Here is a 288,358-nt window from a genome sequence, read left to right on the forward strand (position 1 = left end):
GTATTCATTTTTAAGTAAAGTGCTGACCTCTAGTGGCTAAATTGAATCAATTCAATACCTGAATCTACTGAACAGTCTTCAGGACACACAGGTAGCAATAGACAAAATACAGTTCCACCTATGGAACATTTGTGCAAGAAAAGTCAATCCTGTATGTTATCTTGTCTCCAGATCTAACAAGCAAATAAAAAAGGTAGATAAGTGTGTTAGCACTAATCTAGAATGCGGGAAATTCTAGTGCACAAAAGATCCAATTGGTTTTGTTTCCTTTTTTAAAACAAAGGACATGAGAAAATGGTGGGAAAGAGGACTGTTACAGATTAAAAGTGTTATTGTTATAAATTAAAAGCGTCTTAAGACGTGTATAGATCAAAAGTGTCATATTAAGTTAATGCAACATGTGTACCTTGTTTGGATACTGACTTGAACAGACAAAAAAAATTTTAATTGTGAAAACTAAGGAAATGTAAACTGACTGGATATTATATAATCTTATGGAATTATAATTCATATTTAAGGCAGGATGTTGATAGGATTACTTTTTAAATATTATCTCTTAGAGATACATAGTGAAATATTTATAATCGAAATTTTTAAAATATTAGAGAAGACAATTACAAGTAGAGATACCTACAGATGCCAAGGCCCTGAGGCAGAAATATGTTTGGTATTTTCAGGAACAGGACAGAGGCAAGTGTGGAGTGAATAATTTCTACAGAGTAGAAATGAACTCAGAAGGGCAGTTGGGGTACGGGATAATTAGGAGTTTGTAGGACTTTTAATGAGATAAGACCACATTAGAGTATTCTGAGTAGAGGAATGATGTTTAAAAGGTCATTCCAGCTTCTCTATAGAAAACTGGCTGTAGACATACAACGCTGAAAACAGGACAACCAGTCAAAACCTATTACAGTAATCTAGGATAGAGAAGATGGTAGCTTGAACCAGCATGGTAAAAAGTGGTCAAATTCTGGTTGTATTTCAAAAGTAGAGCTGATAGGATTCTCAGACAGCTAAATGTGAGGTGTGAGAAAAAAAGAGTAGTCACAGTTGGCCACGGTTTTCTGCCCTGAGCTATTGGAAAGATGGAGTTGCCATTTGCTGAGACAGGAAAGCGGCAGGAGGTTTAATGGGAGTGCAATTTCTACCATGTTAAATCTGAAACGCTTATTAGATGTTCAAGAGATGTTGGATGAGTCTGGAATCTGGGGAAGTAGTCTAGGTGTTGTTAGGAGTTGTATAGTTGCTGTTAGACTCTGCCACTAACTTTTCTTTGTGTACCTTAACCTCTCAAATTTCCTCACATTCCAGGTTGGATTACATGTAATTGCCATTTTTGTAGGTCTAAAATGGTCAAATATCAGCAGCTCCATATGGTTCAACCGAATATAAAACTGGAACAATTCCTACCCCATTTCACAAGACAGTTGAAATGCTCACATGAGCGTGACATATGTGAGAATTTACATAGTAAATGTTTAAAGCACTGTTATAGAAGAGCTCATGTGGTGAGAGATTGGAAGAGGCATTTTTGTAACTCAGAATTCATTCTCATGCAAACGACATAACAGAAGATGATTTCAGGTTATCTATACAGAATCTGTCTTAGGGAGGTCCCATGACCAGGTACACTCATTCAGCAAATGTTTTGAGTGTTCACTATGTGCCAGCACAGAGCTCATCACGTTTGGGCAAACTGCCTTTAGACAATGCTGGGAAGATAAAGTCTTTTAAAACCTGCTTGTAAAAATAACCCAGACTAGACTACTCCAATCCTGGTTCACTACTGGGGCTGCTTTACCAAGTTAGAGCTTTATCCTCTATCTAGTCTGCCCTCTGTAGGTAAGATTTATTGACATACATAGTCAGAATTGTCCCTACTTCCCAACAAATTTCAATGCAGAGCAAAGCTCCACTTCATTAGACCGTCCCCAAAATTACCCAGCCAAAGCCAAAATCCTGCAACAGGTTCATTCTAACATCCTCTTACTGAGCTGTCCCTTGGGTCCCCATGGTGACAATTGTCCCTCACTGCAACAAGTAATAAACCCCATTTGTTCAAGTACAGATGTGTTCCTGGTGGTCTTTGCCTGAAGGACACAGACACATCTAATACACTACGTGTACTTGTTTATTTAGCTCTCCCACTAGGACGTATCTCTACAAGAGCATGAACGTTTACCTGTTTGGTACTAATGTTCCAGCAGTTAGAAGTGTACCTGGTATATTATAGGCTCTCAATAAATAGTTATTGAATAAATGAACTTTGAGCACCCAGATTGCAATAAGCATTAGAGATGTGTTAAAATAGCTAAATGGGTGGCCCTTAGTCTGAGGTGGCTCTAACACTCTGGGTTTCTATGTAAGCAAACTGAAACCTAATTCAAAATATAAAAGAAAATGAAAAACGCTCAGCCAATCACAGGTGGTCTTCAACTTCCCACTGGAATCGTCAAAACAAGGCAACTGCTCAAACTTTAACCAGTCAAGTGATTTCTTGACTCTGTTCCCACATTCACCCTATAAAAGTTTTCCCTTTAATCACGTCCAGGGAGCTTCTAACCATTTCTGGGTTGGAGGTACCAACCCAGAATCACTGTCTGCTCAAATAAAGTCTGAAATTTTAATATGCCAAAATTTATCTTTTAATAGATGCAAACATGAATCAGAGCAAGTCCTGGGGGTGCTAAGAGAGCAGTACCCCAGCTTTACCAATGATGGTTCAATACGTTTGCCTGAGACAAGGAATGAAGCGGCAAGGACTGAATCAAATTCTGCATCGGGGATCGATGTGTTACTCTGCATTCAGTGTCTGCTTCATCATTCTTTTCTTTTGCTTTTTTCTTTATCAGGGTCGTCCTTGGAAAAAGTCAAACATACTCTCCTGAAACCAGTGCTGGCTGAAAGAAACAGGGTTAGTCTGTGCCAAGCAGAACTGCACATGCTACGGAATTTCATGCCAAAGCTACCAAGCTTCCTTTTGACAGCCTCACTGAGACAATAATTCAAGAATTAGTTACTCCTTAATTGAAATTTAGACCCCTTTCTTATTAAAAAAAAAAAAGCTGAAACAATTATCATATATTACAGAACATTGGTTTTCAAACTCCAGGGTGCTTAAGACTTCCCTGAGGTGTTAGAAAAAGAGACTCTTTTTAATTGAAACAAAATTACTAAATTTATAATAAAATCAGTACATAGAGCTGAAAGGTTTAAGAGATCAAAATTTATAAATTCATAATCTTAATAAATTGAATAGTCACTAAAACGTTGGCAGTTCCAAATATTTTTTCAAGCCCCAAATTTTCCCTCATCAAAACAATTAGCAACGAAGTTGACATTTCTCAGGACTCTTTGCAAGTTCTCTTGTCTTTACAAAGGTTCTCTTGCCTTTACCATGAACCCAACTTCTCCTTTTCCTTGGGTTTAACTATTATCTTTCTGCCAATTATTAACAAATTAATAATTTTGGTTTAGGGAATTTCATTTAAGTTTGGTGAATTTCCAGACCTGATAGGGGCTGTGGTGATTCATTCACAAATTGACCCTGCTAGGCTGTACCCAAGTGGGCAAAAGCATCATTAAGCAATATTGTTCCAGTCATTACCCTCTGACTGCAACAATGCTTGTTTTAGGCTAATTTAAAGATGATATATAGGATCTGAATCTTTAAAAGAACATTACTTGTTGAAAGAAAATTCTTAATACAGTACTGACCATATTCTATTTCGTGCCACAAGATGTGACTTATATACAAGCAAATTCTCAATGTATAATAGAAAAAAATTTCATTTGTTTCAGCATTTTTTGAGCCCTTAATTTGTGAGGACACCTGGTTGTGCATTCTGGATGACAAAAATAAGAACACAACATGGTTCCTGATCTCAAAAGGCTTAAAATCTCACAGAGAAGCAGATGGGTGCACAAGTAGCTAAATACAATGCACAGCGCATTTGATGCAGTGCCAGAAATATACACTGTCAAAGCAAAAATTGCTCTGGACAAAGTTAAATATGCAAGAAAGATTTCATTTAAGGCTATTGCAACAGGTGAGAGAAACAAGAATATAGTGCAAACTCAACTCTACTGAAACAAATTGAGGGTGGAGTTGGGTTTCTTGAGGTTCTTTAATATTTTGTGATATTACAGTAAAATATACATAAAATAAAATTTACCATTATAACTTTTTTTTTTTTTGAGACAGCGTTTTGTTTGGTGGCCCTGGGTAGAGTGCAGTGGCAAAATTATAGCTCACTGAAACCTCAAACTCCTGGGCTCAAGTGATCCTCCTGCCTCAGCCTCCTGAGTAGCTGGTACTACAGATGTGTGCAATCATGCCCAGCTAATTTTTTTAATTTTGGAGAGAAATGGTCTTATTCTTGCTCAGGGTAGTCTTGAACTCCTGACCTCAAGCAATCCTCCCACCTCAGCCTCTCTACGTTGAACTTTCTGAAGAATCACCATATTGTTTTTCACAGCAGCTACACCCTTTTATATTCCCACTAGCAATGTACAAATACCTAGATTTCTCCACATCCTTGATTAACACTTGTTATTTTCTGTTCTTCTGACAATAGTCATCCCAATGAGTGTGAAGCAGTATTTCAGTGTAGCTTTAATTTGCACTTCCCTATTGATTAGTGATGTTGAACATATTTTCATATGTTTATTGGCCATTTGTACATCTTCTTTGGAGAAATGTTTATTCAAGCTCTTTGCCCATTTTTAAATTGGGTCGTTTGGATTTTTTATTGTTGAGTTGAATTTCTTTATACATCTTTATATACATATAGATCAGATATATGATTTGCAAACATTTTCTCCCATTACATTGGTTGCCTTCTCACTCTCCGGACATACAGCTAATAAGTAAGTCACCAGAACATAAAAGGAGTTACCGTGGAAGAAGACTCAGGTCTGGAAACAGATGGAATCAGACCCTGGAGGGCCTTAATGTTATGTTAGGGATGCAAACTTTATTTTGTGGACACTGGGGGCTCAAAAAAAAATTAACAGAGGGGATACAACTTGATGTGGGTACTGGAGTTGTGGAAAGCAGCCAGCAACGCGGGTGGTGTCAGACAGGAGAGAAGGCTTTGCCTTCCCATTGCCACTGTTGTGGCTGGCACACCTGGCAGAACAGCAGTCCGTAAACAGCAGGTAGGGGCTCCTCAAATACTGGTGCAACCACCCTCTCGGTGCACTCATGACTGCCTCATCTTGGGAGGAGCAGCTTGAGCCAGAAAAGAAGCTGTGACAGCAGTAGCTATGGCACCAAAGAGGCAAACATTAGGGAACATGGAGAAAGTGGCACTCACAAGAAAATAACTTTCACTCCGAGCAGAACTGGACAACCAAGCCTTCCTTAACCTCTAAAATCGAAGACACAATGATGTGGGAGGAGCCCAGGGCAACAAACCTGACAGCAACCACAGAACTACAGGAGTAAATTACATCACAAGTGCCCAACACAGTTAGACTTGGGTGTATCTCCAAACCACCACTGTTGGTCAAAAAGGATGTGAAAAGACGCTCAATATCACTAGCCATTAGGGAAGGTTAATCAAATCACAATGAAATCTCCCTTTATGCCCTTTGGGAGGGCTATGATCAAAAGAATAGAAAATAAGTGTTGGTGAGTATGTGGAGAAATTAGAATTACTCTACAATGCTGTTGGTATGTAAAATGGTTAAGCTGCTGTAGAAAACAGTTTATGGGTTCCTCAAATATTTAAATGTAGAATTACCATAAATTCCCAGAAATTCCACTCCTATGTATAAACCCAGAAGAATTGAAAACAGGGAGTCAAACAAATACTTGTACACAAATGTTTATAGGAGCACTATTCACAATAGCCTGAAGGTGAAAACAACACAAATGTCTAAAAATGGATGGATGCGTAAAATTGTGGCATCTATATACAGCGCAGTAATAGCCATAAACAGGAATGAAGAAGTACTGATACCTGTTACAAGGTATACAAGGTGAACCTGCAAAACATCATGCTAAGTGAAAGAAGACAGACAGAAAAGGTCATATATTCCATTTATATGAAATATCCAGAAGAAGTAAATCCATGGAGTCTGAAAGCTGATTGGTATTTGCCAAGGGATGAGAGAGGGAAGAATGGGAATAAATGCTTAATGGATTCAGGTTTATTTTGGGGTGATGAAAACTTCTTGTTTGGAACTAGCTGGAGGTGATGGTTGCTCAACGTTGTGAACTTATTAAATGCCATCGAATCGTACACTTTAAAACGGTTCATTTGATGTTCTGTGAATTTCACCTCAATTAAAAAAAATTATTCCTGAACAACCAAATTTGTTTGAAGGTGAAGAATTACAAACATACCTTATAAAGTGTGTTGGTAATGCAGTTTCTGAATTTTTAGAACCTTTCTCTGGGGTGATTTTAAAAAAACATTCAACTCGTTGGCACTTGATATTCGAAGAAGGTTGTACAGACTGGAACGGTAAATGCAGGTTTGGATGAAGCTGGGCATCATTTGGATGAGCTGGGCAAAAAGGAAAGTTAGTTCCAAGTTTCTTTCGCTCTAGAAATTCGACAGGGTCGTCTTCCCTGCAACTGACACCTACACCCACCTGCCCACTTTTCATATCCAGGCGCCAAGCCTCAGCATAAGCTCGCGGGACCCGCCTCGCGCCCGGACCTGAGTCTCCGCGGACCCCGCGAGAATCGCCCCGGGACGGTACCACCCCCAGCGCTCGAGCCTTCCGGCCGAGGCCCCGCCCTCCCAGCTCCACCCTTTCCGGCCCGCAGGCCCCGCCCCGCGACCCAGCCCTACTCGGAAGTGCGGCCGCCGGAACAGGCGGTTGGTTGGGCTGCGGCACCGAGCCGCCGAAGGGGCGGGTTGGCGTTGCGGCCGAGCCGGCGGTGCAGTCTTGAGGCCTAGCGTGGCGGCTGCCGGCACAGGTGGGCGGTGGCTGGTGGGTGGGACGAGCCTTCGGCGGGCAGGCGCACCGGTTAGGCGCGAGAGATCTGGCCGGGGTCAGAGGTGAGCGGACCGGTTTCCGAAGCCCGCAGGAGGAAAGATGTCCCCAGAGGCGTTGGGCCCGGGCCGGGATTGAGCCAGCCACCTTCCTGGCGGTTGCTTCCATTGCCTTTCGCGGTGGTGCTAAGCCGCGCTTTTAATTTTAGTTTGATTTTTGGGTTCCAGATACAGGTGTTCTCGGAAACTCGCAAGAATTTTGCGTAGCGCTTCTGCGGAGGCGGTTTTTCGGTGTCCATATTGAATAAAGGCTGGTCGCGCCACTGTGGAGTTGGCGGCGTTTTACAGGTAAAGCCTAAGTTGTTGCAAAAGCTCGTGTAGTTGAAGACTTAGATCGATCAGAGAAATCGATGGAGTTAATGGTGACATTTAGAATTGTATTAATTACTGATTCTCGCCGTGGTTCCCGGGCGTTCAGAAATGAGGTGGGAGAATCGCTGCCCCTGGAAGCCATCTCCCGTCACCGCCGCATAGTGGGGGGCTGCGTCTGCCGGAGTACAGCCCACCAGAATCCCACTAGGACTGGAAATGTGGAGTGATTAGCAAGGTTTCGGAGTTAGATTGAGTACAGTGTACTATATATAGTTAGATCAAAATTAAGGAAAATTTATATTAGTGTCTGAGCAGAATCAAGTACTTATTTTAAGTGTTTTTAAAAAACCTAAAACCGGGTTCTGGTTTGGTCTGAAGGTTATAATATTAGAACGTAAAATTAGATATTGAGGGAGTTCTCAGTTCAGGTGTAGGTCTGTGATCTTGGGAAAGTCACTCGTTCTGAGTGTCTTATTCTGTAAAATGGAATCGATCATAATGATTATAGTGATTTCCTCACAGGTTATAGTAAATTCTGTGTACAGAGTGTTTGTTTTGTAGGAGGTATACAAAGTTAAGTTTTTGTCTGCAGTACTTAAATAATTTAAAGTTAATAAACCCCCACCCCAATTTAGTGATAAGAAATCTAAAAATCATCACATTTTGTCTGTAAGTATGTAGTGGATCTTTAGATTCAGTGGTCAAATTTTTCATCTTAAATTCAACTTAAGCCTCCTATGAACTCTCCAGGGCAGGATTAATGTCTTATTCATTTTTTAAATGATTATAACTATTAATAGAACTTGTATGGTAGCTATGATGTATTAGGAGCTTAGCCCATTTGTTTTAGTTTTCTTTCTTTTTTTTTTTTTTTAACCTGAACTGGCAAAAACCTAAGCTTTGAGTTTCACTAAAAACAAAACAGTTTTACATGGAAAATCTTATTTTCTATCATCAGAAGTTATGCTTTAGCTCAGATGTATAGACACACGGCAGTGGTTACATGGAGTTAGGTAAAAGAAATAGATTAAAAATAAACTATTTACCATCACTCTCAGAGCAAATATTAATGTACCATCTCTGTGCTAGAGAGGATACAACAGTGGACTTCAACACTGGCAGTATACCTTTGACCCATCTGGGGAGCCCCCAAAATGCTGATAATCACTGTGCCCCGCTGCCTACTAGTTAATCAGAATCTCTGCGGGGTGGGCATGGGCATTCCACTAGTTAAAGTTTCTCAGATTACTCTGTCACACAGCCAGGATAAGAACTCCTGTGTTACTGGAGTGAGGGTCTTCGTAAGTATCTTGTTTGCTTGAGGAGGGAAGGGGCTGGAGGGATTGGAGCTGCATTTGGAAAATGTAGCCTGAGGAATTTGGGAGAATATCAGTAGAGGATTTTTTTTGTCAGCAGGAATGAATGAAATCTATGCGAAGTGAACTGTATAGTGATCAAGGCCAGTGGGCAGGCTAATTTGAATGATACAGAGGAAAACTAAAAACAGCAATAGTGGTGATAGAGAAGAGATTAAAAAGCATTTATTCTTTTTCTTCAGGGACATTAAATATTTTTGAAGAAAGTGAGTAATGATTTTAATTTGCAAATTGTATTTTGCCCCACCTAGTTACAACCTTTTTTCAGCAATGAGTGGACAGGTAGTGTTATGTGAATTTTATTGTTACACATTATTAAAAACTGTGTTAAAAATATATGTGCCTAAAGTAATTTCCTCATTAATTACTAAATGCATCATTTCATTTCTTTCTCTTAATGGCCTTATGTTAATACTGGGTTTTTGTTTTTGCCTTTACAGTATTATAAGATCGATACTAAGGACATGGTTTTCACCTCACTTCATCAGCACACATAATTTTTTTCTTCTTTTTGGACTCTCTGTTTTATGCCATAATGGTAAGCCACACTTCAGTAGTTCAAATTTGTGTTTTAGAATGTTCTCTTCCTTCATCATCATGAAAATATTTGTACTATATATACAGAAATTTTCTTGAAAGCTGTGCAAATTATACTAATGGGAAATTTACTTAGCAATCATGTATAAAATCTCCATAAAATATGTGACTCTTCTCTCAATTCAATCTTATAATTATTACATCCAAGTTACACAGATAATCCACGTGCTTATATTTATGAAGTATTAAAAATATTTGTCTACCACATTCCAAATCATTGGCAAAGAGCATGAGTATAAATACAAATAAGTTTTTTGAGGGGTGTAGTCATAGGTTTCTCATATTTTAAAGCTCCTCTTTATTTAGATTTTTTAAAAAATTTTTTTAAAATGTAACCTGCGTACTGTGTGTAACATGTTTTAAGCAGCATCAATGCTAGCCTTCTAATGATACATTTCCGTTCATTGATTTATGGTCACTAAACATACTTAGGAGTAAGCATTTGACTTTTGCAATTAAAAAATGAAAGCCAATGGTGAGGGTGCACAAACACTCAGATGTTTTAAAGAAAATGCATTTGACAGAGAATAAATGAACACTGACCACCATGTTATTCATTTATTCAGATAAACCCCAGTTCTGTGACACAAACTTCAGAAAACATTTAAATATCTTCCTTCTCCTCTTGGGATCTTGCCTATCTACCTGTGTTCTATTAGAGAAAAGTGGAACTGACACAGTGGGGTTCTGGCCTCACTTTATATTTTACATTTATATTACTTAATCATTTCCATCTTAAGTATTTGAAGGAGGCAGTGAATGAATGATGCTTGTGTTTATGTATGCAGGTATATCTCAGTAGACCTTTTAAAGTTTTGATTTCAGAAGAAGAAATTTACTTGGGATGACTATTTAAAATTGTGCAAGAGTATATATTTGATTGTGTTTATTATAATATTTTCATATAAACATACTTTAAAGTTTCATGTCCAAAATTTAAAAGAACCTTACATGTTTTTCAAAAGTGTATATCCAGAGTTATGTTTTCATGCTGAAAAGAGTTATATTCAGGAATCTTATCTTGTATTCTGGGAACCAGTTTCATTAGGAATCTGTTCCTTTAAGATTTTTTAATAAAGTAAACTGATAGAGATTTATTTTAACTGAACCTTTTGAAATAATGGCAAATTTCAGACTTCACTTCCATCAAACATTTAGATGTTTGATAAGGTGGGTTGCTTTTGATTGCGGTCTAACAAGGTCAGCTTTCCTTGAATGCAGGCAAAATGGAAGAAAATTAAATTAAAAAATAATAAAAAGACCAGTTATTTTGGTAATCATACAAATTTTTAATCCTTATAACTGGGGTGGCAGGATCACATAAAACTTCTCATGATTTACAAAAGGTGACAATATTTGTTCTTCCCCCTACCCTCCTGGGTTTTGGTGGGTACTAGGAGTATTTACCACATGCAACTTTGTAGGTTGAATTATTAGAATCTGGAAAATACAACAGAAGAATTTCGGTCCTTGTAAAAAAAATTAAATTTCTGTTCCCCTGAATGAAATTTTAAAATGACTATCATTGTGAATGAAAAATACTATAACTCTAGATGGCACACAAAACAAAAAACTAGAAAGAGAAATCACTTGAGGTGTATTTGTTTAGCTTTATTTAGAACCTAATACTTTTTATTCGTATGTGTCTTTAGAAAAGAAAGCTTTATAAATGAGAGAGACATAGTTTACCTTCTTCATATTTCTTCCTCTTGCCTTAAAATAAGGGTATCTAAGAAATAAATGAAGGATAGGGATCTACTAGTAGATCTCAAACCTTACATGTAGTAATATTATGTTTAAACAATTCTAAGATGCATTTTCTTTTAATTTAGTATTACCAAGTTGGTGATGAGTCTATAATCAATATCTTACAATTATAATTGACATATTTTTTTCTTAAGGTTACCTAAAATAATGATGCATGCTTATAATTGATGGCATCTTAAATTCATTGAAACATGGTAATGATATAGCCATGGTTTATTGCACTCCTGCAGAGACTTTATATTAAAGTTCTTTGCATTCATGTATTATGAATTTCTGTGTTGATGTTAGAGACCATGACAACCACTCCCAATTTTCAGAGTTTCTAGCAGATTAGGAGAGTTTAGTCTTTGCTTCATTTTGATTGCATATTTGCGGCAGTATATTTTCTTAAATGGTGCTCTTAGAAGATTGAAGAAATTAAAGTTTATAAAGTGGTGATAGCTACCGTATCTAGCTCTCCCCTATATCATTCTCACAAGCACTGACCAGAGATACCATGTGAGCATTTCTTACCTAGTTTGTTATTCAGGTGCCCAAGACTGCAGTATTTTTTCTGTTACATATGTTGATCATATAATGGGGGTGGAGGAGAGAAAACAAAATACATTAGACCTGTTTTAGAAAATGAAACACATTTAAACACTTAATTACAAATGTTAAATGTATATTAAATTATTTTTATGAAAATAACTAATATTACCAAATACACTATTTACTTTTTACAGCAACAAGCTTTAGAACTAGCTTTGGATCGTGCAGAGGTGAGGCGTGACTAAGTTACATATTGAAATAGTATTGTCTTTAATTGGCAAAAACTCAGTTTTAAGAGATTTTTGTATGTGATTTTCAAAGGAGTATATTAATATTCTTTTAGGACAAGTATGTGAATAATTTTGCTGTAAATATGTAAAAGTACCAGGTGATATTTGGATCATCTGTTACTTGGAAGCCATGGATGATAATGCTACAGAATCAAAATTACTTGAACAAGGACATAGAATTTCTAAAATTATGTTTTCCTGTTTTGACAAATTTTCTAATTACTCAAAGGAGAAAATAGCTAAAAAAAAAAAAATTAGAGTCTTTGGAGTTAGATATACAATTTTTCATATGTTAAGCATATTCTGAACAATCATAAAGCATATTGAGAATATTTCTGACCTGTGAAATCACAGTTGTAAAACTTATGATTTTGCTTATAGCAGTGAAATACTGTGCTAAATTTTAGTGCAGTTTAAATTTCACTTGTTTGTAACATATACTTAGAAGTTGTTTTTCCTACAAGGTATAATTTCACATGAGTCAGAGACTTGAGTGAATAGCCTTTTTAGCCTTACATATGTTTTAGAGATACTCAATACAGTTGCTCATGCAGAAAAGCAGAAGGCAAGCTGTTTTCATAAACTTTTCTTTTTTAGTATGTCATTGAAAGTGCCCGACAGAGACCTCCTAAAAGGAAATACCTGTCAAGTGGAAGGTATGACTATTTAATTAATTGATGACATCTTAAATTCATTGACATATGATAATCACCATTTATTGCATTCCTACAAGGCACTGAGCTAGAAATGTTATAGGTTCTTTGCATATATCAGGAATTTCTAAGTTGCTGTTAGCTACCATATGCAATCCCACCCCAACTTTTGGGAAATTAGGGAAAATTTGTAAAAACGTAGGAAAAAACTAAAATAACATTTATGTCATATGATTACTATATTAACGTTATTTTGTATAATTGTTTTATTAAATTTTTTTTTTTTTTAGAAAGTCTGTATTTCAAAAACTTTATGACTTATATATTGAAGAATGTGAAAAAGAGCCTGAGGTTAAGGTAAATATAAATTTTTTATGGTATTGTGGCTTTTGAAATATAAAAGAGGGAAATTTGAGGAGTTATATATTAAGTATTTAATGATTTATGTTTTTGTGAGTCAGCTAACATTTTTTGTAACCAGACTCTAGTCAGTTCTGCAGCTAACCCAGAGCACTGGTTAAACTGGTGCCAAACAGATCATCTGCTGAGGTAGGAGTGAAGGAACAGTGTTTACTGAATGACAGAATATCTCACTGGGAAGTCATAAGCAAAGTCACAGATTTATCTTTTGCTTCTGCTTCCCCTTGAGAAGTGATTTGTAAACTTAAGATAGGAGAAAAGTAAGCTATTTGCTCATGGTGATTTGCACTGGAAAGTCAAAGCAATTATAGGACATGTAGGAAATTCAAGTGTGGTAATAAAAGGTGAATTTGGTCGTAAAATGAATTCATAGCTAGTTTAACTTAATTCATTTTTATTTAGTGTAAAGGTATGGGCAGTAGAAATGTAGTAGAAATTGATTTCTTAGTATCTTTTGAACCCTCATATTAGAAGGGCCTTAGAGGTCTTCATAAGCTTCTGTTGTCTGTCTGTAAGTTAGAAATGAGCACCATCTTAGCATTTAAGCAAAAAATAGTGGAATTCCAATAGTGTCTAACCTTTAAAATCTTTACACGAGGAAAAAAATAATTGTTATAAATATATCTTAAAATATGTTTCCCATAAATTTTATTGAAGTATACTTGACATACAAAAATTGCGCATTTAATATTTTTTTTTAAGTTTTGACATGAATTATAGTATACACCCTGTGAAACTGTCTCCACAATCAATATAATGTACATACCTATCACCTCAGAAACAGAATTAAGATAGGAGAGATACATGCGTACATAAAGATTCTCTATTGGCGTTGGTAAGCCACTGTCCAGCAGCCAAATCTAGCCCAGTGCATGTTTTTGTAAATGAATTTTTATTGGAATGCTTCACACATGTTGGTCTGTATATTATCTATGGCTGGTTGTGAAGTACAAAGGCAGAGTTGAATAGTCGCAGCACAGACTATATGGCCCATAAGCCTAAAATAATACTGCCTGGCCCTTTAAAAAAGACTCTTTTAGTCTCTCTTTACTATTTTTTTTTTTAATTTAACATCAATATGGTTAAGAGTTGTTTGCCCTTTTTTTTCATTCTCAAACTGCTTATTATAATTCTGTGGTGATGATAGATCAAGAATTTATAATTCCCCTGCACGTATGGCTGTATGTATGATATATGTTTAATATATATTAATGTGTATTTATAAGTATTCAAAACAGATTTTTTTTGAGATCCTGCAAAAATAGATACTCTGTTGACTCAGATATCTTTCCTAAATCAGATGTGATGAAAGAATTTGTTATATTTATAAGTGGATTTTATTTTAAATCAGGCATTTTTAAAATCATGGATTTTGATGTATGTCCGTTTGCTGATTGATTTTTTTAAACAAAGTGGTTTCTAATGAGCTGTTGAATTGAATTTGCAGAAAATTGTCTTAATTCCTTACTTCCTCCTACCAATTAGATATTTCAAGTTCAACATTTCAGCTTAGAGCTATTGAACTTATTTATGTCTTATTTATGCTATAAAATATTTAAGAAATAAATGTGTAATTGTTACCATACAACCAAAGGATGCTCTAAATTTTTCATTTATATTAGGCTTATACTTAATAGAAATTAGTTATGTACATCTATGTTTTATATATTTACATTAAGTGGTTTTATATTTTGCTTGTTTAAATATTTTAATTTTTTATGTATTCAAAAGTACATACTTTAAGTATTTTTTATTTTATAAATCACCAATTTTTTTGCATGAATTAATTTGCATAAAATATGGTAGATTAAAATTAATTTCATATAGCTGTCTCATACATAGTGGCTATAGTTTTGTGAATGTTCCCATATATTCAGGAATATAATGTAGAAGGAGCACCAAAACATTAATTCAGTTCTGATTTTATTAAATCATAACATTATTTGTTAAGATTATACTGGATTATTTTCATGAGCTCTGACTCTTTTTAAAGCAGAAATTAAGAAGAAATGTGAACTTGTTAGAGAAGCTTGTTATGCAAGAGAATTTGTCATGTTTAGTGGTCAATCTATACCCAGGAAATGAGGGATATTCTCTGATGCTCAGGGGGAAAAATGGATCAGGTAAGACCCTCCAAAGTACAGCCGTCCGTCACAGAATACCTCTGCCAGGCAGGATGTTCTGTTTTTTAAAAGTAGTTTTTTAACTTGTTAAACTGTTTGTCCTTTGGATCAAAGATGACTTGGCAGTAAAAGCAGATTTTGATCCCAAATTTTCCTCTTTATGGTATATTTTGTTAGAATATTAGAAATTATGTCTAATATAGTTACCCTTCCTGAACATGCATTTGAAAAGTATTCTAACTGATATGTCTTTGAAGTTAAATTATGAAAGGTATAACTTTTAAATGATTGTCAAAATTTCCTTTCATTCTATTGCTGTTTATATTTTAAGATAATATAAAGTGTTTTAAGATATGTTTTTCTTTCTGTATTTTAAATATACTGAGTCTGAAATCTTCAAAATTAAGCACACTCACTGCCTTTTGAGTAACTTTTGTATATTAAAAGTATTTCTATTAATGTGAATATGAAAATAGAGTCTTAAAATATGCTCAGATTTCACTAAAGAGGCAGCTAAAAATTTGATATAATATGAATTCTATAAGGAACTTACCTAGTTAAGAACTTTTTCCTGTGTTGATAATTAATTGTAAAGTGTTAACACCAAGAGAATTTTGTTCTAAAAGTGACCATTTTTCAGATTAGATACTAAATTATCACTTTGATTTCCAGATTAGATTAATCAGTCTTCAACAAACTTTCAGTTACTTTGATACTGGAATTTTATTATATCATATTCTGATTATTTTGCTTCTCGGTGTGACTTGGATTGTGATGTTATGCCACGTTTTTCTATAATATGTTAGGCTTTTTTTCACTCTCTTATTTACAATTTTATACATTTAAGTCATTCAGCAATATATAATGTGATTCATTTGTAAGACTTAGATAAAGAACATTAGGAGAGCCTTTTGGTTCTAATGTATTTTTTATGAAGAGTCATATAAATTATACAACTAAGCTTTTGAGTTAATATTATCTTTTTTTAAACTTTATGTTTTAAAATTAAGATTCTGAGACCATTCGACTGCCTTATGAAGAAGGGGAATTGCTTGAATACTTGGATGCAGAAGAATTACCTCCTATTTTGGTTGATCTCCTAGAAAAATCTCAGGTACAAAATTTTTCTCTTTAAAATGTCCTTATAGTTGTTATGTGTATATGATATATATACATATATGTCATGTTTATATGTGTTTACATATTTATCTTTTATAAATGGCTATATGGTATTTTGTGCTAGATGATATTTAGTCTTTATCAGTGTTTCCAACAGTGTTTCAAATCATGAAATGTGACATTATACATAGCTTTATGGAAATTGGTTTATTGTGGTATATTTAACCTTTAGGCTATAGTGAGACGTCTAGACTTAGTTCTTCTAAAATTGCTGTAGCAAGTAGCTCAATTGGAAATCTCCCTGTAGTTACAATCAAGAAATTATGAAAAAAACTACTTTGAATATTTGTGAAGTTTTTCACCTGGGGACCAGAAACTGAAGAGATCTGCACATCTCTTCATCGCTAGCCTAGGTAATCACTCTCTTTCCCTGGTCTTTTTCCTTCCTACTGCCTTGGCTTAACCCCAGTCTTACTGTATACTTCACTGAGGAAAAAGAAGTAATCAAATGAGAACTCCTGTTTCTTCCTAACACCAGTCAGCTATTACCCCTGCATCTTTCCACACTTTCTGCCTGTCTTCCTGTTAAAATGGATGAAGTATGGTGTTCCAGAAGTATCTATCCCCTCCATTTGTTTTCTGGATCTTCCCCTTCCTTTTCAAGGACTTGAAACTATAACTTCCCTCTCTTTTATTTTTTCTTCGTTAGTAGGTACATAATGCAAGAATACTGTACTATATGTTGAGCATCCCAAATCTGAAAATTCTAAACCCACATGCTCTAAAATCAAAACTTTTTGAGTAGCCACGTGACACATAAATGCTTATGGGAACATTTTGGATTTTGGGTATTGGATTTTTGGATTAGGGATGCTTAACCCAAGTAATATAATGCAAATATTCCAAAATACGAAACACTTTTGGTTCCAAGCATTTCAGATAAGAGATACTCAAGCTGTATCTCCCAACTTTTTAAAAACATCCTCCCTTGACCCCATATCCTTCTCCAGCTACTGCTGTATAATTCTGCTCCTCTTGACAGCAGAGCTACTCAGAGTTGTCTATAATTATCATCTCCTTTTTTTTCATGTCCCATTCTTTCCTCTACCCACCTCATTTGGCATTATGACATCATTTTACAGAGACTGCTTTTGTCAAAGTTACCAGTGATCTCCATGGCACTAAATCCATTGGTCGCTTTTCTGTTCTCATCCTAATTTGTCTCTTAGCAAAGTTCAATGCAAATAACTACGCCCTTGAAATGCCCTTTTTTTGGCTTCTAAGACATCACATTCCAGGTTTTCTTCTTCCTTCTCTAATCCTTCAGTTTTCTTTGCTATCATTTCTGTTCCATTCATAAATATGTATGAGTTTCAGGACTCAATCTTAGGTTCTGTCTTCATCTTTGGTAATACTCTCTTCCTGAATGATCTCAACCCGTTTCATGAGTTTTTAAAATATTACTTAATCCCTTACTTACATGTCTCCCCATCACCATTCTACCTAGCTTACTTACTTACGATATAACAAATTTATATGATAAAAACAACTTTTTTTTTTTACCTCCAAACGAGTTCCATCACCAGTCTCTTCAGTCTAACAGATGACCCTACTTTCATCTTCCACATTCAGTCCGCCTGCAAATTGCAAATGTCAGCTCTGTGGTCATGACCTGCCATAGTTACCTTGCTGAACTCCCTGCTTTTATTCCAGAACGCCGGAAGTCAGTTCTCCACAGACAGCCAGATTAAGTTTACAAGACAAAAAAGCAAATATCCCTGCTTAAAGTTCTCCAGTGCTCTCTTCCTGGACAAAACCCCTGCTTTCCTATTTGTCTTTATCTCCTAATTCTCATCCTCAATTACTACACTCCAGCCACCCCTGCCTTCTTTCCATACTAAAGCACTCCAAGCTTATTCCTACAGTAAGGCCTTTTCATCTGCTCTTCCTTCTATCTGGAACAATCTGTCCCAGATGTCTGGCCTTTTCTTGTGATTCATATCTCAGCTGAAACATCATTCCCTCAAAAAGGTTTTTATCTGAGCATACACTCTAAATTAGCCCCTCCCTATTTATTTCCTATGTGGCATTCATCACTATCTAAAATTATCTTGTTTCGTTTACATGTCTGTTGCCTGTCTTCCTACCCTGAGTGTTATCTCACCGCTGCATCTGTGCAGCTCCTTGGATAGTGACTAACACATAGCATGCATTGTAGTTGCTTGGAAAATATGTATTTAAAAGAATGAGGCTAAGAATGACTGGTAACATGGAGGTCACAGTACCCACTGAAAGGTCTGAACAAGTAAAAAACGTGATACTATGAGTGACCATATGGCAATAATTAGCAAAACCTCAGTGATAAGGGGTCTCACATTTGAGTGTAGAAAAGACTAGAAAACAGTATTTTTCATTTGAATTTTATAGTTAGTTTTCCTCTTATTAAAATAGGCTAGGATTTTATTTCTGGAAATTTAGCAGAGCAAATATAGAAGTTATATCTAGAAGCTGAAACTCTGGCAGGGTCGATTGGCAGTTTATAACAACAAAAACTTTATAATAATGACGAAGTTAGCAAAGTATAACAGTGAGCCAGTGAGCTTCAGAAGAACAGCAGTTCCAAGGATCTGTAGCATTAATAGTATGTAAATGCCAAATGTCAATCTGTTAACTTTGTAGATGCCAAAGCCAATCTATAATTAGAAACTGTTTTAACAGTTTTAAACTGCTTCTTGAGTCATAGTGATGAACATGAGATAGTTCCTCTTAAAAAGTTTATATAGTGTTAAATCCGCTGTATAAAGGGAAATCTGTTAAAGAGTATATGAGTAGCCAGAAATAGTACATGAGTGTAAAGAATGTGAAAAATTTCATATAAGCCCACTTATTTGGGCTTTTGAAAAAATAAGTTACATAAATATTTTTACCCAAAACAGGTGAATATTTTTCATTGTGGATGTGTCATAGCAGAAATACGTGATTACAGGCAGTCCAGTAATATGAAATCTCCTGGTTACCAAAGCAGGCACATTCTCTTACGTCCAACAATGCAGGTAAGGAGTGTTGGGTATTATTTTAGATTTTAGGTGAAGTTTTATTTGTTAAATGTCTTTATATGTTTTTGTATTTAGATTAATGGGTTTTTAAATTTTTATTTCTTCTAGACTTTAATCTGTGATGTACATTCAATAACAAGTGATAACCATAAATGGACCCAGGTTAGTTGTTTTTTTTTTTTTTTGATACCAAACAGGCAAAATATAGGACGAAAAAAAACTTATTAAGTTAAGCAAAAGCTGTTTTCTGCTTATCTTTTTATTCATGAATAAAATTTGACATCTTTTGTAAAAAACTGGAATTCCTTTATGACTTTTAGAAGTTAAGCGTCTGTTTTTACATTCAGTAATCCCTCAAGTTGCTGAGGACCATGTCAGGGTCAGGCTGACTTAGTGTGTTCAGTGTGCAATTTAGTTCTTTATCCCTGCAACAGAAGAAAAATATTTTGCTTTTAACATGGCCACAGATAGATACTGATTTTCTATCATCTAACAATTCTAAAGCAGGCCTAGCATGTCTATCTTTGCCATTTATACTGATTGCCTGAGAACTAGGGGAACTCTTTTACCCCTGAGAATAGCTGGTTGACCCTCTAGTTCTTGCTCAACAGTAAATGAGGGAAATTCAAAAAGTTCATGGAAAAATAGAATTAAAATATAAAGATAAAAAATATAAACTTTATTTCTCAACATAAGCTACATCCAGTTCAAGACACTTTTGTAAGCAATGATGCTAGCCATTTAGTACATCCCTAAAGAACTGAGGGTCCTGGGAATTTAACCGTATCGATGCAATCTCTTTTACATTATAAACTAAAGAAAAATGGGTGCCCTTTACAGATATTTTTAAGAAACAGAAATCAGAAGGAACAAAATCAGGATTGTAAGGTGGATACCCAATTTCCCATTGAAACTCACAAAATTGCCCTTGTTAGATGAGAAGAATGAGCTGAAGCATTGACATGGTGGAGAAGGACTCTCTGGTAAAGGTTTCCCAGGAGTTTTTCTGCTAAAGCTTTGGCTAACTTTCTAAAACACTCTCATAATAAACAGATGTTATCATTCTTTGGCCCTCCAAAATGTCAGCAAGAAAAATGCCTTGAGAATCCCCTAAAATTGTTGCCGTGGCCTTTACTCTTGACCAGTCTGCTTTGCTTTGACTGGACCACTTCCACCTTTTGATAGTCATTGCCTTGATGTGCTCTATCTTTAGGATCATACTAGTAAAGCTGTTTCATACCTGTTACAGTTCTTCAAAGAAATGCTTCAGTAATTTCGTCTCAACTTGTTTAAAATTGCTCTGCTCTTGTCAGCAGCTGATCTGGACACAATGGCTTTGACACTCATTGAGCAGAAAGTTTACTCAACTTGAATTTTTGAGTCAGAATTGTGTAAGCTGAACCGGTTGAGGTGTCTGTGATGTTAGCTGTTGTTTCTGCTGTTAATCATAAGTCCTGCAGTGACTTACTCCACTAAAGTCTTAAACCCCTCAAAGTTATCTATGAGGGTTGGAATAAGCTTCTTCCAAACTCCTGTTAATATTGATATTTTGACCTCCTCCCATGGATCACAAATGTTCTTAATGGCATCTAGAGTGGTAAATCCTTTCCAGAAGGTGTTTAGTTTACTTTGCCCAGATCCATCAGAAGAACCACTATCTATAGCAGCTATATAAAATGTATTTTTTAAATAATAAGACTTGAGAGTCAAAATTACTCTTTGATCCATGAGCTGCAGAATAGATGTTGTGTTAGCAGGCATGAAAACAACATTAATCTTTGTACATTTCCATCAGATCTCTTGGGCGACCAGGTCATTGTTAATGAGCAGTAATATTTTGAAAGGAATCTTTTTATGAGCTGTAGTTCTCAACAATGGGCCTAAAATATTCCGTAAACTATGCTGTAACCAGATGTGCTATAATCCAGGCTTTGTTCCATTTCTAGAGTAGATTTAGCATAATTCTTAAGGGCCCTAGGATTTTTGGAATGGTCGATGAGCATTGGCTTCGACTTAAAGTCACCAGCTGCGTTAGCCCCTAACAAGAGTCAGCTTTCCTTTGAAGCTTTTAAACCAGACATTGACTGGCTCTGAAGGTCCTAGATGGCATATTCTTCCAATACAAGGCTATTTTATCTACATTGAAAATCTGTTCTTTAATGTAGCCATCTTCATCAATTATGTTAGCTAAATCTTCCATATAACTTGTTGCAATTTCTACATCAGTACTTGCTGCTTCACCTTGCACTTTTATGTTATAGAGGCAGCTTCTCTTCTTAAACCTCATGAACTAATCTCTGCTAGCTTCCAGTTTTTCTTCTGCAGCTTTCTTATTTCTCTCAGCCTTCATAGAATTGAAGAGAGCTGGGGTTTTGCTCTGGATTAGGCTTTGGCTTAAAGGAGTATTGTGGCTAGTTTGATCTTTTATCCAGATCACTAAAACTTTCTCTATCAGCAGTGAGGCTGTTTCGCATTCTTATCATCCTTTTTTTTTTAATTTCCTTCAAGAATTTTTCCTTTGCATTTACAACTTGTCTGGCTATTTGGCCTAAGATTCCTAACTTTTGGCCTGTCTTGGCTTTTGACATGCCTTCCTCGCTTAGATTAAACATTTTAAAGTGAGAGACCTGTAACTTTTTCACTATAACACTGAAAGGCCATCGTAGGGTTTTTAATTGGCCTATTTTCAATATTGTTGTGTCTCAGAGAATAGGGAGGCCCAAGGAGAGAGAGAGAGAGACAAAGGAATGGCCAGTCAGTGGAGCTATCAGAACACACACATTTGCTGATTAAGTTCACCTCCTTTATATGGGTATAGTTCATGGTGCTCCAAAATAATTACAATAGCAACATCAAAGATCACTGATCACCGTAACAGATAAAATAATAATGAAAATGTTTACAATATTGCAAGAATTACCAAAATGTGACATGGTGACATGAAGTGAGCACGTGCTGTTTGAAAAATGGCTCCAGTAGTCTTTGGTCAACACAGGGTTGCCACAAACCTTCAATTTGTAAAAAAGCGAAATATTTGCGAAGTGCAATAAAACGAGGTATGCCTGTATTGAATTTCCATTAGAAGTTTCTTTATGCTGTCAAGTTTCTGAAATTTATGTGCTAACATTGGAACTTGAAATATTATATTTTACTGTAGCCCTTAGCAGAATTCCAGAGAATATTTCTAGATTAAATGATATGTATGATTACATATTTGAAAATCTTAAATCTTGTATTGACATATGCTCTTACACATTTCAGGAAGACAAACTTTTGCTTGAGAGCCAGCTGATCCTAGCTACAGCTGAACCACTGTGTCTTGATCCTTCTATAGCAGTAACTTGCACTGCAAACAGACTACTCTATAACAAGCAAAAGATGAACACTCGTCCAATGAAACGGTAATTGCCTTTGTGGAAGGGTTAACCAAAAGACATTCCTGTGACAAGTAGTTCTAAATTTTGCTGTTTATAATATCTTTTTTCCTCCAGAGTTTAAGTGCTCTGATTGTTTTTTAATTTGAAAATAGGATTTTTAATGGCCCTGTATATTTTTTATATATTACGATTTTTTAATGTTCTCTGCTTTGTACTGAAGTGATGCATTTTCTGCAATCTTTTAGAGAACTGACTTCCTCTAAGTTTTATAGTCTGTTTACCAAAAAAGTAGAGAAGCTGAGAAGAGATCAAATATAAACAGAGAGAATAATTTATTTAATACTTTCAGTAATGTTTAATTTTTTTAATTTTTAATTTTAGTAGTGAGTGTTAACTTCTAAGGAAACAATTTGTATTAATAATTTAATTTTGGGATTTGGGAAAATATCACAGTTTTAGAAGTCAGTTTATAACTAAATGTCTCTTATAACGTGGTAATTTGTCTTTAAATGTTTAGCTATCTCTTCTCTAATAAAATAAAAGAATACTTATTAGTTTGGACTGCAGTTATAGTTGGCTCATCATTAAGTATTCTTTAAATAATTATTTGAGTTGCCCACTTTGAACTTCTTCAAATTTCAAGAGACTTGAAAAACTTACCCCTTTTCTAAATTTCATAATGTGCTATATAAATAGTATATTCAGAGGAAAAGATATACCTTTGGAAATAATGAAAGAGTCTATCTAGGATCCATCACAGTTGTGTAATGCCGTCTTTTATCTCTGTCCACATTCCTCTCTTCTTGTTATCAATACCTTATACCAAGCCACTATCATCTTCATCTTAACTTCTGTAATAAACTCATAACTGGTCTTCCTGCTTCCACCTTTGCTCCTATCTATTCACTAGATGAGTAATCTTTTAAAAACTTCAAATCACTTCCTGCCACCCCTTGTTTAAATTCCTCTAAAAGCATAGTGTTTTTCATTCAATCTAAACACATTAAAAGTTGTTCCTGCCTCAGCACCTTTTGAAAATCTCTCTGCTTCAAATACTCATTCCCTGATCTTGCAATATGGTTCCTTTCCACACACACACACACACACCCACCCCTGCCTCCCATGGGGATTTTTCTCCAGTGTCCATTGTGAGAACCTCTTCAAGCTCCTGGGGGTAAAACTCACAAAAATGTGTGGGCTCCCAATGTCTGGGTCTCCTTGGAGTTTTTAATCTCTCAGACTTGTCGATGCTGAGCCTTTAGCAATTCATGTTATACCTAAGGTTCCCCTACTTGGCACTTGTTCCTGAGGACATTTGTACTTACAAGTTTCTGCTCCAGCAAGCCACAATGCTCTACATTCACCTGGTGGTCTCTCCAGATCTAGGCAGTGGTTTGCTCTATGACTCCATACCTTTGATGGATCTAAGAATTGTTAATTTTTCAGTTTATTCAGCATTTTATTTCTTAAAATGGAATGGCAATTTCAGACTCTTACATGCCTATATTGGATGGATACCAGAAGTTGTCTCCCCTAACCCCCACCCCAGTCTTTCCATAGCTAGTTTCTTCTTAGCATTCCTGTTTGGGCTCACGTGTGATTTCATCAGAGTTCTTTCCTTCCCTCCCTTCTCTTCCCTAATGTTGCCCTCCCTATGCCTTACTGACATGCTGTGTTCTCTTACCACTTATTGCTCTCTGAAATCTTAAATTATCATATCTGTTTGCTTCTGAATGTTTCTTCCGCCTCTGGACTGTCAGCTCCATGGTGGTGGGAATTTTGTTTCACTTGTTCATTTTTATTTCACCAGTATGTTTAGGACATTGCTTGGCATGTGGTGTTCTATAAACATTTGTGATTTAATTACATATTCAGTGTGTACTAATTTAAATCCACATATACGAGTGTCTTTAATTCACTTTGTTTGGTTCAAATTTCTTAATATTTCAGGTGTTTTAAGAGATATTCCAGGTCCTCTCTGAATCGGCAGCAGGATCTGTCTCATTGTCCACCTCCTCCTCAGCTGAGATTACTTGATTTCTTACAAAAAAGGAAGGAAAGAAAAGCAGGTCAGCATTATGACCTCAAAATTTCTAAAGCAGGAAATGTAAGTATATATTTTTTAAATAAAGCTTATTATTACACCAAAAAGCTTGCCTTATTTTGAATTTTTGGTGTATTTATACTGTTTTTAATTTTTCAGTGTGTAGATATGTGGAAACGGAGTCCCTGTAATTTGGCCATACCTTCCGAAGTGGATGTGAGTCAGTTCATGAAATTTTCAGATAAGGTTCCTAAGTTTTACTATTAGGTAGTTCATACCTTGAGAAATCAAAGAAACTTAAGTCTTTTAAAAACAAAATGACTTTTTTCAAAAAGTCAATTTGTCATTTTTGGAAGCCATATATTCTTCTTTCACATTAAGTTATGCAAGAACATAGCCCTTTAATATCTTACTGTGTTTAGAGCAGGAATAGTAAAAAAAAATAATATGGTATATATTACATAATATGCATGAAATGCCCCTTTTTTCTTTGTGTAATATTTCCTCATAATTTCCTAATAATGCTTCTTTCCTCAAACTGGTTAATTTCAAAGATTAATAATATTGGAGAAGTGACCAAGATTAGGAACCTTGGTGGTATTCTTTACTGATCCATAGTATGCATGAACTATAAATGTTTGAAGACAGGAGAGGGATATTCTGATGAGAGGTTGTATAATTTATTTTCCTGTTTCTTTATCCTATGTTCTTATTTATTATTCATGCAAGTCTTTAAAATTGTTTAGTTATTTTCATAGATTTGTTGTTTCTTGTACCTTTTCCAGGCTAGCACATGCACTATTCTTACTAGCTATAACTTAAAAAAAAAATTACACAGAGCACAAAGCCACAAACATCAGGATTAGACTGTATATACCACTCAAGGTCTTTTGATAGCTTATGTGCTGCTTCTCAAGGAGTACAGCCTGAGAATAGAAGTTTAGTATAAATACTGAAAGATAGAATTTAGCTTTGGAAGGCAGGCTGGATTTCTAAAAGAGTACTTCCCAAACTTCAACATGTGTACAAATCACCTGGAGAGCTTGTGAAATTGTAGATTCCCAATCTGCAAGTCTGGTCTGAGGCCTGAGATGCTACATTTCTCACATCTCCCAGGTTACATGGTGCTGGAGTCCACAGACCACACTTTGAGTGGCAAGGCCCTAATACAAATTTCTCAGTCTACCTTAGTAAGAAGAACCACATAGCATATCAGTTAAACAGATTTCAAGCCTCACTTAAGACCTGTTTACTTAGTCATGGTATGCAGTGGGTGGGACATTAAAATCTGTATTTTTTACAGGTGCCCAGATGAGTCTAAAATACTCTTTAAGATCATGGTTACCAATAAAGATGAGAACATTTGATTCATATAGGTGCTTAGGACATATGGAATATATTACTGACATCTGACTAGAAAGTGGAAAACATCCAAAAAATCTTATCAATTTTAACATTATATTTTTCCTAATTTCCTTTAGTTTTCTCCCCACTGTTACATGACACTTCCTGTTCCATTAAAAACTTTGCCAAAAGGAAAGATCTTGATTCTTATATCTCTGACATTCTAATTTTCCTAACAGAAGAGCTCTGGAGGACAAATGTAATAATGTCAGCTTATGGGGGAAAAAAAGGAGTGGGGGAGGCTTCAGAAAAGCCAGCTGTGTTTATTACATTTATTTATTTAATTTAAAGTTGTTTTAACTGAACATGTCAGGAGAGTTTTAAACTTAAGCATAAGTGGTTGGCAATATTAGTAAGGCAAGAATTCTTGTGCTAATAAGTATATTGTATTGTTGAGTTACTTATGTTGTTCTCTTTGGTTAGAATACTGATGCCATTTTATCTGGTGTTTCTTTATTTGATTGTTTAGGTGGAAAAATATGCTAAAGTAGAAAAGTCTATCAAATCGGATGACTCACAACCAACAGTCTGGCCAGCCCATGTAAGATCATTGCCTGTATTTCTAATGATGCTGTTTCTAATCTGGGATTTGAATTCATTGTTAAACAGAAAGTGCAATTGCCATAGATTGGGACCTTTATTAAAAAGGATTTTCTGAGGATTCAGTGAATTACAAGAAGGAACAACTTTTTTTTTCTTAATAAAAGTATGGTTTCTGTTTTAAAGAGCGATTTTAATGCAGAACAGCATTTCCTTTTGTTTGCATATTGGTAGTTCTGATTTGTTTTCTGTTTCAAATTAGTAAATTCTTCTAAGGATGTCTCTTAACAGAGATGTTCTGGTTAAGTTTCCCTAATTATAATAGTAACTTCTTAAAGGGAGAAATAGTCATAATATGTTAAATTAGGTGAACCCCAAGAGTGGAATGATGAGAGAGGTTTTTTATGTATGGTAGCAAAAGCAGACAAATAGAACAGATCTGCTTTTGAAAATTTTATCCTCAATATTATTTAATATTTGCAGTTCATATTTCCCTGCTGAGCATGAAGGAGTAGGGTAGCATGAGGGTCAGGGGCACCAGCTGGGGTATGGACTGCTGGCTCCTTATGTGACCCCTAGTGAAGTCACTTAACCTCTCTGCTCAGTTCTCTCACCTCTAATATGGAAATAATAACAGTATAGAGCATCATGATGTGGTGAAGATTATGAGGCAGTACTTGTAGAGTGCCGAGAACAATTTTCAATAAATGTTTACTGGTAGGATTTCCAACACATATATTAATATGTATAAGGTATTTAATGAGATACTAATATTGTTACATATGTTTATACTTGATGGTATATGTTAATGCTTTATTAGATTATGTTTAGTGTGTATACATTTAAAAAAACTATTCTTCCGTCCTTTATTCTTTCAGGCAGTTGTAAACATCTTTGTAGCCCAAGGGCCGTGTCTTTGTACTGGCAGATATAAGTTTGTCATTTATTCCCAATTTTTACTGATGCTGATTGCTTGCTTACTTGAGAAGGTATTTATTTGGGATGCTCTGTCTTTTTCAGGATGTAAAAGATGATTATGTGTTTGAATGTGAAGCTGGCAGTCAATATCAGAAAACAAAGCTGACCATCCTGCAGTCACTTGGTGATCCACTTTACTATGGTAAAATACAGCCATGTAAAGCAGATGAAGAAAGTGACAGCCAGATGTCTCCATCACAGTGAGTTCTGTTAAGTACTTCTAACTGACAAAATCAGACAGCCAGAATTTATCTAGCAATTACTGATGAACCATTAATGAATAAAAATTTCCCTTTGGGAATTCATTTGTTAGTTAAATGTACCAATTAGATTTGGCAGGGTACCTATGTAAGCTTAAATCATATACCATGTTGTCTAAGAGTTATTTAAAATATTTCTTTTTTAAAAAAAACCATATAGTAGAATTTTATTCTTGCTTTGAAGGATAGTCCTGTGATATCCTTGTTGGTATATTTATGGCACTTACGACTTAACCTTTCTGTAAGCGTGAAGTATTCGGGCAATTATGTTTAAATGGGAAGCAAGTTTGGTGTAAATGTTAAGAGATTGTTGGTATTTCACCATTGTGTGTCAGGAGACAGACTGAGTGGGTAATATCGTTGTTGTCCCTAGAAATATATATAGTTGATCTTCCAAAAATATGAATTATATGTAATTAGTACACGATATCAGTATTTTGTTTTTATTATTAGCTTTATTATTAGTTTTGTTTTCTAATCAACTTTATGTTGTTTTGAAAAGAAGGGGGAAAAAAGGAACTCAGCAGAAAAGGGCAGGAATCCAGTTTACATTAAATTGTTTGTAAAGTCTTTACTTACACAAAATACTAATTGAAACTATAGGAGAAACTCAAATTTAAAGAGTAACCTCACCCATCCCTAGGTAAAAGTCAGTGAGAGGAACTAGTAGCAGTCAGGGAATCTTTAGATAATTTTTGCACATTACCAGTTTTTATTTTTGTATACAAAGATCAGGTATTTTGATTACTCATATTTTAAAAAAATCTTTCACTTAAAGACATACATTGGTCATTTTAAATTTATTAACTTTTCTAGAATGCAAGGATAATATAGGTTCTCTCATGAAAAAAAAAAAATCAGTCCAAAAAGCAAACTGATTAACTTGCTTGACAGGAAGCAAATTGAAATGTTTGCCTTTATATCAGAGTCACTGCAAAAATGCTACATTTATTATCTTCCAGTCATTCTTCCCTATTTATAAAATACTTTATTTAAAAACTCTGAAGTTAAAGTTTGAGCTGCATTAACCAAGTTTTTTTTTTTACATTTTATATTTCAGCTCCTCCACAGATGATCATTCAAATTGGTAATTAAAAAACAAACAAACTCACTATTCTAATCTGTTAGGAAATCATATAAATGTCAAACTCTTTAAAAAGACTTGGTAGAGATATTTTATTTGAATTGGTGATAAATTATCTTCCTTGTCTAAAATATATTCTAAGGTCCTGTTATATGGACATATATAATAACTTCTAAAATCAAAGGTTAAAGTGAGAGGAAGGCCAAGGCCTTGTACATGGTAGTTCAGTGATTTTGCTGTAGGGTGAACACTTGTAAGGGTATATAGCAGTTTGTAACTTTCAGCCCAGATTTATATTGTATTATAAATAAATTTTGGTCAAAATAAATCTCCCTTAAGTTAAATCTGCTAAATTATTCACATGCTTATTTCATAATGCATGCAAAACTTGGTCATTGCTTCATAAGTTTAAATGTATTTTTAAATTTTTTTACATAATATCTTGGTAGATTTAATATCAATTTATCAAATTACCGTGACTAAAATATGGAGGACTTCAAAAGTGATTCCAGGGCTTCTTAAGACAACTGTTACCTAATATTTCTCTCCTTTTTTTTTTTTTTTTTAACATTTTAGGTTTATTATTGGATCAAAGACTGATGCTGAGAGGTAAAAATATTTGCATCTTTATTTTTGGTCATAAAGGATATGAAAAACTTTTCACCCTTATAAGATAGAGAGTACTCCATTAGGAGTCAAAAACTTTGATTTTAGTTTTGCCATTAACTGGTCAAATATACAACATTTAATGTTTATGGGCCTCAGCTGAAAAATTGGAATCTTTAGGGTTCTTTCCAACTTTAAAAACCTATTGATTCTGGGGAAATGTTTGAAAGGGTATGATAACCAAACTATTAAGAATGGTTGTTTTCATAGAATGAGATTTGGGTGACTAACGCATTTTTCCTATGTTCTTAATAACTTAGGATATTTTTTCATAGAATCAAGAAAACAAAATAAGAATACTTAAAATACACTTTTATTTTAAATATAAAAACTTAGACATATCTACTATAGCTAAGGAAGATGATTTCTAGGTAATACATTACTCAGAATCTAAGAGAAAGGCAATATTTTTTTTGGCTGCGTATTGGTTAAATAATCCCTGAAATTTCTGTATTAGAAATAAGATATTGAAAGTATATCTTTAGGCTGTTATCTAGTAAAATGTTTTAAACATTAGCTTGTCATTGAAAAAGTTAGAAAAATGTGTGTTAAACATAAATTGCCTAATTTAAATCTTTGTGTCAATTTTGATGGAACATTTTTTTCTCATTAAGTCATTATTTCCTATATAATAAATTTATGTTTAAAACAGGGGTTAGCTAATCTTTACCTGTTTTCCCTTACTATTTCAGGGTAGTTAATCAGTACCAGGAGTTGGTCCAGAATGAAGCCAAATGTCCAGTCAAGATGTCACATAGCTCCAGTGGCTCAGCCAGTCTGAGTCAACTTTCTCCAGGGAAAGAAACAGAAGTGTGTTTATTATTGTTACTTTTTTGTGTCTAATTGTTTCTCAAGAAATCTGAGAAATGTTAAGGATCATTTTTTGAGAGGTGGGGGTATTGTTTATTTTTAACTTCTTTTTATTATTTAAGTTTTTGTAATAGAAATTTTGTAATGTCCACTAAGGTAGAGAGAAGAGTATCATGAACACCCATGTTCTAGTCATCTGGTTTCAATAGTTGTTATTTTCCTGGAAAAGATAGGCATAGAAGGATGGGAACTTTGCATCCATCTTACTCTGCCCTTCTCTCTCAAATTCTTTCTCCCTGCCCTATTACTCAGAAATCTTCTCATTGCTTGTATTTACTGTAATATATTTCGTGGGTCTCATGTGAAAGTATGTTCCTCTGTAATAATATTCAATCTATAGCCACTAAGAGTATTTTGCAGTTATAAATTGTGTATTTTCATCGGGGAATTATAGTGGTATTTAATAAGTATACTTAATGTCACTGTCTTTTAGCAGCCTGAGAACGTGTCAGTTCAGTCTTCAGTGTTGGGGAAAGGAGTAAAACATCGACCCCCACCCATCAAACTTCCCTCAAGCTCAGGAAGTAGTTCCTCAGGTATACATTTCTTAGTTTTTTACAGTCTGGAGTAAGATATTATTATACAATAGTAATCTCTTTCTAAAACTTTGCCCCTATTTTCATTTCTTCAGTTTATAGACTTTTGAATAATAACCTAGAAAATAACTTACGTTCTTCTTCTAGGTAACTATTTTACACCACAACAGGCAAGCAGCTTTCTTAAATCTCCGACTCCTCCTCCTTCTTCCAAGCCACCAAGTCTTTCTCGGAAGTCATCTGTGGATCTCAATCAAGTTAGCATGCTTTCTCCAGCTGCCCTGTCACCTGCCAGCTCATCACAAAGTGAGTCATAACTTAAATTCTTCATTAAGTCTTCATAAGCTTTTGCATTAGTGTTTCTTAAGACAGCTTTTTTCGACCTGTGAATTAGTGAAATCTGAATGTACTGTGTACCCAAAATGTGTAAGTTGCGAGAAGCTTCAGGCAGAGCTCTGTTGATTGTATGTATTATGTCTTTATTGTAATTGTACTTGTTTTTCTGTTATCTATGTATGCACTCTGTGTATACCTTTCTTATAGACTTGCAACCTACACATCTCCTTAAAACAATACTCTGGTAGTTACATGTGGCAGTAAGATTTCAAAATATTTTTTTATCCCAGTGTACCCTAGGATCATTTTACATTTTATGTAAACTATGTGGCTGATATGAAAAAAATGTCATAAGAGTTGTTGCTGCAGGTCCTATCTTTGTATATGTAAGAAGCCAACTAGTTCCAAGGTGGTGATACAATAAACTGAAAACCAGTATTTCAAAAACACTCCTACACTCTTGTATAAATTGTCAGTTACTAAATGTGAATGATGATCATAAAGCATTATTCTGAAGATATTAAAATGTAATTTTTACTACTGATTACTTTTTTTAAAAAAAACATCAAGAAGAGTTATACAAGAATGCTAGCATTAGTTGGGGAGAATTTCTTCAAATTAGTAAATATCTGAATATTTTAGGTATCGAGGTGGGGGAAAAAAGCATTCCAGTTTTTTAGATTTTTTGTAGATAACTAATGTGTGCTGAAAGTTTTAGTACACTGCACAGTGATAGGGTGGTCTTCGCATTAGATATAAACATCTTCATCTTGATAGCTCAAAAGGTGTAATTTTTCTGCCTTCTTGTTTTGCACAAAGAAAAATATATAAATTTTCTGAAAGTCTTATTCACACTTCTTATGTTGTGGGTATGGATTATGGTAATCTACTGCACACAGTTGTTACTTTAAGTAAGGGTTGAGTGACAGCTTCTGGACATTCACATTTCTTTCCTTTCTTTCTGCAGGACATGAAAGCTAAAAAAGAAAACACCTCAAGAGCTTTTGGTTTTACTTTTTTGGTTTTTGTTTTTTTGTTTTTGTTTTTTTTTAAAAATTGATAAACTGTGCATACTTCATTCACAACAGATTTTCTATACATTCTACATTTAAACAGAAGTACACAGTTACTGTTAAAGATGCAGTATTATCTATCAAATATTTGCTTTATTACTGTTTTTTGTAAATTGTTTGTCAGGATAAACTGTGTTAGGAATTAAACATGTATATTTAGGTGCCAAATAAGATTGTTAACCACATGTAATTTATTAAATATGTTCATAGTTTATCTCAGACTGTTACACTAAATAAGCAATACTTTTAAATGAAGTCTTGAATTAGTAAAATCGTAAATAACAAATTACTTTGAATTACTTTTGAACTTTTTAGGCTAAAGGCAGCATGTAGGAAACCAACTTTTAAATGGGTATTGTGGTAGAATACAAATGTATAATTTTACTGTTACGGTAATAGCATCTCTAATGGGATTTTTCGGTGATATACTGCATCCTTAATTGTAATTGAGTGTAGCAACACTCATGTATCATGTGTAGAAATTAACACTTGCAGTTAACTGCTTATAAAAAAAAACTGGAACAAATTGTCAGTGCTAAGTAAGATTCCATTAACCTTATTTTAAAAAGGACTGGCCATTTATAACAAACTAGCAATTTTTATTTTTCTCAATGAGCAGGATCTGGAACTCCTAAGCCATCTACTCCTACACCAACCCCTTCATCGATCCCACACCCTCCTGATGCTCAGAGCTCAACTCCTAGTACCCCTTCAGCCACCCCTACTCCCCAAGATTCAGGCTTCACCCCTCAGCCCACTTTGTTAACTCAGTTTGCTCAGCAGCAAAGGTCTCTGAGCCAGGCAATGCCTGTAACGACCATTCCTCTTTCCACCATGGTAACATCTATAACTACAGGAACTACGGCCACCCAGGTCATGGCAAACTCTGCTGGACTTAACTTCATCAATGTAGTGGGCTCTGTTTGGTAAGTTTGCATTAATGTCCTGTTTTTTTGTTTTTTTTTTTTAAAGATAGTCTCACCAGTCTAAATAAATTCTTATTTAAAATTAAGAACAAATTGCATATTATACAAACTGAAAGAGAATAGGTTAGATGTGGACAGAAGCTTCCTGACATGTATGTTTTAATTTTATATAACACATCTATTAAGTGCACTGAGATGATACTTCATATTGACGGCAGCTTGGATTTTTCTTTTTACCCTCTGTGTTACCATCTTTTAGTTCTTTGGTTAACACTTTACTTTCCCAAATTACATTTTAAACATTTAAACATTTTAAACCTTAATAAATACTCAGTACTTCATTTTAGCCAACCTTGCTGTCACTTTTTGTCATTAAAATGAAACTGAGCCTAGAAATTGATATTTAAGGCAGAAATAACTGTGTTTGTTCAGTAGTTTGTTTTTAATCCAAGGAATTGTGTTACTGATTTTTCCTTTTATGGTGGAAGTTTAATGCTTTGTTTTATTCTCTTGCAGTGGGGCCCAGGCTCTGATGAGTGGTTCAAACCCCATGCTGGGCTGTAACACTGGTGCCATAACTCCTGCAGGAATAAACCTGAGTGGACTTCTGCCCTCAGGAGGTCTGCTACCAAATGCATTGCCCAGTGCAATGCAGGCAGCTTCTCAAGCAGGTCAGAATGTTGGAAATAATAACCTCTAAAAAATTAAAGTACATGCTAAAGTAAAAATGTTATTTTAAGGGTCTTACTAAAGGCATTTAATGTCATTATTTTATGACATTATATCCCAGGTATTTAATTTCAAAGGCCTTTCAAATTCTAGTATTTGAATCCAAAACCATCAATCTAGCCGTCAGCTTCTATGAAGAAACTTGGTAAGCCTGTGAGTCTGTGCAAATTATCTTTTGCTTTCCAAATATTGTAGTAAAATTAATTTTGGTAGCCTTATTATTGCCAGTATAGTCATGTTCCAGGGAAAATGTATTTTTAAAATGTACATCATGCAGGAGAGGCAACACAGCATGGCAGTTAAAAGCCTAGATTCTAGACCCGGATTGAGTAAGCTTGAATCCCAGTTGGGCAACTCACTATTTGTGTAATCTTGGGAAAGTTTCCTTTGTTCTTCATTTCCTCATAAATAAAATGGGGATAGCTATGATAACTCAGTTATGAGGATTAAATGAATAAATGCAGATGATGTGTTTACCGTGCTTGAGACATGATAAGCATTATTATTACAAAATAGTTATAACTTTTGCCATTTTTTTTATACTCTTTAAAAGAATACATTGTAATATCTTGGAACAATTTAATTTCTTACTGAGGAAAAATTTAACAGGAAAAACAACATAATAAGAAAAAATTATCAAAAACTTTCCATGGGCTGCAGGCAGTGGTTCATGCCTATAATCTCAGGACTTTGGGAGGCTGAAGTGGAAGAATCTCTAGAGGCCAGGAATTCGAGACCAGCCTAGGCAACATAGTGAGGCCCTTTCTCTACAAAATATGAAAACATAAAAATTAGCTGGGCATAGTGGTGTGCACTTGTAGTCCTGGCTACTCGGGAGGCTGAGGTAGAAGGATCACTTGAGCCCAGGAGTTCAGAGGCTGCAGTGAGCTGTGATCGCACCATTGCACTTCAGCCTAGGTGACAGAGTGAGGCCCTCCTTCAAACAAACAAAAACAAACAAAAAAAGTTTCTGTGAATTATAAGAAAGAGAACCCAAAGAATATTATAATGAAACATGTTAACCTGTTATGATTTCCTGCTTCTAGCTAATGTTCTTATTTTAACAAGCATAAATGTTAAATGTACTGTGTTGGCAAAAGCCCTGGAAATAGAATCAAATCTGGAATTTAGGGTATTTACATTTATATGTAACCCTACCACTTGCATCAGTTACACATGGCTTCAGTTGTAAACTGTGGGGCCTTAGAGAAATCACTTAATTTTTCTCCCTTAACTTCACTTTCATTTACTCTAAAATGGAAGTAGAAATATCTTCATTTGGCACTTCAGAGAAATAAATGAAGTATAAAAGTGCCTTTGTTAAGCTAGAAAGCATCATACAGATGTCATCTGTTAATACTTTAAAAGGGAGTTGAACCATTTTTTATAAGAATTTTTCCTAAGAGGAATATCAATTTCAATATGATATTTTTCAGTTTTTTAAACAAGGCTTCAGTAGTATCACATGTGAATTTCTTGTCTCACATCTTTTCTTTTAATAAAATTATCTGATAGAGAGAACTAGATACATATTTTGTTAATGAGCAAAATATACTTTAAGACCAGGGTCACCTAGCAGGGGTGGGAAACCTGCAGCCTCAAGGCCACATGTGACCCTCCAGATCCCTAAGTGTGGCCCCTCAACCAAATCCAAGTTTCACAGAACAAATCCCTTTATTAAAAGGATGTATTCTATACAATTTGGATTCAATCAAAAGGCTGCGCTCAAGGATCCACAAAGCCACATGTGGCCCAAAAAGCCTACATTCTGAGGCTTTACTGAAAAAGTTTTACGATATGCACTTTGTGTTACATCACAGATTTTTAAGAATAAGGTCAGAATCAACAGAGCACGCTGTTTCCTGACTTTGGGTTTTGATCCTTACACATAAAATTCAGTATTCTTTAGCATTCTGGATATTGGCATTTGCAGTTAAAAAAAAGGCATAGAACACACTCTTTCTTAGAGGTACTATAGTATACAATGTAGTACTGAGAAATGTAAATAGATGCTAGTACTTGAAATGTATTTGCACAACAGTGAGTTTTATCATATTCATGGTGTCCTAATAATTCTAGCTCACTCTTTGTTCAGCCAGCAGTCAGAATAGAGAAAAGAAGTCTCAGTTTCTGAGATATAGAATATAATGTGCATCTGGTGCTCCACCTCTTTGAGTAAAATCTCAGTATTGATAAATATTGAAGAAAATGGTCTATTGTTTTTAAGATATTTTAAAAGTATGGAAAATAAGCCTATCTATGCAGAGAGTACATAAAATGTACTTTAATGTACTAAGTATAAGTTATTTTCATGTGTAATGAAGTTTCAATTCTGTTATAACCATGAGTTTTATTTAACAGGTGTTCCATTTGGTTTAAAAAATACTTCAAGTCTCAGACCCTTAAATCTACTCCAGGTAAACCTGAAACACTGCTTTTGATACTTCGATTTTTTTTTCTAAAAAATGTCTATCTGTATATATCAGTATTTGAAATTTTGAGTTATGTTCAGAATCTTCTAAGGGGATGGTTACTCTTGCTACCTTTGTGTGGCCAGGTGGATATGGAGGAAAAATCAGCATTCTATATACCACACTTTCATTGGCTCTAGCAGCCCTGCCTAATCAACTACCTGTTGCATTGGGGAGAATTGACACCTTCCAAGAAGGATACTTGCCTACAATAGTAATAGTGGATATACCTATAAATTAATTGCTCTCCCAACAGATAATTTTATGTAAACACTATTACTTGCAGTCAATTTTGTGCTTGAATGGAGATTTTAAAAATAAGTATGTATTCTTTTCCTGAGGAGAGTATGATTTCTTAACATAGTGGCAGGCACCTAATTATCATTCAGTAAATGCTTGTTGATTTATAGTATGTATCTAACGATGAGGCTTTGCTTTTCTTGTATATGTTATCAGTGTCAGCATATTCATAGAGGTAGAAGATGGAGATTTTATAACACATACTTTTGCCATATTCTGGGTTATGTGCTAAGTCCTTTAATTTAAAGAAAGAATAAGGTATTAAGCTAGTTGTTTGGAAAATGGATGGAATTACATAGAGAACTTAAAGATAGACATGATGTAAAGATCTGAAGATATGACATGGTAGAACTATGGATTGTTGGGAACAAACAGATCAACCAGCCTGGTATTCAGGAATAACAATTGAGAAATTCATTAAAGCTAACACTTAAAACTTATTTCTTATATAAGATGCAAATAAGTGTCAGTATCCATAGACTGTAATTGCAGAACAGTATACTTGTAATATGGGCAAGACCACAGATCCCATTGGTTTATTTAGCCTATTTTCTTGCATATTACTGTTGGAATTTCTCTCAAGGATCAGTCTTAGCACTGATAATAAGGGATAAGGACAAGGCCACCTTATGGATTTATTATATTTTTCTACATTTACCATCCACTGATTGAAGAAGGCACAATTGATCTGTGCTGTGTCCAAATTTACCTAACAGTAAGCTGTGCAGAATGTAGATAATTTTGACCCAAAGATGCCTATACAGATCTAAGCTATATAGCTGGTATTTTCTTGGACATTCTCCCAAGAGCCTCAAAATACTTCTAACTTAAATCTCTATAAATTAAAATGAAAAAGCTATTAGTTTTCTGGTTCATTTGGAAAGCATTGTTTTAATTATTAACCTGAAGTTTCTGGATGCTTCTTAAACATATCTTTAATTTGTTTCAATTTAGATTCAGAATGACAGAACAGATTATGGTCTCCAAACTAAATATGACATCTAATGTTCCTTTTCAGCTTCAGAATTCCTCACTATGTTATATAGAAATTCATGCATTTCTTGAGTTTTAACAGAGTTAGAACAAAGTTTGGAGGGTAGGTTTTCTTTTTTTTTTCTTTTTTTTTTTTTGAGACAGAGTCTCGCTCTGTTGCCCGGGCTAGAGTGCCATGGCGTCAGCCTAGCTCACAGCAACCTCAAACTCCTGGGCTTGAGCAATCCTTCTGCCTCAGCCTCCCAAGTAGCTGGGAATACAGGCATGCGCTACTATATACCCGGCTAATTTTTTCTATATATTTTTAGTTGTCCAGCTAGTTTCTTTCTATTTTTAGTGGAGATGGGGTATCACTCTTGCTCAGGCTGGTCTCAAACTCCTGAGCTCAAAGGATCCGCCCACCTTGGCCTCCCAGAGTGTTAGAATTACAGACGTGAGCCACCGCGCCCAGCCTAGGTTTTCTTAATATACATTTCTGATTCCCAAGCTTGTTTTTACTTTCTAATGCATTTAGTGCTCTTTTGTAGTGATATATAAGAAGAGTGAAATAAAAAATAGTATGTAAATCTGGATAGCTATTCAACTATTGAAGCAGAAAGATTTGTTTGAGAGTATTAACATTTGGGAGCCCAAAGTAATAGCACTTAAAAATTGTTTCTAAATAGATTTTTTTTTAAGGGCAGGCAATATGTTTTGGGTTTTGTTTACCTATTTCCTCATTGACTAGAATAGTACTCGACACATAGTAAATGCTCCAAAACTTTTTGTGGAATAAAGAAATTTAAACATTTCATATAAAAATAATGTTGGTTAATTGGTTATAAAATTGGTTAATTCTTGTTGAAATTCTTAATAGCTTCCAGGTGGTTCACTCATTTTTAACACCCTGCAGCAGCAGCAACAACAGCTGTCTCAGTTCACACCACAACAACCTCAGCAGCCCTCAACTTCTAGTCCTCAACAGCCTGGGGAGCAGGTATGGGTTTTCTAGCCTTCCATATGCTTTTACCATACAATTTATAACATTTTTTGTATAACCCAAGCATATTTCAAGTGCTTTTATTTAATTTATTGGAACAAACATTTCCTATAATGTTTTTCTTTGTTAACAGTAGTAGCTCTCAGTTATTGGGTACCTATTTGTAATAAAACAGCCATAGTAACTAGAGGATGTCACCTGCATCTTGCATGGTAGGAATTGATTCAGATAAATTACTCTCGCTAATAGCCACATAGTGAAGAGCAGAGCCAGGGATTCAAACCCAGGTCTTTCTGCCCCTATGGCCCGTGTATTTTCTCCAGTCATCATCTTTCTGTTCATAGGATTTTGTTGCTATTGGAATAGAGATGTCCCTGTTATGACATCATAGGGCAGTGGGAACACAGACAAAAACAAATACTTGAACGCTGCCAAACAGAATGAAATTGAATAAGAGCTGCAGTAAATTAAAATAGAAGAAGGAACTACAAGTGTTTTTATCATTTTAACCATTTTTAAGCGTTCAGTTCAGTAGTGTTAAGTATATTCACATTGTTGTGCAACAGATTTCTAGAACTTCTTCATCTTGCAAAACTGACACTCTGTATCCAGTACATAACAATTTCCCATTTCCCCTTCTCACCTGCTGGCAACCACCATTCTACTTCATGTTTGTATGAGTTTGACTACTCAAGATACCTCATATAAGTGAAATCATATATTTTTTTATCCTTTCATGTTTGGCTTATTTGTCCTTTTCATTTCTTAGCATAAAGCTAAACAAGGTTCATCCATGTTGTAGCATGTGTCAGAATCTCCTTCCTTTTAATGCTGAATAATATTCATATATACCATACTTTGTTTATCCATTCATGCATTGATGGATACTTGGTTGGCTTCCATCTTTTGGCTATTATGAATAATGCTGCTGTGAGCATAGGTATACAGTTACCTCTTTCAAACCCTGTTTTCAATTCTTTTGGATATATACCCAGAAATTGGATTGCTGAGTCATGGGGTAATTCTAGTTTTAATTTTTTTAAGAAGCACCATACTGTTTTTGATAATGGCTATACCATTTTATATCATTCCTACCAATAGTGCACAAAGGTTCTCTCTTATTTGTCCATATCCTTGCCAGCATTTTATTTTCTGGTGGTGGTGGTGGTGGTTTGGGGCATTTTTTTTATAGCAGCCGTCCTAATGGGTGTAAGATAATAATATGCATTTCCTTAATGATTAGTGATGTGGAGCATCTTTTCATATGCTTCTTGGCCATTTGTATATCATCTTTAGAGAAAAGTCTATTCAGGTCCTTTGCCCGTTTTTATCAGGTTATTTTGTTGTCATTGTTGAATTATAGTTCTTCATATATTCTTTATATATATATCAGATATATGATTTGCATGTATTTTCTTTCATTCATGGGTTGCCTTTTCACTCTTTTGATTGTGTCCTTTGCACAAAAGTTTTTAATTTTGGTATAGTTCATTTTATCTGTTTTTACTTTTATTGCCTGTGCTTTTGGTATCATTGAAGATCATTGCCAAATCCAATGTCATGCAGCTCTTTCACTGTCTTCTTCTATAGTTTTTGGTCTCTTTAAATTTATTGAAAATGCTTCCTAGTATTGACTTGCTTTGTATGTTTTTGAGAAATCTGATGCCAGTCTAATTATCTTGCTCTTATAAGTTTATTTATTTAATCATTTTGCTTAGAGGCCCTGAAAGTTTATCTTTGAAGTCTAATATTTTCACTTAGATATGTGTCAGAATCAATCTTTCATGTCTTTCCAGTGAGTCCTTTTAATGTGTAGATTCAGGTCTAAAGTGGAAGATTAGATTATTGGGTTGAGGTTGTTTTTTCCTAAAATAAACATTTATTGTTACACATTTCCTTCTCAGTACTGCTTTGTTATATCAAGTTATTTAATGGTGGTGTTCAGGTCTTCTACATCCATACTGACTTTCTTTCTACATGTTCTTAAGTGTTGAAGTCTTTAACCAAAACTGGAAATTTCTGTCTGTCCTTTTGGTTCTATCAGTTTTGCTGAAGTGTTTTTTTTTTTTGTTTTTTTTGTTTTTTTTGAGGCTGTATTTTTAGGTGCACACACATTTAGGATTATCATGTCCTTTTTTAATTGACCCCTTATCATTAATAAATGACCTTTATTTCTAGTATTAGTAGTAGTTCTTGCTTTTTTTGATACTAGTATACCTTATTCCATCCTTTTGGTTTTAGTCTGAGTCTTTTTATTTCTTAGTGTTTACATTTCTTATTCAAGGTGTTTAGTCATTATTACAGCTTGTTTGTGACAATTTAATTCCATTGGTGGTGATGTCTTACAATCTTCTTTAGGTTTGTGGGGTGTTTTTAGGTAGGAAATTTGTATCAGCTGGGGTTTTTTGCATTTTAGGATTGTTTTCTGATAGCTGTGATGGAGGTGACGTGCTCTGCTGTTTTCTGTTGTTCATTTCATAAACTGGGTTTCAAGTTTAAGAGTGTCCCCTTACTGTCAGCTCTGTGCTGTTTGGTGCAATTTCTTTCTAAAAACTTTAGAAAGTTTTTAGAATAACTTTCTAAAAATAGTTATATATTTCTTCCCCTCAAGAAATATATAACTTTTGAAATGTTTGGCTTGCATTATATACTGAATTGTGATTTCAGACATTATTTTAGGTGGTATCAAAGAATGTCTTTTGCAGAGGAAAGTTTTTAATTTTGATAATGTCCAAGTTAATAGTTTCTTTCTATATGGAATGTGCTTTAAGTGTCATGTCCAGGAACTCTTTACCTAGCCCTAGGCCCCAAAGATTTTCTCCTGTGTTTTCTTCTAACAGTTATATAGTTTCCTATTTTAAATCTTGATCCACTGTCAGTTAATTTTTGTATGAGAGTTACAGGTCCAAGTTGTTTTGTTTTGTTTTGGGTTTTGCCTATAAATATCAAATTGCTCCAACACCAGTTGTTGAAAAAGTTATTCTTCCTCAATTGAATTACTTTTGCACCTTTCAAAAGTCAGTTGGCTGTATTTGTGTGGGGCTGTTTTTGAGTTCTCTGTTCTGTTCCATCGATGATCTATCTAACTGCCTTCCTCAGCCAGTACCACACTGTCGTGATCACTGTAGATTATGTAGTAAGTCTATGTCTTCTCCACCTCATTCTTTTTCAGATTTGTTGTAGCTAGTCTAGATCCTATACTTTTCCATATAAATTTTAGAATCAACTTGTCTGTATCTACAAAACACTTGCTAGAATTTTTAAAGGAGTTAAACTTATCGATCAGTTTGTGGGAGAATTGCCATCTTTATTACATGAGTCTTCCAATCCATGAAAACAATATGTCTCTATCTAAGCCAAAATCGATGTTTTACAGTTTTTGGCATATAAGTCCTGTATATGTTTTGTTACATTTATACCTGAGTTTTTGTTTTTTTTTGTTTTGTTTTTTTTTTTGAGCCCCTGTGAATAGTATTATTTTTAGTTTATTTCCACACATGTTCGTTACTAGTGTGTAGTATTGATTTTTGTGTGTTGATCCTGTATCCTGCAATCCTACAGAATTTACTAGTTCTAGGACCTTTTTTGTAGATTCCTCAGGATTTCCTACATAGACAGTTGTGCCATTTGCAAATTAAGGACAGTTTTCTTTTTTCTTTTACAATCTCTATGCCTTTTATTTCCTTTTCTTGACTTAACTCCACTGGCTAGAAGTTCCAGTACTATGTTTATGTTACAAAGGATGTTTTAAGCTTTACAAAGTTGTTTTAATATGGTTTTATAAAAGCTTTAGGAATTATTAATATAGCAAACAATAAGTACAGATTCAATTCTGAAAACTGAAGTTTTTTCAAAATACCATAAATTTATTATTGCTTATTTAAATACCTTTTAAGTTTTTCCCTTACATTATTCTTTTTATAAGACCTAGTCTAATATTGTTTTTTCTTATAGAGGAAAAAAAAATTCTAGTTCCTTTTCACCAACTCAAAATTGTTTTTCCTTTTTATATAAGTCATTGTTATTTTTTTATTCAGGGTTCTGAACAAGGTTCAACCAGTCAAGAACAGACCTTATCTGCTCAGCAAGCTGCTGTTATTAACCTTACTGGTGTAGGGAGTTTTATGCAGTCACAGGCAGCTGGTAGGTATTTTCATAACTTCATCTGCAGAATTTACTTGAAGTAGCTAGTGTATTTGGGGTCTCACCACTTAAAAGTTTTCTTTTCCTTCCCTTGCAAGCAGTAATCAGGAAAAAGTAAACTTGTATTTAATGTGTGAACTATTAAATCAACTGATGACTGTCTTGAGGTCTTTTTCACTGACAGTTGATTAATTAAAAGAGCTTTGAGTTACATATATTTATGGCAGTTGTTTTTTCCTCATGTTAAAGTTTACTGCCAAAACTTTACATAATTATCCAACTTCCTGGGAAGCTACCAAGGCTGTTTTCAGTATTTGCTAGTAGTGGTCTTAGTTATCTTAATAACTTTAAAGTTTTCCTGGGTTATTGAGACTACATTTTTCTCGATTGCATAATCTTTTGTCTCATTCTAGTAGCTTGTAGTTGTATAAATGACTTAAATCTTAATGGTCAGTAGTATAACTTCTGTAAGCCACTTTTGTCGTTTGAAAAAAATGAGATTAAACTAATTACTATTCACCACTTAGCAGATTTATGAGCCAGAGTTACCTTTAGTGATTATCCTGTTAATTGAAGACAATAATTCTAACTTCATATTTAATTAAAACCAGTAAGACGTGTATAAGACAGCTATGATGGAGTTTGAAGATTGAATGAGTGATTGTGTTCCAGTATTTTGACATTATCATCACTGTGGGCTTACTATAATGGCTTTAGAATTCCTATATAACTTCCAGTGTCTGAATTTAGGAGTCTTTTAGAATAGAATAATCAAAGTCTTTATTTTGGAAATACCTAATTCTTACAAAAAGTAATAATTCAGAGCTGTGAATTTCCAAATGTACTCTTATTTTACATTTAAAAGAAAGTCTTCTAAACAAAATAGCACCAGTATCAAATTTCACTGAACTGCAAGAGAAGAGAGGAAGGGATACAGTGCCTTGGCACACCTGCACTCCCTTCCCTTTCCTTGTCCAGAAAGTTCCATCAACTAACAGGAGACTATACTAAATTTATTCTGAAATGTCTATGATTTGATACTTAAGATTAATCATACTGCTAACTTTTCTATTATTTCATTTTCTGTGTTGTCCTTTTCTAACCCTGGTAGCCTTCAAACTTTTTGACTGGCCTGCTTTCCCCTTCTCCTCTCTGTAGTGTTGTCTCAGCTTGGCTCTGCCGAGAACAGACCTGAGCAAAGCCTTCCTCAGCAGAGATTCCAGCTCTCCTCTGCCTTTCAACAGCAGCAGCAACAGATACAAGTAATCCAGCAACTTCACTCTGATTACATTTTTAAAGATACTCTGCTCCAAAAGTACCTCAGAATACCTTGCTTTAGAATTATATTACTGTCTTTTAAGACTATACAGTAATTGGTAAATAATTTAGCAAATTTTATTTAAAAGTCTGACATTTTAGCCAGTCAACTTGGAGCACTGAATATATTTTGTACATTTAAGCCATACTCTTTTCCTAATTTTAAATCTTTAATGAAGTGCTGGTGGCACATTAATTAACATACTTTTCTAGCTTGCAGTATATTTTGAAATAGACAGTTGTAAGTGCCAATTGTTACCTTTCTAATATTGTACTGCAGAAAAGTATTCCTATTAGTAACTGTCATACTTGTTTATTTAGAAAAATGTTATAGTATTATTTTAGGAAGGAAAGTCAGCATAACATAGTTGACTATCTCGATATTTAGGGTGGTTTTATATTGCTATAAACTATCATCATACAACAAAATGGTAACTGAAGTTGCTGAGTTACTGCAATATAGACTGGCAGGGCAAAGTAACAGACATAATTTTGAAGTTTGCCAAGAATCATTTTTAAAGCCCTCAGCAGGCTTCTGTGCCACTGGTGCTGTTTGACTGTGCATTGTCTCCATGTGGTATAGTCCCTTTTTGTTATCTTGGTGCTTTCTCCCTTTCAGTTTTGTTGTTTTCGTCACTCTCAGGAAAAGCACCTTTCCACACCTACCTGCATTTAACATAACTTGGTATTTTTTTTCCTCCCTTTTGCAGCAGTTGCGATTCTTGCAGCATCAAATGGCTATGGCAGCAGCAGCAGCACAAACAGCTCAGCTACATCGTCATCGGCATACAGGCAGCCAGTCAAAAAGTAAAATGAAGAGAGGCACGCCAACCACTCCAAAATTCTGAGTCTTGCATTATTTTTTTTTAAACACAAGAGCATTGAATCAAAAGGATTGAGTTTCTACTTCATTTTTGTTTTTTAATGTGTCAGTATTTTACATTGCTAGATGTACAAACTTTATACAGAAGCACAACCCTATGATTTTTAAATAAAAACAGGGAAATGGTTTAACAAACTAGGGTTGATTTGCCTAAGTCATTGCTTTTTAAAAATGGTTTCACAGTACCTAAATATATATGGAAGTGACCTAAGAAATACTAGAAACATCCTTCAGAAGAATGTAGTTTGATATTTATTTAGTATAAAAGGTTTGTGCACAGTTCAACAAATACAATTTTTACAAATCTGTTTTGAAAACGTTGTGGCTATTTATTTGGGTTTCATACTCTTAATTACTTCATCCATCAGTTTTTTTACTTCTTTGTGTCTTGTAACTGCTCGACTCATACAGTCCTGAAGTTTAGCTCCCGTCAGTCCACTTCCACCTGAAAAATTGTGCCAGTACTTTAATCAGTTATCTTACTTTGTAAAACATCAACATCATGTCAAATTGTAAAACAAAAAAAATGGAAAATGTAAATCAGGGATATGGTCTCAAGAACTGCAAGTTAATGTCTTAACAAGACCTCCAGGTGATTCTGATGTATGCCTTTAGTTTAAGAGCCACTGATAAAACAACATAAAAATGTAAGGAATTTCAGGTGGCAAAGAAACTATAGTAAACTTACATTAGGTAAATAATAAAATATCCCACATTTCATTTGGCCCTCCATAATATAAAGCTCACACTGAATTTTCACCTATATATGTTTAGAACTGAAGTGGCAGGAACATACCTGGTTTGTGAAGACAACAGAGCTTGCCTTCCTCATCCATTACTATCGTTAAGGTTCCAGTTGCCAGATGTTCCTCCTCTCCAGTAGGGTCAACTATGAGCAAAGTGCTACAAGAAAAAGTATAAGTTATCAATCTGTGCAACAAATTTTACTTTAAAAGAATACTAAATATACTACCTGCATTTTAGCCTAGGTATTGATGTCAGATACAAGAGCTAGAATAGAACTGGTAGGAAAACAGAAAAGTTAATAGCAGCCTATAATCTAATACTTGTAAGAAATTTTGCTCTTCAATTTGTAAATATATTATAGTATCTTGCAAATTTTTTAGATAGATTCAGGTAAGTCTTTAGTAAAAGAATTGAAAATTAACATTACACAGGGATAACTGAAAGCAAGGAAAAGATAAAGTGAGCATAGAATTGATCATTCAAATCAGAATGTTTATGAAAGTGGACAGGTTGACCAGAAATAATTGTGCAGGGACATGTATAAATACAATGTCAGGGCAAACTCTAGGATATAGGATCACCTTAGGCATTTCCTGAAGAGTTAAAGGGCATTGTTTTTTACATTTGATTGACTTACTCATCAAACACAGCAAAGGAAGTTGCAACTGGATGAGTTCTAATATTCAAATAATTTTTCTTCTTTAAATTAACTTCTGCTAAGGCAGTTTCTTCATTTATAGTAACTTCAGGCAGCTGTACTAGGAAAAGGGCAAATATGTAAAGTCAGTCTCTACTATTAAACAGTTTCTATGCTTTGTTAACTCACTTTTCTCTCCTTTTTACTTGTCCAGAACATTCTTCTATAAAAAGTATCTTAGAACAACTAAGGTAAATATAGTGGGTATAAACACTGTTTTTCAGAACATATGCCATTCCTGCCTAGCACTTCATTTAAAAAAAAAAATTTTTTTTTTTTTTCTTTAATTTTTAGAGACAGGTGTCTTGCTATCTTGCCCAGGCTGGATTCAAACTCTTGGGCTCAAGCAAGCCTCCTGCCTCACCCTCCCTGTTTGGACTACAGGTGTGTGCCACCACACCTAGCTTAATCAAAATGATTAATAGGTAAAATGTCTCCCACTTTCTAAATGCCAGGTACTATTTTAAGCATTTTCACATTTTAATTGTATTTATTTAATCATCAACAGTCTTACTAAGTTAGTACTGTTTATCCTCATTTGTTACAGATAAAGTAACTAGCACAGAGTGATAGAGCCAGAATTCAAACTTCAGTCCCTGCTTTAACAACTATACTGTAATAATGCTATGCTTACTACTTTTTCTACCTCCAGTTAGTTGTATTATCAATTCTGCAAGGCAGTGATAGAGAATATGAACAAGTCACTAAAATCCATAACAAATCAATTTACCTAGACTTCTTACTGAGGGAATTTACTGTTACTATGGCCTTACGGTAAAAACAATACAATCCAATCTACTCCTTTTGGCAACATAACATAAAAACCTTAGAGAATACTTGCAGATCTTCACCAATCACCTAGCCTGTAGTTACAACTCTTATTACCCCATAATAATGCTATTTTGGGAAGGATTGCAGTCCTAACCCAAATATTAATAGATGGACACAGTCAAAGCAACACTCTAAAAGGCATTCAGTTAGCAAATATAAAGCTTCCAAGTATATTTGGAAAGCTAAGTCAGTGTTATGTTCATTAATTGACAAACACATGAATGATAGCTAAATCTTAAAAATCATTTTAAAAATTTATTGAGCAAATGTACATTAAAAGTTTCACTAAGAAGAACATTCTGACCCATTAGTAGAAACAGTGCCTTAAAGGTTGCTTACCATTTTTTAAGGCCGCTAGCAAAGCAAACGTGCAGGCATCCAAAATGTTTCCATCATAGTCAAGACAAATGAGATCACAGTATAGAACCCAAGCAAGCTAAAATAAGAGTACACACAACAGGAAATTAAAGCCTCCTAAAGGGTAGAACATACTATTTGCTTAGATTTAAGAACCACAGAACCCTCAAACAAGCAAGATAACCTTCAGGGCTCAAAAACTTTAAAAAATGCTTTGCCCTATGTAAAACAGAAAATCAAAAGAGAGTGGACAGGTTTTGTGAAAGCTGGTTTTTGACTATCAAGCTGATAAGTAAACATCTCCATTTACCTCAAAGGGAATTATAATAGATGTAGAAGAAATTTTCATTGTTGCTGGGTTAGCAGATGAGGGAAGTGTTTTTTGAAAGCTCTAGCTAAAACTCAAAATGAATTTTCCCACAGAAATGTTAATACATGAAGTGTTTAGGTTTTACAGTGCTAATAAATCAGTCTGTGATCTAATAGAAAAAGCTCTCTAGGTTCTAATCAACCTAGTTCTATGTTTTCAAACAAACTTTTGGAATCTCCTGTGTGGGTTCACCTTAAACACGTTAGCATGATCAGAAATTAATCTGCTATAAGGAATAAAAAATAACTGCATTTTTCTCTAATAAAAGTTAAGGGGGAAAAGTTACCCCAGCTTAAAAGGTAGCTCCCAAAGAGGCAGTAAGTCAGTCAAACTTGTTTGTTTTTTATAAACGACATAATTTAAAACTTATTTTACTGAATTCCATCTAAAATCTATACATCTACATTTAAGGCTACTGTGCTTTGTGTTGAGATTTCCCTGTTCCCTTCCCCACCCCCCAAAAACACTTCAGAATTAATAAAAGCTTGTAGCTTCTCTATTCCTCTTACCTTTCCTGGAGAAATGCATAAGTCCTCTTTCTGAATTATCTGTGAACTTGATTTAACGACAAAGAGCACAGTAAACGAAAGGTCAAAAACTATCTGAAAATGAATCATAGTAAAATTTTACCATGTGGTCTCACTTTTCAATGACGTCTGCAATGAACTGGCTAGCCACTTGCGCCTCTTCTCCAGGAGGTCCAGACCGAAATCTTGATGAACACAGGGGTGGTAGATCCACATTAGGAACTGAAAGAAACACTCTACAGCTGTGAACTAAACTTAACCCTCTGGTTTACTGAAATGTTAAAGGTATTAGCAATACACAGTAAAGGCAATTGTGGCCATGACTATAAGCTTTTCCAAGTAGAATGCATTGAAACATTATAATTATATTCTTTCTGGTCTCTGTAAGACTCCCAGGCTTAGATAAAGTGAAATTTATATTTTTCTGACTTTTTTTCCATGCAAATTTTTTTAAAATCTATAAATTAGGCCTCATTCCTCCTAAATCCTTCACGAAAGTTTTCCTTATTTCTTTCAAAACAGCTCAGTCTGTAACAGAAGATAGCCCCTCTGCTCACACCCCAACTTTTTTACATTTGAAAAATGTTGGTTCTTACCATAAAGAACAAATGGTCCAAAACAAGAAAAAAAAAAATCGCAGTGTTCAGAATCCCTATGGAAACAAAAGTTTGCAAGGACAGCCCTTTGCCTAAAAAAATTCTATTTTCTTGACATCTGATTGTATGAACAAAATTTGACCAAGTTTGATAAGGGTTAAATTTATGAAGTCCTATTATCTTCCTATTATGCTATCTTCTGCTAAAACATACAGAAAACTTTGGGGGATATGATACAATTCTACGTATTTCTGAATATTAGGAATAATTTTCTTTACCTTAAATACTAGGACTTAAAATAAAATTATTATTAAACATATTAAAGGATTCGTATTAGAATTACAAAATCATTTAACTTACCAACATATCCTTTATCAGGGGCATCTGTTGGTGGTGCTGCAAATTCCTACAGAAGTAAAAGAAAGGTTTCCTATTGAACAAAGCTACTAAAAAATTGTGAAGATAGTTAGCAATCAGTTATGCATGGCTCTACCAAAGACCATCTTAGCGAGTTAACTACCACATCATGAGTTATGTATGCTTGGGGAATCCTGTTAAGGGCTCTAAAGACATTAGCACTGAACCTCACAGTATCTCTGCAAGGTAAGAAGGCAGTATAGTATAGTGGACTACACTATGGTGCTGCTCATCAAGATTACCTGCGGATCTTTTATTTATTTATTTATTTTTGAAAGGGATAAGTAAAGAGGCTTTATTGGAGCGCCACGGGGTGAGGGTAACGAGTCCCAAGAGAGGGACCTGGGCCGAGATTTTCGGGTTGAGAGAGACCTGAAAAGTCGCCTGGGGATCTTTTAAAAAATACTAATTGGGTTTCTGCCCCACCCTCCCTTCTACTCATTCAGTAAACAAGAATCTGAATTTGATTCCAGATTGAGGAACTGGTGGTACAGTGGTCAAGAGCAAAAGCTATGCAATCATTACTACCCCAATTCAAATGTCACACACTTACTGGCTGAGAGTCTTTGGGCAAGTTACCTCTAACCTTTAACTTCCTCATCCTAAGGGTCAAATAAGATATGCCATTAAGTTCCTAGCATAAAACCTGGCAAGAAGTACTCATATCTTACTGTTAGATATCACCCCAACTTTATTGAGGAAGAATCTCAACTGAGGTTAAGCAACACAGGGTATAATGTAGTCAAAAAAGCAAAGGCTTTGGAGTCAGATTTATGTTGTAATTTCTACTTATGAGCCTTGTGTACATGGACAAGTTACTGAGCCTCGTCTATAAAACAGGAGACGGAGAGAAATAAATGATTGTTTTGAAGATTAAACTGGATAATTCTGTAAAGCACCTAGTAAGGTGCCTGGAACACAGTAGGTACTCAGTAGATGGTGGCTCCTATTCCTCAAACTTTTCTATGGAACAATCTCAATTTTCCACAGACACAGATTAAATGTTATCCCTGGCTTAAGAGATGTCACTAAAAATCTCAATTTCTGAAACGATACAACCGAATTCTTTAAAAATTAAAGGTGATAAAGATTTAAAAAGTTTCAGTACACTTGACAAATGTTCATAAATTATAATAAGTCAGTAGGTTGTATTATCTAATACTCATAGGTGAAAGCTCTTGGGAAACTAAAACACTAAAAAACTGATACCTGACTGCTTTATCGGTAGAATTATAGGGGTACCTTACAATCTAATAAATATATGAAGCTAATTTGGTAACTCAAATCTCAATAGAATATATGTTAAACATACCGCTTTAACTCCACAAATTACTGTAGTATTTCCCAGCTTCACTAAAGCAGAACCATCTGCAGTACTAATTGAACCTGAAAAGATATGTATTTAAGCAAAATGAAAAGTTCATAGAAGGAAAACAGCTACAGAATTATCTATATAAGTAAAATTAAATTTTAGCTTACTAAAGCATATGATTATCTTGCTACACATCTCAGTTGCTTATGAAAATTTATTCCATGTTCAGGTCATTTATTTTATAATTATTTACACCATTTAAAATTAATGTTTTAAGAATTATTCACTTGTCCTTGAATTTGACTTAATTATTTTTCATTCAGTCACAGAGCTGTTGTACAGAGAAAAATCTCTTGACACAAAAGCATCAAATCTCTTAGATACTTAGTGGAAAAGCTGTTTAAGTGGTACACCGACTAAGACTTGTAAATGTCATACAGTTGAAACTGGAAAATATATACTCACCTATGTTGACAGTTGTGGTCCTAAATTCACCAAGTTCCCTTCCATCAGGACGGCAGTTCTCTTTCTAAATAAATATTATGTTTATATGAATATAGATTACATATTTTACTCAGTGTCTCTTACATATTTTACAAAACACCAGGGGAAACACATTAAACCTCATTACTTAAAATGAATTAAATTACTTGAAATTTATCTTTAAAAGCAGCATATGATGTTATCAAAAGGTATAACGTGCACATAACCATCTTTACTCACCAGAAATCTCCTGTAATAGTCCAGAGGTTCCACGGTTCTGAAACACGTGTTAAAATATATCTGAGGTAAGTTAATGAATCTTAACATAAATCCAGAAACTGGGAAAGATCTTAAGTGTGGTGATGCAGCATAAATCTCCACAATTTGTAACTAAAAGTAATTACAGAAAGTAGAAATTCTTGTAGCAGCAATCACATTCACTGCTGTGACTTTAAATAATTAGATTGGAGTCCACAGCCTTTGGAAATCTTTAAAAGAGGATTAGTCCAGGTGTTAAAATAACCCTTTCATTCTTGCTATAAAGCAGGGATTCTGAGATTAGTGATCATGAAAGAGCTACACCTTACTAGGTAATTCAGGGAATGGGGAAAGAAAGTTACATATTTATTTTCACTGTAACTGAAATTTAGCATATCCTTCAATTATGAAGGCCCTCCCACCGTCTCCTGCTTCGGCGGAGAAAACAAAAGGAACCCTGGCGGCATCACCCTCCAGATGAGAAAATCTCAGTTTAGAGTTAAAGGAAACACCATCCGCCGGCCACCGACACTCACTTGAACCCAGCCGCCATCTTCCCGCCCGCGTGCCTGCGCCTGCGCCGCTCCGCCTCCGCGCGCCTGCGCCGTCCGTACGGCCCGAGCGCCGTCTCCGCCGCCGTACTTTCGCCACAGACGCCCGGGCCCTGCTCCCTCTGCAGGGGACGCCTAAGGCAGGGATGCAATGAGAGTGGTCCTGGGCCCGCCTTCGCATCGACCTTCCCTCGCCAGACGCCCCTCTAGGTTTCCTTGCCTTGGACGTATTTTGACGAATCTGCTCTTAGAGAAGTGACTAAGTGTCCCTCTTTGTAAAAAAGCTTGTTCTGTAGTTCAGGATAACTAACGCCAACAAGAGAAAACAGGATTTCGAGCGAAAAATCAAATATTGCATGTGGCATATTATTCCAATATTTCTGCGTCTTTTTCCCGCCTGTGTCTCAGGCTGGGCCCTGGGCTTGCCTCTTCCCAGGTAAAGGGCTCTCTGCTCCTGAACTTTGTGTGCGCTCATCGTCCCCACCAGGTTACGCTGCAGGTCCTGAGCTGGCTCCAGATCAGCTTGTGTTGTAGACCATGTCGTGGCTGGACGCTTCCATCTCGCTCCTAGGTAGAGCTGCCAGATAAAATACAGGACACCCAATTACACTTAAATGGAGATAAACAGTAATTTTTTTAGTATGGGTATGCCCCAAACAGTGCATGCTGTTAGTCGTTACCATAAGCTGGGGGGAGCGGAGAAAGTTTTCGAGCTAGATAGTGGTGATAGTTGCACAGCATCGTGAGTGTTCTTAATGTTGCTGACTGTATTCTACACTTAAAATGGTTAAAATGGCAAATTTTGGTTTAGTTTACCAGAATTTTTAAAAAGTCAATGTAACAGACCAAAAGCCTTTAAATGGATGAATTGTATGGTATGTGAATATCTCAGTAAGGCTGTTAAAAATTATTAGTTGCTTATCTGAAATTCAAATTAAAGGGACGTCTTGTTATTTTACTTGCTAAATGGGGTAACCCTACTAGGGAACCCAGTGCCCGCTTCTCCACGGACCGGGCGCTTAGCACACGAGACTGCGTGTTCTCCGCCTCGCCACGCGGGGGCAGTGTGGGCGGCGGGCGCCCGGCCGGCACCGCCTCTCTGGCGGCGGGGGGCGGGGCTGTAAGGGCGCGCTTCCGCGTGTGTGTAGGCCCGGGATAGGGCGGCGGGCGGTGGCGGCCTCGGCATGGAGGATGGCCCCGCTCCTGTTGCAGCTGGCACTGCTCGGCGTGGCGCTGGTGGCCGCAGCCCTCATACTGGTGAGGACAGGGGTTGGGGACCGGCGCGGGCCGGGGCTCGCCGCTGTCCTGGAGACTGCGCTCCCCAGGCGTCCCCGCCGCCGCGCTGCCCGCTCTTTGACATGTCCCTTTTCACCCACCGTCCCTCTAATGCTTGTCCCCAGAATTTCCTCTCCTGGAATTTTACCCCCCTTTTCTCCAGTTCTTTATTTTTCTCTTGGAACCTTATCTCCCTATGTGCTCAGAGCCTTGTGTGTTTTTTCACATCGGGACGCGCCCTCCCAGCCTTCCACCCCCGCTTCACTCGCCCTGGTCCCCGGATGCGCTGCCCACCTGCCCTGTCTGCCCTGACCTCGCCCATACTCTCCCCTGGGCCCGCATCCCGTGCAGTCTGGCGCCTCCCGCGGAGGACTTGAGCCCCCAGAAGGGGTGTGCTCTCTAGACTCTCCCTTTCCCTGGTGTGGTTGAGCAGATACCATAGGAAGTGGTGATGGAGCTTTGTCACCGATTGGGATAAATCAGCCGCAGGGGGAGCAAGAGAGATAGGCCACCTCAGGTTACCATATGTCTGGGGGTCGTTGTGTGCTACAATTAAACACCCGAAATAGACTGCCTCCAAACGAGGCAGGACCATAGGATGCAAACTGTTTTCTTTGCCATTACTCTGGAAACAGAAAAACATTAGTGAAGACTTGCCACTTGCTGATCCATAAGTGGTAGAAAATTTGCCAGGTGAACTCTCTGCAACATAATTTCGAATGATCCTGCCACCTCGTTAGTAAGTGGATGGGATTTCAGGTTCCTTGGCGTTCAGATTAGCTGCCGAAACAGCAGTACCAGGAAAGCCACTATGCCAGCGGTCCCGAACCTTTTTGGCACCAGGGACCAGTTTCATGGAAGACAGTTTTTCTATGGATTGGAGCGGGGGAGGAATGGGAAGGTTTTGGTATGATTCAAGTGCATTTCATTTATTGTGCCCTTTATTTCTATTATTATTACATTGTGATATATAATGAAATAATTATACAACTCACTATAATGCAGAATCTAATGCTGCCACTGATTTGACAGGAGGCAGAGCTCAGGCAGTGATGGGACTGATGGGGAACCGCTGTAAATACAGATGAAGCTTTGCTCAACTTGCCTGGGTTCACCCTCTGCTGTGCAGCCGGGTGCCTAACAGGCCCCGGGATCGATACTGGTCCACTGCCTGGGGGTTGGGGACTGCGGCACTATGCCATCTTCTCAGAGGGTATGTAAATTTACAGTTTAGGAGCAGTTTAGATAGAGAAAATGCAATGCATCCTGACTTCTTTGTTGATATGTGTCTGGATGAAGAAGGAGTCCTCTTTGTCCCTTCTATTAAGGGGGAGATTTCAGGTTTCTGAGCAAACCAGGTTTTCAGTGGGGCAGAGTTTGACACAATCCTAGATTGAAGCTGCTTTATGTTAAATTTGTTGCACAGATTTAAGTGTGTAATTCCACCAGCTTGAAGTAATAATAAGAGCAACCATTTATTTAGCACGGTACTTAACTATATGTTGGGTCTCGTACTCAGTTTAGTAGGGATTATCTCATTTGATCTTTAAACCAATATTGTGACACAAATATTAGCTTCATTTTACTGGTGAGGAAACAGGTTGAAGAAATGAGCTCATATGCTCAAATGTCACACAACTAGTGGAACTTAGGGGTACTGCCTCTATGTTCATACTACTCAGAAGCATATTTACTTTCTGTTTGTACCCAATAGAATATTATTAAATGTAAATAGTCATCAAAATATGTAGATTGTTTTGAAAGCAGAAAATGTACCAGCAGAAACAATGCTACAAAGAATGGTTATTTCCAAAGCTATCTTCCAAGTGCTTATGGAAGGTAGCCTACAAGTTTTGATACTTTACTGCAGAAAGTACTATTTTCTGAATTCATATTTGGGATAAGTATCAAAAACATTAAGCATTTACTGGTTTCTACTATGGGGGCCGGGGAATCTTCCCTTCGTATTCTGGGTCTGTCTGGTCCTGCATGGGAAGTCTGTCCTCACCCCATACCTTCCAACTACAATATGAACTTGTCCTCTGTCACATGTAGGCTCCAAGTAGGGGCGGCACCCCACTGTGTGTGTGCATGAGTGCATGTGTACTCGGCATCGGGGTTTTGGGACTGGACTTCATGTATAACTGTTCCCTGTTACATCTGGGATGAGGCCTGGGGAATGACAGACGGGAAGAAACTAATAGCCTGCTAAGGCATTAGCTCTTTACTAATGGAAAAAGGGAAATAATTAGGGGACTGACTATCTAATTTTGGAGTCACCTCCAGACCATTTTTAATGAATGAAAAACAGTATTCCATGAAAAAATAAAATCATGTAGATGATGTCTAACAAATATAAAAAAAAGTCAGCATAACATAATTTCTTTTTTTATGTCTGCCTGCTTTTAGATTTTCATTGTTGCATTTATAACTGCTACAAAAATGCCATCACTTTATCGACATGAAGAAGAGAAGTTCTTCTTAAATGCCAAAGGCCAGAAGGAAACTTTACCCAGCATATGGGACTCACCTACCAAACAACTTTCTATTGTCGTGCCTTCATACAATGAAGAAAAACGGTGTAAGCCCTATCTAATTTTTTTGGTAAGGGATAATTTGAGAAGAAAAAGAAATTTAAAGTATTTGACTTCACTATCTTTCCCAGAACAGTAATAGATGTGGGCTGTGGTGAGTGTATAGTTGGTAGTTGTCGTGGTTCAGAAGAGGGCACGTGATATTCTCTGCCATGAACAGGACAGCATCCTGAGGCCGTGGGCCCGAAGTGTTCCAGAGAAGCGATGAGCAAAATGTGAGCAGCAGACAGACATTCCAGATGGGAATGGTCATGGGAGAAAGTCCCAGAGGGGCTTATTAGAGTATTGGGACTTTTTCCACATTTAAAATGAGTATGCTGGGCTTGGAAAATAATTTTCAAAAGCGATTTTTAATGTATTTTTTTTCTTTAAGTGCCTGTGATGATGGATGAAGCTCTGGGCTATCTAGAGAAGAGACAGGTATCAAGTTTTTTCTTTTAAAATGATGCTCCAGTTAAAGCTAGATCAGGTCACCAGCTTGTGGACCCCAAGCTAGATGCACTGTGAGAGACAGTACTGGCACTGCCCCAGTGGCTGGGCTGCCCACTGCTCGGCTCGTTGCTATCGGGCAAGCCCAGCAATATAGCACACTACCGCTGGGGCAGGCGGGTGACCCCCGGACAAACCGGAAGGCTGAAATTTCTGTTTCTGTACCCTCCTACCTACTTTTTATCCTCTCTTTCCTGATGATATATTTAAAATTGAGTGACAGTGTATATCTGCAGACTTTCTATTAATATTAATGACACAATGCTGTTTTTACTTTTTGACTTTTAAGAAAGAGCTATATGTTTTAAAGACTTAAGTTGAAATTATTTTTTGTATTTCTTTATTATTCTCAAGATTCCCCCCTCATATATTCTCCTCTTCTTTTCCATATGTAAAGAGAAGAAAAGTAATATACAACCCTCTTTTATTACATCAGCTGCCTATTGGAATCTCCTTGGAGAGGTTAAAAATTAAGTGAGTTTTTATAGCTGGTTCTTTTTTAAAAAAAAAAATTCTTTGTGTTGATGTACTTTGCTTTTAAGTTTTTTATATAAAGAGAAGATGGAAGATTCACTGAAAGAGTAGAGGCCATATAACCTACTCCAAAAATTAAATTTAAAGAAAAGAGGAAGGGAATTAGCCTTTATTATGTGTGAGGCTGCTGCTTCAATTGCAAGTAGTCTTCCACCAGCCACGTGGACCAGGTTGTTCTGTTCTTTTTTTTTTTAAATAAGAAAACAGGCCAAAAAAGTTAAGGTGCCCAGGGTCATCAGGCTAAGAAGTGCTGCAGCCGAGTTGGAAGTCTCTCTGACTTCAAACCTCACGCGCTTTTTCCTCGTACACTTGTAGCCTCTCACAGATGTGCTGTGGCACCACAAGTACCCGGCTTCTTCCACCGACGTGGTACAGGGTGGATGGGGAAGAGCAGCAGAGATCTAGTCAGCATTCACCATTGCTCCCACTCAGTATCTTTCCTTTTCTTGTTCTTAGCCTTTTTAGTTTATGTGGTTTGTGCAGTAATATTTATATTCAAATTTATACACAGCAACACTAAATTGTTTTTTAAATAACATACGGTTTTATTAGAATTCTTGATGACGGTTATGCCAAATTGTGTTGTTATGTTATTTTGGCTTCTTGCAGAAACAAGATCCTACATTCACTTACGAGGTGATAGTAGTTGATGATGGCAGTAAAGACCAGACTTCAAAGGTAAATGCACTTGCTTTTAGACTTGCCAGTAGATAGAAAATAAAGAATAATTTAGCGCATGTGAAATCTCATCTCCATTCACCAGAGGACCCTAAAACTATGCCTGATATTCACCAATGTTATAGTGTGGGCAGTAGAAAAAACAGATTTCATTTATGGAAGGATGGAGAATATACCAGCTGTTCCTCTGCTCCATAAGACCAGGGAAGCTTTGAAGATCTCCGATAGAGAGGGAACATACCCAACAACATTTCTCCCTGGCCTCTAGGGAATCCTCTTTGCCTACCAGTTTATGCTTCCTTTTTCCTAAGCATAGTTCCTTTCCTTATGCACTACTTTGCATTACAATTTTTAAGGCAATCATACAAATAAGAGGCTGCCTTCGTATCTGCCACTGGGAATCAGGTGTGTCCTTTGACATACCCTGTCTAGGTTTACCCCGGGAGGTGCCAGTGTCTCAAGGCGTTATCCCTTTTTATTCCTACATTGCTAGAGCTGTATCTGCCTGGCACAGCTGCACTCATCTTTGTAGTAGTACATTTTTTTATTTAATCTCACCAGTGTCCCTTGTCAGTTACTCTCCAAACATCTAAATGTTTTTGTTAAGAATGCCTCACATTTTCTTTTTTGACATTTGGTGTTTCTATAATAAAAGATTCATTTATGATACTCTTAATAGTCTTGTTAAATAGCACCATAGTAGACCTTAAAGTAAATGTACAGAGAAATAATCCGTTCACTTGATTATTCATTAGTTAATGATTTTTGTTAAATACTAGCTGTGCATGAAGTGCCAGACACTGGATGGGCCGTACAAACACAGGAGCCCACCCCTTTGTGGAAGGACTCTCAGGGCAGGCGTGTGGCAAGCCCACGAATATTGTAATGCAGGTAAAAAGTGGGGCCAAAGGTAGAATGCTATAAAGAATTTGAGAGAGGGAAGTGGCCTTTGAACTAAACCTTCAAGGTTGGTTATAACTAGGAGCGTGGAGGATGGTATATTCAGATGGAAAACTTATGCAGACAGAGGCATAGAGGCCAGAAAGCATTGGTGGGATCTGGGTGAGGAAAAGTAAGTGCTGCACTTTGAATAGTGAGTGTGACATGAAAGTTAGGAACACAAACTGTCTCAGCAGTTTATTAATACATGAAGAAAATAACATCGAAAATAAAGACTAGGTGCTTGTAGCTGAGATACAGAAGCAGCCTCAGCCCAGCTGAGGAAAAAAGCAGCTTCTCCTGAGGAGCACTTTCGTGGCAGCCCTTGGCCCTGAGTGGCAGGCTGCTCCCCTGGAAAGATCGGAGATACCCTCTCCTCAGCGGGACGGGTGCGGAGGAGGTTAGCAGTTGGCCCCACTGCCCCCAAGGTTGGAAGAAACTGGAAGTTTGAAGTCATATTTAGTAGAAGTTTTTATTTTTTTAAAAAAAGAAACCAGTTTCCCCTAAGTTGAATATTTATTGATTGCCTGTTAAATGTCTCACAGTCGGAGTGGTATTAGGAAAATTTTAGATATAGTTCTTGTTCTTGAGGGAATTTCAGGCTAAGGAGTACAGTACAGGAGAATATTGTAGTTGTACAGTGACATTTATTACGTCCTTAAATAATATATCAGAAAGATGAACAAGCACTCGATATGAACTCAGTTCACAAATAGTGGGCAGGTGACAGCTGCTGGAGTGTTCCAGATGGCGTACTGTAAAGCTTCAGCATGCATCTATTCCAAACAGGTGTGGCTTCAACAAAGTTTGCTTTCTTCAAATCTAGATACCGTAATTTTCTTTTCTTTTCTTTTTTTTTTTTTTTGGAGACATGGTCTCACTCTATTGCCCAGGCTGGAGTGCAGTGGTGCGATTGTAGTTCATTGCAGTCTTGAACTAACTCCTGGGCTCAGGCGGTCCTCCTGCCTCTGCCTCCCAAGATACCACACGCTCTTTAGGGGGAGCCTTTCATCCTGACCTAGTAAAGTTCTTTTGGGTTCACTCAGCTTGCACAGTGACTTTGTCTTCCTGGTTTTGGAGTCTTGTGATGACTATCAAGCTTTGTGCCATTTCAGGGTAAACATCAATAGCACAAATAAATTGTTCTTTGGATAGACATTTCTTGAGCTGTTGAGCAGGAGTCAAGGGCTCTGACTGGTATTGAAATACAAAGATGCAAGACCACTCTTTGCCTTGAAGGAGTTTGCATCTCATAGCAGAGACATGATCCAAGTAATTAGAGCACAGTGTGTTTGGTATTTTTATCAGCTGGGACAGTAGCTTAAATAATAAAGGCATTTGACACATTGACTGCCACACTGGGGGAAAAAAAAATGTTTTCCTTGGGGCCATGATGTTTTATTACGAAAATACAATAAAAATTTCAAAAACAAAACAATCCTTTCTAATTAAATGAAAAATTTGTTATTGACTTCTATTCATTTAATTGACATTTTTATAATTGTCAACATTAACTGTAACAATAAGAACACCAACAAGTAAGATTTTCATGAACCAACTGTAGGGTTTTGTGCAGGCTTTGCTTCACAAGGCCATGAGCTCAAAACTAGCATGAGTTAAATACAACTCACATGGTAGTTAATGTGTTAATTATCTCATATGCCAGGCAGTCTGGACATATTAGATTCTAGTGTTGGCTCAGCATTTAAACTGTGAAGTTGCCGGGTCCATATCTTCTTGGTTTTCACGCACTCTCTCATCACAAAATAGCCACAGCTCTGAATATTATGTGTCCTGAAGCAGTAAGAGACAGCCAGGCCTTTAAGAATCTGTGTGCCTCTCTCCTTTTTAACTAGGAGTAAAAATCTTTTCCAGAAGTCTCTACTCCTTTCTCCCTCCCTCCAGTTGATGCTCACTACCATACCCAGAGTTCAGAGCCAGAACTTGGTGACGTGACTACCCAGGCATGCCAGGGAGGCTGCAGAAGTACTTGGCAAAGAGGACTTAGAACAATCCTGGTTCATCCCCTAGGGCTGCACAGTTGTCACTGTGCAGGGTCAGGTCCATAACAGCAAGGAAGAAAGGGCGTTGTTTGTTGGATAGGCAGCTGGCTAACGGCACCTGCCACAGTGCTATGGCGGGAGTGTGCAAAGGACCCTGGCTGCACTTGCTCATTCAGACTGATCAACTCCAGACTCTGTCAGGCACTAGAAATATTAATCTTTGCCGTTAAGTAGCTAACACCCTAGCTGGGAAAGTCTACAGTTGCATTCCGTAATGACTAAAGTAACAGTTGAATGAGAAAATGCCTTAGGAGTATATATTATTATTAGAGTTATACTTTCCTTTTTCCTGGGGGAAGGTGAGGATGGGCATGGAAGCTAGGAAAAAGAAATAGTGTTTCAGCTGAGTCTTAAGCTGGTCTGATAGGTGAAAAAGCTAGAAGGCAGTGTTCCAAGAAAAGGCATAGAAGTTTGAGAGCATAGTATGTTGTAGAAATCTCAAATACTGTTGATATGTAAGGTACTAATGGGGCAGCCTCAGAAACTGGCTAAAAAGGTTAGGTGAGGGCCACATCACAAAGGGTCTCCCATGCCATGATAAGGAACTCTTACTAAGCAAGAGGTCATCATTGAGGATGTTGGAACAGGGCAAACATGAACCAATTTCCATATTAGGTTATTCATAAACTTTGGGGAATGAATTGCGGAGTCAGGCTAGAGATGTGGAGACTTCAGGGGATAAGGCCCTGAATGGGGTCAGTAAGATGTGGGGATGGCGTGGAGCTGAGAGGCATTTTAGAAATCGATTTGATGAGTTACAGTAGCCAGGGAATTGTGACAGGTGATTGAAAGGGAAAGTGCTTCTCAGGCTTTTAGCTTGAGCAACTTGGGAGGTAGCAATGCCATTTGCTGCTGTGAGGAATATGGACTGAGCAGGAATAAGAGGAGGAGATGAATGAAATTCTGTGGTTTTTGTAGGTGGCACAGGAGAGAAGCCTGGACTATAGACAGACATGTGAGATTCATGATATAAGTGGTAATTAAACCTGTGCAGTGGCTCCCACTGAGCTTATGTATGGAGAAGAGAAGATGGCCCAGGGTTGCCCACACACTGTGTGGTTATAGAGGGTAGGGTTGGTCCATGTAGTGATTATCAGCATTTAAGGGGCAAGCTGAGCGAGAGGAGTTTGTGGTGAAAACTGAAGAGGAATAGTTGGAGGAGGGCAAACACCAAATAAAGATGACTTTACGGCTATATGGAAATGACAGTCAAAAGGGAGGGTGCCTTTGATGGAGTACAGTTAAATAGAAAGAGTGTGTGGGAAAAAAGCAAAGGGTGTGAGCCATGGTACAATGGATATATCCATGTAACAAAAATACCCTCTTAATATTTGGAAATTAAAGAGAAAAAGACCTAAAAAATTTTAAAAATTTAAATGTAAAAAAAAAGAATAAATGAGTGATGGAGAAATGTAGATGGCAAGTGTATATCACTGTTTCATGACTTTGATTATAAATCAGAGAGTGATGGCAGTTGCTTAAGATAATTGTGAAGTCAAAGGGAAGATTACAGGATTATTGTGGTTTTAGCAAGTCTGAGGCTGTGGACCCAGTGGAGAGAGGAAGAGACTGAAGATTCAGAAGAGGAAGAACAAGTCATAGTATAGATATCTGCTGAGAGATTGGGGCTTGAGTGAAAAAAAATTGAGGGGAAATGGTCCAGGATACAAACAACCTCTCTGGGGAATAATTGCTTACCGGAACAAGTAAACATGTCACTAACCAGTATTGAGGGCCCATCACAAGTTTGTACCAGTCAGTTAGCACACAACTTTTGTTTTTTCTAGCAGCTCAGTGGCTTAGGTAGAGGAATCAAGAGAAGAGAAGATCACTGCCTATTCTGGTGATTTCTTTGTAGGAAATTGAATTGTGACTTCAGCCTAGCAGGTCAGTGTCATATCCTGGCACCAGGAATTCTACAACTCTTCTGGGCCACCAAAATGTATAGTGGGCATAATTTTGTCACCAAAAGGGGTGAACTTCAGTAGCAGTGTCTGAGCCAAAATGAGAAACCCAATTTATATAACTCTCTTAGAGTCCAACTTAATCTTATTCTGACTTTTATATAATTTGACAGGTAGCTTTTAAATATTGCCAGAGATATGGAAGTGACAAAATACGAGTGATAACGCTGGTGAAGAATCGTGGGAAAGGCGGAGCTGTTAGGATGGTAATATGTATTTTCAACATCTTTTACCTAAAAGAGGTATTTTGAATAACCTCTTTTGCAGACCTATACATGTATGTTCTACAGCTGGCTGGCTGAATACCAGCAATTCAAATTAGTGACAATATGTTCTTAATAAATAACTTAATACATTTTCAATCAAATCTAAAAATACCATGTCATAACTATAAAATACTGGGTGATTAATAAAAATACATTTTATGTTAATCAAAGTTTAAAATGTTATATACCTCTGTGTATCTTTAATATAATTACCAGATAATAAGATTATGTGATTTGTATTATTTATTTAATTATTTTTTTAATTATTTTTGCAATTTACAAAATGCTTTTGTGTTTTACCGATATGAAGGCACTGTGTTATGCTTGATGTGTAAACTAAAATGAATCTGACTTGGTTCTACCATGATGAGATGTGTAGTCTAAGCATTTGCATAAGTGAAAAAGAAGATGATTGTACTTATGAGAGACATACAGATGGAGTGCTAAGAAAGAAGACATTTCTTTCAGCTGAGGTGTATCAGAAATCAAGATACACTGAAAGAAAGTTCAAAAATCAAGATATGTGAAAGACAACCCATATAACAGTTCCTTAAATTACTTAGAGGTTTATTTACTTATTTTTCCCCCATCGAAAGAAGTCTAGAGGTAGGCAGTCCAGGACTTGTTCAGCAATTCCACAGTGTCATCAGAAACCTGGGCTTCTACCTTTTCACTCCTTCTTCCTCATGTACACAGGGTGACTGCTGGAGCACTAGCTGTTGCATCCACATTCCAAACAGGAAGGAGAAGGACAGAATTTAAAAGATGCATGCCAGCTGGATTGACCCTTTTTAAAGGAGCTTTCCTAGAAGTCCACCTAATAACTTTCACTTACATCTTATAGGCCAGAATAGTGTCACAGGGCCACCCCTTCTTCCAAGGAAGGCTGAGAATTGTTTTCTTAACATTTTTTTCCCCAACCAAATCAGGAAGGAAGAAGGAAAGAGTAGGTCTTGGGTAGGTAACTAGTAGTCTCAGCCGTATGAGGGAAATAGCAGGTTTCACAAAAGAGATGTCATTGAAGCCAGGGTTCTAACGATGGTGAACGCCAGCTTCCATGTACCGATCGTTTATTTTGAACTGGAGAGTAAATTAACCACTTCACCATAATTATGGCATGTAATCCTCCTCACAGTGTCAAATGAGCTTGGTGCTGTTATTTTGATTATATGTATAGATGAGGACAGTGAGGCAAAGATAGGTAAAGTAAGTTATCCAAAGTCACATAGATGCTGAGGTATAGTCAAGATTTGTGTTAGGTTAATTTAACTCTGAAATCCATGCTCTTAACCCCTCTGATAACTATAAAGAAAGATTTGAGAAAAGGACATGCCATTCAGCAAAGCCAGAAAAAACAGAAGTAGGAACTCTTGGGATACGTACTAGAAACAGTGATTCACTCCAACTGGCTCACAGGATATGTGAAAGAGAGAGAAGGTAGAATTGATGCAATATCTTCAATTTAAATGGGCTTTAAATCTATCCATTTGTTTGTTTATTCAGCCAACATTGCACTTTATCAGAGATAACCAAGATGAAAGACACCTATTCTATCCTTGAGGATATCACAGCTTAGCAGGGAAACAGACCACTGCCATAGAGTGTTGGAAATGCTATTATACAATAGAAGTATATGCAAAATGTTGGCACCGCCCTCCATCTGGGAGAAGCAGAAAAGAATTCCCAGGGGAGGTAAATTCTGAATGGAGTCTTCAAGGAGGGTTAGGAGTTATTCACACAAAAAAAGTTGGCGGGGACAGGGAGCTTAGCAGAGGAGGAACATGACCAAAGGCGCAGAGGTGTGAAAGAACAAGCCACAGTAAAGGATCCACTGCTGCTTCATGTGGCTGGACTGGTAGCCATAAGGCTGGAGGAGTGGGTGAGTTCAGATCATGAACAGTAGACTAGGGGCTTTTAAACTTTTTACCATTGACCAAGTGACCCTTAAAAATTAATCAGCCAGCAGCGAGTGTGGCATTGTAGGGCAAGGTATAATGAATATTCATTGGGATTAAGATAATGACACGAGAAGAAAAGGTGGGGACAAACGTGGTTGCTATTAAAAAGAGGTAGAATTAGATCTGGCGATCAGGGAAAAGAACGAGTACCAGTAGCCTTGGGTAAGGGGAAGGATGATGATGATGCCATTAATAGAAAGAATGAAACACTGGAGGGGGAGCTGGTATGAGAGGCAATATGTGAGTTCGAGCCATATTACATTTGAGGTTACAAGTAGTGGTATCCAGAAGAGTGAGAGGATGTGAGTGAGCCATCCACGAATGTCAGGTGATAGTCGAAAGCCATTACCCTGGCAAGGAAGAAGTCATAGGGAAAAAGGAGAATCGGGAAGTTCCTTAAGGAGATGAGGCACATGAGAAATAGAGGGCGGAAAGGATGATTGAGGAAACGTGGATGGGAGCCAGCCGCTAGGGCCAACTACCTTTTCAAGGAGTCTGGCAGTGATGCGAAGGCCATGGATAGTAGAATGGGAGAGTAGGCTTAAGCATGTGTGAGGGCTCTAGGCGGTCTTCCATTAATGCTAAATAGTAACTTCCAGTTCACCCTTCCCATGTATCATTGAAATAATTAGTCACTTGTGTTTTTCTTTATTTCTGCTTTTTTTATACATATTCTAATGGACGTGATAAAAAGACATTACAGATACTATTTAGCAGGCTTATTTATACCATAGAATAAATGATCTCATTTCTGCCTATATTTGTACATATCTTGTCTATATTTTACTGTATCAAACCATAAATATAGTTGCACTTAAGAAATAAGAAATTCATTCAAACACACCATAGAAATTAAGAGTTGATGTGCAGTTTATTTCTGTGTGAAATATGCACTCATTATAGAGCCATAATTTGCACAAAGACCAATCAGTTAAAAATTAAGTGGCTTAATTTTGCTAAGTGTCAGATGCCTTAAATGACATGAAATAACATTTGGATATATCTATAATTTTTAAATTTTACTAACATTCTGTATTTCTTTATTCAAGTAATTTAATATGATTTAGATGCTATAATAAAGAATACTAAATGTCTATTTTATGATGTATATCACAGCAAGTCTATATGTTAGATTGTTCAACCTGTTCATAAACATGTTCTTTATATGTGGTTCCAAACAGCCCTGGATCCCTTTTAAGCATTATGACACATGTAAAATACATATATATTAAGTATTTTACTTTTTTATTCTTAGCAGTGTACAATATCTTTATTTTGTTCAAACCTATTTTAGTGTGTTGATGTTTTTCAAGGTATTAGTAGTATGACCTCACAAAGTTTTTAAAATAATAAAGATAGGCAATAAATAGATTTAGGGGGAATCTTACCTATTTACAGTAATTTATTTTCAGTGAACTTTGGCCTCATTCTGCCATCTCATACCTAATATTTCACTGTTAGGTGTTTTAAGTAAAACAGAACAAACTGCAGTGTCATTGAATTTAACCTTAATTTTAAGCAATTTTCCTTTACTTGAAATTTTTACAGGGTGTTTTCAGTTCTCGAGGAGAAAAGATCCTTATGGCAGATGCTGATGGAGCCACAAAGTTTCCAGATGTTGAGAAATTAGAAAAGGGACTAAATGATCTACAGCCTTGGCCTGTGAGTATAAGAATATAGATTAAATGACATCCAATCAAGAATACAGGGGGTCTAAAGTAAAAATTAAAAGGGAATTTACCTGTGAGTTTAAAAATTGGGGGTTTTAGTGTGAAATTCTTGTATAAATATTACAGTCCTAAAGAGCCAATCATTTTGTTACAAACATTGACTGATTTTATGAGATTGACTTGACAATTACTTATTTAATATTGTGGCCATTTTTCTGTCTTGATTTCTAATTGCTTCTACCAAAATTTTAATATTTATTGTGCATATTCACTTAAGGCTTTTATTTGAAAGCATAGCCCAGCTTTTATTTAAAAAGAGACTTCCAGGTAAAGATGTGAAATGAAACTGGATCACAGAATGCATTTTTTGATGAAACAACAACAAAAATCACAAACAGCAACCACTCAAAAGATTATGTAAAACTTCATGCTATAACTTCAAAAAGTAGAGGTCAAGGAAAGAAAGAAAATCCTAGTGTCATTCTTCGACCTTTCAAAAGCCATTTAGAGAAAGAAGGTAAATTTGCCAAATCCTGAGCTTTTTACCAAATACCTCCCAATCTGGAAAGAATCAAACAGAATGATATAGCACACTTGGACAACATCAAACAATACACCTGTCTACCATCACATTATATGTCAGGATTTCAGCAGAAGCAAGAAAACTTGTTAGGGCTTGCTACTTAGCAAAGCTAAGTTGGGGACACAGACCCATGTGGCTAAATTCATTACTCAGTGGAATGTGCCCTTGTATGGAGCACTTGACAAATATCACAAAAGCAAGGGGAACCCAAATAACCCACCAAAGCCACATGGAGCTCTACGGGAGGGTCCTTCCTCCTTTAACCCCCATGCCAGGTGTAATACTAAGGCCTTGAAATGCTAGTTTAGGGGGGAAAAGGTAGAAGTATGTCAAGGAAAATTCACCTGTTCTTTAGGCGAGCTGCCCATGTTAATCATGACAAAATGAAAAATAAATGGCAGCTACACCAACACATTTCTACAAGAAAAGAATTAAAGAAAGTTTCATACAAAAGAAAGATAAACCCACCTGAAAGACAATGTAATCCAAGGAAAAGGACAAAATTACATGTGAGCATTTTGGCTAAAGAAATAATACTTAATGAAAATGAGAATTCAACAACACAGGTGTTCAAAGGTGAGATGACAAGACTAGAATGATATTAAAAGAGAAATTATGTAACTAAGGAAACAGATTGAGAACCAAAGTAAGATCAATAAATAGAACTATCTATGAATAAAATAGACCTAGTTTAGAACTGAATGTTATTTATATGTTTATTAAAATAGTCTCCATTATAGCAAAAACTAAATAACAAAAAAGTAAACATATACACAAAACCCCCAAAATTTAATAATTTCACAAAAACTCAGTTATATCTTATTTCCTAGAAATATTTATTTATTTAATTTTACTGTTTGTGAAGTTTTGCATCTCCCCACACCATCACTCACCTCTACTCCCCTTTATTGCTAACAGATAACTATTTTTAAGATAGGAAGTGAATTAATATAATGCTTAAAAGAATTAGCTGTAAAAATATCCCCTACACCTGTGCTGTTCAAAACAGTGGCACTAGCCACATGTGACTACTTTAAATTAAATAAAAATTTAGTTCTTCAGGCTCATGGGCCACATTTCAGACACTTGTGGCTAGCAGGTACCTTATTGGATAGCATCCATCATCACAGAAAGTTCTCTTGGACAATTCTGCCTTATACCACATGATACTGATTTGTTATTTGATATGTTACAGTTCACTCTTATAAACAAGTATTTCTTTTCCCAACTTTTAGTAAATCATGATAGACTAAAAGGAAAATCCAGTTGGTTAAGTTTCTCAGTTTGATCTCCTGCTTCTCCCCAGAGCACCCACAGAGACTTGCTAAATGTTTCTCCTGCATTATTCTGCTGGCTTGGAGAGCCATGAGTGGGAGGGAGGGCAGAAGGTGTCAGATTTTTAGCGGTTAACTTTATGTCATTCTACAGTAGGGCAAAGAAAAATTAAATGATTTAGCTAAAGTTAAGGAATGAACCAAACAATAATAGGAAAAAAAAAAAAAAAACCCTGAACTTTCTTCTTGTGAATCCAGTTCTTGTATACTATTCCAAAAAGGAAAGTTCTGATGCTATCTTTTTTCCTTGTCATAATCCAGTTTACTGCATTGTTACTGTAAATATTAACAGTTTTAAAGAATTAAAGCATATGATTATGATTAAGCTCTTAATTCACAGCCTTGGTTTTACAGTATCTTAAAGTATACCTAATTATTTAAAAGAATATCACAACTCAATTGAATTAATTTGAATTCAATTTATTAAGTTTTATCAATATATATTACATATTTGGAGATGGTAGAAAGAAGACAGATAAATGATAGTAGTTGAAGTTCCAAAATCAATAGTTTTTGAATAAACCCAGTGAAAAAGGTTTTTGAGTTAGGATGATTCTGATTCTGATAAAGCTTATAAACTGTCAGTTTTCTAAGAGCAATCTCAGAAAACTTACATTCTGAAGCTAATATGCATAGAGAAACGAGAAGAAATCTTAATTATGTAGTTCAGATGCTGGCTAACTTTTTCTGTAAAGGGCCTTATAGTAAATATTTTCAGCTTTAAAGCCAGATCGTCTCTGTTGGCAGCTATTCAGCTCTTCATTTGTAGCACAAGTGTAGACATACAGTACATCCTTTATGTACACAAACAAGCAGCAGACCAGATAACTATTAATGCCAAGTGATCTTTCAACCTCTGCATGTATAGCTCTAGTGGTGCCCAAGCAGCTCATTCTGTCTCAACTCAGTTATAAAGTTCCTCTGTACATTAAATGCAAATCTATCTCCTTTTAATCATCCCCTTCAGTTGGTTCTATCTTTTATAGCTACACCAAACAGTCTACTCCACTTCTGTGTGACAGCCCTTCAGAGAGTCAAAGCTGTTTTCCAGATGTCTTCTCTATTTTAGGCTGTCAGTAGTTCTACCAGTGTAGAAACATAGTGTATTTCTGTTTTTTCTGTTTTCCACTGAAGATGCTTCAGTGTATGTGGATTTGGTTACCATATTACGTTGTTACTTCATATGGGTACTGCCTACTCTTTCTCATGTATGTTGCTTTTGAGCCTTGTTCCCCCATCCCTATACTGGTACTTTTTTTTTCCTGTGTTTTTTTGCCTTGTTTTATTCAGAAATGGAAGTGTGGCTGTTTATCTCTATTAAACTTCAACTTGTTAGATTTCAGTCTCTAAAGGTTGTTATTCTATCTTTAATGCAATAGCTGTTCCCTTCTCAATTTACTTAAGCCACAAATTTTATAAGTATGCCTTGCATATACTTCCCTAAGCCCTAATAAAAATAGTGAGTGGAGTAGTTCTGAAAATGATGAAACAGGAATATGGGTTTCAAAGTGGTGAAGTCCTGTAATTATAGGACTGACTCACTAGATGGCAGTAGTTAATTTAAATGCCTTTTACAATATTGTTTTGACCATTTAAGTAATTTATCTAGTAAATTTTTCAATGGTTTTTAATGTTTTCTTTCTTTTCAGCTGATTTTTTTTGTTTGTTTAATTACAACAAAAAGAAATTCACTATGATTTCATGCTTATATTTCCTCTTAGAGTAACCAGGTCACATGTTCTGGTTTGATGATTCTTACAAGGTCATTTTAGAAAAGTTGCCTACAGTTTCTTTTCTGGAAATAATTGTTGTTTTAAGGTTTTAAATTAAATGCACATAATTTAATTAGAGTTTTGTATGATACACATAAGTAGGGCGTTTATATTTTAGTTCTAAACATTTAATTTTTATTTTCTTTTCCCACATCTTTTTTTGTTTAATGTGCATAGCTTTCCTCCTAGATTTTCAATTTCCTAACCAGTGGTTATTCTACCTCTTTTAACAAAAATATACTTTACCTTTTCTAAATGGAATTGAAAATCCCTGAACAGGCAAAATATATGACAAAAAGTCTCTATTTCGTGATCATAGGGTAATTCCTCAAGCCATGACTTAAATTTTAAATTCTCATTTAGACATACTTCTAACAAGTTCAGTTTTTAGGTTTTTAAGCCCACAGATTTCTGGAGGTAATGGATATGACAGAGTTATGAGGTAAAATTACATTAAAATCTGTAGGAAGCAGGTATTAACCACACACACAACTCAGTCTGGAGTGATTGCTTACTAATGATCCTCAGTGTTCTTTGTCTTCAGTGTAATCCTTGGCCAGGCGTGGTTTTGGTATACCAATGTTTCACATGTGTCTGCATACTTTGGTTATTCCTTAAAAGAACATGATAATTAGTGCCTCCCCCTTTTTTTGTGGACCACGTGGGCAAGTCTAACAGGCTAATATATTTGTTTTCACCCTCTCAGTGCGTGGGTAGAAGACAGGCTTCCAAAGAGAACCCTTAACTTCCAAAATCATTTGTTTTAGACACCAGGCAATTCCACAAGCATTTTGCTGAGGTCTTTGTGAAATCAAACAAGGAATAATGCAAAATTAAAAGGGCAGTCTTGAAAATGTAAAAAGAGGTGGACTGTACAGAAAACTTTCAGGCGAGTCTGTCTCAGCAGATCTCAAACTGTGTTTCCCAAATCATTGGAGAAGGTGGCTCAGAACTAGAGCTGCCTATTAGAGCAGGGATTTAATGCCGACAAACCTAGTTCAGAAGTGAGTATCTCCTGGAATAGGGAATAGCAAACTTTTTCCATAAAGGGCCGGAGAATAAAATATTTTAGGCTTTGTGAATCACATACAGTCTTTAAAGCGGTATTCTCTTCTTTTTTTTAAATAACCTTTACAAATATAAAAATCTTTTCTTAGCTCAGAGACCATTCAAAAACAGGCTGAATTTGACCCTATAGGCCGTAGTTTACTGACCCCTGTTTTAGAAGATTAAAACTTTGATCTTAACAACCATAATTTGTGCTAACCACAGAAATTTTCAGAAATTTAATATCCCCATGATTGTCAAGAGAAAATGCTCTTTTAAAAGTCAGGAAAGTATATAAGATTTTAGAATGATTTATAGCTGAAAAGATTTAAAATTTTGGTTCTTAAAGAAATATGGGCCCATTGGATAGAAATTGATTTCATGTGGAAATGTGTATCCCTGTGATAAGATAGAATTTAGGTAAGTGTTATGTAAATTGGTCAGTGTTCTCTGTCCCATTGGAAGTTAAGCTTTGCTAGAAGAGGGGCCTTTTCACTGCATCTCTAGTGCCTAGAATAGTGCAAATAGTAAGTGCTATTTAATTTACCTTTTTATTTTAAAAAAGGTAAATTAAATCACATATGATCAAATGTTTGCCTTATTAAATTTGCAGATTTAAAATTAGAATAATTAGAACTGACAAGGATTTGATGAAATAATCAATATCACACCTAGTTAGTGAGAATGTAAAGAGCCTTTTTAAAGAATAGTTTGGCCCATATGCATTTAAAAAGAATCAGACTTTTAACTTAATATTCTATTTCTATGGCTGTCTCCAAAGAAAGAAATCCAAAATAAAGGTAGTTTTATATCCAAAAATGTTCTTTCAAGCACCTGTTTATAGTAACATGAAATTAGAAATGGTCAGTGAATAGGTAGATGGTCAAAGTTTGATAAATCTATACAGTGAAATGTTGTAATGCCCTTACGGTTGACATACAAAAAAGAAAAACTACCATGCAATACTACTAATGACTAGTTCTTGCAAAATAATCAAACCTGAATCTTAGCAAGCCTCTAAATCTAACTACCAGTTTACAGGGAGTACAGGGGACAGAAGAATATGCTGAATGTCACCATGGGGGTGCAGTCAACAAAATCCAAACCCTGGGAAGCTATAGGACAAATGAGTTTCCTCAAGAAATAAAATACAAGAAAATAATTTAAAAGAGGTAGGAAGAACCCCTGGATAGAAGAAATATAAGCCAATTTGTATGGGTTTTATTTGGTTCTTGATAAAACAAACTGAAAACTTTTATGAGATAATTTGGCAAATTTGAAAACTGTATATCTGATTCTATTCAGCAATTATTGTCAATGTTTTATTATAATTGTGATATTATGATTGACATATGTATCAGTTTGTAACATATGATGTCTAGCATTTGTTTCAAAATAATCCCAGGTTGGGTGGGATGCTCGTGAGGGACTTTACAAGATTTGGCCATGTGTTAATAATTAATGAAGCCAGGTGGTAGGTATATAGGGCTTCATTTTCCTATTCTCCCCACTTTTGTGTACATTTGAAAATACTCATAATAAAAAGTTCAAAAGCGATGAACATGGAAATTTTTAGGTGGAAAGGAGCGTAATATACATGAATAAATTTCAGCTATGTTTTTTTTGCAGAGGAAAAAAAAACACATGGAAATAAAACCTTACAACACAGTGGCTGCTTTTAGGTAGTGAGATAGTAACTTTTCTGTTTAAAGTGTATCAGATATGTAAATTTATATACTTGCCAGTTTCTTAGAATGAACACTTTATTTTTGTGAATAGTTCAAAATTCAAATGTTATATAAGAAGATAGTGTAAGTACCTCCAGTTACCCCAGATGTAATGTTATACATTTCTTTTATGGGGAAGCTGTGTACTGTGTATGTTTCTTTTTAAAATTGCACATTGTAGCACCATATGCTGTTCCCTTATTTCCACTTAACAACGTATCTTGGAGATTGAGCCATATTTATACATAAAAGTACTTCCTCATTCTTTCACACCTTCACAGTCAGTCCCTTTGGGTGGATATGCAGGTTTGCTGCTTCCAACAATATTGAAATGGTTAACTTACATGAAAGTCATTTTAAACATATGCAAATGTATTTTATAGGAAGAATTATTGGAATCCTGGGTCAAGTTATATGTATATTTTTAATTTTGATAACTGTTATCAAATTGCTGTGGATAGAGAGTGGCAGGCATGCTATCATAAAAACTGATAGGTTTTATTTGCATTGCTATGGGTATAAATGTGACTGATGACTGAGGATCTTTTCAGTTAAGAGCTATTTTCACTCGCTCTTTGTGGACTCTATTCGTGGCCTTTGCCTTTTATCTAATTGGATTGTTGGGTATTTTTCTTATTAATTCATAGAAGCACTTTATGCATTTTAGAAATTAACCTTTTGTCTGTAATATAAATTGCCAGTATTTTCTTCCAGTTTGTCTTTTAACTTTGAATATCGTTGGATTTTTGTTATTTTGTCACACAGTTTTTAAAATTTTTATTGTCAAATTGCTGTTATCATTTCTTCTGGATTTTGTGTGCTTGTGCCTTCTGCCTTCCTTGAGATCATTTACAAAATGATTTCTGATATTTTACACTTAAAACGGCTGTATGGGAACTATATCCTAGTATTCAGTTAAGAGGCTTAGGTCTAACTTAATTTTGTTTCCAAGTGGCTACCAAGATGTTCCACACCATTATCAGTTTATCTTTTTCCCACTGATTTAAAATATCACCTTTATCATATTCTAAGTACTCATATGGCTTTTTAATGTGTGTTTCTGGCCTTTCCATTCTCATCCATGGATTTGTCTGTTCACATTCTAGTACCTTAGTTTTAATTATTGTAGCTTTATAATCTATTTTTAAATTTTAGGGGACTAGTCCTTCCTTATCTTAGAATTTTCCTGATTCTTTTCTTTTTTTTTTTTTTTAATTTGTTTTTTTAATAGTAACTCTAAAATCAGCTTGTCTAGTTCAACAAAAAATCATTTTGCTATTTTTATTAGTATGACTTTAAATTCATAGATTACTTTAGGGAGCATTGACTTTTTAATGCTATTATCACATCCTGTCATCCATGATCTTGGTATGACCTTCTGTGTAGTAGATTCTTTTGTTTTCCTTGTTAGCATTTCATATTTTCTTTATTTAGATCTAGCCACCTTTCTTGTAAAGTTTATTTCTCAATTTTTATTTTTTATTGATCTTATAAATACTGTCTTTTCTTTTGTTATATCTTCTGATTATTTATACATATGAAGGCTAACATTTATATTACACATATATTCATTTTATGCCCACTAATCTTTTAAAATTCTTTATAGTAGTTTTTTAATTGCTGTTCTTGGATTTTCAAGGTATATAAATCATGCCATCTATAGATAACCCTTTTCTTTCTAATACTACTAATTTTTTCTCTCAAATAACATTGATATAGTATTTTTATTCAGAAAAACATCATTTAAAGATTTGAATTTTAAAGTAACACACGCCCTTTATATGTAGCTCTATTCAGGCAAAATTCAGCGTCCTCTACATAAGTATGATTAGGCTTCTCAAGCTGTACATATTCTGAACTCCTCAATAAACCTTTAAAAGATTTTTAGTGTTAAATTTTTTTAAAATAAATTTCTAAAAATGAGACATTCATATTGAAAATAAATATTTTTATTAATGATATTTAAGTATTAAAAAACTATTTCTTGCTTTTTTACTCAGGATCAAATGGCTATTGCGTGTGGATCCCGAGCTCATTTGGAAAAAGAATCAATTGCTCAGGTGAGACTTTGTTAACTGGCATAGGGCAGCAGCTTGTATTTCCTTTTTTATATATACATTTAGCGAGAAGTAGGCTTTTATATTTTATCTCTTAAAAATGAAGTTCCATCTAAAAGGAAAAAAAAATGACTTTTTTAATTTTGGAAAGTTTATAAAGCATTGGCACATTTCAGAATTGATTTTTTTTTTACAGAGTATATACAAGAAGGATGTGAACTTCTCTTTGCTTTAGGATGCAAGCAGTTCTTTTTAATATTTTTTTAGGACACAGAGTCCCATTCAGTTATAATATAAGGCAGACTTCTAAATGATGCATTTTTTAACCAGTCAATTTGCCTTTTTTTTTTCCATACTGGTAAATTTAAGTGCTGTATTTTGAGTTTTATTCAAAGTTTAAATTTGTTTTAACTTTATTTCTCTCAGAAAAGCACTATGCCTTAAAATCTGATAAGCTTGACCTGTCCTTTTAGGGTATTAAAAAAAAAATCACTGATGTTAAATTCTTCATTTTGTAGAATATGCTCGAGAAACTGGAGTTAATAACTTTTGGAGGAAAAAATATTAAGGAATTATTCTATGTAATTTATTTTTGTTTTAATCATTTTTTCACTCTAAAATGTAGGTATAGTATATCAAGTCCAGTAATCATCTATTATATTCTCAACAGCTCATCTACTAAAGTGGTCAGACAGAAGAATAAAGCAGTATTTTTCAATGGGTGGTCAAAATTATCTGGAGAGGGTTTTTTAAATTTTTTTTGGTTTTTGTTTTTATTTTTGAATGCATATTCCTAGACCAATTCCAGACACACTGAATCAAGACTCTAAAAGACTCTATGGGTAGGAACCCGAATCTACACTTCTAACAATTTCCCAGGTTACCCTTATGCACACCAGACTTTGAGAACCCATGTAATAAAAGGTTGATCCTTCACCCCAATGATTCTGAAATAAGATATGAAGAAATTCTAACTTTTTTTCAACATATACTGATGACAGAGTCACAAAACCTCTTAAAGATTCAGTTCAAGTATAGAAGCCTAGGTTATCCTTTTCATAGAAATAAATTATTTTAATATCCTGAGCATCTAGTCCAGTATTTTGTATACTCTATGGGCTCTCATTGGTGTTTGGAAAAGGTTAATCTATTAACCGTAGAGAATATCACATTCCTGGGGATTTAAAATGGGAAGAGAGCTTGGAGATTAGCTAGTCCAGTTTCATCAGTTTACTGATGCACAGAGGATAAGAAAAGGAAAAAATTATGTGTCCAAGATGTTTAGCACATTATTTATAATTATAAAATACTACAAACTCTAAAATAGTTTCCAACAATAGGAAACATAGCTATATCCCCTGGCTATATGCAGCCAGTAGAGCTGATGATAATGGAGACTATATAATAAGATGGACTAATATCTAAAATAGTAGATAGTATGGAAAAAACTGATATTGCAAGTATGGTATAATTATCTGTGTAGAAAACACAAATAAAAATTTGCTTTTGCAAACAAAAACAATTAATGAAAATAGAGCAATACTAATTTAATAGTTTTGTGAGTAAATTTTTTCCTTTTTAAAAAAATACATTGGAAAGAAAAAGGATAATCTACTTGGTGAAGGAAGAAAGACAGATTGGAGAAACAGGAAGCAAGAGACGAATTACAGAACTGTTGAAGTTATCTAGGCAGAGATAGTTGGCACCTGTATTTATTGTTGGTGGCAGGAGAAAGGAGCCATATGTTTTGTTTTTGTTTGTAGTGGTATAAATTCTTTTCACTTAGAACTTGCGTTGGTTGAAAACTCTCTAAATTTTTCCTAGAAATACAGTGGTACTTAAAATGAGACTGCTGTGGTCTAAATCTTCTTCTGCCTAATACTGCTCTTAGCCAGACATCAAGGGATCTATTCCAAAAACTGTGTATTTATATCTTGTCTTCATTCATCCATTCTTCCGTCTCTAAAACATAGTGTTTGATTTAGTGCCTTTGGTCCCCACAGAATCGGCCACCGTTCTATAGAAAGAAAGGATAACCTGATCCACTGACTAGAGATCAGCAGTTGTTCACTGCAGATGCTGTATATACTGTGGCTCTGTAGGCTTGTTGTACAAGTCTAGATTATTCTCATAGAACTATACCTGTCTCATAGAAGGTCATCTCCAAGAGACAAGACAAGTATCTGCCACAGGTCCAGGAAACTGCAGCATGGCCTTCCATTTCCCTTCATGTGCTGTAGATAATATAAGCCCCTTGCGTGGTGATCAGTCTGTGAGCAATGAGAAAATTATAAAAGAATTAATCAAGATAGCAAATGGCATCTTCAATAGCTTATTGCATAGTGTTCAGACATATCTTCCCTAAATATTTTTATACATTCTCAATTGATCCTACCGTCTGTTTTATTGCTCTCTTGGAAGATAAACATGATACAGCCCCAGTGGAGCCCTTTAGCATCCTTAAAGGTATTCATATTCCCATGTATTCTGTACAACAGTGATATATACTGTATAGGTATTCTTGAATTTATCATTTTTAAAAGATTCAAAAATAGAATCTATTAGTGGTTATTTAATGTCTTTAGTTTTTCTTTGATGAGTCTTTGCTTAAGTCTTGGGACTTCTTTGAACTTCTTATTTTAAGATAATGAAATTAGCAGTCAGCTTTAAATTTCACCTGAATTCCTCATTTACATTTCATAAACATTTTGGAGATATTGTTAATATTAAAACGATATCTTTTTTCTTCATGTTTTTAAATATCCATTTCAGAAGTTCACATAAGGCTACTCTAAGACTTGGTTAGATGTATTTAACTAAATACGTCTATCCTATAATATATTTTAGATGTTTCCTGAATTTTAAGATATTTTGCCAAGGTTAAAAAATTAAAACAAGATCGTCTTGTTTGTGGCTAACGTACCTCGTTATACTTTTAAATATGTTAGAAATCATATAAGTTAAGATCTTCATGTGAACTCCACATATTTATGCTTTTCCAAAAATAGCCATTATCCTAAAATAAAACATCTTCTATTAACATCCAAGCAAAAGCAGTTATAAATAAGTTTATGTGCTAACAAAATAAGGTCGCCAAAAGCACATTAAAAATCATTCACGGAGCTGGGAATGGTGGCTCACGCTTGTAATCCTAGCACTTTGGGAGGCCAAGATGGGAGGATTGCTTGAGGCCAGGAGTTCAAGACCAGCCTGTGCAACATAGCAAGGCCCTGTCTCTACAAAAAATTTAAAAATTTGCCAAGTGTGGTGACACACACCTGTAGTCCAAGCTACTCAGGAGGCTGAGGTGGGAGGTTCGCTTGGGCCCAGGAGTTGGAGGTTGCTGTGAGCTATGATGACACCACTGCACTCCAGCCTGGGCAACAGAGTGAAACCCTGTCTCAAAAAAAAAAAAAAAAAAAAAAAAAAGTTATTCAAGGAGAATAGTTTATAGGTATTGTTTCTCTACCTTTAATTTTTATTTTTCTATCTTTCAATTTCTATTTGTTCCTTTCCTAAGAATAAATGCTCTTTTGGAGGTTTAATCAGTCAACCAGTATTTATTGGAAATATTTTATATGGAAGGCACTGAGCAAGCTGTTGTGAGATTCCCAAAGTATTTTAAGATGAGGTTTCTGCCCTATCTACTTAGAGAGGTAAGACATATTTACATCAGAACATAACTGATGATTCTAGGTGATCAATGAGAAGTGCTAGATCATTTTTAAAAGTTTGTTTTACTTGCCTCGTAGATAAGTATTTTATACTTCCTTTTCTTCCTGCCCTATTTAATACACAAGTAAAATTGTGGTCAAGAGGTAAAGTAAGCTTTCAAGCTTTCTTCCTTTATAAAAAAAAGACATTATTGAGTTCCTGTTTCTGTGCCAAATACTTTGCTATAGGCTTTAATATAATCTCATTTAATCCTAACAATAACTTTGTGAGACAGGCATTAGATGAGGAAACTGGGATTTAGAGGGTTGCAGTGACGTGATCAAGGTCACCCTGCTGATCAGTAATGGAGCCAGGACTCAAGTTCAAGTCTGCTTTTTCTCCTGTGTCAAGTTATCACTCTGTTAAGTTGTGGTTCTGTTCGATGATGATAGAAAAAGCCATGTGAAGGAAGAATGATACTGATGATTATAATTTTAAAAAGCAAAAAGGAGGAAGAGACCTTTATTTTATAGTGTGAAACATTAAATGTTCTACATAGACTCTTAATCGATTGTATGTAAGGCACCATTCCATGGGTCTATTAACTTAACTTTAGAACATTTTAAGGGATCCTATCTTTTATTAAATCTTAAATATCAAAGTCTTGAATACAATGATAATTATCTTCTATTCTTATGTTTTAAAGTTTGCAATGTTTAATGAATAAGGGACTGTTATTTTCTGTTACTACTAATAATAAAATTAATCACTAAATAACAATAGTGAATCCTCAGATGGGATTAAAAAGTACTTAAGTTTAATATCCAAAGTATTAAAGAACTCAGTCTCTGAAATATATTTAATGAAATATCTGCTACACCTAATTAGAGAAACTGGGTTTTTGTTTCAGACTCTTTCTAGTCTGTAACCTTTATTATACTCTGCTGTGTGTCTTCTGTCAATATTCTCATTAGCTAGGTGTTGAACTGCAGGTTCAAATCTTAGTGTTTTATTTTGCTAATATGTTCTGGAAACGGCCGTTTTTTGAAACTGAAATATGTGGGGCAAAGAGGCATAAAATATGTAGGTAAATGAGATATCCTTGTTCATAGCAGCCCCAAACCTGTTTCTCCTGGTGGGCTGAAGCTCTGGCCTCCCTCACAGGTCCTGTGATTTTTCTTGTCTGACTCAGCCTCCAGGAAACCAGTAACTGCTTCTTCAATGCTTCTGCCCCGCTCTAAGCAGTAGGTATTCTCACTGTTTCTTTAATATACTTTGTTGGTGATGTTCTTAGAACAATGGTGTTCATATGTAAGATCTATGTAGTCAATTAAATATTAAAATGCAGTTATCTACAGCCAGGTGTTTTCAATGCGTTCTTTACAAATAAATGGAAAAGTCATTTATATTTTGTCTTTGTTTTCAGCGTTCTTACTTCCGTACTCTTCTCATGTATGGGTTCCACTTTCTGGTGTGGTTCCTTTGTGTCAAAGGAATCAGGGACACACAGTGTGGGTTCAAATTATTAACTCGAGAAGCAGCTTCACGGACATTTTCATCTCTGCACATTGAACGATGGTAGGTTTCTAACTGGAATGTATCTGGTCTATCTTATTACCCAGCAGTTATCCAGGTAATGAGAAGCAGCCTTGTATTCTCATAATGAACATGCAGATTTAAACAACGTTGACACCTACGTATATAAACTTAATCTGTGCCTTTATACTTTTCCCAGATTGAATCTTATTTTGAAAATAAACAAATCCAACATATGGTAAAAAGTCATGTATTCACCTTTATAGGCAGTATAAATTGAGAGGCCTGAAAACATTGTTTCCTTAGGCTTCTTTTTTCCTTTGAAGAAAAAAGAAAAAGCTCAGAAATACCAAAACAGAATAGGGTACCCATTTCTTTCCCTTCTTTTATGGGAGATAAAATCTTTTCTCCTAAGACCAATCTACCTACCACCTTCACAAAACCTAATCGTATTCACTTATTTTCTCTCTTGTGTATTCTCCAGTGATCCCCCCATACTCTTCCAGCTCTAGCCATGTCTCTCTCTTTTCACCAACCTTTTCTTGAAAGAGTAAGAGTAAGTTAAAGAACATCATTGGATTTTTTTTTTCTTTTTTAAATTTTATGTGCAGGACTTTTTAATTATTTGTTTTGGACTTGATTGACATAATATTGACCTAACTTAAAATTTTAAGCTCTTACATTTTTATTTAGGGTCCAGTTAGGTTTGCACCCCTGTTTTAGTAAAGCACATCTTCTATTAACGTCCTAAAAACATGAGAAAGAAACTTTTTGAGTCCTTACATGTGAAAAAAAAAATCTTTATTCTACCTTCACACTTGTTTTAATAGTTAGGTGGAGAAAGAATTATAAGTTGGAAACCATTTTTCCTCAGGATTCTGAAAACATTCCTCTGTTGTCTTTGGCACGCAGTGTTTCTGGGGAAGAGTCCAATTCTGTAGAGAATCTGGATCTTGATTCTTTGCATGTTGTTTCCACCCCCTTTGGAAGCTTTTTCTCCACAATGTTTTGAAAGATCATGATCCTAGGCCTTAATGTAGTTCTTTTTCATGCATTTTGTTGAGTACTTAGTAGGCCCTTAAATCTGAAAACTGATATTCTTCAATTTTTTTTACAAAATTCATCAATTCATTTAATAAACATTTGAGGTCTATGTAATACAACTTTTTGACATTTTTCTTGTAAATTGACAAATTGTAGCTGCATATATTTATGGAGTACAAAGTGATGTTATGATTTGTGAATACAATGTAGAATAATTAAATCAAGCCAATTAACATAACCATCACTTCAAATACTTATTTTTTGTGGTGAGAACATTTGAAATTTACTGTTAGCAATTTTGAAATGTAAAATGTACATTAACCATATTTACCATATTGTATACTAGATCTCAAAAAAAACAAAAAAAAACTTACTCCTCCTGTTTTACTGAAGTTTTGTACTCTTTTTACCATCATCTTCCCATCTCCCCCACTCCCTCTTACCAGCCTCTGGTAACCACCATTCTACTCTCTGCTTGTATGAGTTCAATCATTTCAGATTCCAGATAAAAGTGAGATTATGTGGTACTTGTCTTTCTGGGTCTGGCCTATTACACTTAGCATAATGTTCTCCAATTCCATATGTGTTGTTGTGCAAATGACAGATTTTTTGTTCTTTGTAAGGCTGAATGGTCTCTCTACCACATTTTCTTTATTCATCTTTTGAGGGACACTTAGGTTGATTCCATAACTTGGCTGTTGTGAATAATGCTGCAGTGAATATGGAAGTGTAGATACCTTTTCAACATACTGATTTCAAATCTTTTGAATAAATACCCAGAAGTGAGATTGCTGGATCATGGTAATTCTATTTTCAGTTTTTTGAGAACCATCCATATAGTTTTCCATAATAGCTATATTAATTACATTCCCACCAACAGTGTACAAGGGTTCCATTTGTTCCACATCCTTGCCAACACTTATCTTTTGTCTTTTTGATAGTTGCCATTCTGACAGGTGTGAGGTGGTATCTCATTGTAGTTTTAATTTGCATTTCCCTAATAATTAGTGGTGTTGAGCATTTTTTCATGTATCTATTGGCCATTTGTATGTCACCTTTTGAGAAATGTCTATTCGGGTCCTTTGCCCATTTTTTAATCGGATTATTTGTTTTCTTTCTGTAGAGTTGTTTGAGCTCCTTATATGTTTTGGATATTAGCCCCTTATCAGATGTATGGCTTGCAAATATTTTCTCCCAATCCACAGGTTGTCTCTTTACTCCATTAGTTGTTTCCTTTGTTGTGCAGAAGCTTTTTAGTTTGATTTAATCCCATTTGTCTGTTTTTGCTTTGTTTCCTGTGCTTTTGGGGCCCACTGGGGCCCAGACCAATGTCATATAGTTTTTCCCTGCTGTTTTCTTCTAGTAGCTATACAGTGTCAGGTCTTATGTTTAAGTCTTTAATTCATTTTGAGTTAGTTTTCATACATGGTGTGAGATAAGGGTACAGTTTCATTCTTCCATGTGTGGATATTCAGTTTTCCCAACACCATGTATTGAAGAGTCATGTCCTTTAGTTCTGAGAAATAGTCTTTAACCAATTATTTATTTATTTATTTTAATTGACAAATAATAATTTAACATATTTATGAGGTACATAGTGATGTTTCAATACATGAAATTATAGTGATCAGATCAGAGTAATTAGCATATCCATCATCTCAAACATTTATCATTTCTTTGTGTTGGGAATATTCAATATCCTCCCCCTAGCTATTTGAAACTATAATATATAATGCATTATTATTAACTATAGTCATCCTACAGTGGTATGGAACACCAGAACGGAGGGAGAATCTTATACAGATATTCAGTGAGTCCTGTTTACAGCCCCACCTGTGTCCCCACCTGTAAATAATAGCAAAAAACTTCCCAAGTCTTTAATCATTTCTTTGACAATCACCTCTCCCCATTTTCTCTGTTCTCTCCTACAAACAGATGTGGAACCTCCCTACTGGTCCTATAATTTTATCTTTTCTTTTCTGTATTTGTTCTTTTAAGATTTTCTCAATTTTATTTTTATCATCTAGCCTTCTTGAATTTTTATTTCTGCTATCAAGATTATAATTTCCTGGAACTCTTGTTTTTTAGTAATAATGTTTTAAAAATCTAGGGCCGGGTGCGGTGGCTCACAACTGTAATCCTAGCACTCTAGGAGGCCGAGGTGGGTAGATCGCTCGAGGTCAGGAGTTTGAGACCAGCCTGAGCAAGAGCGAGACCCCATCTCTACTAAAAAATAGAAAGAAATTATCTGGCCAACTAAAAATATAAATAGAAAAAATTAGCCGGGCATGGTGGTGCATGCCTGTAGTCCCAGCTACTCGGGAGGCTGAGGCAGTAGGATCGCTTAAGCCCCAGAGTTTGAGGTTGCTGTGAGCTAGGCTGACGCCACGGCACTCACTCTAGCCCAGGCAACAGAGCAAGACTCTGTCTCAAAAAAAAAAAAAAAAAAATCTAGTTTCCCTACTACAGTATCTTCCACTATCTCTAATGTCTCATTTAAAACTTTGTCATTTTCTTCATTCCCTACATTGATTCTCTTGCTTCCAATATTTTGCATGTTTTCTTTTATCACCAACTTCTTTCCTCAGATGTCTTTAGTATGGCACTAAAACACTCATCAGAAGCTGTGTGCCTGGGCAGAGCCTCTGATTGACTGGAAGATTTCATTACAGGTTAAACTAATGGAGCTGTGTGAGAAAAAGTCCTAACTACCACTTTCTTTTGGGCTGGTCGTTTTCACTGAAGTGGGATCATTCAATCTCCTGCCTAGGAGCCACGAGCCTGGCTGTCAGCATTCAGAGAACTGAAGGGGGAAGGCATGAGGGGAAGGAAAATCTGATACAGACACTCAGTGAGTCCTCCTGTTTGCAGCCTCACCTGTGTCCCCACCTGCAGACTCTGTTCGAGGCCTCTGATTTCTGAGCCGCTAGGGGGCTCTGTGGCACTCTTCTCCCACTGCTGTTGTCCACCTTCCCTACTTAGCATATATCCAGCTACTTTACAATGCCCAATTTTCTTTTTACTTCAACTCTTCTTCCCCTCTCTGTTCTTGTCTGTTTATTCCATCATTGTTGCTTTAATTTCAGTAGGATTTCAGGAGGGAACAGTGGGATCCATGTCTATCTGCTGTGTCTAATAGAGTTAGGAATACATCTGTTAGCAAGATAACACCTGTACCAGGAACTGAGTCAGAAAAGAAAACATGGTGGCTCTGCCCAGCCCACATTTGCAAAAACAAGTGAAGCCATCTTAGCTGGAAACTAGCTCTTATACTTTTTCCCTCTAATATCATAAGGCTCTGTCCAAAAGTACTAGGTTTTTTACTTAAAATGTTTGCTTGGGTAAACAGATTGGGCACTTACTTACAGTATGGTGATGTGAGCTGAAATTTTTTTTTTGTAATAAATATCTTCATGTCTTTTGAAATGTTTAAGAGGAGAAAGATGTAATTTAAAAGACCCTTTTGATCTAGAGGTTTTTTCCAAATATAAAGTGATTTCAGTTAATAAGTGCTTAATTAACCCACTCCTCTTCAGTCATTATTATTTTGGCTTTTTGTCTTTGATAAGTCACTAGCTATGTACTGATACCCTTAGAAAACTATTTAATAATCTTGTTCAGGTTATTGAGTATCATTAGAACTAACTCAGCCCACTAGCTAATATTTTGTTTTTGTGTTAAAGGAAAGTTAAGAGTTAAGCACCAGGCTTAATGTTGAAATTACCTCCTTATTTCCTGAGTATCACAAGTCTAGATAACAGAAGTTTTATGTAGTTCTTTTAAAAACACAAAGGACCCACTTTTGTAGATGTTTTTTATCATCTTAACTCTAAATATTTTATTAGGATAAGAAAAAGCATTGTTTTAAAAATAGTTTTCATATTGAATTATCCAAATACTTGAAATTTAAACTAGTTACATAATGGATGGTGATAGTATTTTGACAAAAAAAAAGCAAAGCACAACTCCCAAATTCAAGTTGTCTGAGATTAAACATAAGTGGGTTTTAGGCATTTTCTTGTCTGTGCTATTAGTAATTAATGTTTTACAACCAAGCTCTGGAAGTTTAAACTGTGCTTCATGCAGCCTAGAAAGTGGGGACTTCATGACTCAAGGACGAAAGCAAAACGGCACAGGATGTAAACAGTTAAAGGAGCATGAAGAAGGTTTAACAGGTAGTGATGCTTTTCTTCCTGAACCTAATGCCAGTGAAAGCAGCAACTGGTTCAGAGAAGTTTTGTAAGCAGAATCCTGAAAAACTTCTGAGTCAGGATTGGAAGCCTTCAGGGAAAGCAGGTTTCACCCAAACAAGGGGCTGACTGCAGAGGAGCTTTAGAAAAGACCCTTTCATGAGTAGAAGGAAGGAGGAACTGAGGATTTAAACCAGAAATGGTCTTAGCAGTGTGTGTTAGGACAAGTAACAAGCAATATACCTAATTCCTGTGTGTGTATTTGGTTATACCCAAAGAGCATTTCAGACTGGTCTAAAGTACCTTTTCACTTTCAATAGTTGCCAATACTGTATTTTCTGGGACAGCACATGGAAGGGAAAAGGGGAAGACAAGGCCCTAGGGACACTGTATTGGAAAGGAAACCTTGATCTTTGGGTGGTAGAAGAAAATAACTAAGGATATCTAAAGTGATTGAGAACCTTCTCTCCTAGAGCTTCCCAGAGTTTTGTTTTATCAGCTCTCACAATCAGCTGAAATGCCATCATTTCTATACCTTGAGCTAGTTAAGGCTGGGATGGAAAACATCAATCTTGAAAATTTCCAGGATTAAATTTTCTCTTGGAGCCCATGAAGCCATTTTTACCTCTGAGAGTTTCTGAGTTGTGATAGAGATATAGTATTTCTCATTTAAATGTTATACAGTGACATACTAAATTACCTTATTTGCCTTGGCGCTTCTGAACTACTGAGCTTTTAATTATTTGACCTCTGTGAATCTGATCTTCAGTTTTACAGTACAAACTTTACATCTGCTGTGTAAGCTTCTTTAAAACATGCCAAGGTAGAGATCTAATTATGCTCTATTTGTCTTTTTAAAAATAAGTATCAATGTGTTTTCTATTTCAGGGCATTTGATGTAGAACTGCTCTACATAGCACAGTTCTTGAAAATTCCAATAGCAGAAATTGCTGTCAACTGGACTGAAATTGAAGGTGCGTATTGTTTATTTTTTTGGCTGATCTTTAGTCAGACAGAGGTGGAGACATCAGACAATTCAGTTGTCCATGAAGGTCAGCTGGCTTTAATGCTCTTCCACTCCCTTCATCAAGGCCTTCTCCACTGTCCTGACTCAAAGAGTCCATTCCATGGAGAGTATTGCCTGCTAAGCCCCTCCATCGGCCTTGCTGCCTTCTGTATTGTTTCTGTCTTCTTGGGGCCTGCAGTAGGCCCCAAGGAACTTCAGTAAAACCTCCTACAATAGACAAGGTCATGGTGATCTGAGGTTAGAAGCAAGGTTGATAGTCTTTTGAGATAAACTTTATTGTTTGCATCACTCTCTCATTATACTTCTTGATCACTAGGTGGATACTGAGTACCTACAAACCACTATGCAAAGCTAAATAAGAAATAACAGTTGTTTTTCTTCCAAATGTCCACAGTCAATTCAGAGCCATTTTTTTTTAACTGTTACCTATATCTGTACATATAGCAAAAAAATGCAAAGATCTCTAAACTATAATAATTTGAAATCTATCATATAAACCTTAATAATTCCTGTTTGGAAAAGCTTGGGCAGCTCTGGTTGTATATATTCTAGTTTTAAAATATATTCTAGTTTGTTTACCTTACAGTGAACCTAAATTAATTCCTGGTGTAGGAGCAGTTAACATAACCCACTAGAGACTTTTTCGAAGTCCACCTCTCCCCAGGTGAGCCCAGCCCTCCCTTTGAGAGTCATTGTTGCAATAAGCCTTTATTACGCCATAACCTCAGATATTTAGAGACAGAGAAAGGTTAAGAACCAGTCTTGAGATTATACAAACTATATAATCTAGAATGAATTCAAACCTCTTGGTGTCTTGCTGAATCAAACTGAGTTTACAGAAACTTAACTGTTCTCCACAGTAGCAGCCTAGAATCAGAGAGGATCGGGAACCAGTTAAAAGGATTGCTCAGAGGTGTCATGATCACCTGTGTTGATCTGTCTGTTTTGACCTATGCCCAACATAGACTCTATGGGATGATGAAATGGGGAAAAGCAAAAATCAGTTTCATGTTTATGTCATAGTTTCATGTCTATGTCATTTGCTCATTGGTGTTAGAGACAGTTGTGTTATAATATGAATTGTGGGTATCTCAATTTCTTCATTTGTGGAATAAAGAAAATAAGGTCCCCTAAAAGAAAAAAAAAAAAAAGCATGTGCTTTATCAAATGTGGGTGGTCAAAAAAGTAATAAAAAAAAATACTGTCCGCTGATTAATTATACAGAATAAGGCTAATGTCTACAAAGTGCTTTGGTGGTAATATGTTTAGAAGAAAGCTGAAATTTATATAAATTTAGAGCAGTAGAAAATGTCTTCTTTGAGGATAAAGTATAATTAAAATGGCAATGAAATTTTTTTATTGATACATAATATTTTACGTATTTGTAGAGTACATGTGAGTATTTGTTACATGCATAGAAGGTATAATGATCAAGTTAGGGCATTTGGGGTATCCATCACCTTGAACACGTATCATTTCTGTGTTTGGAACATTTCAAGTCCTCTCCTAACTACTTTGAAATAGATAACACATTGTTGCTAACTGTAATCATGCTACTCTGCTACTGAACATTAGAACTTCTATCTAACTGTATGTACCTATTACCCAACCTCTCTTCATCTCCCCCGCTCTCCTGTCGCACACCTTTCCCGTCTCTGGCTTCTGGTATCCATCATTCCACTCTCTCCCTCTATGCAATCATCTTTTATTTTGTTAAATAATAAAATAATTATTTTTAAATCACAGGTTCTAAATTAGTTCCATTTTGGAGCTGGCTACAAATGGGCAAGGACCTACTTTTTATACGACTTCGATATTTGACTGGTGCCTGGAGGCTTGAGCAAACTCGGAAAATGAATTAGGTTGTTTGCAGTCTTTGATTGTATTCTTTATGCATCAGTGTCACATTAAATAAAGCTACAAGAAACCTACTGTCATTGACTACCTTTGGGTAATTATAAAGACTTAACTGCCGTAAGTAAAAATTTATATGCCTCTTTTGGACAAAATTGGGTTTTTTAAGGTATTTGTAACAAAAGTCAGATTTTCTTTTGCTTTTGTTTATTTAGCTTAATTATGATTCTGAGAAATACAACATTTAGACAGAAGACAGAGCAATTATTCTTACTCTAAAGTGCCTGCATAATTCTTGTTAACTTAAACATAAACCAAAATCACGTAACAGCTTCCAGAGATTTAAAAATAGAGTATATAAGTTTAAATATACACAAATTTATCCATGTCAAAGAAACCCATATTTCAACCTATGAAACTCTAGGAAGTTATATGTTAAAAGCAACTATAGGGTCAGCCACAAAGGTGTCCATTTTCTTACACAGTCTTATCTCTTGCCTAATCTTACTTATGTATACTGTACTTTTATGCCTTCTGACAACCCTTCCCTCTTGAGTTCATGTTATTTAGAAGTTCTTTATTAAAAAGAGAATTAAAGTGGCCAGGAGCAGTGGGTCACACCTGTAATCCTAGCACTCTGGGAGGCCAAGGTGGCAGGACTACCGGAGGCCCAGGAGTTTGACACCAGCCTGAGCAAGAGCAAGACCCTGTCTCTACTGAAAATAGAAAAAGTAGGCAGGCATGGTGGTTCCCACCAGTAGTCTCAGCTACTGGAGAAGCTGAGGCAGGAGGATTGCTCGAGCCCAGGAGTTTGACTTGCAGTGAGCTATGATGATGTCACTGCACTGTAACCCAGACAACAGAGTGAGACTCTGTCTCAAAAAAAACATTGAGGAGAAAGGATAATCGCCTGAACAAGTTTTTAATGCAAATGAAAGTGCCCTAATCTGGGGGGAAAAAATGCCACAAAGAAGATTTATTAGTAAGGAAGAGAAATGAGTACCAGGATTCAGAGCAGGAAGGGATAAGCTAACTACTGTTTTGTGCAAATTGCAGTCGGGTTTATAATCAGGACTGCCCTTATCTGTAAGACTGCTAAACTCTGAGCTTTGAAGGGAAAAGATAAACAGCAACTGCCAGTCTTTTGGTTATACAACAAGAAGGCCTGGACAATGAGAACGCTTTTTCTGGACTGGTTCCATGGATGCTTTGTCCCTGAAGTCAGGAAGTACCTTGCCAATAAGGGACTGCCTTTTGAAGTTTTTTTATACTGGACAATGCCCCTGGCCACTCAGAACTTCATGGGTTCAACACCAAAGGCATAAAAGCGGTCTGCCTGCCCTCAAACAAAACATCTCTAGATCAGTGGGTCTTAAGGACCCTTAAGGTTCATTACACAAGGTACTCTATGGAAAGGACTGTCAACACTATTGGAAGAGAACCCCGAAAGTCTGAAAGGATTACACCATTGAAGATGCCATCATTGTTATAGAAGAAGCTATGAAAGCCATCAAGCTGGAAACTAAATTCCTGCTGGAGAAAACTGTACAGATGTTGCACATGACTTTATAGGATTTACAACAGAGCCAATCAAGGAAATCATGAGATTGTGGATATGGCAAAAAAGGTGGCAGTTGAAGGTGGTTTCAAGATATGCACCTTGGAGAAATTCAACAGTTAATAGACACCACACCAGAGATTAACAGAAAATGACAGAGATGAGTGCTTCCAAACCAGTGCCAAGTAATAAGGAAGAAGACAGAAGAAGCAGTTCATAAAACAAATTGACATTAGACAGTCTGGCAAAATGTTCCAATCATTCAAGACTGCTTTTGATTTCTCTTACGACTTGGACCCTTCTACAATACAGGCACTGAAACTAAAGCAAATAGTGGAGGAAGGATTGGTACTGTATAGAAACATTTTACGAGAAAGGAAAAGACAAAAAAGGCAGAAATCTGTAAAGTTATACTTAATGTGCCTGCTTCTCCTTCCTCCCCTTCCACCTCCTCCACCTCTTCTGCCTCTGCCACCCCTGAGACAGCAAGACCAACCCCTCCTCTTCCTCCTCCTCCTCAGCCTTCTCAACTTGAAGACAAGGATGAAGACCTTTATGATGATGCACTTAATAGTAAATATATCTTCTCTCCCTTAAGATTTTTGTAATAGCATTTTCTTTTCTCAAGCTTACTTTATTTTAAGAATATAGTATATAATACATATAACATGCAAAAATATGCATTCATCAACAGTTTATGTTATCAGTAGGGCTTCCAGTCAACAGTAAGCTATTATTTGACTCTGTGTCAAATAAAATAAAATAAAATAAATTTTGGGAACAATTGTGGGAGGAAGAGGGTGATTTTGTCTCATCTTTTTTCCCCAAAGCAGTTTCCTGCCTCATAGTACCTATATCTTCCAAAGACAGCATGTTTCTCCCATCCATAATCCTTGATTGATCTAGTTTTTTTGCCAAGTTCTATTGATTTTCCCTTCAAAGTGTCCATAAATGCATGTCTTCCTCGCTTTTCTAGAATCCCACAGACACTCATCACCTCATACCTGGATGGTTGCAATGGCTTCCTAATTGGTCTCCTTTCCTCTTATCTCTGCAAACTTTTCTCCCTCACCCACTTCCACTTTATAGCCTGGGTATACTATACTTCCTAGAGTATCACTGCCCGTGTCAGATTCCGCTCAAATACTTTTCTTTTTTTTTTTTTTTTTGAGACAGAGTCTCACTTTGTTGCCCTGGCTAGAGTGAGTGCCGTGGCGTCAGCCTAGCTCACAGCAACCTCAAACTCCTGGGCTTAAGCGATCCTACTGCCTCAGCCTCCCGAGTAGCTGGGACTACAGGCATGCGCCACCATGCCCAGCTAATTTTTTCTATATATATTTTTAGTTGTCCAGATAATTTCTTTCTATTTTTAGTAGAGATGGGGTCTCGCTCTTGCTCAGGCTGGTCTCGAACTCCTGACCCGCCTCGGCCTCCCAGAGTGCTAGGATTACAGGCGTGAGCCACCGCGCCCAGCTTCAAATACTTTTCAACTGCACTTCGAGTTCCAGGAAAACAGTGAGGTGAGGTGTCTGGGCTTTGAAGTCAGGCAGACTTGAGTTGGAATTCTGAATCAACTACTTGGGGAATTTTGTTTGTGCCTCAGGTTTTTCAACTGTAAAATGGGGACAATAATTTTTATCCCATGAGATGTCATGAAGGAAGGACAAGAGGATATGTCTAGAGCTGTAGCGCAATTCCTGGGAAGGGAAATCTCACAATAGGAGATACCTTGTTGGTGCTTCACTGCTAAATCAAGATGACCTATTGCTCTCTTGTCTCAATCCTTGAGCATTTATTTGGTGATGAACCACCATGTAACATTATCTTTCTGATTTACCAAAACAGTTTGACAGTTCTCTTAGGAAAACTGAGGCTTTCCTACTCAAAACGTCAGGGAATTCTGCACATAGTAGACATTCTCTGGGCTGCCTTTATGATTGCACAAGTTGTGCCTGCACTGGAGTGCCTGGCCAAGGTGGCAAGAGGGGCTGAAATCTGGCCTGCACAGTGCCCAAGGCTAGCACCTGCAGAGTCGCATCCACTGAGGTGGGATGGAGACGGGGTGGCGGGCGGTGCAGGATGGTAGGCATTCATACTGTCTTCTCCAGGTATAGCTGACATTTCACCTCTGTGAAGACCTTCCTGACACCTCCCCTCCCCAACTCCCCTAAAGTGACATACAAAGTTGTGTGATAATTGTAGGTATGTATGTCTGTCTCCTAGTCAGACCAAGTTTACTAAGAGCCAGTGCTCTGTCTCCATATAGTTAGTCCAGGTACCTGGTGCTCAGAAAAGCATTTGATAATGGTTATGGAATGAATTATGACTTTCAAGGAAAGTTCTAGGGGGAGGCAGAAAAAGTGCAGCATTAGGACAGAGTTACACATAAAATGTAGGAAGGAGACTGGAAGTGTTGGAGGGAGGGGCATAGAGGCTACAATTCCTAGTTATAACTTTGAGTGGAGCCACTATAATGCTGGATCAAACGTAAGGTACAATGAATGTATAAAGCAGAATCTTTGCGTCTAGGGATGACTATTGACTTTGTAACATTCCAGTTTTATGCTGGACATGTAGCAAGTGCAAAGAACTGACCCTCCCTTGGGTAAGGAAGCTGCCCTTCCTACCACTGTTTTATGGGCTGAGGGAGCTCAAATTCAACCAAAACTTTTATAATCTTCAGAAAAGGGTGATCTTAGTTTTGCCATGGTTTGAGGTCCTGAGCCAAAATTTTACTGGAGGTTCCACCATATCATAATCCCTGAGTCACTCCTCTCATGTGATTCCAATAATATAACTTTTAGTGGAAGTTCTATTACGCAGTAAAACTGCAGCCAATCAAGAAATCACAGAGAAAGATAAAGCAGAGTCTAGATTTCCAATAACCAGGACAGTGGGCTTTTGTAAAATGGGAGTGTCACTCAGCCTTCTGCTGAGCATTTTCTCCTTGGAACCCACCAAATCTTACTTGAGTGTAATGGATTGACTTTCTATATTAGCTTTGAGGAATACACGATAGGAAGTATATCAGTGACAGACTAACCTTTAGGCAGGGAAAAGTCATCATAGTGCAAAATGTCCTGCTACATAGATGAGAATGTACAGAAAGAGCAGACTAGACACACTCAAGAAGTCTGTAAATCAAAGTCCTGCCAAGAGCAGAGAATTCTGCGAACTAAAAAAGACTCCATGCCAGAAGCATGAGCCAGCACTGCAGAGGTTACTTTCTCTGCATCGTGTCCTCAGCGTTGTGCTCATATAAGAGAAGGACACTGAGATAGTGATTGGGCCGTTTCTTAATATCTTTTTTTAAACCTGAGCCACAAAGTATCAATTCTTAAGACCTAATTAGTTTATTTGCAATAAAGTGCACATCAAGCATATCCTTAAAATACAATCTGTGGCCTTTAGCAGTCTCAGGGGTTCCTGATGTTTCTCACCCAGGGCAATCTCAAACCTAACACCTAGCCTGGAGCATAACTTTCCACTACAAGTGTTGTTTTAAAGAAGGTCATTGTTCAACTACAACAGTATGATAATGCAAGAACAGTGGGAGGAAAGTGCAGTGCTTTGAGAACTAGAAAAAGTAGTTATATTCAAGGCCTTGCGTTTACATTTCAGAGATATCTGAGCCTGCTCTGGTGTGTAGGACTGACTTTTCTACACACCAGAGCAAGTTGAATACTGCCCTGCTTGCCTTTATGGTATTTTCGCCCCTGCAGCAAATGCCGTTTCTCCGAGGAACTTCAGGCTGACGGGGAATCAAAGGCCATCAGCACACCGGTGGCCTTTCCTAAGTGGCACTTCTGAGTGGGTTCTTGGAGTCCACAGTGACTTCAAGAGGCAGGTTACCCAGGGGGCAGCCAGGCCGTGAGGCGAGAAGGTTGTAAATTAACATTGCTGTGTGCCCATAAGGCTGTAACTTTATTAGATTAGATAATATTATATATCGTATGCTAGGTTGTTAAGCAAATAAATACGCATAAGGAAATTACAATCCACATAATTATATGACTAGTTTTAACCGCCACTCGCCATCAGAGTGATTAGATTTTCTTCTGTCTATGTCCGTGCAAACCGGTTGCTACAGCACCGTGGATGGGCGTGAGGAGCCACTTTACTCTGAAAAGCAAGTCATTAGGAACAAACTAGTCAAGTGACAGTAACCATCAGGGCCCAGAAACGTCAGAAACAGCGGCTCAGGGAGGTTTCCAGGCTGATTTGATTTGTTGATGGTCCTGCATTCTTGTTCTGGTGACAACCCTCCTAAGCCCCAAGGCTCCAGGTAGAGGGGAGAAGTCTCAGGGGTGGCGGGGAAGAAAGAGAGATGCGAGGTGACCCACGGCGGCCGAGCCTCCCCACCGCGGCCCCACCAGGCGGCGCGATCGCGGGCGGGAGGACAGCCTGGGGTCGCGCAGCAGGACAGCGAGGGTAGCCCTGAGCTGGGGCGGGGGGCACAGCACGGCCGGCCGCCGCAACGCGCGTCCGCCACCCCCAGCCCGGCGCAGGTTTCCGCGCACGTGGCCATGGGGCCGGCCGCGCTCCAGCGCCTCGCCGGTGCCGCGCCGCCCCCTCCTTGCGGGCGCACCGAGCGGCCAGCGCGCGCGACTGCGGAGGGCGGGGGCGGGCCCGCGAGCAGGGCTCCCTGGCCGCTGTCCAGGTCGGCGCACTAATACGGGCGATGAGGCTTCGCGGCTCCAGTCTGACTGACGCCGGCTGGGGCCGCCGCCGCCGCCGCTGCAGCCGCTGTCTGGGTCCCCGCCGCCGCCGTCGCCGCCGCCGCCGGGCCCTGCAGCCGCTGGGCGCGCGCAGCCAGGCAGTGAGTGCGCGGCTCGGAGCGCCGGAGCGGGCGGCCTGGGGACCCGCTGCGGGGCGGGGGGGCTGCCGGACCTGGGGTGGGGGGGAGGGATGAGTGGCACCGTGGGGACAGGTAAGAGATGCCTTCCCCAGCCGCGCGCTGGGCGTGTGCGTGTGCGTGTTGTGTGTAGAGCTAAGTTTTGCTTCCACAAAGGACGTCTTTGAGGTTCTTTGGTGTGTGGCTTGGCTCTTTGTACTCTTCATCCCCGAATTTCTCGGTGGAGCCTGTGTGGCATGGCGGGGCGTGGGGCGGGCGACGGGCCGGAGGGGACCCGCTCCGGGGAGTTGGCCGCGCCGACCGTAGGCGCCGCGCACTTTCCTCGCGCCTGCAGTCCCCGGGGCCGCCGGCACCTGGGACCCGTCAGAGGATGCGTGTGCCGCGGCGGGGTGGCGGCCGGACCCGGGCTGTGGCCCAGGGCGTGGGGAGGGATGCGCGCTGGCCGCCAGTCCCCGGCCTGGGCACCGCGCGGGGGCCGAGCGCCCGGGACAGGCGCCGTGGAGACCCAGCCTCGGCGTTGGGTAAACGGGGACGGTAGACAAATCGGGCTGGGGTGGGTAGTAACTGCGACTCTGGGGGCGATTCTGAAAGTCTCCAGGGCAGGATGGCCTTGCTGGCCTTCCACTTCATAGGTTTTTACTTTGCTTACCTTTGAGGCACGCGAAGGGAAGAAACAAAGTTAGGAATGTCGTTCGAGTGTGTCCGCGCGAGCGTTTGGGCTGCGTTCGCAGCCGGGGTGTTTGTCTTCGCCTTCGCCTGCCATTCGGTGCCAGCTCCGCGGAGGGGAGGGGGGCGAGGTGGGGAACAGATGCAGGAGACTCACTGACGCCGGCTTTGTGATGGGAAGGAGGAGCGCGGGGGAAACATTTTTATGGATGGCTAATTGCTGACACGTCTTCCCGTTACCGTTCCTTCCCTCCCACCCTTGACCGTGGAAATTTGAAATGATAGTTTGGAAATACTCCGTTGACTTATTTCTGGGCTGGAGTTGGTACTCCTGAGAAATAACTTACAAATGATACAAATCTAGTTTGGGAATAAAATTGTGTGTAAATTCTTTACCCAGTAATTTACAGTCAGATAGATACACACCCCCAAGACACTGTGGATTGCTTTTGATGGACCCGAGTCACAAGTACCATTGCAGTGGCTTGTCAGATTTCTCCGATGATCTTTTGGAAATGTAGGTGAGCCAGAATAATGGAGGCTAGCTGTAAAGTCATAGTAATGCTTTCTCTTACTTAGTCGCTTAGTGCAGCGTTTGTAGCATTCATCTGGGCGAGTGAAATGTCAATACTACAGGCATCTCTCCTGCCTTAGGATTCCTGGCAGTGTGAGGGAATGCCATTGGATGTTTACATTTTAAAAATAGTGATCTATATTTAAGAAGGCAGTAACACTAAAACCCAAACATTCTCAACTCCAAATAGACAAGGATTCCAATAAATGAGTTTCCATATGCTTGTAGGAAACCACGAACACAATTTTGGACCATTTTCAAATTTGTGGTTATCCAAGAAGGACACTGCAGAGATGAAAATGATGTGACAGTTTATAAATAAGGAGCATTTTAAACATAAGATGACAAATGTCACATGATATATAAGAAAAATAACTTTTAGTTACTTTTAGTTCTATTAGTGGTAATGATCACCTTCATTGATGGCAAAACAACTGTCTTTACCAGACAGCCTTCAGCCTCTTAATGTATTCTGATACAGCCAACTCCCATTTTTATGCTTGACTGCCTGTCTTTGTCGGAGTTGTTTTATGCTTGAGCTCTGTGGTTTCAAGCTACGCTTAAGAGCATACCAACATATTCTTGATCTGAGCAAACTCTTTTCTATCAGTACAGTGTTTACAAAAAATCGAAGACATAAACAGATTTTAGCTTAAACCTCTCAGTACTTCACAATTACCATATCTTTGTCATCAGTATTTTAAAGTTAGATGAACTGTTTGACTTCTCTTCTTTAAAAATGTTGTTTTGACTTATATATCCCTAGTTAATGAGAAATCAGAAAATATTCACAGATGTCAACTTCTGCATCTCTGATTGCCCAAGACATGGGATGAGAAAGGAGAGTTTTGTTTTTTTAATGAAATGTTACTAAGGATATCTATAAGTAATAAACAACTCTTAAATTTGTTTATCTTTTCTAATCATGTGGTCAGTTGGAGGAGAAAAAAAATCTGTTAAGAAATTGTCTCACAAAGATGAAAATATTCAATTTTATTATTGCAAATAGTTTAATTCTGATTAATGAGAGTGCAATGTGCTTTGCCAAATTGAAGGGATGGATGGTGTTTAGTTAGTGGTTACTATAGCATTAAGGTAACTAGTTTATATCTGACATTTCCTCTGTAATAAATAAAACAGCAGTTGAAACTATTTTACCTTTATATGTTGGAAATAATACTTATCTATAGAATGTACTCTGATTTAATGGAAGGTAAAGGTTATGACAAATAAGTGAGTTTTTTAAAATTTGCAAAACATTGTACATTAAATTTTAAAGCTTTAACGAAGTTTAGTGCAGGCTTTTTGTTCATTGTTTTGAACATTTAGAGAGGGATTCAGAAATGGGGAAGTGTCCAGAATAAAACAGTAAATATAGCAGTACATCGAAAGCATGAGTCTCCTCAAATAGTTGTAATTCTAGGCTGTTGGATTTATATTTCCTTGGTTACTGTTGCTAGTTGAGTTGAAAAGTTATTCTAAAGCAAAAGAAAAAAAAAGGCAAACAGTAAATGTAAATTCATAGGTACTTACAATAGTATGAGCATTTTCATGATGTTTTTGTGTTATCCCGGTGAATGTCCATGTCATGAGTTAGGGACATAACAAAAAATAAACATCTCTTGGCAATAAACTAACCTTTTAAAATAAACACTCCTATAAATTATGTCTCTTAAGAAACTCATGACAACTAAAGTTGTTAAGATTTCGAGGTATCTGTTAGAAGTCATTAGAAATCCCTCTACTCATGGAAACTGGATGCTCCTCTTGCCTGGTGGTCTGTATCCTGACACTTCCCACCCCAAAGCCATGCTGAACACCACGGTCACGCTTGTTTGCCTCACACTCTGCTCTCCTTCAGTATCAGCCTCAGGCTGACCCCAAACCACTTCTCCAGGTTTATCTTCCCAATCTGTCCATATTTTATGCTGAAATTGAAATAGCTCATGATAGTTTCCACGCATACACTGGCTTTCCTCTCCTGTGCACTTTTTTAATCACGCTAAGGCCTAGAGTGCCTTCCCTGTGTCCCCAGCTGCCACCAGATCCTCACACTCATCAGCGACTTCCTCATCTGTATGCCCTGTTCAGGTGCTGCCTTCATGGAACTTTCTGTGAGGACCCTGGTCCCAGGTGTGCCCTCCTTTGAGCTCCTGTGGCTCTTTGCATTTTCCACTCTTGTCATGTCTTGTCTTGTGTTAAGTTACTCACACACTAATTTCTTTCTTTTCCTTACGATCCTTACAAGATCCGTGCAGGAAGGGACTGCGTGTCATCTCTCTTTTTCATTCCCTGAATGCTGACTACAGTCCCCTTCATGGTCCTCAGTCAATAAATATTACTTAAAAAACAAATCTTTTCAATGAACCCATGGTTTCTTCTGAAATAAGACCTATGAAAGCGTTTCACTCATAGAATAAGTCTTAAAGGCCCATCTTTCAAGAAGCCGGTGTTGAACTTGAGCTGAGGACTCGTTAAGAGGCCTGAAATCCCCTCAGCCCAGTGGAGCCTCCTCCTGAATGTCGTGGCTGAGCATTAAAGTCAGGAAAGCTTCTATGATACTATTATTGCATTAGCAATTTTCCATATCAGATTCACTAAATACACAATGGAAGCCATTTAGTAAAAAAACAGATTTTTAATGTGATATGGCTGCCACAATGAAACCCTAATGTGATTCCAGAGAAAATTGCTAATGCGATATGCTGGTTCCACCCCCTTACCAATAGCCACATAAAAATTGATACTGTTTTTAGTGTATATGTTTCAAACTATGCTCACAAAAGAAAAGCAGCCAGTTACTGAGATGAGCATCTGCTTTGTTCAGGTTGGATATATAAAGGGTCTTGTTATCAGCCTTGTCAGACAGCTGAACCTTCCTTCTATGCCATGCTGGTTATATTACCTAATAATACCAATACTAAGTCTCATCCTAAAGTGCATTATGTTCTGTTTAATGATGCAGTATTAATGGAGTTAATGATGTGAAAAATAGAATTTGTATGTAAATATCGTGCCTGCATAATATATTCAATCATGCACTTTTCATTGAGACACTCTAATCAACTCAAAACCGATTTTCCAACAATCAAAGAGACTTTGATATAAAATTTAAATTCCAAACTTGAATGCATAAATATTATGAGATTATAAATATGTGTGTGTGTACAGGGCTGTAGCACTTCAGAAGTCATAAGCACTGAAAAGATTATGGTTTCTCCTCATTCCCCAGACCATGTTTAATTAAAAAAAATTTAACCCATAAAATTAAAGGAGACCTACATAGTTCTGATTTTTTTGCTATAATGACAATTTCCATTTCCTTTTTTTAACATATAAAATATCAAAATTCTTTCTCTCTCTATTCTTATTAGCTGATGTCACTGGTGGGGATTATTTTTATATGGACCTCCCTTTGGGGAAATGTAATATTTAAGGCCTGATCACTTCCTTTTCTTCTTTTTCAAATTTAATTCTGAGGGACTATAAATAGGAAACACATATTGCTCAATCAGGAAGAAGGTTTAGTGCTACAGTAGTGAAAAGTAATCTTCAGTTTATAAACACGGAGAGTGCCAGGAATAACCATTCATTCCAGGACTCTGGTCCCCAGTTTTCTACCGTAGGACAAAGGAATCTGGACAGTACACATGTGATCTTGGGGCCACCCAGATGTATTGGTGACATTGGGGGATTCTAAGTTGAGGTGACAACTTAGAGTTTGAAAGTAGTGGAAGTGAACACTGTGAGGTAACAACAGCTTAATTTCACCAACCCAGGGAGCACATCCCTAGATAGAGTGGGCCATTTGCCTTAAAACCTTGCTTTAATTTATGGAATATCTCCTTCCACCCAGCCTAAAGTTTTTTACTTTCAATCTGTTAAACTGCTTGGTAGCCTATCAAGTACAGATTTACTTTGGTTAGTGTGTGTGTGTGTGTGTGTGTGTGTGTGTGTGTGTGTGTATTTTGATTTGTTTTTACAAAATGCAGTAATTGTGAAGTGGTTAATGTAGTCCTTGAAGGATTTTGTCCTGAGTACTTGGGGGCTATTGGAGGTTTTAAGCAGATTTGCAGATCTTTTTTAAGGAGAGTTGATGGATGGTGGCATTCAATTGAAGTGCCAGGAGTTGCTTTCTGAATTCTTGTATCTAAATTTAACCAACTGGGTAGTACCATGTTTCAGAAAATAATGATAACCCAGAAAAGGATTCAGAGATGCCATCAGTTTCCCTCCCGATGGTAGAATATTTGGCTTCTCCTACCCCTCACACGTCATTATAACCCATAAATTCTTCTTGCTCTTTTCTTGGCTGAGGATCACATATGAGGGAATTGGAGTTTGGCTGGGAGGAGGAGGGAAGAAAGAAGAGTAAGTCATTTTAAAGCTAGGGCATTTGTGCAGTTGTGAAGTTTCAAGACACCCAAGTGTGGGGCAGGGAAAGCAGATGGGCAGATGCCAAAGGAAGACATCACACATTTGGCCGAGTGTTAGCAGTGTGAAGGAACCTGCATTGTGAGTTAGGAGGGTCTCAGTGGCCTGGCCAGGGAAGCACATCAGCACTCATAACATTGTTTCTACGGGAAAATGAATTCCGGTTCCCAAATTACTACACAGGGTTGAGCACAACTTGTTCATAAAGTAGAACCACCAGTAATTAATGATATGAGGGATTGTTACTAACGATATGAATGGTTATTAGGAGCCAAGCATGATGGTAATGAATGTGGAGGATAAGAAAATGTGTTAAGACAAAAAGATTTTAGGTTTCATGAGTTTTTCTTTCTCTTGTTGGTACATTTATGTCATTCTTTGTTTTCTAGTGAAAATAGAATTTTAGTTTTAGGAAGAGGAATTCAGTCAGATGTTTGTCAAAGACAAAGCTTTGTGGACATAAATGCTTCCCTTACAGCTTATTGACTAATTATGTGTTGTTGACTAATTATGGGCAGTCATTAGGTGTTGCTGTATTTGCAAACTATGAAAGGTTGGTGCCTAGGTATTATTTCAAAGGAGTGGCACCTTCTTTGCTTTCTATTATCACTGTATCTAAATTTATTGCAAGATATTCTAAATATATATTTTCATTTTTTCAAAGTATCATGTCAATTATATTTTGGGATTTTAAAAGGTTGGGATTTGTGGATGTAGCAATCACTCTAGAAAGTGGGACTTGTTTATTTATGGGGTTTATATAGGTTATTCATTCAACCATTATTTACTCTGTGCTGCCTGTGAGGTCCCAAACCAGGCCCTGGAGACCACACAACAAAATAAAGTAACAAAACAAAAATAAAATCCTGGTCTCCAGGATTTTGTAGCCTAGTTAAAGAAAGTAAAAGAAGTCAGGAAAGCAAATATCAAAATGTTTCCCCAAAAGCAAAATTTCTTACCTCCCCAAACTATAACCTCTTGGGGTCTATTTCTCTATACAGCTGGCCTTCTGTGTCTCTGAGTTTTGCACTCACAAATTCAAATAACCACAAATCAAAAATATTTTAAAAATCCAATAAAAGTAATATAAATTAAAAACCAATACATATAACATAAGTTTATATAACATTGTATTAGATATAATAAGTAATATGGAGATGATTTAAAATAGAAGGAGGATATGGTGGGTTATATGCAAATGCACCATTTTATATAAGAGACTTGAACATCCGTGGGTATTTGTATCTTCAGGGGCCCTGGTCCCAATCCCCCACGGATACCGAGGGATGACTGTATTTTTGCTAATTAGGCTTCCATTTTGACTGTGTGTGAATTTTGAGTTAGTCTTGTCAAGGATAATGGGAATGATCCCATTTGGGGCTTGAGAGTACAAGTAGAGGTAAAAGGGAAGGCATAACAGGAATAGAAGAGATTCTTGCAGTAAGCCCTTGTGAGAACTTAAGGATGCTGAGGATGTTCCCTAGGCTGTGGAATTTACCATTTACTGCGTCTGTCAGGAGGAACAGCCAGCCTTTGTACAGGTCACTCCTGTTTTTCCCCGTTATCCTCTACTGGTTCGAGGATGAGTTTGCATGGCCTGTTCTACAGGAAACCTCCCCGAACCCTTTCACCTGGCTGCAGGGCTCCCAGACCACTTGGAGTAGACTCTTCCAGTAACAGGTATTATAGTGCACCTATCACCTGCCTGGTAATAATGTGTTTAGAGTTCTGTCTCCTCCTGTAGACCATAATATTGTAGCGCGAAGGGACCGTGTCTTGTCTTAAAATACTCATCGGCTAGGGTAGTGTCTGCTTTATTGTCGATGCTTGTTACATTTAGTTTCTTCCTTCAACCACCTCCCTTTCTCTTCCCCTTAAGTATGTTGGGGTTTTGGGGGGTTAAGGTGGAAGGAAGAATAAGGAATTGTATTTTAATCTGTAGGCAGAGGAGAACTATTCAGTTTTAACCTATTAAAAGTTTGGAACAGGAGAATCCTATAACCAGTGGGGTATTTGGAGGAGAGTGAACACAAATTGAAGTGGCATGCGTGCTTCCAAATGTCCAAATGGCCACATTAACTCCTAGCTAAGGAGGTGAGAAGGCAGTTGACACACCGTCTCCACTGATCATGGATGAGTTTGGCAATTAAAAATCTGAGCTTCCCCAAACAGCAATCCATAACACAGCTCGTGAGTCATCCTTCTCCATCAGTTTATGAACGCTGCGCCTCAGGCAGCCTTTGGCCGGGAAACTCAGCCTCCTCAGCACCCACATCTCTAAGATGTTTAAAATTGCCCACACACCATTTAAAAACAAAACAGAACACTTAGAATGTTATTTATAGCCATTTAACACTTTGCAGGTATTCACATACAGGTTGTGCTCTATATAACATCACCTTAAGTAGACAGACTATTAAATGCACAGGAAGTAGGGACTGCATTACTTTTATATAATTCTGCCTTTCAGAGGAATTTATTGTATCACATTGGAAAGCAGTGGGCTTTAGGTCAGAAGTTAGACTGAAAACATAGGGCTTAATAATACAGTAGTTAATGTTATCGATACAACTGGATTTTACCTTCATCCGTTCAGCATTTATGGATGCCTCCTGCGTGCTAGACCTGGCGCCAGGCGGTGCAGACCGTGATGTGGCCTGGCCTGGGGCCTTTAAAGAAGCTCAGCGTCCCTGGAGAAAACACATAACACACCTAAGGAGTCAAGTGTGATACGTGCTGTTGGGAAGGTGTGAGCCAGGTGCTCCGGAAGCCCAGAGGAGCAGAGGAGAGCGTGGGGGCCAGGAGGTGAGGGTTCCAGGAGGTTGGCTCCTGAAGGAGGAGCAGGACAGAGCCGCACAGAGGCCTCCCGGGCAGAGGGGGAGGCAGGATGGGCAAAGGCAGCAAGCAGCAGTGAGGCTGGGAGTGTACTTTGGGCAGGCCAGATTATGAAGAGCCTTGTTTGAAACTGATGTTACAACCATCAACGCACAACTCACCCTCCATGATATTTACTGGATTTTTTTTTTAAATGTAAAATATATCAGTACAAACTCACAGTAGAAATTTGGGGAAAACATTTTGAAGCAAAATGCACTACTTGTAATCTCAGCTCACAGAATTAATGACTGTCCCGTTTGGCTGCAGTGTCACAGCAAGGTGTCACACAGGAGTGTGATGGGATCAGCTCTTGAAATGATACCCCAGGGGGGCCCTCTTGGGAGGGGCTTTCTGGGGGGTGGGCTGGTGAGGGGCCCAGTGGGAGGCAGATGCCTGAGGCGGGGTGGACTCCCTGGGGATGTCTGGGTTGGGACCTACCCAAGGAATATGTGCGGGGCCCAGCACCAGGACTTGGTGACCTGCTGAATGTAGGGTTGAGGAACAGGAAGGAAGACAATCTCCGAGAGGTTGTTCTGGGGCAAGGGGGAGCTCTGTGGTTTGCAGCACGGGCAAGTGGTTAGAGAGCGGTGCTCTCAGCAAACAGATGCAGGGGGGAAATATGGTGTTTTAAGAAAGCTAGTAAGTTTCATTTTTAAAAAAATTATTAAATTGTTTTTTGAGGGCAGTTTTAGGCTCACAGCGAAATTGAGCACAAGATGCAGAGAGTTCCCATAAAACCCCTGCCCCACACTTGCACAGCCTTCCTCATCAACACCCCCGACCAGACTGGCACATGTGTTGTGATCGATGAACCCACACAGGCACATCGTCACCCACAGCCCTGAGTTTACGCTAGGGCTCACTGTCAGTGTTGTATAGCTAATGTATGGTGACACACTCACCGCTGTAGCATCACACAGAGCAGTTTCAGGGTCCTGCAAATCTCCTGGGCTCCGCCCTTGCATTCCTCCCTCTCTCAACCTTGGTGTATTTTCCATGTCTGTATTCGAACCCATTCCATTTGAGGATCCTGGAGCATGGAAGTCAATGGTGGTCAAATTTTAATTCAAAGAAAAAAATGGTTTTGTTAACCAGCATGGCCCTTTCATCAGAGAAGCCTCGTTAAGCAAAGCTGAATGGAGCATTGGCCGCTCTGGTCGAAGGAGGCGTCTGCAGAGGGGCAGTCTCTCAGCTTTGCCTTTCCTAGGGTCCAACCCCTGTGCACCACTCCTCTGTGGCTGTCTCGCAGGCTCTGGGCATCTCCAGAATTCTGAGGAACACAGTTAGAGAAATGCACGGTGCACAGTTTGCCCTGCAGGTCTGGAGCTCAGAGGAAGAGCTGTTAGTTCCCATATGCAGTCATCTTGGACTCTTGCACTTTTTGAGACCTGGTGTTTCCTTGATAATACGTGCTCTTTGGGGGTCCTTTTTTGGGGGGGACAATCACACTGTCAGCTTTGACTTCCCTTTGCTATCATCGCACCTGCCAGGAGCATCTCCTGGCCCCTCTCCCAGTCTGTGACTCTAAGATGCAGTTAGCTTGGAAATCATATAAACACGCTTGTTTAAACTGAGTCTGAAACAATTGCAGTAGATACGGGGTGATCTCCTCTGTGCAGACCTGGTAGCATCTGTTCTGGCAGGTAGAGCTCTTGTTTGGTTGTTGTTCATTCTCAGTTGTGTCTTGTGTGGGTGAAATTGCTGGAGAGCCACTGTACTCCAGTTCTGTCAGGGGCCATTTATCTTCTTGCCTTCTCCCTCTCTCCTGACCCTGGAACTATATAGAAAGCATATATCATGGGATTGGAAATTTCTCTCCACAGGCTCTACTGGGAAAATAGTAGCAGTTGATGCTGATTAGGTAGACAAAGATACCCTAATTTTAATTCCTCATGTGATGCTAATATTAATATGTTGAGATCATTGACATACTGATTTTTTTTTCTTCTTCTTCACCTCTGATCTGTTTCTGAGATTTAAAAAAAAAAATGGCACCATTTTACTCCTACAATGAGGCATACCGGAGGAATAAACAAAAGTATAATTCCTTGTTAATAAAAGATAACATTACCTAAGTCTACCATTTCCAAACTGCTTTTGCACACATCCTCTCCGTGCCTCTGTACAAAAGGTAGTGATTACCGTTTCCATTTTACAGAGGAGGAAGCAGCATCAAAGTGTTTAATTACTGGAAGATGACAGTTAGGACAGAGCTAGCATGCAGACTCAAGCCTTCTTCCGCCAAACCCTGTGTTTTACCCATTACATCATGTTGCCTCTTGCTCGTGGAAGCACTAGTTAAACTGTGAGCTGTTCCGAACTTGAATTGTAAACTACCACATTTGTATGCTGGTATACAGTGTCTCCAAGTATATGCTGACAAAAAACATATATATATATATATATATATATATATAAATTATACACAGTGTTTTATATATTTGCAAAGAATGTAGGTAGGAATGCTAGAAATTGTGCCATAATCTCCATAAGGTAGTGTTGGTGTTCTCTTATAATACTGTCATGAATTGATTACCATTGACATGTTTGATTATGATCTAAATATTCATAATACTACATGAAAAAATATATAGCATTCTAAATCTTCCTTAAAAGTGACCCAAGCTATAAGCCATGCCCTTTGGATTCCTTCTTTGCTGCTTTGATGCCTGTCCTACTTTCCTTTCACTACATATTGGCAGGAATAAAATAGCAAACAGGCGATGGAATAATAAATCTGTCTCCAAAAGGAGTGGTAATGAGCAACAATAAAAACTGTCCAGTCTCTTTAATTTTAAAAATAATTTTAAATTTCCATTGGAACTTAAGAAATGATGTCTAATCAATAGTAACATTCTAGCTGAAAAATCAAACTATGTAAGTGGCCGAGAAAACTGTATCTCAGGATGTAAGTGAACATAGATCAAGACTTCCAACAGGCACAGTGGCTCACACATGTGATCCCAGCACTTTGGGAGGCTGAGGTAGGAGGATTGCTTGAGGCCAGGAATTCGAGGACAGCCTGGGCAACACAGCAAGACCTCATTTCTGCAGAAAATTTAAAAATCAGCTGAGCATGGCGCCCCTATAGTCCCAGCTACTCAGGAGGCTGAGGTGAGAGGATCATTTGAGCCCAGGAGTTCAAGGTTGCAGTGAGCTATGATGACGCCACTGCACTCCATCCTGGGTGACAGAGAGAGACTCTAACTCAAAACAAAAGCAAAAACAAACAAATAAAGACTTCCCAAGTGGCTTATTAAGTATAAATTCTGATGACACCAGCTTACCTTAATATTTCATGTCTTGAGGACAAGGAATATATCACGTTTCATCGGGGCCTTTGGTTTTGTGTGAAATTCGGTAAAATCAAGGTATTGTTGAAGGGTTTCTGATTTTAAAGTGAGATTGTGTGTGTGCTTTCTTCTCCTCCCATGAAATAAATCAATGTATTTATTTATTTGTATTCACTTTTTTTTTCTTCTAATTTATTTTATGGGCTTTTATCAGGTGAAATGCAAATGATCATTATGACACTTTCTTCTGGGCCATGGTGTAACCCCAATCCAGGAGTGATGATAAAATGTATCTTTTTAAATGAACTTCAAATATTGTTGTACTTAGCTCTGTATTATAAGGTAAATTTGCCTAACCCAATCACATTTACATGTGGTAGATTCTATTATATTCCTATTACAGGAGGGATCATAAAGTCAATTTTATGAAAGAATGAGTTTCAAATTGTGTGGACTTTCCAGTTGATTTGAAGTCATCGAGATTCTGGGGCATTAATAAGTTTCAGCACAGCTTTAAATATCAGATATGTTAAGGCATGAAAAGAAATTTATATTTCTGCCGTCTTTCAGAATGCTTACAGTTGTTGAATCTAGGAATGTTTGTTGAATTTGTTTTGACTGAAGAAATTTTATAGTTTGCATTATAAGAATAATTGGTTCTAAGAAAATAAAGCTATTAATAGCATATCAAATTGCTGTTGGTTATGAGAGAGAAAATAGATCTCATTTTAAAAAATGATCTCTCTAGAGATTGTTCCACATTTTCCCCTATTTTTTAGTGTAGAAGCAAATGTTATTTTATAACAGTACTTCTCTCCTCCCTCCAAACCACCACCATCAGAGAAAATTGATATATTTGCATGAATCGGCATTAAATGGAAGAAAGCATCTGAAAGGCAGGCAGAATGCCAGGGGTCTCACAAAACTGTGGCCGTCATGCAGAGAGTGTGGGCTGTTGAAAGGAGATTAACCTGTGTACTTGGGCCTGGGAGAGGGTGAAGATTTCCCAGCATTTTACAGTATGAGGGATTCTGATTTCTTTCAAAGCTTCCATGTACAAGTGGCACATTATTTTCCATCTGAAAACGAGAGTTTATTAAAATACTTCTAATTCTGGCAGAAGGAGACTCCATTTATAAAATCCCTTGAGGGCAGGTAGGTAGGGATGAAACAAATTGTTATAATACTTGGAATGGAATTTTTTTCTTTATTGTGGTAAAATACACATAAAATTTACCATTTAAACATTTTTAAGCATACGGTTCAGTGGCATTAAGTAGATTCGTGTTGTTGTACAGCCACCACCACCATCCATTTCCAGAGCTTTTTCATGTTCCCAAACTGAAACTCTGTGCCCATCTGACATATTCCCCATTCCCCCTCCCTTCAGCTCCTGGTAACCTTCATTCTACTTTCTTGTCTCTATGAATTTCCCTATTCTAGATATTTCATATAAGTGGAATCATACATTATTTGCCCTTTTGTGACTGGCTTATTTCACTCAGCAGAACGTTTTCAAGGTTCACGCATGCTGTAGCATGTGTCAAAATTTCATCCCTTTTTATGGCTGCATAGTATTCCATTGTATGTGTATACCATACAACTTGTTCACCCATTCATTTGTTGATGGACAGTTAGATTGTTTCCACCTTTTGGCTGTTGTGAATCATGCTGCTGTGAACATTGTTTGAGCACCTGTTTTCAGTTGTTTCGGGTGTATACCTAGGAGTGCAGTTGCTGGGGCATATAAAAATTCTATGTTTAATTTTTTGAGGAGCTGCCAAACTGTTGTCCACAGTGCCTAAACCATTTTACATTCTTATCAACAGTGTACAAAGGTTCTAATTTTTCCACATTGTTGCCAACACTTTTTATTTTCAGTTTCGTTGATAATGGCCATCTTAATGGGTATTAAATGGTACCTCGAGGTTTTGATTTGCATTTTCCTAGTGGCTAATGATGTTGATTATCTTTTCATGTGCTTATTCGCCGTTTGCATATCTTCTTTGGAGAAATGTCTATTCAAGTGCTTTGCCCACTTTTGAATTGGGTTGTTTTGTGGGTTTTTTTGTTGTTGTTGAGTTGGAGGAGTTCTTTATATATTCTGGATATGAATTTGTTATCAGATATATGATTTGCACAGAATGTTGTTTTTAATGGGATGTTTCTGAAGAAACTTTTACATCTTTTCCCACCTATTTATATGTGTGTGTGTTTTTACATTTAAGAGAATTGATTCTGTGGAATTAGTAACTATGGTCATGTAAATAAAAAGAATCATTTATAAAATTTCCTATTTCTAATACCCACCAATCTTTGCTCACATAATTTTAAATAAATCATTGTTAGATTTAAAGCTAACAGCGTAAGAGATAACAGTTCAGTGTATGATATAACATTCAATGACACAGCATTTGTTCTTCAAATGCAATTTGAAAGGCCATTTGGCCTTTATAACTGTAGAAATTTGATCACTGAAGAAAAATTAGCTGCCATTCCCTAGTCTTTGTTTTTTCCCCTTGGTGTTCTTCTCATTTAAAACTTTCATTTGGTTAAAAGAGTTGTAAAGCAGGTATATTAGGAATAAGAATTTTAAAAACTTGATTCCAGTTCTGCTTTTGGCACATCGATATACTGATTGGTGTTACCAAATATTTGGCAGTAATTCTAACTAAAAAATGAAGATATTCAAAAGAAGTGTAAGACCTTTCATACCGGCTGAGGATGATAAAGATTTTCAGAAAGAATAGATTAGAACAGAGAAAGAATAGGAATAGAGTGGAACAAGCAGGAGTCGACTTCAAGGAATGAAAGTCTAGATTAGGGTTTCTCAGTCTCTACTCTGTTGGCATTTGGGGTCAGCTAATTCTCACTGAGTGGGGCTGTCCTGTGCCTTGTAGATGGTTCCTCCACCCACTAGATACCAGTGGCACCGCTCTTCCTCAGTGGTGACAACTGAAACTATCTCCAGACATTGCCAGGTGCCCCCTGGGGGGAAAATCAGCCCTTTCTTCCCTCTGTGGTCAAGTGTGTTAAGAGCTTGAGCTGAGTTCTCATGGAAGAATGGTGATGAAAGGATGAGAACAAGTTAAATCTTAAGTAAAGGAAAGGAGGGAAATTACCAGTAATTAATATTTATTAACCATCTCTTATATCTTGGGCACCACTAGGTGCCATAGTCATTTAACATACATGATTATAAGTATTTATTGAATGCCTATTTTATGTGAGGGGTGGGAGCCATAGAGATGGTTAAGACAGTCACTGTCCTTAAAGGCTTTGTTGCTCAATAGAGAGACAGATGGAAAAATACAGTCCAAAGTGAAAATAGAAATGTGTACAAGATACTGACTGAGAAAATAATTCCGTCTGAGGAGGTCACAGAGACCTGTGATATTTGAGCTGGGTTTGAAGGATGAGTAGCATTGTTCCCCCTTTGAGTAGGTTTTGCCGATGAGGCAATAAATTGCCCATGGTCTTGTCCCTAAATGGAAGGCCAAGCTCAAGGCAAAGCTCTCTCTAGGCTGTCACCTCTGTCCAGGGAATAAAAGGCCGGAACCATAATTAAGGCTGAGATGATTGCATAGAGCAATTATACATTTTCCCTGAGGCTTGAGTAGAGCTGATTAGCACCTGGCAAATCCCAGAGCTGTGCAATTTCAGTGACAGTTTATATACCTCACATATTGTTTTAAATCATTACCAGTGCAGAAGGATCACGAAAATGAATATTTAACTCCCACCATAAATCAGACTGCCTGCCAAATTATATGGACAACACTTTGTTGATTTTGAAAACATTAAACAAGTAGGAGGCACATTTGCATTGTCTGCTTAACAATTTCTTTATTAGCCAGCGGTAGGTGTACTGTAATGCTGCGGTCCCCAGGCCAGTGGCCTGTTAGGAACTGGGCAGCAGAGCTCCGCCTGCCCCCCCCACCTCCTGAACCCTGTGGAAAAATTGTCTTCCATGAAACTGGTCCCTGGTGCCAAAAAGGTTGGGGACCGCTGCTGTAATGGAACCTAGAAACAGATGAGACCATATGGCTTAATTTGTGGAGTGGCAATATATTCTTTAATCTCATAGCAGCAGTATTTGCTGTTCTGTAAAGGCAAATACAATTACTCAGTGGCAGTTTACATAATATATAATAACAGTAGTGGCGCTCTTCATGATTCCATAATTATTTATATTTTAAATATTTTACGTTGAAAAAGAAGGTAGTATGCATCAAAGAAAACTGCTGATGAATTTCATGAACTGAATCGTACGTGCCCTGTAGTTCTGCTTTTTCTGCCCTGGCTTCTGTCCCATTAGCAACAATAGTGTTCAGACTTGCTGATGTCACTCCCCAGTTATTTAATTTGACTAAAAGTGATAAATGTGTTTATTTAAGATTTTGTTCAGAATATTTTGAAAAGGTCAGTGTGGTACTTTTGCATTATTGAGTATGTTTTCTGATATGATTATGAAATTCTATTAACTTATCAAGAAGAATTATTTATGCACGCTAAAAGCTATGGGGAGTCCTGAGATAAGATGCAAAAGCTATTTTCTCTCTCAGTTCAGAGGAAACAATTCATTGCTATTCATTCTATTTCATCTTATCTGATGTTTTGGTTTTTAAAAAAATAAAATGTTTGGCTGGGTGTGGTGGCTCATGCGTGTAATCCTAGTACTCTTGGAGGCCAGGGGGGAGAATCACTTGAGGTCAGGAGTTTGAGACCAGCCTGAGCAAGAGCAAGACCTCATCTCTACAAAAAATAAAAAACTTAGCCAGGTGTGGTGGCACGTGCCTGTAGTCCCAGCTACTCAGGAGGCTGAGGAAAGAGGATCGCTTGAGCCCAGGAGTTTGAGGTTGCAGTGTGCTATGATGATGCCACTGCACTCTACCTGGGGTGACAGAGTAAGACTTTGCTTCAAAAATAAGTAAATAAATAAGTGTAAAATAAAATAAAATGTTTAATGTGACAGTCACTAAGTGATTTTTAGTTTTAGAACATCTGGAATACTACAGACTGAGTTGCACATGAGAACAGCTGCTACTGCTCACTTCTACTGGCAGCACAGGCTAGAAAGGGTCCCTTGGCACTAGAGCCCAAGAACTAGACCGCCCCCTTCCTGCCATGTGAACTCTTCTTAGACAGAAATTGTTCAACCCTATTATTCTCTTTCATGCCTTTTATGCTCTTACCCTCACCCTTATCTCAGCTGTGGATGATGTTATCTTCTCAGGAGCCCACTCATTCATTCAACAAATATTAAACACCAATATATGTGAGGCCCTATTGTGATGCTAGGGCACGGTGGTGGACAACATGGACAAGAATCCACATCCTAATTGAACCTAGGTTGTAGTAGGAAATGATGGGCAATATAAAAAGGTAAAATATTACACGGTCCTGAAAAAGAAGAACAAAGTTAGATGACTCATACTTCCTAATTTTAAAACTTACTATAAATATACAATAATCAAAATAGTGTGGTGCTGGAATATGGATAGACATAGAGATCAATGGAATAGAATTGAAAGTCCAGAAATAAATCCAAACATCTACGGCCAATTGATTTTTGACAAGGGTATCAAGAACATTCAATGGGGAGAGAATAGTCTCTTCAACAAATGGTATTGGGACAACTAGACAGCCACATGCAAAAGAATGAAATTGGATCACTACCTCACACCATATATAAAAATTAATGGAAAATAATCAATGACCTAAATATAAGAGCTAAAAGCATAAAACTTTTATAAGAAAATATAGGGATAAGTCTTCATGACCTTGGATTTGGCAATGAATCCTTAGATACGACATCAAAAGCATGAGTAACAAAAGAAGAAATAAATAGGACATCATCAAAATTTAAAACTTTTGTGCATCAAAGGACATTATTATGAAAGTAAAAAGACAATATACAGAAAGGGAGAAAATATTTACAAATCATTTATCTGATGACTTATACATCCATAATATTTAAGGAACTCTTTCTTACAATGCAGCAACTAAAATACAAACAACTCAATTTTAAAATGAGCAAAAGACTTGAATAAAAATTTCTCCAAAGAAAATATACAAATGGCCAAAGAACACATGGAAAGATGTTCAACATCATTAGTCATTAGGGAAATGCAAATCAAAACCACAATGAGATATCACTTACACCAACTAGGATGGCTATAATAATGATAATAATAGGCCCCCAAACAGTGGAAAATAACAAGTGTTAGTGAGTATTTGGAGAAGTTGGAACCCTCATACATTTTTGATGGGAATGTAAAATGGTCAGCTACTGTGAAAAATAGATTGGCAGTTTCTCAAAAAGTTAAACAGAATTACCATATGACCCAGCACCTAGGTATATGCCCCACAGAACTGAAACAGCTACTCAAACATAAACTTGTACACAAATGTTCATAGCAGCATTATTTACAATAGCCTGAAGGTGGAACCAATCCAAATGTCTATCAGTAGTTGAATGGATGAACAAATTTATATGTGTGTGTCTTTGCATGTGTGTATGTATATTAGCCATAAAAAGAAATGAAATGCTGATGCATGATACAATGTGTATGAAACTTGAAAACATTACGCTAAGTGAAAGAAGTCAGATGCAAAAGTCACATACTGTATGATTTCATTTATATGAAATATCTAGAATAGATACCTACTGAGATAGAATGCATATTCCTGGTTACCAGGAGTTGGTGGGAAGGGGAGAATCGGAAAAAAAACTGCTGAATGGGTGTGGTATTTTATTTTGGAGTTTTGGAAATGTTTTAGAACTAAATAAAGGTGGTTGTTGCACAACATTGTGAATGTACTAAATGCCACTGAATTGTTCACTTTAAAATGGGTGTTTTTATGTTATGTGAATTTCACTTTCATACATTTTTAAAAGTAAGTAAAATATATAGTATATTAGTGATAAGTCATCTGGGGAAAAACAAATCAGGAAAGTGATGGTAAAGTAGGGGTGATGGGGGTTTGCAATTTAAAATAAGATGGTTAGGGAAGGCTTCACTGAAATATTTGAGTAAAGTTCTGAAGGCGATGCGGGCAGAGGCCATGTGTACACCAACAGGAAGAGCACCGGGCAAACAGTAAACACTGTGAGGTAGTTGCATGCCAGGCGTGTTTGAGGGAAAGTAAGGAGGTATTTGTGATGGGAATAGAGAGAACAAGGGGTAGGGTAGAAGGAAAAGAAGTCAGGTGGAAGGCCAGGTGCAGTGGCTCACGCCTGTAATCCTAGCACTCTGGGAGGCCGAGGCGGGTGGATTGCTCAAGGTCAAGAGTTCGAGACCAGCTTGAGCAACAGCGAGACCCCATCTCTACTAAAAAAATAGAAAGAAATTATTTGGCCAACTAAAATATATATAGCAAAAATTAGCCGGGCATGGTGGTGTATGCCTGTAGTCCCAGCTGCTTGGGAGGCTGAGGCAGTAGGATCGCTTGAGCCCAGGAGTTTGAGGTTGCTGTGAGCTAGGCTGACGCCATGGCACTCCCTCTAGCCTGGGCAACAAAGTGAGACTCTGTCTCAAAAAAAAAAAAAAAAAAAAGAAGTCAGGTGGATAACAGGGGTGTATGCCCAAGTAGGATCATTCCAGTGTGCCACCAGGGTTGAGAAGTAGTGGTGTAAGACCTTGCAGGCTATTGACAGGATTCTGGCTTTTGCTTAGAGTGAATCGAACCACTGGAGGGTTTTGAGCAGAGAAGGATCATGACTTGACTTATGCTTTAATAGGGTAAACATGTCTGCCTATTCTTAAATAGGCAGAGAAGGGCAAATGTGAAACAGGTAAACCAGTTAGAAGGCCACTGTAATAGTATTAAAATATTAAATTGTTGAATGTGCTGCTTTCGTACATACTATACAATCTCATCTAAACTGTAGTTTCCTTTTCTCCTTACATGCTGATAATCTGGGACACCATCCTTCAGTTCAGTCCTGTTTTTTGAGCTCCAGATCTTGAACCCAACTACCTACTAAATTTCATTTTTGTATTGTACTTCTCCCAATCCTCTACCTACCTCACTACCTCAAACGCAGTAAATTCAAAAGAGACTTCATTGTAACTATGTCACTCCCAACTTCATTCATTTCCTCTTGGATTTGCCAATTTGGTGAATGATCTACCGTCACCCAGGTGCCCAAGAAATCTGGACTCTCTAGTCTCTTGATCCTTAGTCAAGATTTTGTGATATTCTAAATTCTTTTACTTTTTCCTTTGCTTTTTAATATAAATTTTAAAATCACTTTATCAATTTATGCAAAAAGTACTTCTAGGAATTTGGTCAAAATGGCATGGAATCTACAGATTGATTTGGGGAGAACTGAAATCCTAACAACATTGAGTCTATATATCCATGAACATGGTATATCTTTCCCTTTAATTTCTTTCTGCAGTGTTTTGCAGTTGTCATTGTTGAGTCCTTTCCCATTTTTTGTTAAATTTATTCCTGTTTTGTGGGTTTTGATGCTATTGTAAGTGTTTTCATTTATTTAATTTTCCACTTGTTTGCTGCTGGTAAATAAGAATTTAGTTGTTTTTGTATATTTACCTTGTATTTGGGCAACTTGCTAAATTCATTAATTAGTTTCAATAGGTTTTTTTGTAGATTCTTTAGAATTTCCTTCCTCTTTTCTTTTTTCTGTTACCTGTGACTACAGACAGTTTTACATTTTCATTTTTAATCTTTATGCCTCTTTCTTTTCTTGGTTTGTTGCACTGGCTAGGACATTCATCCAGTTGTGAATAGCAGTGGTGAGAGTGGATTTCCTTGCTTTGTTTCTAATCTTATAGGAAAGCATTCATCACTAATTATTCTATTAGCTAGGTTGTAGGTGCTCTGTACAGATTGTGGAAATTTTATTCCATTTCTAGTCTCCTGAGAGTTAATAATCTTTTAAAAGTCATGAGTAGGTGTTGAATTTTGTCAAATGTTTTTTCTGCATCAATTAAGGTGATAATATGGTATTTTTCCTTTATTCTATAAATATGGAAAAACATGCTAATTTATTTTCAAAGGTAATACCGGTTTTGCATTTCTGTCATAAACCTCACTTATGTGTTAACCTTTTTTATACTAGTAGGTGTCGTTTGCTAATATTTTGTTAAGGATATTTGCATCTGTGTTTCTGAATAATATTTGTCTGTGTTTTCTTTTTTATTATGATATCCTTATCAGATTTTTATGGCAGGATTATGCTGGCCTCATAAAATGAGCTGGGAACTGTTCCCTCCTTTATATTCTGAATAGTTTGTGTATTATTTTTTCTTTAAATGTTTGATAGAATTTGCCAGTGAAACTGTCTAGGCCTGGTGATTGCTTCCAGGGAAAGTTTTTAATTATGAATTCAGTTTCTTTAATATGTATAAGGCAGTTAAAATTTTCAACTTCTTTCTGTGTAGACCAAAACTCAACTTCTGTGTTGCATACCCCTAATAAGGGTAATCCATGCCCTTATTAAGACATAGGACATTTCCAACACCCTGGAATGTTCCCACTAACGAACTTTGGATAAATAACTCCTTGTAAGTCAGGAAGTGCATGAATTGAGCAATTATAACTGAAAAGGCAAATGTAATATACCTTTTTTACCCAATCATGTAACAGTTGTATTTCATTAGTGTTTTTCAAAAATAGTGTTTTTCCTTTGTTCTATTTTTACAAAAAGTGGGTTATCAAATTCTATATTAATCTTTTTTACTTAGGAAAATGTTTACTTTAGAATTTCCTGTCAAGATATCCCACATTCTTTCAGTTGATGCAGTTTTCAAACAGACAGACATGAATATATTTTAGGTTTTCTACACTGTGGCAGACTCCCTTGATTAGAAGGTTGGGCTTAAGTGGAAAGGGTTTTGTCACCGTATGGAATACTATGAAGCAGTTACGAGAAACAGAGTAGACTTATATAAAACCAACAAAAAATATCCTCAAGCAACTTGCAGAATGATTAAATATTTTTAAAAATTCAAATTAATACTATATTTTTTGTAAGTCCCTCTATATGTAAGGATATACTGAGTTAAATATCTAGAAGTAAGCCCAAACTAATAATACTCGTCACACGAGAGCGTGCACGAGGATTTGGGAATTGTGGTTGATGGTTAGATGAGATTTAGCCTGATCTATAATGCTTTAATTTTTGTAAGAAAAATAGCTTACCATAGAACTTACGGAATTAGAACTGTAAAGGGCTTTGACAGATTTATTGATGACTAGAGGGAAAATGCCTCTAGGTTTTGTTTTTGTTTTAGCAATTACTCTGAAATTGTTAAAAACCAACTTGTAAAATCTATACATAGAGTACTCTAAATCTGTTTTTTTTTTTCAAATTATGACCCAAGAAAGTATTGCAGATGAAGTTCAAATGCAACTTAGAATTAAAATTAAAAGTTGGGTGCTACTTTGGCTGCCACAAAACTTTTAAAACATAAAGTATTTAATAACATAAAAATGCTTGCAGTATGTCATTCACTGAAAAAGGCAGAATATGACATATCTATACATGAATTTTTATTTTAAAATATATATTTATTTAGGGAAAAAGATAAGAAAGAAAAACACAAAAATGTTAATAGTGATAATTTTCTCTGGGTAAATGAACAGTGGTTATTTGAGCCTTCTTTTTAGGAACTTTTTAATGTTTTTCTACTTTTTTTTTTTTTTTTTGTCTTTCATGAACACTAATTGCAGGGAAGGGAAGAGAAGAAAGGAAATTCTTAGCATTTACAAACATGGTACAGGGAGTTCCGGTACATGTTAAAATGAGAATGGTGGTAGGATCAGATATGTGTTTTAGAAGTTGAGCAATCTGTAGAAGAGATTTGGGAGGAGTCAGGGGAAGTCAAGGGGTGGAAAGGAAGAAGTGGTTTGGGAAGATGTTTAGAAAGTAGAAACTCAACAGAATTGGCAGCTGGGTGAGTAGAATGAGATAGTAAGGGGGAGAGGTTAATGTTTTCCCTTTTGTATTTGTCAATTTAAAACTAAGTCTTTTCAAATCTATTTTGTAACTGCACATTACTCTTTGATTTAGGTAACATAAATAGGAAAGGGCAATTCTTCTCTTTCTGTGACAATAACTCAAGTCTGAACCCTTTGGCCTTTGCTAAGGTGGTTCAAAATAACCCTAAATCACAATGTCTTAAGCTGCTCAGAAAAATTCTGTTTCTTTGAAGTGGATTAATATCCGAATATAAAAACCATGATCTATAATAGTATCTTTAGCCTAAATAACTGCACTGGGTACCAGTCCCTAGGCCAACTTAAAAAAAAAAACAAAACACTGAATTTACTGTGCCTGTGATTCACAACTTAATCCATGGTGTAGCCATTACTAGAGCAAGTTCTCTCTGAATATTTAAATCCCCAATGAACACATCTTTCCCTGGAATTCTACTTCATTTTTATTTAATAATTATGCACATCTAAAAGGTCTTGTGATTATCGAGCAGAATCATGATTTATGTTAAACCAGTGGTTCTCAACAGAGGGCGACGGGAGCCATTTGACAATATCTGGAGAGGTTTTTGGTTGTCACAATCTGGTGGAAGTGTGTGCTATGCATCTAGTGGATAGAGGCCGGGGAGGCTACTAAACATCCTGTAATTCACAGGACAGTCTGCTCACACAAGGATCTAGCTCCAGATGTCAGGAGTTGCTGAGGTTGAGAAATCTGTGTTGAACACTTTGATGGATACAGAGATGTGTAGGAACTCCTGTTTTAGAAAGGGTTTAGATCACAGTTTTGTTGATAGTGAGAGAATCATTGGTACATATGGATGTAGAAAGTTGGGACTCCTTAGGAAAGGGATACTCTGGGAACACTGAGGAAGATGTAGACTGGAGAATTTTGGGTTGATGGAATGGTGGAGGAATCTGGCTGGTTGATATGACCTAAAGTTGACAAGTGCTGGCTGGAGCTGACTGCAGGAGGTCAAGGTGAGTGGTAGGTAGGAGGCAGTTTGGAGCCCCCCACTACCAGGCCATTCAGGAAAACCAAGAGCCATCCTTGCCATGGAAGGAGAGAGAATGTGACATAAAATAATCTATCATAAATCACAGCCAAGTAGTGTTCTTGGGTTGGTAAGATGTATCAACAGGGGATTTGTTCACTGCTGTCTTCCTGATGGGTTGGCTCAGGATTCTCTGTGAGACTTCACTTGGGGGTTAAAGGGACCACAGCCTCAGGGGAGGTGGGTTCCCCACTGAGGCCCCAATCAGCACAAAGCCACATGGGCTAAGTGACATATGAGACATGCAAAGCTTCAGGCAGGGCCCAGAAGGACTCTGTGTAGGTGACTAGAGGTCAGGGAAGAGGCGAGATGCAGAGGTCAGGGAGCAGAGAGGCACGGATGAAAACATGGTGCCAGGAAAGGGATTACAGTCCACAGCAAATAACTTAACTCTGGGGCTGCTCACTAAGTGTTCCAGGTGTTAGTTTTGTGACTTTATAACTTGTGGATAGTGGATGCTCAGTTAATACCTGTTCTTAACCTTCTTATTCACTGTTGTAAAGCTGTTGTAATTTTAGATTAGGATTCTTATCTTTTCTTAATTTTTTTTTTTTTTTTTGAGACAGAGTCTCACTTTGTTGCCCGGGCTAGAGTGAGTGCCGTGGCATCAGCCTAGCTCACAGCAACCTCAGACTCCTGGGCTTAAGCGATCCTACTGCCTCAGCCTCCCGAGTAGCTGGGACTACAGGCATGAGCCACCATGCCCGGCTAATTTTTTTGTATATATATTTTTAGTTGGCCAGATAATTTCTTTCTATTTTTAGTAGAGACGGGGTCTCGCTCTTGCTCAGGCTGGTCTCGAACTCCTGACCTTGAGCAATCCACCCGCCTCGGCCTCCCAGAGCTAGGATTACAGGCGTGAGCCACCGCGCCCGGCCTCTTTTCTTAATTTTTCATTGGACTTTGGTTGTCAAACTTCTATCTGCTGACAAATATTGTTAATTACCCTGATCTGATCACTATACATTGGATATATTGAAACATCACTATGTACCCCATAAATAGGTACAATTATTATGTGTCAAATAAAAAACAATAGGGACCATGTTATACATGTCCTCTAAGAATTTGTTGTAAATTAATTGAAATATTTTATTATGTAATATTTAATGCATTCAAAAGACTATGTGGACCATTTCTAAAAGTTATGGTGGAACATTATATAATACCACATATAATATGATAATATAAAATGCAACATTACTAATGCCACATCTTCCTGTTGTGCTATCCTCTGCCTCCTGCCTGGAAGTATTAATACCTTGGATTTTGTGTTTTATTATCTTGATTTTTAAAATATAATTTAATCAACATCTCTTCCTCCATGCTGTGTAGTTTTTGTTTGTTTTTAAACTTTATTAAAATTATTTCATACTCTAGTCTTCTAGGCTCCATTGTTTTTCACTTAACATTATGTTTCTAAGATTAACCCTTGTTTGTAGATATAGTTAATATATTTTTATTACTATGCAATATTCCATTGTAAGATTATTTCATCATTTATTTATTCATCCTTTAGTGGATAGATGTTTGTGTTATTTCCAGATGCTTGCTATTTTGAGTAATGCTGCTATGAATGTTATAGTATGTGAAATAGTTTCTTTAGGGAAGTGCCTTTCAAAAAATTTCAAAACTGTAACCCAACAGGTCATATACACGAATGCCTCTATCTCTTAAAAGACTTTAAGAAATAATATTTTTCCCTACTATGAACAATGACTGATAAATTCCAATCTATTTTTTTAAAATGCAGGTTGAGACCCAATAAGTTGATTTCATTAACCAGTTCTACCTGAGGTTTGAAAACTAGTCTAGGTTATATACTAGGTTGTGGAATTGCTAATTCTCGTGTTATGCAAATTCAACTTTACACAATGATGACAAATCATTTCCAAAGCGTTCGATCGAACTATTCCTACAAATTCTTATTAATCACCTTCTTATCAATACTTGCCATTTCAGACAAAATTTAGGTTTTCAACAGTAAATCTATTAATTCAGTAAATCATATGATGACATATTAATGATTTCTAATTATGTTCTAATTTTACAACTAAAAATTTCTAGCCCTATAAAGTGCCAGCATTTCTCGATGACTGGAGAACACTGAGTTGTCCCATATTCTGTTTGAGATCTTATGTAGGAATGCCTTCACAGTTTCTTTGCTTGAAAGTACTTCTTGCTTATTACTCTCTTTGCTTTGCTGCTCAAGGGTACAACTATTCATCTGCCTCAGTTATGGCTTCGTGCTGGATTATTTTAAAGTTAAGCATCACTGAGAAATTATCAACTAAGTAAAACTTAAACCTACTAAGAAAACAGCTCTGTTGTTCCTGATGGAGTCTGACACATTGCATTCTCAAAAGACTGGAATTTTTATGGACAGTTGGTGATGTCGATTTTAAAGCTCAAAGGATTGGTTAAATTTATACAAGCAGGCCGTTTGATGGAAAGTTTTGGCTGATTGTGTCAAAATGTGGCCTTTTTAATCTAAGGCTTCATGGGAAGAACTTTGTTTGTGGACTTTCTCATCATTTTTAACGTTGAGAGTGTCTTTCGGATATTTTCTTGACACTGGCTAGGGTAGTATTCCTGTATGCTGGTGTATCCCGTCTTGGCTCTTGCTGTGTTTCATGACTCCTTAGCACATAGGAATCTACTTGTCCATCTAGACTCAGTGACTAAATCTGCATAGGAAGGATTTCTGCTCTGTACGATGATCGACTTCATTATTCATGGATATCCTCCTGGTTAATGGGTGATCAACCATGACTTTGTAAGGCACTTTCCTTACGACTGTCTGACTGTGTGGCTCCAGTTTAATCTCTTGAGTCAGTTGGTACATCAAGCCTGGTCACCCAGTCATGCCATTTTACGTATATTTCAACAACACCATCCTCATTCATTGTTGATAAAAATATTTCCAACGTGGTCTCACCCTTTGTCATTTTCTGTGTGTCTTTCTGGCTTGAGAAGGTACAGAGCTCATTACAGTGGATGAGCTCGATCTTACTCCAGTACAGATTCAGTTTTTTATTTTGTTTTGTTTTTAATTTCTGGAATTCTTTCCCAACAGTAAGAATCCAAACCTCGGGTCTAAAGAAGTGCTTGTTTGTGCGGTGGGAATGTAGCAATTAACAGATGCCAAATGGAAAGAGTAGATGAATGTGCAGGGCAGGAATACTAGGACTCTAATTGGTGTCATCCCTTCAGCCACACCTTACCTGCATTTTCAGAGAGTTCCACCTAGAGAAAACATAGCAAGTTGGAGCAGCTCAGCTTATGCCCTAGTCTATCCAGCTCTGTCCCAAGGAACCAGGGAAGCTGTCCTGCGAGTGCCAGTTACAGACCATGGTGCTCGCCGGGCCTGGCAAAATGAAGAAATTACATTGCTTCTGGGCTGGCCCAGAGGTTTAGACTCTCTACAACAAAATCATTCTGTTGCCACCTATGTTTAAAATAAAAATATATGATGTTAGAAGTGTCTGGGAAAAAATTAAAAAATAAATAAAAATAAAAACAAAATAAAACAAAGCAACATAGCACTGCCTCCCCCAGCAAACCATTTAGTAAGGCCAGAAATAACACCCCCACTAATATCTTTTATTACATTTTAAGACTCTAAATATTTGAAGGCGGTTAATGGCACTGTGTCCTGACGTAGAATTCTTTTTATTCCTTAAGTAATGATGAGTTCGAGTCTGGGAAACTATTGCTCGTGGCACAGAACCCAACACAGGGTAGAGCCTCAATAAATGCTTGCTGGCTGAATCACAGAATGAATGAGAGTGTTGAGAAGTACTTCAGGACGGCTTCCCAGAAGAGATTTTAAAGGGGGGTTCAGAAATAACTTCTATTCCTAAGCACAAGGAAAGATAGTAAAATGTTTTTGATAGTGCTGGGCAAAATGGCCATTCATTCTTCTCAAGGTTTGTGTATCTCAGAGGACCAAAGTAAGTGTGTGTGTGTGTGTGTGTGTGTGTGTGTGTGTGTGTTTTGAAGGGAAGCTCATTTCTCTTGTTCCTAAACACTCATCATGGTTAAAAATTGGCATCCAAGCTGTCCCAAGGTGGCTTTACAACAGTGAGAAGAAAGTTGAGTATGCCTAGTTACCTATAAAACCAATTTTAAACACCTGTTTGTTTGGGTTTTTTTTTATAAATACCCCTTTTCCAAATTTGAGCTAAGCTAGTCTACATGGATATCATCTGATATTGTAAATAATACAGCTTATCTGTTTTCTGAGAGACATGCTGGGAACACTTTTAAAAAGTGATTCGTTGACTACAGCAGTAAAATAATACTGTATTGTTTACAAAAAAGCTGGACCGGTTATAAAATTCTTAAAGTTTTGAGGATGTTTGGTGTTTTGATGGGCAAAGAGTTTATAAGATAAAGTGTCCCCAAAACTAATTTGATTTGTTCTGCAGTTTGCTAACAGTGGTATTCTTCCGCACCTAAAAAAACATTAAGATGATAAGATGGACACAATACATTTTTATAGTTAGAATTATATTTGGGAAGTAGATATGTAAATGAGATCTCTTAATTCTACTAAATGGTCTCGATTGTTTAAACCAAAGAATTATATATACCTTTAGAAGTAAAATTTGTAAAGTTTAGCAGTTAACTCAGAACTGCAGCACGGCATGAGCTTGGTAAATATTTATTGAGTGAAAAGATATTTATTCCTGAAAAAGCTGTATGTGAATCAGATTTTTGTAAATTGAATCATACTTTTACATGTATTATGACTCATTTTGTAAGAGAAATAATCTTTCCTACGTTTATATTTGTGGTAAACCCAGATTTTCATGGGTCAGAATTGCTGGAGTGGGGACACCTTTTGTTGCATAAGATCTAATTTATTCTTTTTGCAGTTGCTAAGGTACAAAAAGTTTGTTTTATTTTAAGGCCAACAGTTATTCACCAGTTTATAAACTCATCAGTAAAAATAGATATCTAAGGATCTTCAATTTGTAATTGATAAATCACTCACGCTGAAATAGTTGGCTTTGATTCTTATTCTCCTTGAGAATGTGGGATGTTTTATAAACACATTAAGAGTTACAAAAATATGAGGAAAGAAAGGAAGAATTGCATTGTCAGTAATGTGATGATGGAAATTTGTGTATACATGAAATTTCCATCAAAGCACAGTAATACAAATAAAACAGCATGTTAGGATGAGGTCTACATTAAGGATGTTCTCTAACACAGGGTACTCTATTGTAACCCTGTTTGGGTTAAAAGACAATTTTGATTCTGTTATCTTGTTTCTCTGCTGAGTTCTGGCTATTTACTTAAAGTTTTAGGACAAATAAGAGCTCCTGGTGAGTGGGTTGTCCCTGTTCATAAGATACCCACTGTCTACCTAGAAATGCAAGACTTATCTGTATGTGAAAGAAACATGGAGACACATTTTAGAGTAAACAGGACACTCCTTTCTGCATGGATACAGGAAATGTCGTCCTCCTGTAGTCTTAACTAGGGATGGACCAAGATATGTGGGCACCCCAGAGAGATAAATCATATGGACTGCTTAAAAATGTGTTGAGGAAGGGTGGGGGGGGAATCAATCTTTTGTTAATAAAAAGTTTATTCAAGAAGAAATTCAATTATGATTTTTCTTCTGAAGCAGAATCAATGCTTGGAGAAAACAGTGGGCAAATGATTTCCCACTTTTCTGCAGTCCTCTTCTCAGTTTTCTATTGCGATTTTTGTGTCTCTGGAAGCATTTTTCAGTTGATACAAGTTGCAAAGTGCAATGCGTTCCACCCTTCTCCTTCTAGGGCCATCATTCCCCTTTCCAAAGGCAACTAATGTGATCAATTTCATATGCATCCTTCCAAGGATGTAAAAGTGTTTATCTCCAGTCCCTTCCTCTAAGCTCAGGGGTCCCCAACCTTTTTGGCACCAGGGACCAGGTTCACGGAAGACAATTTTTCCACGAACCTGGGGGGAGGGGTGGGGGGCTGGTTTTAGGATAATTCAAGCGCATTACATTTATTGTTCAAATCTCTCTGCTAATGATAATCTGTATTTGCAGCCACTCTCCAGCGCTAGCATCACTGCCTCAGCTCCACCTCCGGTCGTCAGGCATTAGACTCTCATAAGAAGCCAGCAACCTAAGTCTCTCGCATGCAGTTTACAGCACGGTTCCCACTTCTATGAGAATCTAATGCTGCAGCTGATCTGACAAGAGGCAAAGCTTAGGCGGTGCCAGGGCTGTAAATACAGATGAAGCTTCGTTTGCTCACCAGCCGCTGCTCACCTCCTGCAGTGCAGCCCAGCTCCTAACAGCTCTAAGCTATGATATTGAAAGGGTTCAAAAGACAATCGAGTTAATCACTTCTTTCTGTAAAGGGCATGAATACACTGTGTTACCTTTTCAGAATTTCTTCTGGCTTCCTCACTTCTAAGTGCTGAGTGGTATGCTCGTCACAAAAAGTATTTAGGAGTGTTATTTTTTCCCCACTCAAGGGCACTGCCTGCTTTAGTAGGAATTTGACCAATTTATAATTTGAGAGTTGATTGCAGTGATATTTTTGCAACTCTTATAGGTAAGTGCCCAGGTACCTGCCCAGCCATTCTGCCTTTTTTTTTTTTTTTTGAGACAGAGTCTCACTGTGTTGCCCTGGGTGAAGTGCAGTGGCATCATCATAGCTCACTGCAACCTCAAACTCCTGGGCTCAATTGATCCTCCTCACTCAACCTTCCAAGTAGCTGGGACTACAGGTGCATGCCTCTATGCCCGGCTAATTTTTCTGTTTTTAGTAGAGATGGGGTCTCGCTCTTGCTCAGTCTGGTCTTGAACTCCTGAGCTCAAGCAATCCTCTTGCCTCAGCCACCCAGAGTGCTAATATCCCAGGCCCATTCTGCTTCTTTATCCAGCTCTGGTCACCTCCTATATCATAAAAGGGAAAAAGAGCCCAGCGGCACCAACTCTAGTTTCAGACTAAGCAACCTAAAATTGCAGTGCTCCTTGATTTCTGAGAGCAGAGCTACCTTTTCTGAAGCTCCTCAGAGTGGGGCCCTGACGCTGGCTTTGTTATCGGCCCTGCTGGCTGCCTGGCCCCTGTTGGAGTTTGCCTTTCGTCTTCTCCACACTCCTGCTTCCCCACGGTCCCCTACTTCCCAGCTTTTCCTTGATCCTCAAACCTCTCAGCCCTGCTCCTCCCAAACCCACTGACCTTAGTGCCACCTCAAAGGCTGCTCGGGAACATCCTTCCCTTCCTGTGACCAGAGGGACAGGCCTGCCCCTATCTGCTCCTTGCTGTCCCGTCCCATCCATTCTCCACGTAAGCAGCTAGTGTGATCATTTCAAAATATTAGTCAGATCATTTAACTATTTTTTACTTTTGAAGCCCATTCAAAGCCTTCCCTTGGCTCACCTCCAGCCACCCCCTCCCTTTTGCACTCTGCCTTGGCCGCAGGCTTTCCTTCAGGTACCCAGAGGCACCGGAGTCTCCCCGCCCCAGGGCCCCCTCTTGGCATTTTTGTCAGGGCTTCTTGGTCTCACGGTTCCCTCCTCAGTGAATGGGCACCAGTAGGTCCAGGCAGGTCCCTGCCCCTCTGTTACGCTACTTTCCTGCACAGTGTTTCATGGCTTGTTCGTGTTAACTCGTTTCATATCCAGACAAGTTTCTAAGCTCTGTAAGGGTGACTCCCACCCGGCAGGGCTGGCTCAGGGTGGGCATTCATAGTGGGCACACTGGCACGTGTGAACGAGCCAGTGGTGGCTGTTGGACATGGCTCGGCTCTGGTTTGTCCTTTCCTTTGGGACATGCAGCCAATACCTGTGTTGTGCTCCATGCCCTTTAGAACCACAACATTGTGGGGATTGAGGAGACCTTGGAGGGCTTCTCTCTCACCTTCCTGCCAGCCAGGCCCCTTCCCCCATCCTCTTCCCCTGCAGTACAGCTCAGGTCCAGCCTTGGGTCAGGGGGTCTTTTGCTCTCCGTCTAGGCTTGTCAGGGGACACACACCCGTGCCTGCTTTCCTCCCGTCTCCTTTGTGAGCAGGATTATGGTGCAGTGGCTAAGGGGTGGGTCTGGACCCAGACTGCCAGGGTCTGAATCCTGGCGCTCCCACTTACTAGCTATGTGACCTTGGGCAAGCTACTTAATCTCTGTGTGCCTCAGTTTCCCCACATGTAAAGCAGGGTGACCACACACAGCTGTGGCAGTGATTCTGTGAGTAAATGCACATAAAGCACTTACCGTGACATACTCAGGACATGTTAGCCATAGCCTCTCACCTCTGCCTGCTCACTGTCTCCATTCGCTTGAGTCTTTTCTAGCCTTCGTCACTTAGAACAGGCGGCTGTTCTCGCCAGTCCCTTTAGCTCTTCTTGCTCTTACTTTCTCCTTTTCCTCTTTCTTCTAATTCAGTGGGTTTTTTTTTAACCTTTTGGAGATCACAGGCTCTTTTGGGAATTTGAAGAAAAATACCTTTGGGCTGTTGCCTAGAAAATTCTATATTTTCACAATCACCCAAAATAAGTAGACAATTCAGAAGTGCACAGATGCCCTGAAATCCCGCTATGGCCCCCTGGAATAGAGCTCGCAGTATAAACAGCTGCATCTCTGTGGTCTTCTTTGCCGCTGTGGGCAGAAGGTATTGCACCCTGACGTAAGCTGCTATTGGGGAGACCAGAGAACTAGGACTGTCCCCTCACAGATTTGCAGGAAACCTTGAAATGCAGCTAGAAAAGCCTCTTTCCCAGAGTGTGAAATCTTGGTTCCATTTCCAGGTTTATCCAACTGCATGACTCTAAACTGGTACAGGCATGAAGTGGTTATATCTTACAATACTAGTTTATGATTGCTACTCATTTGGAACATGTGGGGATGCAGGCTAGTTTAAGTGAGGATCAAATATACGTGTGTGTGTGTGTGTGTGTGTGTTTTAAGCCCAGTTTCTTCCCAAGTGTGTACAGTAACGAGACATGATATATATATGCTAATGGTGATGGTAACAGCCAACTGTTTTCTAGATAGATGTTGTTTCGGACCTGCTTTTACTTTAAAAACACTTACTTTATTGCTGAATTAATTATTGGTATATAAAAAGTGCTGTAAAAATAGTCAAGAAAAGACAAGAAAAGAGTCTGTTCCTTGGAGGGGGTTATAATGTTCCTTCAGGAAATGTGTTCAGATTCTAAATTTGGTTAGTAAACTATTTTATATAGGGGATACCAAGGTATATTTAATGCTGGTCATGGATTAGAAGGTCAAAGTTGATAAGGTTGGAATATTAAAACACACACACAAATAAGGAAACCATGATGTTCTGTCACGGTGATAGTTTCTGGATTGGGCCCTTGCACAACTGACAGCTCCCTAACCCCTGGGCTGACTACATTGTGCAGACCAGCAGGTGATCGAGAATTTTCTTGGCCACATTAACCTCAAAGCAGCGACTGGAAAGGATTGCTCAAAGGCTCCATGTGCCCAATGTTTAGGCATGTTCCGTATTAAACAGTATTTTTTAAAAAATTTATTTTCACCAGGTATAGTGGCTCATATAATCCCAGTGACTCAGGAGGCTGAGGCAGGAGGATCACTTGAGCCCAGGAGTTCAAGCCTGCAGTGAGCTATGATCGTGCCACTGCACTCCAGCCTGGGAGACGGAGTGAGACCCTGTCTCTAAAAATATATATATAAATATATATATATATATATATATATATTTTCTCCAAGATTAGAATCACCAATTGAATCTTCCAAGGAGGCCAAATGGCTGGAAATAATCTTCAGTAACTGCTAATTGGAGTTGGATTTAAACCGACAACTTAAAAATAAAAAAGCTCATATTTCCCAAACTTTTATCTGGCTGGGTAAATTGTTTTTTAGTGTGGAATTATGTACACTTAAATCATGGTGTGTGCATGTGGTCAGCGCTACTTTTCTTTTAAGCGGGCTTGTTTATTTAAAAGACTCAAAATGAGAAGTTGTTTTGCTCACTCAGTTGGGGTTTATTGTAAAACTCGATGCCAGAAAAAGAAAGAAGTACTGTTTTTGTGCTGTGACTGTGTGAAGTGGGCTACAAGAGAGCCAGAGAGGGGATGGTCATGGTGCCTTTTTCTCTCTGCCCAAAGAAGGAAAGCTCTGGCAACGGGCAGAAGGTGTTTGTAGGGATCTGGGGTTCTGAGCGCCTGATGCTGCACTAACAAATGGTTTCAAACACAGTAATTCCCACTCTACATTTTTACTCTTACTCCTTTGCAATAGTTAGAATAACACTAGAATTAAGCAGTAATGTCCAGTATACGTTTTTACTTTTATGCCTTTGCAATAATTAGAATAACACTAGAATGAAACAGCTGGAAAGCAAAGTGGAAATGGTTTTGTGTTGGTAGCTGACATTTGTTATTAAAAGGGTCAGTTTGATAGCCATGGAAAAGAAGGTGTTATTTTGGCCTGCTCTGTGCAGCAGAGCATCGGGAGTGAAGGTCTCACCCTCTAACTACGTGGGGCAGCCACGTAGCATCAAAGCAGCTGAGCGAGTCATGCGACCCCATGTCAAGAATCACGGAGTCATAGACCCATCGCCCACACAGACCCTAGGAGGAGGCTGAGCCCCATCTTGATCTACAGATGAGGAAAGAAGGGGGTCCAGAAAGACCACATGGCTCGCCTAAGATCACACAGCTGATCTGTGACGGGGATACACACTTCACTTACAAGAGTGAGACTATAACTGCACACATACACATGCACACACACACACACACAAAGCTTAGAAAATTATCCTAATCTGTCACATTATTTTATTTTTTAACTGTGATTTAAATCCTCCTGAGTGCAGCTCAGTAATCCTCTAAGCCAGGAATCCTTCTAGAATTGCACCCCCACCCCCAGGTTGGGCTAAGAACTCTTCTTCATATATCACCTCCTGCATCTCTCTTCTATAGCTCTTGTTACATTTTGTAGAAATTAGCTGGTTACGTTTCTGTTGATAAATCCCTCACATACATTCCTCTTTAAAAGGTGCCTGATTTATTTTTTTTTTCTTCCTTGTACTTTTAAGAAATGGAGTAACCACAAGAAATATTAATTGCCCCTCCTCCTGTTGTTGCAACAGTTGTTTTTTCAGTGACCCTCTGAGATGCTCCATTTTAATCATTCCGATGAACCTGGGCGGTGGCGCTTTCAGGAGGTGATGGTAGGTTAGAATCCAGAGTCTGTGGGCACCTAAATTCTCTGACAGGGGAAAGCTTTTCTGAGCCAGGTTGACACGACTGAACAGCCCTGCACTGTTGGTGTCAGTGTGATGACCAGCTGGAGATAAACAAGGGGTCCCTTTGTTCTACTGGTGGCTAAAACATCATAGGAATGAGAATGGAATAACCTTTATGAACCGTAAACTGCACTGCCTGGACGAATATAAACTATTAACAAAGACAGAACCTTATGTGTTTGTGAGATTCCAGGTTTCATTCTTTTTTCTATTAAAAAATATATCAAACATACAAACATGCATAGGAAATAATATTGTGAACACTCTTGAACCCACCAGTCAGGCTTCTTAAATCTTAACTTTTTAATATTTTTCTTCTCTTCCTTCCCTACCCAGAGGCCACTGTTATGAATTTGGTGTTTAACACTCTGAGATTCTAAATTTAACTCTTCGGGGCCTCCCTTAATGCAATGGGACAGGAGCTGTGTCTTACAGCAATAAAATCCTAATTTTGAAGCCACTACAAGACAACTCTAATGGTTTGAAATGCGTCAGTGAGATCAGACTGCAGAGAGTCCAGATTTTTCAGACCCTAGATTCATGGCTAGTTGGGATTTCCCTGAGGGATGAGGACTGATGGTGGCCCCTGAAAGCCACTCATCAAGGTTAACCTCAGGCCGACACTGTTTGAAAAAATGTATGATTTAGGAGTAGTGCTTTTCAGATTTTTAAAATTTTAATCCACAATAACAATAACAAATTTTGCATTGTGACCCTGGACACACCACACACACACACACACACACACACACACACACACACACACACACAAATACACAGAGAACACGTTTGTCTGAATAAAAATCTTTAATGAAATTATTGTTGTTATATTTATTCTTTCTTTGTTAGCTGCCCTGAATATAGTCTATCTTGTTTGGTTGTTTTTACAGAAGCTGTTTTGTTCCAATAAATTGATTTCATATGCCATTTAGTAGATAGGAACCCACAGTTTAACAAAATACCAGAAACAAAACCTGGCTTGGGGAACTGTTATTTGTTTTCATGGAGCAAAAGTTTTTAAAAAGGTATATTTAGTTTAACTTCTGCTGAACATTTTCATAAAAAGCTTTTCTCTACCACTGACCTATGGTTAAAGAGTTATGGCGCAATTTACTAATAACAAATCCCACGTGAAACTAAGCAGAATTCAGAGCTCTTTTGGGGTGCAGGTTATTCTGTGTCATGCTACTTTTCTGTAAAGCTCATAACCTTCTTCAACCATTGCTTTAAGGCAGCCTGTCTAGATTAAGTAAACAGAACTCGAACACAGTGACTTAACTATACTGTATAAATTCATGATTGTTAAGCCACAAAATCAACCTTTCCAAATAAAACTGAGCGTAAGTCAAACTGCCAAGTGAAAAAGAACAGCTATGGAGCCCTCAGCTCTCCCTTTCATCGTAGTTTACCTCTGCACAATGCTGAATAAAGGCCAGGCGAGGAAGAAAGTGATGTAAGGGTTGCTTTATCCTCAGTAAATGTCATCCGTTTTTGTGTGTCCAGGCTGCTGTCCTCTTCACAAGAGGTGCCGGATAATGATCACCATAGCAGGGGGTTTATTCAGCATCTTTGTTCAAAAGAAGTTTATAGAATTGGACTGAGAAAGGTGCAGCCTGCCCTCCAGGGAAGCCAAGGAGAAAATTGCACTTAATGCATATTAAACAAGCAATTGTTAGAGATTATGAGCTCGATTGATTCCAAGATCCTAAAATGAGTCAGCTTGCTCCAAAATATTACCAGCAGCCACTTTAAACATTAATGAGGTAGCTGGTTTCTTAAATCTGGAAGAAGGAGGAGGTTTTGTTTCAGCCAAGTATTTAACAGAAGAGGAAATACAGTTCCACCTCAGGAAATTTAAATGGGACTGTTGAATAACTGGGAAAGAATGTCTCCTTTGGATGAGAGGGCATAGAAGAAGTTAGCCGATTTTCAGGCAAAATAACAAATGTGATAGCTGTCCTATTTTGTGTATGCATTTGTGTACATAACTATGTGTAACGTCTAGAAAAGCAGTACTTAAATTTTGTGATCTTATGACCCCTTTCCACTTTTAAAAATTATTGAGAACTCCAAAGCAGCTTTGCTTAAAGTGGGTTATAGCTATCAATTTTTATCATTTTAAGAATTAAAACAGAAATATAAAAATATTTGATTCATTAAAAATAAACCCATTATATATCAACATAAACATCTTTATTTAATAAACTACATTTTCAGAAATTATTGAGAAGAGTGTCATTGTTTTATATCCTTGCAAATCTATTTAATGTCTGGTTTCATAAATGACGTCTTGAATTTCCTATCTGCTTCTGCATACAGTCTGCTGTGATATGTTGTTTTGGTTGAAGAACATGAAGAGATTTTAGTTCATACAGACATGTAATTAGGAGAGAGGGGGCCTCAAAGCCCCCTGAAAAGGTCGCAGGGACTCCCGGGGAGCCTTGGGACACACTTTGAGGACCAGTGTCCTATAAAGTAATTTGGAAGAATATACGTTAAAAGTGGCTATCCCTGGCCGGGCGTGGTGGCTCACGCCTGTAATCCTAGCACTCTGGGAGGCCGAGGCAGGTGGATCACTCGAGGTCAGGAGTTCGAGACCACCCTGAGCGAGACCCCGTCTATACTAAAAAATAGAAAGAAATTATCTGGACAACTAAAAATATATATAGAAAAAATTAGCCAGGCATGGTGGCGCATGCCTGTAGTCCCAGCTACTCAGAAGGCAGGGGCAGAAGGATTGCTTGAGCCCAGGAGTTTGAGGTTGCTGTGAGCTAGGCTGACGCCACGGCACTCACTCTAGCCAGGGCAACACAGCGAAACTCTGTGCCAAAAAAAAAAAAAAAAAGTGGCTATCCCTGAATAGTGAGATTATTAGTGATCCTGACTTCTTTCTTTTCATTTGTATAAATTTTCTACAATGAAGGTGGATTACTCATGCAAACTAAAATTGAGAGAGAAAGCACATACTCAGGTTTAGAGAAGATTGTAAGGCCTTGGAAACCCAGGCAGAGAAGTTTACACTTGGGAAACCAAGGAGCCACCATAATGTTTTAAACAGGAGAATGACTCGATATGAGCTGTCTGGGAGTAAGTGGGTTAGAACTGGAAGAGAGAAGGAGAGACGGTGCTTCCGAGGTTTTTGCAGCCATCTAGGTGCGCGGCGTGGTGAGCCGGGTCTCCTGTTGGCGCAGAGAGAAAGGGACAAACCCCGAAGAGACATTTTGAAGGCAGGACGACCAAGACCTGGCTATAGGGAATAAAGGAGAGGGCCGAGTCAAAGATGACTGAGAGTTCTCAAGTGAAAACATCTGAAGAATGTTTTCTCCCTTCTGTCCAACGTAAACCTTTTCTGAGCATGGCTCTGATGAAGCTAATTGGAGTCTTGTCTTGTTTTCCAGAGTCGGCCGTCGCTTCCCAGGGCTTAGGAGAAAGCCAGTCCCAACCCGAATCGATCCCGACCGCTTCCCGAAGGAAGGGCGGGTCGGTCCCTATGACCTGCCGGGAGGGCGGCTCGGCCGGGCCGTGACCGTCCCGCCTATGCACTCCACCACCCCCCTCGGCTCGCTCTTCTCCTTCACCAGCCCCGCGGTGAAGCGGCTGCTCGGCTGGAAACAGGGAGATGAGGAGGAAAAGTGGGCGGAGAAGGCGGTGGACTCCCTGGTGAAGAAGCTGAAGAAGAAGAAGGGCGCCATGGACGAGCTGGAGAGGGCGCTCAGCTGCCCGGGGCAGCCCAGCAAGTGCGTCACCATCCCGCGCTCCCTGGACGGGCGGCTGCAGGTGTCGCACCGCAAGGGGCTGCCGCACGTCATCTACTGCCGCGTGTGGCGGTGGCCGGATCTGCAGTCCCACCACGAGTTGAAGCCGCTCGAGTGCTGCGAGTTCCCCTTCGGCTCCAAGCAGAAGGAGGTGTGCATCAACCCGTACCACTACCGCCGCGTGGAGACGCCAGGTGGGTTGGCCCCGCCGCGCCGTGCGCCCCGCTGACCGAGAACGGCCGAGAGCGGTGGAGCCCCCGCTAACAAGGACCTCGACCCTCGGCCGAGGGAGAGGGAGGGAAACAGAAGAGAGGGAGGTTCGGTTTGGAGGAACTAAGCAAAAATTTTGTAGTCCGAAAATATCTAGAAAGAAGATATTTTCTTTCAATGTACATGTAACCTTTGTGTGATTTGGGAAAATGCGGTTTTATTTTGATGTATCCAGATGATGAATCAACATGTTCTCCCAGTTCTTGGGGCCCTGATAGGTTTCAAAATGGCCTGGATACTGATTAGCTTTGAGATAGGAGCATCCTCCTCTCCCCCCGACTCCACCAAACTGAGCTGTACTAAACTAAGCTACAGAAGGCTTTTCGGCTGCCGCTTTGCCCACGATCAGGTAAGTGGAAGGTGGCTCATACTTAGGTCTGAAAACAGCCAGTGAAATTGTTGCTTGAAGTTATTCCAGACAGTTTTTAAATATGGTTTGAAATGCAGTCATGCTTCACTTAATGACAGGGAAAGTTTCTGAGAAACGCGTCCTTACGTGGTTTCGTCCCTGTGTGAACGTTGTGTGTACTTACACACACCTGACGGTACTGCCTACAGCGCGCCTAGGCTGCGTGGGGTGCCCAGTTGCTGCTAGACCACAAACCTGTACAGCACGTGACTGTGCTGAATGCTGTAGGCACTTGTAACACCATAGGGAGCATTTGTGTATCTAAACAGAACAGGTACAGTAAAAATACAGTATTGTGATCTCTCAGGACCACCGTCATCTATGTGGTCCTTTGTTGACAAAAATGCCATTAGAGGGTGCATGACTGTATAGGGAAGTACTGTTTTAAAACTTCCCACTACAGTATGTGTGTGTACACATATATATTCCACCCCCCCTTTCTGGAGAAGTCTGGTGTTTTTCTTCATTCCTTCACACTGGCTGTGACAGGGTTTTACTGTGATTCTCTTGATTGAGTGTTTCTGTGGCATTCCAGGCAGGAATACAGACTTCACTGAGGCTTTTTCCTTTGGATTGGCCACCTGCCTCATTCCAGGAAACCAAAGGGCTGACACGTTAACTCAGGGAAATTGCCCATGTCCTATTAAGAGATGGCCTTGTGTAAGAAGGAAGGCTCAAGAGTTCAGCTAACCTTAAAGCAATATTGAATAAGTGATTCATGCCTAGCTTAAATTAGTCTTAACTAGGTGACCTTTCAGGCTCCCCAAACTTGCCCTCGTGTTGTAAAATGGTCATCACAGAAGTCATCTGCCTGTGTTTGGATGCTTCTCGTGGCCACCTCATGCAGGGATTGGCACCCTGTGTGAGAAGGTGATTAGAAGGTCCCACGCTCTTGGCAAATCTGAACTCGTTTTCCCTGAATCATGGAGGTCTTCCCTTCTGTCCTGCTGTGTTTGGACTCTGTTTACATACTTAAAAAAAAAAAAGTCAACAATGTTTGTTTATGACAAAAATGACTTGATTTATTTTTATGTCTCCTAAGATTTGAATTATATCAAGCATCCAAAATACACCCAAATGGAAAAATGTTCATTAAGAAATCACTTCTCTTTTCCTGAATGATTTAGTTTTAAAATGTAACGACTTGTAAGAAGTATCTTGTAAAATGTATATGGTTTTCCTTTTGAATATTCAAAAACCTAATTTTAAAGAACTATTCAATATTTTAGTTTTTCACATTATGTAAGTTCCTTTTAGGAATGATAATGTGAATGTTTTACATGTAGTAGATAGATTTCATGTTATTGTATTTTAGGTTTGAATTTTCAGAGTGAAAGAGGGATAAAGATTATATTAATTTAAGGTAATATTTAAGCTACACAGGTTTTTTTTTTACTCCTGTGATTTTTTTAATAGAAAAAGTGAATTTTATGTCTAGCTATCTAGCCATGTTCAAAGTAAATATCATGAGACTAACAAAAATGTTAAGGTTAGAAGTTGGCTGAGTTCCTAATGTTAAAGCTTAAATTTTGCCTTTGAAATCTCTTATTTTTTGGCTATCCATTTTAGGTACTTTGAAGGCTGCATTTGAATTTTCTTTTCATTCATAAGTTCACTTAAATAATCAATTTCAGCGCTTCTCAAGCTATCTGTGGTGAGGGACTAGTTTTTGTTTTTTAAATTTCCAGTCCTTCAAATCCATACTTTTATAATACAAATGAATTACTAGGTACATGAAATTTTTAAAAAGGCTTATAAAATACAAGCCCAATTTTAAAAATTATTTATTTCAACAGATATAAAATAGCAACTGTCAAATTGCTATTAAAACTGTCTCAGCACTCGTCTCTTCATGGATTGGTACCCAGCAGTTGGTGAAGTGTGTCCGGTCATCAGACTACACTTTGCCTAGCACAGACCTACTGGAAAACAAGTGTTTTCACAGTGCATGATGATGGGAGGTTGTTTCAGGAGTGTAATTTCTCCCTCACATGAAATATTCATACTATATCAAAATCACATGACTTTTGAAAAAGAAAAAAGTTTTTTTTCAGCTCTGCTTTGCACCCCTATGTTCCCTGTATCTCCCTGTGTAGCACTGAGATTTAAAGATAGCATGGTATTTAAAAGGTGGCATAAAATAGAAACAGATGTCTGTAAGCTCACTGTGTCATATTTGCAAGCAGTAGTTGAGATGCGGAAATGGAATTAGGTAATTAGGAATAGCTGTGTTTTGAGTGAACGTATTTAAAAATATGATCAGTGCAAATCTAAGTAACTGAGCCAGTCAGGCTAAATAACGGACCAGGGTGATATTATCAATTTTCTTTGCAAACATTCACTGCTTTTGGTTTTACCAAGATGGTAAAAACATACTGTCAAGATATTTGCTATGATAAAGGAAAATACATCCTTTCTTTTCTCTTGGTGCCTCGGATCTGCAGGCCATGAAGAAATAGAAGTCTCTAGATTCCGAAGGGGGTGACATACTATGTTTATCCATGCTAGGAGTGCATTGTAAATATCTTACATTAAAACTGCAGTAACAGAGATTATTCAAATTCTTCTTCATCAAAGAAAATGAGTGTTTATTTGAACATTCTTAACTTTGTGATGAAGAAGTGTCATTGAAAAAAGAAGCTGTATGTCATCACCTGTGTCAACCCCTCCCTTCCAACTGTTTATGAGGCAAGTCGTCTTTGTATTCCTGCATAGTCACTAAATAGATTGAAGGAAATTCAGGGGTTTATCACCCGTGTCACTTTTGCGTGCTGATGTTAAATGCTTGTTCTCCAGTGTCATAAGGCAGTATCTGTATGCAAACACTAGCTTGTAAAGGGGGAAGCAATTGTTTGTTTCTCTGCCACTCTCACCTGTAGTGGTTTTAGTTTAAAACCTTTCATTTACCCTTTTGAGTTATTTTCTGTCTATAGAACTGAAAATTATTGCTTCTTAAGAAAGAAATAAACGTATAACGGCAAAAGGCGAACGGCAGACTTTGTGGTGAATATTACTGTTATTACTATTGTTCTTGTCTGTTCATTCCAAAACATTGACTTTTTTTAAAGATTTAATTTTTTTAGAGAAGTTTTTGAACATTTACTTTTTATGAAAGTTTTTTTGTTAATATGATATTTGCTTATGGTGACAAATCTGAAGTGTGATAAAAATAAGAGCCATCCTGTCCATCCCCAGAAACAACATCTTTTAACCATTTCTTGCTTAGGTCTTTGGTATATCTCTCCATCATTACTAAAAACTAGGGAGGTAATTCTAGATGATACGATTATACATCTGTTTCCAAATTTATCACCTTTAGATGATTTCATTGACTCTCTAACATAAAGAATGAGGATTTAGCTCATTTATATTATCTTCTTCCTTCCTTCCTCTTCTCAATCCTTGATATCTATATTTTAGTTCATAGTTTATATTAATTTTTGGTTATTCTACTGGTTTCTGTTGTGGAATTTGGGGGTAGGAATTATTTGCCCTCAGAAGGGCATTGGTCCATTGTCCTCTAGCAGCCAGTGTTGTGGCAGAAAGTTGAAGTAGGTTGATTCTCATTTCTTTGTAGTTGACTTTGAGGTGATCCTCTTGGAGCTTTTAGAATATTCCATTTACCCCTTGATGTTTAAATTTAAGACAGAATGACTAGGTCTGGATCTTTTTTCCTTAATTGGGCTCTGGATACTCTATGGCTCTTTTTTGTGTGAAGACATAGATACTTTTTTTTAGCTCTCAAAAGTTTTCTTCTGTTATTTCTTTGATTACTTCTCCCTTTGTCTTCTCTGCTTCTGTCTGGAACTTAGGTTGGTCACAGGTGGCACTTTGACAACATTTATGGAGTACCCCCTTTATGCCAGGCATTGCAACCCCTTAGGAGTTGATAGGAGCTATGAGTGCTGAGGCAAAGCTTGCCTTTGAGAATATCAGTCCATTCCTAAATTTTGTATAGAATCAAAATCAGGAACACTCACATTATTTTTAAAGAGAGGAACTCAGAAGAAATATGCTAAAATGAACAAACTTAATTTACAGATTTCCTTATAGTTGCTTTAACTTACTCACTTTAATTATTCACCATTTATATTTAACATAATAACTTTTAGTCAGTCACCTTTAAATCTTTCCAGTAAGGACAAATAGAATGTATTTTATTTCAGCAGCACTGCTGAGCCTGAAGTTGAGGCAGGTCGTCTAAATAATTCAACATGGTCTTAGAAGGAAAAATATTCTGGGCATCACGTTTCACTGCAAGCAATAGAAACCAATTTTACCTAAACAACAACCGCAACCAGAAAAAGACTTTATTGGCAGAATTAAAGGAAAAAGTAAACAATCAGGTTTCTAGCAGGCGAAGTATTAGGACAGCTCTGGTCATTTCCAAGGTAGGAATGAATAGGCAGTCTCTTTAGAGTGCTGACATTAGAAGGATCCTCCTCTACACGTTTTCATGAATTGTGACATTCTGCTTATGATTCAGGTACAAGGACAAAGACTGTGGGTTTACCTTGACCCACACGCTCACATCATGGGTAGAGAGGGGACCTTAATGGACAGTTTCACGATGAGCACAAAAAGTAGTGGAGGGAGAGTTCTCAAAGGAAAAACACTTTTATCATCAAAAAATGGGCAGACAAAAAAAGCAAATGTGCACTGCATTCTGTCCTGATGAGCAATGTCCGATTCTAACTCTTTCCTGCCCTTCTGATCCTAGTGCTGCCTCCTGTGCTCGTGCCAAGACACAGCGAATATAACCCCCAGCTCAGCCTCCTGGCCAAGTTCCGCAGCGCCTCCCTGCACAGCGAGCCACTCATGCCACACAATGCCACCTATCCCGACTCCTTCCAGCAGCCCCCGTGCTCTGCGCTCCCTCCCTCGCCCAGCCACGCCTTCTCGCAGTCCCCGTGCACGGCCAGCTACACCCACTCCCCGGGAAGTCCTTTGGAGCCAGAGAGTCCGTATCAACACTCAGGTCAGTAAGAGCTACGGCCTGTGGGAGAATATGGCAAAATAGAACCCAGCGTGATTAATTATGGTGGACAATCATGATTACAGTCATCGTAACTGACATCCGTAGAGTGCTTTACAGTTTACAAAGCATTCTCCTTTAGGTCGCTGGACCCTGACATCCTCCGAGGTGATCAGGACCGGAGCCGCCTTGGAGCGATTACCCTGGAGTAACAGCATGTTTTTGCCCTGGTTTCTGGTTCCAATCCCCTGGAAGCTCTCAGAAACTAAATGAATTTGAACAGCATACCTGGGAATTTCTGAGGATTTTTTTTTAAAAGGCAATAGAAATAAGATTAAAATATTTCCTAACCCAAGCAGGAAGACTTGGCCTGAGGGTGAGCGGCTCAAGGATCAATGCTAGGACTTTTCTCTGGCTGCCTCTTTCGACAATCGGAGGCAGTCCCTGCTTGCAGAAGGTGTGTGGGCCATTGAGTGGGCCAGAGAGCGAAGCCCCAGCTCCAGCCAGGGCAGTCTCCCGTTTTGCTATGTGAAGCTTAGGACAGCGTGTTGAGTATGGAGCTCTTTAATTTGCTGAACTGAAAAAGCATATGGAAGGGAAAGGGAGAATCTAGCATATCATCATAATTGCATTTGCTGCCATACCTGTAAAGTGGATCTAAATTGAGATAACGAGGAAAAGACTCACATGTACCTCATGAGTTTGAGATAAATACTGCTCAGAGCTCACAAGTGCCTAAAGGTGTACATAGATACACTTGCTGCCAGATGTTACAATCGGCCTCCTTTATTTATTCATATGTTCATTATTTAGCAGATATTTATTAAACTCTTATAATATGCAAGCATTGCTTTAGGGTTGCTGAAAGGGGAATTAAAAGATTACAAAAAAATTATTCCTGTCCTCCAAGAACTTACAAAGTGTGGGGAGATAAAGGGAGTTGCCTCTTCTCTTTTGAGTTATTTAGTTGTTTTTTGCCCCCTGAGCAAGTTACATTTATTATACTACATTATGTATTAATAATTGCTTGTGTGTCTATTTCCCCAATTAAACTATGAGTCTTCCCTTTTCTACGTCCAGCACAGAGCCTGAAACGCAGTGGTCGCTCATCAGTTGCTTATTGAGTAGATAAACCATCACACAGGCATTTGGAACATGGGACTAGCGCTCAGGACCGTAGGGTAGGTTTTATGGACTCAGTGAGTGATGATGGAGCATTTGCTAAGCGTCCAGCACTGTGCCGGTGCTAGACGTGCAATGATGATTAAGACCCCTCTCAGTTTCAGTTACCTGAGGTCAACTGCAGTCTGAAAATATTAAATAGAAAATTCCAGAAATAAATAATTCATAAGTTTTAAATTGCTTGCCATGCTAATCTGAGTATTGTGATAAAATCTCGCACCATTCTGCACTGTCCCGCCTAGGACCTGAATCATCCCTTTGTTCAGCATATTCATGCTGTATACACTACCCACCCCCAAGTCACTTAGTAGCCTTCCCTGTCATCGAGCAACTGTCATGGTATTGCAGTGCTTGTGTTCAGGTAACCGTTATTTGACTTAATAATGGTTCCAAAGCACAAGATAGTGATACTGGCATGTTGTTATAATTATTCTGTTATTAGTTATTGTTGCTAATCTCTTACAAACTGCACCTAATTTATACATTAATCTCTATCACAGGTATGCATGTATAGGAAAAAACTAATATATACAGGGTTCAGTACTATCCACGGTCTCAGGCATCCACTGGGGGGCTTGGAACATATCCCCCGAGGTTAGGGGGGGACTCTGGGGTCTCTGACCTGGAAGAGGCAGTGACTATTGAGAACAATCATGGAAACAAGTAACCTTTTTACCAGGGAACCAGGCAAGTGATTTTAAGGATTACTAAAGCAGGGATGTGGGCTTGGAAAGAAGGCAGTGAATTGGAGGAGGGGGACTCAGAGGGACTGACGTGGGGCGAAAGCAGAGACGGAGGCTCAGGAGTCATTCACCCGGTGTGGGAGCAGATGGCTGAAGTCTTGCAAGTGGCTGAGATCTCCGAGAAAGAGGCACAACAGCAAGAGAAGTCATTTGAGGACAGAGCCATGGTTAAGGGATGGGAGCGTAATTATGTTGCAAGATATATATTTACATACCACACATCTATGCTGTAAAGACTTCCTGTACTGACTCTGAATTCCTGCCCTGGTCACACTGACAGGTTGATATTCTTCCTCCTCTTCCCACCCAGGAAAGGCAAGCCCCGACAGCCACGCCGAAGCTGGTTAATTTCTCACGGAAGGCACAGCCCCTTTCATTTCAAAGAAAATAGTTCTTTTCTGAATGACTAACAGCAAAATGCCAACCGGAGTGACACACTCGTAGATATGAAGAAGAGTGAAAGGGACTTTTGAGATTACCTAGTTTCAGCCCTTACAGTTTTTAAACAGCTTTATATATAATTCACATACTGTACAATTCATCCATTTCGAGTGTACAATTCGACGGCTTTTTCGCATATTACAGTATAATTTTTTTAAGTTGTGGTAAAGTGTATCTAACACAAAATTTGTCATTTTAACTATTTTTAAGAGTAGAATTCCATGGCATTAAGTACATTCATGATGTTGTGTGGCCCTCACCACTGTCTATTTTCAAGTCATCACTCCAAACAGAAACCCCGTACTCATTAAGTCATAGCTCCCCATTTCCTGCTTCCTGGCCCCTGGTGACCTCTAATCTACTTCCTGTCGCCATAAATTTGCCTATTCTAGGCACCTCCTAGAATAGATACAAATATTCATACAATATTTGTCCTTTTGTGTCTGGCTTATGTCACTGAGCAAAGTGTTTTCACAGTTTATCTGCGTGTTTTAGCATGTGTCAGTACTTCATTTTTGTGACTGAACAAATATTCTGTTGTATGGAGATACCACATTTCACAAAACCCATTCATCAGTTGTTGGATATTTGGATTGTTTCCACCTTTTGGCTATTGTGAATAAGGCTGCTGTGTTTCTGTTTCTGTCCCTGCTTTCAGTTCCTTTGGTTATGTACCTAGGAGTGGAACTGCTGCATCATGTAGTAATTCAGTGTTCAGCCCCTTAATTTTCCAGGTAGATTTACTTAAGGACCCACAAAAGGATCATCTTGCTTTATAACTTTTTCACCAGGGTCACATAGTACATTTTCTCACAAGAAAATACCTTATCCATGGTTTTCTAGTGTGGTCCATGAACCCCTGCATTTGTATTGCTGTCAAGGCCTGTTAAAATGTACATGGTGGCTGTGTACAGTGGCTCACACCTGTAATCCCAGTACTTTGGGAGGCCAAGACAGGAGGATCGCTTGAGGCCAAGAGTTCGAGACCAGGCTCGGCAACATAGCAAGACCCTGTCTCTATAAAAAAGTGAAAAAAATTAGCTGAATATGGTGGCATGCAGCTAGAGTCCCAGCTACTCAGGAGGCTGAGGCAGAAGGATCCCTTGAGCCCAGAAGTTGAAGGTTGCAGTGAGCTAGGCTGATGCCACAGCACTCTATCCTGGACACAGAGTGAGACTGTGTCTCAGAAAAAAAAAGTACATGGCTACGTCCAACCACTGATCTATTGAATCAGATTTTCTGGGTGTGGGGCCAGGATTCTGATTTTAGCAAGTTCTACTGGCAATTTTTGTGCACTTAAGTGTGAGAACTACTTGTGTGAACAGTTAAATTCAACAAAGGCAGGTTGACCCAAATGTTTATGCCACTGAATTCCACCATTAATGTACATAACAAGACCATTCTGGAATGTATACTGAAGGAATCAGTTGTTGTAAGGTCTTCCCTTAAGAGTTTTCCCTCTGCCTCATGAGTTTTTACTGTGTTATGAACTACTCCCTGATAAGATATTATCTGCTGAATGTATCCCATTTGCCTAACCATGATCACTATCCAATTGTAGAACAGACATTCGAGGAGAAGGGCTCTTCTTAGTGTGCCTTGGGCACAAGGTTATAATTAGGTTTCAGCTATTCTGTGTTTTGGGGGCATATCTTAAAGTGTCTCAGGGACAAAGCATCCCTGTGGCCATTTTGCTATCCATGGCAACACAGGAGCTGAAAATTAAGCTCCCTTCAAGGAAGGTTTAGCTTTCTCTGTGTTGTGCAAGAGTAACAAACTATTCTGCTATTAAGAAAAGCTAGAAGAACAGCTCCTAGATTTGAAAATATTGTCATGAAGTCATTTGAAATAATGATAACTCATAAGTCAGAGAAAACTAATCACCCCTTTAGTGAGGATCTCAGAACAGCCAGTTTCCTCTGTAGGACACTCACAATGTCACTTAACAGAGCCTAGTCACATTTATATGGTCTCACTGTAGCGGTAACACTGTCCACCAACCCCAGGAGTTTAACCCAAAAAATGTTGGGTCCGACCGTCTTTGTGTAGTTTATCAGCTTGATGATTCTTTTGTTCTACTGCTTTCTTTTAGCTGACACACCACCCCTGCCTTATCATGCCCCAGAAGCCCCAGGGACCCAGAATGGCCGACCTGTAGATGCCACAACTGATAGACATTTAGTGCTATCGGTACCAAATGGAGGTAAATTGCAGATGGACAACTAAATGTAGCTGTTTTCCAACAGTGTTTCCTGTTACCCCCAAACAAAACAAAATAGAAAAATGTGTTGGCTTGCTCTTCTGCATGTGTTTTAAGAAGCAGATAGTGTGGCTTTGCATTTTAACATTGGCATTCCTTGGTGTGTAGAATGGATGTTTTATCATCCTCGTTACTAGAATAAGTTAATTTTTAATTTTAACCTGGCATATAGAAGTTTGTAGTTCCTGATGCTTAGTGTGGCATTGGGAACTTAAGAAGTGAGAGGTTTTGTTCTATTTGTGTTTTTACTATAGATTTATAGTGGTATCTTTCATTTGGCTAGGCAGTGCTCTTAGAAATATACATAAATAAGGTCTTTACAAAATTTTATTTGCATATTATCATAGGCTAGATTAGATAAGTGTTGCTCAACTGTAATGTTCACATAAGCTATGTGGTGATTTTGTAGAAATGCAGATTTGATTCTTTGGATCTGGGGTGGGGTCCAAGAATTTGCATTCCTAAGAAGCACCCAGGCTACTGCTCCATGAACCACATTTTGAATAGACAGGGTCTAAAGGAGTTTACTATTTAAATATCCCAGAGTGAATTCTTTTATAAGTGAAGATCCTTTTGTAAGTCAAATAATAATCTCTTAATTTATTTATTTTATAAATTTATGTTTTAGTGCATACAGGAGCACACTCTAGAATTGCTAGGATATTCAAGGAAAAGAAGGATAGTATACAATCAATAGAAAGGCAGAGAAAGCGTGTGGGTGGCAAAGAAAAGAAGAACTCTGAACTTTGGATGGTTATAGGAAACTTCTTAACTTTAAAATTTGGAGTGAAAACATAATATTTGTAGGTTTCCTAATGAAATATCCAGCTCTAAAATGTTTTTGTGCCATACATAACTAGATGTCCAGTATGTACACAAAGGAGAATGTGAGCCCCTCTATGTGGAAGGTTTTTTTTTTCTTAAATAATTTAAAGTTCTATTCAGTGGTTTTGATTTGGTTTTTATCATATCCAAACTATTATTTCTCATCTTTAGTTTGTTACACAATGACACGTTTTGCCACCGGGATTCAGTTTGCACAGTAACAGTAACGCTGTCTTTAGTATGTAAAGAGGAGGTGACGTGCCAACTTCCTTTGAGCTCTGTTTGCTTTAAGGCTGATGATTTTTTACATCGATCTGTTCACGCTGTCTTTCTCCCTGGCACCCGCATTGCTGATACACATTTACAAATGCTCTAATCATGGACAACTAGCAAGGATCCTGGCCTCTGCCCCTCAGTCCTGCAAACCAAATGAGCCAACCCCACACAGCTTCCGTGAAAGTGACAGGCTTTGAAAGATTGCAAAGCTGCATAGTTGGTCTTGCGGCCACCACCTTTCTGGCCAAAAGCATTAATGTGACTCTCCAGGTGGAGTTGTGAGCCGTGAAGCCCAGGTATGACAGTAGTGACGTGCTGTCTGGTTTGTTTCCTTGCAGACTTCCGGCCGGTTTGTTACGAGGAGCCCCAGCACTGGTGCTCGGTCGCCTACTATGAACTGAACAACCGCGTTGGGGAGACGTTCCAGGCCTCCTCGCGAAGTGTGCTCATAGATGGGTTCACTGACCCTTCCAATAACAGGAACAGATTCTGTCTTGGACTTCTTTCGAATGTGAACAGAAACTCCACGATAGAAAATACCAGGAGACACATAGGAAAGGGTAAGAGCAAATATGTCATTCCTTTATATGGTCTTCTGAGCTGAAATGTGGAAATAGAAACCAGTCATCTGTTGGTTGTGTAGCCTTGTGGAAAGACACCAGGGCAGGCGAGCTGTGGGGGCAGTTCTGGTGTGACCATCCGGGAAAGCGCATGGGCTTTTGGGATCTTAGTCTTTCTGCCTCAGAAGTCAGCCTGCCACCTGTTGCGAGGTGGCGTGGAGTGGGTATTGCAAAGACAAGCGGATGATAAATATGGAAGCAGCATGAAATTATTGAATGGAAGTATTATGCATTATGACTGAATTGCCTAAAGATGCTAAGATAACTTCCAAAGAAGAGGAATTCCGACTGGATGCTTATTTATATCAGGTAAAGTTCCCTCTGGAGACTGAGAAGCTAGGTGGTTAGAAATAATGACTGATTTGTGTTTGTGATTGGAGATCTCTTGCATCCAGGTGATTGTTACGACAGCTGATTGGGCACAGGCCACACTGGCCTCCTATCAGTGGTGCTTTTAAATCCCACCTCTTCAGTGTGCGCAATGGTAGCAAATCCCAGCTGAATATGAGGCCTCGTTGAATATCTTTAAATTATTTTCTTTTATATTAGAACAGTTGACATCTTTGAGTGATACTACTCTGGAGTCACAAGTGTAAAGACCTTCAGAGTCATTTGATCTTTTCTCTCTCCTTCCCACACTTAAACCACCTCGGGAAGGTAGCCTTGAGCCTATTTTTTCAAATTTCCAGGGGAGATTCATTATTCCACTTGGTGATGCAAATATTCTTCCTAACACACCTCCTAAATGCCTCCTGTTGTAGTAAACCTACATGTCATTGTTAGAAACAGGCTGAATTTGTTCATTGGTGTTGACTCTTAATGGAGACTGTTACTTTATGCTTATTTATATTCTCTTTCTTTCCATAGTAGCTTTTGGCAGCTCGTAAGAAACCTTTGCAGTGAGATGATAAGTCAAAACTAGAAAATCAGGCCAAGCATGGTGGCTCGTGCCTGTAATCCCAGAACTTTGGGAGGCAGAGGCAGGATTGCTTGAAGTCAGGAGTTCAAGTCCAGCCTGGGCAACCTAGCAAGACCCCATCTCTCCACACCCTGCTAATAAAAAAATTAGCTGGGAGTGGTGGCATGCACCTGTATTCCCAGCTACTCAGGAGGCTGAGACAGGAGGATCGTTTGAGTCCAGGAGTTTGAGGTTACAGTGAGCTATGATTGTGCCACTGTACTCCAGTCTGGGCAACAGAGTGAGACCCTTTCTTTTTCACTCCGTTGAGAAAGAAAAGAAAGAAGAGAAAATCAGAAACTGGGGTTGGGGATAGGGGAGAAGAATCCAAGCAGGTCATTGTGACTGTGGTTGTCATTTTGCTCTGGGTTTCCTGACAGGGAGGTCGGAAAGAGGAAACTCACTCTGTCATGTAATTTTTATCTCAAAGGGGGAAATAGCTGTTCTTCAAAGGAAATAATAATTTTACTTTGATTGCATTCTTAAACAAGTTTCTCAGGCCTGGCTTTACTTTCAAGTGATTTTTATAAGAATCTTCAGTGAATGTGATAACACAACAAAGTGACTATCCTCAACAATAAGTTAAGGATACTTTAAAATAAGAGTGAAACAGGAATGTTCCTAACCCAAAGAAATATTAAATGCCTGAGGTGGTGGATACCCCAATTACCCTGATTTGATTATTTCACATTGTGTGCCTGTATCGAAAAATCACATGTGCCCTATAAATATATATAACTCTTGTGTACCCATAATAACTAAAAATAAAATTTTTTTACATTGAAAAATAAACTTAAAAAAAAAGAATCTTCAGTGAAATCTAAAGGCAGAGCATTAACAGGTAACTTTGTGGAGCTATTTGCTAAGGGCTTTGCAGGTTGGTTTCTGTATTAAACTTCTGCTGGTGCCAGTGGATCCAAAGATAGGATTAAAATATTAAAGGAGCACTGAATACCTGCTGGGAACCTTTCTGCAGTTACCTGCTTCAGGGTGTTCCTGATGAGGACGTGCAGAGTAGATGTTCTGTGTTGCGGACTGAGAGCTAATCCGTGGGGTTAAGAAACCATACGAGCAAGGCTGATGACCTGTTCTAAAAGCCGGAATGCCCATCTGAGTGCTCACCTGGAGGGAAGGGCCCTCAGTCTCGCTAATCCCTAAGGCAGAGTCACAGTTTTCTCAGAAAGCTGCTTAGGAATTACTCTAATGTAGAATTGTTTTTTCTTTTCTCTCCTCCCCTCCCCTCCACTCCCCTCCCTTCTCCTCCCCTCCCCTCCCCTCCCCTCTCCTCCCCTCTCCTCTTCTCTCCTCTCCTCTTTTCTTTGAGGAGCTACAAGTCATGCCATAAAGCATAGCAGAAAAACGGGTTGGCTTAGGAGATTTTAAACCAAGGGCTGTCAGTCTTCTGTGTGGTCACGGGACTGTCTCGGGTGCTGCCGTGGGTATCTGGTTCTGAGCCGCCTCGCCTGGCTTCCTGGAGCACCAGCCCGAATAAGTTAACTGCAAAGTGCACTCCTAGTGTAGTGAGTAAGTTGCTCTGCAGAGTTAATTAATAAAGACACTTAGATTTTAGAGATATGCATTCATCTCACCAATATTTACTGAGCGCCTAGTCTCAGCCGGACTAGACACTAGGGGTGCAGCAGGGAGACAAGGACGAACCCCCTGCTTTCATGGGTAGGTGCTGCTAGGGAGAAGACACACAAGGAACACTGTAGAGAGTGGGTCCAGCACAGAAAAACAAAGCAGGGGAAGAGAAGGGGGCCTTTAGACCGGTGTAACCAGGGAAGGCCTTCCCGGGAAGGTGACATTTGAGCAGATGGCTAGAGAGGGAATTGGCGATATGGACATTTGGGAGAAGCGTTCTCAGCAATGAGAACAGCAAGTGCAAAGGCCCCGTGCCTGCCTGGCTTGTCATGAGAAACAGCTGAGAGGCCGTGCATGGAGCAGAGGGAGGGGACAGATGACAGGAGCCCAGAATCTGTTTGAAGGGCTTTGGCTTTCACTGTGTGGGAAACGGGAAGACAGATCTAGGTTGAGGAGTTTATACCGTCTGAGTTTGTGCTTCAAAAGGATCCCCTGGCTGCTCTACTGAGATTAGACTGTAGCGGGCAAGGGTAGAAGACATGTACAAAAAAATATAATTTTTTTTTATAGTTAGAAATAAGCCATTTTCCCTTTCATTAGTTATCAGTCAGCTTTGAGGCAACTTCTGGCTTGTGTTCCTTGTGACTTAAAATTAGCTGAGATGGCTGGTCCTCCTTAAGGAGGTAACATCACTACCCTGGTGATTTGGGAATGACGTAACAGCCTAGGTGACTGGACGATCACCTCGCCTCCTTTTTTAAAGAGTGGCTTTTAAGATGGCCTCGATTTCCAAATAATTAGGCAGACCACACACCTGCATGAACATAGACCTTGAGGTAGGATTATATTTCTTAGGAACTCATCCCTTAATGTAATCATAATCACTAGTACGTTTCTTAGCACTTGTGATTTCTGATGTAACTTAAGTCAGCTCTGTTAACCCTCCGAATGGGCCTGTGCCGGGTTCTTGGTATGAAACGACACTGAGCAAGACAGGCTTGGGGCTCTTGTGCGGGCGTAGACGTGCTGCATTCGTCCTGCCGGACGTCTGTTCTTCCCTTCCTGGGAGAGAAAATGGATAATCTTGATAATTCCTGAGGCATTAACCTCAGTTATGGAAATTTCTGAGGTAAATCAAGAGCATCTTGAAAATAATTATCACATATACCAAATCATCCGATTGTTTTTGAAATTGGAATTTTTAAAAACCTTTCTATGAATCTTTATTTTCTTGCAAGTTTTTGTGGAATTCCAGTATTTCTTCCTGTTTTATGAAAGGAATTATCCTAATATAAGGGATGTGTTGGGCAGTTCCTTTGAAGGATGATCTGCACTTCCAGGTGCTGTTTGGATTGCTTCCCTTCTCGATGCATTTAGTTTCCACCTCAAAATATCCTTCTAGTCTATCTTTGAACATGTGCAAGGCTACTCATCTTTATTTTTCTTAATTTTTTTTTTTGCCTCTCCCTACCAGGCTACTCATCTTTAAAAAACCAAATCCTAAAAAATATTTTAGCAAAGGATGTCATACTATTGTGATCGTTAAACTTGATGTTGCAGAATACTTAATATCCCGAGAAAATATTCACAATATATTACTAAATGAAAAAAAAAAGTTGTAAAACATCCTGTAGAGTATGATCGCAATTTTATTTTTAAAAATTGCACATAAAAGACTGGCCCAGAGGTGACTTCATGTGAATTAGGAAAAGGTGCCCCTTTCTCAAGAGAAATTACTGCCATCTGCTGGAAAAGTACTGTAATAATTATACACAGCTCAGACTAGGAGGCAGACCCTGGAGTTGTGCAGTGTGCAACCGTAGGCACAGTCCTGTGGAGGACCCACCTCCATCAGCTGACCTAGGCCCCGGTGTGGATCTGGAAATCTGTACTTTTCTATATTTTTATGATCATACATTAAAACTTTTTCTTAGCGAAGGAAATTTCAACTACACACAGAAGTAGAGGAGTATAATGAGTCTTCAAATTACCATCTCCAGCTTCAATAATGATTCCCACTCTCTGCCCTTCTTTTTCATCTATCCCATCACAATATATATATTTTTGCTAGAATATTTCAGAGCAAATCTAAGACTTCATATATTCTCCCATCTATTTGAGTGTATAACTAAGGAAAACCCCGGGTGCTCGTGGTCCTAATTCACCACAACACAGGACTCCAAACTCTCCAATCTCATAAAAAGTAGGGGGCAGTCACACCTACTTCTTAGAAAGTTCAGATAAAGAAAGACCAAATGGAAATGTAGTCTAAGGTGTGAGCAGAACCTGCCTGAGGACCTCAGTGCCTGGGTTTCCTGTATCATCTTGGGTAGTACTTGCTTTGGGGCATTTATCCTTATTGCTGGGAGTTAGAACAGGCTGTGGGATTGTGACAGTAGCTTTGTTTTCCACTTCTAAAGCTTCTCAGTTACAATAATTAACGTGTTATTGGCATATTTTATTGCACCAATAATAGGTATGATGTCACTTTTAAGCATTTCATATAGAGCTGTCATCATGGAGGCTGCAGTAAACTCTGCACATGTTCATTTTTTCCTGTACTGATTTAAAGGGATGTCACATAAATTAGTTCACAAATAACAACCTTCAGTGAGGTGAAATTCTGAAATAGTTATAAAAACTCCTGCTAGTATTCATGAACAGAACGGGATAATGAATTCTGTGAAACTCTTGTCTGAATATAGTTGCCAAGTATCACGGGCTTAAAAATCCAGCCCTTCCAATTTCAGGACTGGCTTGTACACTGGCCTGAGCTTCTCATCGGTGCTTTCCAAAGTGTGGCAAAGTGAGGCAGCATCAGCCTCACCTGAGAACTTGTAGGAAATGCACATTATTGGGCCTCATCCTAGACCTACGAAAGCAGTGATCTGTTTTTGTAATAAGCCCTCCAAATGATTCTGGTAAAGCTAAAGAACAAGCTGTTCTATTCCGTGGTGATCTTGCATATGATACATATGACTTAATGCCACTACTTTGGCCTGCCAGGTGGGTGCAAATAAAATCGTTTGCTGGCTGGGCAGATGGCTCACATCTGTAATCCTAGCACTCTGGGAGGCCAAGGCAGGAGGATCACTTGAGCTCAGGAGTTTGAGACCATCCTGACCAAGAGCAAGACCCTGTCTCTACAAAAAAATAGAAAGATTAGCTGGGTGTGGTGGTGTGCACCTGTGGACCCAGCTACTTAGGAGGCTAGGGCAGGAGGATCGCTTGAGCCCAGGAGTTGAAGGTTGCAGTGAGCTATGATGACGCTAGTGCACTCTACCGGGGGTGACAGAGCGAGACTCTGCCTCAAAAAAAAAAATTTTTTTTGCTTACTGGACTCTTTAGATGTTGCTGTCTCTGGCCCAAACCCGGCCTCCTTCACACAAAGGTCAGTTCCGCCCTCTCCTGGTGTTCAGAGGGGACCTCTTCCTTCTTCTCCCTCAGGACGCTGAACTGCTGCCTCCCTGCCCAGTCTCTCCTCTGCCAAAGTGTGCTGTGGTTGCAGATAAGTCTTTAACAGGATTGAAAACCACCCCCTAAATAAAGACTGGAGTCATATAACAAAAATCTTAACTGTTCTACATAATAGAGTTGGGGAGGATTATATATTTGAAGGTCATTCAATTCAAATACCTACTCTACTCTGGTGGTACAGCCAAGTAACTATGTTCCAGCCAGTTAGGACCATCCTTCTGCCTACTGGGCACGACCTCCTGGCATGGGTTTCAGGCCCAAGGCCATGCGGGAGAGTGAATGGTGGAGCTGAGGAAGAGAGGGTTGAGAGGAAGGCTGAGGGAAGAGAAGGGGGAGCCAGGCTGATATACGCAGTGACAGGGGACCTTGGCCTGAATATCCAGAGCTGGGCTGCTTCTGTGTGACCCTAGGCCGTTTTCTTCAGAGTGATGTGACTGGAATATATAATGCTCAAAATCATTCTTTTCTAAAATTTTATTAAGGGAAGAGAAAACAATAAATATGGTGGGAGGTGGTCACATACAATGTAAAATTGCCACAAGTGCCACTTAGAACCTGACAAAGACACTCTGAGCAGCTACATCAGGAATGTTTCTTAAATTCAAAGTTCTGCCCACTGGAGTCTGAGGGGCCCTGGAGGCCTATAAGGTCGATTCTCTGTAAAAGCTGAAGATTTTTTTTCGTCTTAAAAGTCGGAGATTTTCCTTGAAGTGCAAGGTACGAAAAAAGTTGGGGAAAAATTGTTCTGGTATTTAATATTTTCTAGACTAGAAGTTCTTCATTTTATCTAACTCCAGTCCCTTGCTATAAATTTATGACGAATCTCAAACCAAGACAGTTGGAGAGAAAGAATCTACTAAAATTTAATTTGGAATGGAAATTACCATGAACAGCAGCATTCTCAGTGTATTCTTTTGAACTTGAATTCTAAAAATGTGAGATGAAGTGATATGAGCTACATTTTGCTTGTGAGTTTTTATATTACTATATCTGAAAATGTGGGAATTTCACTGTTCACAAGTAAAAAATAGACAATTTATGACTTGTAAGAGTGGGTCATAGACTTTTAAGTGAAATAGGTCTCTTTGAGGTATTTGTTAAGAGAAATAAATTTATATCTGTTCATAAATTAAAATTTAAATGTCATTTATTGTTTCCTCTGAAGTGGGTTTAGTGTATGCACTTACATAACATTTTCATATTAACTGTGTCCAGTTTTAAATTTTCAAATTAGCATATGTACATGAAGGTTTATTTGACTTTTTTCTGGCATGATATATTTATTTTGTTTCTAATATTATGAAACATTAATTTTGAAACAAATAAACAGGAGATTGAGAGAATGATGGGAGAAATAGTATATGACAGCCTACTGATTGGTTCTTGGGAATGATTAACATGGGTTGCAATCCACTTTTAAATGGATTCATGGGGAAAGTACAGACTATAAGTAAAAGAAGGGGCATTTGGGTCACACATTTTACTCATCTTTGGTGATTCTGACAGTGAACCTGACAGCAGAGACTTAACATCTCTTGAGGTTGAAAGAGTCAGTGGGAAGGGCGCAGTGTGAAGGAGAATGTGAAGGAAGGCCGTATTTCTGTGTCGGCAGGTGTGCACTTGTACTACGTCGGGGGAGAGGTGTATGCCGAGTGCGTGAGTGACAGCAGCATCTTTGTGCAGAGCCGGAATTGCAACTACCAGCACGGCTTCCACCCGGCCACCGTCTGCAAGATCCCCAGCGGGTGCAGCCTCAAGGTCTTCAACAACCAGCTCTTCGCTCAGCTGCTGGCGCAGTCGGTGCACCACGGCTTCGAAGTCGTTTATGAGTTAACCAAGATGTGCACTATCCGGATGAGTTTTGTGAAGGTAAGGGAGTGCTGACTCTCAGATTATAAAATGGAAAGTGATAAAACAAAAAAACATTCTTTGGTGGATGTGGCAGTTCTCCAGCCAGTTCTGGCAACACTTTTTTTAAATTCTATTAATATTAGTAGTTTTTAGGAAGAGTTCCTCGATGAGTACAAACTGTTCTCTTTAGCAGTTGTGTGAAAATTCTTACACATATTGCTTTTGGAGGAAAAACAACTAAGGTGGCTATCTCATTGTTTTTAATGCAGAAGATAAAGTGACAATAATAATTTTATAGGACTAAATGCTACAGAGATTTTTCCACCCTTCAAATTGCTAAGCACTGTTATCACTCAGTGAATGTTGGTGAATTTATCTAAACTCAATAAGACCTCTCTCCTTACTCTTAGAAAGCATACAGTCGAACAGAGGAGATAGTATTCATAGGTAAGCTACAAAATAGGCAGAAATGACTCTGATACAAGACAGTATCAAATAAGTGCTGTTATAAAGGTAGAAACAAATTGGGATGGAAATATTAGGTGAGTGTGATTAATTCTGAGAAAGTAGTACATGTTCTGCTTATGAATATGTGCTGGGTTTCTCAAGTTAAGTCTTAATGTTACTATGAAGTTTGGAGAACCAAGAAAGTTTCTTAGCAGGAAGGAAAAACAACTGGATTTGCACATTGAAGCTAAAGGCTTCAGTTTCATCATCTGCTATTTACTCTGTTGCAAGATGTTCACAAATCATTCTAATATTTCAAAAGCTGAGCTTGTTTATCACACTGTCTGGGTACATGTGACCCAGTTTCCACATTGTCATATAGCAATCCCAAGAATCAGTATGGCCTGCTTTTTCAAAGTAAATTTTTTTTAGCTCTTTAAAATTACCTTGACAAATAATTGTCCTATTTTTTTAATACTTAAATGGTGTGTTTATTGTATTTATAATTTTAATAATTACTTTCAAAATAAGAATCAAGAATATCGTTTGAAATTTCAAAAATGACTTATTGAAACCATTTCTCTTTTAGAATGACAAAGAAGTTTTATTAGAATTTACAGTTTTAAAAGCATACATTGTAAAGCAATTAATAAATACCTGGAAATCTTTTCAAATGTTCTGTTGCTTTGGAGCCAGCAGAGGGCATTAAATTGCCATTAATGAACCATCATTTGAATTGTTTTTTTTTTTTTTTTCCAGGTCTGTGTTTTTAAAGTTAGGATGAAATGCCAATATCTTATAGGTAATTACTTCACTGTAATTAAATATAAGCTGACATAAAAATCTTATTTTCCTAGTATCAACTAGATGTATTTCTCAGGTATGCAGCATTTAAATTTATAAAGCTACACAATTCACAGAAAACAAACATACTGCGTGGACTTTAAAAAATATTTAATAAATATAACTATAGATGATCAGTTTTAAAAATTATACATGAGTAAACGCTGGTGGGTACTACTGGGGGTGATGGATCAGATCACCTTTAAGGTCTCTTTCAACTCTGATTTCTACTGATCTAAACTGATTCATTCAGTCAGTTAACAAATACTTACTGAGCACCTGCTGTGTGCCAGGCCAGGTGCTGTTGTAGGTGTTTGGATACATCAGTGATTACTCACAAAGTAATGCTGAATATAGTTCAGCTGAAAGATAGAAAGAAAAAAAAAGAAAAGGAGGGAGGGAGGAAGGGAGGACAGGAAAACAAGATTACTCATTGGATTTCAGTTCTGTTGAAATATTTGAGTCACTAAATTTAAGTTCCATTGATGAACTATAAACTTTGAAAGTGTTGGTTTTAGCAATTCTATAACATTCCTGATCTCAAGTGAACACAGTTGTAATCATCAGAACCACTGTCTTGGATTGGAGGCAAAGGGAGATGGAGAACAGCCGTGGCCACACTGTTGTCCGGTTGTGCTTGATGGAGAGCCATAGAGAATGGGGAATGGTAAGAGTTTCTGTTGCAGCCTACATCAGTGTTTTGCTTTGCTTAAAAGTTACTAAAATATTAAGGAAATGCTCCCTTTTAGTATCAGAGTTATGGAAACTAATTATATCTACTGAAGTTAGTGAAAAGATGTAAACTCTAAACAATTATATAGAAATGTTTTAAATTTTGTTCATGCTTAGAGATTACTTTTTCAGTAATAAAGTATGCTTGAATCTAAAAAAAAAAAAGTTTACTCACATCTCTGCCCTCATGGAACCAATATTCTAGTAGGGAGAGACGGTGAACACCAACCATCACAAAGAAGGTGGGTGGAAAGAGCAAACCTAGCGCAGGGTGAAGGGAGTGGGAGGGGGGTCGGCTGCATGGCAGGGCAGGCCTCATCGAAAAAGAGAGCCTGCCAGGAGACTAGCCAGGGCTGTCTAGGGAGGAGCAGCAGAGGCAGAGGGAAGAGCAAGGACGAAAGAAAACCCCATGGCAAGAGGAAGCCTGGAAATTGGGAGGAACAAGCTGGCCAGTGTGGCTGGACCCTGAGCGTGGGGCGGTGAGATCAGAGCAAGGACAGGGACCCGGGGCAAGGCTTCAGCTTCCTGAGCCACAGCAAGGAGTTTGGCTGTTACTCTAAAGAACTAGCGAGCCTTTGCAGCGAAGGGACCAGAAGATTTGCATGATCCGACTTCTGTTTTTTAAGGATCACCCTGTCTGCTGTGTGGAGAACAAATATTATGCAGGCAAGGCTGTATGGAGGGAAACTAGTTGGGAGGCTGGTGCAATATTCAGGTAAGAGATGACGCCACTCCCACCAGGAGAGCCCAGTAGAGCTTGTCAGAAGCAGAAGGATTCTGAATTGTGGAGGCAGATTAGATGTGGGGTGTGAGAAAAAGAAAGGAGTTGGAAAGATGAAGTTAGTGGACTTCAACCAAGACGGAGAAGATGCAGGTGTCTCAGGCTTGGAGATAAGATTAAGAGTTCCGTTTCAGTGATAATAACTTTGCCATGTCTGCCACACACACAGGTGGAGATGCTGAGTAGGCAGGTCAATGAGTCTGGATTTCGGGCTTGAGATGTAAATTTGGGAATTACCAGCATCCGGATGGTTCTTAACTCCATGAGTTCGAATGAGAACATCAAAGGTTTGAGTTTAAACAGAGAAGACAAGGGGTTCTGGAACTGAGGCCTGGGACACATCAACATTAAAAGATGGGGGAGAAGAGAAAGAACCAGCAAAGAAACTAAGACCATCCAGTGAGGTAGTAGCAGGACCAAGAAAGTATGGTGCTTTGGAAGCCAAGAAAAGACAGTGCAGGAAGATAGGGAGTGATGAACTAAATCAAATACTGCCCACGTGGCATGAAGACAGAGAGCTGATCCTTACTTTTAGCAATATAAAGGTCTTTTTTGATCTTGACAAGAAGTTTTGTTGGAGGCTGGGGTAAAATGCTGATTGGGATGGATTTAAGAGAGAATGGAAGGGGAGGAATTGAGAAAGCCAGCATGGACAAGCCTTTTGAGGGTTTTTTGCTAGAAAGGGGATCAAAGACATAGGGCAGTAACTGGTGGGGACAGGAGGACCAAGAGAAGTATTCTGGAGATAGGAGATATTTCAGTGTGTTCATATGCTGATGGGAATGATCTAGTAGGAGCCAAAGATGGTAAGAGAGAATGAGGAGATTTGGTGGAATGATGTCCCTGGGAAGGCCAGTGAGTCTAATAACGCATAATTGGATGGACCAGCTTATTTGGAAACACTGATTACTAATCTATAGTAAGAGGTGGAAAGGCCAGGTATGTGGGTGCAGGTGCTGTGGAAATTCTCATTTCTTATTGCTTCATCTGTCTCATTAAAATAAGAAATAAGATCATCAGTTGCAGGTGTGGATGGGGAGTAGTGGTTAGAGGGTTTAGGAGGTAGAGCAGTTGGCTAGAAGGAAGGACATGAGAGCAAAGGGACTGGGGGTGTGGTGCCCCTGCCAGGTGGCATCAGAGGTCCACTTGAGGTTCATGGTCATGAATATACAGTTTGACCAGGCTGCATCGTTGTGGTGAAGTTCAGTTTTGAACCACCTCTACAGAGAATCACTGCTCCCAGTAACAAAACTGATTTGCTTGGCTGTGATCTCCCTTCATTTTTAAAATAATTTTTCATTGATGTATGGCATATAGAGAAAAATATACAAATATATTATTTCTTTTTTATTTTTATTGTCTCTCCTGTGAGTGGTGATAAATGGGAAATTGCCACGTGAGTCAGAGAGAGGAGAGCAAGCTTTGATAATCAACCCTGAAAAATCAAAAGCGCCATCCAGTTCTCTCTTTATGACTTTCAGATCCAATCACTGGTCCGTAGTAACCATTTTCTACAAAACGCTGTCTTCCGCACCAAAGGGGTGAACATAAGGTCAGGTTTCTTCCCTGTGCAAGAGAAAATGACTTGCCAGTGTTTCCCATGTGACTGGAGCCCCAGACCATCTCTAGGTCCAAGTACTGCGCTGTGAACCTGGACGGAATGCACTGATTTGGGCTCATTGCGCACGTCCAGTTGGTGCAAGGGTTGTCCTGTCCTTACCGGAAAGTAGAGGTCATGTTCTCTCCCCCTCCAGTCTCAGGAGCTTCCCTGGCTCTGCATCTGCCCCCCTCCCCACCAGCTCTGCCCAGGGCCCTGAAGGGTCACTTCAGTCTGGCACAATCACTCCCAGCTCCCTTCTTGCTTTTCAGGGTTGGGGAGCTGAGTATCATCGGCAGGATGTCACAAGCACCCCCTGCTGGATTGAAATTCACCTTCACGGACCGCTGCAGTGGTTGGACAAGGTTCTCACTCAGATGGGCTCTCCTCATAACCCGATTTCTTCAGTATCTTAACAGTCATGTCTTAAGCGACATTTCTATAGAGTAGATGCTATTGCAAGCAGTGGCTTCTATCATTTCAAATTCACGACTAATTTCTAAAGACATGTGTAAATACATATAATGTATACTATTCATATTTTTTTATCACCATTTGTTTTGTGCTTTCTAGTTAACCTGGTGCCACTACAGTGCGATTAGAAAGGCAGGTTTTTCGTGCCTGTGCTATAATAAACAGCAACTTCTTTTGCAGGAGGAAACAAATGAAAGGCAACAGTGTCAACAGTATTTGAAGGGTGCTGGCAGAGTAAAAGGCAGCTGTAGTCAACATCATTCTAAAGCATGCTGTGTGGCCTCACAGAAACAGTGAAACTGTTTATATAGCAAAATCAGGTATTAGCAGCACTAGAGCAAATAACACTCTCAGATAAAGCAAACTCATATACTTTAAATGATCTCATGTTTAGTGCTATTGACAAGAAAGAAAAAAGAAACAAGCTTGTACAGTGAATTGAGATAAGCCACAGAAACTTTATTTCTGAAACTGACATACCTATAGCTGTGCTGATATTAACGGTACATTTTAAATAAATTTAAACTGTGATTGGAAAAGAAAGAAGCTGTGAAGCTAAGCGTCCATGTTGCCTCAATCTACCACTGTAAAAAGTGAGTCTACTATGGGCAAATAAATATGAAAATCCCATGAAATGAGCTGTTACTATATTCCCAAATTTTAATACCGGAACTTAGTCCCAGAACCACCCAGGGAGATTCCTGCTTTCCACACAGGAAATCAGGTTCCTGCCGTCCTGGCTGTCCTGGCAGGCAGTCCTGCAGACTCAGAGTGCGCGGTGTACTGTGGCATGTGTCTCAGTCCTGTGTCGAGAAGCAGCAGGTGAAACAAAAGGGTGGGACAAAATTTTGAAAGCAGCACACACTGACGGACACCTTCTCACCTCCCCATGTTGAAGTCTCTAGGTGAGGGCGCTCCTTTTGCCACATTTTCCTGCCTCTTGGCAAATATTGATTATTTGCAGATTACTGAAGCAATGGTAAGGACTTTGAGAAAATCTACACATATTTTTAGATCAAATTTATGAGTTATTGAACTTAATGTCTCTGTTAATTAAATGATATACTGGTCAAACCTGGTAGCCTCTGATTAAAAAAAAACCTAAAGTCTCATACCTAGAATAAATCCCCAAATAAAGTGATAATAATTTCATAATCCCCCATGACTTCTGGGGAATAGTGATACTGAAAATAGGACATCTTTTTAAAATATACACAATATTAAGAACCTTTGTTTTATTTTCCTTTGGGTGATAGAGGAAAATCCCCCCAATTTTTAGGTACTTTCATATATTTATATATATAAAATTGCCACCCACTAAACACAGCATTGCTTGGAAAAATATTTCACATCCTCTTAAAAATGTATAATTTAAGGTGGCAGTTAGGCTTATAACAGACGGCACTTCAGTAATCCAAGAAGTTTCTTCATTTATACATTTTATCTCAACTCTTTCTAGCATTAGTGCATATGGTAGTTGTTTCTCATTAAATTGTATTCCAGGTAGAAATGATCATGTGAAAAAGATATGAGTGAGCTACTACTGTCACTTCTTGTAATGACTAGTGTTAGCTAATAGAAACTTTCATATATACAATAGGAAATAATTATTACATTTTACATTAAAACTAGGTGGCCCATTTAGTGTTTAGAAAAACCTGTAGTTTATTGGTTCATCAACTATGTATTGTGCACCTGTAGGTGCCAGGTACAATGCTAGGTACTGTGGAATCAGATGTAAACAAGAGACAGTCCCAGCTCTCACGGAGCTGAGAGTCTAACAGTATCCGTTTGTAGAGACATATTCATGTTTCAGAACTTTTAAAATAAAACAAAGCATGTGATCTTTTGCTTGAAAAAATGTAATTGATTTCTTAATTATAATATCTCTATTTTGAAATTTTTATTTCCCTTCTCTTATGAGCAGTCAAGTAATGGATTCCTTGGATAAATGCTACTATTCTTCCAGGTCTCAAAGTTGTTTTTTTTCCTCCCCTTGCTTCCCCATTTTCTTATGATTTCCCATCTCCTCTTTTCCTGGAAAAGGCATCAATATGGTGAGTCTCACATGGGTACCATTCCATGGGAGAGCTTCGAGCACACACAGCTTTGGCTCCAGAGATCAAACATAGCTTTCTTGATCTCTCCACAAGCTGTCAAACTCATCCTCTGGTAATCCTCTACTTTTACAGAATTAATCAAATCAGGCGATTTATAAATGACATCAAAAAACAAGAAACAAAAAACTTGGATTTCCATGCAACTTTGGGAAACCAGGACAAAATATTGCAGTGAATCTGAGTTTTCTGTGAAACATAAACTGTTAAATTGGTACATATGATCATGACCAGTCATGTCTCACCAAAAGCCTTTATTAGGATACCTGTGAAATACAGAGAATTTAGAATTGATGAGAAGTTAACCCTTTATAGTCACTGTAACATAGTCATATTTTAATCAGCTTCTTCTTTTGCCACCAAGATTTCTTAAAAATTATAATGCAGTATTTGATTTTAAGCTTCTAAATGTGTCATGTGCACTCATTCCTTGAGGTAGACAATCCAAAAAAATTGAATAGCATAATTTTCAGGATAACTAACAAAGCAGACACGCTAAGCCTTTAAATACGTCAGCACTGCAGAACACGTTTAAGCTTGCCCTGGACATGGATTGTGCAATAGAGAATCCTGTAGTAACATTTCAGCCTGCTCAAGAGACCGAGAACATTTATCAAGTTGTTCAAACCAGTTTTTCTTTTCTTGTTAACAAATTGAGATGTGAAAAACTTGTTTTAACTAGATGATATTTTAATAGTGGCCAGTACTTTGGAACTACGAAGATGTCACTATTTAACACATATACTTTATGTTTTGTTAATTTTTTTTTTTACACTCAGTATAAATCAGGAAAAGTTGGCTCATCACCTAGCATTTAGAATCCTCTGTGTCACTGTCTTCTAAGGATATGGATACCCCCATAAAAGCAACAAAATATCTACAAAAGCACTTTATAATATCACTTGATAGCCTTTAAGCTCCTGCTTAACTTTGGATGTGTCCCAAATATCTGGTATACATATTCATCAAATAAAATACAACATGCATTTCAAATTTTATCTTTCCCTGTTATGTTTAACAGCTGAATTGTATGACAAGATCAGGTGATCCTGGCATATGGTAAAGATAAGTTCAAATTAATGTAAAACAAATCAGCAAAAAAGAAACTTTCTATTTGAGTGAAGTAATGCTTTTGATTATAGTAACTTGGCTTCAATTATCCATCAAATCTGTACTTAGGCTGTTATCTGATTGTTTATAATAAAGAATACTGTACCTGTATGTCTTTTGGCTCATTTTTCCTATAAACCTTGTAGAAGGATTTACGGCACATGGGTCTGCAGCTCCTTAAGACAATCCATCTTAAACCATCTTATTTTGAAAATGAGATATTTTTGAACTCTCACATACTATTGGGAAATTAGGTAGTGGTTTTGAATTAAACATCTTGGAATAACTGGCATTAAGTATGGAATCTGGAAGATACTTTGCAGTAATTTTAGTGAGGATATATGTAGAAAATTTTTTTCTGGATAGTTAAAAATAGCAAGTGATACTGCAGTGATAAGGCAGAATGAACACTTAATTATTGTTAACATCTGTACATTGCTCTATATTGCCTATTAGAAAGGTACTAAAAGAAGGCTAGTGAGGAAAAACTAAGATGAACTCCAGGAGAAATAGGAACATATCTAAAATTGTAAATTCTCAATTCCCTACATTTAAATTTCCTTCTAGTCTTAAAATGGAGGAGGGAATATCTGTAAATACTTCTAGAAAAATAGCCTTAATTAACTTGATCAGGACTTTCAATTTTTTTTAAGCAACGGAGCCCTTTATTCGAAAGAAGTATTGTGTAGACCTCTATAAGATAAACAAATGAAAGGTAACCTATTCTGGTTCAGATACAGGTGGGGATCATGAAACCCCCAGTTTAAACTGCAAGTTTTTGGAGAGCAGTGATCCTGTCTTGTCTTTGCATCTTCCCTGGTTCCTGACCCTGTTCTTGCATCTGATAATGGGTATTGGCATTTAAAATACTAGTACACATTTGTTAATAGATCACAGTGTAGACATAAGATATTGTCTTTAAATATTAGCCCATCTTAGAGAAGAAATACTTTCATCACCTAGAAACCTCCACGTATCCATCAGATGGTTCTTAGGCATCAGCAAGCACTGTAGACACAATGACAAATAACAAAGTTGCTGCCTTTAAGGAGCTTACCAGTTTTTAGAGGAAGATGAACAAGTAAGCCAATAAAATTAAGTGTGCTATCAGCTGTGACAAGCTGCAGGGGACCACAGAATGACATCTTCATCAGGCCTTGGGTGGGTACCAGGGAAGGTTTCTGGGCTGACCCAATCTGCCCTCCTTCCTGGCAGTTCCCTCAGCAAGTCATCCTGGCCATTCCTAGCCACGTTAAGCGCCTGTGCTGTGCTCCCGTAATACTTTATGACCATCAATGGTCACGTCAGTTACCAATCCCTGCACCACATTGTTTACTTATCCATCTCTCCACCAAGCTGGAAGGGCTTTAAGGAAAGGGTTGTATCTATTCATTTTCAGCATTGTCCAGATATTGTTCATTTAGAAAGGCATTTTGGGTACACACTGTAAAGGCAGAAATGATGTTTGTTTCCAATTCTTTTCTAAAAATCAGCATTTCCTCCTCTTCAAAATAAAAATATGTAATTGCAAGCCTCCAACTGCATGTCAAGTGACCATGCACAGCTGGTGAGGACCAGAAAAGCATGCTTATGATTCAGTTTGGAAATTGTTGCTCAGCTGCATAGCAGTACCAAGGGAAGGTAACTCTGACAGTTAAACAGTTAAAATTTTTATTCTAAACTATTTATTGTCAAAATGTGAAGTTCAGTAAGACAAGCAGCATAAAGAATTTCGATGTTGTATTCACCAAGTTCACAAAAAGACACCAATTCTGGAAAGTTTATCTCTGCATGAGCATAGATGGTTCCATTATATGCCTGCATCTGATAACAATGTTAGGTAGAGCCTCAAAATGACTTTAGTAATCTACTGAATACTGATGTTAAATTGAGCAAATGTAATGAAAATTATATTCAGTTTGGCTTTTAAGCCAAAAACTATTCACATCTGCAGTATGTTATTCAGAAATAATATTTGCAAGTGGCAAGCTAACTTCTCCGTAATCTCATCATTTAGAAAGGAAAAAAACCTAAAAACTATGCAAATAGCCCACTGATGTTTAAGCACAATTTCAAGCATTATGTTGTAAAAGTGATTTGTCCCTTTTGATATGATGAAAGTTTAATCTGTACTCTTTTATACATTTGGTCTTCAAGCTAAACATATCCCATTTTACAATTCATTTGTTAACAAATTTGGTTTTCCTGACACAATTATTTTAAAAGAAATTAAATATAAGCCAGGTGTGCTGGTGATCGCTTGTAGTCCCAGCTACTCCAGAGGCTGGAGTGGAGGATCGATCGAACTCCAAGAGTTCAAGACCAGCCTGGGCAACCCTTGTCTCTCTAAAAAAATTCACTCACTAAGTGAATGTAGAGAGTGAAATTTACCCTAATACAAATATTTATGGTAATACAATGTTTAAAACATTGATGTATAATAAAATACTTTTAACTTAAAATCATTTATTTTTCACACACCATGAAAAAATGTTAAATAGATGACATTTTTTCTAAGGGAGTTTGTGAAACTATAGAGGACTATGAAAGAGGTTTGAAAACAAAAGTTGGCAAAGCTGCTGTTTGTTTCTCCTGATCTGGTATTAGAAAGAAAGTAAAAAGCTTGGTGCTTTAAGAATAGAAAAGAACTAAGAGGAGTGGAAAGAACTTTGGTGAAACAGAATGATCCATTAGTATTATATCACATAAATAATTCACAATGGCTTGAAGTAAAGGAAAGTAGCAGGATAGAAATAGGCCTGAGCTTGGAGGTAAAAGGTTTTGCATGCTAAACTAAGACATTTGGACAACAGGTTCTTAAATCTACAACAAAGCACTGCTACTAACTAGTTAGTAGTTAAAAAGCAATAATGTTACCAACCATGACAGAACCCCTTGGGGCCTCCTGAGTCATTCCCTGTCCTAGCTGCAGGCATGCTTTGGAAAATCCTGTTGGAAAACATCTTTCTGAATTTGGGTGTTTTAAGGCTCCAAATTATCCCACTGCGTATAAACCTTACAGCTAAGAGTTTGGTTGTGGTTTAGAAACCTTTGGGTAAGGAGCAGAGGGCATTCAATGCACAATAAATATTACCTACTCTAACTTGGGGGGAATGATTTTTTGATTCACACAGTATCCAGTCCTTTCTCTTACATTTAATTACAATTAATATAGTCATACAATGTAGTTGGCCACTATTGTTTTTAAATAAGAAAAGCAAGATAGCAGTGTTTGCTTAGAAACCTGATGAGATCTATTCCCCTATCTCTTGAGGATTGATATTAGTTTCCTGTTGCTGCTGTAAAAAAGAGCCATGAATTTAGTGGCTTAAAAAAACACAAATTTATTCTCTTACAGTTCTGGAGGCCAGAAATCTGAAATCTGTCTCACTGGGCTAATGTCAAGGTGTTGGCAAAGTTGGTTCCTTCTGGAAGCTCTAAGAGAGAATTTGTTTTCTTGCTTTTGCTAGCTTCTGGAGGCTGCCTGTATTCCCTTGGCTGGTTACCCTTCTCTTGAATGCCTCCAACCTCTTGCTTCATCACATCTGCATCCTCTTTGTAGTCAAGTCTTCTCTACCTTGCTTGTACAAGGACACCTGTGATTACATCCAGAGCCCATCCAGATAATTGAGGATAACCTCCCCATCTCAAGATCCTCAGCTTAATCACATCTGCAAAGTCCCTTTTGCCATCTAAGACAACATCCACAAGTTCTTGGAATTAACACATGGATATCTTCAGGGGCCACTTTTCATCCTACTGTGAAAAAAGGGGAAGAATGCTATCAGGGACTATTAGCAGGCTACTAGCTACTAGCCATCTCTCTCACTGACTTGAATGTATCTTCCTAATTTTTTCTTTTCTAAAGCCCCTTATGACCTCCTGCACAATATATTAACAGATGACTTCTCTTTTAACTTTGCTGGAAAACAGACACTGTGAATTCCTTTATGTTCTTATTACTACAAATATACCACATCTACATTTATTGTATCTCCTTTCCACTAGCCTCCAATGAACTGGCACAGCTCATCACATATCACTTCTGCCATACTTTGTTAGAGAAATCATTAAGGCCTGCCCAGACTCAAAGGGGTGGAAAAATAAAATCAAGATCTTACTGGACCACACTGCATAAGAGCATGTGGGGTGGGAGACTGCTTAGACATCTCTGAAAAGCATGGTCTGCCTCACCTACCTTGAAAGCATTTGCACAGCTAGTATTTAAAATCAGAGTAATCGTATACAGACCTGTAAGAAATCACAAATATCTAAATTGCTTTAAGCTACCAAATTTTCAGATGTTATACAGCAATAAATAACTATTAACAGCTAGGTGTATCAGTTATTTACAAGAAAACTGCATAACAAACCACCCCAAAACTCTGAGGTTTATAGTCATAAACATTTAGTATTGCCCACAAGTCTACAGGTCAATTGGGTGGTTCTGCAAATCTGGGCCAGGCTTGGTTGATCTCAGTTGGTATCAAATGTATCTGTAGTCAGTTTGCAGGTTGGATGGGGGGACAGCTCATCTAGCATAGCTTCACTCACATATCTGGCTGTTTGCTATTAGCTGTACAACAGAGGTGACTAGACCATGTGTCTCTCATTATCCAACAGGCTAGGCTGGACTTGTCACCAGGGCAGCTGTGTAGGATTCTAAAAAAACACGTGGAAATGTTCAAAACCTTCAGAAGTTTACTCAGAGCTCACATCTTGTTATTTTCTCTGCATTCTATTGGCCAAAACAAGTGACAAGGCCAGAACTCCAGATTTAAAGGGTTGGTAAATAAACTCGAGCTCAAGCGGTAAGAGGAGCTACAAAGTCACATGGCAATGTCATGAGTACATGGAGGGTCGAAAAACTGGGGACACACTGCAATAAATCTACCTGAAATAAATCTTATAACTTTACTGATAGTTTTATATAAGGTAAAAAATAAATTTCCATTGTGGCAGATAATAATTACATTGTGTTCGATATTGTCCTATTCCTATCCAAATTCATGAATGGGCTGCTACCTTATTCTAAAAAATATACTGGGTGAAAGATTCTGAATCTCTCAAGTATGAACTCTAGGGTTTGACAACTAAAAATCATCACAAAGTTCTTATAAATATACAAATTCAAACCCTTTTCATTCAGCTCTCGTTGGCCTATTTTTTTTCTTTTCTATTTCTCTTATTCTATCTGAAGAAGCATAAGCTGATTTTTTTCCGCCATAAAAGTTAACTTAGGCTCTTAGGGATTCAATAAAGCTCCTAACACTGTAAGTATGAGAATGAACTAACAGTTAATAACAAATAGTAGATGTATTCATCTGCATTCAGTGAAAAGAAACTAAAGAATAGAATAAGGAAATTAGACAACTCAAAAGTTAACTGGACTTTAATGAATAATTTTGGTAAAAGCATTTTTCAACAGATACTTGGGTATAAAATGCATAAAAAATGAATAAAAACATTCTTTCTCTCCATAAGTACTTCTTAGAACAGCCATTACTAAATTTAACTTGATATATATTTCAGAGCTTAAAAACCAACTAACAAATTTTTGCACAGTTAAATTTGAGACACATACATTTTTTATCCTAACATTGGATAGACTCTCTTGACATTTCATTTGTTATTGGTAGGTTTGCCTTTTAAAGTTTTTCTAGGAGAAAATATAAGAAAAAGTATCTATCCAGATTACCTATCATTTTTTAACATTACTTAAGAATAACACAGTCTTAAAATAGCTCAATTTTAAAAACAATGACAGAATGCTGAAATGTTATCCTTATTTTCAAGATCTTCTTTTTGAAAAGGATTTCTTTTTCACTTCTTTAACGAAAATGAGTATAAGAAAAATAATTTTGTCCCGGCATTGGTGGGCTGAGATCTACACTGTTCACAAATTCAACACACAACAGTGTCTGCTTTAAAAGAGATCAACACTAATAGGTAATATGAAATAGACCAACTGTAAGAGATGCATTCATTCTAGTGCACTGAGTTAATTCCTCTCTTAGGTTTTACCAGCATATCTCTGAAAAGAGATGCATGTCCTAATTTCACCGATATTAAACAGTGATCATTTTCCTAATAGATATAAAATGTGCTTACCTCTATGGCAGCTCCAGTCTCAACTGTAAAGAAAGGTTATAACGAGAACCCAATTCTAGGTGCCTCAACTACATGTTATCACTACAAATAGCTGTCAGTATTTCCTAAGAGGAGTGTTATTGGCATTGTGAATGAGATAATTCCTGGTATGTGCAACTATCCCAGACACTGTAGAACATTTTGCATTCTTGGCCCACTCACTAAAAACCAGTAGTTTTCAAGGTCACTATGACAACCAAAAAACATATTTATACATTCCCAACTGCGCTTTGATGAGAACCACTGAGCTAGATGATTCAAGATTAATATCTATTAACTTCATGACTTCCACAGAAAGTAACTGCTTCATTACCTTCAGTAACAATGACTGAAGAGGAACATATTTTAAACAACATTGTAATTAAATGTTATTTTGGAAAGATAAGTTGATTTCTACAAACTCATGATGATCTGAAACGATTAGATGCACAAAGTGCAATACTTATTTATCCCCAAATGCAACACACATTTACAGGAAAATGTTTACATTCCATTAACATATATTACCCCATTTATCTTCAGTATAAAAATATGTTCATCTATTACACTAAAGTAAGAAACATGTGGATGTTCTTGGTAAGTTCCCTCATACCGATGCTCCTGGAAACTGCTGCTGTCTTTGCTCCAAAACTTGCTGATTTAATAGTTGTTGCTGCTTCTGTAAAAACTGCACTACTTCTGGACTTCTCAGTAATGACTTAAAAAGAAAAAAGAAAAATATTAGTAGCATTATTCTTATGTGATTAGATTGTATTCAGGCTATGGAGTTATTCAGATGTGTCCCTGAACAAGATACAATATGCTTACAAACCAAAACATGCCTGAATTGAATTCACTTTTGCATTTGATGCACTACAATTAAGCTGCAAACTAATGAAAAAATTTGATGTCATATATCAAAACACCTAAAATCTAAAAATAATGGGTAAAGCATGATGTTATTACTGACTCTGCACAAAAGAAATGCTTTTGGCATGATATGCTGGCAAATATATTCTCTTGAAACCTGAGCAAAGAGCTAAGAACAGCACTGACCCAGTATTATAGCAAGAAAACGGAAATGAAAGGGGGCCATATGTGAAAATGGCAGTTACATACCAGTTTGTACATACACATAAACTAGTACTGGAATTCAAGTTTCTCCAACTAGCTAAGTCTTCAGGAAGAAATTAAAAATTATATGTGTGTGTACATTTATCAAAACACTACATTGTACCCCATAAATACAATTACTATGTCAACTGAAAATTATTTAAAAAATGAGAAAGTAAATAAATGAATAAAAAAGAAAAAAATAAATAAACTCTCATCTTGCTCAGATATTCAATGAGGTTTAGTCAATGAAAAGAATAGGATTAAAAGTGTTCTTAGAGTCTGCTCTTAGAGTCCTGGGAGAGCATTTTTCAGATTCTAGTGTTTACTGCCACTGAGGCACAATTCTATTCTGATGACCAGTTTAACAAATTTTAAAATCTCAAAAATCTAAATAGTTCCATTTATAACAAATGACTTTTGTTAATAGATTTGTAACTACTTTACAAACAGATATTTACCAGTCTTTTTTGATTTAACACTTGTTCTAAAAGAGTAGGTCTTGCAGGACGATCCCCAAAAGATCCTGTTCTTTGTTTAACAATGGAGAGTATGTTATCTGCACTTTCCTGGGATAAGTGACAAAAACAAAAATGTGATTAACAGTTACTATAATATAATAATCCATGATTGCAGGCATTTCAATGATGTAATGAACTGGTCGTTGCTTTTCCTCCTTCTTCTTGAAACTTTGGGAAGCCCCCTTGTTATCACAGGCAAGATACTGGCAGTTAACGTATTTAACACTCCTGTCTCACTTCCTCTCCCTCCACAATTTCCAACCTAGGGTCTTCACTCTCTCGAAGGGTCTCACAATTAATAGTGGGAGAGATGTGGGGAGAAGGAGGCAAAAAGTTACTTGTGAGCTATTTTCAATATTACAAAAAATGCCAAGTGGAATTGAACATTCTCTTCATATAAAGCTACCAAGGCCAAAACAGAGTGTGCCTGCCTTTGAATAGAATATATGAACTCAGAGGCAATTTATACATTGCTTAATGAGACACTCTAATTGATAGCGGTTTGCCCAATTAACAACCAAAACAAATGGGGAGGAAGCAGTAAAATACTGCTTGAAGAAGTAATTGATAACCAAAGCTTTCAAAATTTGTAAGTCAATAGGAGAAGAATGATAAACTGGCTTGAAAAAGCTAGAAAACACTGGTATAAATAGTTTCCAGTTACTGGGATGGACAAAACAGGTAAGTCTTAAAACGAGTTTAATTGCCTATTCAAGGCCACAAAGCCAGCAAATAACAGAGCACAGATGTGTAGCCAGAAGTCCAACTGCACAGCACTAGGTTTAACCTTCAACGCAGTTCAAATCAAACAATCAAAAAACTTTCTGAAACTTATGCCCCATTATCATTCATTTTTTTCCTCAGGGGTACTAAGAAAAGGGGTAGTGAAAAAGCCCAGACTTTACCATTATACTATATATACATATATTGGAATTCAACTTGTAACCCCTAAATCTATTACAATTTTTAAAAAGGGAAAAATAAATTTAAAAAAATGTATTTAGTTTAAGAAAACTCACAGAACTATATTGTCTATGATAGTGTAGCTTAAAATTACCCTTCAACAAATGAATTGATAGGCTCTTTGCGTATACCAGAAATAAAATTTTTAATAAAGAAAAAAAGGGGATAATGAGAACAGGGTAGTAAGAACAAGGATACTGAGAACACAGTATTATGTATAGGGGTACTGAGAACTGAAGACTAAGCATGGGAGTACTGGGAACAGGGTACTAAGTACAGGGGTACTGCAAACAGGCTACTGAGGAGTACTAAGAACAGAGTACTAAGAATAGGATTAGCTGAGAAAAGAACACTAAAAACAGAGTACTAAGTACAGGAGTATTTAGACTAGGGATATTGAGAACTGGATACTGAGAACAGAGTACTGAAAACAGGAAGAAGTTACCTTGTCCACAGTACCAATTTCATCTAAGTTCCAAAGTCTCCGCCTGCTCCTTCAGCAATGAACCATTTTAATTATTTACTGTCTACCCTTCCAGCCCATATCCAAGATCTCTGAAATGATGGCTCCACTGATGTCACATCATTTTTACTGAAATTTATTCACCTAACACATGGGTGCAACAAAATTGTGAGGGCTTTGCACATGTTTGCATCAACTTTTTTGTTAGGGCAAACACTCATTAACTCTCAGCCACTAGCCCAGCGGGTGGGCAGGCTGTGGAATGGGAGTCTGCAGCAAGATAGGGTTTCTTCTTCCATTTTCCACCCCCCACGGCCCCAGCTAAGGTCTGATACCTCCAGTTTGACGTTTCCCGCGCTGCCAGCAGAGGCGGTCCCACCACAGTTCAGGGCCTGGTCGCTCTTCTTCTTTTTGTACTTGTCCTTGTACATCTTGTTACGGTGCTTTTTGCACATCCAGGGCTTGCGCTGCTTGGCCACCTGGCTCGTGGTCTCGCTGCAGCCCTCGTAGGTGCAGGTCTTGCTTCCGCTGCTCCCGCCGCTGCCCCGCCTGCGGGCGCCCCCGCTGCTGCCCTCGCCCCCCGAGTGGGCCTCCTCGTCCTCCAGATCCTCCAAACTAGCCGTGCTCTCGCCTCCCCCCGGGGGGTCCGAAGTGTCCAGCAGGTCGGCTTCGTCCTCCCCCGCCTCCTCCTCGCCATCCCCAGGCACTTCACACAGGTACCTGACGGGCTTGCCCGCGCCGACGCTGCCCCCGGGGGCCGGGCCGGGCCTCAGGACGCCCTCGGCCGCAGGCCCGTCCTGCCCCGCACAGGGCTGCATCACCAGCAGGGTGAACTGCGAGGCCGGCGCCGCCACAGGCGCGGGAGTCAGGGCCGGAGCCGCAGCAGGAGCCGGGGCCCCGGGGCCGGGCACACCGCCGGCGGCGCCCGGCCCCGCACTCTCGGCGACACCCTGCACCTCCGTGCTGCCGAGACTTGGCCGGGGCCCCACAGCCCAGACTTTCACCACCTGCCGGACCCAACGGCACTTCGCAAATCAAACGCTGTGGACACGCGAGAGAAAAAAGCGCCGGATCCGCGAAAGCGCTCCGACTGCGCCTGCGCAGCCGCAGCCCGCGCGTAAGCGTCCGTACGCCCGCCCGCTGGCTCTCCGGAAAGCCAGCGCTCTGGGGGGCGGGGCTGAGGGCTGACCCGGCGGGACTGACTGCGCATGTGCGGCCGTCTCCGCTCTCTATTGGGAGCGCCGCCGCTGTTAGGACCGGAGAGTTGCTGTGAAGCTTTGCAGTGCTCTCCAAGGCAGCGCTTTTTTTTTCCTGAACTTACTGTATCTAAAACTTTTCAAAGCACTTTTCTACTGGAATTTCACTGTGTAAATTAAAATTGTTCCTGAGCAATCTCATGACTTGTGGCATTAGGACGCTAATTTCAATGATAATTCTCCCCAAACTGCCTGAAATGGGAGCTTTGAAGCTGGAACGGCTAGAGGTGTCACAACCTGGCGGCACTAGTTCGCAGTCGATGAGGGCAGAGGTGGCTTATTTGAAAATAGCAGAGTGGAGAACAGGTGAGCCAGAACTTTGGCCAAATTGTGTTTATGTTGAGGGATAAATGATTTACTGTTTATAAATTTGATTTCCTCACTCAGAAACTTATTTGATTTTTAATTCTTGCCCTTTCTAAGGCCTCTGAGATAAGTCTTAAAGTTCTCATTAAACACAATGCAAGTGTGTGAAAAGGAACATTGAATGACAAATGTTTTAAAAACGATGAAGGATCTATCGTTTCTACTATTTGCGGACAATTGCTGGTTGTTAAATCTTGACTTGACCAAAACCCAGGAGGGAACGGATCCTGCCATATCCTCTTAAGCAGATGTTCACTTTCCATTTCTTTCTTTCTTTGGCCTAGTCAGGTTTCCCATTCCACCTACTGGAAAGCAATGACTGTTCATCAAATGGTAAATCTGTTCAAACTGAGACGTTTGGGTGTTGATGTGTGGATAAATCAGTTATATTTCAAATACAGGCACAGTGGAAGGGAGAGGGTTTGGAATCAGACCTGGGGGTCCTCTCCTGGGTGAGCAGAGCAAGTTAGTGACAGCCTCTCTGAGTCTCAGTTTCCTCATTGGTAAAATCCATTAGTCAATGGTGAGCTAGAGCCAACTGATGAGACCTGATTCCTAAAATTTCAGGAATTTAAAGAGCTGGAAAGTTAAACACAGCTATTATTAAAAATCATACTACATAAACTTACAATTAAATTACATTAAAAACAAAGGTTAGAAAACTCAAAACTCATCACTTTCTAATTATTTTACTACATTTTACCGTTATCTGTGCTCTTAAGGCTATGTCTATTGTGTCTGTATATGGAAATACTATTTAGTGGTGTGCTATTGAGCATCTTTAACCAACTCTGTCTTGAGTCTGTCATGTTGATTGCTTGAAATCAGCCATGATTGGAGTATTTACACCATGGAAATTGTCCAACATTCCAAAGGAAGTTTTGACTTACTGTTGACTTAAGAAAGCGATAGTGGAAATGAAATGAAATGAAATGTTAAATATTAAACTTAAAAAGTGTTATATCTGTAATTGTCACATTGTGATTAGCTCCCCATCCCTCAAATTGAGGAAATATTCTTTCAGTGTTTGAAAACTGGCATGCAATTCAGCAATGAAGTTGTTTATATCATTGAAGAACAAGTGAAGTTCTGACATACATATTCATTGTTTCACTTTTGTCTTTCTCCTTAATCTAAACAAAATTATCAACCAACATTCAGGTCCAAAGTCCACTTTTTGTCAATGATGTAAGTAACTACTTTGCTGAGTTGGATAGAAACCAAGCATTTATTCCAAGTTTTAATTTTTGACACTATTATTGGCAAAATAATTATAAAAACTGAGTGGTTTTTACAAGATATAGCAAGTCACATTGAAGTATCAGTGTATGGAATTTACAATACAGAGCATTGCATATTTTATCATTGTTTGTAATTTGTGTGCTAAACATTCTTTATATCATGTGGGGACACATGCAGAACACCAGAGTTGGTATAAAGATTATTTTAAACTGAAGACATCTGAAGAGAGTTGAAGAGATTCAATAGATGCAGAAAGAAGTGTAAAGGAAAATAAAATATCATTATTTCCTCCCCACTCTCAACTCTTTATGTAAAAGGGAAGCTCAAACTTGGAGGCTGAGTCATACAAAACCCCCTTCCAAGTGAGTAGCTATTACTACCACTATGTATTAGCAGATCCCCACACAAAGGCAAAAGGCCTCAGGCATCTACAAAGGACTACCTCCACAGATCATTCACAGGGAAATTCTTTGCTGGCTTCCCATAAACAAAGACATGCCAATCGTAGCTTTAGGTCTGCAGTCTAAGTCTACCCCCTAAAACTAAAATCTGTTTGATTCCACACTGATAATGTTGATTCCAAGCTTATCTTCCCAAGTGCAGAACAGAGACAAGACAAACCAATCATTCCTCTACCTACCCAGAGACATCTGCATAATTGATTTTTCCTTTACTCCCTGTTTCTCCTCATTCACCTTATCTTATGGAAAATGTCGATTTCCTGGTACTAACTAAAGTCTCACAAGAATGTAACCATTTGTCTTACTGTCTACCTACCCCTTTTTCTACATGTCCCTCCCCCCTTTAAGGAAATGTGTAAATACTAAACCTCCTGAAGGCATCCAGAAAAAACAGTCACAGAGGCATCTATCTGTACCTTGTGTTTTTCCCAGATGCACCCTAAAGCTGGTTTAATAAACCTTGGTTGTTGAGATCCTTGCCTCACTCATTTTGGGATGTCAGAAACCTTCTCAGAGCTTCCTTTATCGGACTAAAAGCAGAAACTTCTGAGAAATGGGGGCTGCCATAAATGTCTCCCTCAGGGCAGCTTCTACACCCAGGAGAGAGACCAAAAGTAAACCTCCTGGGGAGTTTCATGACCATGAATTCAGAAGATAAAAAGGCCACTCACTGGCACCTACATAAGGCAACATCACCACAAACTTCCTTACCTCCCATTTGTCTCCTAAAAACCCATTAGTCTTTCCTAAAGAAAACTACTTGTTCAGCCCATAGGAACCTTTTCTTGTAAGCCCCAAATTCTAATCACCCCTTTCAATTACCCTTAGAAGAGTAGATAATAGTTTATGATAAATTTCATCTGGGTGAAGTGCTGACTTCTAGTCTTCCTCTCCTGTGATAAGAGTTAATCTTCCCTGGTTGATGAAACCCTTGGGCATGGAATTGGTGACAGTTGAATTCCTTTAGGATGATCTGTCTCTACCCAGATAAGGAGAGCTCAGAGAAAGCCTCTGCCTCTACCCAATGTTCCTCAAGTGCCCTTGGTTCAAAGTAATGAGCCTACCAAAGTGACACATTTTGGAGTGCTGTTGCCTGAACCTCTTCAATGATGAAGTTGGTCTAAATGATATATAAGCTCTTTCCTAAGTTTAGAATGTAATATACCATAATGATCTTTTACTATGCTTAGACCTATCACTTGGGATTTTGATTTAATTGATCTGGCATGGGACCAGACATACATATGTTTAAAAGGCTCTCCAGGTAATTCTAATATGCAAACAAAGTTGAAAATCACTGAATTATCTGTGATACGCTAAAATGTAATCTGATAGACTTATATGTACAAACAGATATCCTGGCTCCGAGATTAATAAACATAGAGTATTTGTCACCAATCAGTTAAGATTTTGCACATATGATATTTTTAAGTGGTAGAAACTCAGATTATAGCCAAAGCAAAACTTTAGCATTATTACTATTGCCATTATTTCATGTAGATTCTATCCATTTAAATGCTCTTTGAAGACTTACTACTAAAGACAAGGCATTGGGCAAATTCCAGGTGGGCTTCCTCATCTCCTTCATTTATCTCCTTACTAGCCCCCTCTTTCTATTTAACTGTGCAGTCCTTCTTTTGTGTTTTTGAAAACGATGCTTATTTAATACCAAAGGAGTTCCTTTAAGTGGGAAACACTGAGTGAAAAAGGTGCTTATTTTCTTTGATAGTCTTTGGTTTACTTGTTTTATTTTTTCGTTGCAGGGAAGCAAGGCCTATTAAAGGGGCCTCAAGCTCTTGGGGGGTGGGGTGGGATGGGTGGACAGAAGTGGAATCAGAAAGGCATCAGAGTCACGGCAGTGCTAGGGACTAGCTACTCTCCCCACCTTTTCTTTCTCTCAAGTCACTTACTTCTCTCTGGATAGTTTTCCTCTTTCTACTAGCTTTCTTCAGATCGTTCCTAACTTTGGCTTCTATGTGGCTTTCTGGCTGGTCTCTGTTTGATCTCTTTCCTCTGCTCTTTTCTGTGCTGTGTGGGATGAATCATATCAGAACTCCCATGGTCACTGGCTTCCACTGGGTTTGGCCAATGAATGGACCACCAGAGGGCAAGAAGAAAGTGAGAGGTTAGGATATTTCTTCCTCTCACCTACCCTGTTCCACACTTGTCTCTCTGGTAGAATCTGTATCATTCCTAGACTAGAGCTCCTGCCAAGGAGCCGTCTTCCACATTTCCAGATCTCACTGAGCTCCAGTAACACTATTTCTGCCTCCTGTTCCTTCATACTTGGGGTAGTACTGGCTTCCTTCTATTGCTACTTCTTCCTGGTGCCTTTACCATCTTTTGTTCTCTTAACCCTGCCTACACATCTGCAAATAGTGCTTTACTAAGTGTCTACCTTTGAACCATTTGTGTCCTCTGTTTCTTGCTGGGACTTTGAAGAAACTGGTGGCCATCGATGGGACTCATGTTCTGCAATTCCTCAGGGCTTTTTGATCTAATTCCCACTGCTCATTGGTGCCATTTCTCCAGGGCTTCCATTTCAGATCCCTGATATTGAAACTTTGCTTCACCTGGTTTGTTGTTCTTCTTGCTGGGCTGTCAGTGCTCACTGGGAAAGCCAAGGACCCTCTGCACTTGGGTAAGGTGCCCATTCCTCATCCAGTCAGTGGTTGGAGGGGGAATCCCTTATTGCAGAACATGGCTGCTATGGGGGTTGTGGCCAATGCAGTTTCCCTTAAAGGGGGATGTAGGCTGGCAGGGACCAATCAGCACCTGTAGTATGGCTTTAATTCTGCTTTCTCAACTTAGGCTTCTGCCTTTGCTAAAGAAAATGATGTATGGTTAATTTTTATTTAAGTTTAATAAAACTTAAGAATTATTTCCTAGAACCAGAGGTCCATACCTTTTCTCCTCTATTTCCAACTCTATAGCCCATTTCCTTTTCTCTATCTTATTTTTTTTTTTTTGTTATCTTCAGAAAACAGTATTATGTTTCCCTGAGAAGTAATATATGCTATGGGTTGAGGGCTGAGGAAAGGAACCATTCCAATTTCCTTTTTTCAATCACCCTTTTTCAATCCTTTTACAATCACCTATGAAACTTGATATGCACAGAGTACCAATTCTCACCAAAACAGACCTTCATTGTTGTAATTACAGCATAGTAATCACAGTAAAGAGTTCTGATGTGAGAAATTTATTTATGACAATCTATATTACATGTTATATCTTATAATAGTGTTTTATTTAATCAAAAAAGTTTTAAAAATAATTCATCTTTTGCTTCCAGAAAAGTGAAAGGCATATTAGGAAGATACAAATGAACGCAGAATTCATTTTTTGAGCCTCTATTTGTATTCTTGCATTAATCAATCTACAGATAATGCACGACCATAGCAAAAAAAACAGGCTGTGCTAAGATTTTCAGATATACTGTTTTTGTTTTATTTAGAACAGTCAGGAGGTAACCTCCTTTGAAAGAAGATTCCAAAGAATTGTTGGATATATAACATTTTTATATTGATATCATCAGTTTAAGAGTAAGTACTTTTAAGAGCTGAAATATTCCTAGATAGTCAAACCTGATGTTTTGACTTGGGTCTGAGTCTGAGTGCCTATGTTTTTGATCTTTCATACCCCAAACCATCCTTGAATCTGGCATAACACAATGTCACAAAATGTATTACCCACTGATAGAATAGTAGAGAAATGGCCACAAGAGTGACCCCTGTTGGTTCCTTTATGAAACAGACAGTTTTATCAACACATGTCTTATAGTCTGTTTAGCAAAAGAATACCTGAGGCTGGGTAATTTATAAAGAAAAGAGGTCGATTTAGCTCACAGTTCTGGAGGCTAAGAGGTGGGAGAAGCTGGCACAGGCATCTGCTTGGCTTCTGGTGAGGGCTGCGTCCTAGGTCTAAACATGGCAGAGAAGGTCAAAAAGTAAGCAGACCTGAGGAGGGGACAAAACAGAAGGAACCTTGCATTATAACAACCCACTCTCCTGAGAACTAATCCATTCCTGCTAGAACTAATCCAGTCTCACCGGAGCAAGAGCTCACTCACTGCCTTGAGAATGGCACTGTGATATTGTGAAACATATATTTGGTCTTCTGCCCTGACCTCATTTCCTGGCATACAACTCCTAAAATCCTTAAAAACGCCAGTGATGCTGATGAGTTGACTGGTGGCTGGCAGCCCCTAGGTAGCTTCAGGATTGGGCTGTTACTGGAAAGACCCAGGCAGGATTAGAGGGTTGAGACCTTCAGCCCCACCTCCAAACTCCAAGGAATGGAGAGAGGCTGAAGGTTAAGTTGCTCACCAATGGCCAGTGGCTTAATCAGTCATGCCTGTGTAATGAGGCCTCCGTAAAAACCCACAGGGGCAGGATTAGGAGAGCTTCCAGATGGCTGAACATGTAGTTTCCTGGAGAGTGGCATACCTGTGGAGGGTATGGAAGCTCCACACCCCTTCCTCCATACCTTGCCCTATATGTCTGTTTATCTACATCCTTTGTAAAATCCTTTATAATAAACCAGTAGATATAAGTCTTATAGGACCCCAGGTTCGTTTGCCTGCTATGCAGTACTTAGACCAATACACTGAAGCAGCAGAGGTTGCAACAGAAAGAGTTTAATCATCACTGGGAAGCTGAATGAGGGGAGGAATCCCTCAAATCTGTCTTCCTGAAGAATTCTGGGCCAAAATATAAATACACAGTTTCAAAATGTAATTTTCATAATATATGTATCTTACCATAGTATTTTAAATTTAAACAAATACATGCTAATAATATGAAATATTTGAAAACAATAGCTTTCATTGAAATTCAGTGAGATGCTATTTCCTATGTCTATGAGTTAATATTTTATACCAAGTCTATTAGTTTAAAATCTCCTGTCACATGTTTACAATTGGTTTTTGTGACTTTTGTAGTAGCACTGTGATGCAAACCTCAACTATGTATGTAGTACGAAAGAAGCTGCCATAATTTGGCTTCTTTTCAAACAAGTGGATGAGAAAGTCTTAGCTGGAGCCCAAATCTTTTTAATTAGATTGATTAAATCATGCTTTGTCCTTAAAATCCAATTAACTTGTCTTTTTCTTTCTTTCTTTTTTTAATGGGAGACACCACACTGAAATCAATTAACTTTTCTTGAAAATGCCGGCAAATATATTTGACATCTGTTTAAAATCACTCAATCTGGTATTGTAAAATGTTAACAGATCTTTAAATCTAATCATTGTGGCATCCAAATGAGAGCTATATATTTCTGAGTCAGTCTCTTTTAATCTATCCTTTTGTAAAATAGATTATGCTGCAAAGCTGAAAACTATAAAAATCTTCATTGAGCAAGTGTAATGGATTGAATGTTTGTGCGTCCCCCAAAATGTATACATTAAAATCCTAACACTCTTGGTAGTGATATTAGAAGGTGGGCCCTTTGGGAGGTGATTAGATCATAAGGGTGGAGCCTTCATGAATGTGATTAGTGCCCTTATAAAAGAGACTGCAGTTGCCTCCCTTAGCCACACGAGGACACGGCCAAAAGGTGACTGTCTATGAATCAGGACTGGGCCCTCACCAGATGTAAAATCTGTTGGCACCTTGATCTTGGACTTCCCAACGACCAGAACTCTGAGAAATAAATATTTGTTGTTTATAAGCCACCCAGTCTGTGGTATTCTGTTATAGTGGCTCAAACAGACTAATATGGTAAGATATTTTGTAATATTGTATCTGTTGATAAAGCCATGAAAATTCCCTTTACTGTAATGAGATGGATCCTCTTTCCTTAAAATGTAAGAAAGACCTCGTTTATGCTGTAGATGTGCCTTCACAGTGGAGAGAGAGTCCTTCCCTCTTCACCACTCAAGGATGTAAGGCAACTCCATCTCAGGTGCTAATCAGCAATGTTGACTTCTGATTTCTCCCAGTTCTGGAAATGTCTCTAAGATTTCTGCTTTCATGTACCTACCATAAATCCTGCCCTTAGGCAAATTCTTGCCTTTCCCTGAGGGCTCAACTTTGATTGTCCTCCACATTCCTTCCCTAGGATATATAAGCCCTGGGTCTGAGGATAACGGTGGGAGGATTCCCCATCTCATCTGGCAGCGCCTGGCACATGGCTTCCGTTCACAAGTCCCTCTTAAATGCTTCCTTCTGAGAAACTGGATTTGTCAGCCTCTTTCTTTAGTCTCACAGCTTCCTCTGCCTTTGGGATTAGGTTTGCACAGTCCTGCCCACCTTGGAGCACCACACCATAGCATTAGCAATAGGAGGAAACCTAATGTCTCCTACGTCCTGCTGTGAGGTGATGTGAAATAAGAGCATCACATATCACGTATTCTCACCAAAACATTTTAATGTGAATCTACCTAAGTCTGTAGAACTCCTTTCTTGCTTATAGGGAATAGAAAAAGGAATATGTTAAACAGCACCACGAAGAGACAATCAGAAAAACCCAGAATGTGGAAATTCTAAAAGACAACTGGCCCAGTAGAAAAAAGTCAATGTTATGAAAATGACAAAGAAATAAAAAGATAGGGTTGAGAAATTTTATAAATTAAAAAGGATTAAAAAGTCATAACCCAAAAATGCAATGCATGAAACTTGATTGGATGCTACTTAAAAACAATATCAAAACTCAGTTATAAAAGGTATTTTGCTGATGGAGACAAACCAGAGTATTAGATGACATTAGATAATGATTCCGAATTTTTTAAGTGTAATAACAACATTGTGGTTATGTAAGAAAATGTCCTTATATTTAGGAAACTCATGATTAAGAACTTAGGGGTGAAGCAACATGATAACTACATTTTACTTTGAAATGTTTTAACCAAAATATATGTATGTATAGGAAGCAGTTATGGCAAAATACTTACAATAGCTGAATCTAAGTCTTTAGATTTTTCTATGTGTTTAAAAATAAACATATTAATATATAAAATATAAATTTAAATAATTATAACTTGAGGCCCAGCATGGTGGCTCTCGTATGTTTAATGCTAGCACTTTGGGAGGCCAAGGTTGAGGGATCGCTTGAGGCCAGGCGTTCAAGACCAGCCTGGGCAACATAGTAAGAGACCATCTCTACAAAAATAGAAAAATTACTGATAGCTGGGCATGGTGGTGTGAGCCTGTGGTCCCAGCTACTTGGGAAGCTAAGGCAGGAGAGTTGCTTGAGCCCAGGAGTTTGAGGTTGTTGTGAGCTATGATGACACCACTGCACTCTAGCCTGGGCGACAGAATGAAAGTTGCTGATCAATAGTAAAACGACTTGTTAAAACACCTGGTATTTCTTTTTAAAGTTGACTCTAAACTTGCTGGTGCTCCGTCTGTTAAATAAGCAATCATGTTGGAAAAGGGTTATTTTTCTCTTTAATTAATTTTAAGGGTTTCAAATATTGACCATTCTTTTGTATTCATTGTCAGTAATTTTGAAAATGTTTTCTACACAACTTTTTCTGTCCTTGTAAACTTTATATATGCAAACATTAAAGGTTTATGATTATGCAGGATACTTTTGGCCACTTGTAATCAAGATCATTTGTCACCAGTATGCAGGGGAGTTGTAAAAGAAAAAAAAAGATCATTTGTTGATTTTGATATCTTTTACCATCTTAAAGCAATATTGCAGTGGAATAGAGGAAATTATTTAATCTGGATTTCTTTTCACCATCTTTGTAGTAATCTCTCATACAAGTGATAAAACTATTTTTTTTAGTATTATATTGTCTGCCATAGTGCATGATTATTTATTTATGCTGTTCTGTAAAAACCCACCTAGTTCCTTCTGCAGAGGATATCATTGAGTATTCCAGTGACAAGATTACAGTTTTCAGTTTTCCTTAAATATCAGAAATATATATATATATGTACATATATCTTTTGCCAATTTGATCAACATGTTTCTTTGTAAAGTGTTCATTTAATCTTGATGGGTTTCTTGGTTTAATTATAAAAAATGCGTTGGCAGAGTAGACACATTGGTGACTGTTCATTTGTGCAAAAAAGCTGTAAAACCCAATTTAAAATATTTAACTGAATATTTGCCCATATTTTAAATTCATATTTGACATTTTGAAATAAGAGCTAAACGAGGAAATTTGTACATTTACAAATCACCATGAGTACTTCAGCGGCAAATGCAGACTAATACAGGTGTGTTATATTGGTGATTCAAATACCACGTACAGTGTTGCCCTTGGTGATGTGATTTCTGAATCCAGAAACAACTCTTGGTAAAGTTATGAACAAAAACAGAGTACATTTTTTCCTCTCAATTTATATGGTAGTTGTATTCCTGTGAAATTCAATATATATTAACACCATGCAAAAATGCTTTTGATTTTATATAACACAGAGTTTGAATCTTAACTCTGATAATTTTAAACAGGTTTTTCACCTACAGAAAGTCTATTGAAACATTCAAAGGTTGGATATGATGCACATAGTTCTTTTTTATACAGGACTGTCTGCACACTGCAAGGTATCTAGCATCCCTGGCCCTGTCCACTGAGGATCTGTCGTGCTCTCCTAAGCCCCAATCTTGTGATAACTAAAAATGACCCTTACGTTTTCCAAATGACTCCTGAGAGCTCTATCACCCTTTTTGACAATCACTGGCTTAGAGTTTAATGACAGACAACAAATATATAAGAAAAATAAAATGTTGGGGTGCTATGAATGCACTGGTGATTCTACCTGGATGACTTCTGAAAGGTGTTATTTAAGAAGACGGCATATTTTTCAGTGAGGGTACCCATTTGTTCTTATTGTTTTATTAATAAAATTTACTACCCTTCTGTGGTTGAATGCATAATTTTGGTGTGAAATCTAAACCATTGGTTGGAATTGATGAATTCAGGGCCAACTAGAGTTTGCATGGTTGGGGGTAACTCAAGACTGTTGTCCAGCCACATGAACTGAAGTTTAGTCCTCTAGAGTTTCCTCCTTGGCTCCTAATGTAAAACAAAGTTTGGGTCTGTGAGATTTGATATTACTAGCCTGACACTAACAATTTAAAGCTAGAATCTCATATGTTACTGCTCTGTGATCCATGTGGAACTTCACTTCTTTGCAGATCTGGGAGAAAACACCAGTAAAAGCCAAACAATATGATGAAACTTTACCTCTTTCAAGACAAGACTTCAGTGAGACTGTAAAGGCTCTCTCCTAATGATTTACTCCCTCTGTCACCCCTGGCTGCAATCACAGGCCTACCTGTGCCTGCATTGTTCAACATAATCTGCAGCTGCCTACAGACTAAGTTATTTATTTATTTTTCATCTCAATTCAAGTGTGCTTGCTAAGGCATGTCTGGCTAAAATTTGGCTAAAGCCACTGAGATTACCTGAAGTGGCCAATGTCTTTAGGTAATTGACCAAGCCACCAGGTCAAAATCTTTAGGAAGCCTGAGATGTAAACTCACTCATTCAGCCTGAAGCAGCTAAAAGCCAACTTCATAAAAATCATCCATAAGATGCAATATGGGCTGCAGAAAACTGTCAAGGTTTAAAATCCCTGCATGGCCTGAGCTTAGTATAGTCCCCACAAAGGTTTAATTACACCAATCAATTTCTCTAGCCTCCAGAAGCCTTGATCTTCATATGCTCTAGTTTTGGTCTCCATATGTATGTTACAGCAATGGAATTCCTCATACTGAATCCCAGATCTAGACAGGCTTGCCCATCCTGAATAATCCCAGCACTTTCCTTGTCCCTCCCAATCTGCACTAAACTTATGCCAAGATAGAAGAGGCCCACAGTGTCTGGTCTAAGCAGGAAGACAGACCCCAAAAAGAAGAGGACAGAAGGTTGATGAGCTAGAGCTCCCAAATCTGCCACTGGGATTATTCACTTCTCTTTCATGGGTGAGAGTCCAGGTGCTATGGTTTGAAAGTGTCCCCCAATGTTCACGTGTTAGAAACTTAATTCCCAATGCAACAGTGTTGAGAGGGTGGGAACTTTCAGAAGTGGTTATGTCTTGGGGGCTCTACCCTCATGAAAGAATTAATGCCATTATTGCAGGAGTGAGTTAGTTACAGAAGTTACAGAAGTTACTCATGCTCTTTTGTCCTTCCAACTATCCACCATGCTATGATGTAGCAAGAAGACCCTCACCAGATGTGGTTCCTGGATCCTGGGCTTTTTAACCTGCAGAATCATGAGCCAAATGAATTTCTATTGTTATTAAATTACCCAGTCTGTGGTATTCTGTTTTAGCAGCAGGAAACAGAGTAAAACACCAGGGGTGTACTGGGACCTGGAAAAAAAATACTAAGCAAAAAAAAAAAAAGTAGATTTGTCATCCCAATGCATGAACTCAATTTAGGGGATTCTAAAGGTGTGTTCCTAGATTTTTCATATTATAATACACTGAGAGGAAACCTTTAATGCCAGAATGAAGGGTGAGTACCTATTTATTAGCACTGGTGAATCATTTGAGTTTTAAAGTGCAAAACTAAAATAATCAGAATTTAAGATGGCAGTGGTATACAGTCAGAAGGTGAGGAGAAACTGTTAGGGGGCTGATGGGATGTTTAAGCAAGAAAAGAGAGATTTAACTTGAAAAAGATGGGAACAAAAAGTAGGGCACTGATTCAAAACCTTCCTCACATACAGAAGATCTGCACATGTGCAAAAGAGGCCAGGCAGTGGGGAGAGGCACTGCTGACTGATGTGGCTTCAAAGCTCAGGTTACAGGGAAAGGATGGAGCCATCAGTAAGTTGGGAAGACAGGAAAATGGTTTTCATTGAGGATATGGGGATAATGAGGTTTTTCTTTATTTATTTTGTAATTTTAATTTTTAGGCCACTTTACTAAAGAAGGATGCATACACAGTATTAACAGTAAAACAGAGATGGCAAAAGTCAGGATCAAGGGAAAGAAGGTCACAAGTGACAAGAGTCCACTTCGTTGATGTGAATGAGATTAACATTCAGCTCTAAGGCAAACAACTGGTTTTGTAGTCCTCATGAATGAATAGCATACAGCATGTCAATTACTTGGAGGGGTGGGAAACAAATTTTTTCCAATATTATTTTTTATTATGATGATGCCTCTGCTCTCTTGCTCCATCCCCCAAAGTCAGTTACTAAAATCTGTTGGTTCTACGTCACTTTACTCTCCTGAGACTTCATGGGTTTCTCCATGATCCATAACTAACTCTTTGGTTTGGCCACATTCTATTCTACCTGGATTAGTGCAGCAGTCTCTGGTTAGTCCCCTCCCATTTTCCTCTCCACATTGCAACTAGAGCCACCTTTCTAACATTGAAATCGAATCTGTTCCTCTCTTGCATCCAAACCTTTCATTTGTTCCCTATTTTCATCTGGAAAAACGCCCATATTTCTTTTTTTTTTTTCTTTTTATAATTCAAGGTTTTATTTTAGCAGCCACTTCTCCTCACATTCCAGCACCTATATTGGGTTACAATAACACCATTCTCTTTACACATAGGTTCCTAGCTATAAGTTGACTATTCAGCCAAAATTTTTCTCAAGGGACTTTTAGATGGAACTTTCCTGTGTTGCAACAAAACTTTACAAACAAACATGGACAATACAGGGAATCCCCAACAGAAATGGGAACCACAAACGAGAACTGAATTCTCAACTGAGAATCAGTGTCTCCTGATCCAAAGGGGACAACCAAGAACTGAATTCTCTCCAACAAGAGAACCAACATCAACCAATCCCCCATGGTTCTCTGGAAACTGCAACTGAGCTCAGTCCAGACCAGGTCCCCTAGTTCCACTCAACCTCTTGACTTCCAACCCCAAATCATTGCCTCAAAACAAATCCAGCAGGGAGATCTGAGCCCTTCCCCACATATGGGTGGAAACAGGGTCTTGGTATCTGGGGAATTTTACTTACAAATGGCTGTGGCTTTTGCAACACTTCCCAAATCTATTTCCTTCTCTTCAACTCAGTTTACATTGGTCAGAGCTGCGTTCATTAGGGGAGAAAGAAAAGGGAATCCCCAGAACTAAACAGGCCCTGGCAGCTGCTGGAAGAATCACTTTCTTTCTTACCTGAAAAGATGATGCTCCTGCCCATGGCTTGATCTGGAGCTGCTCCCTGCCTCTTGCAGCATTCGCAGGGTACCATTCTACTGAGAAGCTGATAGATGCAAAATCTGTTACTGAATGCTTGGCACTTGTCCCTGAGGCTGGATCAGAAGAACGAGAACAAGTGGTTTGAGGAGAAGGAAAGAAAAGTTTATTAATTTGCCAGCAGATGAGGAGGATGGAGACTACTGGCTGAAAAATGCCATCATCCTCCCACATTTCTTGACATGACTTACAAGGCTCTTTGTGATAGGTTTATGCTGCCCTCACCAACCTCAGTTCCCCCTGGAGTGAACATTTACAGTTTTGGAATCACCTGGCACCCACCCTCCTATTGGTAGCAGCATCTCAATTTCCTGTACCTCCTCCAGGCTGTGAGCTGTCTCTGGGGGGGCCATTGAGGACAGTCTTGTCTTTATCTGGCCAGCAACAGGCCTGAATTGGTTCAATCTGGATCTCTTTTTGTGGACTTCAAATCTTGGAAGGAATGAGGCAAAGTCAGAAACATGGTTAGGGCTCATTATCTCAGTGGTGGTGTTCTGACAAGATCGGGAGGCTGACCTTGGTGATGTCTCCAGTGTTGTTGTGTCTGTCTCATTCTGAACCCAACACTCCTGCCCTTTAACTGCATCTGTGAACTCCTGACATCCTTCCCATAAACAGATTTCTGTTGACCTCAGCCAGCGTGGGCTTCTCTTATTGCCACCAGAATATCCACCATTCTCTTGGCCAATGCCTACTGTTCTTTCAGGCCTCAGCTTAGAAGTCATCATTTTTATCTAGCCTTGTGCAGAAGGCAGCATTTCATCTGCCTTGACTTCTATTCCTTTCTTCCCTGACTCCCCAGGTTTTGTGTGGTTAATCAGAGGAGTGGACCCATCTTACTTCCATGTAATTATTACTTCTCTTTACCCTGTGTTCCCTTATTTTCAATAATTTTGTTTTTATTTTGAATTTTGTGATTGTATTTACAGCAGTTATTGCTATATAAGTTCCTATAGTTAATTGATTTTGGCTTTCCTCTTGTTTAGTTCTTAATTTTATTTATTTATTTTTTAGACAAGGTCTCACTCTATCGCCTGGGCTACAGTGCAGTGGCATCACCACAGTTCACTGCAACCTCTAAGAAGTATAACACAAGAAAACATGAAAAACATTGAATATTTGGTTTTGTTTGACAGTGAGCATCAATAAAAAGATGACACTAGTTGAGGACAACATGGAGTCTCTCATCATGTAAGCTATTGATTCCTTTATGGGTTGTAGGGCTTTGTGCTATGCCACCGTCATTTCCAGCAGATTTTATTTCATTTGGAATATGATCAACATGTGTCAGAGAAGAACAGACTGAAACTAAAGTGTCTAGAAGAACACTGCCTGATTGAAAATGTATGATTTATAACTAAGGCAGCATGAATATTCATACTCCTATTGTATTTTCTGGTTGCCTCCTCCAGGGGCAGAAGCTTCCATCTTAATGATTAGATTATCAGGCTTTCAAATTTTCTAATAGAGTAAGGACATATTCTCTCAACCACTGTAGTTTTAAAATAGAGGTTTTATCTTTTTACTTCAAAATGTTAAAACCCACCACTTTTATGTAATGTGTGTATTCTAGAATACAGTAAGGTTATGACCCATTTTTCTGTAGACCACACAGATATGTGTAAGAAGATTCCTTACACAAAAGCAGCTCATCCAGGAGCTACCTGCCTGAAATTCTGCTGTGGGTGATTTATTCCTTTCAGCTGGTGCACTTTTGTCACTGGCCCTTTTTGCTTTTTTTTTTTAAACAGCTTTATTGAGGTATGATTGGCATATATTTAAAGCGTATAATTTGATAACTTTTGACGTATGTACAAGTTTGTAAAACTATTGCCACAATTAAGATAACGAACATACCCAGAATTTTCCTCCTGCCCCTTCTCTTCCCTCCCTGCTGTGCCTTCTCCTCTACCTCCAAGAAACCATTGATCTACTCTGAGTCACTATAATTTAGTTATTATTTTCTAGAATTTTATACAAATGTAAATACAGTATGAGCTCTTTTTTGTTTTCACTCACCATAATTATTTTGAGATTGATTCATATTATTAAGTATATCAATAGTTTATTCAGATAAAATAAATTTGTTTATCCATTCAGCTATTGATGCATTACTTCCAGTTTTGTTTTGCTTTTTTTTGGCTATTACAAATAAAGCTGTCATGGACATTTGTATACAAGTCTTTTTACAGATATATGCTTTCACTGCTTTTGGACAAAAATACCTAGGAATGAAATGGCTGGATCATATGGCAGCTGTATATCTGCCTTTTTAAGAGACTGCCAAAATTTTCTAAAGTGGGGAAAGCATTTTACGTTTCTACAAGCAGCATGTGAGAGTTCCAGTTGCTCCACATCCTCGCCAACACTTGGAAGGGTCAGTCTTTTTTATTTTAGCCATTCTAGCAGGTGTGTTGCAATACCTCACTGTGGTTCTAATTTAAATTTACCTGATGACTACTAATATTGAGAACTTTTCATGTGCTTATTTGCCACCTGTGTATCTTCTTTGGTGAAGTATCTATTTAAAACTTTCCAATTTTTTCATTGGGTTGTTTGTTATATTTTTATAAGTTTTGTTAGTTTTCATCTACTCTGGGTATAAAGTGTCCTGGACTCTGCCTTGTTTCCCTCTTCCTGCCCCATAGTTTAAAAACTTTGTCAAGAAAGGAAGCTAGGGAATCAGAGAACTCATCTTGTCTGTTTCTCTCTGTCCTCTGTTGCTTGATGTCCAGGGTCTAAAAAAAAATCATCTCTATGTCTATTGTTGTTGTTAACTTGTCTGTTTTTTGTTTGTTTCCACTGGGAGAGTAAATCCAATCTCTGTTATTCCATCTTGGCCATAGGCGGAAGTCTACTGGTTTTCTTTCAAAACTCAAATGCTTCTCAGAGAAGTGTTAGTTCAGTAAGGAACATTTTAAAAAGTGCCCACTGGCCATCCAGGTAGGGCCCTCCAGTGTCAAATGAAACTATAAAGTAAGGTTCTCAAACTTCAAGGTGCATCAAAACCCTCGGAGGACTCGTTAAAGATTGTCAGGCCCCACTTTCAGAGTTTCTAATTCAGGAGGTCTGGAGTAGGACCCGAGAATTTGGATTTCTGACAAGTTCCCAGGTTTGGGGACCACACTTTGAGAACTACTGCAAATTATGGTCTGGATTAGAAGCATAAAGCACCTTGGGAAGATGTTTTTTTCATTCCTTTAATTGTCTGATTGGTTTTATAAGGAAAACCTGCTACCAACTTAGTGATTTCCTCCCTCCCTCCTTCCTTCTCTTCCTTTCTTTTGTCAATTTACTTCTCTCAAGCAGGCCTGTCTTTATTTTAACAATATATTCTTGGCCTTAGTTAACCATTTACTTCTTTTAGCCACACCAGAATTAGCACGGGGTTCTGCATCACACATTACTTAGTTACTTGTGTTCTGCCTGGAAGACCACTTTAGGTTTTTGAAAATATAACGAAATTACGTATTATAAAAATAATTACTTTCTTTTCTTCTCTCTTTATCTCTTTTTGCTTATGTACAATGAAAGCGCTTCTTGATATCTGTGTTTAATTTTTTTATAGAATTTAACTCCCTATGGAGTAAAAGAAAAGCTCACTTTCTTTTCTTTCTCAGAGATTTTAAATAATTAAATGCAGAAATTCTCCTTGGCCATATTTAAGCTTAGGTGAAAGAGAGAAGGGATCATTTAACAAATGACTTATTGAGACACACTGTCTTCAGAGACCCTATTCAGTGATGATATCCACTCCTTTATTGGAGTTCCTTGGGTGCCGCAGCTTTCATAAACCCTGTGCTTCCTGTGAAGAGGGGGTCTCAAGGTAGCTTGGTGAGTGGTTAAGAACATGGGCTCTCAAACCAGAATCCCCGGCTGTAAATCCTGGCTTCACTTTCTAATTAGCAAACTTGGGCAAGATAATCTTTCCATGTCTCTGTAAAATGGAGGTCATTGTTGTGAGAATTAAATGAATTAATAAGGGTATAATGGCTATACCTGGACCTGCTACAAAGCAAAGATTCAACACGTTAGCAATGATTTCTCTCATTCAAATACATGCACATCCTAGGTAAATTGCTTCAAGAGTAATGTCTGCTTATGCTGTTACCTATGCAATTCGTTTTTACTTCATGCCTCGCCATTTTATGTTAATGATTTCTCACAAAGAAGGTGTTTTTTAAGATACTCACATTTTATGACAATTTCTGTGTCTGTGTTTCTGTACCCGTGACTCACAAGTATGGGGAAGGAAGGAGTGCTGTAGGAATTCAGATAAAACGGCTTTCTTGGACTGGAATCAGCAGTCCTTTGCAATTTTGTTCAGATTATAAAATAGTAATGGAGTTTACTGTTACTTACAAGTGTGAAAAACTTACTGTAATTTGAAAATTATTCATGTATTCAGATTCTTTGGAGTTGGAAGGAATTTTATATAATGATATAAGGGGTTTTAGGATAGTCATACATGAAAAAACTACAACTATCACTAACGTTTATATGGTCACCACCTTCTTTGTTCTTTGAGTTCTAAAGTTCTTTGAGTCTAAAGATATATAAGATTTTCCTATCTCTATATGAAGTTTTCTACCTATTCCATGATTCAATAAATGAAATTATTTATTTGAATCCTGCTTGATTTAAGCCATTTACTAAGAATAAAGAATAAGTATTTGTGGCTTGCAATTTTAGCTTACAAAATACTACCGTGCTCTGCTGACTGTTGACCTACTTTACCTGAGCAGAGATTCTGGGGCAGTTTGCATAGAGTTGTGATTTTATGTCTCACTATATCTGTATAAATAGTAAAGTTATAGAGAAAGTGTCAGCTGTAACATGTGGCAGAGAGTGTGTTCTGTTATAGGAATACTGAAACCATTCTATTTGGACCTTTTTTTTTTAATTTTTAAAAATTTTTAAATTTTGTTTAGAAACAGGGCCTCACTCTGTTGCCTAGGCTGGAGTGCAGTGGCATCATCACAGCTCACTGCGGCCTGCAACTCCTGGCCTCAAACAATCCTCCTGCCTCAGCTTCCTAAGTAGGAATGCACACTACCAAACCTGGCTAATTAAAAAACATTTTTTTTTTTTTTTGTAAAGACAAGGGCTTACTGTATTGTCCAGGCTGGTCTTGAACTGCTGGCCTCAAATGATCCTCTCACCTTGTCCTCCCAAAGTGCTGGGATTACAGGCATGAGGCACTACACACAGCCTATTTAAATAATTTCTTGCTTCATTTACCATATTCCACAATATCTTATATATAATATGGAGTTTTATAATTTCAAAAGCACTTTGACACATCTTGTTTAATTCTGACAAAATCCTTCTGAATAGATATAATTCTCTCCTTTGGACAGATGAAGAAACTGAGGTAAAGAGGTTGGGCAACTTGCCCCAAACCACGGAATTAGTAAATGGAATAGCTAGAGCTCGCACACAGCCTACTTTCTCCATCTCTGGGATGCTATTTTTCCACGCCCTTTCAGCTGTCACTCCCCCTCTACACCAAGGACATTTTGAGGCACTCTGTGCAGCATCAAGCTAATACCTAATGAATATAAAGGTGTTTGTTAAGGAAGGGAGATAGTGTGGGGACTGCTGAGGGTTCTGGGAGAAAGGGGCTTGATGAGAAAGAGCACGTGGAACCCCAAGAGGGGTGAGAACTCTTTCTTGATCTGTGTTGCACTGAAATAAGAAAATTTAGGAATGAAGGAACAAAACATGTGCATCTTATAACGATGACATCTCCCCATCTAGGCTGTCTTCTCAGCCATCCAGTGACCTCCCCTCTCCCTCCCTACCCTTGCTAATTACTGTCTCTTGGCTTCTGGGCATCCAGGTGGGACACCTGATATACCAAAGAAGCCAACTTGGCAGGTGAAAACCAGTTTTATAAAAGGTGCCATGAGAATGATACAAAGGGGAAAAAGTAACCCTAAGGGCATGGGAAGAATATGCAAACGCTGAGTCTGACTCGTAGTCTCTATTTGTACCATCCTGGATTTAACATCCTAAGAACAAAACCTCCATCACAAAATCTCACTTCTACTTCCTCAGCACATCCTGGACTTGAGGCCAGGAGTTCAAGACCAGCCTGGGCAATATAGCAAGCCCTTGTCTTTAAAAAAAAAAAAAAATAATAATAATGTTTTTTAATTAGCCAAGTGTGGTGGTGTGTATGTGGAGTCCCATCTACTTAGGAAGCTGAGGCAGGAGGATTGTTTGAACCAGGAGTTGCAGGCTGCAGTGAGCCGTGATGACACCACTGCACTCCAGCCTAGGTGACAGAGTGAGGCCCTGTTTCTAAATAGAAATAGAATGGTCCAAATAGAATGGTTTCGGTATTCATAGAACAGAACATACTCTCTGCCACATGTTACAGCTGACACTTTCCCTATAACTTTACTATTTATACAGATATAGTAAGACATAAAATCACAACTCTATGCAAACTGTCCCAGAATCTGGGTCCAGAATATTTGAAAACTTACTTCAAGAGTTTTAAATGAAGCTTATCAGGTTAGATGAGGGGGTCTTCATGTAAAATACCTATTATGAAAACAACTATGCATAGATTTGAAGTTTTTTTTGCACCAAAATAAAATCATATTAACTTGTTATAACATCTCTGAACGGGATCTAGTTTGAGGCACTAAGTATAAGACATCAGCTTGAAAAGAGCCCCTGTCAGAGCAACATGAATTCTGCTAAAACTGAAGCAAGAACAAGCATCAAATTTATGGTGACACTTGGGTGGAAGAATGGTGAATCAGGCCGGGCGCGGTGGCTCACGCCTGTAATCCTAGCCCTCTGGGAGGCCGAGGCAGGTGGATCACTCGAGGTCAGGAGTTCGAGACCAGCCTGAGCGAGACCCCATCTCTACTAAAAATAGAAAGAAATTATCTGGCCAACTAAAAATATATATAGAAAAAATTAGCCGGGCATGGTGGCACATGCCTGTAGTCCCAGCTACTCGGGAGGCTGAGGCAGGAGGATCGCTTAAGCCCAGGAGTTTGAGGTTGCTGTGAGCTAGGCTGACGCCACGGCACTCACTCTAGCCCAGGCAACAAAGTGAGACTCTGTCTCAAAAAAAAAAAAAAAAAAAGAATGGTGAATCATTGATGCTTTATGAAAAGCTTATGGGGACAATGCTCCAAGGAAACCAGCAGTTTACAAATGGATAGCTCATTTTAAGAAAGGATGAACTGAGCCAGGGGCAGTGGCAGGTTCCTGTAGTCCCAGCTATGCACAAGGTGGGAGGACTGCTTGAGCCCAGGAGTTCTTGTCTGGCCTGGACAACATAGTGAGACCCCATATATTAAAAAAAAGAAAAAGAGAAAAAAAGGATTAGATAATGTTGAAGATGAAACCTGCAGCATCAGACCACCCAAATCGATTTGTGAGGAAAAAATTAATCTTATTTATACTCTAATTGAAGAGAACTGATAACATCACAAACAGTACCAATTACCATATATACCTCAACTGGTTCAGCTTACACAATTCTGGCTGAAAATTAAAGTTGAGCAAACTCTCCACTGTATGGGTGCCAAAGCCATTGCACCCAGATGAGCTGCAGACAAGAGCAGAGCTTTCAACGGCAATTGTAAACAAGTGGGATCAAAATCCTGAAGCATTTCTTTGAAGAATTGTAACAGGAGATGAAAAATGGCTTTACTAGTATGATCCTGAAGACAAAACACAATCAAAGCAATGGCTACCAAGAGGTGGAAGTGGTCCAGTCACAGAAAAAGTGGACCAGTCAAGAGCAAAGGTCGTGGCAAGATTTTAGGCATGCTCAAGACATTTTGCTTGTTGACTTCCTGGGGGGGCCAAAGAATGACAACATCTGCTTATTATGAGAGTGTTTTGAGAAAGTTAGCTAGAGCTTTAGCTGGAAAACACCTGGGAATGCTTCACTAGAGAGCCCCTCTCCATGACAGCAATGCTCCTGCTCATTCCTCTCATCAAACAAGGGCAATTTTGCAAGAGTTTCTATGGGAAATCATTAGACATCCACCTTATAGTCCCAATTTGGCTTCTGACTTCTTTTTGTTTCCAAATCTTAACCCTGTGAAGGGCACCTGTTTTTCCTCAGTTAATAATGTAATAAACACTGTGTTGACATGGCTAAATTCCCAGGACCCTCAGTTCTTTAGGGATGGACTAAATGGCTGGTATCATTACTTATAAAAGTGTCTTGAACTTGATGGAGTTTATGTTGAAAAATAAAGTTTATATTTTTTATTTTTATCTTTTAATTCCATTTTTCCATCAACTTTTTGAAGTCCCTTCATATAGAGGTAACAGCAGTGACCTTATGGGAGAAAAAAAATTCCAAAACATACCCTTAGACTGAGATTGGCCTCATTTCGGATCCCAAAATGGGATGGAGTTGCACACTGACTTAATGAGTATATTTGACACAATTATAAATCCTTTGATCATTTAGGGAGACATTAAAATGTCATATTTTTACTTGATTCGATGATTTTTTTTGTCAAATCAGCCAATGATTCCTTGTTGAACAGTGTCCATTTTGTTATATAGAGGATAAAAATAAAATAACCACTGTTTCTACTTTGGTAATTCTGAAAAATAAGGCTCCAGAATAGTAATTTGAAATTACCCAAAAAGGCCAGTAAGCCCCATTCTGAGACACCCGAATGTAAGGACAGGCTTGCAGGAAGCCGGGCCGGTGCCTTCCTCCATTCACCTGGAGAGGATGTTCTTTCAAGGACCCAGGCAAAACAGCAGCAGTGAAGGCTCCTCGGCATGTGTGTTACCAGATCGGAAGGAAAGGTTTTGCACTGAGGCTGTTCAGCTTCTCCTCCTCTCTCACAGCAAGTCATAGTGTGGTTTGCAAAGTACCCTCATGTCTACTTCCTTTTCTTCTTCCCAGCAACCTAACATCATATGTAGATTGGGTGGGTTTTGTTAATCTTACAGAAGAGTACATTCAGCTTCTGATGAAGTGACTGCTGAATGTTACCCAGCAGTAAGTGGTAGGAGAAGGACTTGTAGCCAGGTCTTCTGAACTCTAAATTCCACAGTCAATTGGCTGCCCAACTGCCCTGCACGCAACACAATCATGTGTGAGAAGTGAAAGAAAGAAGTGACTACGTCCCCTCAAGGGCAGCTCCGAGATGTTAGAGAAGTAGAGGCTTTTAGGAGCAGAGAGGAGGTAAGTGGCCACAGCTGAATTTACCACAGTGGGCAATATGTTACCAGTGGTGGGTGGTTTGGTCTGGATAAGAGGGGACTGGAGTAGTATTGACACACTTCTGAAATTAGTAATCCACATTCCTCTTTTGTTGTTTTGGTAGCAGCTTCAATCTAATCAGAGCTAAGCATTCCTGCAAAAGGAGTGACAAGATACCAAAGACTTGGAACTGAGCAAATTAACCATGTGAGCGTTTTGATGAAGATTAAAGCAATAGAAATGTCCTCCTCCTCATACTGCATCACTTTAGAGTATAGGAGGATGCTTGTCAATGTTTCTAAGCTTTGTGGTGGGAGGTGTAAAATCAATGTACAGACAGCTAGAAATTCTGAATAGGATAGAATACAAAGAATGCATTATAATGAACATGTTGACAGGAAGATGTATCAGACAACATAGTACATCTTTTTTAATATCAAATTTCTACAGTATTCATTATGTGTGCTTATATTTTCTGTTCCTCTAGCTCAAGACTTGGCTGAATCTATTTTGTCTTAAAATATATAACGTGTAATCACAACTTTCCATCTAGTATGCTAGTGCTAAATATCCCGAGGGACTGACTTGCAATATATTCAAATTAATACCAAATTTTCCCACTGAGTAAAACTCCTAAATTTGCGGATTATTCTTTTCACACATTTTTCATATTGGGAAATAACTTCTATTGGGTAGTCAAAGGTCTTGTCATTTTCAGGCTAAGTTTTACATTGAGGAATTAAAATAAAGTTATACCAGAAATTAGTCACATTTTTTTCCTTGAAATATAAATCCCAATGTTCTTCCACGGCAGCAGACCTTGACTGAGAAAAAATACTCCAGGATGACTTTTTACTAGGAATTATTTGCTTTTGGAGACTATCACATCCTTGAGAGCCCGGTTCCTGCCTCTTATGGGATCTTTATATTTCACACCATGACCAGCCCTGTGCCTTGAACCCAGCAGATAAAAAATGAAAGCATTGGATATGATCTTCATCATTGTTTCATCCAATTCCTTCACTTTAGGGGGAACGAATGACCCAAATGGTGCCTTCACTAAGAAGAGCTAATTTGATGAAGAGCTAAATCTAAACTCCAGGTCTCTTGTCTCGGGAGCTCCTGTCTAGTGCTCCATTCCAGGATGATAAATACCTGAATAAAGCGCTAAAGCTGCCCTTGCAAAGGTCACAAATGACCTTCCAGTTGCAAATTCAATGACCTTTTCTCATTTCTCATATACCTCAGTTTATATTCCTGGGAAACAAAGAGATATCCCAGGCAGACCCATTTCAACTTCCTGATTTCTGATTGGTAAAACTATTTGTCACAGCCTTTGTTGCTTTCTCTTTCTCCAGTGGACGCTGGGCCGAGGCCAGTCCTTTACCTGGGTGCAACCTCACCCCTTCCAGCTTCTTTAAAAACTTTATTAAGTGTACACTTTTATCCGCCCTTACCAGTACCTGCATCTGGGCTGGCTATTTGCCTTTAAGGTAGAAACACACTCAAGTCTGACACCTCACAAAAGGCCTCCTTCCACTTTCCACTATTTTTCCTTGTGACTGTCAACAATAACCTTCTGAAAGAGTAGTTATTCCATCTGTGTACACCTCCTACACCTCCTCTCCTCCCAGACACGCCTCAACTCCCTGCTCTGTGGCCTTTCTCTGTCAATTTGCTGGGACTGATCTTGCTGGCATTTCTAGTGTTTACTAATTACCACACCTGGTGGACATTTTTCAGACTTTACTTCATTTTTTCAGTGGCATTTGACATTGTTGAACTGTTGTGGACAACTGTCATCTGTTTTGGAGCCCAATCCCTAAACCTACTTCCCTTGGGGAATTTCTCACCTTATGAGGAGAGGTCTGTCTCCCAAGTGCCAGATACCTGTTCTCTCTGTGTCTCTCCTTCACTGCCCCCTCTCCCGCGACGTAGATGTTCCACAAGGATCTGTTTTTAGCCCACTTGTCTCTCCATATCAGTGTAGCTCAATTTTTTTTTTATATCATGGCATACTCAGAAAACGTGATAATATGGCACCGAAGGTAAACTGCAGGGGAACTGAGCATGACATATGGGAGGTTTGGTGGAAAATAGCTTGTTATATTTTCTTAATATCATATCCCATATTATTCTCGAAAATAGGTTGAATTAACTGGGGTTAAATGTGTCAACGGTTTTGATTCATTGTGTCTTAGAAAGATGGCCCCAGGGCTATAGAATAAGTGATTCTGGATCCCGGGATAATGCAAACTAAATGGAAAGAAGCAAACTGGATTTGATTCTGTTCCAAACGTACAGACAGTGGCTGGGACTGGTTTGTCAGACGTTGTATCTCTGTACTAGGTACAAACAGAATATTGAATGAGGTGTAATCTTTGCCTTGCATACATTGATGAAACTCTAGTTCTCTCTTTCTGTGTTGCCAGTCCTGAGGCAAACCAAAATGATCCTCATTGAAAACATCACTCCTGGTTCTTAATGACACACTCAAAGATTCTGTAGTGGGCTGAAAAATGGCCCCCCAAAGATATCCATGTCCTCATCCCCAGAGCCTATAAATGTTACCTTATTTGGAAAAGGGTATTTGTAGATGTGATTAAGTTAAGGGTCTTGAGATGAGGAGGTAAACCTGGGATATCCAGGTGGGCCCTAAATGAAATCACACGTATCTTTATAAAAGCTAGGAGATTACAGATAGACGCAGGCAGAGATTGGAGTGATGCAGCCCTGAAACAAGGAATGCTAGCTGCCAGGACAAGTGGGAAGAGAGGAAGGAGGATTCTTCCCTGGAGCCTCCAGAGAGAGCACGACCCTGCCGACATTTTGATTTCAGACTTCCAGCCTCCAGAACTGTGAGAGAATAGATTTCTGTTGTTTTAAGCCCCCAAGTTTGTGGTAATTTGTTCTAGAGGCTACAGGAAATGAATATAGGTGCTCTTAAACTTTTTTTTTTTTTAGTATTGGTTGGTTGTCACTTCATTAAGTTAAGACAATTTCAAGGCTAAGTTTTATAGCTGTATTATTCAAACCAATTCTATCACTAACCAAAACTGTGAGGCAGATGGTACAGTCTTGAGGGGCACAGTCTTCTTTTTACAAAACAATTTGACCCTTTAGGTACCTAGTGCCTTCATACTTGTGTGACTATGTGTATGTATAGGGGAGTGGTATCAAATGTAATTTTAATATATAGTGTTATATTGCATAAGGCCAAACTCAATAGAATTCTCCAAGAAAAGTCTTGTCTTAGACTCTAGCTCTCAATTTTCTGGGCTAGAGAAGAGTGGTATTCTTTTCATTAATCAGAGTGCTCCCATGTCAAGAAAGGGAATCTCGTAGTAATAGAAAAGTAGATTCATAGAAGAATGAGTCACTAGTGGGAGGAAGAATATATATGTATAGATTTTATGCTCTGGGATATTTACATGTCTAATATAGTTAAAAATAACAGTGAAATTCTCTCTTTACCATAAATGGGTAGGGTTTGGGCCTGTTCCTTAGTGATTTAATCAGGCTGCATAATATGATATATCACATGAAAAACCAAGAGTTGAGTAGCAGAGTGTTTGTTCTTTAACATTCCGTTGACATTAAACTCCTCCCTTCTGCACCCCCATCCTTCTGTTAGGTGAAAGACTTCATTCATCCGTCCATTCCTTCCACAAACACTTCTGTAGTGCCTGCCATAGGCGTGTGAGGGACAGAGGTGAACAGTCAGGAGAACTGCACCCTGGTGGAAGCACAGGTGGCATACGTAGGAACCAAGAAGGGTCCAGGTGGGACAGTAGCCAGGCCAGGTGCCGGAAGGGACCCTTCAAGGGAGCTGAGAGAGCCGGCGAGTTCAGGGGATTTAAAAGGAAGGAATTAAGGGACAGGCTGCGGATTCAGGCAAGAACCGGATTATAAACCACAATCAGGATTTTTGTGTTACAACCTTGAAATACCCTGAAGTATTTTAAACTGCTGACAGATTTTAATTAGAGAAGTTATATGAGAATTGATTTCCTCTAAGGAGTTACAGCTGTCCTAAAAAGGGCTTACGGAGCTTTTTCTAACACAGGTGAAGAGGGAAGCATGTTTTCTCCCTAAGGTACTTTGAGAAAAAAAGGTTTCAAAGAAGTTTCGAGAACACTTGGTGTTAGATCCCCTTCTTGGGGAGTTTCTGCACACTTTTGCTTATTAAGGGAGCCTGAGAAGTGGGCGGCAAACAAATCATTCTAACTTGCTTTAAGCTTTTCTTTAAGTCTTTGAAATTTTTTTATGTCAGATTTTCTTTTTCTAGTAGTATCCGTTAACATTCTTTGCAGTTCTTAAGGGATAAAATATGGAAATGATTGGCCAGCATAACAGGTTTGCTGTAAAAAGAGAGTAAGAACTGTCTACCCCAGGTAGAGAGAGCATCGACATGCATTGCTGAGATGCTGGAAGATGGGTGCTTCCCTTTATACTGAGTGTGCAAGACATTTCCCTGAAAGTGACTCTCATTTTCCCCTACGGCCCTTCCCCTCACCCCATAAAGATTACTATGAAGACTAAATAACTGCAACATAAAAAAAGAGGAAAATGCCATTGCATTATTTCCTGATGCCTGAACGCTATGCTTATTTTCATGACTGAACTAGGAAATCCTATAGCTGTGGGTTTGAGTAAACTGATAACTAATCCCACCATTAGCTCTACTAAAATTGAAGAGACTATTGCTTTTCTACTGTATATACTAACTAGTGCTTTCTAATTAGATCAAAACTTTTTAGGATTTATTTAAAAACAAATAAAATGTTCCTAATTTCTTTAGGTTCTAAATATTCTCTGGGTTTTATAATTGGTTTTCCTTCCCCTCTTACACACTTTTGAATACAAATGGAAAATTTCATTTAATTTTTTTCTAGTGAAAATGGTTTAGTCTTTTTAGTAAGCCTTGGAATGTAACTACATCTGTTACCCAAGAAGTATGTAGTTGAAAAAAAATAATCCTAATTATATGGCATTTTATTTTCAGCTTGGAATTTAGCAATGCATCTCCTTTAAGCTCAATAATATGATATATGTTTGGTATAGAAAAAAGTTTAGGCTTTTGTAGACATTTAGGGTTTTATTCACTTCTTTGGTATTGAAAGTTAGTCTTGAAAAGGCCCCAGAGAACATTAACTCAAAGGAAATGAAGCAAATTGTGAAACTTGGTGGTAAATGTTCAGGTCACATAAGGATGATTCTTCTTGGGCCCTTCTCCACTTCCTTCCTCTTTTAAAATCTACTCCCACTTCTATTACAGCTTTGTTCTCTTCCTTTCTTCCTAGTGGGCTGAAGAAAACTGGGGTGCTCATCCTTCCCTTTCCTATTTCCTCTCTCAGCTCCTGGGAAGTAGCTAGAGAAGAGCTTGGCATAGCAATATAATGGACATCCTCCACTCTGCTCTTATAACCTACAGTAATTTTAGTACAAATTTTAGAAGACAGAAATAAAGAGATTAATCTCAATTTAAACTCTGCTTCCAACTAGCCATGTGCCAAGCAAGTCATTCTAGTGAGATGGAGTTTGAGTTCTGTCACTAAAAAATTGTGTGGCCTGTTTTTGGTAATTTCTCTTTGAAATAAATTTAATGGCTGTCCAACTTTGTTCTTTTACTTACCCATTGAACAAATATTTATGAAATACCTAGTGTGTCCCAGGCATTGTTGGAAAGTTCTGGGGATATTAAAATAAGCAAAAACAATATTACAGTCCCTGCCCTCATGAAGTTACTTTCTAAAAAGGAGCCTTTAAAATATTGACAAAACAAGGCTTTTTCCCACTTGTTCCTGTTACATTTTTTTTTCCTCCCTGTGGCTTTAAATTTTGTATCCTAGCAAGCAGAGCTGTGCTGACATCAATTTTTTTAAGAAAATGAATTAATATAAAAAAAATTACTGTTAGAATAAGAATTCCTATAACTTCTATATCCAGTGATTAACATTCTTGCTTTAAATATGAAATAGCATTTTACTGTGATTAAACACTGGGATGTCATGGATACCTGTGTATAAACCCTGGAACGTCACAGATTCTAACAGCAACCTTTTGATGTTTCTTTTCCTTTGTAGATTTTTCATCACATGTATTAAATATTATCTATCTATCTTCCAGGTGATCTTTAATAAAATGAGACTGTTTCTTTGACGTTTGCCCTAGGCATAGAATATTATTTTAAGCTGAAAGCATGACAAGGTTTCACATTTCATTATCTTTTAAACAAATTACCCCATATTGTATGTATCATTGTTCATAACATTTAAGTGCAAAGATTTCAATTAAAATAAGGTCCCAAACATAGGTGGGGAAGAAAACAGAGCAGGCAAAAAAAAAGAAAAAGTTTGCTTAATGTCATTCATCATAATTAAGCTTTGGCTTGTGGCTCAGCAAACTCAAAGACCCTTATTATATTTCCTTGAGCCTAACTGTCCCTCTGAACAGTGTTACACATGTGGGCCGACCTTCCTTCTCCTCTACCCACAAATATCAAGGGGGACCGATATGAAAGTAGCTCCCTTTGCCTGCTTAGGAAAGGTGCCGTAGCTTCTCCTACCGCCTTCTCTGAAGTGGGATCATTAGTTACCCGTAGTCCCACTTAGCAGCGTTTGCAAGTTCAGCAGCAGCTGTGAAGCTGAGAACACTGTGGGCCACATAACTGTTTAGTGACACAACTCAAACCCCATCTGACTAGAATGGCTTTATTGGCACATGGCTAATTAGTAGCAGAGTTTAAACTTAGATTAATCTCTTTATTTCTGTCCTCTAGAATTTGAACTGAAATGACTTAAGCTTACAAGAGCAGAGTGGAGACTGTCCATTACATTGCTATGCCAAGCTCTTCTCTACAGAGAAGACAGAATGAGGACAGAATTAGGAACACTAAAGAAGGGCAGGAGAGATGTTAAGAAAAATCTCCATGTTCTAGGAGAATATTTGGCTGGTGTCAATGGGAACCAAGGGCCTTGGCTCCCCCTGAGGCAGATTGATTAATAGGAAAAAGGGCATTCAAATTTATTTAATGTGTATGCACAGGACCCTTTAAAATGAAGACCCAAAGATATAGGGGAAATTGTTCATTTTTATGCTTAGGTCAAACAAAAAATGGACAGCCATGTAGAAATATGATTGGGCAAAAAGTGTATGGTCTAATGCTACTAGACTGGGTGGGGAAACCCAGCAAGGCCTGTCTGTCCAGATTCTTCTTGGCTTCTCTGAGCAGCATCCTTCTTTCTGGGTATAGGGCAGGACCCTCTCTGGAATAGGGGTCTTAAGACCTACAGTCAAACAACATAGGTCAGAGAATTTCCTTATGGCTAGTTTTTACACAGAATAATTTTAGGTCTTATGGCTGGCTTTTAGGAAAAGGGGTTCTGCTTTTATGACCCGCCTTGGGGAAAAGGGATTCTAGTTTCTGTGGCTAGCCTCAGGGGAGAATGAACTCAGAGGCAAGAGGGTGGGAGAAAGTCAGAGAAGTTCTGCTTCCCAGGCCTTCATTTTGGGGTACTGTGTTCTGAGTCCCATCACTTCATCTTCCCTTATATCAATCAGTTGTTTGTACAAAGTCGTCAAAGGGTCCTGTATTTTATATATCTTTACAAATGGGTCCAGACTCACTGAAGTTCCCTATGTGGAAGATTTAAAAAAAGGTTTGGAATATTTATTTTCAACTTTTAAAAAGTGAGCACATAAGAGAGTTGTTACAGGTGGCACACGCTGTTTTCAGTTGTATGATCATGTAATGATGGAAATAATGCCATGCATCCATTTTTCAAAATAGTCTCCCCATAGTTTGTTTGTTTCAAGAAGTAGTTATTTTCTCACTCATTATTAAAATGACGGCTTTACCCTGAAGGAAGGGTGTTAATGTCTTTGAAAATATCTTCCAAACAGCATATCCTGACAGCCACTTGTCATCACAGACAAACACAGCAAATTTGGAGTATGGTGTTTTGTATAATAAAGATGTATAATGTCTTTAGATTCAACGAGTATTCTATACATTTTTCCACAAATAGTCAAAAAGACCGCTGTGTAATTCAAAATATTACCATGATTATTCTCCATGACATTACAAAGTATTGGAAATGAGGCTACCATATTTCAAAGGTCTTGTATTCATGGACAATAATTACATTTTTGATATTTCTGACATGAGGCTCGCTTCCGGCTTCAGCTTCTGTGCTCTAACATCTTGACTAGGAATGGGGCTGTGCAGAATTTCACATGTAAAACTGTCTCTGGAACTTTACCCCAGAATTTTTGTTATTCCATTTGAAGTAGCCATTTCATTAAGCAGAGCTTTCTTCATAAATAATTGTTTTTATTAAATAAGTTGCTGTTGAGAATATATCTTATCTGGTACATGTTTCCTTTTAGCTGCTCACCAAAAAAATGAGCTCTTTTTCTGTTTCATTTTTAAATCAGACTAATAATATCATAAGCTGACTTGTTAGCTGACATCTTTATTCTCTTCTATCTATGCAGAAAACCTGTACTGTATAATTCGTTTTAATGTTTACTTCTTTACATCTTTAGCAATGTTTGCTGAGAATCTTTCAGTTGCATTTGCTCATAAATGAATGTATTTCAGCTTGTCTCCATATTGGTTTCCTTGCATTTCAAGTATTTTTTACCATAATAGGAAGAAGTGCTTACCCACTCATATGTGACTGTTTGTCTTTCTAATTTTTCAGCATTAAGCAAGAAAACTCAGAAAAGGCTTTGAAACATTTTCCTTAATTTTAAAGTACTGAGTTGACTATTGTACAATTTCACTTGTGGTGTGGTTGGGAGTTGACCAAAGGGTGTGGATAGGAGAGGACTCTCCAGGCGGAAGAAAGGACAGATACAGACATATGATGCTGTGAAAAAAAAAAAAGTGGCCAACTCCGAAAACTGTATGTAATTCTGGTTTACCATAAGATGAGGGCAGGAGACCATCATGCGTTGAGATTTGAAATGTCGGCAGGAGCCACATCTAAGGTTTTCTTTAGGTAGAGAGAGTGATGAAATTAGTCTTAGCACAGAATCTCTACCACACAACACCCACAGCAAGGATTAAATGCTGATGCTTTCCTGGGAAGCGTAATCTCAGGGCAGTGAGAGAGACAGAAAGCGAACTGAGCCAGGGAAGGATGGGAGGTGACACAGTCTTGCATTAAGGAGCCCACCATTGCTTCATGAAGAAGTGTAGCTGGCTTCTCAGCCACCTGGAGTATCACTCAGGCACAAGTACAATGGAAGAACTGGAAGGGAGCAGATATAATGACAGGGAGAATGGTTAGGAGATTTCAGACAAAAGACAATGAACATGGGAACTACATCAGTGACACTGAGAATGCAGAGCAAGGTACAGTCACACCAGGGGGAGTCCACAGGACTTAGTGACAGCGAGGTTGGTCCCTGGGAAGAGGGAGGAGACGAATCTGATTCGTCGGTTACTGTTTGGAAAAATTGAGAGGGTAAGAAATACAGAAGGGAAAATTTTTGTGTTTGAAATAAAACCTTCTTGTTCACATTGAGTTTGAGGTGTCATTGGAACATCCATGTGAGCCGTGGGAAGGACAGATCTGAAGCTGAGGAGAAAGTCTGAAGAGCAGATACAGATTTTGGAATCCTCAGCCATGAGAGGAGGCTGTGAGCAAGGATGAAATTCCCGCAGAGGATGAAGAGAAGCTGACTCCTGGTGGAAGTCTGAGGCTCACCCATGTTTAAGGGAGGCCAGACCAACAGGCAGAATGGAACTGAGGTTAGGCAGGAGAATGGGGTCCTAGAGGCCAAGGGAGCAAAGAACTTCAAGAGAGGGACTTGCCAATGGTGTTGGGTGCAACTCAGAGGCCGAACAAGGTGAGGACTGAAATAGAGTCCTCTGTGTTGCTATTAGTGATCTTAGCAAGAGCAATTTCATAGCTGGATCGGGGCAGAAGCCAGATTATAACAGGTTGGTGAACGAAAGTGAAGTATAAAAACGAAGACAGACGTGGGAAGGCACATCTTTCAGTGAGTTGAGTGCGAAGGGAGAAAGTGAGAAACTGAGAAACTTGTTGCCAAATGGATAAGCAGAATTCAACGAGGACTTTCTCTGTTTTCTGTTACTTTAAGATGGCAGAGACATGGGCTACTGGGAAAGGTGGAGATTACAGGAGAGAGAAGAGAGTGAGGCAAAGGTAAGGCTGAGATCACCATCGTTCTCTCTGTTTTATGAGGGTTTCTAAATGAAAAGAAAGAAAAAGAAAAGGGAATTTCTTCCAGATGGTCTTCTTGGTGTAAATACACCAGTACCTCAAGGCCAGGTCCTAGTCTTCAGCCCACAGACGACCCTGCGCTACTACACAGATAATGGCTCCTGCCTTCCTTCCCGCTGGTGGAGCGTCCATCACTTCTGCTGGGCTTGAATGAACTTACCGGGTTGACTCTGCATAAGTCATCCATAAAACATTTCTGCAACGATGCGATCTCATTTTCATCCAAGTCTCAGTGCAACAGTCTCAAACAATTGAACATTTTATTAATCAGAAAAAGTTTATCCACAAACTCACTGTAAGAAAAGCTTTAGTCTAAGCTCCCCTGTGTCATGTTTCATTGTGACAGATGTGTCTCATTTCAGGCTCTTATTTACATAGCACACAGACATATTGTCATTACAGATAATTAGTCTTAAAAGCATTAGCTTTTATAACACTCAAGTTTTAAATTTCCCATTCATCCATCAGCGTGTTAGAAAACACGCTCCCTCGCCCCATTAGGGTCTGGGTCTGATTTTATTTCTGCTCGAGCCCTTTGTCCTTCTCATATTTTCCAGGAAAAGAAGGACTCAGAGGAGGCTATTGTTTCAATATTCTAATGTTTAAAACTGATGTTCTTCTCTATGAAGATAATTGAATCACCAAATTTGATGAAAGCTCCCCGGAATATCAGGCAACAGATTTTCTATGTGGTCTATGGATATAACTATTAACAAACATGAATTTTAAAGTCCAGGGGAAATTTTCTGGATTTTTTTTCAACATGGCTGTTTCTTCCCTGAAAAGCATTTAAAAAATTACTACGTATCGGCAGATATGATACTTGGGGAACTTTCTGTAAAATGACACATTCCAATGTGAAAATGTAGATAATGTAAACTGGTCTTGAACATTGTCCAAGGGATTTTACTTAACAAATACACTGGAAGGGTCTCAGTCATTCTATTTTACAGAAGAAACTATTCAACTTTTGGGTACAAACTTTCTGTTACGTGACACAAAAATCATTTGGAAAGGTAGCCATAGCTTGGCACATGACTCAAGCTATCTGAAAAAATAAAAAAGAAAGTTACTATAAGTACAGTGCTTAATATAGATAGAGTGTCCAAGATCAGCAAACAGATTACATACGTCCAAAGACATCTAGCAAAATGCCTTTTGAAGCCTACCTAGAGTCCACAAAAATGAAACCCCCATTATTCTCCCACAAATAACGTCTATTAATAGGCTTTCTTGATTTTCTAAACATTTGATAAGGTTTGAAGCCTTGCCTATGAGGATCAATGTCTTTAATATTTTAGGGTTTTTTTGGGGGGGGGAATAGAGGTTACATTAAAAATGAAACTCCTTCAACAGGCAATTAGTGGTTTTGGTGCTGGTTTGTTTGATTTTGCTAAGCTATTCTCCAGTCATCTTGAGTAGAACTTGAAATGTTATGAAGGTGACAAGTAAGATAATTAATCACTTTGGTTTGGTGTAAATGCTGTGAATTGTAATTAGAAATGTAAAAATTATTAGTCTAGGAGAGAGAAGTGAAATTTATTTTCCTCTTGTGGGCTTCTCCTGTAGGTTTCCATGAGATTTTGTTGGAGAAGGTTCAGGTGTTTCGGGGTTTTCTCCCGGACCTGTGGTGGTCTATGCATCTCTCCTGTCGTTGGGGCTGAGCTAAAAGCCACCATGATGTTGAATGTATTTGACTGCCACCTGGTGAAAATGGATAAAGGGCATCTTTGTTTGAGGATAGTTATATCTGAAGCTCTCAGGTACAAAAGCAGCCCCTTCATGACCAGCAGTTCCTTGTTGGCTTGGAGGGGTTGACGGACAAGGGAGCTCTGAAAGCACAGCCACCATAAACCCGCACTGCGGAGTGACCTCGTCTGGCAGGGATTCTCCATTGTGAGGAGGGAGCAGAGGGGCTTGGCCAGTTGCCTCAGATCAACACATCCCTGCTCTTTTTTCCCTTTCTCAACCTCTGCTGCAACATGAACTTTTGAATTGCTTTTCTTTCCTATTTATCTTATGGAACCCAAATCTCACAGCTTACATTTCCTTTACTCAAAATCTGGGACTATTTGGAAAGAAAATAAATAGTTAGAGTAACCTCCTGGGTAATTTGAATGAAACTTAGTGCCTGAGAGATTCTTTTAAATGGAAATGAAAAATTATTATTCGTTTCTGACCAGTTTCCATTTTTATTTTTTTTTAAATTACTGAGCTTCTTTTCTCTGAAATCAGGTCTCTAAACCAGACCTTAATTACTCATTTTTAACTGCAGGAAGATTTATTATTCAAAGAGCAGCCAGTAATCCAGAGTGGATGTTGTTCTGTTCATATTTTAAAGGGTTAGTCAGAAATATTTCTCCCAATGGGAATATTTTGTACAAAAAGTCTCGAGCCCAAAAGGTAAAAAGCTGAAAAAATAAAGAATTAAAGTAAATCTGTAACAGAGGGAGATGACTAAACCTTTTGAAATCTTTAGTAGCATGATCCCCATGGAGTAAATGAATTGCGTTAACAGAACAGAAACGATCTTTGCATTTGCACAGCATGTATTTTTCCAAGACATCTTTTTGCCTTGTATCTTAAATAAGTGATGCCTCTAAGGTAAGTACTCTTAAGCCTTTCTTGCCTTTTAAGAATCTATCTAACATTCTTTATGTGCTTCCCGAGAAATGTTTTTCTTTGTAAAATGAGCCTCTCTGATCTATAGTCTTAAATTACAGAACTACGTCTACCATAAGGCTTAAAAACATTATCATTTTCCATTTAGTTCTCTGTAGCCTGGTTTATAAAGTTTATTTGCCAAAGGGCCTTAGGAAATATCATTTCTGAAAGCCTTTAAAGTAGGAGTGATCTTTATGTCTTGTTCATGATTTTAAGCTGTTTCTGCTTGAAGGGAAAACCAAACAATAGACACAAAGATGTCTTTGGAAAAGAGCTGAGGCAAATTAGTTGTAGACATGTTGTCCCAAGGGTTGGTGTACCTGTAGGTGGAGGCACAGCCAGACGGACATCAGATCCAGGGCTTGGCAGAGAGGCCAAGACTTACCTCTGAAATTCATCCACACAGGGATGGTGGGTAAAGTTGTGAAAGAGAGATAGTCAATAAAAGAGAAAAGGACCAAGGGCATACCTAGGGCAAGCGAGGAGGAGGAGTCCATATGGGGGTCTGGAAGGGTGTGCTTGAACACGCAGGAGGAAAACCAGAGGAATTGTGACATACTAGGGGAGAGCATTTCGAAAGGTTTGATAGGTCAGCTATGCGGGATGGAAATTGAAAATAAGGCCACTGCATTTGGTATCCCAATTATTATGACCATTATTATTTATAGTTAGATAAAAGTACAGTGACGAAGGAAGCCAAAAGGAGATATGGAGAATAACAACACGGAGGCGAGATGAGTATGGTGTTCGCCAGAATTGCTGGGTGGGAAAGGTTAGAAATAGGGTGCTAGCTAAAAGGTCATGAAGGTCACATGATTTAGGGTAGGGGCATCTGTGCAAATTTGTAGGTAGACTGGAAGATCCCAGTGGAAAGAGAAAGAGTGAATGTAATGTTACAAAAAGGACTCAAGAAACAAAGTCCCAGAAAAGGCTGGAAGGAATGGGATCAAAAGCGCACCCAGGAGCAAACCTTAGAAATGTGTAGTGCCCCTGGCAGGCATCTGGAGGGCCACATGCTTCACCCTTATGCTAACATTTTGCTTTAGGTGCCTCTCCTATTGCCAGCAGCCTTTGGACCCAGCTCCAATACTCTACGTTTCAGTATCGGATTTTCAACCATTGCATAGAAAAAATGCTATGGTGCATTGTACAATTAAACAATGTGTTTTGCAGAACCATAAAAAAAGAAATGAGAATGGAATATGAAGGAACTCATAAATGATGGCCTTGGTGTTCTTATTAAAGTGGAGGAAGAAAGAATTAATTCTGGGAGGGTTTTTTTTTTTTTTTAGGGAGGTTGGAAGTAGAGCCAGAGAAAGCAGTGGAGAAAAAGTGACATTTGGATCGTGCCTCTTAGGTAGCATCTTATGTCTGCTATTTCATAACCAAGAATCACCAGTGATTTACTTATCAGTGGGTAATTATGTACTGCTAACTCTTCATTATCAAGACCTTGCTTCACAGCTTCTTCTGATTTCCTTCTTTGACACTCCATTACACCAATTACCTCAAGATTATCTATCATTTATCAGGTAAACAAGTATCAGAGAAAGAACATTCAAGCTAGGGAAACAGTATTCACTGAAGTAGAGTTGATAAAATGCAGCAAATAGGCCAGTATAGCTAAAGCACAGGGTGTTGGGTTGGGTGAATGGTAAGAGGTGAGCACAGAAAGGTAATCTTTCCCAGGAAGGGAAAGGTATACTCAAGAGCTCAGATGTGATTCTCAAGGGGGGCTCACGCAGATTTTCCTCCTCTGGGTACAGAGCACCATAGCGATGATGCCGATGGCACGTGACAAGCAAAAGTTTTCAGAGGCTTGGAATGGGAACCGTGTTGGGGATGGGGGTTTCTCAGTGTATTGGAGGTTAAGGGCAAAGTAAGGACTTCCCAGCAACTGAGGGTCACTCTCTGCCTCAAGGCTACTGGGCTTGTTTTCCAGGGGAATCTTATTCTTTGGAGGACCTGGTCACTGTAGTCAAATTCACACCAACAAATATGCTCAACAGACTGGTCATTGAGGGCTAAGTCAGGCCCTACCTCAAAGGTGGTGACACTGTTAAAGTCATGTGAGACAATTTAGTCTTAAACGCTGTTCAGGACGCTCTCTGGGGGCCCTTTCAACACCTGCTCCACCACATTCTTGTCATCGCGTATAGCAGCATTCTGTGGGTGGCAGGTCAGACGCATGGCAGACCCTTGGCAGTGCCAATAATTTGCAAGGATAACAGTCTGGGCAGCACCATGTTTGCCAGAAGAGCCATCCACAGTCTCCGGGTGGCACTGATGGCATTGTTTTTAATCATGAGTTCCTCCATGATGGCAAGTTTTATGGATGTTCTTGGGCAGGAGGGTCACACAGTTGGGGGCTTAGGAGGTGTTACTGACAACCTTGAGGGAATTCTCGTGGTTCACTCCCATTGCACACATGGGGGATCAGCAGAAAAGGCAGCAATGAGGATTTTTGTGGGCTCACTTCAAGTGAACCCCAGTCTTCTCAAAGACAATGAAGACACCAGGGACCCCACACCAACACCACCGCACTTTATGTTGGTGGATCTCTCTCCTGGAAGATAGAAGTGGCCTTCCTATTGACAATGAGCTTCCCATCCCCAATTTTAAAGATGCCATTGAACTTGCCATGGTGGAATCATCCTGGAACATGTAGTTGAAAACAATGAGGAGGTCACTGATGGCAACAATGTTCATTTTTCCTGTGTTGAAAGCAGCCCTGGTGACCAAAGCCCTAATACTGCCAAAGCCATTGACTTCAACCTTTCCCATGGTGTTTCATGAATGTGACTGGCACTGAACAAAAAGTTGCAACTGTCTGTTGAGTGAGGAGGAGCAGAAAGTCCAGAGGGGAGTTATAGTCCTAATTTATAGAAAGGGGGAGAGGTCTAATAGAGATTTTTAATTTAGTATGCATAGAGCACAACTAATGTGTTCCATGAAGTTTGTGATGATAACGATGTCTTTGGCACAGGATGCATGAGAAGGAGAGTTTGCCCAGAGGGGCCGGTAGGGGGTCAGGCACATGGCTGGGGCATGTGGCTGCGGCATGCGAGTAAAAGGTTATTGCCTGGGAAGATTGGTCTGGTCATGCGTCTTCTAGGTGTTCTTGCATAGTTCAAGGGCCTAACAAGAAGCTCAAGTGCACTTTAGGATAGTTCTATAGAAACCCTGAGAGCAGCAGCCAGAACCAGGTCACTATCCCACTCTACTGACCGGCAACTCTTTCTTCTGCCTGATCCCATTACTCCCCAAATCTTCCCACCTCCAACCATAATGCCGTGACTTAGCACCAAGGGGGTTTGCTGCTTCCTTCTTGCGCTTTATGCCCTTGGCATTGTAGCTCTCTCCCTTGATCCTTCCTGGTCACTGCTTGGCTGAGAACAAACATGTCTCAATAGCAACCTAATTACTATCTAGGTAAGTCAGGCGATATTCTTGAGAATGTAGAGGGGTATAAATGGTGGTGTCAGCGGCCCCCTCCATGGGCTGTCTAACAAAATAGAGATAATGAGGTCCTAACCAATAGTTTATACTTCCTCATCTATCTGATGAAAAAATAGACCTGCTAATGTCTTGCATTTAACATTATCACTTCAAATTCACATGCTGTCCTTCTGCTTTAAGTTTAAAACACTTAGGATGACATTTTCTCAATTTTGAAATCAGACTCCAACTCTCAAGGAGCTTTGTTATGTTGCAATAGGATTTGTATCTTACATCCTACGCTGGGCGAGAAGTGATGCAGAAAGAGAACATCCTCACATCTAGTCATTAAAAGTATTAATCTCAGGCATAATCCTTGTAAACAGGCTTCCCAGTACAATACGTAAATGCTACCCGAAGCTTAGATAAAACAAAATATGATTTTGATCAGGCATAATGAATTAGTAAAATGTCAGTCTGTGTTATTTTCAAATGAGATTGGAAATGCATGATGGCTGGTAAATTGCCTGTCATTAAAAAACCACAGAGTAAAACTCTAATTCCTTTTCCAAGTATTTATTTCTAAATTTATATAGTTTTGATGTACTTATCAACCATGCGTATGTTTTCTGAGTCATTAAATAGAAAAGACAATCAGCTTCTTAGAACGAAACAAACTATAAACCAATTAAACTTTGCTAATAGGCAAAATTTCCTGCATTTTTCTGATACTCTCTCTGAGTCTGGGCCTGTGTGGCTCTCCCGCTCTCTCCATCCCATCGGCCTTCGTTTATTGAAGACTTTGCCACCTAACTCACAGGAGTTCTGACTTCCAGCACTCCTGCCACAATTGTAGGCAGCATTTACATCCCCGGAAACAGTCCATCTGAGCTTCCACTTGACCTCCTCATCTTTTAAAACTTCTTCTTCCCTTCCACACGAGCAATCCATCCTCAATTGCATTCTCACCAAGAACTGCTTCATTTCTGAAGTTGCAAACTTTGATTTGAAAATAATCTATGACCACAGCTTCTTAGTTCTCCAGCTTTTTCCCAGTCCTCTAGTCCCCAAGCCCCTGGTCCCCTCATTGCTTCCCTTCCTTCTATCCTGATGCTGGCTAGAGACGGAGGAGCATCTCTGCCACGGCTTTCCTGCCTGAGCCTTAATTTGCTCCAGTGGCATCAGCCTGCCGAGCCCTGCTGCCATCTCTTTTCTCTCAGCAGATGACATTGCCTCATGCTTCACAGTGAAAAGCGGAAGATTTCAGGCCCAAATATTTCCGCTCCTGTTCCTCAGGGTTCATGCTCCTCCCACTGGGCTACTTGGTGGCTGCACATACTGAGATCTCAGCTAGACATGAGGGGTGTAGACTGAACTGAAGCAGAGTCTGGGTCATTATATCAGGATATTGGTAAACATCTTTTTGCATTTACCTTTGTTCCCTTTTGTAGCAACTAGCTTTCTATCTCACAGATGATGAAAATCAGGACTGGGTAAGAGAGTGGATCATTCAATCTGTGGGCATTTATTGAGCACCCGTTGTGTGAAATAGCCCTGTGCCAGGCACCGTGGACCCAATGATGTCATTAACAGTGTCTCATTCATGGTTCGTAGATCCTTGCTGGATGAGTGAATTAGGTAAATGAATGAACAAATGTGGTAAACAATCCCTGAAATGAATTAAGAAATGAAAAAGTAAATACCGATTGAGTATCCCTTATGTAAAATGCTTGGGACCATGTTTCAGATTTCAGATTTTGGAATATTTGCATATATATTATGAGGTATCTTGGGGATCAGACCCAAGTCTGAACATGAAATTTATTTATGTTTCATGTATACCTTACACATGGAGACTGCATGTAATTTTATGTAATATTTTAAATAATTTTTTGCATGAAACAAAGTTTGTGCTAAGTGCTTATGTATGGAGTTTTCCACTTGTGGTGTCATGTCGATGCCCAACCTGTTTTGGATTTTGGAGCATTTCAGATTTTGGATTTTTGATTAGGGATTCTCAGCTTGCATAAGAAGTGTAAGAAAGGAATATATAATCTAGTTTAGAAATACCTTAATATGACATTATATTATAAAATTTTGAGCTGTGTGGAATGGAAAATTAGAGATAAGGTAATATATAGGGAGGTGCTAATTATATAGCCCAGGCAGAGTAATTCAGGCAGAAAGGTTTTTTTTTTCTTTTTTAATACAAGAGAGAGCACAGTATCTAGCATGGCATGTTCTAGGTTCACAATACATCTCAGGAAAGAGAAAGAACGAATACTTCATTTTGCTAGAGGTTAGGAGTGTTGGACCATGAGATTTAAAGCAATGTAGAAAGAACAAGGGAATTTCTTCCAGGAAATAGGACCAAAGGAAAACCATAAACAAAGGCAACATGGGGTGAGCAGTGAAAATTTCATCTGGGAAATGACAAGATCAGTTTAACTGAACCATTAGATGTTAAGTAGGATGTGTGTTTGTCAGGAATTTATTAGCACTATTGGGAACCACTTCAAAGCTAATCCTATTATGGTGCACTCATATTGGAAGAAAAACAGTTCTGCTTATAATCCTATCCTACAAGCTTACAAGAATAAGTCATTTACTCTTGTCCAATTGTGAATAAAGAGTTGGCATCCCTGATAATTACTCAACAAACTTTCAAAGAGTCTTTCAGATGCAAGCTTAATGCCCTAGAAGCACTGGGAGATATAAAGATGCATAAGAAAATCTTCTGGTGAGCAAGGAAAGGCATACAGAAGCAGTTCGCAATACGTAAGCACCAGATTTATGAATATTTCATGTTCAATGTGATCACCACCAGGGGGCGAATTCCCTTCCACTTGCAAAATTAGCTGCCTGAGGGAAGGAAAACTGCTTCCACCAGAGCCGCCAAGAGAAAAATCCCTAATCTACTTTCTTAAGTCACAGAAGGTAGTAAAGATCTTCTCTTTTTGCCAGGGGTAGTTTTAAATGAGTTTCTAACATTAATTGCATTTCCCCCATAAAAATGGTGCCATAGATAGTGGTTAGGTTTGCAGGATGATTCCAAAGCAAAAAATTAAAATATATTTTAAAGAATCCTTGATGTAATTAAAAAAACAAAGCCATATATATGCATATATAATTAAAAATTATTTATAGTTTTATGGCAAATTCTATTTTGCTAAGTATTAATATAAACTTTTAGAACTCAACCCAATTATATCAGCAATTGCCTATTCCTTCAAGTCATTAAATAAATGTCAGATGAACAGAGAGTTATGTAGTCACCCTTAAATGCTTTCCTATCTTCTTAAATTTGGAATAATTTATGAAAGAAACAATAAATATTTACCAAATACAGTTCAAGATAACCTATGTTCCTTTTTATGAAGGAACAAATATTCAGCTTTATTTTAGCAGGTTGATGAAAAGAGACCAGCCTCCCCTCCTTCATCCTTATTCCTGGGCACTTGATCTCCATTGTCTGGGAATAAATTATAAAAGTTCCAGGTTAGGTTAAAAGTGAGCTGTGCCACACTTATCAAACAGCTTCAGGCTCTGCAGATACCTTCTGTGCTACAAACACAAAGGGATGTTCCTTGAACATCAATTTTTTTCAGCCCAATTTGTTCCCAAAGCTATCACAACTAGAAATTACTGCCATTAATATCACCTTCAAATGGGAAAGGCAGACCCTATTAGCAAGGTCCTCTATGCTTTTTGTAGCAGTGCTTTGACGTTACCGCCAAATGTGACCGATGTCCGTGGCCTTCCTTTCTCCTGGAGACCCTGTGTTTTGCAGATTTTAAAACTAGTTCAGTGCCTGCTACCCCTCCACTAAAAGCAGCACTAGGGTTGGGTTGTAAGCCACTAAGGAGTACTTTGTTCTGTGTTGAGCAAATATTTAATAGAAGAAACATAGTTTTTATCCATCTGCCATGGACTAGATTGTCCGCCCCCCAAATTCATATGTCAGCGTATTTGGAGATGGGACCTTTGGCAGATAATCAGATTTAGATGAGGTCTTGAGGGCAGGGCCTTCATGATGGCATTATGCCACTGTAAGAAGAGAAGTGGCACCAGAGCTCATTTTCTCTGCCATGTGAGGACACAGTGATAAGTCAGCCATCTGCAACCAGGCAGGGAGCCCTCACCAGAACCTGATGGTGCTGACATCCTGATCTCAGACTTGCACCCTCCAGAGGTGTGAGAAATAAATTTCTGTTGTTCAGCCACTCGGCTTATGGCATTTGGTTATGGCAGCCTGAGCTAAGACACCATCTCACATCCAAGACAATGTTTTTCCTTCAGTTATCTTTCATCGGAAGTGTTATACATACAACACCCTATTCCTGTAAGGGGTACTAGCTTATTCTCAAGAACGATTCATCATCCAGTTTGAAGCTCTAGGTCAAAGATTATAAAATTGGGTGCAGACAGGGCCCTCAAGCGGTCAAGTGGCTGCCTGAAATTGTATCAAATCGAGGGCAAGTGCATTTTTGTGGAAGAGCAACCAGAGCTTCATCAGATTTTCTTGTTGGTAACTCCAAAAAGATCTCCTGTTTTTCTTTTCCTTTTGACTTTTTATTTTTATCATTAACTTGACATCTCATTAAGAGTATCAACCCTAGGATTAGAAACAAAGGGGTTGAAAGCCTTATGATTATTATTTGCCATTTAATAGCTATAATTAGGGCAAGTTTCTTAATTTCTTTAATATACAGTTTCCTCACCTGTTATATGGAGCGTTAACTAATTCCAACCCACAGGGCAGGTGGGATGTGAAGTGAGCTATAAGAGTGGTTCTGAAATTTAAGGTTGCATCAGAATTACCTAGAGGGCTTGTTAAAACACAGATTTCTGGGTCCCACAGCCAGAGTTTCTGATTCAGTAGGTTGAGGATGAAGGCTGAGGATTTGCGTGTCTAACGAGTTCCCGGTTGATGCTGCCCTCCTGAAACACTCATAGAAACCCGGCCCTAGTGATTTATTTGCCTGTTTCTTTGCCCACCAGCCACCTTGCTTACCAGGGTAAATCCTTCCCTGGCTCTGTTGTGCAACCCTTCATTTTGGTAACCAGAATCTAAGGTTCCAGCTCAGGCCTTCACAGCCGGTGTGCCTGCTGGTTCATCCAACCACACTGGTAAGGGAGAGGATGGGTTTTCACAATTTTAGAGGAACAAAGTGTAGTAGAAATATGCCACACGTCACATATATAAATTTCTAGTAGACTCATTAAAAAGAAAAGAAACAGGTAAAACTAACTTTAGTAACATATTTTAGCGTTAGTAATATATTTCACTTAACTGAATATATCATCCTATGATAGGATATTATATTAACATGTAATCGAAGTAAAAACGATTACTATTTTACTATTTTTTTAAACTAAGTCTTAGAAATCTGATGTGTATTTTACATTTCCAGTGCATCTCAATTCAGACCAGCCCCATTTCTGGTTATTAAGATCCATATGTGGCTCATGGCTACCATGCAGGATGGCACAGTTTTAGAGCATTTGTGAGTGGGAGAAAAATGAAGCTTATTCTCAGAGTAAAAAACTCCCCAGAGAGTACCGGGTTCTGTCACAAGAGTGGCATCGCCTTTCAAAAGGCCAGGTGTCCTTTTGTGAGAAAATCAAAGGCCCAGGCCTGGGATATTTTTGTCGAAAGTCGCACATTTCACCAGGCAAAGAAAAAACATCCTTAGCTATCTGTTATGATGCTCCTAAAATATTCACATTCCAGAATTAGGCTTTTCTTCCTTGAAATTGAACTCACAACATACCCATTGATTCTGATATTTCAGTCAGGCCTGGGCGTGGTGAATTAGCTGCTTTCAATTCTTTCCTGGGAGAAACTCTGGGAGATCATTTTAAATAGAAATCTCCGGGCCAATTGCCACATTTTAAGTAAATTAGAGTCACCATCTTCCAATTCAGCTTCCCCCTGGCGGCAACCTTCAGTACTCACACCCAGGAGGTAGTGTCTGGGAAGAGAAAGCCCGCCCGCCCCAGAGAATTTCACAGCAGATGTGGCTGAGCAAATGCTCTATCTAAATTCATGTTTCCTGTTCAGACAACATTGAAACTCCTTTTAGCCAATTATTCTTATTTTTCCACAAGTAGTCCTTAACTCACCTTTGTAAACATCTCAAGTTGAAAATCATTTAAATTTTGTCTCTACAGCAAAGTATTTTAGATTCATAACATAACAGTTGTATTTTCTAAGTTTTTCCATGTTACTGAAATCCATTTCTTTTTGGAGACAGAGTCTTACTCTGTCGCCCCGGGTAGAGTGCACTGGTGTCATCACAGCTCACTGTAACCTCAAACTCCTGGGCTCAAGCAATCCTCCTGCGTCAGCCTCCTGAGTACCTAGGGCAGGTACATGCCACTACGCCCTGCTAATTTTTCTATTAATATTTTTAGTAGAGATGAGGCCTCACTCTTGCTCTGGCTCATCTCAAACTCCTGAGCTCAAGCAATCCTCCTGCCCCAGCCTCCCAGAGTGCTAGGATTACAGGTGTGAGCCACCACGCCCGGCCTCTGAAATCCATTTTGAAAATATGACTATATTTCATAGATGGAATGTCAGATATTTTGGATTTGCTACGGCATCACTGAAGTTGTGCCATTAGTTGAGAATAAGTTATGAGGGATGAGGTGCCTCTGACTTTTTCTGCCTGAACCTCTGACTATATGTAGGCATTTTTCAGGCACATGGTTTGTCAGTGAAGGATAATACGAGGTTGTAGGTCAAAATACTTGAATAGTGACAATTTCATGTACATAATTAGAGAGGATAGTATTTTTCTCTTTTGTTCATTTTCCACGCCATTTAAAATTGAGTGGTAAGAAAAAAAAGTAAAAACTATAAATTTCAAATTTGTACTATTTCTAGTGGAAAAGAACTAGAGCAGAATGCTTTAGAGTGCAATCTTGACTGCCCATTAAAATCACCTGTGTGGCAAGGACACTCTAAGGTGACCCCAGTGAATCAGGCCCAATGGAATATGCAAAAGGTGATGAGCTGACTGTCGCCTTCTTGATTAGGTTACATTTTATGGCAAAGGTGATAAGAATCACTCCTATGATGACATTACATCATACAAGACTCCATCTTAACAGACTGGAGCAGAGATTCTCCCTACTGGCCTTGAAGGAGTAAGCTGCCCTATTGTGAGGGGGCCACGTGACAACGGACTGCAGGCAGTTTCTGGGAGTTGAGAGTGGTGGGTGCCTGGCCAGCGAGACAATGGAGATTTTAGTCCCTGAGGGAGCTTAGACAAAGGTCTTTTCCCCATTGAGTCTCTGATGAGACCACAGCCCAGGCTGACACTTGAACCCCAGCCTTGTGCAGAGGACCCTGTTATATTGTGTCCAGACTCCTGACCCACAAAAACTATTAAATAATAAATGTGTGTTATTTTAATCCACTAAATTTGTGGTAATCTGTTATGCAGCAACAGATCACTGATACACCTGGGGAACCCTTAAAAATCTGGAGACCCCAGACCAATGACATCAGAATCTCTGGGGCGGGGACCCAGGCATCATTTTTTTTTTAAAGTTTCCCGTGATTCTGGTGTGGAGACAGAGCAGAGAACCCCTTCTGAGGAGTCAAACCCGGTTTGAATTCTGGCTTAATTCACCATTTATTAGCTAGGTGACTGTGGGCAAGTCACTGATGGTAACCTTTCTTTGCCTCTGTTCCTCACCTGTAAATGAAGGTGGTGATGTTATTTCCTGAGGCTCTGTGAGGATGAAACGAGATGACATCTCTTAAATGTTCAGCAGTACCTGGGACCCAGGGAACACTCAGTAAGAGGTGACTTTTCACTGTAATGCCCAAATGATAAGAACCAGCCCTTGTCAAATAGTGCAATTGAACTCGTTATTTGTCTGCTTGGGTTCCATGACAAATTATCACAGATGGAGTGGCTTAAACAACAGAAATTTATTTTTCTCATGACTCTGGAGGCTGGAAGTCCAAGATCAAGGTGCAAGCAGGGTGGGTTTCTGGTGAGGCTGTTCTCCTGCCTTGCACACGATGCTTTCTCACGATGTCCTCTCCTGGCTGTTTCTCAGTGCATGTTCACACCTGGTGTCTTTTCCTATTCTTGTAAGGACACCAGTCCTATTGGATTAGGACTCTGCTCTTATGACCTCATTTAACCTTAATTTATCTCCTGAAGGCCCTATCTCCAAATACAGTCACATTGGGGGTTCAGGGTTAGAGATATGAATTTTGGAGGGACACAATTCAGTCCATACCAGACCCATACTCAAGGCATAGCATCAAAGTCTCAGGAGGACATTTTACAGCTAATGGGACTGACATTCCCATGAAGTACAGAAGATCCTCTGCAGCATAAAAACTATGACACTAGGACAGTGACTTTGCAGAAAACAGGGGCCAAAATTATATGGAAAATAATGGTGAGAAGATGTTATTGGAATTTCATTCTGAAAAGTAAAGCGGTGGCTACTGAGTTACGTTTTTCTACTCTTTATTTATCTTGGCCAGGTACAATGGCTCACACCTGTAATCCCAGCTCTTTGGGAGGCCAAGGCGGGAGGATTGCTTGAGGCTAGGTGTCTGAGACCCCATCTCTACAAAAAAATTTAAAAATTAGCCAGGTATGGTGGCATCTGTCTGTAATACCAGCTACTTGGGAGGCTGAGCCAGGAGGATTGCTCGAGCCCAGGAGTTTGAGGTTGCTGTGAGCTGTGATCACCCACTGCACTCTAGCCTGAGCTAGAATGTTTGTAAGGTGAGTCCTCTGTCCAATCAGAGTTGTAGTGGTCTGGGTTGTAAATTTGAGTTAGGAGGGGTCTGATAATTTGCCTGACAGTTCCTATTGTTAGGAAATTTAGCAAGAGTATGAATAGATGTTATTAATAGACTGGAGTTTGCCAGGTCAGAGAGCTGGGAAAGCTGTGGAAGGTAAAACAATGGTAAGGTCAAAGCCCTGAGGCTGGAAGGACTGGGCTGATTGAAATGTTAGGAAGAAGTTTGTAAACTCCTTGAGAACACAGACCATGCCTTAGATCTCTTTGCATCCCACTACCTGATAGTGGGAACACATTTACCATTAACACAGTGATGTTGATAAATTATAGTAGCATTTCTTGATCAGGAATCAAGGTATAACTTTCTATTTCAGTCATTTTTCAACCCTGGGAATATGAAGACATGTGACAACTTTTCTAAACATATCCTCTGATCTCTTTATCAGCCTCTGTTCATCTAAAGCATAGTGATAAAATTTCATGAGAAGCCAAGCCCAAAGTAATTACCTTTTCTATGAAATCCTAACTATACTATGTAAATAGATCTTATTTAATTAACTTTTTTGAGAGAAATACAATATTGAAAATGGTTGCCAAAGAAGTTGTATTGTTTTATTTCACCACACTTTAACAACAGCTCTGTTCTAAAAGGAAATGGGAAAAAAATACTTCTGGGATAACTTTCAGAGAAGTACCAGATGTCCTGGTGACAGTGATTATGCTAGCTTTTAGAAAAGGGAATTCATGTTTATTTGTGAATATTTTCTAAAGCCATTTATAGCAATGGGTAGCATTCAGCACAATAAAAACATGAAGTATCAAAGTAGTACTTACTGTATGCTTAGTGCCATTAGAATTTATGTTTTGAAGAGATCACTTAAAAGCTTTTATATTGAGTTAGTGCAGAAAGAGAAATTACGCCCAGGTTTACAATGAATTCTCACGTAGTCACCCATAGTGCATGGGACTTCTTGACATCTTTCTTAAACCCTTTGATAACTGTTCTGGGCCATTAAATAAGAATCTTCCACTATCTCAAAGCAAGAAATCATTTTCTCATGCCAATGTCAATGCCGTTCACAGGCCAGAAGTGCTTTTGATGTCTCTGTGCCCCTCAGAAAGAATTCCTAATTCAAGTTGCAAACTTTAAAGGGGTCTCATAGGTTTTTATTCATGACAAAGGAAGGCTTTTAATGTATCCAAGCAAGAGCTTTCTCTCAAGGCCTGTGAGTTCTGAGAAACTCAAGAAGGCATGAAGATGTAACAGGCCTAGAAAAGGGTAAAAATATTTTCTGTCTCTTTAAAACATCCTCCACTCCTTTTTGGGAACTAAAACCTGCATCCCTGCCTCAGGCCAGTGGTTGGGAAGGGCAGGGTAATGTCTTTTGTTTTTTGTGCAGAAGATCATCTTCAGATGGGACAATTAGAATCATCAGTTGTAGCTGAATAGCAATTGCCTGAAGCTGAGAACCATCTCTTTAAAAGCTCTGTATTTCTGCCTATGTTCAGGGAATTTGGGATTTTGAGATGAGCGTGTCTACCATTTTTTTTTTCCTTTGCAAAGTAAACTGTCTTTCCTTCCTCCCCAAACCACTTGTCCTCATTCTTATTCAGCTTCATGGACAAGTGGCTGAGTTTTCCGGAACACTGTCTCTTCTGCATTCCAACCTCTGTTTCCTTTCTGAATATAATTTTGTCTTTTTTCTTGACTCTGCACTGACTCTTGGGATAGCACTCAATCTAATTCTACCTTGTTTGCTTAATATTATCAGTTTCCTATGGTAAATTATCTTTAAGCTAACTGTATTTTTTATCATTTTGTTTTCCATTTTACTTTTTAAGCAGGAAGAAGAGGTAGTAACAATTGTAGGGACAGCTATTTAATGAAAGTATAATTTATGTCATCAACTTAGAATGAGTGGAAAGGGTTACCTTTCATTCTAATATCAGCTTATGAAGAAAGACTGAGATGCCTTTAAAAATACCTAAGACTATTCTCCCATAGTTTAGAATACACCCATGCTCAAATTCTCATCTTTTTCTTCAGGGTAACAGTGAACCCAGTCCCAGTGATAACTCAGGAGAATTTCTGGAGCATTGATATTACTTTGCACTAAATGAGGAACATTAATGTGTGATTTTTGAACCTGTGAAACAACCTGGCATAAACTGTGTATAGTACAGAAAAAGGAAAATGTGGGTAGACACATCTGCCTAGAAAAGAGCTTCTCAATATAAAAAATAAAGTTTAACTTAAGAAAATCCTTAAAAAGCATTGGCCCTTGCCATAAAACCCACAGAGGAAAGTTCAACTAAGAAACCATAATTGTCATTAGAATGTTAAATACACTAGATACACATAAAGACTAAAGAATTAAGTAATTTCTGAAAAGCAGGACTTTGATATGTTTAGCTTGGTGTGTAAGACTTCATAGTAAAAAAATATCTGTTGTGCCCCTACTGAATGGCAACCATGGAGCTAAGCTCTGGGTATACAAAGGTACATAAAACATAGTCTCTGCCCTCAAAGAACTCACAATCCTTGGAAGAAGATGGACACATAAGCATATGATGGCAATATATAGGGTGATAAGTGCTTTGGGAGGTATAGAAAGAAGCAGTGGATTTTAGTTGGGATTAAAGACGACTCCAAGGAAGAAGGGATATTTAAGCTAAATTTTGGAGGATAAATAAAAGTCCATCATGTATACAAAGTAGATGAAAGCTATTCCAAGAAAGAGAAAAGAGACAGAAGCACAAAAGAGGAGTGCTGAAGAACTGCAATAGTTTGGAATGGCAAAAGTGCAAAAATGTGGGGTAAGGTAGAAGTGGAGTAGAAGGTGAGGATGAAAAGGGGCCAGGTCATAAAGGGCCTTGTTCTTGCAAAGGAATCTGAACTTTATGTCTCAGATTATGAGATCCACCAATCAGAGGACTGACACTCCTGGATACATTTTAGAAACATCACTAAGAGAAAGATGGATTGGAGGAGAGCAAGAATCAAGGCAGGGAAACCAGAAGAATATGGTAATTGTCCAGGATAGAGATGATAGGGACCTGAATTAGGTAGTGAAAATGGCAGAAAAGAAAAAAAATATTAGGAAGGTTTTTAAGAAGTGAACCAACAACTTGGTGATCAATTAGATACACAATGTGAGAAAGAAGGAAGAGTTTAGAATGGTATTTTCATCCACCACTTTAGTCCTTGATATAATTCTGCATACCCATTTCTTTGAAGCTTTCGTTAATATATTCAATTAACATATACTAAGGGTCTGTTATGTGCCAGTTATCATATTAAACATGGAGGATACAAATTCATTTATTCAGCAAATATTTAATGGACACTTGCTCTATGTTAGGCACTGTTCTAGATTCTTGGAAACTAGCAGTGGATAAAACAGACAAAATCTGTTGAAATAAGGTAAAAAAAAAAAAGGAGTGTTTTAGCCCATTTTCTGATGCTATAACAGAATACCACAGACTGGATAATTTATAAACCATAAAAGTTTATTTAGCTCATGTTACTGGAGACTGGGAAGTCCAAAAACATGACACCAGCATCTGGTGAGGTTCACTCCATAGCAGAAGGCATCATAGAGCAATGAAGGGCATTTGAGTGACAGGGGAAAAATGGGGGCTGAACTAATTCTTTTGTCAGGAGCCTACTCACATGATAATGGCACTAATTCATTTATGAGAGTGGAGCCCTCATAGCCTAATCACCTCTTAAAGGCCTCAGCTCTTAATACTGTTACAATGGCATTTGAGTTTCCAACACATGAACTTTTGGGGAACATACTCAAATCAAGGAGCATCAAAAGGTTTCTTTAGCTAACTTGGTGGGCAGCAGGCCTTCTGTGGTGGGCAAGCATATGGAAATCTATTTCCAAAGAAAGGCTGAGGGAGCTGAGAGGCTGAAGAAAGAGGCTGACAAATCCAGTTTCTTGGAAAGAAACGTTTAATAGGGACTTTCAAACAGAAGCCATGTTTTGGGTGGTTATGAAACAGTGGGAGATGACTGCCAGAAGGTGGATCTCTGTGCTGTTACCCACTAGGCCCAGGGCTTATACAGCATAGGGGAGGAATGTGTAGGACAATTGAAGTCAATCCCTCAGAAAAAGGCAAGAATTTGCCTAAGGGCCGGATTAATGTAAATACTTGTTTATACTAACATTGAGGTTGTTTTGACCTAAGGGCAGAATGTATGATAAGTACCTGCTCTGCTCTGTTGCTGGGGCTGGAGTGCCCTGGGGTCAGCCTAGCTCACAGCAACCTCAAACTCCCAGGCTCAAGCTATCCTCCTTGCCTCAGCCTCCCGAGTTGTTGGGACTACAGGTATACACCACCAGGCCCAGCTAATTTTTCTGCTTTTAGTAGAGATGGGGTTTCACTCTTGCTCAGGCTGGTCTGGAACTCCTGAGCCCAAGCGATCTGCCTGCCTCAGCCTCCCAAAAATGCTAGGATTACAGGCATGAGCCACCAGGCCCAGCCAGTGCCTGCTCTTAACGGTAGATAAAGTAGAAATTTTAGAGACATTTCCAGAACTGGGGGGTTAATCAAATTAGTATCCAAGATGGAGTTGCTTCATCCTCCACAGCAGGAAGACAGCCTCTAAAGCAGCTGCTGCTTTGAAGTGACTAAGTTTCAAAAATAGTTTACAGGGCTAGGAGAGGAAGTCAATCTGAGAACAGGTAGTAGAAATTCTGACAACAAAAACCAGAGCAAAGTTTTGAATATTCTCATTTTCAAATTCTGGCAAAACAGGACATTGGTGATATTGGTGGGCATGAACAATAATGAAATGAATTCTGAAGTTTCTCTGAGAAAGGTACAAGTAGCTATTTCCCAGTAACTCAATCTTAACTTAGGGCCAAGTAGAATCGAAAAATCATTATGAGACCAGGGAAATTTGAGATAGTTCAGAAAAATACAGGCTTCCAAATTCTTTCCCTCGTGCAGTTTACATAAAGTGAGGGAGAAAGATAATAAACAAAATAAGGAAATTATACAGCATATTATTAGAAGGTGATAGTGCATGGAGAGAAATATAAAGTAGGGATAGGAATAGGGAACATGGGGTGTGTGTATGTGTGTGTGCGTGTATTTTTTCACACACATACATGTGTCTCAGTTTAAATAGTGGGATGATTGGGGAAGGAATCACTGAGACAGTGACAAATGCAAAAAAGAAGTGCCTATTCTCAAGAAACTCAGTCTCCTGGAAGAGTCAGACAAGTGCAGCACAATGTGAGAAGTTCCATGTTAGGGAAATGCACAGGATGATATGGGAGTTCATGAATTAGTTATCTAATTCTGCTGGGGACTAGGGAATGGTTAAGGAAAGCATCTCAGATGAGGTGGCACTTTAGCAATGACCTAAAGTTGAGTCAGAGTTAAGCAAGCTGAGTAAAACAAAGGATATGAAGGATTTTTAACAGGAAGAAGAAGCATCATATGCCAAGACACAAAGGTGTGATGGTTTGGAACATTCAGGGAACTTCCAGTAGTTCAATATAACTGGAGAGCCGGGTGTGTGTGTCTACAAAAAAGGAAGGGCTGGATCATGGATGGACCTTGAACATCACAACAAAGACTCTGGATTTCAGAATGAAGGCAATGTGTGTGTGTGTGTGTGTGTGTGTGTGAGAGAGAGAGAGAGAGAGAGAGAGAGAAACCATTGAAAGAGTTGAAGCACTCAAAGGATTTTAAGCAAACAAATTTTGGAGTTGTTTTTAGAAATATCAGGCTGGAGGCCATGTTAAGATGGATTTGAGGAGACTAGGGAGGAAATGAATCCTATAATAGAGTTATAGAGACCAATTTAGAGGTTATTAGTAAATTCAGGAAAGAAATGAGGAATACTTGAAAACATCAGAGGCAGTGGTAATAGATAATAGAAGGCAAATTCAAGCTTGGGAGGTTACATGTTTCCAGGAAGTTATACAGTTCCTCTAGATTTTCTATATTGTGTGTCATACAGACGTGTTCATAGTAGTCTCAGATGATATTTTGTATTTCTGTGCTATCAGTTGTAATATATCTTTTTTCATTTTTGATTGAGCTTATTTGAATCCTCTCGCTTCTTTTCTTGGTTAATCTAGGTAGTGGTCTAAGGATTTTGTTTATCTTTTCTTATAATCAACTTTTTATTTCATCAATATCTTATTTTTTTGTCTCAATTTTGTTTAGTTCTGCTCTGATCTTTGCTATTTCTTGTCTTCTACTAGCTTTGGGGTTGGTTTGTTCTTATTTTCTAGTTCCTTGAGGTGTGATGATAGTTTGTTAATTTGTAATCTTTCTGCCTTTTTGATGTAGGTGTTTAGTGCTACCAACTTCTCTCTTATCACTGCCTTTGCTATATTCCAGAGATTTTTAGTAACTTGTGTCACTATTATCATTCATTTCAAAAATTTTTTTATTTCCATCTTGATTTCATCATTGACCCAATGATCACTCAGTGCTAGGTTGTTTAATTTCCACATATTTTTATTGTTTCTGAAGTTCCTCTTGGAATTGATTTCTAGTTTTATTCCACTGTGTTCTGAGAAGACACTTGATATGATTTTGATTTTTAAAAAATTTTTAAGACTTTTTTTGTGGCCTAACATATGGTCTATCTTGAAAAATGTTCCATGTGCTGATGAGAAGAATATATATTCTGCAGTCACGGGGTAGAATTTTCTGTGAATGTCTGTTAGGTCCATTTGTTCTAGAGTTCTATTTAAATACAATGTTTCTTTGTTGATTTTCTGCCTCAATGATTTGCCTAGTTCTGTCAGGAAGAAAGAAAATAGTACTTGATAAAAGCCAGCATCCCTTCATGATAAAAATTTTCAACAAACTAGGTATAGACTGAATATACCTCAAAGTAATAAAAGCCATATAAACAAACCCATAGATGATGTCATACTGAATAGGGAAAAAATGAAAGCATTGCCCCTCAGAACTGGAGCAAGACAAGGATGCCCACTGTCACCAATTCCATTCAACATAGTACTATAAGTCATAGCCAGAGCAGTCAGGCAAGAGAAAGAAATAAAGGGCATCCAAATTAGAAAAGAGTAAGTCACACTATTTCTGATTGCTGATGATATAATCTCATACCTAGAAAACCCTAAAGACTCCTCCAAAAGACTCCTAGAATTGAAAAATGAATTCAGTAAAATCTCAGGTTACAAAATCTATGTATGTAAATCAATAGCATTTCTTTACACTAAAAACAATCATGCTAAGAATAGAATAAAGAACTCAATCCCATTTACAATAGCTGCAAAAAAAAAAATACCTAGAAATATACTGAACCAAGGAGGTGAATGATCTCTACAAGAACTACAAAACACTGATGAAAGACATCACAGATGCCACAAACAAATGGAAAAGTACTCTATGCTCATGGATTGAAAGAATCAATATTGTTAAAAAGTCCATCCTGCCAAAAGTAATCTACATATTCAATGTCATTTCCATCAAAATACCAATGTCATCTTTCACAGAATTAGAAGAAACAATTCTAAATTTCATGTGAAATCAAAAAAGAGTCCAAATAGCCAAAACAATTCTAAGCAAAATGAAGAAATCTGGAGGCATCATGTTACCTGATTTCAAATTATACTATAATTCTATAATAACCAAAACAGCATGGTACTGGTAAAAAAAAAGTAGACACGCAGATCAACAGAACAGAATAGAGAACACAGAAGAAAACCCATTTTCCTACAACCAACTGATACTCAAAGCAGACAAAAACATACACTGGGGAAAGATCACCCTATTCAATAAATGGTGCTTGGAAAATTGGCTAGCCATATGTAGAAGAATGAAATTGAATCCCTACCTCTCACCATATACAAAATTAACTCAAGATGGATTAAAGACTTAAATGTAAGACCTGAAATCATAAAAATTCTAGAAGAAAACAGAAAACCTAGGAAAAACTATTCTGAACATTGGCCTGGGCAAACGAAATACAACAAAAACAAAAATAAATAAATGAGACTTAATTAAACTACAAATCTTCTGCACAGCAAAAGAAATAATCAATAGTGTAAATAGGTAACCTACAGAGTGGGAGAAAATATTCACAAACTATACATTTGACAAAGGATTAATATATAGAATCTGCAAGGAACTTAAATCAGCAAAGAAAAAACATATAACTCCTTTAAAAAGTGGGCACAAGATATGAGCAGACATTTTTCAAAAGAATGGAAACAAATGGCAAACATATGAAAAAATACTCAACATCATTGATCATCAGAGAAATGCTAATTAAAACCACAACAAGAAACCACCTTACCCCAATCAGAAGGACCACTATTAAAAAGTCAAGAAACAATAGATGTTTATGCGGATTTGTCGAAAAAGGAATGCTTATACACTATTGGTGGGAATGTAAATTAGTACAACCTCTATGGAAAATAGTATGGAGATTCCTCAAAGAACTAAAAGTAGATCTATCATTTTGATCTAACAATCCCATTACTGTGGATCTACCCAAAGGGAAAGAAGTTATTATATCAAAAAGACACCTGCACTCATATGTTTATTGCAGGACAATTCACAATTGCAAAGATATGGAATCAACCTACATTCCCATCAACTGATGAGTGGATTAAAAAAATGTAACGCGCACACGCACACACACACACACCACAGAGTACTACTCAGCCATAAAAAGGGATGAAATAATGTCTTTTGCAGCAATTTGGATGGAACCGGAGGCCATTATCCTAAGTTAAGAAACTCAGAAATGGAAAATCAAATACCACATGTTCTCACTTACAAGTGAGAGCTAAGCTGTGGGTGTGCATGGTTGTACAGAGTGACATAATGGACATTAGAGACTCAGAAGGGGGAAGGTGTGAGGGGAGTGAGGAATGCACAATTTCCTGTTGGGTCCAATGTACACCATTTGTGTGACTACAAAGCTACACTAAAAGCCCAGACCTCACCATCATACAATTAATCCATGTAACAAAAAAACAATTGTACCTCCTAAATCTATTGAAATAAATAAAGACAGAAGGTAAATTCAAGAGTTACTTACATGGTTTCTGTTGATAGCTCAAACTGTTGGGCCACCAACCCATTTCTCTGTCCCTTCCATTCCTTCAGTTGCCTGTGGCTAGAAGCTCAAATAAACTCTCCCACTTCAAAGTCTCAGCCCAGATGAACCAATCTTCCATGTTTGGTGATATTACTCAAGCAGCTGCTCAGGAACCACAAGCCTCCTGTGATTTAGGATGTAAATTGTTTCATTGAACCTCTGCTGTGTGCCAGGCAGCGTGCAGGGGGATGGGAAAATGAGTAAGACGCCATACTCACTTTGCGCAAGTTAACCAAGAGAGGAGGACAGGTCAACTGGGATAAAATCCACAAAGTACATTATGGCCAGGGCATAAGCCATGGAGTCGTGGAAAGTAGGTGTCCAATTAGGTGTTTGATTCCTTGTGACTTCAAAGAATCAAACAATTTCTGTTGGAATATGAAGAAGGGATGCTGAACTCTGCTAGGGGGAGCAGAGGAAGGATTCACAGAGAGAAAGACATTCGAACTGGGTCTGGAAGGATGAATATGTTGTTTGCCAGAGTGCCAGAAGTGCAGAGACAGCATTCAATTAAGATGAACTAGTAATGGCAATAGAGACATGCATAGTCAGCTGTGAAATTATTTTTCTTTTTTGAAATCTAGCTTAGGTCCACAGCTATATTCTGTTACCTAAATTCAGCCCTGATTAGGCAGGAAGGAAATGATTTCATTCTGAAGGCAGAGACATAAATAATCACAGAAAACCAAAAATATAAATGCCATTTATTTCTGGTTCTTCTGTTAATGTATAATTAACATTCAGAATAAAAATCCAGGGGGCAGCTAATTCTAATATTTGAGATGATTAAAGAAACAGATTTTGGAGGGTCTAGGAAAGGCCTGGATCTTCTGTAATCATGTAAAGAGCAGGACTTTATGAATTAAATCAAGAATCCCAATTCCTTTTTTGTCCATCTCAGCCACGTCTCCCCTCCCTGAGTCAAAAGTATTAAAACAGGCACCGAATGTAAGTAGCCCTGAAACGGTGCCATTTGAAATCCTGGAAAGTCTTTCAAACAATGTGAGTACGTGAGTTTAGTCCAGCCTAGCAGATGACATAAAGGAGGAGGGAATGACTGAAGCTTAACGTGTCCATAGCCATCAATTATTCTCTTTAGCTTCTTATCACACTTCAAATAGGGCACAGACTCCAAACCAACTGCACAAAGCTGAAAAAGCAGCAAAAATCTGCCAGAGGCTAATATTAAATTTTGGTTAGCACTGAATGAATTTATAGAAGCTTCTCTCTGACTCAAACAGTGCAGATTTGCATTTGCTAAAGAGGTAATGTGAGAATTGGGTTTGTAGTAAGAATGTTAATACCTGGCTCTTCAGCTGCTGCCATTCAAGCAGAGATAAATCACTGTGGCCTCAGAGCAAAAAGACAGGTACCTGCTCTGCTAGCAAGGGCCCAGTGCGCACGTGTGCCTGCAACCCACTTCCCACTTTTTCCTTCCCTAGGTTATTTAGGGAATATGGCAATAAACTTAAGGTATATTTCCAAGGGATCCCCCACAAACAAAGACCAATTAAGTATACCCTTCCCACTCCCCTCACGCCCCCGGCCAATATTACCTAGCTTTGACTTTCTGCAGCAGGCAGAGAGGAGCTAGCAGGGACTGTAAGAGTCAGAACACTCAGGAAGCTGGAGCTTAACCTGGACTGGTGGGGGAATAGACACGGGCCAGGGTGGGCAGCGGGGCAGAGATGAGAATGGCCGGTGCAGAAAGGAGATGGCTCTATCTACGAGGAGAGTGTCTCGTAAGGCAGGAGTATAAACAAGTAGAAATAGAGCCAAATTCTGAAGGTCTTCAAAGCCGCAAGAAGAAATCAAGACTTGATGTTGAAGGCAATAGGAGCCATTGCAGGTTCTCGAACAGAGCCTCCAGCTGGTAAACAGTGTGCGTGTGCGGAAGAGCTATCTAGCAGTGTGGTTCAGGATGGATCAGATATGGAAAGGAGCAGTTTGGAGACTGTGGCAGTTTCCCAAGTTGTTTCCCTTATACCATTCCAGTTGACCACGTGGCGACAACAAGAATGGAAGGAAACAAAATTATTTTTATATTCTCTTATTATCCAAACATCACTCCTTGAAGAAAACATTGGGGAAGGGGGGTGGTTTGGAGAAGATTGGTGTCTGATTAGGAATCTGGGAACGTGGCGGACCGAGTGTATGCATGGACTGTCCAGTGTTCCATAACTTGATTTGCAAATGGCTGGCTCTGTATTCCCGCCATAGTGGGTGGCCCCAGAGCAACGTGATCTTTCAGTGGGAGCGTGGAAGCCAGTATGTGTGGAAACACAGACAAGCCAGGGAAGAAAACTCAAATCCAGAGGAAAATGAGATGGCTGGCATTTCTGTAACGAGGTCACAAGCCCTGGGGTAGACCCTGCTCTCATCTGGGGGCCAAGGTCACTGTGCTGCCTCGGATGGTATTTGGAGAACACAAACAGGAAAGATAAACTCTCCTGAGCCATTTCTAAATTCTGTACATATTTACATTTCTTTTGAGATAGTCATAGGTTTACAGGTCTATCTGATTATCTTTTAAAAAGTTTCTTAACATTTTCTCTCTTTTGTTCCTATGATCTCTCTCCTCACCCATTGGATTAGCACTAAGTTAGGAGAGCAAATTTCCACATTTCATTCTTATTTTTATGCATCTCATCTTTTATTTATCTATGAATGTATCCTGTTATAGCAGCATGAAAATCTCCATCATATTTGAAAATAAGCTAATTTCTGCAGTGCTCAATAATCAATTTCCTTTTTCAAGCATAATATTAAACAATCAACAGTGAAAGGCTTATGCCAGTCACAGTTAAAAATCAGGAGAAGGCCATTTTAGCTCATGCGCTAAAAGATCGTAGTGGATGACCAAAGTCCAACTTAGTTTACTAGACTTATTTTTTTTCAAATAAAACCTTCTAACTGTGGAATTAAGGAACACTAACGAGTTGTATTTTGATGATGCCTGGGCTATAATTCACTCATTTCGTCCACAAGCATTCGAGTGTCTCCTCTATTCTGAGCAGCATGCTCGGTGTGGGTGATTCTAGTTCCAAAGGAAGAGGTGATCCTCCTCTTGTCAGGGCTGAGTGCACTGTTTTCACTCTGGGACCCCACACCTTCAGGCATTAATTCATTTAGTCATTCACTCAGTCATTCAACAAACATTTCTGAGACAACATACTGCCCAACGCTAGATCTGGAGGTAAGGGGGCAAAAAGGCAAGCCTGGGCTGGCTGCGTGAGATGGATCTTATCGTGCAGAGGGAGAAGACTGCCCCCTCCAGTCCGTCGCCTTCCTCTGCACACCACCCGGCTGCTCCTCCTCGGCGGTGACACAAGCTAGGCCCTCCCACCTGAACAGTAACGTTCAACACGGTATCCTTTGACACCTGCTTCTCCTTTGCAGCTTTCACTCCATGACACTATGTTCTCTTGCTCCTTTGTAGTCTTTTTGGTGGATTCCTCTTCTTTTATGTGCCTCTTAAGTACTATTTTCTTTTCCTAACCCCAAAGTTTAATCCTCAACCTTTTTCTCTTCTGATTTTGCGCATAATCCCAAAGGACCTTATTCATGCCTACAGCCCTGGCTATCTTCCGACTGCCAGACCTGTATTCCCAGCTGTCTAAAGGACCTCTTCCCAGGAATGACTTCCTGAGGTATCAAAATTGGGATCTCTGAACTCATGACAGCCAACCAAGCAAAGCTCCTTCTCACCTTTCTGTTTGTCCTCACTCAGTTACACAGACCTGCCTCCTTCTCTGGCTATTACAGCTCTTATCACATTGCTGGGCAGCAAGTTACCAGCCCTGCGATCTTGGGGAATGGATCTCTCTGAACCTCTCTTTTTCTGACAGACAGAGATAATGATCCCAATAACATGAGGTTATCATGAAGAGTAAATGAAATTATATATCGTACATAGTATAATGATCAAATTGGGGTAATTATCATATCCATCACTTTAAACATTTGTCATTTCTTCTGGTTATCTTGAAATATACATCATATTGTTATTTGCTATAGTGATTAACAGAGCCTGGAAAAGATGGTGGAGGACAGAAGAGGTTGGTCAATGGATACAAAGTTACAGTTAGACAGGAAGAATGTTTTGCTGTTCTCATGTTCTTAATTTTAACAGTCTCATATCTTCATCAAATTTGCATTACACTGAATGCCAAGATATAAGTTATTTTTGGTAAAAGGCCGTCTTTAGCCTGTGTGTGTGTAGTGGTGGGGAAATCAGAGCCCTAAGTACTAACAGCACACTCCCTGCACTAGACATTATTCGTTGTAGTTTAGCATTCACTATGACAACATAGCCCAGCACAGTTGAATTGTGATTTTGCCTTGGAAGAAAAAAAGATTCTAGATACCTGCCATTTATAAGCAGGTACTTTCTGATTATGAAGAGATCTGTACAATGTTTCTCTAACTTAATTATTGTGAGGTATGCAGTGGTTAATTGTATTTGGTCTGCTTTGAGCAAAATGGTCTAACTCGTTTAAGAAGGCAGGTTGCTGAATTTGTTTAAGGTATCTCCATAATGCTTTCCACGGGGGTTGCACTAGTTTGCAGTCCCACCAGCAGTGTTTGAGTGTTCCTGTGAATGGACACGCTTGAGGCTCTGACTTGGGGGGATGGGCAGGACATGGACATTGTATATAACCTGAACTTATGTACCCCATGATCAGCTGAAATAAAAAAAAAAAAGAAGGCAGGTTGCAAACTGCTGAGTCACAGAGGTTCCTTCAACAAAGAGAAAGTGGCAACAAAAGAGAATTAGTAACAGCTGAGGGCACGTACTGTCTACAGCAAGGGCATGGAGTGGAGCATATACTACTTCCACTCTAGCCTCAGAAGAAGCTAACAGGAGCGGATCCAAAGCTTTGGGCAGCCTATAGACCAGGACCTACAAATACTAAAAAAGGCAACACTGAGCTTTATGCAGCCAAATGACATGGAAAAAAACATTTAAACTAAGATTTTTTTCCCTCTGTTTTCCCTTGTTTTATGGGGTCTTGTGTAGCTTATAAACAAACATTTAAAAGTGAATTTTTGATTTGTTACTCTAAATGAATTCTCTATGGAAATATTGATGCACACAGGAAAGTTTACTTACATTTTCGGTAGGTTATCACTCGTTCCTTTGTGTGCTCTTGATTGAGGGTGCCTTGTGTGCCCGGCCCTGGGCTGTGAGGGCAGGTGCAGCCCTGCCTGCAGGGGGCTCCGAGCTCCACGTGGGAGAGGAGACAGACGAGTCACTGCAGCCATGGTATGTGTTCTGTCAACAGGGGGAGACAGGAAGCCCCTAGGAGACACGCGGCCTGGGAGGCACATAGAACATTCCCCGGGAAAAGTGAAATCTAAGCGAAAAGCAAGGATGTGTACAATCTAGCCAGGCATTGGGGATGGGGAGAGGAACTGGTGTTCCAGACAAAGGGGGCAGCATGTGCAAAGATTGGGGAGAGGGGAGAGAGAAAGAAAGTTAGGATAGTGGTAAGAGATGAAGGATTGAGGGGCAGTGCCTGGAGGCCTTGTAGTCACTGGAGAAATTTTATCTTTATTCTTAGCTCAATGAAAAGCTCCTGAAGGGTAGTACATGATGGATCAGATTTTCATTTTAGGAAGATTACTTTGGCTGTAGATTGGAGAATGGATTGCGGGAAGATGAGAGAGGGAGCCGGAAGACCAGCTAAGGATCCTAGCTACTTGCTGCTGTTTAAATAAAATAAATAAAAATAAAAGAAATGAAAGGATCCCAGCTAAGTGGCCTGAACTAGGGCAATGGTGTTCGAGAGAAGTGGGTGAATGCAAGAGCTGTTTGGAGGTCTGAAGTGTGGATTCCCAGTTGGGTGAATGCAGGTGAGGGAGTAGTGGAGTCAAGGGTCACGGAGTCTCCAAGCAGGGAGCAGGTTGGGGGCAGCGGGGCAGGAAATCTGGGGCAGGAGGTAGTCAGATTCCGGGTCTGCGGGGAGTCAACAGCATGTGGACAGAAAGGAGGTCGTGGAAGCGGACATGATTGTGTGGAGTGACAGGAAAAGGTGGCTGAGCACAAACACTGGGGAGCCTTGGCATTTAAAAGAAGAGTTGGGAAAAAAGATGCAGAGGAAGTTGTTGGAAAGCAGTGGCCAGAGGAATGACAGGGGACCTTGAGAACAAGGGGAAGAGAGCGTGTTGAGGAGGGGACATTCAACAGTGTGTCAAATGCTGCAGGGAGTTCAGGCAAGGGAAGGATAGAGATGTGGCCATTGGGTTTAATGACAAAAAATTGTTAGTGACCATCAAAGAGCACAGCAATTTCAGTCACGGATGTGTGTGAGTGTGTGTGTGTGTGTGTGTGTGTGTGTGTGCGCGTGTGCAGAAACCAGACTGCAGTGGGTTGAATAGTAAATGGAGGCTGAGGAAGTCAAAAAGTCGAGGTGGTGACAAGGGAAGGAGAGAGCGGTGGCTGAGATCCCCACTGCTGCTGTGGCCTTGGCATTGGCTCACTCGAGTGCCCTCCTGAGGCCCCGGCTTACAGACCAGATAATTTCTCTCCTTAACTGCTCTGTCTGTTTCCGGTGACCTTGGTCTCTCCCCACTTCCTGAGCCCCGTCCCCAAGGTCTTGACATCCTCCCTACTTGCTCTCTCTCCCTCGACTTAAGTTAGGACCATGGAGGCCCATCAAGAGAAAAAAGTGTATATTATAAGGAAATGAACACCTTTTAAAATGCTATTCTTCCTACAAGACCACATTCCTTGGCTAAATGATTGCACTGAATTTGAGATGCTGATGTGGCATTCATGTAGGAAGAAAGAGTGGTGTCGAGATTAGAGTGAAATACTCCCACATATTTTAGTTATATTTTGGAACAGAGGTAGTACCAAGAGTTAGACAAAGCCATTCTGTCACCAAAACAAGACTGATCATTCTAAATGCTTTTCGAAAAATTTATATCTGATAATCAGCTCTGTCACAAATGACTGGAACATGCATATTGATTCCATAAATTAACTTCTTCCTTCACTACTCTCTCATGGCAATATAATTGAAAATCAAATCCTATGGAGAAATTTTTATAGAAGTACAAATGCCTCCAGGACCTTAGCTTTGCTGGGATTATGATTCAAGACAGTTTTTTAAGTAGCTCAGCGTGCAGAAGAATAATCCAGCAGGCGTTGCTGACTCTAAGCACACCGCCTCCAGATAAATCTCTAAGTGAGACATGGGGAAAAATTGTTCCTGGGAAAAGTTGAAGAGACCATTGGAAACCCTGGAGAAGAGAAACCTTTGGGGTTAATGAAGGATGGAAGCAGGAGGAAGGGGTAGAGAGGATACAGTGGAATAAATTATTCTCCCAAGTTGGAGGGAGCTCATACCAGCAGGCAGAAAAACCCCTGAAGGGGGAAAAGAATTCAGGCAGAACTGTGGATTTCATTCAGCCCTGTAAACAGTGTGGGATAAATTGTCTGCAGGGGCACTGAAGCAGAGAGTACAAATAAGCTCAAACTACTTCCCTATTTATTGGAATAGCTGACTGAGAGCTGCAAGAGGAGAGTCAGAAAGAGGGTTAAAGTTTCAAATAGGCCAAATTCACTGAACCAAATAAAATCCTTTTTCCTGTTCAGCAATTTTTTGTGTGTTCTTTGGCTTATTACCACTTTCCTCGTGTCCTCATAAACATTTTCATGGTATATGGTATGCCCTGCTCTATCAAAGTACTACTCAACTCCAAAACTCAGTGATCCAAGCTGTGGTCACATGTCTTCCAGTCTGACTTTTCCACTTACTTTTCTTTTGTTTCCTTTTTTTTTTTTTTTTGAGACAAGGTCTTGCTCAGTCACCGTGGCTAGTGGACAGTGTCGTCATCATAGCTCAATGCAGCCTCCAACTCCTGGGCTCAAGTGATCCTCCTGCCTCAGCCTCCCTAGTAGCTGGGACTACAGGCATGTGCCACCACACCCGGCTAATTTTGCTATTTTTTTGTAGAGACAGGGTCTTGCTCTTGCTCAAACTGGTCTCAAATTCCTGGCCTCAAGCGATTCTCCCCCCTCAACTTCCCAAAGTGCTAGGATTGCAGGTGTGAGCCACTAGGCTCAGCCTCCACTTAATGTAATACTTTTCTAAGGAAAAGAATAATTGCTATAGTTGCTGTGATGAAACAGACACATTGTAAAGATCCTTAAAGGGCCTACAATTCAAGTCGTTTCTGTGGATTTTTCAGATGGTGCTGGTGAAATCATCGTGAGTCAGTTTTCCTTTCAGTTCTAAGGATTCTAATGCTGCCCTTCTGGGAATTGGTTCCTGCGTGATTGTTCTGTCTTTTACTCCCTCATTCATGCTACAAATATTACGAAGCCATCATATGTGCCAAGAACTAAAAAAAAAAAACAAAACAAAACACTTTACAGACCACTTTTGTGGCCATGATGACTTCTACATTAAAATAAACTTGTGAAGCACGTGATCATGTCATTCTGCTTACGAGGACTCAGCAGCAATCTCAAGCCACAGGATAATGCCCACACCCGATGTGGCATAAATAGCCTGCTGGTCCAAGTCCTGGCTGGTCCAACGCCATCTCCTGCCACTCCATGTAAGACCCTTAACCAGCCATTTTGTCATCCCAGGGTCATTAGCAGGAAGTGTACCCACAGATCCTCAGCCATGGAGGCATGTGGGGGGAGGGAGGAAGGAGGCACAGCCTATCCACGCAGGGCCACTGTCCTTTGTCTTGGGTTTCTTGGTCCCCTCCCCACCCTGTGAAAGTGCTGCGTATGGTATCTAGCTACAAGCTTTGAGATGCTCTTCAGACACCAGGACACTGGGAATTAAGATGCCGTACCAGGAGTGGAAGGCTGAGGTGCTTTGAAGGTGGTTCTGTGCTGGTCTGTTTCCCTGCCTCTGCATCATGTGCTGAGAATGTGGAAAGCCCAGTAGCTCCTTGCACGTGCCTCACGCCTTTGAACTTGCTGCTGCTACTGCAATGGCTACCTCTGTGCCCGTCCACTGGCCAATGGCTGGCTCAAGCATCCTCAACTTGGGAACAGTTTTCTTCCTTTCTCTATGTGCCTGCTGTACCTTACACTTAATTCCAGTAGGGCTAGTTTTACAGCTAGTGAATTCTGCTAGCAGTTTGTTCCTGCTTGTAGCCACATAGCTGAGGCTGAGTTGGTATGCATTCATTTCAATTAGGTGAAAAAGAAATCAACAAAACCTTTGATGAAAGACAGAGAAATGAGATGTCAATTCAAAGTATAAGGGATCTTTTTCTGCTTTTCTGTTCTCTTTTTCAGGTAAATCTATGAAGGCTAACTTTGACTTGTCTTATGTTTTATGTTGTTTGTTTTATAAGTTTTGTGTTTTATGTTGAAACATGATTGAAATGGTAGAGGTCCAACAACCATTTTCACACTATAAGCTCATCCTTTGCGTTGTAATGTCATGGTGATAGGAGCAAAAAGATGCTTTTTGCAACTCAGACAACATCTTCTCAGAAAGGTTTCAACTACATTCAACTCTTTCTATGCCCTTCCTCTGCTTTGTTTTTTTTCTCCTGTGCATCTATAATTATCCAACATACTATATATTTTACTTATTTATTTGTTATTGTCTGTTTCCTTCACTAGAATTTAAACTTCTTGGAGGATATTTGTCTGTTTTGCTCATGGTTGAGTCCCAAGAGCAGAGAATAAGGCCTAGCATATAGTAGGTACTCAATAAATATTTGCTAAATGGATGAATGCTGCTTCGTCTCCTCAGAAATGAACCTGCCCCAAGAAAGGGCTCCTGGGTGCATCTTGTATGTATGTGTCCCCTGCTCCCAGGCTGCCATGAAGCTGAGCCATCTTTGTACCCACACTCCAGAAGCAGGGCCTTTGCTCAGTATTGCATAGCTGTGGCCGTGGGCACGTCAATGAGTAGGGAGGCTGTAGAGTACCTGTGTCAGATTTAGATAAGAAAGCAGTAACTTAATGGTTCCTTTCTCCACTTTCAGCCAGTATGTGTTTATACCAGGCTTTATTATAAGGTTTAACGTTTGGTTATGTATTTATTTCTCAACCTACCTTTGTGAATAAATATTTCCCCAAATGTATCTAACAAAAATGATAACTTTTGAATGAAAGGAAGGGGAGGAGTAAAACCTAGTATTAATAGATAATTTGCAGAACTTGGAGCTTGATTTGTTGGGTAGGAGCCATGATTCTACCATTCATTAGATTTATGACCTTCCTCAGTTTCTTCATCTGTAAAATGGGAATAATAATAGTACCTACCTCAAGGGGTGCTATCAGTGAATAGGCAAAGTGCTTGAAAGAGTGCCTCATACCCAGTAATGACTATATAGGTGCTAGCAATTAATATTATCTATCATTGTTATCATTCCTGTTTTGAATTATCATCTTGAGCTAAACCAGTTTTTTTCTACTACTAGTAGTAAGCAGCTTTAGGCACTTTTACTATTATTATAACTGGTATTATAGTAAGCTTATCTAGCATTTCATTAACCAGAATTCCCTCTAGACTGGCATTTATGCATATAGAGCAAAACATGATAAGTTTTGGGTACCGACAGATTTGAATTAGCTTCTTAATCATCAGAGTTACTATATCTTTGAGGCTGAGTGAATTTTATGACAAAAGGACTATCTTTTTTTTGAAATTTGGTATCCATGAGGAGGAATACACAAAAATCCTTCATGAAGTTTACATTCTTGAATTCTAGGGATTAGCAGTATGAAGCCTGCTCTAGACACGAGGAAATGAGGCCAGTTTGATATCAACGAAACGCTGCACAGCTGAACTGGAATAGAGTCCAGAGGTGCTGGTTAACTGGGCCCACTCTGGATAATTTCGGCCAATCTAGAGAGGCCACGATATTACTCGACTGCTCCAGGCACCGTCTCATCCCAGCGCTGACTTTCCCAGGACCACTTCAACCCTGACTATAGCCCCAAACCCCTCAGCACACGCATTATCTCCACAAACCATGGGGAGTTCGCCACAGTCATCATTCTCGATCTGTTTCTCCACTGTTATTACTTGCATTACGCCAAACGACTCTGTCCCCAGCACCCCCGGTCCTTGGAAAAGGGACAGGCTGAAATAAGTAGGTAGAGCTGTTGGGGGACGCAGCCCCCATGAGCTCCTCCCGCATGTGTGCTCGCTGAGGCCATGGGAGACCTGGATGGGGAGGTGGCAAAAGCAAGAAGATGACGGCAGAGAAAGCAGGTGGTAGGAAGAAATAAGGGGAAAATTTGAATCTTCTGAGGTCCAAAGTCCTAAATGATGTTTGCTTGACCTTTGCATATATAATATCACTCACCACATATGTGAGTTAGACAGTTTACATAAGATTTCTTACTTAATCCTCACATCATTGTAAGGAGGTTCTCATTCTCACCACGTTCCCAAGGGAGTCTCAGAGAAGTTGCCTAAGGTCATAGAAGTAACATTTGGAGCTTAGGGATTTGAACAAAGGTCTGTCTGAGTCCAAATCCTGTGTTCCATGGCATGTAGCATTAGTTAAACAGGCAGGCAGCAAACCGGGGAGAAACTATCCAAAAATGTAACTATGCACAAGAGGCTGGAATCCTAGGAATGAGCCACATAGCACACAGAGAATAATAGCTCTACCAAGAATGGAATTTTCAAAGGAGCAAACATTTTCAGTGCTTTATCGTTCCTGCAGTATTAGGGTTTCATTGCAACAGTAGTTGCACAGCATGTTAAAAACACTACAGTAATGGTTAGTTACATGGGCTGAAAATGATGCAAAGACTTTAAACAAGGGCAGAATGGGGACAGGTTAGGTGAGGAGAGGTGGAGAAAGTATGTGTGCATTTGCATATGTGCGTGTGTGTGTGTGTGTGTGTGTGTGTGTGTGTGTGTGAGAGAGAGAGAGAGAGAGAGAGAGAGAGAGGGAGAGAGAGGAGAGCAGGAGATGAGCGTGTGTTAGAAACCAGTGGAGGAGGGAGAGGGGTGTGCAGTAACACTCACTCTTAGCTAAGACCGTTTCCATGGCTAAAAGATGAACAGATATTTGTAGCTGGGAGATAACTCTCCACCCACTCCTATACCCCAACCAGGGTGGATCTGAATAGGACTTTTTGTCCATCTCTGGTTTATTTTCCACAAAGCATCTACAATCATTTTTTTGAACATTAATTCAATTATATAATTTCCCTGCTCAAAATCCTTCAGTGGATTCATGTTGCACTCAGAATAAAAGCCAAGCTCCTACTCTAACCTGCCAGCCCCTATATAACTCGCCCTGCCCACCTCCCCAACCTCAGGCTTGCCACCCCAGCACCCTGACTTTTCTGCTCACATGTGCCAAGCTCTTTCCTGACACAGGGCCTTTGTATATGCTGTCCCCTTTGCAGAGAACATTCTTTCCAACACCCATCATATATGTGTATGTGATCTCATCAGAAAGGCCCTCGCTGACCACCATATCTTAAGTGTGTTTTCCTTGTTGTCTACCATTTCACAATTTTATTCTCTTTTTAGCATTAATTGCAATTGCAATTATACAAATTGTTTGTTCATTTGCTTTGATATCTTTCTCACTAGATTATAAGCTTCATGAGGACAGGGACTATGTCTGTTTGCTCTATCTAGTGCCAAAGGATGTATTCATTTATTTAATAAATGCCCATTGATAATAATGTCTCCTTATAGTGTTTAGGGTGGCAGAGGCCCTGCCTCAGAATGGATCCAATCCAAGATAAAGAAATGTACTTACAACAGTTTGATGAATCCTCTGGATAGTCAGAAGTGACTATAGGGGAGAGTGGGCTCTGTTGCAATAAAAAGCAGTAAGAATAGGAAATGCGTTTTACAAAGTGGTGGATGTCCAGGTGTGGTTTTGACAGATGAGTGAGGGGGAATTCGTGTGCTCTGCTTGCCACTGAAGGCAGGCTGAAATTGGGATAAGTGGGCTTTGACAATTGAGATGTTGTCTCTGAACATTGAAAATGATTGTTTGTTCTTAGGGGTTGCGTGTGTGTGCGTGTGTGTGTGTGTGTGTGTGTGTGTGTGTGTGTGTGTGTGGTGGGTGCCTGGGAGTTTCTGTGTATATATGTCTGTGTATACGTGCACACACAGACACATTTTTGATTATAAGAGCAGCCCATTGGATAACCAGAAAGATGACAGCACAACTGACCTCTTGCTGACAGAGACAGGCTGAAGAGAGCGGGTCCTGGGAAGCCCAGAGCTTCCCGTGGGCACCTCTGCCACAGCCCTCCACCCCTACCCCGCCCACACTCACCCCTCCACATGCGGCCTGGGATTATTCTCTCCTGAATAGCTCAGGCTCCCTGAAGGCTTAGGTGCTGTGTGTTGGACCAATGGAGACAGACCCCAGGGGACTTTCTGATGGGGGACTGGGAGGAGAGTGGCTCTAGCATTGGTTTGAAGTGGGAGCCTCTCTCGGAGGGGGAAGGAAGACTTTCACACCAGGCAGCAAGTCTAGAAACTGGTGCTTCTCCTTGAGAATATCTGCTTGCCCGGTTGTGCTGTTGTTTCCTTTGGACTATGGGACTAGTCTCAGTGCGTAATGTGAAGTATTTTCTCTCATCTTGTCAGTCGTGTGAGTTACCCCCAGTCCTCTAACCTGGTCTGTCATGTGCATGCGATCTGGTGAAAGTGGAGCCATGGGAATTAAGAGATAGGACAAGAGAGTAGTGTGACCTTCCTCACATTCCTGTCCTCCCGAGTCCAGTATGGCAGCAGCAGCTTTCCGTCCAAGAGGAAGGTGGCCCAGGTTCAGGCTGGCGCAGGAGAGTAGGTCCCGGGGAGGGCTCTGGGCTGGGGTGGGGGTGAGGTGCTCAGCTTGGAGAAACCGTGGTTACATGGGGGGTGCCTCAGAGATAAGACCCCCTGTTTTCCACAAATACACATGGGCAACGTACAAGACCCTTCCTCTGCCACAGTGGGTCCCCCTGATTATAAATATCACCTGCGTCCTCGTTGAAAATACCCACTGCATGGCTCCACTCTCGAAGGCCTGGGAACCTCTATATTTTCCAGGCACCCAGGTGATTCTTTGTTATCATGATGGGAAATGTGGGACTTACTGTCCCAGAGAAGGGTGATCCTTGCAGGGCTGGGGAGGTCACACCTTACTGACCCTGTTTCAGAGGGGACATGCAAAAAAGGAGTGATATATTTATATCTCTACATATGTAAATATGTACCTCTCTATTCTACATGTATGTGTGTATGTGTGTTATGTGTGTATATGCTTAAAATTACTAGGAAAACCTTATTCTCTGGGAGAGAAGATTGTGGATCGTCCCACTGAAAAAAATCAGAGCAGAACCAGGCTTTCAATGGGCTCCACCGCTTTATTTATAAACCCATCTCCTAACCTTTCTGAACTTCTCAGACAACACAAATTCATCTCAAGTTGTACAGTCTGTTACCTTGGCAAGCTCGTAATGACAAACCCTATTTTACATCTTTGAATGTTGCTTCTAATTACTCTACTTAACATTGAGAGTAAGAACCACAGCGGCAGGGGAGGGGCGGGAGTGTGCTTGCAGGTTTGATTTGATTTTTAAAGTAGTTTTGCTGTCAGAAATCTTTCTATCTCTTCCAGAAGGAAAGGATCTGTACCCCTTAGGACAGATCGCAAGCAGATTGTCCTGTTGTGTGGCAAATTTGTTCTTTTATTTTTTTCAAAACCACTTCACCCATGTCCTTTTTACTCTCATTCACCAAAATAGCACAAGATTAATCAAAGAGCAAAAGTGCTAATATAGATGTCTCTGGAATCCTGTGTAGCTTTCACACAACTTTTAATTGGGAGTATGTGCATATATTACACATATATACACACACACACATATACATATACTCAGAGAATGCTAATAGTGCTCTAAAATAGCAGTTTCTCTAGTCCAGTTTTTATACTACATAATAACACCCAACCCACTGCCATGCTTTAAATGGTAGCAGAGACAAATTTTTCACTAATTATACATTTTAGGGCAGCAACTCTGTGCTGGTCTTATGGTGTTTGGGGACATTTTTGATATATAAATAGTTAAATGTGGTCTGATTTAAGTGAGGCTTATGGATTAAAAGAAGAAGGAGCCTTCATTCCCAGCCCTCAACTCTCTCAGCACTTTAGAATCACAAAGAGAGACCCTATAAAAATGGTGGATTCTTTTTTCCCATTCTAGTCCCCGGAGAGTGCTGACTGCACAGCCCAACCAAGGGGTGTGTTGAGGCTGCACCACTTAAGATTATTAAATGTTTTGGACAAGGAATGACTCGGTTGTCATGGGAAGACTGTGGCACGTTGATGCAGTGGCCTCCCGCAGGTTGAGTGTTTACGCTGTGGGCCATTTATTTTTAAAATTAAATTAAAGTTCTTACTCTTAAGAAGCTGTAGTTTGTTTGCTTTGTTTTTGTTTTTCAGGGCAGCTTGATTTCCTCCACATTCCATGTCTGTGCTCATGTGTATGCCTCATTTCATGGATAATCCTGCAGCTCGCCGCCAAGTTCAGATGTACTTGGCCGACCACAGCGTGGCCTCTCCCAGGATCATGAAAGCTCCCAGCTATTACAATTTTTAATACGCACCCACATTCTGGAATCCTAATTCAGAAGATTACAGTAACATACAACAACTAATTATCAGAGACATGTAACATTCACGGAGTACATAATAACGTGTATTTGCAATTTTGTCTCTTAAGTTTTGCAAGCTAACATGAGTGAACAAATGTCAGACACCTTGGGGGCTTAATACAATTCTGCACTTAAAAGACTATGAAACTGAATACAGGAACGTACACGACTGCTAGGAGTTATTACTGTATAAAATACAACTAAATGAATATTTTCCATATGCTTAATTCCTGCTGATGGAAATTGTGCATATAAAATAAAAGCTTCTTGGTGTCTCTTCTGGTGCTTCTCTTAGTAATAGTAACAGCAATTATCACAAAGAATTCCACAATCTTGGGGCATTATGACTACAACATAAATAGAAAAAAAAATAACTGCAGGAGGCAGCAACACATTATAAACTGCATCATAACACATATTTATCTTGCTATTAAAAGTTAAACTCTTCCAAAACATTTCCAAATGACTTACATTCATTAATAAATGTGATTTTCATTTGTTAAAGCAAAATGAAAGAAAATATTTAGCATAGTTTTACCCTCAGTTTTAGAAATGTTATACATTAAATCTAAACTGACTCTCTCTTTTCCTTTTTTAATTTGGTGTCTCCACTTTATCTTTTAAAAATGGAGGATGTCTTCTAAATGGTTTAGACTTAATTCTGACAGTTTCTGCAGGCTGTTGGTTTCACGGTTTCCTAAGGGAAATGAAGTGCAAGAGTCCATATCCAGCATCTACCCAGAGGCTGCCTCAGCCGAGCCCAAGGCATCCAACAAAGTGGAATGAACTGATCCACCCGAAGAAGAAGCCCTCTCCGGATCTGTCAAGCAGTTTATGTGCAATTCTGCCCCTCGAAGTTTGCACACATTTCTGTTAGCATCAGCTTCTCCGCTCCCAAATGAAAAGCGTCATGAACAGAAAAGAAATCAGAGACGAAGGGGAAGCAGGTCTACACCGGAAGGGCCATTTCCTTCGGGAGGTGATGCTTCATGTGACACCTCTGTAAGGAAAAGCCTGAGCCACTGCCACATTCAAGGAATCTGCCATTTTCTTCATGATGAAAGGTTTGAAAAAGTGGACCTTTGAGAGGAAATACTGCAGACTTCCAAATTAGTGAAAGAACTTCCAGCGTCGCTTGGATACTCCGGGTAGGAGGAACTGGAGGAGATGATATTTTTGAGCCGCTGGAGGGCAATGATTAAAAGCAGAAGCAGAAACGCTAAAAGGCTGAGGAATATGGACACGTAGATGTAGACATTTGACAGGTGGCCTGAGGACGGGTCCACCGACGTGGACAGGGATGTGGGAAACAGCTCGAGAAAAGTTCCATTCTCCACACTTCCAGGAAATCCAGATGAAGGGTCAGATTCGGACATCTTTACAGAGGGTGAAGGAGTGAAGAGGTAAGTTAAAAGTCAAAGGTTCACACGCAGGTTAAAAAGGACAGAACTAGAATTTTTTCTCATGATCGTGGTAGCAGAAATTGCAAGCTGTTAAATCAGCACAACTTCTTGGTTTTCAAACAAGGCAGCAGGGGATCAGATGTCCACTGAGACTGCAAAAAAAAAAAAAAAAAAAAGCAACTCAGTGCATTCTTCAGAAAATATCGCATTTAAATCTCATTGTTACATTGTTAGTTTTTATTTTAGTACGGCTTAATTAGAAAACCCACCAGGGAGGAAAAAGAATGAAATAACTCCCCCAGGAGTAAGTAATGTTTATGTCTTTATATTACGAATGATGATACAGAAATGAACTTATCTTTTCTTTTCTCTCCATAGTACCCTAGGTGCCAGGTTTCTCTAAGGAACTAGAGATAAAATAAAAAGGAAAATACATTTCTGATGTGCTCCATCTGCTGCAATTTTAACAGATGCTCCAAGTGGATGCTCTGAGGCTAGAACCCACAAAGTTAGCTCTAAACCTCCCTCCTCCAGAATATTAATCACATGCATTCTCCAGCTTGCCAGCTTAATTCCTGACCTCACTTTAGCACATTTTGGGAAATCATTGCACATGTGAGTTTGCTTTTGGTTCAGTATAATATGCTGATTTGTTTATAAACATTTTATCTTTTTGAGATCAGGGGCCGTTTCCACGTAATTCTTTTTTTTTTCTTTTTGAGACAGAGTCTCACTCTGTCACTTGGGCTAGAGTGCCGTGACGTCAGCCTAGCTCACAGCAATCTCAGACTCCTGGACTCAAGCGATCCTCTTGCCTCAGCCTCCCAAGTAGCTGTGACTACAGGCACGCACCACTATGCCCGGCTAATTTTTACTGTTTGTAGTAGAGACGGGGGTCTCACTCTTGCTCAGGATGGTCTCGAACTCCTGAGCTCCCAGAGTGCTAGGATTATAAGCGTGAGCCACTGCGCCCGGTCCTGTTTCTATGTAATTCTTTTCCTTCAGTGTACCTAGGTGCTTCGTTTTACATGCTTTAGGCCTTGAGTAAGATCTTTAGATCAACTTAGAAGAAGAACAAATGTTAGAATCCCACTGAATGAGGGAGTATTAGGTTTGCTCTCAAGAGACTTAGGCTTGAGGACTGAATTCTCCATTATCTTTGGGATGCTCGGCAAATTGCCTTAACTTTCTGAGCATCACTTTTCTCATCTGTAAAATGGTCCAGCACCTGCCCCATATCACTGTGTCATGCACGGACCAAGATAATAGACCGGGAAGCCCTATGTGAATTGTAAAGGGTTGGAGCAAAATGAGTCACGTGTATACGTGCGTGTGTATTTGTGAGTGGGCGGGCGTGGGGTGTCTGTGTTTTCAGGGGTGCAGAGGGGAAATTATTTCCAGAGAAACACTCCTCCCTGTGTGTCGGCGGCAGGGGAAGCAGCCTGAGGGAGCAGGACCCCTTTAGGTAGGTAACTCTCTTTCTTTAAGTCCAGAAAAGATACTCTCCCTAGTTCTTTATGGCAGTAGATAATTTTGTTGTAGGTTTCTAAATCTTGCTCCTGGTGTGGTGAAGGCTAATGGGAAAACATCCACTCTCCCCCTGGCTCTCCCTTCCTAAACTCTGCCCTGCATGTTACCTGCACAACTTGCCTTTTCCGCCAATTCCCCACACCTAATTAAGTGGCTGGTTCTTAGAGGGGCTGACATTTGCTGCTGTGGCTGGAGCTGAGCAGCACTGGGAAGGAGGGGACAGTTCAGAGAGGGCTGTCCCTGTTGGGTGCCATGCAGACTAATGAGTCTAGTGAGCTCTTGAGTGGGCCAGGGACCACGTCTTAGTAGTTCCTAAAATAATTTGACTCCTACTCCTCATTATGCTTTGCCTGGTGATTTTAATTCCATTAGGGCTGCTACGGGCGCCTAACAATCCTTAAAAAAAAAAAAGAAAAGAAAAGAACAGAGTCCAGTGGGACTGCAAATGTGTTACACTGGTTTGGCAATACCTAGCCTTTCTACAGCACGTAAATGTTCCAGCCGTTCGTCTTCAGGGAGTATAGGAAGAGTCTCAGAGGCAGCATGGTGCATAGAAAAGCAAACTGGGATAGAACCCTCACCTATGGAATCGAAAAAATATTCAGAATGTTCTGGTACAACCTTCTAAGTGTAGCAGGGGAAACAGAGAAACACAGAAGCTAATCAATTTGACAAGAGTAACGTATCTAATTAGAAGATAAGCCAGGGCTTTCGGTTTCTGCCTACCCTCACCCCTACCATCTGGTCTCAATTTTCCCATCAGTGTGGTAATAAGGATTTTGCACCATTTATTTTTGAGCAATCAAGGTTAGGACTGTGCATCTTGTGTATTCCCCACAACTACTTTGTACGTAGGGCAGGTAGAGCAGGAATAATTCCCATTTTATAGATGAGATTTACTCTGGGTACACAGCTAGACAGTGACAGAGAAGTGACTAGAACTCATGCCTGAACTGTGTTCTTGATTTTCTCAGCTGAGAGAAGAAGAGAAAAATTATGAGACTTGGGTAATTAGTTCCTATCTGCCACTTTAGTTTTGATACTTCAGTTTTCCTCCTTGCAGAACAATAATACTCACCTTTCCCACCTCTCCAGAAGGCGATAATGTTTTCATAATTGTACTTAGAAAATAATAAAAGGCCATCCCAAGTAAAGTACTAATAGACATGGAGTTCCTTCTGAATACCTAGAAAGACTAGAAGAACTTTCAAGGTTTCTGCTAGTCCTACAGTTCTGACATATGCAGGTCATAGATTCAGTTGGAATTGGCTGCTTTTTCTAAAGCTGCCTTTTCTGCTACCCAAATCTGTATCATTTTCTAGGGGAGGGGCCACAGGCACAGACAACATCACTGTGGTATCAGCAATTCAGTGGGAAAACTGACAACTGGCCACCAGGCCGCTTGCTAATAATATTTTTTTAAAGGTTCAATATTCCAAGAGTCCTTTTTCACTTCCTGAAGATCACCTTTCAGACCAAAAGCTCTCTGTGACCCTCAACTGTTTGTGCAATAGTTTACAGGAAATAAGGCTCAGAAGATTTGAGTAAAGAATCTGATCTTTTAAGTGGCCTTGGTAGAATGGTAGAAAATAAACAAATGAAACCTTGTGTCCTCATTTGACATTTCACAATTAAATATATTCTTCTTCAAATATCCCCTCTCCAAGTATTATGGATTTAAAATCATTTCCAGAATACTTCTTAATTTAAAATGACAGCTATACACATTTCTCTATTCTATCTACTTCTGAAACAATAGAGTATATGCACCGTTAGAGATCATTTTAATTTGGCAACATGAATTCTCATTTCCTTATTGAAGTTTAAAAAATTGGTATATCTTCTTTATCTCGGATGCATGTTTCATTTGACAGTAAGTGTATAATGCTCAGGATGACCCAAACTGTATGTGTTTGGGCATCGTGACAGTGTGGAATGAGGCCAGAGGTGGCACTGTGGAAATAAAATCAAATGAGTGTGTTTCAAGATGATGCTTCTTGGGCTGTTGCTCCCCAACAGATAAGCTTTAAAGAAAAAAGGAGACTTCATCTGAAATGCATAGCCTTGACCTGTCTTGGGGCAGCACCAGCAGACTCTCATCTCGAGTGACACCTAAAGCCACGTGGGGATTTAGATGCTTTTTTTTTCTGAGCCATCCTCAGAAAGTGATTTTTGAGAAAGGAAAATGAGATGCCTGGATCACAACATTACAAATGAAGACCCGTGGAAATGTTTTAGCTCATGGTCAGCCAGCTTTCCCTTTGTTTCTTGGAATAAAAACCTGTGCTGGAAAGAAATCTACAAAAAAGCAATCACCTACTGAAACGAGGCTGGAGGGACATGCCATCTCTCGTCATGAGCCCAGCAGGATGGGGAGACTGTGAGCACACAGACAGGGCAGACCTGGGGTCTCTGGTTCCAAGTCACTCAGTACCATGTCCCTGGGATGGGACCCCTTTTACAGAACAAAAGCTTCCCTTCCCATGGGGTGATTATGAGGATTGTGATGCTTGGAAGACCAAAAGCATGCTCTCTAGCATGTACCTTCATCCCTGGGTAAAGGAGGAAGAGTTGACTGTTTCTCAAGGCTGAGTCCTCTCGCACAAGCATTACAAGACCCACGGCAGCCAGCAAGTGGGCAGAGCCTACACCACGGCCTTGACTTCTATACTATTATACAATGGTTTATAAAACTCAGCCAACCAGTCAGCCTCAAATGTGGCATAGCAATTTTGGATTTTGTGACCTTTATTCAAATACATCTCTGTGTGAATAACAACTATTTGAAAGGTTTTTTTGTTGTGGAAAACTGGGACAAGCTGCTCTGTTCCCTCGCAGACTTTTTTATTTAAAGAGGGGCCTGGCTGTTACGAGGATGCATCAACATTCCCTCATTATGAAATTCTGCTGTGTCATGCTCCCAAAGGTGGTCCTCCCCAAACCATGAGAAATGAGGCTGTAAGGTATTAACAGGACATAATAAAATGCTTTTCCCAGTACACAAATGTAAAATTTAATAGTGTAATGTAATTAATAGGGTTAGATGATGTATTGGATCTCTTTCTCTGTAGAACAAATAGAAACTACTATTTCCAGAATCCAGAAGGGACCTTATCACATCTGAGCAAAGCTGTTTTTAGTTCTATTTGGAAAATAGCATGTTTTATATAAGACCTCGCAACCATTCCTTTACCCTTTGCATGATTATCTTCTCTCAATGCTTTCTCTTTGACACGTGGCCTTGTAGGTCACGCTAGCTGAGAGAAGATTGGAGCTGACAATACACCCTTCCTACCACACCCTTCTTTGAATGGAAATCCTCACTTGCATTCAGTGGCAAACTCTAACCCCTGGGCTTGCAATATGAAAATAAAGGTTAATGTCTTATGTACCATCCTTACTCAAAGCTGACTCAGACATCCATATATTTTCCTATTTGAGAACTGTCCTTATATCAGTACTATGCTTAGGAAGAGTAGAATTTTGTGTAAACTCTCATTATGATTCCTTCTATCAGCCCAGTGAAAACCAAAACCAAGTTAAGAACATAAGCTGTGTCTATCTGCTAGCCTGTATTGAGTCAGGGCGCCATCTTAAGAGAAGAAATGTGGAAAGATGGAGATTCTGAATAGTGCATTGCAATTCATGGATCTGGACTGGATAATATAATCAAAAATTAAAATTAACAGTCAGTCCTTTTTATCTGAATGATCAGAAAATATAATCTTAGTACTCTGGTGAATCAAAATTATGGAAATGACAAACTAATAGCTTGGCATCAGTGATTTATTCTAAAAATCAATTCTAGGGGAGGTTATTAGGTTGGTTTGAATTCAATCCAATCTCCTACATCTCTCCCTCAATGATGACTTTTGTTTACCTGGATTACTCTTAGGCTCTGTAAAATATTTCCTCCGCTAAAAACAAAACAAAACAACAGCAATAGCAAAAAAAAAAAAAACAATTAATTATACTCAGAATTTTTATTTTAGACATTAGACACCCTTATTTTGTTCTAATCCTTTAAAAGTAGTTATCCACATAACATATAATTCTCAGAAAATTTGGAATATACTTTTCTTGATGTACAAAATAGATTAGATTGAAGGAAGTTTAAAAAAAAAACCACAAGAGAATATTTCAAAAGGGGATATAAACATAACTGCTTTGACCATCTACCTTGTACAGTCTCAAGAGTAATTGCAGGTACAAGTCCCTTGCATTTTGAACTGCTGGGAAAATCAAACTATTATTCCTAATACATTTTTAGCATATTTATATTCCACAGGTAGATTTTACATCCAAATCACTGCCTTAGCAAGAATGATCACTTTAAAATTATACTATCTTAGAATAACATAGTCAGTTTAATTGGGTAATTCTCTAGATAAAAAGAAGGTCAAATACAAAACCAGTTTCGGGCATAGCATCTTCATGCTTCTTTTATGGTGTTTAGAAAAGACCAAGGAGTAGCCTTTCTACACTTCAAAAAGATTGGACCCACCTTGGCTAACATAATTAGTGTAAATCAAAATAAGAAAGTAGCAACTTGAAGGTTGAAGGGAACATGAACCAGTTAAGAAGTAGCAGAATGATGAAAGCCACTTTTAGGGACGGGGAGAAAAGGTCATTGGCTAAACACTTGATTGACAGAAAAAGCAAATAGCCAGAGAAATAACGACTGGGAGATCATAGGCGAGGTCATAATGGATCAGTGGAAAGAAAGGAGGTAAAAAGCAAGCTTGGCTTTTCAAGATGTTACAGCATTTTTAATGAGGGCTTCTGGGCTCAATTCCTCTCATGACCCAGCTCTGATCGTTCCCAATATTATAGAAATGTACCAAGAAAACAGTTTTTGTTCTCAGAGCAGCTAAAATTGGTTAAATGATGACATTAGGAAACAAAAAGTCTTGCTTATTTTTAGCAAAACTAGACACATTCTTAAAAATCCTCATTAAATCATGCTGTGGTAGGACAATAGAATGGTGTTTGTTCCTTCTCTATTGTGTCTCATTTTGTCTCTATAGTTAAAATATTTTGTTTGTGATATATTTTTTATCCAATCAGGAAATGCCCATAGCATTCTCCTTATAAAGTGTGATATTTAGGAAGATTTTGTTGTTGTAAATATTAATTTTGTGATTGTTATAAACCTGTGGGAATGAAGGCTGGGCCAGTGGCTCTCGCCTGTAATCCTAGCACTCTGGGAGGCCAAGGCAGGAGGATCTCCTAAACTTAGGAGTTCAAGGTCAGCCTAAGCAAGAGTGAGACCTCGTCTGTACTAAAAGTAGAAAAAAAATTAGCCACGTGTGGTGGCACGCACCTGTAGTCCCAGCTACTGGGGAGGCTGAGGCAGGAGGATCGCTTGAGCCCAGGAGTTTGAGGTTGCAGTGAGCTGTGATAAATCTCTGGGAAGGAGTTGTCCAGAACTTTTTTTTCTTCTTCTTTTTTAATCCTTTACATGTAAACTATTAGGTATCAGGGCCCTTTGGTGCTTCTAAAACTGCTCTGAGAGTTTGGAAATTTACTTTTGCTACAACCACTGATGAAGTCCACCCTAAATTTAAGCAGATTCCTCAGAAGTAGGCAGCCATGAACTACTGAACTACTCAGAGAAAGATGTGAGATCGCACCACTCCCTCCCTCCCAATGCCAATCTTCCTTTTCTTTCTTATTTCTTAAATAATGTATTTCTCAGTTCGTGGCTTATTGTCATCACTGATCCTTTTCTCTCCATCCTCATTCTATTTCCCTCCATCTCCCACAGGCATCCAGGCTAATGTGTTTAATGAGGACCTGTTTGTACATGTTCCTGTAAATGTCTACTGTTGTGTGTATGCGCATATTTTCAATTTAAAAGACTGGATATTCAGTGACTACTTCATTCTCCCCATAACTTAGACCTCAACTTCATACCCACTTAAAATATCTTGATAATTCAGGCATAAGGAAGAGAGGAGTGTAAATTATCTAATGTATCCAATTCTCTATTTTTTGCACATAAAAACACACCAAAAACTAATAACAATTATCTATCCACAGGTATAGGCATAATTTTTTTAAAAAAGTGATAATATAGGTTGTCTGAAAAGAACTTCAGTATTAGCAAAATAATTGGACAGGCCACTATTTATATCTACCTCTATTGACAACTGTAGTCATGTGTTTGTTTAAACTAGGGTGCTTTATAATCTATTCCCCAAAATTGGATTAGAACATCACATGCGTAATGTCACATACATATGCATAAATGTCATGTGTCTTGCATTTCCCAGCAGGGACTCAAGCTCACAGTCTTTCACTTAATGACATTTTTAATCAAGGCATAGCATTTACTTGAATTAATGAACCATTGTCTCTCATAATACAACTACAGATAGAACCATAGCTGATTATATAGTCTGTAAATTGCCCATCTCATCTGGATATTAGCCAAGTATTCGGCATAACATATACATACGAATTTTGCCAAATAAATTCTCTCATTCTTCCAGTCCTCTATGGCTGAAAGCCAAAGTATGATGACTCTTTCCACAGTAAAATGGGCATTTAAAAAGAATAATGCTTAGTAACTGGCAGCTTAGGCAGGCTAAGTTTTGGATACACCCAGTTTTGGCCATATTACATTATTTAGTAGTCAGCTGAGTACTCAGAGAAAAAAAAGTAAGATGGAGATATCAAGATTTATTTCCTTTATGCAATGCAAGATCCTTGGTGGATCTTGGATCAATTAAAAGAAAAAAAATAGCTTTGCTATATCAGACATTATTAGGACCACTGGGGAAATTTGAATATACACTGTACATTAAATAACTGCATTATAGCAATATTAAATTTCCTAATTGTAATATGGGATAATGTTCTTGTTCTTAGGAAATGCATATTGAAGTATCTAGCATGTTGAAGTGTCATAACAACAGCAACAAATCCTCAAGTGGTTCAGCTAGAACAAAACAAAAAAAAGCACAAACACATGCACACAAACACACATGTAGAAAGATGATAAAGCAAATGTGCCAAATATTAACAACTGGTTAATCTAGTTGAAGGATATACAAGTCTTGCAACTTCTCAGTAGGCTTGAAATTTCTCACCATACAATTTGAGGAAAAAATGATTATCCCCAAGGATATCAAGAAAATATGCTTGGAACAATATAGAGTAAGTCAGTCAAAAAATTAATAATAGAAGATGCTAAAGAAATACAGTGATGGAAGTCTGATTCTTCAGTGGGCATTAGAAAAGTTCAAATATTTGCTGCTACCATCAGCTCACATGCCCACTAACCCACAAGTACTGCAGTGAAACATCAGAGGATGAATTAGAGGAGGTTTACTATGGCCAGGAAACTGGATCCATGGTGATGGAAGATGCTGCCTGAAGACCAGGAGAGGTGACTCACCGGTCAGCCTTATTCACGCCTCCATTCCTGCCACCACCCACTGGATTGAATCTCAGCTGGGCTCCAGGATCAAGGAATCCAGTTACGTTCCTTTTACATCATCAATCATCTTCAGGGACAGCCTAGGGTATCTCTTTTGCAGTTTAAATATGCAGTCAAAGGGAGGGACTTTCTAATGAGGACTAATGAGAAGTTCAGGGAGAGCCCACAACAGCCAATGTGGTCCAGGATCAAAGTAGGGACTCGTAGGAAACAATGGCAGCAGATAAACCAAACAGCATGGGAGACTTGACTTAGGCAGCCAAATCAAACAGGCTGCAAACAGCATGTTCCACAGATCAAAGGACTCACATCCCTTCCAATTCTTGTATCTAGCAATCTCCTCCTTGATCACCCTGGTTTGGGTGAGTTCTCTTGTAGGGCAAGAGGCTAACCTTGACCCCATCAGAATCTTTTCAAATAAGTACCAACAAATAGTGTAGAAATTAAATGTAGTCATTGCAAAATGCAGCTGCAAATAAAAAACACAGGGGATGCTGATATGAACAGTGCCTTCCCCAGTCATCACCAATCATACGACTGAGGATATAGGTGGGTACCATGAAATGATAAGTATCAGATGAGTCAGACTTTAGACAGAGGTTACATAAAACACCATATCCACAAGGAGAAAAAGTGCTCTCTCATGGCTGTAAAATTACTCATCTACCTGGATTTGCAGGTACACCTGGGAAGAGGGAAAACAGAAAGAGGACGTTGTGTCCTTCGTTAGGAACGCACGCTCCCATGTGGGATTTCCCATGGTCCTGCTAATCTTTGGTGTGAACACAGCAGCACAGCCTGCCTGAAATCTCCCTCTCTCTCTCACAGGCAGCACGGTGAACTCAAAAGTCTGGCTAACAAAGGAAATGTCTACATCTTCCTCGTAACATGGAACAAAATGACATGGCGGGCTATCGAGTGTGGGAGGAAATCAAGTCCTTGGCAGCCTGTTGTCATTTTAGATAATGATGCAAGACAAGAACCTGTCAAAGACAATATGGAAACAATAAATAAGTGTAAGCTCAAATGCCCCTGGAATGTATTTCAATTTAAAAATGTAAAAAGGTTAAAATGAAAAATAATTAGGAATTCATTGTAGAAAATAGACTGCCGCAGTGGTGGCCTACAGAAAATACACAGTCTTTTAAAAGTACAAATAAATGTTTTTACTCAAAGGAATAATGGGTAATCTTTTTAACTGACTTTGACTTTGTCCTTTATCAAGGTTTAGCTCTTACGGTAAAGGTTGTGTGCTCTGTGTTGCTTATTCAATTGTAGGAACAGCCTTGATCAGAAACACGCATTCGCCCGCCACCCGCTGTTCTTACATCTGGTCTTGGTTCTTTCTTATTTCAATGGTGTGGGCTGGGATGTAGGGACACATCATGCCAGAAGAGTGGTGGGACGTAGAAGGGAGGGGAGGAGGGGTACCCCCAAGTCATGGTGGGGTAGCAATCTGTCTTGGGAGTATGGTCAGCAGGGAAGGCAAACCTGGGATGCTTGTGGAGGAGAAAGAATGTCCAGACAAACCAGGTTGGGAAAACAACAACAACAAAAATGATAGCTGCCAATATTTATTGAATAATAGTATATACAGGTTTTGGATGTGTGTTTGTGTGTGTGAGCATGTGTATTTTTTCTAATCTCTGCAACTCCTTAAGGTAGTTATAACATTATTATCCCCCACCTTCTTTTAACAGATGAGAAGATTAAAGCTTGGTAAATTTAAAGGCTTGCCCAAGCTCACCCAACCACTTAGAGGCAGGGCTGGAATTCAAATCTATATTTCTACATTCCCAAATTCTGTGTTCAGGACCTTCCTTCTGTCTGGGGAGGCTGAGGGTTGAAGAGGAACACATTTGAGACTTGCAGGCATTAGTGCTGTTCATGACATGTTTCTGATGTTCCTCCTTCTAGGCATGTGGTAGGACTGCATGTTCCCACCCCTTCTGAATTTAGGGTGGCCATAGGACTTGTTTCGGCCGATGAAATTTAGGAAAAGTGATGTGTCACTTCTGGATAAAAAATGTCAAACCCAGTGTGAGATTTGTGACATCTCTTCCCTCTGCTGCAATAATTGTGAATCGTGTAAATATCTGCCCACTCCTATCCATCCGTCTGAGTCCTTGAGTGACCACAGCAAGAACCTTCACCCCTTGCCGGCCCCACTGATGTGTCAACATGAATAAGCTTTTGTTGTTTTAACAACACTGAGACTTTTGGCTTATTTGTTACTATAGCATAATCCACCTTCTACTGACTAACATAAGATCTCACTCTACTTTGATGGCTGAATTTATAATAGGTCTCCAAGAATTTGACTGTAAAGAAGTCAAATTCTGAACAACTGGGAGTTGCATGAATATATTAAAACCCCCTTATGGCACAGTGAGAGAGAAGGTTTTAAAGGATGTTTTGGTTAGCTGTAATTTCATGTAAGAGTTAGGTTTAAGGGCATGAAATGTGGCTATTGGTAGAGCTGAAGACATATTCCCTAATTGGCTGGAACTCGATAAGCTGGTACTATACAAGATAATCCTGACGACCTGTCACTTAAACATGTACAAATGGTTTCAAGTAGGAATAGCTGAGGGACAATAATGATATTAAGACTAACTCATGACCCTTAATAGAAAAAACTTATTGTACAAGTACAGGTCAGTGTTACCACCTTTGCTTAAGAAGAGCTATATTCTTTGGTGCATTCAATCATACAATCAACACATACTTGTTAACAACATACAGGAAGGCATAAAATATCATCATTATGTGCATGAGTCTAATGTACATATGATTTTTTAGTTACCATCTTGAGTAAGAAATCTAAAAAAGCTCTTCTATATTATCTGTCCCTTACTATGTGGCCACAGGCTACTTTTCCAGTCTCATTTTTGCCACTGTACCTAAGATTGATGTTCCAGGAATATCAAACAGTTTTCAATTTCCAAATTAAAAGAAAATGCTTGTGTTTAATCCTTATATTTATACATGCCCTCTCTCTAGCTTATCCCCAAATCCAATTTATTCACCTCAAGGCTCTACTCAAGCCCTTCCTCCTCTGTCTCATCTGGTTATTCACTGTAATATATTATGTGAGTATTCACTATATTATGTGACTATTATAGTTATTCATTATAATATATTATGTGAATATTATTCCCATAACATAAATCCCCACCTACTCTCTCTATGAAAGTTTCCGGCTCCCTCCTCTGCATTCTCAAGACACTTTCTGTACCTTTCTACACTAGCATTTGTCACATTTTATTATACTTATTATATTTATTTACCTGTCTGCTTTGATAGACTGTGAACTCCTAGAATAAAAGACTAACATGTCACTTACTTTTATATCCACAGATCAGCACAAACGATAGCATAAAGATGATCAATAATATTTGTTGAATGGCTGCATGAATGAAAGAATAAAGAAATAAAGAAACTTAAAGTTTCTTGGAGAACTAGCCCATATTTATTCTATTTCTATAGGCAAAAGAATATTTATTGAATAAATGAATAAATGACCTTGCATAAAATCATAAAGATTACTCAAAGGGTAAGTACTCACTAGTAAAGAATAATGATGAACCCTCCCTAAATTCTATAACTATTTTAGTTACAGCAATAAAATTAATGGCTTCAGGTTCCAGAACAAACTCGGCCCCTACTTTTTTTTTTTAAAATCAACCAATCGTGTCTTTCAACAATATCCACCAAAGTTAAGATTTTATTCAGTCAAATGTTCGTCAGGATAATTGAGGAAAGGATGGAAGAATTTTCTGTAAATACTGAAATACATTCTTGTGAACACAGCTGGAAGGTTGTAACAAATGTATTCCGAAGAGCACAATAAAAATCAGGAGAGTTTATAAAATTAAAAATAGAAAAAGCAAAGAAAGAAAGAAAGAAAGGAAATCAGTTAAACTAAAAAGTGTGCTTAATGCCTTATTTGACTTATATTCTGGCCCAAGTTCCATATCTCATCGGGAACGAACAGCTACCAGTTCAGAGACGGGTGCTGGTGCGTGGGCCTGCGGGTCACAGCCATGGCGACCTGAGCAGCAACATGCTTAGCAGGACTGTGCGAGGAAACTGATCCAGAAACCTTAGCTTCTTCAGATAAGAGGAATGAAAGCAGATGAGCACAAAAGAAGCAAATATTTTCTCTTTTCATTCATGTGCAGCTAACTTCAAACATTTGTTTATCTAATTTATTCTTTCTTCCCTTTATAGTCCTTTCCAATCTTAACTTTTCCCTATGAAAAGACAAATAAAGCAATACCAAAACAAAACCAAACAAGCAACAAGAACACCACAAAGGAAAACGTTTTGCATAGAATCAGAGAGCTAGAAGTCTTTAAAAATTAGAAAAATGAGGCCTCAAAAGTTAATTACAATTTGAAGGTCATTGTGTGTATGTCACCTGCTTCTGAAAAGAGATGTGCAGGAGACACAGGTGGTGACAGAGATCACAAATTGGGAAATCAAGACCCCCTTTCCAACCCCCAACCCACGCTACACTCAGAGTTGAGCTGGATGGCTAAAGGAAGAAAGCAGATGAAAAACAAGTTATTCAGTTTCTTTTGTTATCCAGAATTTTTTCATCATATGAATCAAAATATGTGCCAAGCAGTGTCCAGTGGGCAAATAGAAGACCAAAACTGACAGGGATAATAAAGCGTTAAAGGGACAGAGTGAAGGATCTTAGAAACTCATTTCATTCAACTGGGCCAGCTTTGTTGGTGAGGAGTCTTTCTGAAGGTCTGACACCAGCATCCAAATCAATATTCTATTCCACCATCAAATCTTTAAGCCACAGTGCTCTTAATCTAGCACCTGCCTCATGGAAACCACAGTCAATAAGATCACCAAGGACTTTCTCATAGGGAATCGTTAGAACGACAGGTGGCCAAGGCATACGAGGGGCATGACAGTGGGTACAGATTGAGTATCCCTTATCGAAAATGCTTGGGAGCAGAAGTGTTTTGGATTTTTCAGATTTTGGAATATTTACATAAACATAATGAGATATCTTGGAGATGGGACCCAAATGTAAAGATGAAATTCATTTATATTTCATGTACACCTTATACATATAGCCTGAAGGTGATTTTATACAATATGTTTAATATTTTTGTGCATGAAACCAAGTTTGTATACGTTGAACCATCGCGAAGCAAAGGTGTCACTATCTCAGCCACCCATGTGGACAATCTGTGGTTGTTTGGCACCCCCATCACTCCTGATGATTTTATATGCTACTGATAAGCAATCATTTTCTTACACTTATTCACACACGAGTACTTAATGGTAAAAAAAACATGACATACCATTAATGAAGTGAAGAAACAATGTGTTCAGAGTAACAAAGCAGCAGGGTGGTATCATTAGAATCCCTGTCTCGGCAACAAGAAGTAATGGCAGGCTTCAGTCTCCACCTGTGATGCTGTGTTTTGATTAAAAGTTTACTATACACTGTTGCATCATGTCAGCACTCGAAAAGTTTTAGATTTTGGAGCATTTCAGATTTTGGTTTCAGATTAGGGATGCTCAACCCTTGTTGGTAAATATTTTCTTTTTTAAGCCTGGTGCCATTCACATGGGTATGTTCAAATTGAGCACATAAGTAATAAAATCATGTCTTTATGATCTGTGTACTTTTCTATATGAATGTTAAGCATCAATAAAAATGCTTTTTAAAGGAAAAAAATTATGTGCCAGGCATAGAGAAGAATGGGTTATAGTGGGGGAGGTCTACTGCTTGTTGGATGAATTATTTGAATGCTTCCCTTTCCATCCCAAAATATTATAGTCTACCAGTGTAAATAATACATTTTAAGAATTTATCCTATGGAGAAAAAAATTAGACAAGTTTAAAAAGTGTATGAACAAAGATATATTCTGTAGCTAAATGTTGGAGGTACTAAAATGTCCATGAGTCTAGGATTACTTAAATAAATGATGGAAGAGTCATACAATGGAGTATTCTGATGCTATTGATTAAAAAAGGACTTTATTTTCTAACATGGGAAGATGCTGAACATCATGGCTAAGTCAAGAAAGTAAGCTTCAGAATAGTATATAGTATGATTCAATTTTTACCAAACCACAACTACTACTACTGCTACTACTACTACTACACACACGGTACTATATTATATGCAAAAACAACAAAGCAAACCAAGAGGTTATGCACCAAGCTGTTAACATGATTTTGTTAGAGGGTAGTATTACAGAGTATGTTAATATTCTATTTTATGCATTCCTGTATTTGAATTTTGATACAAAGAACATGTATTATTTTATAATCAGAAAGAACAATAAAGGTATTTCCATTAATACATAGAAATAAAATTTAATTATAGTATATACAGTGAAAATGTTGCTGGTGCTTAAGCCCAGAACTCTTTCTTCTCTTCTCCCCTCCCTTCATTCCTCCTCCTTTTTCTGCACTGTCTATACCTAACACAAATCTTTGAAATGGTTCCTTTCTACCATTTCTTTCAAAGTTTAAGGCTCTCAGGCTGAGGCCACAAAGTCAATTTTCTTAATAAGGCTTCTTTGTACTTTAAGATAGAGTTGCATTTTATAGGATGCTGTGAATGTTCTATTTAAGGAACGAGAAGACCATATCCTTCTGCTATAATCCTGGTCACAGGGAAATTGAAAGTAAGTAAGAACCAAACCAGCTTAATTGGCAACAGCTGATAGATTACCAGGCACTTCTAATCAGTACCAGATTACGGTGGCAAATTAATCAGGAAAGCTGTTGTTTTAGCTTTCCCTGGAAAGTGAATCTACACGTTGAATGTTCCCTCAATGAATTGAGTCAGTGTCTTTTTGTTTGTTTGTTTGTTTGTTTTTTGAGAGCAACGGTCTCGCTCTGTTGCCCAGGCTAGAGTGCAGTGGCATCATCATAGCTCACTGTAGCCTCAAACTCTCAAATGCCTGGGCTCAAGCGATCCTCCTGCTTCAGCCTCCCAAATGGTTGGGACCATAGGCGTGCACCACCACGCCTGGCTAATTTTTTATTTTTTGCAGAGATAGGGTCTCACTATTGCCCAGGCTGGTCTTAAACTCCTGGCCTCAAGTGATCCTCCTGCTCTGGCCTCCCAGAGTACTAGGATTACAGGCATGAGCCACTGCACCTGGCTTGAGTCAGTGTCTTAACTGTGGTTTAAGTCATCTTCCCGTCTTTCTGAATTTGGAACAGGTTCTTATAACCACCTATCTTTGTTTCCTATCAGAAGTTGGATTCAGGTCTGTTACCTTCTAAGTGACCCTTTTAACAACTATGATAGGCTTATATTTTCCAGATCCTTTCACTATTACCTATGACATATCAGCATCAAGAATCAAGCCCATAATACAAATGATAAGCCTTGACTAATTTCCATCTTAATATAACTTAATAGATGAGAGTTTAAAAGTTAGGAACTCCAGAAATAATAATGACATACCCTGTTCCTGATATAAATTCAGAACTTTGAGATATTGGCACTGTTTTGGCTGGATTCTGCTACCTCCTGCTTGGAGACACCATTAAATTATGTATGGCTATTTGATGGCTCAGAATCTTTTTATCTGTTTTTTTTTTAATTGCCAAACTTAGTAAAAGCTAAATAATGACTATTCCTGGATCCAGATGTGAACATGGGATGGCCACTTTTATAAGAAACTCCTCGAGGAGGCATCTGTGTCATGAGACTGAACATCTCAGAATGCCATATCCATCTGCCAAAAAGCAGAATCAGAACTAAAGGGACCACAGATTTTGGCTCAGGAGTCTGCCACTCTGCACCTGAAGTGGCCAGTGTATGCACAGATGGACCTCCTATATTCTAAGTCAAGCCTCTGGTACATATGTTGGCTAGAAGGAATCCTGCCGCCTCATACTTAAAGGTTCAGTTTCTTCTTTGTTGGGTTTCCTATTCCATTAACTAACTTAAAGCCTTTATTACTTTTTTTTAGCTGTCATTATGAGCAATAATGAAAGTCTATAAAAATTAGGCCTATGATGCTTAATATTAATATATGAATATCATAGCACAATATGTTTTATGAATAGATATTTGAAGAAAATGGCATTCTTCTGCAACACTACTTTTTGGCTTTTAGTTTTATTTAATAAATGTTTACTGAATGGCTCATGAGTGCCAGGAGCCAGGCAAGTGGAACCTCCATAGTAACTAGCATCACAGGCTTTTCAGAAATGTATTTAATTACTATTTTAAAAATCCAGATGAGCAAAACACAAAAATCCAGCCATAATTCTATTTTTCACTTCTCCCTAATAACGAATTAAAGTATGCTTAATACAAATTCTATACACTGTTTTAAAAAGCCAAGAAAAAAAAAGAATATTAAAATACAAGTGCAGGGAGAAGAGAAAGCCCAGAAGAACTATTATCAAATGAGCTCAGACTTGATCTAGAATAGAGGGTGAATCAGAGATTTTTTGGCTGATGGATTAATCTTTTTTTCTTATAATGAATGTATAACTCCAAGTTTACTTAATGATTAGTATGATTAATCATTCTTACCAATCAGCTCTGTCATCCCTCATCTGCCCTCATTAAAAAAGAAAAAGAAAATGAAACCCAGAAAACCTTTAAGTAAACCCTCTGATGGATTTGATGCCACACACGATCACATTGCTATTTAGCTCTTAACCCCCAAACCCACTGAACGGAACTAACCAAGGGCAAGGGGGAATGGAGTCCATCTTACCTTCCATCAGGCTTCTTCGGTGAGAACCAGGAACGTGTATTGAGCTCTTCAAAACACTTTGCCTTTATAGAGGAATCAAAAATAATAATTAAATAAGCCTTCCAAACCCAAAACAAAAAAACTGAATACCCTACCCACTTTCTGAAACTCAGTCTTTCCAGAGCACGTCTCAGGTTGGCAGATGGTTTGCCATCCCGGATGCCCAGCATTTGAAGGGGACTAGGTCATGCCTGAGGCCGAGGGAGGTTCTGTGACAAGGCAGCCTCACTCACTTGCACTCCAAAAAGCCATTTGCGTTATTGATCCACTACTCTTTGATTATAAACGGTGTCCTATGTGTAATAGGGGAGAGGAGGCCTCTCTACTTAGCAAAATGAAGGACATTTAGTCACCAAAGGATATTTAAGAACCTCTATGGGCCAGATCACAAATAAACTAAAACACCCAAACTAGCTGCATAATTAAGCAAATTAAATATTTTTTATATTTTTTAAAGGAGAGTGCATGGGGCGGCAAGACTGCATTAAGTGGTAAGCCTTTTGAGACTGTCACTTATCTTGCCTCTTTCCTTGTTGACAGGCTGTCGTCTGAATAATGAATCCGGGAAATCTAAAGTGAGCAGCACCCCAGGAGAAGCATCTGGGGGAGTGGTTCCCCGGGCCGCCCCGGACCGGGCGGAAACCCTCCCGCCGTCCATCTCCCCGCCCTTTGCACCTGCGGTGCGGACCCCACCAAACGCGATGGCTTGGAGACGTCCCCCAGCCATCGGCTCCCATCATCTACAACCAAGAGCCACCGAAGTACTTACTCACTTTGGCAGAAAATTTTCCGCAGAAAAATTAATGGGCAGAGGAAATGAAGGGCATTAGGAAACAGACCCCGTCTCTGGAGTCTGATATGAAACCCGGGCCCGGTGGAGCCCGGGCATCTGGCGGCTGGAAGCGCGCAAGCACAGCCCCAGCCCTGGTCCCCCACAAGATGCTCCTGTGAATGAATGGGTCCTTCTGCCCCCCGGAGGAGGGCACATTACATACATATTCCCTTCCTAAATCAGAACTCAATTTCCTCATAAGCCACGCACCTCGACAGGGAACGCAGGATTCCAGCGTTTCATCAGATCCGGGAAAAGGGGAAAGGGCGCTGGCGCAGTTACCTACACTGGGTTTTCTCGGGAACTCGGGAAAACATCGCCGGGAAACGCAAGTGTTCAGCGCCAGGCAAAACTTCCCCGGATTGGGAGCCACCCGAAGACGGGTGACAAGACACGCCAGCATCGTAAGGGGCGAAGCCGGCTGTCGGTGCGCGCGTGGCGCGTGGCGAGTCCCTGGGAAGGGGGACAGATGACCCTAGAAATTCAGATCAACCCAAAATAAACACAGGAATGACCCCCCCCACACACACACACACCACGAAGGCAAAACCAAACAAAATGCACCTAGAAACACACTCTGCAAGGTGTAGAACTGTCTACACTAGCACGGAGAAATCAACCTTTGCAGCGGCGGACGCGAGGGGAGACCCTCCCAGCTCCCTGTGTCCAGGACAGAGGCAGGTCATCCTGGGGCCAAGGGCACCGCGCGCCGGGCCCCTCGGGGCTCCTACTGTAGCCTGCGGAGTCACCCCGAGACTCGCAGAGCCGGGCTGCGGAGGCTGCTCGGGACAGTAAGGACGCGCGCGGCCAGCTACGAAAGGGATAGATTTGGGGTTGCTCTGCAGCAAGGAGCCAAAGCCCCAGGAGCCCGGGAGCGTCTGGGGGGCGGCTGGAGAGGGATCGGAGCCTCTGGGACCAGAGACTGCCCCAGGCAAGGAGTCGGGGCGCCCTCCGCGCACGGCAGGTCCACCCCCAGAGCTCGGGACCCTGCAAGTCCCCGGCTCCCGACTCCGCTGCCCCGGCTCGCCGGCCGCGTCCGGAGCCCCTCACTGACCTGCGGGTCAGGACACGCGACCTCCGGGGCCGGGCTCCGGCGCTCGGGGAGGAGCGGCGCTCCTGTCTCGGCGATCCGCGCCCGCGAAGCCGTCCTCGGGAACGCAGGGCGCACGGCGGGCAGCGCGCGCAGCGGGAGTGGACCCGGGGCCGCGGGCTCGGCCCAGCCCGCGCGGCGTCCCTCCGCCCCTCCCGGCCCGCACAGCCAATGGCCGCGATCGGGGCCCACTCCTCGCCGCCCCCCAGCCGCGGCTCTGGCGGGCGCTTGGCGCTGGGACAGCGAGCGGCTCGGGCGAGGGAGGAGCTTGCGCCACCGTTGAAAAATCCCGGAGGACGAGGAGGCGTTTGCGCAGGGGGCCCCATCTGGGGAAGGCAGGTGTGGTGGGTGAACTTTCGTGTATGTGTGTAGGGGGTGCATTTTCTTTGGGGCCCAGGGGCCTCTCTGCAGGCGAAAGCATCCACTTCTTGCCAAGTTTCTTCTTTCTTACATCTTTTATGAGTCCCGCGCAGCCCCCACCCCAAACAACGACCCCCGCTGCATCGTGGCAAGCCCAGCTCTGACTGAGCTCCGTGGGGACATCGCCTCACCCCGTGACGAGCTTCACCGCAGACATCACTCATGCAGCGCTTCCCCCGTACCCCTCTGAATCCTATGCCAAATCCTCGACTGAGTCGAATAGGATTGCAGTTCCAAAATCCTCGACTGAGTCGAATAGGATTGCAGTTCATGTCATTGCCAGGGAGATGGGCAAACATAAAGGTCCTCACAGAGTAACCAGCACAGAGTGACACACTGTAATAGAACTCAGGAGCTTTTAACTGATGGGACTAACTTCAGTTACCAATCACCTCTGTGACCTTCACCGGAAGCCTATCCGTCTCTGTATTCCTGTTTTTCAACTGGAAAATTAGAGGCTTGGATCACCTGTTGTCTGAGGTCTCTTTCACTTGTACATTCAGCAAACCTGTTGGCTCGGTGGCCTGCGCGTGGCAGAGCCCCTGGGAAATGTCGGTCTGTCTTTTCCTAGAGCCTCTACTCCACCTGGCTCTGTTGTCTGCACTCGGAGACGGGGCTACCTGCGGCCAGGAAAGAAAATCATGTACGGCCGTACAGAACCAGGCAGCCCGCATACACTGCCGCCCCCCAGGGCCCAGCTCTAGGGCTCGCGTTACTCCTGTCCATGTTCAACTGTTCTCCAGGCAGAGACAGCCAGGGGCATCTGGCTTAATTCTGTGGCTCTTTGGTAAGTAAGTAAAGGCTTTCTCTCCCCCTTCCTTCTCCAGGGCAATTGTGGGTGGGTGTGAATCTTTGCTATGTGGATCCTTCTGTGCCTGATCTAAAATGCAGGAGGATGGAATGAGCTGCTTTGTCAAGAGGGCAGATTCAGAGGAATGCTTCTCTCCTCCCAGCACGCTTGCACTAGCATCCTAAACTTCACCCATTCGTGTGCCAACTTGCCTGAGTTTTCTTACATCCATCAGCTGCCTGCTCTATTACATACTTTATGAATTTTACCTTAGCTTCTCACTTAGCCTCATTGTAAGCAATAATATCCATGAAATCATTCGTTTATGAGATACCAGTTATATTTCAATACATGATGAGATAAAATTGTAAGTCCTTCATGCCACTTAAAAATCATCCCAGATATCACTGGTTGTTCTCATGCCTCACTTTGGGAAACAATGAAGCATATAAGAGGACAGTTAGACCTGCTGACCTTCATTCAAGACGGTGGTCCTCAAAACGTCTTTGTGCTTAAGATTCCAACCCTGTGGTCTAATTCATTCACACTCCGCAGGATTCTAACGCAGTTTGTCCATTCAGAACCCCTGCAGATGTCTTGCAACTGTCAGAGAATGAAAGGGAACTGTTTCTTGCCTGGTAGGCATTTTATTCATGCTGGTATAGCAGTTTTCTTTTTCTTGTCTTACCTTTGGTGACAAGGGAAGATAAGTTTTCTTTTCCTTGTCTTTCTTTGTTGTCTGTTCTGTAAGGTTTTTCCTGACATTCCTTGAACTATGTTGGTATGTTAGTTTCCTAGGGCTACTGTAACAAATTACTGCAAACTGGGTGGCTTAAAACAAAGGAAATGTATTTTCTTATAGTTCTGGAGGCCAGAATCAAAATGTCAGTTGGTTCCTTTGGAGGCTTGGAGAAAATCCTTTACAGTAGTCCCTGCTTATCCTAGGGGATACGTTCCAAGACCCCCAGGGGCTGCCTGAAACTGTCGATAGTAGCAAACCCAATCGCCATCAATTGGAGTGTGTTCCTGTGCATGTCTTCTACCTACACATTTAAGGCCTTTCCCATCTTAACTAAGCACCTATGCATTGCGGTTATAAATTTTATAGTTCAAGGTGCCAAAGAAAAACTAGCACAGATTACTTTTTCCTCTGTACAATTTCACCGATAGAAGATCCATTCTTACCATAGAGCTCAGCAACTTCAATCTACAGTTTTTTTTCCTTTCCTTATTAAGTCGAGAACTTTCACCATTTCATCTAAAGGAAACACTTTATGGCATCTCTTTGGCATATCTGAATTGCCAGCATCACGACTCTTGTGCTTTGGGGCCATAATTAAGTAAAATAAACTTTCCTTGAACATAAGCACTGCGATATGACAGTCAATCTGATGATCAAGAGGGCTGCTAGGTGACTAATGGGGCAGGCAGGGTCTACTGCATGGATCTACGACCAAAGGGTGAACTCACGTCCGGAGTGGGACAGGGAGAGATTTCATCACTCTACTCAGAATGGTATCCAATTTAAAACTTATGAATTGTTTATTTCTGGGATTTTCTATTTAATATTTTTTGATCAAGGTTGATGAAAGATAACTGAAACCTCTGAAAGTGAAAGCAAGAAAAGTGAAACCACACATTGGGGAGACTACTGTCCATGCCTTTGTCCTAGTTTCCAGCAATCCTTGGGGCTTCTTGGCTTGTAGGTAGATACATCACCCCAGTCTCTGCCTTTGTCTTCAAGTGTTCTCCTTGATGTGTTTCTTCTCCCCTTCTCTTCTAAGGACACTTTCATTGTATTTAGGGCCCACCATAATCCAGGATAATCTCATCTCAAGGTTCTTAAATTATTATAACTGCATATGACATATTATATGTTCTAGGTAGACATATTTTGGGGAGCTGCCATTCAACCCACTATAGTTAGTGATTGTCCAAACCCTCTGCTTTGGGGTTAGGGTGTTCTACCACTCCAGGATGACATTGGTAGACCCTGGTGATTTTAGGCTTTTGGGTAGTTGCCAAACTCAACAGAGCCACTTTGCAATTTTCAAAAAAAAAAAAAAAATGCTGACCACTTAAATATGACACAAGGAAAACGTGCAAATATGTTTTGGGAGTCTTACTTTGTAAACTCTGTGGTTGTATCTGACTGTTCTTTCTCCTTATACTTTGGGTTAAGGTGCATTCATAATGTCATCCTCTGTTTCATCTGGTACAAAACTCCTTTCTTGCCTACAAGAATAGTGAAGAATTGAGGCAGTTGGGCTGATATGGGATGTAAAGCTCCTCTTCTCTTTATTTCTTAAAATTTCACCAACAAAATATCAAGAAAATTTTAATTATCAAAGCTGCTTCCATAAGATGTCTTCAAAGACAGATCAGGTGCCACCCAAAGGCCGGGTAGTTTGCAGGCAGGGTTTGGAGACATAGCTTCTAGGCAGCTCAATTATTACTCTCTTCCCCTTCAGTCTTACTTAGGGAGAAATGGATTGTTAAACAAAGAGTGAAATTTGGAATCTGATGAAAAGTCATTGAATTCTGATGCTGCCACTTACTATCTGTGTGGCTTAAGCCAATCACTTAACCCCTCTGAGCCTCACTTTCATTATCTTTAAAATGGAAATAATAGTGTCCACCTTATTAAATAATTGTCGGGAGTGTTAAATACACAACACTCACACACTCACACATGCTTGCACACAGTTCCTAGCAACATTCAAAATTACTTTGTCCATTCACTAATTTTCTTCTAGGTTATCGGGAAACTTTTAAAATATTCTGTTTAAAATATATTGTTACTAATACTCCCTGAACTAACTAACTCTCCTCTTACTTTTTCTTTATTTTTTCATCTCTGCCTCCTTTTGATGTTCTCTTTCCAAACTCTATCTTCTCTCTCAGGCCTCAATCTCTCTTCTTTCAAGCAGTTCTCTCATTCCATCAACCATAATTTCAGAGATCTGTGCTCTATTAAAGGTACTCTGAGAAAATAACTCTGAGAAGAGTATAAGGCATAAAAATTTTTATTAGGTTATTAAGTATAGAATGTCTGATTTCCTTAAGTACTAAGTTTAACAGTTGATATCTCTGACATTTCGCTTTGACACTTCTTGCTTTATTTTTATTGTGAACGTACATCTTCATTTTTCAAACTCATGGTTTGGCTTGTGATTATCTTTCAAATTTTTTTAAGAGAACTTTTGTGAAACCATGAGCAAGTCAAAAATTCAAGTCATTTTCGAATTTGAGTTCCCTTGTGAAACCAACACAGCTCAGACAGCTCAAAATATCAACGAAGTGTTTAGGAAGGAAGTGGCTAATGAACACACAGTATGTTGATGGTTTGAGAAGTTCCATTCTGGTGATTTTAATCTTGAAAATGAGCCACGTGGGTGACCTGAGACCAAAGTGGATAATGATGAGCTGAAAACTGCAGTGGAAGTGAATCCATCTCAACATATGCATGAATTAGCAGCAAGCTTTGACATTAGTATTCCAACAATACTGGACCATTTGAAACAAATGAGCAAGGTAAAGAAACTGGTAGATGGGCACCGCATGAATTAAATGAGCATCAGAAGAGAAATCGTCTCGAAGCTTGCCTTTTTTTTTTTTGCTGTCATGACACAGAGGCGAACAATTTCTCTACCATATTGTTATGTGTGATGAAAATGGATTCTTTTTGACAATCTCAAGTGTTTGGCACAATGGTTGGATAAAGATGAAGTGTGGAAACACAGTCCAAAACTGAATATTCATCAAAAAAAGCTAATGGTGTCTGTTTGGTGGTCCAGCGCTGGTTTTGTCCACTCCAGCTTCATGAAACCTGGTCAGTCCATTATAGTGGATGTTTACTGCAACTAATTGGATGAAATGATGAGAATGCTTGTGATTAAGCAGCCGAGATTGGTCAATAGAGGCAGGCCAATCGTCTTGCAAGACAAAGCTCTACCACATGTCACAGAAACAACACAGCTCATACTATGGAGGCTGGGTTTGGAAACTCTCTGTTATCCACTGTGTTCAGCAGACCTTGCACCAACTGACTACCACTTCTTCCAGGCTTGGACCACTTCTGAAAAGGAAAAATATTGAGTTCTCAACAAGCTGTGAAAATCGCCTTTCAAGATTTCATCAACACTCGCTCTCCAGGTCTCTTTGCTGCTAGCATAAACAAGCTACCATTGAGATGGCAAAACTGTGTGGATAGTTTAGACACAGACTTTGATTAATTGTACTGCTACTTGTTTGAGATATAATAAACTACACTTTTGATATGAAATCAGACATTTCATATCTACTGAACTAATACTTCTTTTGCTCTTTCATGACATGTCAATGAGTCTTTTTTCTTTTGGTTTCAATTATGATCTTCAAACCATGAAAAAAATTTATGTTTTCTAATGCTACAGAAAAATTCCTGGATCAGAAATCCTATTAAGTTCAACAGACGTTTTCAGAGCATTTGCTATTGCAAGGCAGCATCTCAGGCACTGGGGATATAAAAACAAATAAGACAAAGTCCCTGCCCAAAAATGCTTACAGTCCGCGGAGGAAGATAGACTTAACAAATATAACCTTTGAATATAAATGTGCCTTATATGCCTTCAAGCAAATAGAACACATGAAAGAAGTCCCTTTACTTTTTCAGCTATGAAATTATCTGGAACTGGCCAATCAAAATGCCCACCCTGTCTCTGGTCCCTGCTAAGTGAGCAGAGCTGCTGGCTCAGGAGGGACTTGCCATGGAAGCACAGCCAGCTCTGGGCTAGCGGGATGTATGTCTGCATTTTTGTCTTGGCTGCCCATCATCCATCCCTCTTCCTATAGGGGAGGAATTCTCCACTGTCTGGGACTCAGCGGTTGGTGGGACCTGTTTCCACTAATGAAGACCAAAAGTCCATGCACGCTTTTCCACACACCCCCCCCCATGCACCCACCCACCCTGCAGCTGGGTGAGACCTAGACTCGGCTAATCAGCAGATCTTTCTTAGACTTGGAATTGGGAGTTGGTGAGACAAGGAAGTTGAGATGGGGACAACTCTTTGTGGCAGTGGTTGCAGCAATGTCCAATTTCCAGGGCCAGCAGGGGTTGGGGGTAAAGCAGTGGCATGTGGTTCCCAGCATCCAGGTGTTAGTTACGGGTTATATCTCCTACTGTTCAGTGATGGAAACAGAATCCTCTCTTGGCTAATTGGGTGGTATGATTTGGCTGTGATTCTGACTGCTGGGCTTCCCTTTGTTTCTGTTCATTTTCTAAGCATCTTGTTGATCTTTTCAATAAATTGCCTTTTTTGCTTAAACCAGCCAAAATGGTTTCTATTGTTGGCAACTAAGAGTACTTTGGCAGAAGCCTGGTAGAAAGGCTCTACTTCAACAAGAAGAATGCTGATTAAACTGATCCAGGTAACTCCTCCTTCTAGCACATTCGAACTGGAATATTGGAGTAGGTCAACTAGAATCCAGAACAGAAGCTAAAAACACACACCCAGAGACTATGAGACAGCAGGAACTATGTGTAGGCTAAAATTGTGAGTAAGCAGAAGTTACGAATAAGCAAAAGCTATGAGTTAGCGGAAATCAAAATACATGCAGAAGAGAGGGAGTGGTGGTTGGCTGATAGCAGCAGGGAAGTGGAAACCAAGAGGAATATTATGTTGGGGGAATGAATGAACCCCTTCCTGCCAGGGGACTCCAAGGTAATCTGTTCACTAGATCTGCCTTGAATCCTGAACTATTTTCCAATGTCCAAGCTACATTTCCATTTGTATGATGTTACATATATGGATTCCTTTGAAATTACAGTTGCTCTCATTTTGATGTGTCTCCTTACCATAATTCCCCTACTATCTGAGGTAACCAGGTAAGACTCTATACTGTGTGACCACAGGGTCCCAAGCATTACAGTGATGCTATGACCATGACCTAGTAAATGACAAATAGTGTCATTCAGAAGTCGCTGCTGACCTGCCTCTCCCAAGATGTCCTTTCTCTTTCTATCTTACTTGAAATTCTCAACAGGAGAGCTCCTCCTCTGGGCCCCAGAAAATCAATGTTTTATAAGAGGCCCCTCTTTAAAACGTGCTCTGTTCCCTGGAGGGAAAGAAGAACCAGGTTGTTTCTCTGTGCACGAGCCATTGGCACCTGAGCAGATCCTATGAGTTTATTCTTAAATATGAACTCTGAGAGGTCTGATGCTCAGGGGATGAGCTCGACAGAGGGCAGGAAAATTAGGCACAGGGCAGGGGAGGGAGGGGGGTAGATAACAGAGAATGGCAAGGAGAGGTCCCAGGGGACATTCTAAGGGAATGTGTAATGGAACATTCCCATAAAGAAAGGTCCCGGTGGGCAGCCCAGTGTGCGGAGGGCCAGGAGGCAGCAGGGCCAACATGGTGGCTGTGCTAACAAGGTGGGCACCAGCACCAAACACTCCCGCCCCACAACCTGCCCATGCCAGCTACAGAGCATGAGCTGCGTCATCTCCTTTACCTTTCAGCTCCTACCGGAGATGGAGCCGGGCTAAAGCGGGCAGAGGACGAAGGGCTTCATATCCGCCCGCTCTGAGATTCTGCTCAGAAGTCACACCAGCGTTAATTGTGCCTTTGGATTATTTACATGCATCTGTTGCCTTCATTTTTATCTCCTGCAGCGTACAGTGCCTCTTCATGGCTTGTGAAAAAGGAGATACCTGTATGTTTCACCCAGTCAGTGAAGGGTACACAATCAAGGGGAAAAAAAGTGATTTTGTTAATGAGACTGGAAGCAGGAAGAAGTGAATTGACACTGTGGCTGTGTTGGAAGGGAGAGAAGGCGCATGGAAGCTGCTTTAAAGAAAGAAGTCTGAAGTTATCTCAAAAAGAGCTTTATTTATTTCTTCAAAGTCTAAAATGTGCCACAGTATTTTTTTTTTTTTTAAGTTTCTTGTTTTTCTTTCTCAGAACAGTGGGTAGAACTGTTCTGGGAACAGCAGTGAGTCACATCAGGGTGCAGGTAGGAGAAAAATGTTAATGCCAGGGACGGATCTTTTTGTAGGGTACGAGTCTCAGCGATGTCTGTGTGGCCAGATGACGCATGGTGGGTTATCAATCAATGAGAAGCAGACAGGAGCTTAATGCATCCTCCACATCCCTGTCTTGTGACTGGCTGAAGTCCATGTGCAATTTCGAAGAGGATGTTTGAAAAGGACATTCATCATTTTAAATTGCTCTGTGGGAGCTTTGCAGTTCATAATGTGCCACTTAGGTACTTCTTGAAGACAGGTTTTCCTTGACGTGGTTTGCACTTTCATAACAGCAAAAGGGCAACTTGGGTATTAGGATAGAAAAACTAACTTTGAAGGAATTAATAAGAAATATGGGGTGGGGTAGGAGAGAACTAAACAGGTTTGACATACTGAAGCTGAATTCTACCCCAAAATGTCTGGCACTGGCATTCTATTGTCTGGCAATAGTTTTGCTATCCATCCCTTAGTTTAACCCTCAAATACTGCTGGGAAAGTCTTCCTGGAGCCTTTAGCATGACTAAAATATGTTTTCCTTTGTGGAAAAATAATTAAAAGCCCAGCAATGCGATAGTTTAACAATACTAGAATTGGTGATCTGGAAGAAAATAGAAGATCGTTATTGAGGTAGTTCTGAGCCAAACACATCTGCTATATTCCTTGCCTGATTTTGTGGCTTTCCTCGAAGGAACCCTTATCAGAAGTGTGGTATGTGAATGGCACTGATTGTCAAGTGGAGAGTTGGTGTGTGGGCAGCTCCTCCCCAAACACCCAGGTGAAATGAATTAACAATCAGTAGCCTGGGGAAATACCCATTTTGAGCAAACGTGCTCTAAAGTCAAGAATAGAAGAAAACAGAATTGGATCCAGATTCTTTCAGTACAGTAAATATTAGCAGAGTATTATGTATGCAGAATAAAATAGCATGAGACCCACCAACACTGCAGGTAGCAGAAAGAAAAGAAAAACCCAATAGATTTCCTATTGCATATGGAACTATTTTGTTCATATGTTAAAAATGGTTTTCAGAAAAACTCATGGAGATATTTCTATGCAAAGTACATGTAAATAAAATGTTTTGGGAAATGGTGTCATAAATAAAAAGAGCCAGTAGCTATTTGTGTTTTCACTTCTTGCTTGGATATACAAGCAGATAGGTAGAGAAATTTTCCCTGCATAGTGAGTGCCCTGCAATCTAAATTTCATAAATACATTCATTTATCTAACACATATTTATTGAGCACCTCCCTTGTGCCAGGGACTGTTCTGGGCTTGGGGGACATAGTTGTGAATAGGACAGACTTGAGCAGGGGCAGCTGTGGTCCGTGGTCCTCATGCAGGGGTCTGAGAAGACAGGCCTTCCTGAACGTGCTGCCGGTCCTGGTACTTACCCACCCCCAATAGCATACACAGTCCAGTCTTGCCTTTTCTTTTGCTTTTTCATTTTCTTTTTAAATAAAACCTCATTTCCCATCTCCTTGCTCTGTTCTCGTTCTTTTCTTTTCCTACATCTTCAAGTACTTCCTCTTCAGCAACTCTCCATCTTCATTAGACCCTCCAAACCAGCTGGTCTCCCTCTGTCCCCACTTCCCTCCTTGCCCTGCCCAGATGTCATGGCTCATCACTCCGGTGGTCTTCAAACTAGGTGCCCATAAGGTACAGGAAGACTTTCCAAGGGAGGATTTGTGCAAAATTAGTTTTAGGGAAACCCTCAATCACAGCGATTATTTTTTGTAAACTGATTCACCTGAGAACTCACAGACATTTATAGAACCCCTTCTTCTGCTCCACACAGGAAAAGTGTATACTTTACTCATCCTAAACCCGGTATGTGCAACTGGACTGTAAAACCAACAACATGCCAAATAAAGTTATAAGTCAAAATATTATTTTTGGGCAAGTTTTCTTAAGAATTAATTAAAATTCCTAGGATTTTCCTGGTTTTCTTGCCTTCTATGTATTTTAGTTAAGGGGAAACATAGTCTTATAAACACTATATCATTGCCATGTTGAGATGTTCTAAATTCAGATATTGGGTAAAATGGTGGAGGAAATAATAAGAATTTTTGTTTAATGACTTTGACTCTTTTGTCTTCAGTCTGTTATCAATGAAAGCATCACTCTGGTGGTAGAGTCCTCTGAAGGCAAAGCAAATAGGATATTGTCAAGAAATGCTGAAAATTAAAAGCAATGTATTTTTTACATACTTAAAATCTTTTTTTTTTACTTTAGCTATTCAAGATATTTATCCTTAAGATTTTTTTAAAAAGTAAATTTAAAAATTTTAGAACAATTATAGATTTATAGAAACATTGCAAAGATAATACAGAATTCCCATATACCACATACCCAGCTTCCCCATCAGTATAGTAATATCTTACAATGTTATGGTGTATTTGTCACAATTAATGAACCAAAAAATGTTCCAATATTGATTTATTATTATTAACTACAGGGAACATCTTATTTAGATTTTCTTATTTTTTACCTAATATCTTTTTTCTATACCAGTATCCTATCCAAAACCTTATACTTTATTTAGTCATCATATCTCCTTAGTCTACTCTTGGCTGTGACAGTTTCTCAGACTCCCTTGTTTTTGTTGGCTTTTACAATTTTGAGGGTACTGGCCAGGTATTTTGTAGAATGTCCCTTAACTGGTATTTGTCTGATGTTTTTCTCATGATTAGACTGGGATTATAGGTTTTGGAAAGAAGACCTCAGAGGTGAAGTGTCATTTTCTTCACATCACATCCAGGGTACATACTGTCCACGTAATATCTCACTGTGGGTGCTAAGCTTGATCACCTGGTGGAGGTGGTGTTTGGTAGGTTTCTCCTCTATAAGGTTACTATTTGCCCCCCTCCCTAGGACTTTTTATTGGCTGAAATGAAAAGAACCTTTGAACCTCCCAAGTATTAATAGGATAGGTTCATGACATTGATTCTTACAGGTATCAGTGGAACACTTTTTAAGACTAGCAGTTTTTCAAGACATACAAGGTAAAAAATTTATGATGTAAGTTAACATGAATTATTCAATAAGATAGGTAAGAATCCACTTGTAACAAATCACAAAGTATGTATGCCAATTACTACTGATATTCATCTTGTTTCATCTCATAAAATGTTTCATAATTTCTACTCCTAGTAACAATAAATAATACTATATGTTGGCTACTGGACTGGTGAGTTTTTAGCAATACATGCCTTTTTCCTTTAATCAATTCAGAGGGAAAGTCTGGATATATTATTGAAGATCACCATATCTAATAAAATTGACAGAAAATTCTGATTTTATATTAATTTTTCTTTATTCATTCTAGAAGGATGAAAAAAAACCCTTCATCTAGGTACAAAGGAAGGCCATATGTGTCTTTATGATGCTCTTCATTTCATAAACTGTCATTTTAGTTAACCATTACATTGTGTTATCACAAAATAACTATTGAGAAACAATATCTTATTGTCATCTTGTTTTTATTATAACTGATTATAAAACATAAAAAATAATTATATTAATTCCACATTATTTTAATCTTGACAACTGAAGAAAGTACTCTAGCTTGTAAAATATATTCAGTAACTTATTTCTCAGTATTTTAATAATATCCTTAAAATACATATGAAAATACAATTTAAAAGTGAAGTCATCCTCTTTCTGAAAGCCACGGGGTCTGATATTGCTATTTGATTTGACATTGCTATTAGCTTTGCCAGTTAGATTACATGAAAGGCTTTTTCTTTGTACCAAATGAGCTAAATCTGCAGCTTCGAAGTGCTGAAAAAGTGTATAAAGAACAGGTGATGAGAGAGAGAAACCAAATAAAGAGTATCGTTTCTTATAACCACATGCGAATTTACAATTATTTCAAAATAAGTTTAATTAAAACAAAACATGATTAGATAAAAGCATTTCATCAAACATACTGTATCGACAAACGTGTAATGAAATTATTAATAATAATATTCACTTTTCCAAATTTCTTTCTAAGTTTATTAGGTTAAAAAAATTGCCTCTAAGTGAAAGAATAGCAAGTTATATGATAATTTACATACAGATAAGTCTTGGTAAAGCTTTTTTGGTATATGTGCCTTGAGAAAATAAATGATTCCAATAACTGGATAACAAATCCATTTGCAAATTGGGTGATTTCTAACTCTTCATGGTCAATAAATTGAGTTGTCAGCTCAGTTTGTTATTAACACATTCCTTATGATAGATCCTTATACAACTTTCTTTTGGCTGTTAACTCAAATGGAATCCAAATGGTTTAGTGACACCACTATAAAATATCCTTCTATTCCTAGCTACATAAGTATGAAAAAAAGGTTTCTCAGCACATATATATAACAACAAAAATAAGAATATAATTGATGGTCTATATTCTCTATAACTTAATTTAGAAATAAGTAACATTTTCCCATGGATGAAATAATTAATTAGCAAAAAAACTGTCCTCACTTATTGTAACTGTCTTAGTTCATATTAAGAGAAGAACTTTCAATAAAATGTTCATTTTTATGTTTAATAGTTACCTATCAAAAAATTTCATATACTTATGTTTTGATAAAAAGTTTGAATATATGAAAATTATTTTAGTCATTTGTATATTAATCATAATTGTAATAGTAACTCAGTCTAGAAGAAGATTTTCAACACTTAGAGCCTTATGCTCATGGAAAATATAAAATTGCATTAAACTTTAGTTTATATACATATTTTTGTTGCAGAGAAATGTGAGAGTGATAAATAAAAATCCTATGAGTACAAAAATACATTGTAGAACTCAGTTGTGGGGGTGGGTGTGAAGGGAGTAGACTGAAAGTACAGGTTCAAATAGAAAGAAAAAGATGTAAAATTTCAATTTAAGAAACACTTTTAGATGTATTTTTAAATGGATGATGGTGGGTACCAAAATTATGTGGTATTTAAATTCATTGGTTACATTTTTTAAAAATTGAGATATAAAAGTGTACTGTATGTCAAAAATATATCACATTTAAACTTACAATGAGAAATTTAGATGTTATCTTAGAATGTGTGGAGGATACATAGTTTCTCAAGACTATTTTTAGGGGCTATGGAAGCAATAGATTTTGAAGACCATGCAACCAATTCCTTCCAAACACTTTTGAGCCCTTTGTTCCTCTCTCCTGTCATTGTACTCATCTGGCAACCAACTTATCAGCCCAACGCTCATTAGAACCAAATACCTGCTGACTCCGTGCCTGTGCTGGAACAGCTCATCATTGCTGGAGAGAAACACGAGGCCAGGTGACTGGTTCACATTAGTCCACGATCACAACATGGACAAGCACACCACGCTGCCCAGCAATCCTCTGGTCTTCACTGGCATGTTCAAGTTCTTACTTTCAAGCAACTATTTCACATCGTCTTTTTTCTCCTCAAAACTTCCCTCTTATTACTATGGTAGAAGTTGTTCCTACGCAAGTGCAGCACTTCCTCCTGTGCTCTGGGTCTCATTCTCTCCCGGCTTCTTGAGGACATTGTCCTTGCTTTAATCCCCTCTTACCTGTCATTGCCAGTTTCCCTCTCTATACCGTTATTTCCTTCAGCTTAATAACCTGCTGTCATATATCCTATTTACAAAAACAACTGCAAAACACCCTTCCTTCACCCCATTTCCCTATCTTGCTCTCTCCATCTTTCTACTTTCCTTCATAGTTAAACTTCTAAACAGGGTTTTCTATAGTCACTCTTTCACTTTCTTACCTTACATTTTTGACCCAGTCCACTCCAGGTACACTTCCTTCACACCACTCCATGGAGACTTCATTCATGAAGGACAGCGATGGCTTCCATACTGCCAAATCCAATGACTACTTCTCTCTTCTTATCTAAGGACCCATTGATCTCTTCCTCCTTCTAGAGGAGCTTGTGCTGGTGTCTGTGACACTACAGTCTCCTGGTTTTCTCCCACTTCACTGGCCACTCTTTCTCAATCCCTTTGCCTTTCTTCTGCTCATCTTGGCCTCTGAGTTTGGATTCACCCTGGCTCAGTCTTAATTCCTCTTTTCTTTTCTATCAACAGACACCTTCTTTAGGTGGTTTTGTACTGTGTTGATACACCATTTTTATGCTAATTATTCTCTAATCCATACATCAAACTTGACTTGTCCTGGAAAGGCCTACGTGGCATCTTCATTTATATATCCAATCTCGAATCTAACTTGGGCAACATAGAACTCCGGATTTCTGTTACCCATCCCTTAAACCCTGTGCTGGTATTCTGTCCTGTGTTCATGGTCTCAGTTAATGGCATGACCGTCCATGGAGGTCTTAAACCAAAACGGAGCAGTTACCATTGATTCTGTTCTTCTTATTATTTATTACATCTAGTATATGTTTAAAAACCTGCCTTTTACATCTGCAAAATATATTCATCATTTGTCCACAGTAACCTTATATGTCAGGCCATCACCGTCTCTCACCACTTCATGAGACCCCTTAATTAGTAGTCCCTCTGCTTGTACTTTGACTGGACAACAATCCTTTTCCACTCAATAATTTATGTGATTAAAATAAATTTTTAATAACTTAAATCAGAATGTCAATCCGCTGCTCAACTGGCTTTTAATTACATATACAAATCCCTGTATAACCTAGTTCCTTTCTAACATTTCTATTGATCTTGTAGCACTTTTGCTCTCTCCCTATACTTTTCAGCCATATAGCCACTTAGCTACGCACTATCACATCAGCTTCTTCTTCTTTTTCTTCTTCTTTTTAAAAATACCCTTTTATTTGAAATAGCCATGGATTCCTAAGATGCTGCAAAGGTCACACAGAAAAGTTGTTCTTGTGTTTAGATGGAGTAGAGTGGTTATTGTCTAAAAGTTTTCTGTCTTGCTAGGCTGTGGCTAGAGAAAATAGGTCTGTCTTGTTTGTTTGTTTGTTTGTTTGTTTGTTTTTTCTGTGCCCCTTAGCATTTCCTCATGGCTGGCTTGTCCAGCACCCAGTGTGAGAATTATGAAGCAAAAGAAAATCCAGGGAAAAGAACCCATGTTGTTCCTTGAGTTCTGAGATTCCCTAGCTGGTCTGCCTTTTTCTTTCTACCTCTGTGTCTGTATTTTATACATGATGTCCAGGGATTTTAGTTGTACTTAGAAGGAGAAACAAGGAAATGGACAACTGTGCCATCTTCCTGGAAGCAGAAGTCAAGAGGTTCTACCACATCAGCCTCTTTTAATTCTTATTATTATGTAGCTCCAACTATTAAAATATTCAATATGATAACTTCCAATTGTTTAGAAGAATATTTTTAAATTTTCCAAATGAATAGTTTCTAAAGAGTTATTTTATTATACATTTGCAAATTAATTGCATTATGGTGAGAGAAATGACCTTTTTGATACTAATTCACTTCAAGTGTTGTGGCCTAATAACTGGCCTATTCTTGAAAATGTTTCATAGATACTTAAGAAGAGTCTGAGTTCTCACTAGTAGGATGTACATGAGATCCAACAAATTTTTAATTGTGTTTTCAAATCAAATCTTCTATCTTTGTACTAATTTCTTGTCTTGATCAGTTTTTGAGAGAGAAGTCTTAAAATCCTCTACTATAATCACATATTGCCAGTTTCTTGTGGTAAATCTGATAAATTTGTATATTCATGACCATGCTGTTAGGTACATATAAATTTAGAATTGGCTATCATCTGGTGAATTTTAACTTTTTATCATTGTATAGTGACTCTTTTATCTCTAATAAAACTTTTATCTTAAAGTCAGTTTTCTTATCCTGCCTGGCTTAATACAACTCTTTCCATTCTTTTACTTTGAAAGTTTCTGTGTCCTTATGTTTTAGGTATTTCTCTTAAAACATCTCTTGTCTAGTTGACAATCTTTGCCCTTCAACCAGAGAGTTTAGTGCACTTATATTTAACATGATTATTTATATATTTGGAATCATTTCTCTCATCATTTGTGTGTGTGTGCTTAATGTTATTGGTTTTTCTATTTCTTGACTTCCTTTGAAATGAGCTTTTTTTTTTAATGACTGTTTTCCCTCTGATACTATCTGGAAGATAAACACTCAATTTCTATTCTCTTAGTGATTACTTGTGAAATTTTAAACTGCATACTTGACTGAAAGTTTAAAATTATTCAATATCTTTGCTCTTCTCCTTTGTAATATCTTAGATAATTTGAGCTTTGATTTCTACCCTATCTTATATTTTAATTTTTTCCTATTATAGTTTTTTTTATTTTTGGTTTTTTGGTCTCACTCTGTGGCCCTGGCTAGAGTGCAGTGGCGTCATCATAGCTCACTGCAACCTCCCACTCTTGGGCTCAAGCAATCGTTCTGCCTCAGCCTCCCAAGTAGCTGGGACTACAGGCACATACCACCACACCTGGTTATTTTTTTCTATTTTTAGTAGAGACAGGATCTCGCTCTTGCTAAGGCTGGTAACTCCTGAGCTCAAGAGATCTTCCTGCCTTGGCCTCCCTGAGTGCTAGGATTACAGGTGTGAGCCACTGCACCTGGCCCTATTTTTGTTTTGTTTTTAACGCTCAGTTTAGACATCATTTCTTAGTTCTATACAGTAAATATTTGTTTAGTTTTACTTACATGTTTACCAATTTATTTGCTCATATTTTTTTTCTTCCATTTCAGTTTTTCCTTTTAAAGCCATTTTTCTTATTTATTAATGTTATAGGTTGAATTGCATCTGCACAATAAATATGTTGAAGTTCCTACCCCCGGTACATCAGAATGTGACCTTATTTGGAAAAAGGACTCTTGCATATGCAATTAGTTGTGATGAGGTCATACTAGAGTAGAATGAACCCGTAATCCAATACGACTGGTGTCCTATAAGAAGAGACACAGAGGGACACACAGGGAGAATGCCATGTGACGGTGAAGGCAGAGAATGTGGAGTGATATGATATATCTACGAGGCAAGGAACAGCAAGGAGTGCTGGCAACACCAGAAGCTAAGAGAAAGGCATGGAACAGATCTTCCCCTAGACCCTTCAGAGAGTGCCTGGCCCTGCCAACACCTTCATTTCAGAGTTCTACCCTCCAGAAATGTGAGAGAATAAATTTCTGTTATTTTAAGCACTCAGTTTGTGGTACTTTGTTACGGCAGCCCTAGGAAACCAATGCAATGAAGTACAACTTTTAGAAATTCCTTTTGTGAGGATCAATTAGGGGTAAACTTGTAATTTTCAATTTTCTGTATATGTTTTAATTTTCCCTCATTCATATGTATATATTTAGGTATGTATATATGTGTGTGTGTGTGTGTGTGTGTGTGTGTGTGTGTATAAGCAGTTGTGTCATTCTAGGTTGGTACTTCTTTTTTTCAGGGTTCTGCAGATTTTATTCTGCTGTTTGATGTCTTTCACTGAGGCTGTGGAGAATGCTACTGTGAGTCTAATTGCCATTTAGACACTTTTGTCTTTCTTCTTTGGATATTTTCAATGTCTTCTATTTCTCTTTGGTGATGTGTTTAGGTGTGGATTTCTTTTAAATCCCGTTTGGAATCTATAATTCACAAATCCGAGAAATCATGTCTTTCATCATTTCTGTAAAATTCTCAGTAATTATCTTTCTGAATGTTACCTTTTCTCCTTTCTCTTCTTTTCTTCCAGTACTACCATTAAAATTTTTCTCCGTATTGTTCATATTTCTTAATCTTTCTTTCATATTTTCCAAATTGTTGTTTTTCTGAGTTTTTCTTATCCAGAGGATACTTTCTTCAGATTTGTCTTTCAGTTCATATTCTCTCTTGAGCTTTATCAAATATCATGTTTGATTTATCCATAGAGTTCTTATTTTTACATATTCTTTTTCCATTTACAGAAATTCTATTTTTCTTGTTTAAATCTGCTCAGTAGATTTTGATGATCTCAGTTCCTTGCATATGTATTCTATTCTTTTTTTTAATGTACATTTCAGTGTCATTATACACATTCAGATTCCATATATGAGGGAGATCATGAAGCATGTCTTTCTGTGTCGGGCTCGTTTCACTTAACATAATGTCTTCCAGGTACATCCCCATTGTTGTGAGTACAAAGTTACAATTAGAAAAGAAGAATAAGTTCTGGTGTTCCATTGCACAGTAGGGTGACTATAGTTAACAATAAGTATTGGATATCTTGAAATAGCTAGAAGAGAGGATTTGGAATGTTTCTACAACAAAGAAATGATAAATATTTTAGGTGATGGATGTGCTAATTACCATGATTTGACTGTTATCATTCAACAATGTACACATGTCAAAATATCGCACTGTACCCCATAAATGTGTATGATTATTATCTGTCAATGAAAGACAAAAATAATTTTAAAAATAGGATAAATAAATTCATATTGTTTTACTATCATCACCACTATTTATCTCTATGATTTTTTTCATTTTGCAAAACCAAAACATTAAGCAATATTCATTAAACAACAAATCTGCCCCCAACCCCCACTTTTGGCCACCATGATTCCACTTTCTGTCTCTCTGATTTTGACTACTAGAACTACCTCACATAAGTGGAATCATACAGTGTTTGTCTTTTTGTGACCCACTAATTTCACTTAGAACAATATCCTCAAAGTTTATCCATGTTGTAGCATGTGTCAAAATTTCATTCCTTTTTAAGGCTGAATAATTCCATTGTATGTATATAACATATTTTGCTTATTCATTCATCTCTTGGTAGGTATTTGGGTTGTTCTTGTGAATAATGCTGCTATTAACATGGGTGTACAAGTAGCTGTTCAAGTTCCTGCTTTCAATTTTGTTGGATATATACTCAGAATGGAATTGCTGCATCATGTATCAATCTGTCAGCTTTTGGACTTCCTTACTTTATATCATGTATAAAATAATTCCTATATCTGAATTACTTGGGAGTCTAATTCTACTGTTTCTTATTTATGTCGAATTTTACTCATAGAGGCTTATTTCTTCTCAGGAAAACCTAAAGGATTTGGTTGAGAGTTCATTCCTCCAGAGAAGATTTAATTTTATTTCTTCCAGATCACTCTACAGTAACTTTCTGGATTATTATTTCCTGAGCCATACCAGATTGTATAGATTCCTGCAAAGACAATTTGTGATTAGGAGTTTTTGTGGGGGATCCTTTTCCTCACCCAGAGACATGGCGGAGACAGAACATTTCCTAGCAGTCTCTCTTTTGCCACAGGTAGAATTTTACCAGTCTACACTTTCACTGGCAATATAGTTTTATAAGTGGAGTCTCAGTTGTGATTCTTCACCTTCAACAGACCCAAAGCCTGCTCTGCCTCTGGCTCAGGGTGAAACCGGCAGCCATAGGAGATTACTGGTGTTGGGGACTATTCCCAGGACAGTCTCTAGCTTCAGAACTCCGTTACCTCTCTAGTTGTATTGTGTGTGTGTGTGTGTGTGTGTGTGTGTGTGTGTGTGTGTGTGTGTATGTGAGCTCAGCTAGCATTTTAAAGCATAGTTGTGGCATTTTATTAAGTGGATTCAGGTATATTGTAGAGTAGTACTTACCATAATTAGATCTTTGTATCATTCATTTGTTTAATCTGTCTTATCTCTATCAATTATAAACTTCATGAGAACAGGGAGCATGTCTGTTTCTCCAGTGTGCATATGCCGTAGATGCTCAATAATTATTCATTGACTGGATAGAGAAATGAATGAATGCCTTGAGCCTGCCAGCGATGCGTATGTAATGAACAACAACCTCAGACTGCAAATTGGGATAAGCAGAAAATACTTTTCCTATTTTGTACAATTCTACTCAGTTTCTGATTCTGAGTCTCCTTTGGTCCTTCTTGGGGTTTCCCACCACCACTACCACCACCACTTCTTGGAGGTTATATATGATTCCTGTATCTTACATAGAGCTAAGAATGGCCATTTGGTCTTCATAATCCATCCTAAAAATATGCCCACCACATGTCCATCATCTCTGTTGCTCACCTTGTTCAGATCTGATTCTTGTGCTATTTCTTTTCCATGCAAGGGACATATCTGCTGTTTGTTTGTGGTCTTGACTATATTGTCTCTCTTCAGCCTGTGAGAAATATTACTTTAGGCAAAGGCATAGGATTTCCTCTCCCTCTCTGCCTCTCCAGGTGGTTGTGAATCTTCTTTCTCTAAGGATGTAGGCATTTACCTCATGGAATGCTACCTCTGCAATATTCCTTATCACCTCTCTCTCTTAAGGCCATGAGTCTACACCTGCTAGAAGGAGTAAGGGGGTAAAATAGAAGGAAAAAAATTTAAATTAATATCTCAAAATATTATTCAGCCACACTTCTGGCATTGATCACTCATCTGTGGTGTTGATTGGAGTAAAATAAAAGGGAGTGAAAAGAAAGTGTCTTATCCCTGATAAAAAGCCATCCTTTGGAATTTCACTGGGAAAAATGGGTAGAAACCATGCGAATTGAAGACCATTGATGTGATATACAAATAAGCAAACTTACTCTGTAAATGGCCATATAGTACATATTTTAGGCTTTGTAGGTCATAGGCCATACAGTTGCTGTGATATTTCTTCAATTCTGCTGTTGCAGCCAAAAGCAACCATAAACATATGTAAACAGATGGGCTTGAGTATGTTGCAATAAAACTTTATTTACAAAAGCAGAAGGTGGGTTGGGTTTAGCCAACTCCTGAAATAATGCATGATCCGTGGCCCCTAAGAAGCCTGAGGCTGGTTGAGCAGTAGTTGAGTCTCGGTGCTACCCTAAAGGGAATCCTTTACCTCACATTGTCAGGATCCAGATATTTGGTCTGTTACTTTGACTTTTCTCCTATGGCTACAGTTCTCAAGTCTTCCCCACAACATGCAGCTGGTTTCCCCCGGAACTCTCTAAGAGAGAAAGCACAAGAAGAAACTCATAGTGCTTTTTATGACCTGCTGTAAGTCACACATGATTACTTATGCCACATTCTATTCACTAGAAGTGAGTCATTAAGTTTGGATCATGCTCAAAGTGTGGGAATGGGGTTCCATCTTTTGAGGAAGGAATTGTCAAAGAATCTGTCGGCATATTTTAAAGTCATTACCAATCTGCTGTGACATGTTGTTTTGATTAACATGTATTAAGAAATACCAGCTTCACACAGATAAGTTATTGGAAAAGGGAGTGTTTTAATAGCCTTTTCAAAAAATTGTGGATATTCTTAGATACTACACTAAATAGTGGTTTTTTTTAAAAGGTGAGTTGCGTTGTGGAGTCTGAAACCATAACAATGAACTTTTCAAATTCTATTATATTAAAATTTATTAGTCTATCTTGTACTTTGAATGAATATTTTACCCATGTATGATTTTGTAACACCATATATTGGTCACTTGGGATGTTGATTCATTGAGTTGTATAGATATTCCAAATGGTGGCATATTTCATTATATAATATGAAATATTATATTTTTAATGTCACTACTAATCTCACATGAAAAGTTTTTGAGTATTGGACAGCTGTCAAGCTTATAGTGACAGATACAATTTTTCTAAAATTCTAATTTTTACTTAAAAGCTTGAATTTTATCATTGGCAACAAATACTGTCAGT

At 38.8% G+C, this 288,358-nt stretch overlaps 7 protein-coding genes across 33 annotated transcripts; 3 read left to right on the plus strand and 4 right to left on the minus strand.

Annotated features, from left to right (window-relative positions):
- Window positions 1–4,998: 4,998 nt before the first annotated feature.
- LOC123649091 lies at window positions 4,999–7,119 on the minus strand. The gene is made up of 2 exons (XM_045567004.1): window positions 6,353–7,119; window positions 4,999–5,266 (listed from the first exon to the last, which is right to left on the minus strand). Exons 1-2 carry the CDS (start codon window positions 7,117–7,119, stop codon window positions 4,999–5,001), a joined length of 1,035 nt encoding a protein of 344 aa, XP_045422960.1.
- On the plus strand, window positions 6,801–45,480 carry SUPT20H (SPT20 homolog, SAGA complex component). 21 transcript variants are annotated; one of them, XM_045567375.1, is made up of 27 exons: window positions 6,801–6,934; window positions 7,179–7,298; window positions 9,139–9,236; window positions 11,788–11,823; window positions 12,481–12,539; window positions 12,827–12,893; window positions 14,950–15,079; window positions 16,090–16,193; window positions 19,135–19,251; window positions 19,363–19,416; window positions 22,516–22,655; window positions 24,582–24,738; window positions 24,835–24,891; window positions 26,549–26,620; window positions 27,640–27,797; window positions 28,918–28,944; window positions 29,518–29,550; window positions 30,300–30,417; window positions 30,911–31,013; window positions 31,161–31,319; window positions 33,042–33,348; window positions 33,865–34,019; window positions 36,439–36,494; window positions 38,734–38,817; window positions 42,858–42,963; window positions 44,122–44,225; window positions 44,991–45,480. In XM_045567375.1, the coding sequence occupies exons 3-27, from the start codon at window positions 9,234–9,236 to the stop codon at window positions 45,126–45,128; spliced, it is 2,544 nt and encodes an 847-aa protein (XP_045423331.1). In that variant the 5' UTR covers window positions 6,801–6,934; window positions 7,179–7,298; window positions 9,139–9,233; the 3' UTR covers window positions 45,129–45,480. The 21 variants fall into 21 exon arrangements, with proteins under 21 accessions (XP_045423331.1, XP_045423340.1, XP_045423328.1 ...); XM_045567384.1 differs by having other exon boundaries at window positions 33,279–33,348; XM_045567372.1 differs by having other exon boundaries at window positions 30,914–31,013; window positions 38,698–38,817.
- On the minus strand, window positions 45,393–52,353 carry EXOSC8 (exosome component 8). The gene is made up of 11 exons (XM_045567389.1): window positions 52,295–52,353; window positions 51,741–51,777; window positions 51,483–51,546; window positions 51,018–51,091; window positions 49,649–49,694; window positions 48,809–48,914; window positions 48,675–48,720; window positions 47,778–47,874; window positions 46,548–46,668; window positions 45,960–46,066; window positions 45,393–45,608 (listed from the first exon to the last, which is right to left on the minus strand). The coding sequence occupies exons 1-11, from the start codon at window positions 52,309–52,311 to the stop codon at window positions 45,493–45,495; spliced, it is 831 nt and encodes a 276-aa protein (XP_045423345.1). The 5' UTR covers window positions 52,312–52,353; the 3' UTR covers window positions 45,393–45,492.
- Window positions 52,354–53,433: 1,080 nt separating this feature from the next.
- On the plus strand, window positions 53,434–88,641 carry ALG5 (ALG5 dolichyl-phosphate beta-glucosyltransferase). Of its 3 annotated transcripts, none has more exons than XM_045566762.1 (10): window positions 53,434–53,566; window positions 55,994–56,165; window positions 56,552–56,598; window positions 57,811–57,879; window positions 62,959–63,087; window positions 66,618–66,731; window positions 75,203–75,262; window positions 80,340–80,491; window positions 86,572–86,657; window positions 88,457–88,641. In XM_045566762.1, the coding sequence occupies exons 1-10, from the start codon at window positions 53,501–53,503 to the stop codon at window positions 88,570–88,572; spliced, it is 1,011 nt and encodes a 336-aa protein (XP_045422718.1). In that variant the 5' UTR covers window positions 53,434–53,500; the 3' UTR covers window positions 88,573–88,641. The 3 variants fall into 3 exon arrangements, with proteins under 3 accessions (XP_045422718.1, XP_045422719.1, XP_045422720.1); XM_045566763.1 differs by having other exon boundaries at window positions 62,959–63,051; XM_045566764.1 differs by lacking the exon at window positions 62,959–63,087.
- Window positions 88,642–91,533: 2,892 nt separating this feature from the next.
- SMAD9 (SMAD family member 9) lies at window positions 91,534–159,120 on the plus strand. 5 transcript variants are annotated; one of them, XM_045567026.1, is made up of 7 exons: window positions 91,534–91,642; window positions 133,487–134,037; window positions 139,243–139,500; window positions 143,956–144,066; window positions 145,563–145,784; window positions 153,476–153,732; window positions 158,387–159,120. In XM_045567026.1, exons 2-7 carry the CDS (start codon window positions 133,626–133,628, stop codon window positions 158,528–158,530), a joined length of 1,404 nt encoding a protein of 467 aa, XP_045422982.1. In that variant the 5' UTR covers window positions 91,534–91,642; window positions 133,487–133,625; the 3' UTR covers window positions 158,531–159,120. The 5 variants fall into 5 exon arrangements, with proteins under 5 accessions (XP_045422982.1, XP_045422981.1, XP_045422983.1 ...); XM_045567025.1 differs by lacking the exon at window positions 91,534–91,642 and adding an exon at window positions 94,903–94,941; XM_045567027.1 differs by lacking the exons at window positions 91,534–91,642; window positions 158,387–159,120 and adding exons at window positions 94,903–94,941; window positions 155,572–155,760.
- Window positions 159,121–165,072: 5,952 nt separating this feature from the next.
- Window positions 165,073–172,214, minus strand: LOC123649092 (regulatory factor X associated protein). The gene is made up of 6 exons (XM_045567005.1): window positions 172,101–172,214; window positions 171,340–172,029; window positions 169,519–169,626; window positions 168,558–168,662; window positions 166,014–166,066; window positions 165,073–165,574 (listed from the first exon to the last, which is right to left on the minus strand). The coding sequence occupies exons 1-5, from the start codon at window positions 172,212–172,214 to the stop codon at window positions 166,046–166,048; spliced, it is 1,038 nt and encodes a 345-aa protein (XP_045422961.1). The 3' UTR covers window positions 165,073–165,574; window positions 166,014–166,045.
- Window positions 172,215–246,561: 74,347 nt separating this feature from the next.
- SERTM1 (serine rich and transmembrane domain containing 1) lies at window positions 246,562–246,907 on the minus strand. The gene has a single exon (XM_045566893.1). It carries the CDS (start codon window positions 246,905–246,907, stop codon window positions 246,584–246,586), a length of 324 nt encoding a protein of 107 aa, XP_045422849.1. The 3' UTR covers window positions 246,562–246,583.
- Window positions 246,908–288,358: the final 41,451 nt, after the last annotated feature.

The sequence above is a fragment of the Lemur catta genome, chromosome 13 (genome assembly GCF_020740605.2).
Source record: "Lemur catta isolate mLemCat1 chromosome 13, mLemCat1.pri, whole genome shotgun sequence".
Taxonomy (NCBI): domain Eukaryota; kingdom Metazoa; phylum Chordata; class Mammalia; order Primates; family Lemuridae; genus Lemur; species Lemur catta.

Coding starts and splice junctions, on each gene's coding strand:
- LOC123649092 (XM_045567005.1), bottom strand. CDS start 172,214: ATGCGCAGTCAGTCCCGCCGGGTCAGCCCTCAGCCCCGCCCCCCAGAG. Junction 172,030..172,100: donor CGCGGGCTGCGGCTGCGCAG/GCGCAGTCGGAG, acceptor TGATTTGCGAAG/TGCCGTTGGGTCCGGCAGGT. Junction 169,627..171,339: donor CGGGAAACGTCAAACTGGAG/GTATCAGACCTT, acceptor CACTTATCCCAG/GAAAGTGCAGATAACATACT.
- SUPT20H (XM_045567368.1), top strand. Junction 19,252..19,362: donor TCTTACGTCCAACAATGCAG/GTAAGGAGTGTT, acceptor TATTTCTTCTAG/ACTTTAATCTGTGATGTACA. Junction 19,417..22,515: donor ATAACCATAAATGGACCCAG/GTTAGTTGTTTT, acceptor TACACATTTCAG/GAAGACAAACTTTTGCTTGA.
- SMAD9 (XM_045567026.1), top strand. CDS start 133,626: ATGCACTCCACCACCCCCCTCGGCTCGCTCTTCTCCTTCACCAGCCCC. Junction 139,501..143,955: donor GAGTCCGTATCAACACTCAG/GTCAGTAAGAGC, acceptor GCTTTCTTTTAG/CTGACACACCACCCCTGCCT. Junction 145,785..153,475: donor CAGGAGACACATAGGAAAGG/GTAAGAGCAAAT, acceptor CTGTGTCGGCAG/GTGTGCACTTGTACTACGTC.
- LOC123649091 (XM_045567004.1), bottom strand. CDS start 7,119: ATGGAAGCAACCGCCAGGAAGGTGGCTGGCTCAATCCCGGCCCGGGCC. Junction 5,267..6,352: donor TTACCAACACACTTTATAAG/GTATGTTTGTAA, acceptor TTGGTGCCATAG/CTACTGCTGTCACAGCTTCT.
- ALG5 (XM_045566762.1), top strand. CDS start 53,501: ATGGCCCCGCTCCTGTTGCAGCTGGCACTGCTCGGCGTGGCGCTGGTG. Junction 57,880..62,958: donor GTAAAGACCAGACTTCAAAG/GTAAATGCACTT, acceptor ATAATTTGACAG/GTAGCTTTTAAATATTGCCA. Junction 63,088..66,617: donor ACATCTTTTACCTAAAAGAG/GTATTTTGAATA, acceptor AAATTTTTACAG/GGTGTTTTCAGTTCTCGAGG.
- SERTM1 (XM_045566893.1), bottom strand. CDS start 246,907: ATGTCCGAATCTGACCCTTCATCTGGATTTCCTGGAAGTGTGGAGAAT.
- EXOSC8 (XM_045567389.1), bottom strand. Junction 48,721..48,808: donor ATTGCAGACGTCATTGAAAA/GTGAGACCACAT, acceptor CGTTAAATCAAG/TTCACAGATAATTCAGAAAG. Junction 47,875..48,674: donor TATGCATTTCTCCAGGAAAG/GTAAGAGGAATA, acceptor CTCTTATTTTAG/CTTGCTTGGGTTCTATACTG.